Genomic DNA, 288,358 nt, shown 5'->3' with positions numbered 1-288,358 from the left:
TTTGTTAATGAGCAACTCACGAATATACGAATAATACTGATCTAGAAATACGAGTAATAAAGGGACTTTTAGTCTATCCTAATATTTCATGTAAGATTGTTGAATTAATAGTTTTATAAATATTTGATGTTAATAAAAACTAATATTTCAGCAATTGTGTAACTGTCCATTTTATTAAAGAATTGGAGAATCATATCTCACTTTCAAATGAAATAAGTTTAAATGAAGTGAAGGGGAAAATATGTATATGCAATTTAATAGGCGTACAATGAATTCATGTGATGTTCACATCAGGTTCTTTTACAGTCAGAGGGTAATAATTATTAATAAATCAATATACTTAAATTAAAAAAAAAAGGTTAAAGAAAGAAAATGAAATCGGATTCGAACCGATGTGCCTTTCCCTTGTACGATCCAAATATTTAATTAAAATTTTATTGGGCTGTAACTTTGGAACCAAACTTTGAAATCATATATACAATAAGTACCGCTTATGATATATATCGTTGAAATGCTTACAATGAGGGCTGATTACTACAGTTAAGAAAAAGTCTAAAATCCAATTTTTTTTTGGATTTTGGGCTTTTTTGGACACTTTTGGTCCAGTCTACTACAATCAAAAGGGGAGGTGGACAATAAGTCAAAATGGATATTTCGTGGAACTCTGAAAACCGAAATTTTTATATTTTATTTTTATTTAATACAAACTCTACTTCGTACAAGGAAGTAAAAAACAACTGTATGCAATTGTTAAATATTAAAACTTTTATAAACTTGAATTTCGACTTCAAAAAAGATATTTCCTTATGTATTATATTATTTGTACTGGTTTTTAGACTTAATTTATTGAATCTTTTATAAATATTTAATTTTTATACAGTTGCTCAGTTGGAGAGAGTTTTTTCATATGGTATGTTGATACTTCACTCCAACGAAGATGCCAGAATAACATTCATCTGAAATGGCTGCTGGTAGTATTGACCTAACTGAAGAAGATGCAAACAATTTACAGTTTCCGAAAGGTAACATATTAATTAAATTTTTTTTTTGAATTAATTCTATAATCGGCACATTACAGTTTTATAAACTGTTTTTGTTTGATTTCAAATGCACTTTTCATCTATCAATTAAGATTCATTTTGAGGTTATGTTTCATTGTTTTAACTTGATTCTCTTAAAGTGTGCAACATAACAAACCAAAACAGATATAACCTAGACAAAAATTGTTACGTTTAACATTCATAATCTAGATTTCTAGGAAAACTCTCAAAATTTATTTACCGTGTAGTTTTTAGAACACTTTTTCTATTTAGCCTCCTGAACCACCGTAAGATATTACTTCAGAGGACGATGTGTATGAATATAAATGAAGTGTAGCCTTGTTGAGACATGTGTTTAATTGAAACCCAATTACCAAAGAACATCGGTATCCACGATCTAGTGTTCAGATCCGTTTAAAAGTAACTGCCTACCAGGATTGGAACCTTAGAACTCTCGACTTTGAAATCAGCTGATTTGCTGAGTTTAACCACTAGACCAACCTGGTGGGTGTAGTTTTTAGAACTATGCAAAACAAAACCCACTGTTATATACAGAACCTTTTCTTATCTGTTTAGTCTCTGGAACCATTGTAAGAAAATTATATACAGAACCAAAAAATGAAAGATACAATGATTATGAGCTGTTTCTGAACAGTCTACATTTGTAAACAAAACAGAACCAACATTAACAATAATCTAAGATGTATACACAGTAGTAACTGTGAAACAGACCTTAACATTGTTAATAGAAAACACCAAAAAATTATCTTGAATGACAGAACACTAATATCTGATAGAAATAAGAGTTATAAATTTATTTAAATTCTATTTTGAACCTTTTTTGGACATAAGTAAAATCCTCCTTTAAATTTTGGTGAAGGTATGGAATGTTTCTTTGATAGACTTAATGTTTACCATGCTATATCTGAATTTTTATCAAATGCAATCTAATACAACTGATATTCATTAGGTGTATGGGCAGTCTGAGTTGAAAATCAGTGATTAGAGTGTTTTCAAGCTAACTTTTGTTTTCAGTTGGTGTTGTTTTAAAAGGTAGCCTGTAGATTTTAGTCAACATTGTTTTTATTTTTATTTTATTAATACATTTAGAAATATTATTTTTTTTGTTTGATAACTGTTAATTATTTAGGTTTTGATTATTATTATTTTATGATTATTTTTTTCTTTAAGAGTTTGGTTTAATTCATAATTCTCTTCTGATGATTGTTTAACAATCAATATTACTATCTTTTTTTTTTATTTTATGTAAATTTTTATTTTGTAAACAGTTTTTAAGTTTTTCTGTATAAAAGTTTTTTCCAGTAATATAAACTATTAGGGACTCACCTCTGATTTTGATGAAAATTGGAATATGTCTTATTTAACGCCTAAATTATTCATTACAATTGAAATTATTCATTAGAAACATCTTTCACCTGAGTTATGTCCCTCTTGAGTTGTAGTACCATCCTCAAAAGTTTTTAAAATCGCACTCTAGAAGTGTAATATACATTATTTTCAGACTGAATAATTGATTGTTGTATATAATTATGGACTCAGCCTAATAGTTGGCCTATTTAATATTTAAGGCGAATTAGACAAGAATAGCGAGCATTAGGTTATGTTAATATTGCACGAAGCTCAGTACATGGAATTGTTAATTACCTAACTACCCAGTCTAACCTTAACATAAAGCTAAACTAAACTCTGTAATTATATACAATTAGGGACTTGCCCCTGATTTTGATGAAATTTGGAATATACTTTATTTAAGTCCTAAGTTAGATGGTGCATTATGTGGCTGTTTGGTTTCAATTCATAATTAGTCTGCTACTTGTACAGATGGTAAAGTAAATCCTGCAACAGTATTCTTCAAACACTTGGTCTATACATCTGTAAAGACACTGCAAGATGACAAATTGTACAGTGTGTACTTCTTAAAAGTGCTACTTGCAGTCTTGATATTGTTTGGTGCATGAAAAGTCTGCACACTGCCTGGAGGTTTCTTTTTATTGCTGAACCTATTTTCTCAAAATTATGTGTCCATGTGCTGACTATACAATTGTGCTGTCCTGAATTAAACTGGCAGCAAAATTCCCTATGAGCATGAGCAGCCTCCTGGCTCATTATTTTTATAAAAAGCTTTGATGGCAGAAGCATCTTGCACACCAATCCAAACATCCATGATAACTGAATGGCATGAGTTGGCTTCTATAACCTATCCAGTGCTCTCACTTGCCCAGGACTACTGACACAAATTTCCCATTTCTCTGAATCACTTTGTATGACATCTCATCACTGAGATAAGTCACATGATTTTTTTTTACTTTATGGTATTTGAGGTGATAGTACAGCTATCATAAATTTGGATTCTATGATTCATATAGAAAAACTTTCAAAAATGTTATTAAATATAAATAATAAATTATTTTTCTTCTCATTCAAAACTTCAAATATTAAAAATATTCCAGATCTTTTTTTTAATTAGTTGCATTTTTATATGTGATTGTATAACTGTGCTTTTTTATGATCAAACTGTACTTTTATCAGTTCAATGGTTGTGCATTTTAGTTTTCAAATAACTTATAATGTTGTCAACTGAGAAGTTCAATTTTTAGTTTGTTTAAAATTCCAGTCCATAAGTACTTTGTTAACATATTTAAAATAATGTATCTATTTGAGTTTACAAATTCCAAAAAATTGTATAGGCATTAAGTTCCTAGAGTAAAACGGATTTTACAATCCCAGATCTGTTTAAATGGTCACGAGGTCCAATTTTAATTTAGCCTGAGATAAAAGACCACCTAGTTTGTTCTAAAATAGATTGTGATGACTTCAAACAACTATAAGAAGGAGAATTTCTTAAAAATCTTTAGTTGTTTTTGTAAAGATATACTGAACATAACTAGAATTCATACATTAACCGGACTTACATGTGTGCCAAGTCTAAAAATTTATTTTATAAACAAGTTAGTGCTGATCAAAGGGCCAATGTGCATATTGAGGAAGATGAATCTTGTAAGATGTTTATGCCTAGAACTATTTTTGATAGAATTTTGATGCAGTTTGTTTTAATACAAGTAACAATAAAAAACTACTGGAGAAGTATTTTGTTATCCTTAGGTTTTAAAATATTGAATGTGTCTTTACTGGGAACTAGGGATTAGTGAATTTACACATTTTTTTCTTATTATGAATACATGATTAACTTGTTTTATACTTTGATTTTATTTTACAAAAAAAAAAAAAAACATTTCTAAATGACACTTATAAATGAATGCTATTTTTTAAATACAATTTGCAGAATTTTCTTTATTGAAATTAATTAACATTTATAATTATGTATAGAAAAATCAATGCATTACTTAAAAATCAAAAAAATAAGACTTCTCTAACATTTACAATTTAAATTAAATAAAATTCTTTTAAAGATAAATTTTAAAAATAGATGTTTAAAAAAAGGATAGGCAGTAGAAAATAGATTTAAATTTGACTAAATGAGTACATATTACAATTATTATAGTTATGAATTAATTATAGTATTAAAATATATATATATAATTATATCATTTTATATGGAGTAAAATATCCATTTCAAATACATTTTAGTTATTTTATTTTATCACTTTGTGCAATCTGTTTTAATATTTTTCTCTAAAAATAGTTAGTACGCTAGATTTAGTTTGAGAAGTTATGGCTTGGATTTTTTATTCTGAAGCAGGGCTTTCACAATTGAACAACAAAATTTTGAATTATCCAATTTATTTAAAATGGAAATACTCAATAGCTCTACATTGTTAACATAAACAGCCAAAGAATTATGGGCTTGTACCATTTCTTTTCACATCTTGACAAGTAGTTTGTAGAGATTTTATTATCCAATTCATGTACAGCACCCATATATTTATTTTGAAATTAGAAAAGAATCAGTTATATTGATTTTTTTTTATGGTTCTACTCCATTCCCATATACAACAGTGTGTAGCAACAAGTGAATTATCAGGGCAATTATCAGTGACCATTTTTCTTCCAGCAATTACAGTTATTACACAGTGATTCTTTTTTATTGGTTAGTCTACCTTGGAGCCAGAGCTGCTTTATTATGAACACAGCCCCAAGAAAGAAAGAATTCAGGGTGAATCATTCACCCTCACAGCCATCTTTGTATGGATGATCTTGACCATCATGGAAATCATATGTCACATGCGATTCATTCTGCAGCATAGTTCCCATGATGTTATCTGGGTAAGCACGCTGAATTCCCTCAAGCATATTTTCCTATAATGCAGGAACCAATTACACACAAACATTCTGTGTGTTACAGTATCTTCCTCCTTCAATTGTCACAGTTCCCTGAATTTGCCATCCAGTCATCTCTGGAGATCTGGGATCAACTTGTAAGTCCAACTGTCCTTTGTTTACTAATCCCATCACTTCTGACACCTGCAGACAAGTAATGCCTCTGCATCCATCTTACTTGCTTCTTTAATATATAATCTCCCACTTCTGAATGAGGATATAATACTGAAAAATTATTATACATTATGTTTGTAACGCATTCGTTAGGAAACACAAGAGCAGATATGGCATACCAACATGCCATATCTTTTGTACTTTAGAGTAGATAAAGACTGTACAAAAAAACTTGCTAATATAAGTAAATGTTATTTAGTTTCTACCATAAAATATACTTACAGTTCAAAAAGTACATAATTATAAGTGTTTCTTATTTTCAAGAAGAGTAATATTTATATGTATGATGGTGTGTGCTCATGGGTTCAAAAAATACCCATGCAACTTTTAGACTACAACCATTACACATTAATAAATGCAATAATCTGATAAAGGCATATAACATTATGTTATACTACATTTAAAAGAAGCAATGCAATGAAAGTTGTTTAAAAAAGATTAGTTTGTGAAGCGTTTTGGTGAATTTGAAGTTTTTGAAATTATTGAAGAAAAATTTGCTTGTAAAGCCTGTAGATACAATCCAAATGATCTGAAATAATTATTAAAGTAAACTTAAAGCATTGCCAACATAACAGTTGTAAAATTCCCTCATTCATGTCAAAAGTAAACATTTTCACTGGGTAAAAGTGGTTCAAGGAGTATAAATAAGAAAACAGAACTACCCAATCAGCAGGGCATGATAATATTTGTCAAGAAACATGCAGTTTCTTCCTGGTAACTCTTCAATACATTTCTGCAGCACCCTTATTGCAATAACAAACTGTTACTTTGCTCCAGGCACAGGCATCTCTCAGACAGCTTACCAAAATTTCTGAAATTGTACTGACAACTCTACTGTAAACTATAGTGTAAATTTTACAATCAGTGGTGCTAGCATTCTTTCAAACTGTAGAAGAGTATATGAGCTATACCCAAAAATTGTGTAGGCATATATGGAGAAAAAAAAGAATTGTTTAAATTATTTTTGGGTGCAATTTAGTATGGAAAAGGAAACTGTCAGTTAAAAATCAGTTTTAAGGGCATGGGGAATATGCATAACAGGAAAAGTTGATTATAAAGCAGTAATATAATATTATTTGATTTTGTCATAGCAAAAATAAAATTGTTGTGATGGATTTTGGTTTTAGAAAAATGATTATCAGAAAATGTTGTTCAGAGGACCACAAGGTTTGAAGTGTAAAAAAATTAATAGAAAAAGTATAGAAACATTTAAAATGGAGGGTTCTGAAGATGAAGTTGCTGAATTGGTTAAAGAACAAGGAAGTTCTAAGGAGAATCATGGGAAGTAAGTTTGATTGACTTCATATTTGGGAAAATAAATTTTTCCAGATTAATTGATTTAGGTACTTTCTCAGGATTGCCTTTTGTTAAGGAATTGAGAAGAATCAGTGGAAGTGAATATTACAAAAATCAGTAGTACCATTTCTATGGATTCTGTGGTTGGGAATAAAATGTATGTGATGATAAAAAAAAGGTTTGCTGGAGTATATCATAAAGAAGCTAGAATCAAAACAGAAAACTGGTAAAGAAAATTATTTTAGAAGTTTGTCGAGATTTTGACAGTATTTATTGTTTAAAGATTATGTCGGTGTATTACTTGTAAATATATCAAAGTAAATAATTTATTTTGTTTTCAGAATTTGAAAATGCTGAGACATTGTTAATATCTGAAGTTCATATGTTGCTGGAACATCGTAAAGCACAAAATGAAAGTGCTGAAGAAGAGCAAGAGTTTTCAGAAGTATTTATGAAAACTTTGACATATACAAATCGATTTAGAAAATTTAAGAACAAAGAAACTATTGCATCTGTTAGAAAGTAAGTTTATCTTAATTTTAAAAAGATATTGTAATTAAAGCAAATATTATTTGTTTATTCATTGAATTTAACTGACTTATTTTTCAGTTCACTTTTCTAAGAATTCAAACATCCTTGTTTTATTATTTTTTTTTATATTAAAATAGAATAATAACATTCTTAAACACATAAGAATGATTTTATGTTGGCTTATATATAAATCCATGCAAGTCATTTATTCTATGCTGTCTTATTAAATTTTGTGGAAGGAGTTTTGTAGTTTCATATCTTCCATGAAATAAAAAATAGCTTACTAATGGCTTTCAATCCTAGTCTCCTTCAAAGTTATCACCTTGTAACACTACACAATTAACCTAGCAGCTCATTCATTACTGGAAATACTTTTGCAGTCCTCTTTAGGAATGGCTACCTATCAGTTATGCTCTCGTGATCATCATTGTCTTTTTAGCTGTCAAATTGGGGCTCTTCCAGTGGTATATTTAGCACAAGGAACAATCCTAATTCATGCTTCAGTGAGTAAGGAGCCTAGTGAACTTTAGGAATTCTTTGATTAATCAAGAAGTTCAGGATTATAAGTGATGAATAAGAAAGTGCAGTTATGGTGATGCAACTGCCACTTTTCTATGATTCCTATAGGTCTGGTCTCATGCACTGAACAGCAAGCATCACAAAGGCAATGCAGAACCACTACTGAATACGGTTTGTTGACAGTTTGGCTTTCTGGTGTTGTATTTATGATACACAACACACCTCTGTGACAGTTAAAAATAAAATCAATCAACATTACTTTTGCTCCTACTCATTTGCCTTGCTTTCTTTAGGGGTGATCACCACGATTGAACTTTGGTTTCTGGATCATATACCTGCATATCCAAGATTCATCATCAATTAAGATGGCCTTAAGAACTTGGATTGTCATTAGTGAGCAGTATCTGTCCAATGTCAAAATGAACATCTTTCTCTTCAAGCAAAAGCGGCTTTGGCACAAATTGTTCAGCCTCTTTATGCACATCCAAATTTTCCATTAAATCCCATCCATTGAAAATCAGCATGTGATTTTTTATTATCAGACTGTGCATATTATTAATTATATTTGGATCTTGACTTGTAGAAAGCCTACAGGTAGGCTGAGTATTCTCAATTAAAATTTGGTTATTTTGAAAATGGTTATACCACTTTTTAATTTGTATAACCCTATAGCTTCTTTCCCAAAAGTCTGCTTAATCTTATGAATTGTTTTTCTGTGGATATAACCAAGCTTTTGGCTGAACTTTTATGCAATACCATTCAATGTGTTTTGTTAGGTACAAAGTAAAAATACGGCAAGCACCTGTACAGAAACACATATAATGATTACTGGACAACTGATGTGCATCTTAACTAGTGCTGTAATCTACCATGTTTTACTGCTCACATTTTCAATTGGTTTTCAAGAAAAAAAATATGGTTGGATACTTTGTGAACAAGCCTTATATATGTATATGCCTTTATTATTTCTAATTAAAAATTGATTATTAGTTATAAAATTAATCAGCTTCTACTGTTAGTTTTTATTAAATGTATGATATAAATAATTTTTAATTAATGTTTCTCTGAGTTGGTTTTCAGTTTCAAGGTTTAATTTTACAAAATCTTTATTATTAATTATTTAGATGTTTGTTTATTTTTTATGTAAGATTGCATATGTTTCAAAATATACTTCTCATAAAAAGATTTACAGGACCAAATAGATAAAAATAAATTGTTTTAACTTTTTTTTATGTGGTCATCTTGTTAAAATTAAGCGAAACATTTCAAATGTTTTATATATACGAGGGTAAGTCAATTATTATCTGCAATTTAGTTATATTTTTGTTAGACTTTTGGTATAGTATGGGAACAGTGTGTTGCCGCAATGTAGTGTCTACGAATGGATTGAAAAATTCAAAAATGGTCGCATGAGTGTTACGCACAACGAAGGAGCCAGACAACTGTTTACTGCTACAAATGAGGAAAACATTGAGCATGCATGTGACATGGTTTTCTGAGACAGGCGAGTAACTATTGATGAAGTGGCACATCGTCTGCAAATTATTCACGGTTCTGCCTACGAAATCATCCAAAACCGATCTTGGGTTTCATAAAGTCTGTGCAAGATGGTCCCACAACTCACACATAAACAAATGCACTTTGACATCTGCCAAAAACATTTGGATCGCTATGGTAATGAACCTATGGTCTTCTTAGGCAGAATCATCATTGGTGACGAAACATGGATCCATCATTACGTGCTGGAGAGTAAACGGCAGAGTATGGAATGGAAACATCCAAATTTGCCCTGCAAAAAAAAGTTCAAGACCCAACCATCCGTAGAAAAACTGATTCTTACGGATTTTTGGGACTCACAAGGCCCAGTACTGGAATTATGAGGAAAGGGGCACGACAATAAACAGTGCACATTACAGTGAGATGCTTACTGCCAAGCTGAAGCCTGCAATTCGAAGCAAATACAGAGGACTGCTGTCAAAAGATGTTGTGTTGTTGCACGACAATGCCTGTCCACACAGCTGAAACGCTCCAGAAACTCAACTTTGAAGTACTGGCTCTCATCCTCTGTATAGTCCTGATCTTGCCCCTTCTGACTACCACTTGTTTGGTCCAATCAAAGAGGCATTAAGGGACTGTCAATACCTCGGATGAAACAGTGAAAGAAACGGTGTATTCCTGGCTCGCAGCTCAACCAAAAACCTTTTATGAGGGCATCAGGAAGTTTGTGCAACGATGGACCAAGTGCATTGAAATGCAAGGAACTATGTTGAAAAATGATGTACATGTAAGTTTCCTATTTGTATTGCAATAAAATGTATAACTACATTGCGGTTAATAATTGACTTACCCTTCTATATCCTTTAATTTTTTTCATTTGAGGTTTTTTATTATGAATTATGAATAAGTAGATCACAAAAAATTGATTTACTGAATAGGGAATGGGGTGCAAGCCCCATTTTAAATGAAGTTTCTAGCTATGTTATAACAAATTTTGGGTGATTGGTTTTGGCAGTTGTAATTGTGTTGTTGAAATGCATCGTGATTAATTAAATTAAATTTTTTAAATTGTAAGATGGGCACATTCTCATTCAAATATTTTATTTAAAACGGAGAGAATTTAAATTGTCGTTAGATAAACAACCTTTGAAAGCTTCATTAACATCAGTATGAATGTTGTTACTTAATGAAATTTTATATCTAATTAATTTCTGTTTTTTTAATGTAGAGAGTATTTAGGTGGTCTGTGAGGGGGAGGTCAAACTTCTCACACTATAAGGATTTTCACTGGCCGCTAGATGTAGGGAAAGCAGATAAATTATATTATATAGCAGGATTATTAATGACTATCATAGTTACCTCATGATACTAATTAATATTAAAATTAATGATATAATATTTGGTGGATTTATAATATAAATTACACTGGGGAACAAAAAATAATTTTTTTTTGTCTGGAAGAAAAATATGTGATTTTGATAGTACTTTTTCTCCTGAAATCAAATATAATATCGATTTTTTCCCCATCACGCATGGTTTCTGTGAGACAGGCATTTATAATTGCAAATATTTTAATTCTGCATTCTTAACTACATAATATTCAAACATTTGACAGGTAAGAAATGACTATTTTCTGCTCTATTTCGACTGTGAGCATCCCTCTTGAAGGTCCAACAATAATAATCTGTCAGCATATTAGGATTTCATTCTTGATACCTCTTTTCTATAGCTGAAATCTCTTGATGATAGTCTTCCCCGTGCTTATCGCTCACTGCACCAAGATTTTCTGAGAAGAAATCTAGGTGCAAGTGCAGAAATTGTACTTTTAACGAAATATTACAACCCAAACTTTTATAAGATCATTTTCAATTAAATTATTATATTAATTTTATATTTTCAATATATCAATTTTATAAGATCATTGACAATATTATGGTAATTTTCCACCTTTTGATTTCCCAAAAAACTCTTGAGAAACATTTTTGAATGCTTGCCAAGCTGCTTCCTCCAGTGGATTCTCAGTAGTTCCTCATCATCCATTAGTGATCGTATTTGTGGACTCATAAATATTCCTTCTTTAATTTTTGCATCAGCAATTTAGGAAACCTTTGTATTTAAGTACATGAATCCAGGAGTATTGTCAATGGCATGGATGTGAATCATGGCAATGAATTGATAAAATTCTTCAAATCCTAGTTTGATGTATAATGGAGGTAGATACACATTTCTATGATTATACAGTGCATCATGTTTCACATTTTTCTGTTCAGGAATGAGTGATTTGCGTTAAAGCCATTCTTTTCTAATGAAATGGTTTTTTCTGTCCCTACTATCCCTTTCACACAAAAAACAACAGTACTTTATGTAACCAAGCTGCAGACCAAGAATAAGTGCAATTACCCTCAAATCACCACAAATATTCCATTGATAACTGCATATTGAAGCTTTTTCGACATAAATTTAAAGTTTTCATATATTTCTTTCGCACTAGCAGAGTGAGCCACAGGTACTGATGGGAATTTATTGCCATTATGCAGAAGCAAAGCTTTTAAACTAACTTAAGAGGAATCAATGAACAAGCGCCATTCTGTTGGGTTATGTTAATTACAAAGTGTCCATAAGAGAAGAAATGCCATTACAAAACGCTAAGCCATTTTCTTCAGAAAAAAGTATTTAAATTTAAAATTATGATTACAATAAGTACATATCTTTGTATTCTTTTGAAGAAGATTACATCCTTTTAGCTGGGAAGCAAGCATTTCAGACTGCATTTTGGATAACTTTAAATCTCGTATGAGATCGTTAAGATTTTCTAGTCAGTAAATGGGGCTCATATGAACTGCATTGTTCAAAAGTTGTATCACCAGAATCTATTTCTTTTTCTTCCTTACTTCCATCAGACTGAGCTGTCTTCACCTAATGTCACAAGTTCTAGAGGCTACGGTACGGGCAATTCTTCATAGTGTGGAACTGGTTTCATTGCAGATTGCAAGTTTGGAGGTACACCACTGTACGTTTTGATTTTGACGTACTGGTAAACCCTTTAATGTTTGTTAAGCAGAAATAACAGTCAGAAGAGTGATCTTTGGAAAAATGGAAAAATTTACTGCATGGAAAAATGGCGTGTGCCATTTTTCCATGCAGTAAAGAGCCTAGAAAACGATAAACAACAGATGTGTGGGACCCAGGACCTTGTTTGGTCCCCGACTTTACACCCAAAATAAAGTTCATAACACTCTTTTTTTTACTAATGGATTAAGGTTTCGCCTTTGGGACTTGAGCGACAGTTTACCACGTAACATAAAAAAAAATTGTTAGGATGATTTAAACAAACTCTAGGCATTTTTTAACTAATGACTAATTGAAAGAAATAGAGTTGTAAATATGTAATGCACAAATAACTCAGACACACAAGCACTCACAATGACCTATTTACTGTTTACTACTATCTCACAACTGGCATCGTTCTGATGAATGTGTGCTACACTAGATCACGTTTTTACATGTCTATACACGTCTGGACCTGCACAACAGTAGTAACGCTACCCATTGAGTTAGCATGTGTTCATATTACAGCTTCTTGCTGAAGTTTGCTTTACGGCTAACCTATTGCATTTAAAGGGGTTAATGAAATTTATCAGCTGAAATATGCTCTTATTACAATAATAATTGTGCTTTTATGTTTGTAATTTTTTGAAGCAAATTTCTTATAAGAGATTACTATTTACTAATATTTTATTATATTTCAGTTTGCTTACTCAAAAAAAACTGCATAAATTTGAGTTGGCATCTATTGCAAATCTTTGTCCTGAAACTCCTGAAGAAGCAAAAGCTTTGATACCCAGGTCAGTGAAATTTTCAGTGTAGAATAATTATTTTATATAATTTGGTATATATCCACTTCAGGATTTTCATGTTTACAGATTAAATTATTTTCTTGTCATTTGTTGTTAAAGAATAAAAACAAAAACATTTATATTTTATTAAGAACAGTTCTTTTGAGTTTATATGATTGTGTTGCTGTTATTTTTTTTTCTTCATTTTAAATAGAACTGCTATTTATTTTATATTTTTTTAAGTCTGTGTTTTTCTTTATTCCAGTTTGGAAGGTAGATTTGAAGATGAAGAATTAAGGCAAATATTGGATGATATTCAGACCAAAAGGAGTTTGCAGTATTAATATTATTGGCATGTTCGTTTTTAAGATAATGCAATTGATATGTCATTTTATTGTAATCTAATTATGAAGCAAAATGCAATTCTTTGAAGTCACATGCATGTTCTCTGCGGTTATGATGTTCTTTTAATCAGCGTTTATAACATTATTGAATAGTGGAGTTTATTCGATCGGTTATATTATTTAATCTGACTTGTAATAATGAAGTTCATTTTAAGAAAAAGGGCTGGTAATTAAGGCCTAAAATTAATTTTGTAATGGTTGTTACTAAAAAAACATTTTGTATATGATTGCGCTGTCTATCATTCCAAGTTATTTTTTGTTTGTTAATATTTTAAACTTGTAAATAAAGTTCTTAAGTAAAAGAGTTATACTGGTGAGATTTATTCTGAAGACAGCATTCAGTTTTTTTATAGATCATTTAAAAAAATGACAGGTAGATTGGAAAATAAATGAACTTGCTACAGTGCATTCAGAAAGTTGCTACACACTGGAATTATGGTTTTGTGTGTGTGTGTGTGTGTGTGTGTATATATACTCATATATAATATGTTTCCCAGTAACATAATTAAGAAACTTTCTTAATTACTACTTTGTATTTTTATTTCATTATTTTATAGAAACGAATTTTACAAGTGGACTAATTTGTAAACATAAACAGTAGCCTGCTCAAGATTCAGCAAAAGTGAGTCAGTTCTCATCAATCCTCACCGTCATTGTCAAGTAACATGAACTTAGAGTATATGGCTACAGAGAACAGAGAACATGATATGGCTACAGAACAACCTTAGATTGTAGGCTTACCCGAATGTATGCAGAGATACAGATACTGATTTTATCATTTCTGTGTAGAATATAAGTGGAATTTTTAACCAAACAATGGAAAAGGGGGTTAGGTTAAGCCATGATTCAAAAACAAAAAACATGTCAGCAGAAATTCTGGCACAACATATCCCTGTAATTTCAGTGAGAAAATGACTGTATATCAGCAGTTTCCAACCTTTTCATTGCTATGGACCCCTTATAGACTGTACTGTGAACACCGTACTATGTTTGACACAAACCCTATAAATTGTTTACCAATTAAAGTTGATCAACTTAATGTACCATCATTAAATATTTGAATTAATTATTTTCATTGCACCATCAAGAATGGATTTCATATAAGTTGGCATAATACCTAAAGCCAATATTTCACAATGAATATTACAGCGAGTCAATTTTGCAGATGGACAGTGGATTAAATGTGCGCCCTAAGTTCCTTAAACTTTCTTACCATAGCCCTTGTGACATCTATCTGTGCACACTCCCAACACATTTATTCCAATGCCTTCGATAAAATTATTTATAACATAGCCTCATTGATAGCTTGTAATAGAACTGCAATGCAGAATAACATATCCTCATAAATATTATTATATTTGTACCTCACACAGTATAATAGGTTTGCATTTTCTGAAACATCAATGCTTTCATCTAGTTGCAATGTAAAATATTCACTTGATTACACTTGTCCAACTAAAGTACTCATTTACATTTTCTACCATTTCATCAATTCATATTTTTATCATTATTTGACCACAATATTGAAGACACTTTCGTTGTATATTTAATACCACACATAAGTTGTTATTCTCTTCACTGCAGGAAGAATTAGCTCTTCTGTTATCATATGTGGCTGTCCTTTTTTAGCTACCATATGAGCAACTTCATAGGAAACTAGAATGGCCATTTCGTTGTTTGAACTTGTTTCAAAATTCATTGTTGATTTACACTCATTTAGTTGTACAAGCCTACTTCAAAAACATTCAGGTGTCTTATTTGCACAATCATGTTTAGTTTTGTAGATGCCACCACAGTTTTGAAGGTGTCATGGACTCGTTTAATAGAACTTAACTGGAAATAAGAAATTGTAGTTTCTCCTTAAATACTTTTGACATTTCTTTAATTGTATTTGTTAATTTGAAACGCTATATGAATTGCTATCTTCACTGTTTGGATGCTTTGGTGAACCTGATTTCAACCAGTGATCCATACTGTTCAAAGAAAAATTAACTTTAAATCACAAATTCCATGTTTTGAACTTCTGAAAGAATGATTAATACAAATCCAAACCAACCACACTATAAAGAGAATATCTAAAATATTGACAAGAGGTAGGTTACAAAGTACAAACAAACTCTACCAAAATAATTAAAAGTTGCAGGAGGTGAGATGTTACTTCTGCTAACAAAAGTTACCTACCTAACAAAGATACGTCCTACTCCCAAGGATGTCTCCTTGGGGAAAGCTCGACAATGAATGGGTTATTCAGCTCTATACAAGTAACAGTACAAATGTTCCTTTGTAAATTCTGATGCTGGAAATTCGTGTCACAAAACTAAAAATATTCTTACAAACTTAGACATGATAAATTGAACTTTAAAATAATCTTACTTCAAAAATTAAAATTAATTATTTTACTTATTAATATTGTTTTTTTTTAGTCTTTTTGATGCTCTCATGGAACCCCAGGGGTCTGCAGATTCCAAGTTGGGAACTGCTGCTGTACTTTAATGTGACAGCTTTACAGAGAAAGGAAATTTGATTCAATTTTAATTTTTCTAAATGTACTGCATTAAAATATTTCTCTCAAAATAAAAAAAAATATGAAGTGTAAAAAGACTTATCAGTGAAAATAGAATAAGTAATATAAATTTTATTAAAACAGATTAGAAGAGTTAAAAATAGTTAACATGGAAAAAAATGTTGATTAATAAAATTATACTGATAATTGTGTATTTTACAATATTTTCTTTTAAATAAATTAATTACTGGAGATATTTATTTTGTATGAGACTTGATGTATTGTTTATATTTAATTCAAAACAATAGAACATTATAATTTTTGTTTAAGTTTGAACTCTGCTGAAACCATCAGTTCTAAGTTCTGGATGAAAGCAGAGTTCTCCGAAGTTTGATCTCCTTATCAGATTGATCATCTCCATAATATATTTTCTTATGAACTTAACAATGTTATGTACAAAGTTTTATATATATATATATATATAGAGAGAGAGAGAGAGAGTAAAAAATGCAGTTATTATCAGAAAGTTGTGTAGAAATTAGCCAAGAGTTTTTTGTTACCTTTCTATAAGTATTGTTTAGCTTAAAAAGTTGTGAACATTTGAAACCCATTCAACTTTAATCAATTTAACATTTCTTATTTATTAAATAACTCATTTAAATAAGTCTGCATAAAATCAACTTGTATAAATTGAAAAATAAAAACTGAATACATTCAGTATTCCAGAATTAACTGTTAGCCTGCTGCCATTGATCTCAGTTTACTGTGTAAACAATATTATTTATATTCCTTGTTCTTTTATTTAACCGCAATATACAGTTACATTTTTAACAAGCAATCACTGCTTGTTGCACATCAGACATTTCTTAATAATTTGACATTGATCAAATTTCATGATACAACATTACAATACAAATTTACGTACACATCATTATGTAACATTATTAAAATCATAACTAAGTTACTCATCTCATCTAAGGAATGAGTGTTAATTTATGAACTTTCAAATCATAATTTTCTTACATATAGGTAGAAACACTGGTTTAGTGAAGCATTCAATCAAATATATTTTAGCAAGCAACACAATAGTTCCATGAATTATTCATTGTATAAACTAGATTATATGAATGTACATTTACCACTTAAACAGAAATCATTCCAATTTTTTCTAACATTGAGAAGATGATATATTCTCACTCGGTGAATATACTCAATATCATATCTAATACAGAGGGTTGCAAGCATTCATGAAAACTTAGCCCATCTTCTTTTGTAAGAGAAACAAATCATAAATCATGATTAGTGTTCCCATAATAAAACCCATATTACAAATGGCAAAAGAGTGAAAAATACACAATTCACAATGTTTCAAGACATACTGAACCAATTTAAAAAAAGAAATAAAGAGGTAAGATTTGTAAAAATTTATTACCTTTGTAATCAAACTACCTATACCATGTCAACTTCATACATAAATTCAAATCAAATAATTTAACTTAGTTTTTAATAAAATTAAAGCATTTAAAACTAAATATCATTGAGTAGTATTTGATGGTAGTATGAAAACTTCAAATGGACAATCACTCAATTCAATTCTTGCTACAGGTCCTGTAGTACAAGATTTATTTTCAAAGAATTCTCTGATATGATAATACCAACTCACCAATCATTCCATATAACTTAGTTACTTATGATTTAGCACCTTACAGTTTTCTAGCTACAAGATGTTTGATTGAAATTTCCAATCAAAATGAAGCCTCTTTTCCTCAAGCTTGCCAAGTAATTAAGCAAGATTTTTATGTCTATGATCTGCTCACTGGTTGTGACAATATCGATCAGTTGAAACAATTATATAATATTTCATTATTGCTTAACAAATATGGACTTTCACTGCATAAATGTCATTCAAATGTGCCTAGTATGTTCGATGATTCCTTCATCAAATTAGACAAAGATTTTAATATCAAAACACTTGGATTGTCTTGGAATGCTCAAGGTGATGATTTCATTTATCAAATCAAACCAAAAGATGATACTTCTTACACTAAATGCTCAGTTTTATCAATTATTTCTTCATTGTTCGATCCTTTGGGTCTACTTGTTCCTGCAATTGTTTCGTTTAAAGTATTCATTAAAGAGTTATGGTGCGCTAACCTTCAATGGGATGAAGTTCTTACTGCTCCGCTAGCTGGAAAATCGAATTCTCTGTATTCTCAGCTCATATCGTCAAGTAATTTTAAGATTCCTAGATTAGTTAAAATTAGTTTAAGTAAGTAAGCACGGATTTTGTGATGCAAGTAGTAGCGCATATGGTGCTTGTCTTTTCATCAGATCTGTTGATAGCAATGAACACATTGAAACTCACTTATTGTGTTCAAAATCTAGAGTTGTTCCAGTCAAGCAAATCTCTATTCCTAGGTTAGAGCTGAATGTGACTCTTCTATTATCTCATTTATTCAATGAGGTTAAGTGTATTTTAGGTATAATATTTGATTCAATCCATTTTTGGTTGGATTCTAAAGTAGTACTTTACTGGTTGTCATCGCTTCCTAATCGATAGAAGGTATTTGTCGCAAATAGAGTTTGAGAAATTCAAGAGCTAACTAAGGAATGCTTATGGAAGCACATTCCTTCATGGGATAACCCCGCAGATATCCTGTCACGTGGTTGCTGCCGGATACATTTACCTCGTTACAACTTTGGTGGAACAGTCTGTTGTTTCTGAAACAAGATCAGGACGCCTGGCCATCCAATTCGCCTATCATTTCTATGATTCCACCAGATGCGCTCAATTTATTAATAAATCGATTGTTCTTCCAAATTTAAATGCTTGCAATGACATAAACCATTCCAAATGTAATCAATGAGATTTATTTAACGTCCTCCTAATGTATTTGTTTATTTAAATTTATTTTGGTTGTAGGCTTTGCCATTATCAAATCAGATTTGTTGGGTTAACTTTAATTTTTGTACTTTCAAAGTATATGTAATCATTTTATGTAATACTCTTTGTTTGCAGCTTAAGTTTTATTTTATGTAATGTATCACAGAATTATAATTAAGGTAATCATAATTGGTGGGCGGTGTGTTCTGTTCCACGTCAAGCCGTCTGGTACTGCAATCTAGTGGGTGCTAGCGCTCACCGGAGAGTTCCACTCGTGCTAGCATTCAGCACTCGAATCTGATCCAAGGCGGGTCACATCATAGTCTTAGTCCGGATGAACTCCATTCTTTATTCAGATTAACATTAGCTTTAATGTTGTATTTAATTTTATATTTTTTATTTTTATATGTCAAGTTATATGTTATGTTACAATTCATTTCATTCTGTCAAGACGACAACTCATTAAACCATTATTCAACAAGCAACAAGGTGTTATCTTCATTCATCACCTAACAACAACAACACAGTCCAACCTCGCTCTAAAATCTACTGATCATCTCATGGATGTTTTCTCTTCATTCTTCAATAGCCTACTAGATAAAAAACTACTTCTTTCAGCTTTTTTTTGGAGCATTGTTAAATGTTTTTTGTACGGATAAAAGGCTCTAACCAGTATAATAGCAACAGTTAACATTACAGAGCTGTCATTTATTGGAACTAAAAACAAAAACTGACCCAAAATAGTAGAAAGGAACACCAAACTTAATAGAAGCAGAACCTGATAAATTCCTATTTGTAATCAGAACCTATACAATTTCTTGAATATGAAATATTTCAAATTAAAATTGTGAATAGAATTTTAATTTATTTAATAATGTTTTATGACAAACATTGGCAAAAGTTTCACTAACATCATACCATAAAACGTTCAATTTACCCTGTCTAAAGTTAACAATAAAGATAACAGAACAATTTTTCTCACTAATAGTCAGAAATATTTAAAAATAGGTATTATAAAAATCACCATGCCTTCACTACCTATAAATTTCATGGCAGTGTTAATATATGTTAAGCCCTTACACTTTGTCCTGACGACAAAAACTGTTAACTTCATCAATTGTTCAGATGTAATATGGATCATTAACTAATTATTCACTTTAGTACTTGAAAAATTAAACTGATTAGTTTAACAATTGTTAAATTTTAATAACTAACTTCTTTAAATTTACTAAAAAAAAGAACAAGCTTGTTACAATACCCACTAGGGCAATTTAAGCTTCGGCAGATTTCTTGAATTGATGACCTATGTTCAATAAGAGCATAAACAGCATAACAAAACTTCATAGTAATTAAAAAAAAAAAACTGTAAACCTGCTTTGAAAGATAGATTAAAATGGTTGGTGCAGGCAAGAAGGAAGTATTAAAGATAACTCCCTAGTAAAGTAATGGAAAAAGTGTAAATAAAGCGAAGACCGCAATGACTGCCTGATGTGCAAAATGAAGCATTTTAGAGATGATATGGAGAAACAAGATATTAAATTGGAGATTGAGGAAGAACATAATTTAGAAGGATAGAAATATAATTTTGAATGAATAAATATCATTCACACTCTTAACTGTACAGGGTCTGTCAGCAATATGATTGCCACACAAAATATACACATTACTGACAAAAGAATAAACAGGCATTTTTTATATTAAAATTATCATTTTATTTATTTAATCCTTTTATAATAACTTATATTACAAATGCAGTACACACAAAAAAAATTAATCTATAGTAAAATACAAAATATGAAGCAATTTCAATATAATTACACTTTCATGAATTAAAAGAACTGTCCATATAATATTTTCAACTTATCTGTAAGAAATTAAGTGCCATAAGAAGTAGGGCTTAAAAGGATACGTACACACACACATATTCACAAGCACACCTTACAGTTACATTTAAATATGTTGTTAATTTTCAGTTTACGCTGCTAATTTAAATCTTTCAGCTCTTAATCGTTTCTTTTCATCTATAGTTGCTTTTGTAAGTGTATTTGTATTGTTACTACTATTACTACCATCACCACCACTACTAACATTTGTAACACCAAATCTTTGCTGTCTCAATTTCAATTTTTCTTCCAGCTCAGTCTGAAACAAATTAATAAATAGTAAAAGTAAATAATAACTTTTTACTATTATAAAATACATACATGGCACTATTAAGTTAATTTTATGCTTAATGCAAACTATATAAAAAATTCATTAAATTTAAAATAAAAAAAATTAATTTCCCTGTACAGACTAGTCAAAGGGATAATAAAATCAATAAAAATGTATAGTTGCATTGTACAGTACACAATACACAGTAAGCGCATTTTAAATACATTTAATTTTCATTCTTTTTTCTTTTTCACCTATGTTAAAAAATCAAGATGTTAAGATATTTAACCTATAATAATGGATTAAATTGTTACTAAAAAAGTATAATAACACATTAAATTATAAAAGAAAAGAGAAAGTACAAGATCTGAATGTTTGAGTTAGTAAATATAAACAATTTTTTTCACAAAGAAATCAGAAGATTAAATTAAGTAATGCAATGTAAAATTCATATACACACACACACACACACACACACATGTTTATTAAATAAAAATCAAAAGTACTAAAAATATACAGAATACTATGTGACACTACAATTAAGTCATCTGTTGAAAATGATTTCAGGTAGGAAAGATCATTTATGTATTTTAAATACATAATAAAAAATTATTTAAAATATATATTGTGTATAGTTAATATTTTTTAATATTGTTAATAACTACATTATAGTTTTAATAAAAATATTACGAAGTAATTTAGCACTAAATTAAAAAAATAAAACAAGTATGTTAGAATTAATCCTATAAGTAGGGTAATCTTGATAACTGACCCCTAAAGCATACTTATTGATCTTGTTGACAGATTTACAATTCAGTCAACCTATGTCATACAGCATACTATATTAAGGACTAGACTCTGACCATAAAATAGTTAATAGTATTCTAGCAAACAACTATATTACTTTAGAAAGTTGAAGAATATCAAAACCAGGGGATATCAACGTTTACTGTTAATAATTCCAAGTACTCGGCTATTTTTGTTTACATTGTGATAATTTATTGTCCATTAATTTATTTTATGTTTTCTTTTATGATAATTACTATATATTTTCTTACACTAACTTTTTTTTAGACGTGACTTTTAATGTCATGCCAAAATAACAAAAACTTCATTTTAAACATTGTATATTTATAAAAATAATCATGACTCATAACTGATAACCAAGTTCTTATTTCAAATTCTGCAGCAGAAGATTTTTAATACAAAGCAACTTTGACAATGAAGTTGATGAACTAGAATCCCTCTTACTGTAGTTCTTCTGAAAAGGAGGAATAGAACAAATAGTGCAAATAAAACTACACCCTAATCTATCAATTTCTACCCAAACATGAACAAGAATTACTGAATAAAAAAAGGAAGGAGAATATATAATTAATTATCTAAAGAATATAACAATTTTTTAGAGAATACATCATGAATTTTCTATAAAATATCCAGGTCCAGTTAATACTCCCTCCTCCCAAAAAATAATCTGCTAATTTACTACTTTGACTTACTTTTTACTCAAAATTCACAGAAAATGGTGGCTCAGAATCATAAATGGATAGATGTAGTTATACAATCATTGTTGTTAACAAGGATGTTGCAGTAAGGAACGCAAATTACATTGGAAAATTACATCATCACATCACATTTCTAAAAGCATCGTGCTAATAATTTTTTTCATACCAATTCTGAAGTCATTATTTTTAGTCATAATCTGTATTTCAACCCTTTACAAAAAGTATAACCCTTTTAAATTAACAATAAATCTTAAACAGCACTACAAGTTAAATCAAAACATTTGTAAAGATAATCACTAAGACATGAAAAAAGATTAGCATGCATTTTTTATACTGCTAACAAGAGATATGTACTAGGTTTGGAATGAACAAATTTGAGTTACATGAAAGTGAGAGTAGTTAAACATCTTATACTGATCTATTCTCAAAACATTTCATGTACATGATTCTCACCATTTACACGTAAAATTGTATGAAACCTTTCAGACAAGGGGATTTATCCTCCTGGATAAATATTATCATATTTCCCACTGACAATTTTAACATAAAAGTACCACTAACAAGATTTATTCAAAAAATAAATTACATTTGTACATTTAGAAAATATTCAATGGATAACCATAGCGGACACCAAATGACAAAATTAAATGAAACAAAAATGTTTCACTTAAGTACTGAAAGTAAAAATTCTTGTTAAGTTTAAAACTATATGATGTACTTTTTAATATTACAGACCAGTGCAAAGAAAAATAGTCATAATCTGATAGTTTTCTTTATTTTCATTTTAAATTAATTAAGTACATAATTTTAAGGAACATAAATCCTTCTTTTAACTCTGTAATGGAATGAAGTATTAGGGATGAAAATTGTGTAGAAAGACACAAGACTGGATTACAAACAGCACAAACATGTTCAAAGTGAATGGGTATGGAAGGGGAGAGAGAAGCAATTGTATCCTTTGGCTGTTAGGTCAAGGGTTACAAGAATAGAATTTCATAAAATATAGTTTTTGGAAAAGAAAATCAAAATATTAAAATTAATTAGTTACTTTGTAAGGGAAATGGAAATCATAGATCATGAACTGCAGCTGATGCAATTAATTAAAAATTTAAGCAGAAGAAATTTACAATAATTATATAGCTACATCATCAAATTAAATTAGCAAACCTTTTTCAAAATGGGTGAAACAGCTGTCCCAAATCGTTCTGCTCTTTTCTTTAATACTTCAGCACTGGCTACCTGAATTAACAAAAATATTACATGAATAAATAAGGCACACAAATATGTTATATTAATTCAAATATTAAATAAATATATAAGGACAAGTTTCATTTGATTAATGAAAGAAAATATCTAATTTTTAATTGCTAAAATTTTAATATATGAGGGCAGTTCAGAAAGTAACCTCCATAGATAAAAATATTATATTACATACAACTTAAAACTACAGTTTTTAGCTACTTTTCCACATAGTTACCATTTAAATTCAAGCAACTGTCACACCATTTCACTAATTTACAAATATCTTCTTCATAAAACTCAGCCCCCTGGTACCTGGCCAACCTTTCATGGCATCAATTCATCATCATTGAAGTGCTGCAACACAAGCCATTTCTTCATACGAGTGAAGAAATGAAAATCACTTGGCGCCAAGACCGGGCTGTAAAGAGGATGATCAAAAATAACCTGGAATTAATTAGAAGTACTTCATTTCTTCAAGCACTGTGAGGATGAGCGCTGCCATGCATAACAAACAACACCGGATGTCAGCATACAGCGGCGTTTGTTCTGAATGACTTGCCTAAGTTACTTCAAAGTCACATGAAGAAATGGCTTGCGTCATAGTTCAATGATGAGGCGGCTGAATTTTATGAAGGTATTTGTAAATTAGTGAAATGCTATGACAAATGACTGAATTTAAATGGCAACTGTTGACAAAAAATCTGACAGTTGTAGGACTTTCCCTTCACATGGCCTTATTCTGATGCATGGCTTATACACACATACATACACAACTTAATTAAAAATATTTATAATTTTATTTAAATACTAGCTGTTGAGACATGCCATAGGCACATTGTCCTGGCGGGTGGCATCTCAGACTGGGATTATTAAGAGTCCAAAATTGATTACCTCTTGTGTAAAAATATATATTTTTTTTTAATGAGAAAATTTATATAACAAAAGTTAAATTAGAAATTTCACTCTAGAAATTAACATTAACAAATCGGGATTTTCCACTAGTGATCGGTACATTCCAGTGCCTAATTTTTGGTTATAGTTATTTTATCACATAAATAAAAAAATATATTAATATATATTTCGCATATATATCTATATATATATATATGCAATATAACAAGTACAATATAATTATACTTGTATATTGTTACAAGTAACAATATAATATAACAAGTATGCACCTGACCACCATGAGACATGTACTAACAAATCAGGATTTACCGCTAGTGATCGGTACATTCTGGTCCTATGTTAAGGGGAACATGGACACACATACAAATGCCCTTTAGTAGGGTAGGATAATACTTTTTGTTTATTTAATTCAATGATTCTAACTAAAATCCGCGCACACCGCACATACCATACTTCATTTGCGCAGGTGTGGCGGTAATAACGGCCACTTTAAATGTTATTCATTTATTTAATTCTACTGCTTAACTGTGATGTCACAACATAGCAGATGACTACAGCAGCTGTATGTCAGTGCTACACTAGCACTCTTATGGTGAGAGGGTGACATCCACTTAGCAAAAACCCACATCGCCCACTTAGCGATGAGAAAAGGAGAACGACTTTTGGTCAGGTGATTTTAGAAAAATTAACTCAGCATCAAATAAAGGGCAAACAGGAGTAGGATTCGTAATGAACAAGAAGATAGGGAAGAGTAGAGTATTTCAAAAATCATAACAAAAGAATCATTGTAATCAAAACCTAAGCCTGTAACAATTGTTAACGTCTATATGTCTACATGTGCCCATGATGATGAGGTAGAGAGCGAATACAAAGAAACTGTCAAGAGATTGGAATAAAAGCATTGGAAAAGATAAGGTGGGAAACATTTTGGGTGAATATGGGGCTGGGCAAAAGAAATGAAAGAGGGGACCGACTTATTGAGTTTTACATGAAGTATAATTTAGCAATTGCCAACTCCCAGTTTAAAAATCACAACAAAAATGGCGGCTCACACGCAGAGACGAATCACACAACTGACGACAGTGGTATGTATGACACCAGATGATGCCGGAGTAGGGATAACAAAGGGAAACCAGCTCAGTGAGTAACAGTTCTCATGCTATTAGTGTTGCTACACTAATGTTGTATGTTATTACAATAATCGTTTGAGTTCAATGTACAAAAAACTACGATAATTCTGAAAATATACATGCAACCACAAAACTGAGTAAATTATTCTTTTACATTTAAAAAAAAAAATATATTCACGCCACCCTTCAAATTCTTCTACGCCCTCTAGGTTGAGAACCACAGTTATAGAGGATGAAAAAGGAGATACAATACTGTGATCTCAATTTAATGGAGCATTAAAGATTTTGAATGGTGGAAAGGCTCCTGGGATAGACGGGATACCTGCAGAATTACTGTGCAGTGCAGGTGAGGAAGCGATAGATAGATTATATAAACTGGTGTGTAACATTTACGAAAAAGAGGAAGTTCCATCAGACTTCAAAAACAGTGTTTTTGTCATAACTGATGATAAGAGAAATCCTCGAAACCGCTTGAATGAAATAACAATAAGCATAAGGTAAGAAGCATTATTGAATTCTGTACCTTGTTTTATACTTTTGTCTTTGATTATACATATATATATATATATTAGTAATCTGACCAAATTTGATCAAAATCAGACCAGTATTTTTGGAGATATAAGGAGTGAACCAAACACAAACATAATATTTTCCCTTTTAAAGCTATAGTGCTAGACTAAAATTAAAAGCTGTATTTTAAGTTGTATATAATGAAATATTTTTATCTATGCAGGTTTTTTATTAATAGCCAAATGGAGGTTACTTTCCGAACCGCCCTCATAAATTCGGTATTAAAAATTTTGTATTATATTCTAAAGTGTGCTTTTTTCTACGTTATTTAAAGATTTTATTTACACAATAAGAATCAAGTAATTAATATTTGTAGAGAGACATTAAACAAAATGTTTACACCTTTTATGAGGTGTGGCTATTAAATAACAATAATAATGGGGTAAAATATTTTATTTTAAATTTATACATATTTAGTTATTACCCCCTTCAAAATACACCCCTCACTATAACACTGCATGCAAATTTTCCATTGTTCGAAACAGTGCTGGAGGTCTTCTTCTGTGAGCTCTTTTATGACATGTGCAGATTTGACCTAGGGGAACAGACAAAAGTCACATGGTGCCAGGTTAGTCAAGTAAGGTGGATGATCTAACACTGGGATGTTAAACTTGGCTAGAAATTTCTTAACAGACAATGCAGTGTGAGCTGGTGCGTTGTCCTGATTAAGAACCCATGACTTGTTCTTCCACAATTCGGGTTGTTTTTTCTTATTTTTTCAGAGTTGAGCAAGGACCTTAGGTAGTAATATTGATTAATAGTTTGACCTTCAGGAACCCAGTGAAGGTACACAGTCCCATGAATATCGAAAAAAAACAATCATCATTGCTTTGAATATTGATTTGGTCATTTAAGCTTTTTTAGCTCTCAGTGAAGTTGGGGGCCTTCCAATGCACTGAATGACACTTAGCCTTTCTGTTCATAAGTGAAAAACCAAGATTCATCACATGTTATCACTCTTTCCAAGATGTTTGCGTCATTTTCAATGGCATTCAAAGTGTCAGAACAAACATTTTCATGAGCTTCTTTTTGTTCGATTGTGAGAATTTTAGGCACCATTTTTGAACACACTTTTTGCATTTAAAATTGTTATGTAAAATTTGCCTTACGCATTCTTTGTCAATTCCTACAATTTCAGCAAACGCACAAATAGTTAACCGATGGTCAGATCGGATCAGATTAGCAATTTTTTATCAGTTTTTGATGTGGAAGGGCGACCTGGGTAAACATCATCTTCTCGGCCATCTTGGAAATGGTTATACTCAAAATCCCGCATACCTGACAAACATTCGTTGCTATATACTTTTTTTTAATAAAAGATAAGTTTTAATAGTGGTTTTCCAAGTTTCATATGAAATTTCACAACAATTCTTTGCTCTAATAAAACACTTATCATTTTTTCAGCTAAACAAAAAAACAAATGTTATCCAAACGAAGGCCACGTCCGGACTAATATATCTACTACAGAAACTGGAGTGGCAACAATTGAAAGGGAAGGCTTCACGCTACACAGCTGTCAGTCGTACGAATTTGGCATATGCGCAGTTCTTCTGTAGCTGCATTAGTCTCGTTGTTTAATAGCCACACCTTGTATTATGAAACTATTATTCTCAAGCTCTGTAAATACAGAAAACAATTTATTAAAAATTTTAAAAATAACATGCATATAAGAATAAGAATTCTATCTTGTCATGAAATTTTACACAAATTTTAGCCATTACTTCATGATAGTGGACCTTTGAAAAGATTAATACATCTCTCATCTAGCGTTCCTTTTATACTAAAAAGATTTTACAACAGAAACTTTAAAAAATTTGGCTATTTATAAATGGCTAAATTTGTTATAATATATACATATTCATACAGAGTAAATACAAAACAATTTAATAAGGTAAGAGCCTGTAGAAAAATAAAAAAATCATTAATATTTATTAATGATTTAATAAATATTTTAAGTTTTAAATAAAGATTTTAAGTTCTAGATGAACTTAAAATCATATATCTAAGACTACTTATAATTAGAGAACTCTTGAATTGCTATCTTTAATGATGAAGTTCTAGATGTGAAGGTCTTTAAACAGTACAGTTATCACCTATATTTATATCACCTCTTGCATATGAGATTGTGAAATAAGATTCTTTGATGCATATAACTCAAATACTTATTCTACTGGTATATTCTGATCATTAGGGTTCAATTAGTGGCATAGTTAAAAGTAAGAATTAGAAATAATTTACAGTAAGAATTGGAAATAATTTAAAATTAAAAATTCTCAGAACTGGATTATCTCTGAATATGAAATAGTCGTTTCATTTTTCATTGTTAAAGAAGAGAAACAAATTCCTTAATATTACAAAAGAATAAACACACACAATTACGTAATAAATAAGGGTTATAAAAAACAACAGTAAATAAAAATTAAACTCACTGGCAAAGATGAGGATGTCTGACCACTTGAAAGGCCAAATCTAATAGCTCGAGCTTCTTTTTTGGCTGCATTAGATACTGGAACTGATGTACCAAACTTCTGTGCTCTCAACTCTAGTCTCTACAATAATAATACAGAAAATCAAAATTAATATTTAAGACAAAAAAATTATTATTGAAAGGAAAAATGGTAAAGTTCTTGGACCTAAATTCTTCTGCTGCCATACTTAATTAAATTACCAACCATTTAAAAATCTTCCCAATTTATTTAAAATATAATTAAATGATTTTCTTTTACAAAAATAACATTATTTTATCAATGAGTATTTAAATAATACTAATTATATTTTATTTCTACATAAATATGTGCTAAAAATAATTTCCAATAACATCTTTGTGAATTACTTGTAGTATTTTTTAAATTTTTTTATGTTTAATATATGTACCTTAACATTTTCCCGAGTTTATATTTTAGTAATTAAAACACCTTTAATCACATCTATTTTTTTATGTTTTTATATTTACAATTTATCTAATAATTATGTCATATACTTATATATATAATACATTATGTAGTAATCAGAAAAAGGAAAGTTATTTATTAGATTAAGTTTTTAATGGAATTAATGCTTTATAGATTTTTTCATGACTGTTAAGTTTAATGTGGTTAATATATGGCTAATTCATAATTCAAGGTTGTTTATTTTAATGTAGTACATCATACATTTACTAAATGGTTTTAGAAAGTACTTACCTTTAATAATAATAAAAAAATTAATTATTTGACTACAAACTAATATTCTCTACGCAATCTTCCTAAGTAATCAGAATAAACTAACAAGATTTGATATCACAAAATGACAGAGTGTTATTACCGTGAAACCTGGCTTACTGGGATCTCAAGGTTCCTTCATTTTTCTCACTTAAAGAAATTTTCCATTTACCCAGGTTCCCAAATAGCCAGGTTTAAAATAACAGTTGTCCCATTTACAGAGGGCCCTACTAAGAGAGGTCAAAATGAACCTTTTTTAATTTATATTAGTAAAAAAGTTTTATAAAAATGCATATTTTATGTATGTAATGTAAATGTAGTACTTTCATTCTTTTTATGAATTTAAACAATACAAAACTTATAGTTTGAAAAATCTGTTAATTTAGTTTGTATTTTAGTGCTACTTAACGTAAGGTGTTTTTCAATATTATAAATCTGATCAAATATGTCTGGATTATCAATATCTGACATTTCAAGTTATGTAAAGTCTCCAACTCTTTTTCTGCGACACGCTTTGACACTCTTTCTGAACACTCCTCTTCTTCTATTTCCAAACAGGAGGAAGAGTATGCAAAAACAATGTCATCTTCAGTTAGCTCCTCCAAAACTAATAATTCATCATCAATACACACAAAATACTCAAAAGTTGGCGGCTGGTCATTTTCATTGCTACTAATAATCTGGTCCCATTCCTCAAGTGTCATTCGACAGTTCTCTTTCTTCTCTTGTAACCCTTCATGTTCAAAAATGTTTATTACTTTGAATCCTGATTTTTTGAAGCAATTTGCAATGGTGCGATTTGCTCACAAAAAACCAAGCCTTTCTCATAAATCTCATAGCCTGGAGGATATTGACTTCAGAACTATTTATTCTCTTCTATACATTTTAGAACAAATTTTACGACTTGTTTTCTACAGTAATCTTTGATGTTACTAATAATACCTTGATCCATTGGCTGCAATTTACTTGTATTAGCAGGTTTAACATAGTCTAAATCAGGCATATTATTGAGGGCTGTGCAATTTTTCGTTTCTGTACCTTCATTTCGGTATTCACTCTTTTTAACCAATCTGCGAAGATATCCGATGTCAACCAGGCCTTGTTATTTTGATAATTAACAGGTAAAAAGTTCTGATACCTTTACAAAATCTTGAATTTTTAGATTTCCCAATTAAAAGAAGTGGCAGCTTTTCAGTTCCTGATATACTGGCACACAAAAGTAAAGTGATCTGATCTTTTGCTAAGTTTCCCATCACAAAGCTGACCTTTATATACAAAAGTTTTATCAGGAAGGCTATATCATTCCTTCTCTTAAAGCCCTCCAACAAGCCATTACTGCCATAAAAATTATCAATATGGAGCCTATCAGCAAATTCTTGAACCTTCTTCTCTTTAATCATTGGACCGCTTTATGGAATGTTTTTATTATGCACCTGCTTCATCCATGTTGAGAGACATTTTTCAAGTTCAGAATATTCTGCTGATCATGTTCATTTCATTTTTCCTTTCCCTTCAACACTAAAAACAAATTTTCTCTTCGTTTTGAATTATTCTGTAGAGAGTAGACTTCAGTATATTCAACTCTGTACAGAGTTCATCACACGACTTGGTATGATAAACAGACAATACCTTTAATTTATCAGTAGTTGTCAATAAATTACACTTTTGTTTTGACATTTTGAGCACTTTTATTCACTTGTTTATCATACAAAACCTTAGAGCAATGTAAAAGTAAATGTGTTCAGAAGAAATTCTAATAAGTTTGTAAACAAACCTGTGCAGACCAATATTTAAAATGAAAAATTATTAATAATTATCTTACTTATACAGGCTATTATGGTAAACGGTCTCAGACCTAAACCTCATTGTGAATCTCAGTAGTAGAGGTTTCTCACTTAACCAGGTTTCACTGTATATATTACAAAAAAAAAAAAAAAAAAAAAAAATCAAAATTTTTCAACAGCTTATTTACCTCTTTAACAGTAAAACTGGATAACTTAATGATTTTCTTCGGTGGTGAGGACTCATTACCTTTGGCTTCACTTATCAAACATTTATCTTGATCAGAGGATTCTTGATTTTCCTTCTCTGAAGCACTCATACTGCTGGATGTATTTCTTACCAATGTTATTTTTTTTGGCTAGAAATAAAAAAAAATTAATACAATAATATAAGTGTTTTACATATCATATCACAAAATCAAACTTCTATAGACAACATGATTCTACAATTTTTTTTTATTTTGATCTCAAGACATGGATTTGACAAACCGATTTTAATGTATTTTTAATAAGCAAGATGAGACAGATAAATTTTTAAGTGAAAACAACAGACCCATGTCAGAGTTCAAGTCGAATCAAGCTAATGAAACAGAGACCACTTTTCAAACTTGCAAAGTAATTATACATAAAATAATTTGCAAAAATGTCAATACACTTTACTATCTAAACATTTCTAAGTTTAGAGATTCACAGTAAAGATGCTAAATAAATATAATACACAGTTTTATATCATGTAAGTAAATTATCAGCATAACAACCCATTGCTATGGGAATTTAAATATACAATAAATTTATTTTTCAAATAAGAATAGCACTAGCTAAGCATAATATTATATTTTTCAAGACTGAAATCTCTATTTAGGTTGTTTGCTTCCTAACCGTAGAATGACTTTTGAGTACTCATTATTTGATTAAGGAATTTTTAGTCTTCTAAGTAGAAGTTAATAGAACCCCTAGAAAATTTTAATTTTCTCTTAGTGTGGGTCTGATATTAATAGAAGACCTTAAAATTGTAATTTTCTCTGAGTGTGGGTTTGGAAAATCCTATGACTATATGAGTAAATGATTTTATTTTGTTTTTATATAGATTTGGGGGCAATATTGAGGGTGGGGGAATTTTTAAGTATAAAAATATTGATTTTATGAATTTTCAAATATTTTAGTAATAATATTTTAATAGAATTTCATAATTCACCCCCACTCAAAAAAAATAAATTTTAGATAATTATTTATTGGTTGTATACTTTTTAGTGGAATTTATTTAGTTTCTTCCACTTTACATAATGAATGTAGAAAAATCAAAACATTTTCTTGGAAGGTGATTCTGGTAGTACAGAGCAGAAAATAAATAAGAAAATCTTTTTTTTTATTTATATAAACAAATAATGATAATTTTACAATAAGACTTAAACATTAATTACCCCCCACTGCAAAGAAGAAATCTTAAGTAGCATTTTACATGTATAATTATTTTTCCACTATATAGGTGACTCTCAGTGTTGCTGATCCTTTCTGAGCTCATTCTACTAGTAAAAATAATGAAAAAAGTTTCATATAAACATGGTTCTGGAAATGCTCTATTAGTGAGTTATGGCTAGCAAAAAAATTTTGCCCTGATTCCTAGGCAAAGAGTGAAATAAGACCATACTGAAATTCTACGAACCCAAATTAAGTAGGAAACTTGATGGATTCTTGTGGTTTTTGACCTGACAAACTGAATAAAACAGATTTAAGAACCATATCTCCAGTAGTTTCCACAATATCTAATGTAAAACAGAAAAGTTTGTTGCCTAAAAACTTTGTAATATTAAATTTTTGTTAAATGACTAATAAACGTGTAAATTGTTATCAAAACTTTAGAGAAGTTAATTCTGAGAAAATTGATATAAAATAGCCCAATAAAAAATAAATACAAGTTCTAGAGATTTTATTTTATTACTAACACTTACCAATGAAAACAAAGGTTTTACATGTACAAAGCACATTTGTTTTCTTAAAAAGTACAGCGATACAAAAAATGGAGCTGTATTAACGATAGAATTAGAATCTTAAATAGAATAAATTAGAAATACTTAATAACATAAAAAAACCAGTACTATTGTTATTCAGACAATAAATTTTATGTATCTTTCTCAAATTCACTGTCACATTGAACAATTGAAAAATTATGATTTTGTAAGTTGATAACAGAAATCAGCTGGCCAACAATGCATTTTATGTCATGACATCAATGCATTGCATATTATACGTTACTGCTTTGAATTATTGCCAGTATGGTGAGTTTAATTAAGTGTGTGTGTGTGTTTTAATTGGTATCATAAAACTGATGTTTTATGCCTTTGTTATTTACAACCAAGGCATATGCTGACATGGTATTTATCTCAGAGGTGTGTGATGGAAATGCAACTGCTGCAGAATATCAAAGATGTGGAGTAGAGTATTTTAAATGGCTTAGCGATAGAATCATTGTAATCAGGATAAAATCAAAACCTAAGCTGACGATTGTTAATTTCTATATGCCTACAAGTGCCCACAATGATAAGGTAGAGTGTGTATACAAAGAAATTGACAAAGTAATTAAACACAAAAAAAAAGGATAAAAATTTAATAATTGTTGGAAGATTGGAATGCAAGCATTGGAAAAGGCAAGGAAGGAAATATTGCGGGAGAATAGGGGTTGGGCAAAAGGAATGAAAGAGGGGACCGACTTATTTGCACAAAGTATAATTTAATAATTGCCAACTCCCAATTTAAAAATCATAATAGAAGAATACACACATGGAAAAAGCAGGGCTATACTGCAAAGTATCAGATAGATTATATCATGGTTAAACAAAGATTTAGAAATTAACTTGACTGCAAAACATATCTAGATGCAGACATTGATAGCGACCATAATTTAATGATAATGAAATGTACATTGGGGGTTTAAAAACCTAAAGAAAAAGTGTCAAGATGAATCAGTAGAATTTACAGAAGCTTGAGGACGAGGAGGTAAAGAAAATTTTTGAGGAGGACATCGCAAGAGGTCTCAGTAAAAAATATAAGGTAGAAAGTACAGAAGAATGGTAGAATGTTAAAAAGGAAATTCTTAAATCAGCAGAAGTGAGCTTAGGTGGAACAAAGGAACTGGAAGAAAACCTTGGATATCAGAGGATATTTTACAGCTGATGGATGAACGTAGAAAGTATAAGAACGTTAGTGATGAAGGTGTGAAAGGAACTATCAACAATTAAGAAATACTATTTCTTTTAATAAACGTGCAAATTAGTTAAAGAAGAGTGGATTAAAGAAAAGTGTTCAGAAGTGGAAAAAGAAATTATTATCATTGGTAAAAGAGACGGAGCATAAAGGAAAGTTAAGGGGAATTTTGTGGTTGTAAGTTAAAATCTAATGTGTTAATAAAGATGGTAACAGATTTATAATACAAAAGAAAAGGTTGATAAGTGGGTGGAATATATTGAAGAGTTATACAGAAGAAATAAATTAGAAAAACTGATGTTACAGAAGAAGAGGAGGAAGTCGAAGAGGATGGAAAAGGAGATACAATACTGAGATCTGAATTTAATAGAGCATTAAAGGATTTGAATGGCAGAAAGGCTCCTGGGAGAGACGGGATGCCTACAGAATTACTGCACAGTGCAGGTGAGGAAGCGATAGATAGATTATATAAACTGGTATGTAATATTTATGAAAAAGGGGAAGTTCCATCAGACTTCAAAAAGAGTGTTATTGTCATGATACCAAAGAAAGCAGGAGCAGAAAAATGTGAAAAATACAGAGCAATTAGCTTAACTGCTCATGCATCAAAAATCTTAACTAGCATTCCGTAAGGAGAATTAACAGAAGAGTAGAAGTGTTAGGAGACGACCAATTTGGTTTCAGGAAAAGTGCAGGGACAAGGGAAGCAATTTCAGTATTCAGACTAATAATAGAAGGAAAATGAAAGAAAAACAACCTTTCATACATGGCATTTATAGATTAGAATAGGCATTTGATAATGTATACTAGAATAAAATGTTCAGCATTTTAAAAAATTAGGATTTTAAAAAGTACAGACATAGAAGAACAATTGCTAACATTTACAGGAACCAATCAGCAACAGTTTGGAACCAAACTACATCAGTAATAATCTAAGAGCATAAGAAAGAAGCAGTAATAAAAAAGGGAGTCCAACAAGAATGTTCCTTATCCCTGTTACTTTTTAATCTTTACATAGAACTAGCAGTTAATGATGTTAAAGAACGATTTAGATCCGAAGTAAGAGTACAAGGTGAAAAGACAAAAATTCTATGATTTGCTGATGATATAGTAATTCTAGCCAAGAGTAAAAATGATTTATAAGAAAGAATGAATGGCATGGATGAAGTCCTTCGCAAGAACTACCATATGAAAATAAACAAGAACAAAACGAAAGTAATGAAATGTAGTATAAATAAAGTAGATTGATCACAGAATATAAAAATAGGATGAGAAAAGACTATGGAAGTAAAAGAATCTTGTTATTTGGGAAGTAGAATCACTAAAGATGAATGAAACAGTAGCGATATAAGATGCCAAATAGCACACGCTAAATGAGCCTTCAGTAAGAAATATAATTTGTTTACATCAAAAATTAATTTAAATGTCAGGAAAAGATTTTTGAAAGTGTATGTTTGGAGAGTAGCTTTATATGGAAGTGAAACTTGGATGATCGGAGTACCTGAGAAGAAAAGATTAGTTTTTGAAATGTGGTGCTATACGAGAGTGTTAAAAATCAGATGGATAGATAAAGTGACAAATGAAGAGGTGTTGCAACTAACTGATGAAGAAAGAAGCATTTGGAAAAATATAGCTAAAAGAAGAGACAGACTTATAGGCTACATCCTAAGGCATCCTGGAGTAGTCACTTTGATGTTGGAGGGACAGGTAGATGGGGAAAATTGTGCAGGCACGCAAAGTTTGGAATATGTAAAACAAATTGTTAGGAATGTAGGATGTAGGAGGTATACCAAATGAAACGACTGGCACTACATAGGGAATTTTAGAGAGCTGCATCAATTCAGTTGATGACTGAAGACAAAAAAAAGAAAAAAGTATCACAATATGGAAAATGGAAAGAACTTCACTTTATCAGTTTATCCGCCAGTATTTGCTGTAATGTATCATTTACAATTTTATTGCACACTATTGGGCAAAAATAAATAATATTTTTCTTTTTGAAGGCTTTGAATTGTTTTAGCCAACCATCTCATACTGCACATCTTCAGTTCTGATTTTTTTACTTTTTCAGTGATGTAGGACGGGCAAATGGCAGGGTTGGAATACGAGAAGTTGAAAATTGTTCATATCCTTCTTCAGCTTTCAAGAGAATCCTGAAAGGTAAATGACTGGAAATTAAACAGGAATGCGGAATCATTAAATTTCATAAAAATTTTAATTAATTATGAAATTAGTATCTATGTTGAATTGAAGATAAAAAAGTATTCATTTCTTAATAGTTTACTGATATAGTAGGTTAAAGCACTATGTATTTCACTTCAGTATTAAAAACCTTTTTGTATGAAAAATGCATTATTAGTTGCAGTTCCCAAGGACTGAAGAAGAATGAATGGAAGATGCATCAAAGTTTGAAAAAAAATAGCATTTCCACACTGTACAGGCACTATTGATGGGAAATATATTGCAATTAAAAAAAACACCAGAAGCTTGTTCACATTATTTTAATTATGAAGGGTTTCATAGTGTAATTCTAATAGAGATTGCAGGACCAGAATATGAATTTTTGATGGCTGATATAGGTTGTAATGGCGGAGTATCAGATGGAGAGGTTATAAATGTAACTCAGTTTTATACACATCAGGTAAATAAACAATTACATCTGCCAAAACCAACTCAGTTGTCAGAGACTTCTCAAGTCATTCCATTCTTTTTCATTGCAGAAGAAGCATTTTCCTTGAGTGAAAATATAATGAAACTTTATTCTAGATAGAATCTTATAATTATAGATTTTCTAGAGCCCAAAGGGTTGCTGAAAATGCATTCGGTGTCTTAACACAATGGTTTGGAGGGTTTAAAACAACTATAAACCTGAGTCCACAGAACATAGCAACAGTTTCCTTAGCATGTCTTAACTATCATGATTTCTTACTTACCAAAGGAGTTGTTATCAGACTAGTGAAATATAATAATGTCTAATGAATTACCAACTGATCCTAAGATTCAACCTCTGCAAGTTCACAAAGACTGCAGAATTGTTAATTCCACTATTGAAATGAGACTAACTCTGTAAATACTTTAACAATGAAGGAAGAGTACCTTGGAAAGATGAAGGGTACTGCTAACTAATGCATTGAATTAACTATTAATTTTTGTCTATTTCTTATTTAGTGTATGTAAGTGTATTACAGTGTTTCAAAGTGTAGTTTCAAATAGTAATGTCATTAATAATTACACACTATGCTATAATAATTTTATTTATTTTCATGTAAAAAAGGTTGTACTGAAAAACTATTGAGTTCAGTATTAGACATTTATAATTTAGAACTTTCTACAAACTCTTCTTTAGTATCTAATTAAAAAAGTTACTGTACTTAGTTCTTTAATAAAAAATTTTGTAATATTTTCAGTAAAACATCTTTATATTAATAATAATAATAATGATAATTTGTTGAATCATATTTAGTAACAGAAACTTACATTAATGATTTCTTCAGATTCTTCTACTTCCACGGATGACAATCTGTGATCTGCAGTTTCTTGGTCCGCAATGAACTTCATTTCATTGAAATACCACAGATGAGGTTCATAAATGTTGTCAGTCCCAGATACAGTTGTTATAGACTATTTTACTTCCAACAATTCTTTTCAAAAATTGAGCACGAAGTTGATTTTTTTAACTACATCTGGTCGAAAAGCATCTAGATATTAACTTCTGTAGAAGTCTAATAATTTTTCATAAGCAGATGACTTTACATTTCTGTCAGTATACTTTGGATTATTTTGATTACAAAGAACACGCATTTCATGATAAATATGAATAAATTTCATAAGAAATCTTTTTTGTCTGAATGACCAAATTTTTGTGTAAATAAATTTAGACACTTGTAAAGCAAAATTGAACTGAACAGAAAAAATAAAATACCACAAATTACGTTTACAGCAGATCAGAAACAAAGACAAATTCATTTACACTGCACAAAAACCGAAAATCTACTTGAATTATTGTGTAACTGAAGATTTGAAAAATATTGTGCAATACAGAGAGACAATAAATTGAGTGATTTTCAAAAAGCTTTGAATTCATTTTTAAATTGTATAATATCATTAAAAAATTGTGCAATGCCATTTTAGAAGCTCAATGTATTGTTCAATCTTGACGTCACAGAAGTATTTTGTGCAATAATATTGTACATGTAGCATAGGTACATCAATTTTCTCTACAAGTTTTGATAATAAGTTTTATGCATTTTTTTAGTCATTTAACAAAGTTTTTCTATAACAAACGTAGAAAAAAAGTGTGTTTTCAGATAATACATTTTTTCTGTTTTGCATCGAATATGAAATAACATGTCATAAATTGCACTGTTGCCTAGCTGAATTCTGTCACCAACTTACAAAACCATAATTTCTCAAATTTTCAATTTGACAGTGAATTCAAGAAAGAAACATAAAATTTATTGTCTGAATAACATCAGTATGGTTTTTCATTTTATTAATTTTTTTATTTCTATCTTTTATACAACTATTTTTTGTACCATTACACTTTATAAGAAAACAAACAACATGCTTTGTAAGTTTAATCCATTTGTTTTTATTGGTAAGTTTTAGTAATAAAATCAAATTTCTCGAACTTGTATTGTTTTTTATTGGGCTATTTTACATCAATTTTTCTCAGAATTAAATTCTCTACAAGTTTTGATAATCAATAAATTTTACACATTTATTAGTCACTTAACAAACAATTTATATTACAAATGTACAAAAAAAAGGAGTTTTTAGACAACAAACCTTTCTATTTTACGTCAGATATTGTGAAAACTACTGGAGATATGGTTCTGGAACCTATTTTATATAATTTGTCAGATCAAAAAGTATAAGAAACCATCAAATTTACTCGTTAATTTGGGTTTGTAGAATTTCAATATGGATTTATTTCACTCTTTGCCCAGGAATCAGGGTGAAATCTTTCACTAGTTGTAACTCGCTAATAGAGCATTTCCATAACCATGTTTATATGACACTTTTTTCATTATTTTTGCTAGTAGAATGAGCTCAGAAAGTGCCAGTAACACTACGTGAATCCCCAGTATAAGAATAAATAACCAATGCCTGGAAAGTATAACAACTTTGTTGTCAGCTTTTTATTTCAACCATTAATTCCAGCATTGAGTGTGACAGTCTTCCCTCACCACTTGAATGGATATTACTTTGTAAAATATGATTAGGGTTGTTTAAATATATAACGTTTTTAAAAAAATTTGTTTCTTTCTTGTAAATATTAATTTACAAATAATATAATAACTATATGCTATAAGTTACTTATAAAATAATTATATAAAAAAATATTACCTGCAGATTAGTCGATTCACTTTTTTTCAGTCCAGAAGTGGTAAGCTTTCTTTTTGATGTTTGTTTTGACTGTCGAGTTTCTCCTGTTACAGCTGTATTTGATAAATTAAGTGAATCATTGTTAATAACAGATGAACTGTCATTTGTTTCCGATATACCTTCCACGCTAAGTTCATCATCAAGACCATCCTATTAAAAAAAAAATTAAAATAAATAATGTAACCAATAGTATTTCAATGAATTTTGAATGAACATTAACAAATTAAAGGGTGAGCAACATAAAACCAAATCCATAATGAAACCACTATCCAACACTATTTATGAAAGACTCTCACACAACTAGTGGATGTATATGTTGCTACTGATTGTTGCTGCCGTTCATCAGGTGGTTAGGTTCCAGTGCAGTATATGTTTTGTTGCAGTGCAGTACTGTGAGTGCAGTTGTGTTTGTGTAAAATGTCTAATTCAGTCCAGGAGAGGATAGCTATAGTTAAGGCCTATATTCATTCTAGATCGTTTGAAGAATTACATCAAGTATTTGTAGAAAAATACGTCACTTGTAGAAAAAATGCCTACATCACAGTGAAGAGTAGCATACACGATTTAGTTAAAAAATAGTATACAACAGGTTTGGTTTCAACTGCAAAACAAAATAGGCAACCTTCCATTAGGACTCCACAGGCCATTGCCAGTATTAAAAATAAAATTACTACCAGTCCAAAAAATCACAAGTTATCCCAACAATCTGGTGTTAATACACATCTTGTCATAAAATTTTTCATGAATTAAAATTGAAACCATACTGCATTACAACTGTGCAAAAACTGATGGAGACAAACAATCAAAACAACTTGATTATTGCAACTGGCTTCTCAAAAACACTGTTGGTGGACAGATAGACCCAATGTTGTATTTCATGTCAGATGAGGCATAGTTTCATTTATCTGGCCATGTTAATTCGCAGAACATCAGGTATTGGATGGTGAGGAATCCTCATGAGATACTCAAGCGTCCACTTCATGATCAGAAAATTGGTGCCTGGTGTGTCATTTCTGGTAATCATATAATGGGACCAATATTTTTTGACTGGACTGTCAGTACACAAGTTTACTTCACAATTTTTGAAGAATTCTATGTGCGATTAACTGTTAATGAAAACGAATACAGCTTCTTCCAACAAGACAGAACGTGTCACACATCGAAAGTTTCACTGAATCGCATTCATGCAGCTTTCACCAATGAATGAGCTGTCAGCAGAGGATGGTGGCCTCCATGCTCCCCAGAGTTATCTAATTGCGATTTTTTCCTTTGGAGCTACTTTATGGATCTACTTTATGGAGCTACTTTAGGAGAGAGTTTATGCATCTAATCCCCACAATATTGATGAACTGAAGGTAAACATTCAACAAGAAATCAATGCAATTGACGTTTTGCATCAGACGACTCTCAATATGATCAGTTGAATACTAAAGTGCATCGATGCAGAGGATGGTCATTCTGAACATCTTCTGTAACAATAAGATAAATAAATGCAACATTTAAATTACGTTTTATGTTTTTCTTATTTAATTTATCCATATCATTCATAAAATTTCATTCCAACAAAACCTATAGATTCTGAGCGGTTATGTTATGGGTTCAGTTTTATGTTGCTCACCTGTATATACTCCTATGTCAAATTCATCACTTTGGTTAATTTCTAGAAAATATTTTCTTTTACGACTTTCTGTTTTTTCAAGAATAAATTTTAGTAAATTATATCAATATCAAATGTTATTTTTACTCATCATTGTAAATTAGTTGTTTAACAGCTGACTTTTCAAGTCAAAGGTTCTAAGGTTCAAATCCTAACAAAAGTTAGTTGTTTTTATACAGATTTGAAAACTAGACATAGACATAACGTGGACACCAGTGTACTTTGAAGCTTTAAAACAGCTGCAGTTCATGCCTTCTGCACTGAGCTTCCTCATGCTTAATCGATTACATACTTTCTCTACCCATTCATCACCAAAGATCAATTTGAGCCCATCTATATCTCTACCCATTTTCTTGCGTTAGTCAAAAGTACTGTCTATTACATCTTTCCTCCTCTTACTATCAATATTGTACTTGAATACTTTCAGAGCTTTTTTATTTGTTGTTCTTTATCAAGAAATTAACTCCATAAATCAATTTATGAACATAACATATATACATGTAAAAATTAATGAACTATTATTAGAGATTTTTTTGAGTAGCAAGCTAACTGGAAAAGGCAAAACGTTAAAAAAATTAAAATCTTATAGTAATCAATTTCTATCACAATCATAAAAAAATGAATAGTTAAGTTAAACTAGTACATGATTGCTATACCACTTATTCATTACAACATTAATGACAGACAAATCTCATTTTACTGTATTATATGAAAATATAGTGAAATATATCAAACCTGAAGAATTGATTTTATTAATGCAGGCTACTATAGTATATAAAAAATCAATAGACAATTAATATTAGAAAAAGAATTAAAATGAAAAAAGATTAGAAGTCCATAATGTAATATTAAGCAGAAAATCCATACCACATTTAAAAACTCCTCAGTTCTTAAAAAAAAAAAATTATTTGTTTTTGGGAGAGGGAGTGGGGTGGTGAGAGAGAAAGAGAATCATACAATTATTGTTAAATTGTTGGATGAACCAACACACATACTAATTTTAGAGTAAACTCTCTTTTTGAATAAAAAGAAGAAAACCTCACTATGAATAAGTCAATGACTCACAAATCTAAGTTGCTAGTGAAAATTGTGACAAAACAGTATTTTAGAAAAACATGTCCAAAGTTTTGAAATTTTATTGTAAATCCAGTTATAAATAAAAATAAGTATTCTAAATTTTATGACAGCTTACTAACTTTTTTAGAATAAATAAGTACTTAAAACTGAAACTAATTTTAGAATTTTAGCTAAAAAAAAAAATAATTAAGTGAATGAAATAAAAAAAAATACATTTTTCATTAACACAGAAATATAAATAAACTTTTCTGTTCATATTTTAAACACAAAGATTCATGATCACTTCCAAAAAAAAATATACAAATTGTAACTAATTTCTATAACAAAATAAAGAATTACTTACTTCTAAAACATCATCTTCATCAAGAAGTTCTGCTTCCTCATGATTACCAGAATCATCCATAACATCTGCAAGAATATAACATTTAAACTGAGTATTGATGACTTCAGTAAGCTGATTATCTAATAATAAAAATATCAGCTAGGCATCAAGAAAATTAAACGGTTAGATAAGTATGACAACCTAACACTTAGAAAAAAAGAGGAAGAATGTAATACAAGTTTATTTCATATACATACATCAAATTAACTATAGACATTAAATAAAAAAGGAAATATTTGGTAAAAGTATTCTACATAACATTTATATAATTAATCAAAGCAGGTAGAATCATAACATCGTAACTGAACATAAAGCTAGTTCTATAATTATGCTAGTTAACTTCCTCTATTCACTGCTGATGCAGTAAAACTAAGTCTAAAATAAAAATATTAAGCTCACACTCTTTTCAAAATTCCAATTTAGCAGAACAATTATGACTCTAAGGAAAATACTTTACACTATTAAAAAGTAGAGATATTATAGTTAACTCACATTCTAAATAAGAACTATAGTTAAAATTGTGCATAGTTTTAATCACACTGCAATCTTAAAGTACAGATACTACCTGAAGACCCATACTGATTAACAATTATTTTGGTTTTAATTACTTATGTGATTTTTCTTAACAATTATTTTTTTTGTCTCACACGACAATTATATTTCATAACTTAGATATACTTCCCAGTGAAAATATGTGAATTATCCCCATACCTTGAGCTAGTGTCCCCAATTTTAATGGAGTAAAACGTGTACTCTAAGAGTCATGATTCTGCAATATTCAGTTATCAAAAATCCATTAACATGAGATTATTTTTGTATTAGTAAGGACTTAATGGAAATAGTTATCGAGGTATTAAACTTTTTTTAATGATCAAAAAATAATTTAATGATGATTGTAAATACACATCTGGGTAAAGCGATGACATAACTCCTTTAATAAAAGCAGGTAATTTATCAAATTTACTGGTTCAATAAGCATTCACTTGCCAGTCATTAATTTCATGCAAGGAAATTATCAAGTAAATCTAAATTGATGACTAGTCTTAAATTAAAAAACAAATAGTTTAACCCTATAAATTGCAGATGTCATGTTCTACAACCTCTATTTTAATTATAAAGTCACCGCCGCACTAGGAGACTTTTGAGAAATTTTTCATCAACCAAGGAATACAAATTGAGAACAGTGTTCCCCAGAATCCTGAGCAAAATGGAATCAGTGAAAGGCTCAACTATTTTGAATTTGACGTTTATTATATGATTTGCTAGTATCAAAGTCATCATGGGAAGAAGCAGTACAATCATCAGCAGTGTATGTAGTAAATTGTTTATTAACAAAATCATTATAAAAGATATATAACCCAATAAATTACTGTACAATAAGAAGATAGAGCTAGAAAAATAAAAGTAAAATAAAATCTTTAGATCTGAACCTTATATACAAGTACCAAAAGAAAACCAAAAAGAAAATTTGATCCAAGGAAAAAATTGTACACAACAGGTTACACATGTAATAGATATCAGTTATGGGGTCAAGAGAGATAAAATTATAACTGCTACAAATGTTATCTTTGACAAAAAAGAAAAGAAAACAACCAAGAATAATGAACATGAGAATTAAACACTACCAATGCTGTTACAAATTTGTGACAACAGCAAACAACTGAATAATTAAGAGATTATTAAAACACGAACAAGTAATGGAGTAACAGGAGGAGAAAAGAAGATCAAGTTAATAAAATACAAAATATTAGATTAGAAAATGAAAGTTTTAATAGTACAAAATTAAGAAGTAATAAAAAAATGAACTTACCATCCAAATTTGATGAATATGATCTAAGTTTAATGATAAGCGGTATTACACCAACAGAATTTCCTCACAGTTACCAGGAAGCAAAAAAAAGAGGTAGATTGAGATACTATACCTACTCCTTTATGTAAACATTTAAATGAATAAGAGTGTTAGTAATCTTGTTCAAGATTAGATCTCTGTATATTTATGAAAATCATATGTACGTTTTGATTTGGGTAGACAATGTTTCTAATAATTCATATGATGTAAATACTTTTTTAAGAACTTTCTAACATTAGAGTTTGAAATAGGTCTGCGCTGGATGCAGTAATAAAAGTGTGTTCCCTGGCAGAAGGGATAATGGCGAGCCAATAGGGGAACTGCACAATATAAGGAACGCATTTAACTGCATTTCTCACGATGCAATCAGGCATGCTATGGATCATTTTTGGTGTTCCAGTGTATCTGAAAAGAATTATATGCTTGGATCTCAGTGACAGGAGTGTTGTATGTAAGGTGGATGGTCTAGAGTTCTGGAGCAAGGAGTAAGCAGAAGGTTCCCCCAGGGGTCAGTCCTCGGGCCAACTCTATGGAATCTTACACGATGGTGTATTTTGTGTTCCTGTGGCCCATAAAGTGAGGTATGCAGACAACCTTGTTTTGGTTGTGGAGGCTGAAGTTAGTGGGGTTGGAGGGCAACCCGAGATAAAGTATTTAAGCATATGGGTAGATGCGCGGCTGTGGTTTGGCACGCATGTCCTCAAGGCATGCAGTACGGTAGATAGGGCCATGTGTCTCATTGCAGGCGTCCTGCGAAACTGTGAGAGGCCCCGGCAGCAAAGGAGAAGGTTCTTGACTGGGGTTGCCTATGCTGCGGTTCTTTACGAAGCAAAAATATGGTGTCTGCTATGAAATACGGCAAGTACAGAGCGATTCTTAAGTCGCTACACAGGAGATGCTGTCTGCGGGTGGCATCTGCTTGTAGAACTACATCCAGAGAGGTGCTCGAGGTCATCATGAGTATTTGGCCAGTGGATCTTGTGGCTGCATTATGGCCCAGAATGCATGAGTCTGTTGGCTTGACCCCTACAGATAGGAAGACAGCGAAGGTGGCGATTGAGGAGAAACTTTGAGGACATGGCAGAAGTGGAAACAGGAGATGAAGTGCAGGTGGACCCACAGGATAATTTGTGATATTAGCAGATGAACTCCAAGACCCCATGGATCACTGGATTTTTATCTCACTCAGATGCTGACGAGCCATGGGGGCTTCAGGGCATATTTAATATCTTAGAGACTAGACTGTATGGAAACGTGCTATAATTGCAGAACAGAAGAAATGGTGCAGCATGTTTTCTTTGAGTGCTCCCATTTTGCTATGGAGAGAGGCGAAATGCTTGCACTTCTGGGTATGATGATTTTATTCCCGCCTGAGGGGCTTATGGGCTTCATACTGACCAAAGATGAACACTGGCTTGCTGCGGCCAGGTATTGCAGAGCTGTCATGGAGATGCTTCGGATGACAGAAGAAGCATGGAAAGCAGACAGATGCCCGAGAGCTCTGATGCAGAGGACAGGGATACAGGCAAATGTCTAGGGGGCTTCCAGACCATGTGGGAGTCGCCTGGATGCGGTGAACATGCAGTTACTCTGATACTCGGAGCAGGAAGATAAGCTCCGGTTTCTAGAGCTAATTAAGAAAAAAAAATTGAAGTACTCCTGAGTACAAAGGTTACGTTCTTGTCCAAGGGATTTATAGATTCCAGCTAACTAAAGAAGAGCACTGGCTTGCTGTGGTTTAGTCCATATGGAGATGCTCCAGACGAAGGAAGAAGAAAACAGATGGGTGCCTGAGAGCTCTCGTGCGGAGGACATGGCTGCAGGTGAGTGTCCAGGGGGCCTCCTGAACCTGTGGGGGTCGCCTGAATGCAGTGAACCCATGGTCACTCTGATGCCCAGTGCAGGAAGGTAAGCTCTCTCTTTCTGAAGTTATGTCTCACAGCAGTTCCTTCCAGAAAGGGGAAGGACTATCAGAGGTGGAGGTTTAGTCGGTAGGGCGCAGGCACACATGCACTCAATAACATCTTGCGGAACCTATTGGCAAGCCCGACACTTTGTATGTAATAAGGCATTAGTTTGAAATGAAATAGGACTAGTTTTGATCAGAAATTAAAATTCTGATGAATAGTATTTGAAAGAAAAGGAAATTCTTTAATCATTTCTCAAAAGTAACAAAAGGAATCAATTCAAAAAGTGTTGAAAAGATTTCATTTAGAAAACTGCAAGGAAGTAAGCCAAACAAAGCTTAACATAATGTTAAAATAAGATTATATATGTGATCTACCACATCATGAATTAATAGGCTTACTTTATGTACATTACATTGAAGTAATAGGTCTAATCTTTGTTTTTTAGTAACTATTTTAGTCAATTTAAGAAATTTTTATACATACAAACATTGGAAACATTTAAAATAAACAGTTATATATAAGATTTGATAAAAAAATGAAGTATTTTTAAATTTCTAGGGCTGTACAAGTCCAATTGTCACAATTTCTTTTTTGTTATATTGTTACACTTGTCCCTAACATATGTTTAAATTAGTGGCCACAATAACTGCTTAGTGTATTGTTGGCCGTCAAAAAGGTCACACATGTTTTGCTCTGGTTGCGGATTTTTAACTTGTAGAAAAAATGGAACAGAGAACTTGCACTAAATTTTGCTTTAAGAATGGAATTAAGTGCAGCACCACATTGTAAATATTGAACTTGATTTGGAAATTCTTCTATGAATAAAACAAGCATTTACATATGGTATAAGTGTTTTCAAGAGAGCCGTGAAGATGTTGAATATGATGAGTGCCCTGGATGTCCCAGCACATCAACAACCAACGAAGATGTTGAAAAAGCAAAAAAATAATTATGGGCAATCGCCAAAGCACTATCAGGATGTCAATATGGATTACTACCTGGAAGTTCTACACCATTTATGCAAAGCAATCCAAACAAAATGCCTGGATTTGTGGCGAAAAAATTCATGGCAACTGCACCACAATAATGCACCTGGTTATACTTCAATCACTGTTTGTTTATGAATTTTTAGCCAAAAACAACACTATTATGATGCCTTAGCCTCCACATTCACCGGACATGGCCTCCTGCGACTACTTTCTATTCCCCAAGCTGAAAAGAACAATGAAAGATGTTTTGCCAACATTGAAGAGATCAAGACAGAATCGTTGAAGAATCTATCTTTCATCTTTAAAGGAGCTAATTGCCATACCAGAAATTCCATTCCAGAGGTGCTTCGAAGATTTGAAAAAACTCTGGTACAAATGTATTGTATCTGAATAGGAGTACTCTGAGGGTGACAAAATCAATTTTGATGGATAAATTAAGATTTTTTGACAAAAACTAAAATTCCGAGTATTTTTTTTATTAAACCTAGCATATGAAACAATAAATTATTAACAAACTTAGAAGAAATGTGAAAACCATTTAACTTGTAATTAAAATGCTTATATGGATGCTGATTTTACAAATGATAATAATATAAATAGCATAAGTCGACTTTTATAAAAATGAATGAAAATACTATACTTTGGAACTTTAAGAAACAATCAATTATAACAATATCAAATACAGAAGCAGAATACGTAGCTCTGTCAGAATGACTTTACAGTAAACATTTAATAGAATTACTTAAAATATCAGAAAGTACATAGGTAAACTGAATATAATCAATTATGTATAAAGATAGCTTCAATTCAAAGACAAAATGTTCAAAACTCATTAACATGAAATTCTTTTGCGAGGCAACATACTCAACAGAAGTGTCACTTCATTGTAGCAGGTGGGCCAGAAAAAAGTAGCCCTAACAGAATATGGAATATTGAATAGAACAATAACTTCATAAGTTTGTGCACAGAATATTAGCATAGAAAATTGTAACAAAGTAATGGAATGTACATTCCTAAGAATGTACAAACTCCCCTCCTGTGAGTCACGTGATCATCCCTACTTCCTCCCCCATGCTCTGTCAGTTGTCTGCTGAGATCAAGAAAGTGAGGCGTGTTGTGTTGTGCGTGCATTAGTGATGAATTTAATATAAGAGTGAGTGAATACTGTAGTTACACATCAGAACCAGTTCTTGAAGGAAACACAAGAGTTATTCTGCAAACCGTTTTCTAATCTTCCTGTCCCAGCTAAATGCAGCATTCAGCAATTAGGGAAGAAATGGTGCCAAATGGGTTCTGGTGTAAATGTACCAAAGAACAAGGCACCATCTGCCTTCACTCCTGAACTTCATACACACATTTCCGAAGTGATGCTTTGTATTCGGAAATCTATACAACATATCGGGGTTATTAAAACAAGCTGCAGTCCTGTCCTGGAATGCTTGAAGTAATTAAAGTTATGCAGTAATTAAAGGAATGGGATAAGGGAAAATGTGGCTTTTGTTGCTGGTTGCAGATAGTCAATTCCTGAGTGTTTGAAATTGGGTTTTTTTCCATTTTTATACTCTTTTTGGTTCTTTTCCCTTTTTATTGACCTATTTATGTTTATCATGTCAGATGAAGCATGGTTTCATTTATCAGAAAATCCGCACTTAATACATGAAGTACTCTTACTTGACCAGAAGATAGGTGTGTGGTATGCTGTGCATGCCATGCATGTTATTGATCCAATATATTTCAACACCACAGTCTACACAGATGTCTTCCTGATCATTTTGGATGACTGCTTGAAAAACGTGACTACTATTTTTTCCAGCAGGGTGTGGGCCTGTCACACATCTGAGAGGTCACTTGCTCGTGTTCATGAACTGTTTACTGCTGAGCAAACAATGAGTAGAGATTTATGGCTGCCGCAGTCACCAGACTTATTGACATGTGACTTTTACTTATGGGGAATGTTGAAAGAACAAGTGTTTCAAAACAATCCACATAAGATTGATGAGCTAGAGGAAAATATTACAATATGCATTAGCAGCATTACTTCAAAAGAATTGACGCAGACATACCTGCATTTGTTAAACCATGCACACAGCTGTTGATGAAAACCATTTTCAACATTTACTCTTAAGATTAGTACAGGTATGTTAGTTCTTAATATTGATCTTACATAGGTTACTGTAGATGTTGGCGGGGTTGCTTTTTCGTGGCCCACCTGTATATCAACTGATAAGCAAACTGCAGATATAACCACAATAAAATTTTTTTTTTTTTTAAAGAGAAAAACCTGGAGTAAAAATGTTGGGTATGTTAATGTATATTGCAAATCTTAATGTTATATATTACTCCACCAGGCTGGTCTAGCGGTTAGTTTGTCATCACAAATCAGTTGTTTTAACAGCTGATTTTCAAAGTCGAAGGTTCTGAGGTTCAAATCCTAGTAATGTTAGTTGCTTTTATATTGGATTTGAATACTAGATAGTGGATACTGATGTATTTTGGTGACTGGGGTGCAATTAACAACACAACTCAAGAATGGTCAACCTAAGTCTGTACAAACTACACCTCATTTACATCAAACATCCATCTCATGAGTCGTGGGGGATTGTTTATTGTTCCCTAGTTGAACAGATTGCAACATACACATTACGAAAATAAAACATAATACAAGCAATTTTTTTAAATATGCTGTTTTGAGTTTACAGAACTGAAAGAATTTTGAAATATAGAAAAATTCAACAATTCTGTTTAAATAAGATATTAACCCACTGATAGCGTATATTGATTGTGTTTGACTAAATATGGTTTCTACTTATTTTGTTTATTTTCATGTTATAAGTTAATTGTGTTGTGCACAACATAGAAATGTTTATTTATCAATAAAGTTATCATTCATTGCAGCTGTTAATTTTAATAATCCAATAGTTTCAACATAATTATTTTCAAGAAAGTATCTCAGAAAAAATGTGTTCCTTTGATCAACAATCCTTAATAAAAATAAATAGAATAAGTATTAAAAAGGGGTGCGAAAACCAGAAGCTAGAAATCTAGCGAGTATGTTTATCTAAGGAAGTACACTGCCACCACAAAATAACTTCTTTTTTCTCATTTCTAAAGGGATAGATGGGTCCAAGTAATTTATGAAAAAGTCCCCTCTGACAAACTCATCACTGATTCCCTCATTTTGTAGAGATACAAGGAAATCTGAAATTTAGTTAAATAGCTTATTCCCTAGATAACTCCTTGGGAATAAGCTATTTCCAGGAAGGTACTAAGAAAAAGTAAGGCAAGGTTAATCTGATTAACAACTCCTAAGGGTTACATTACAATGGTAACTTACCAAAGGTAAAAGTGCTGGTTTTTAGAAATCTGAGTTTTGTTTGTTCGATATAGGCTATTGCAACAAAAGGAATTGTTTCCGCTTATACTTAAGTGAAAAATGAACTATCAACTTAAATGGCAAAAGCATAATCACTGAAATAACTAATTATATTATTTTCTGAATAACTACAGAAAGCTGAGACTTGGCATATTTATTGGAAAGAAGTCCTCAGGAATAATATAAAATAGTTAGTTTAACAACCCCTCAAATTAAAAATGAGTTCACAGATGCCAGGTCAAGAAGAAACAGATTAAAAATGAGTTCACAGATGCTAGGTCAAGAAGAAACAGACTTAAAACTTGGCCTCAATGATCCACTTAGATAGTGATAAAGCATATTTTCCTTACTAAGCCTTGAGGTAAAACCAAAATTCTGATTAAAAAAAAGAATAACTAGAATTTAGCTATGCAAATGACTCCAACAAGTATATAAGCATTTTACCCTTTTACTGTAACTCAAAAGAATTGTTTGGTATATATTTAAATGTTTGCTATATTGTGGAAAAATGTTTTTTATAATTATTATTATAATTAAGAGTACTAATTTTTCTTCAGATCACTCAATTTTGATAGGGGATTAAGACCCTAGCAAAACAAATGTTAAGCAGCCACAAAAAGGCTTGTTACACAACCATAGTAAAACATATAGTTTGTATTGTCTTGAACTTGAAAGGAACTGAACAGGTGTATGATAGAAGAAAGCAATGTAGGAAAGAAAGGGAAGGGATAGGAAGTTGGCAAACAAAGCATAAATTAGTTATCTGAATGATTTTATTACACACAATCCAAAATAAGAATAAGATAAGGAGGATTAATTTTAAATTGTCATAGAAATTTAAACATACTAATTAGAAAATAGAAAATCTTCACATATTGTAACTGCAAAACATATGAAAATATACAACATTTTTCTGTTAAGTATCAAAGGGGGAACGGAATGCAAAAATGGCGGGAGTTTCAATATTTCTCCCTACAGATTGCAGAGCCTGGACAATGTCCCTTGCTGCTTTATCTTTCTATTATCAGGCGGATTTCATCGGTTATTTAGTGGCGGTTATAAATTTTAAAAGTTTACTTTGTGGACAGATTTGGTAATTTGTGTTCCTATTCGTATGGACCATGGTGTAATTTATTTAGTGGTTCTGGCCGTGATAGACTAAGCTTTTGAGCCTAGTAATCTCAGCGTGATTTCCCTTCCGTCCATCCGCTAAAGTACCTTCGGTACCAGCACCTATGGGCTAGCAGGAGTGCGCCTAACGGAGCTCTAGTTATTTGGAGGGAGAAATGCCCCGTTCTCCGGAGGGAGTCGCATATGCTGACTAAATGAAATTGTGGTCTCTTCGTGGGATGGTGTGGGGTGTTGTCTAACTTTTTATAGTTTTAACAAAATCTAATTGCGAAAACGGTCACTGTCGCGGCCGGAATTTTCGTGCGGTTTCCATTTATAGGTTGCATGATATAGAGGCTCCTAAGCCTGGTTTGTCATTTTTTGACTCTCGTACCGCCTTCTTCAAGGTGGTTCATTTAATATGGCATGAGGCCGTTTTCTTATACCCTGTGGAGTACGGTCCTCTCGGCAGATGTTCTGGAGATGGCCGTGTTCGGACACGGCTGCTCTCCCGAACAGTCTGCGTGCCTGCGCCACTTCCACTTCGGATACCTTGTGTAGTCCCGCATCGTAGCAAAGAGTGATGTTTCTGATGAACCACGGTACTCCAAATATCGTCCGCAACGCTATGTTTTGGACGGCCTCTAATTTCTTTTGAAACGTGGAGTTCAACAAAGCTCCCCATGCCAGGTAAGCATATGTTAGAATGGGCAGGACATATAGCCGAAAAATGAGCAATTTGGCAAAGTATCATTAAGAAAAGAGACTGAGAAACTGATTTATTATATCTAGTTTATATTCTGGAAAAGCAGAAAATATTAACTAAAATCATCATGAGAAGGACAAAACCTTAAAATTAGATTCTGATACTCATACACTCCATTCACAGAACAAATATTAAATTAATTATAAAAACTGGAATATTAACTTCCATATACAGTATTTTTTTTTAACTTAAAGGAGCAAAATAACAGCATCTGTCCATTCAATTAATGTGTACTTTAGTTTGTTTCATTATAAACACGATAATCAGTTTATTCTTTAATAAAGAATTATATGTATATAAAGCCAGTAATGGTATACTGACCTCCATCAACATTACCACTTCCTCCAACACTATCACCACTGCTACCAACACTACCACTGGTGATAACACCCTCCTCACCAACTGCTCTACCTTGTAAACGTTCAATAAGTTCATTTTTATTTCCAACTGTGCTAAGTCCTCTTGATTTCAATTCACGTCTTAAATCAGCAACCTAACAAAATTAAAGTCTGTAGTCACATCAGATGTTCAAAAAGACATAATTAGTATTAAATAAGTAAATAAATCTATATAAATATAATTACAGCATTACTAGCAAATAAGTCTAAAAGATTAATAAACACAATTTACTTAAATACACTGAAATAAATACAGCAGACACTAGCTTATTATACGTTCTAAAAATCCTTTAAACCAAATTTTATAAATAAGATTTAAATAATTTCATTCAACTCTTAAAATTAGCAGTCAATGTAGTTAATTAAAATAGCAGTTGGGTAGGAATCAATACTTTATAACCCAGAATTAAGATATCAGTCTGATGACTAGATATGTACCTTAGCCAATAATAAATAATAAAGCTATTTATGTTTATTATTTTTCCTTACTGCTGATATGCAGTAGTCAAATACAGCCACACAAGAAAAGACCCAAAAAAAACCAGAATTATTTACTTAAATTTTTTTACTTAAAATAAAATCTTGAAAAAATCAATCCCTTTCAAAATACTGTCCATTAGATGGATGACATGCACTAGTCCCAATGGTCTTTCCATTCTTCGAATCATTATATTCTTCTGAACTAAGGCTGTTAAGTGCCTCCATCAATTTTTTAACCTCTTCTACATCCTGAAAATGCTTTCCCTTTTTGTTTTTCTTCATTCTTGAAATAAGAAGTTGAGGGGCTAGGTCGAGCAAGTAAGGGGGTGAGAAACGGTTTCTCATCCCTGAAGCATCAAAACTGTTGCTGCTGTTTTTTTAACAGGAAACAAAATTTGAGGTTGACACATTGCTTATTCATAGGTTGACATACCAAAATCGCTGACAGTGTTGGGAGGGACTTAAGAAAACAATCACTGTGTCCACAATGATGGTTTCTCATGAATGGCCAACTGTGCAGGGAGCGTCTAGTAAATGTATTGGCAGGAGAGGGCACTTGCCTATAGATAATAATTCTCCTTTTTTTTTGTATCCCCCTGTATCCTGCTGTGTAATATAATGCAATATAAACTGAAATATGTATAATATAAAATTAGTATAACTCTATCAGTTCTGTTGAGGAGCTTGTACACCTTACATGCATTTCTATTTAAGATATTTAGTGATACGCTAAATTTAAATTCAAGCTCCAGGTAATAAAAGAGTGAGTTAATCTTGCAATTAAAAAAACCTGGAAGCAATATAAAAACAAAACCAACTTATCATGAAGTTCCAACAAATCTAAAGTACTACAATGATGTCTTACTACATCTCATAAAAATTAATAATATAAAATCTCAACAACGATCTCTCATTATAATTTAACAAATACCATTGCATCATTTAGTTCAAACTAAAGGTGAATGATCACTACTTAGTTCATAAAAAAAGTTGAATTCTACTAATCTGTTTAACAATAATTTACACCTAAAATATCAATTTATACAATTTAATTACTAAATCTTACTCTGAAGGGTTACAAATTAATTTTTTATGAATCAAATTACAGTGTATTTGACCAAGATTTGGCCTTTTCCTTATCTGAAATGAAAAATGCACAATAAAATTAAACTATTTACTAAGCATTTATTAGCTAATTAATATTAAATGTATATTAGTACTGGGACAGAGTATATAACTTGATCTTTTAAACATAAAAGATGATCGATTAATAGATAAAAATAAGCTAGTACAAGTAAGGAGACCAATAATACAAACCAAGCCCTAACAGTGCTAAACAAATGCAGCTCTTAAAAGGAAAAATATTAGATCAATAAGGATTATGCAACAAAACATATGAAAGATTAAAGTAAACTAGTTTAAGGCTATACACCACAATATATCACAAACTAATGGTCTGTAATATCTGGAACCCCTCATACTGGCATTCACAAAACTGAATGGCGAAGTGTAGTAGAAAGGCCATGAGCCAAAGCCATTTTAATATTCCAGTTTTCATTGATCACTAACCCTTAAACAATTGTGGGTCCTACTGTGTTGCAGTTTTGCTAAATGCTATTGGCATTTGTTAACAGTTGAAGTTGAAGACATTTCAGCTAATCCCACTTAAAAAAAGAATGAAATAAAAATAACAATTGAATTTAATAAGTATTAAAATAAACTGACCTCCAATCTTTCATCATCCTAGTCAAAGCAATTTTTTTGTCTAGTTGACAGAAGAATTTATAGCAAACACATGCCAATTACAAAGAAGTTAGGTGCGATAGCTTGATATATTGATCAACACACTAATCAAGGGAAGATTTTGCCAGATTTTTTTTGTACATTGATGGTAAGTCACAAAGTATGTGGTCTATCTTAACTGATAAGGAAAGGAAACTGATTGATAAAGATTAGACATATCTAATAAAACTGTACCAAATTTTATAAACATAAACATTTTTAAATTAGACAAATTTAGATATAAGTTATGGCAAAAATACTGGAATTCAGGATCGGGGAACAGAAAGCCACAAACATACCTAACTGCACAACGGATTTAGTTGTGCACACAAAACTAAATGCATTGTAGTAAAAATTCTGCAAACACACTCTCTTCTCTTAACATCACTGTACAACAAAAGTGAAATAAATTTTCGTATAACTATAACTGCAATCTAATATTACTAGTTATAAACAAAATAAGTTGAATAAGGTAAAAGTATCAAAATCCGAATACACCGTACAAGATATTCTTTTTAGGTTAAGTAGGCTTCAAGAAGTAAAGTATTAAGATCAGTTAATGTACATAATAAATTTTCTTAATACAGCTGTACATACTGTTAACAAAAATCTAACTGTGAAAATATCATCCACTGGGGCGATACCACCACTTGCTGTTTTTTACGAAATAAAACGTACAATGACTCAATAAAATGAATTCAAGAAATACATTTTGCTTGGCATAAATGATAACACGGTGTAAGAAAATTAAAATAAAAACGTACACATTACAATTGTAACAAACTACATCATGTTGATGTTAAACCGCGAAACTCACAAAAAATCATAATAAACATTTCATGAAACGAAAATAGTAAAACATATATATATATATATATATATATATTATCCGAAATATCAACCATGACTAAAACCAATGTTTCTCAAATACAATTAAAAATTTTGTTTGTAAATAAAATTATAAATACCTTCATTTTAATCAGATCAGCGGTATTATTATCATCAGAATCAGCCATATTGGGCACACATTACCGCAACATGCTTGGAATTAAAACACAACGAATAGGCACGAACATCCTCGCGTTGGCTGTTGCCGTAATAACTAATGAGTACAAACACAGCCACAAGCGTGCTTGATTATGTGGTGATAATCTGCATAATTCATAAATACATTATATACATATGGAAGCGTTAGAATTCAGGTTAAAGTCTATGAAAATAAATTAAAGTAAAAAAGTATCCAAAAAATTAAAGTTAAATCAATCAAAAAAAATCTAAATAAATATTTAAGCCAAAATCCTTCTGAACTCGTTTTAAGGCGATGACAATTAAATTATTATAAAAGTATCTTGAAAAAATAACTACAACTAAATTTATTTTATGGATCGTTACAGAAAACTGTTCTTTTTTAATCTTGATTATTTAGGTAATTGAATCTTACAGAAAACCATTAATGTAATTAAGCAGGTTTTAGAATCTTATTAGAATCTTTTTCTTTCTAATAGAGATGGAGTTATGGGAAAATAAAAACGAGATCTAAAAGGCAACAGCTACAGTGATTGGTTTAAGGTACTGTTGTGTATTTTTGGTTGCCGCTTTTGAGGGAAGGATTAGTATGATGGCAATGGAAAATGAAAATGAATGGCTTAATGCAGAACTTAGAACTGGGGTATGTTTTAATGTATTGATTTTAGATATTTTATTATTAAATATTTATTTTATAATGTAAATGTATTTTTCTAGTTTTAAAAGGTTATGTTACGTTTCGTATTGCTGAATCACCTTGCTAACTTACATGACTGGTTTTTCTGTATTAGCTATATTTTCCTTGTAGTTTTTGGTTACTGCAAACATACATTCTAACTACCTTTTACATTTTTATCAGGGAATTCAGGAGACCATGTTTGTGATATAGCATGTGAGAAGCAGATAGCCATAACATAACTGATGGGTCTGTGAGGAAAGGCTAGATTAAAGAAATATACTGTGTAAATTGTGAAAATACCAAGCCCACACAAATCATTCATCTCATCCTCCAAAGCAATACGTAGGTGGTCCCGGAGGTTACATACAAAAAAGACTGTTTAACAGTTGAAATTCTTCTCTAGGTTTAACTTTTAAGTAACATTTTTTGTAAATGGTTTTTGGAGAATAATTCTGTATAACCCTTATTTGTAAATAAAAAGATTAGATAGTGTAAAACAGAAATGCTGTTTTAGATAAGGACAAGATATAGTAGGAATTACTAATAGCATAACAATAAGAGCCCTAGCAAATTAAATGTAAAAGATTTCTTTCTCCCGTAAACAATAATTTTTTATCTTGTTTTACATATTTGATTAAAACATTTTTTTAATATAATACCTTCTACCCTTTCATCTTCTGCTGAAGAGGTGGAAATATAAAACATTTTACTCTCATTAAGACTAAAATTACTCTCATTGTGTTGCTTTTATTTTGTTACACCATCCTGTTTATTATTGTCTACATTTCTATTATGGTACTTTTCAAGAACATGCTTGCAAGAGATAAGGCGATCTGTAGTTAGTCAGTTAATAGCAAAATAAGCGTAAGTTAAGTTTGGTTAGATTATATTTATAATTTTACATCTTGTTTAGGTAATTAGATATCAAGTTTGTCCTTATTTGCTAAGCAGTAGTGATATTCAGGACATAGTAAATATCCTAAATATAATAGGACATACTAAATATCCTATTTAGGTATTCAGCCATCAGGTTTATCTTTACTAGCTAAGCGATAGCCTTTCAGTGGTGCCATCTAGCAGCTAACTAACTACTGCAACAAACTGACTTCTACAGATCGCCTTATCAGTTGCAGGTACCTTCTTGAAAATTACCTGTATTTCTTGTTTTTCTGTTGATTATTCAATAATTTCCTGATTCATTTGCTTCAGAAACAATCACAATGAGCTAGATTTGTCAAGAAAATTACCGGTACTGTTTAATTATCACACCAAATTGCAACCAGTCAGATGAATTCAATGAAAATTCAAATATAATACACCTATATTTGCTTAGTCATCATACACCTATCTTTATCAACAAATATACCTGATGATTTTTATTATATTCAGAAAGCATGATTTCATAAGATGAATTTTTGTGAAATGTGTTAAATTGGGAAAATCCTTAGCAATGTTTAAAATATTAAAAATAGCATGACTGATTTATAAAACAGTTGGGAAAACCATAAACATAGAAGTTTAGCCACACTGGTCAGTTTCCATGAGGAGTTGATGGAGTATGAACCATTATGTCCTTTTTATAAAAAGTAGATCAATTATGTCAATCACTAGGAAAGTTAAGACTATATTTTAATTGTTTTAATGCACTTAGTTGTTACCCAATACTTTTATAGATAAAAAATTTTGGTTCCAGTCTGAGAAAACTTCCCAAACACCACAAAGTGTAGAAACTCCTAAAAACACTTTCTTGTGTCCAGAAATCAGTCCCTCCAACTATTAGAGCAATTCTTTGTATTGCTTGCAAGAATAAATCAATGTGGAAGGAGGATGTTTGCACCATACAATTTTTAAATCATAGATAACAAAATTTCTTAAATTTATTAATTCATATAATATTAATCTATTGTAAAATTAAAAAAAAACTGTTGCATTTTAAGATTTGTTAGTTCCTTTTGACTGAACTGTAAATTCTCGTGTGTAACACACACACAAATGAATGTTTGTCCCACATGCATTCCTATATCATTCATTTGATTGCAATGAAACTTTGGTGTTGTGCGCATTCTACAAAGGTTTCTGAATTAGTTTAGACCCGCTGGGTGTTACTGGAGTTGAAAAATTGTATTTATGGTCTGATTTGACTCATATTCCGAATATATATTAGTTACATGACAAGAAATATTTTGGAAAAAATGGGTCTGCTAGGTGGCACTGGGGACGAGATATTTCAAAAAATTGTATTTATGGGCTGATTTGGCTCATATTCAGAATAGATATTATAGTCCAGTTTTTGACAATAAAAATAGAGTATTACCTCAGAATTCTTTCAGACATCATCGATTTTCATGAAAATTTGTAATTAAGCCTATCTAACCCTTTGTTTCAAAAGTTATATGTTCCTGATATGTGCTTTTTATTTCTTGGGAGTGAAAATTACCCGTCAAGTAAAAAGTAAAAAATTCATTTTCAAGGGCTACAAGGTATGTAAAGTTTAGATTCCTTGAGCCCTTCATTTTTGAAATTCTTGAGTTTAAAGGGCTTGGGGAAAGTGCTCCTTGCACTCAATGCAAACTTCTAATGGAGATATCTCAATCAGTTTTTATTCTATAGAAATTTTTAAAAAACTAAATTTTTGTACTCATCATTTTTTAATTATTGTGAAAAAAAGGAAATTTTTTAAGAAATTAAAAAAATATTACAAATTTGAATCAACTTTATTTTTCATTTTTGCTAAAATAATTTTTTCCTTAAAACATAAGGTTTTTAAGTTATTCATGAAAAATCATTCAATGGTTGGATGAAAAATCAACATTTTCAATCATAAATAACCCAAAAAGTATTGCCTCTACAAACAATTTTTATAAAACATTTTTTGCTTAGAATTTATTCTTCCCATTAATTTCTGTGGTTATTTTGAATTTAATCATTTCCACCCCCCAAGAAGGGGTGGTATCCATCCCCAGGGTACCATCACATATCAGCACTATATAACATGTTCCTTGAGCTATTTCCAAATTTCACGTCAATCGGTTTTGTCCAAAAGAATTCTGAGTGAAAAAACGTCAAACACTGGACTATTAGTTATGAAAAAAATATTTTTGCAAAAAAAGGACCTGCTAGATGGTGTTGGGGTTGAGATATTTCAAAAAATTGTATTTATGATCCAGTTTGGCTCATTATCAGAATATATATTAGTTACATGAAAAATAAATATTTTTTGTTAAAAATTGAAATAGGGAGAAAGGGAAGATGTGAAAGAGGAAGAAGGGAGAAAGGGGAAGGTTAAATTTTGTGAAGTTCTGTAATGTTCGATGTTTAGTTTTGTAATGTTTTATCAAACTTTCATTTGTGTTCATTTAATCTATATATATATATACTCAAATCTAGCAGTGGCATTGCCGGGTCAGCTAGTGTGTGTGTATATATATATATATATATTATGTAAAAGAAACATTGATTAGAAAATACATTTAGAATATTTTTGTTGAGATATTAGACTTATTATCTGCTGTGTTATAGACAAATTATATGTATGAATTGTCCTAAGATTATTATCTGTATACTACTGGGTGGCCCAAGATAAACCAACCAGACATGGGAGAGGAAAAACCAAAAAGCATTAGTGTATTTGACATAGCAACAAGCAATATTTCAAATCCCACACAGCAAGCTGTGATACACATTGACCTTGAATAGCAAGAAAGGAAAAGTGCAGGAGGGAGGGAATACAACCTGTAGCTGATTCCCTCCCAGTCACTAGTTGCTACATGGTAACAACTAGCACTAGATAGGGAATCTTGAACAGCTGCATCAAACCAGTCAAATGACTGAAGACAAAAAAAAAGCTATGAAGGAAAAGCAGTCGAGATAAAGCCAACTACCTCAAAGGAGTGCAAAAAAATTCTGTGCAGAATTCAATAATGATCCAAATTGTCCATACTTGAGCTCATAAAGAATTGTGAGCGAATTGGATGTAAACTTGATAAAAAACATTAGTATCCACCTATGAAAAGGACCAAGGTGCAGAAGGAAGATATTCACAAGTGAACAACATTACCAGCACATCCTAAATAACCTGAACCGGAAGCATACAAAATCATTGCTTTACAAGTGTTAACGCCTACAGACCGTGATAAATATTTACAGCATTGCATATGGCTACTGCAGGAAATCGAAAGTAGTTTAATTGATCCAAACCTCTACTTCACGACAGATGAGACATGGTTCCACCTCAGTGGCTACATTAATTTGCAAAATTTGTGATATTTGTTGTTGAAAACTAACAACAAATATTTGAGCTACCGCTGCATGGTGTAAAGATTAGAGTGTGATGTGCATGCCAGGGACAAGATGATTGGACCCATTTTCTTCAGAGACAAAGTGAACTCAGCATGTTGCATTGCCCTTTGTAAAGCAGCTGAGTCCAGATAAACATTTCGCGTATTACCAGTAGGGCGACATGACAGCACACACAGAACATACTTCCTTGGAAGCAGTGCACTTAGTCTTCACATCTGACAGGACTGTTTCAAAGGATCTATGGCCTCCACAGTTGTCTGATCTATCCAGTTGTGAATTATATTTGTGGGGCAACCTGAAGGGCAAGGTTTACCAGATCAATCCGTGAACTCTTGACACACTGCAACAAAATATATCCTTTTCAATCCCCAACATCCAACGGGATGAGTTACAGCAAGTCCCACTGAACATGATTTATCAGACCAAACTGTGTCTGAAACATGGTGATCAATATTTCCAGTAGTACCTGTAGAGACGGAGGAACCCACATAAGTAGGTTTTTGTCTTTCATTTACTTGCGTTCACCTTACAATTCATGTGTTCTTTCCTTGCTTTGGGTTCGATTTATCTTGGGCCACCCCATATATCTTATTATTTGGAAGAAAACCCTTACTCAAAATTCCAAAGCATATTTTATATGAAAATGTTTTAAATAATGTGTATTTTTTCATACATGTATTTCAAAAATTAATACAGCAATTTTTTTTTCAGACATCAATTGTGGCTGTACAATATAACGGTGGTGTCGTTGTTGGCTGTGATTCTCGTACCACTACTGGGTTTGTTTTTGTTTTGTTAAAAATGTTATATTTGTCTACTTGCATTAATGATAAGATTTTTTTTTACTTCTGACACTCATGATGCTATGCATGATAGTGAGGACTAAACATTTAAACATTGATTTTACAGCTGTTCCAATATACCTAAGTCTGATCATTAATGATCTTGGATTTCACAGTTTGGTTCATTTTTGCTGAAATTCATCATGTGCTTTGAGGCATCAACTTGAAAGTTATTATGCTTATAAGACTCGAAAAGTAGCCGAAGCACAAGTTTTGTGATTATTTTTGGACATATAAGGTCTTTAAATAAAGTAACGAGACTAGTTTTTTTTTGGCAGCAACACTGTAAAGTTACTAGTAAACATATAGTTATGTGATAAGCTGATTTATATTAGGTATTAATATTTTTAGTATATTGTTGCCATATGAGACATAAACAAACTTTTCATGAAATGAGTTTTTGTTGTGTTACAAAAATGAGTAATACTAATTATGAGCAACATTGTGCAATCAAGTTTTGTGTTAAACTCAGTGAGATTGCCCCTGAAACTTTTTCAAAATTGAAAAGGGCATATGAGAATGATGCTCTGTCATGAGTCCAAGTTTTTAGATGGTTTAAAGCATTTTCAGATGGCCAGGAATCAGTTGCGGACGATCTACGCTCTGGAAGACCGTTAACGTCAAAAAGTGAAAACAGTGTTGACCAAATCAGATACTTGATATGTTACAACTGGCAGATTCTGTGTTACCATGGAACTCCTCATACAGAAAACCCCGGCGTGAGGAAGTAGTACTCTGTCGATTGCGGATAGGACACACGAGAGTCACACACGAGTACCTGTTTACAAGAGGACAACCACCTCTATGCGCAAGATGCAACTGCCGCGTGACTGTGCGCCACATACTCGTGGACTGCATATGTTATGCGGCATTGCGTCGTAAATTTAAAATTCCTAGTAACATCCGTGGTATCTTGCGTGACGATAAGGAGGTTTTAAACCGCATGTTTATATTTTTACGTAGTATAGGGTTAATGCAAAAAATTTAATAAGTATGTATTCTTTAGTAATTGTATGTATTGTCCTATGTATTGTTTTGTTATCCGAGTAGGGAGCCTTTTACACTCCCTATCGGATTTTTTTTGTTTTTTTTTTGTATGTTTTTTAAATTCGTCTGTGATATTAGTTATAAGATTTTTGTGATATTAGTTTTAAGTTTTATCTCCTTTTTTAGTTTTAAGTTTTATTTATTTTTAATGATAGTTTTTAACATAGTTTTAAGTTTTATTTATTTTTAATATGATAGTTTTTAACATAGCTTTAAGTTTTATTTATTTTTAATGTGATAGTTTTTAATAGAGTTTTAAGTTATATATTAGTGTTTTTGTTATCCGAGAATGGGCCTTTTACACCCATTCCGGATTTTGTTTCTGTGATAGTAGTTTTAAGTTTTAATTTTATCTAAAAAACTAAAATTATTTTTTTTATTTATTTATGTATTTATTTATCTTTTTATTTATTTTCCGGGCGATGATAACGTTCAATCGTTTTTCGCCCTTAAAAAAAAAAAAAAAAAAAAAAAAAAAAAAGTAACTGTCGGAATGATTGCAGAATAATTGAATTTGAACCATACCACAATCCATCAAATTTTGACAAACGAACTGGTCATGAAAAACGTTTGTGCAAAATTAGTCCCAAAAAACTTTACTGTTTAACAGAAAAACAACGGTGAAAGTGTTCCATTCTTCTAGGGCAAATTGAAACTGATCCTGATTTTCTTAAAAATATTATTACTGGTGAGATGAATCTTGGATATTTGAGTATGACCCAGAAACAAAATGCCAGAGCAAGTAGTGGCACACTTCAAACTCACTGTCCCAAAAAAGCAAAGATGAACAAATCAAAACCATGCTAATTTGTTTCTTTGATAGTATTAGCATTGTCCAAAAGTAGTTTTTGCCAACTGCACAGTATGTAAATCAATATGTTTAACAAGAAATTATTGAAAGACTGTGGAAAAGAGTTGATCGTGTGAGACCAGTCATCAAAGACAACTGGATGCTGCATCATGACAGTGTACCTTGTCACATCTGATTCTCAATTAATGAGTTTTTGGCAAAGAAAAACATTCCTGTAGTTCCTCAACCACCTTACTCACCTGACTTGAGTCACTGCGACTTTTTCCTGTTCCCGACTTTATAAAAAAACATCTCAAAGGACACCATTTTGGAACAGTAGAAGACATTAAATAAAATGTAGCCAACCATCTGAAGGATATTCCAATTTCTGAGTTCCAACACTGCCTTGAAGAGTGGGGAAACCATTTGAAGCATTGTGTGGCTTCCGATGGGAACTGTTTCGAAGGTAAGAGTCCATATATAATTGGATTGTAGATAAAAGTTCTTTCTGAACCAGTCTCATTACTTTATTTGCATTGTGTAATATACTATTTTGTAAATTGGGTAATACCAGTGTTATTAGTTTTAAACAGTCTGTGTCAGAATTCCATGACCAGTTTGTTCATTTTCATAATTATGTTTAGATTTCATTTTGTTGAAGACTCCTGTTAATCAGTCTCCATTTCAGCTACTTTTATTAATCAAATTATTCTTTAATTTTTGTAAATTAAAAGAATCAAAAAAATCAGTGAACTCATCAAGGAATCATCCAGATTGGGCAGCTTTAAACTTTTGAGAAATTTGATTAGCAACATTTTACAGCTCATTCCATCATTGCTTGAAAATGACGTGTAAGTTATACATTTTCACTGACTGGCTGCCTGGTAGCAATTTCAGAGGCTTGAAAAATCACAAGTGTAGTAAAATCTACTCCTATATCAACCAACACCTGTTATTACCAACAATTATTAATTATATCTTGTAATGGACTTAGAAGGTCTTATAAGTCCATTACAAGACCCAAAGTTAGAAGACAGAATTCAGGTGTACAGGCTGTCTTAAAGGATGTTGAACCATTAAATTTGCTTATATCAAAATGAAGTGAACTATTCTTAAAGGCATACAAGATTATGTTTTAGTCAGAACCCCTACATTAAATATAAAAGATCCATAATTACTAAATCAAAGTTCAAAAGTATCTTGCATTCTGTCTGACAATGAAAGTAAAATCTACTTACCCTTTGACATACATTGTTAAAAATATTACATTATCATGAATTTTTTAATTTTATTCCTATTTCATTATAGGGCGTACGTTGCCAATCGTGTCACTGATAAACTGACACGAGTTACTGATAACATTTACTGTTGCCGATCCGGTGCTGCATCTGATACACAGGCTATTGCTGATATTGTTGCATATCATCTTGAATTTTACAGGTAAACTTTTATTATTTCTTAGAGTGTTAAGAGTTTTTGTGTTTCATGTTTGCTTCATTCTTGCTTCTGAACCTTTTAAGGGTGAGCAGCTAGTTAAAACCAGATTTATTTTAACTAAGATTTAATGAAACTGGAATAAGAAGTTGAAGTAAACCATAATTGAAATTTTTATATTTTTTTACTATAAAATATTTACAGCAGTGCATTCCTTAATGTAACCATTAAAAAAAACTGTAAGTTTTTAATTTGACATAGATATCATTTATTATCTATCATTTTTCATTCTTTGTGTCAATCAAATCAATTACGTAAATCAATTTATTTTTGTATATATCTTTACTTTACAGTTCAGTCGGTATGATCACATGACAGTGGGTAGCCCACTTTCTAAGTATTTGGTTATTGGATCTTGATACGCTTTGTAAGAACTGTTTAGTTTTAGACTTGTTGCTAAACCACAAGAGATTGAAATTCAATACATTTTTTAAAGATAATGTAATTAACTTCAATTTTTTTAGAATCTTTTTTATATAATTAACATTTATTCAAATAGTTAAAAAAAGATTTTGCTCACGAGTTTTTTAAAGCAGCAAAAAACTGAATTTACTATTTTTTCTAAAAAATACTTTATCAACATAAAGTATTCATTATCAGATTACTTTTACTGGAGATAAAACGTAAAGGTGAATTTTATAGACAAATCTAACCGCACTATAATCATTTGTAATACTGATTTAGAAATTGTTTAAAATTATATTCAGCTGTTTAATAATGATTTATTTATTCAAATATTTAATTCATCTAAAATTTAATTTTGGATGCCTTATATCCTTTATTCTTGATTTTTATCAGTTATCCTTCATTCCTGTTATATATTTATCCTATATTATATTTATGTTTATCCTTTATTCCTGATATTCCTTTCCTCTTTCTTAGTGAACTGTTTATGTCAATCCTGCTGTGTTTCTTTAAATATAATGTCAGTAATAATTTTGATACATTTAATTCTCTGCTTTATAATATTGTCTTTTTCTTCTTTTAGTATTTTCTTTATATCTAGTTGGTAGAATTACTTTTTGAGCAGTAGGTTATAAAACTCATTTTATTCAAGTTCAATGCTACTTTGGTATTTCTTAAATCATTTGGGATAATGTGTCAGTGTAATCTTTTTTTAAAACTATTATTTTATATATACACAGGATGTCCATAAAGTCTTTCCATGGTTACAAAAATGTATTACTAAAAAACTATTACAGTTACAGCTGTGCATTTTGTTGCAAAAGAAAGAAAAAATTATCAAATTTTTTTACTATGTCAATAAACTTTAACATGTGCACTTTTTGTCATCCTAGACTGTCCAACCGATAATCAATTTCACGCCATGTGTTGGTCAACATTTTTTCAGTAACACTAGCAACAGCTTCAGTTCATCTCCATCTCAGTGTGTACAGATCAGGTACAGGTGTTGCATAGATTCCCAGAGGAAAAGATCCATAACATAACATAACCCCAGAGGAAAAGGTCTGGAAGTTATGTCTGGTGATCATGGTGTCCAGGGAGTGGGACTGTCATGCTCAATCCATCTGCTGTGAAATGATTCTTTCAGAAAATCTTGAACTAATAATCCTTAATGTGGTGGTGTACCATCCTGCTGGAAAACCACCCTAGGTTGCAAGTCATTTAGTTCAGGTATAGCAAAGTGTTGCAGCATATCCAGGTAAATGTTAGTTGTTATTGATTGCTCAATGAAAAAGAAGGGACCAATGATTCTGTTGTACTTAAATCACATCACAGATTCATTTTAAGGGAATCTCATTTTTTCCCCGGTAAAATACTGATTTTCTGAGCCCCATTTTCTCACATTATGTCAGTTTACTTTTCCTGAGCTGCTGCAGGTACTCATTATCTATCCGTTGCAAAATCTTTGTCATAAAGGCAGCACGACGAGGTTGTCATGTGGCTATAAATGTTGCAATATCTGAACTTTATACACGTGCAACCGTAGTTTCTTGTGTAAAATTTTGTGCACTGTTGATCGGGGAATCCTTAGTTCACGAGATACACAAAGAGTAGATTTGGAAGGGCTATGTAGAAATGCTTGCTGCACAACCTCAATCTTCTCATCACTAACGGATGGCTGCCCTGTCACAGAAGGTTGACTACACCTCCACTCTGTTTAAACTTTGCACACCACACAACGACTCTCTTGCTATCAGGTGCTGGTCGTCCGTAATCCCTTCTGTTAGGTGCTGGTCATCCGTAATCCCTTCTAAAATTTCACTGCACAGTAATTAGTTATTTTGACTCATGATACCACAACACATATTGTGCTTTTTCCTGGATTGACAACATTTTATAAAAAATTGATCACAGTGCCCTCTACCTGCAACAAAGTAATATAAAAAATACTTGATAATTTTTTTCTTTTACCACAAATTATACAGCTGTAACTGTAATAAATTTTTGTAAACATGGAAAGACTTTATTGACACACTGTATATAATTCTGCCTTGTAATGAGCTCATAGCAACCTTACTCCAGATGAGTGCACAACTTGCTGATGGACATTTAAATGCACCCATATATAATCTTTTTTGGGTGGAATTATATACTATTTCCATTATTTTTAAGCTGTATTTTAACATATGCTGCTGTATTTTTAAGCAGCATTTTAACATATGGAAAAATCAACAGTTACTGAACAGGTGTTGATGAACAGGTGTTCAAAAAGTGACACAACTTTATGGGAAAATGAGAAGTTACAATAATTATTGAAAGTGGCCTCCATTATTATACGAGTAATTGAATATGACATTGCATGCTTTTAAACACATTTTTTGTTGAGGAATTGCAGCAATACTTTGTTCAATTTCACTCCACAATTCAAGAATGGTGTGAGGATGAGTTTTGTAAGCAGGAGAGGATAAATGAGGAGACCGAAGGGGCCACAACCTCTTTGAAATCACTTGTCCATGAAAACACTGATCCAAGAAAGATATAGTCTTGTTGGCTGTATGACCTGTAGCATTGCCCTCCTGATACTGTTTGTATTTTAGCTGGTTTGCAGGTATATGTTTACAAATTTTTACACCATTGTGAACGCACCAGTGTGAATTCTTGCTGTTCACTCAACCATGAAGATTCGCATTCATGACATTGCACACTAACACCCACTTTTTGTCCATGCATGAATTCTGTGCATTCACTTATCCATCAGGGTGAACAATCCCTCATCAGACCAAAACCAGTCGCCAAGTACTTCCCCATCTGACATTACAGATGACATGAACTACTGTCAGAAAGCTACACGTCTTCTAGTGTCTGCTTGTACAACTTCTATGTAAATAACACAAATTCTGTATGGATGCATCTTTAAACACTTGCGAGATGCCGTGTGGGCACTTCCAACAAAAAGATCAGACTGGCATAGACCAACAAAAAGATAAGCATTGCATAGACTAATTGGGACTAACATAATATGCAGGTTGCACGTCGATCAACTTTTCTGGTGTTAGCACTTTCAGTCGACCACCTTTGGCTGCATCATGCTATATTCCCTGTCTCTTGGCACTTGTACAGCCGCTACTTCATGGAGGACTTGTTTGGTGCATCTACACCATACTTTTCTGTTTAGGCATTCTGGATTTGGGCATAACTGGCACATCTAATTCTACTGGAAGGCAATAAGTATTCTCTGCTGCATTGTGTAACCCATTTTTCCTTAATTAAATGTGCAACAAAAGAAGGAAACATTCTTCCATAAGGCTGCATCATGTTTTGAATTCTGTGTTACATAATTTTGTCACAAGGTAGAATAAATAAAAGTCTTATCTTTGTACAGTTGTATCTCTTATAATGTTACTTGAATGTTTGTTAATTTAATATTAAATTTAAAATTCATCTGACTTTATTTATGTTTTATTAGAATTGAGATGGGAGAAGAGCCATTGGTTGAAACAGCTGCTGCATTATTTCGTGAATTATGTTACAATTATAGAGATCAATTTACTGCTGGTATAATTGTAGCTGGATGGGATAAAAGGAAAGGCGGTCAGGTAAATTTTTATAAAATTAATTTTTACAGTTAATTGTGGTAATTTGGTACTTTTAAAAGATTTCATAAGATTTTAAAAATATTATGACTATTTACAGTTACAAGATTTAAAAATGAATGCAGTGTATCACCAAAACGAAGTAAGAATACCATGAACTTAAAGGTTATAATAAAACATGATATTTGCCAGTTGGTTAGTGTGGGCATATAGATTTTTTTTAAGAAAGCAAAGGTGGTGGAAAAATTAATTCTTTAGCTTTTTTAAAAAAAAATTGTTTAGATGGTGTTTTCAATCCAGATAAATTAATTTTGTGTCTCATCTATTAAATTAATTGTTAAGACTGGATACAAGAAATATTTTTAAAGCCTTGTCATGATCTGCTTTACAAGCTCAAACCTCGCTAGAAATCACCCCACCATTCCAAATCATTCTGAAACAATTAACAATAAGCCAGTATTTTTAAAGCTGTACATACTTAAAGTGGATAAAAATAAGTAGTTTAAATGAAATGTCTTTTATGTTTTACTGTATTGTTACTGTTGTAAAATATGGTAATTAAGCCACATATGACACACCAAACACTAATTTTTGTGTTTGTCAAACAGTATGAAGGTTCTCGCTACTCCAAATCTAACAATCGTGACAGTTAACATGACTAAAAATATGGAAGTTAGCTTCATTAGAGAAGATTACTTTTTCTAAAAACACATCTTCATTCACTTATCAAGATTTTATCAAGACAATTTTTGTCTGTGGCAAAATTATAACTACGTTATTTATTGTCAACTTCAATTGGCTTGCCCTAACTGAATTTGGTATGCATGAAGTTTTAGGTACTTGTGTAACACCTTTACAATTGTCAATTACAGTATTCCCAGTTTTAAACTCACATGATGAGTTGATTTATTCGAGCTTCTTTGAAAAGTTTTTCTTACTCGATCCACAACTTCCTCATATACAGGATGTCTAGCAGCACCTTTTGTATATTTCTAAACTGTATTCTTCCTCTATTCTTAAACTACTGATTTCAGTGTTTAATGGAGTCTTTATTAGGAGGATCATGGCCTTACTATAAATGAAAATGTTTATTTACAGTAATAATAATTCCTCTTTCATAAAACCATAGTACGCACATTGTTATCTGCTGCACAGTAGTCATTGTTCAACTGACAAAACCTGTCAGTAAATTGTTCCAGCATGTTCATTTAAGGTTTTCATTAACTGTGATATCTACACTTATGTTTGAAGAAATCAAAGCGTACTACATTGTTTTGTTATTTTTTTATTAACCCCTAAAATGCTGTTAATAAAAATAATTTATGTTCACCTGTATAAGTATTATCTACAAAGAATTAAAAATAATATAAATAAAGTGCTGTGTTAGATTTTCATTAATTTTTTCTTAAGACATTGTTATTAATGAAATAATATTTTATTTTAAATAATTCTGAAATAAGGTGTTTTGTTTCCATAGGTTTACTCAATAACCCTTGGAGGTATGTGTACACGTCAGAAAGTGGCAATTGGAGGCTCTGGAAGTACTTACGTGTATGGTTACGTAGATTCCAATTATAAAGAAGACATGAATAAAGAAGACTGCATGGAATTTGTTGAAAATGGTTTGTATATGTTATGTAATTACAGATAAAAATCTCAGGTATTTGAAATTAGTTCCTGTTAAAAGACAAGAGCATTTGTAATGGAATTTTGATTTGTCCTTGTGTTGCCTTTTGTGTTTGTTGAGAAGAGCTTCTGCAATATGCTTAAAGATCATGCTGATTCTGTGCTTTTTTAAATTGCAGTTACTGTACATGCATTTTCACATGTGCATGTACCCACATACTCGCATAAGTTCAAATAATAAATATAGATTTGTAATAGATGTTATCAGTATGAGCTATATGATCCTTTTATTAAGACTGATGAAGTTGCATTATATAACTCAGTAAGCAGCCACTTATTTAGTTCATTTAGATATTCTCCAACATTTTTGATTAAATTATTACTAAAGAGATTATCAGGATATACAGGCTGCCCCCATAAGTTGTTTTATGAATATCAGGTTCTGGTTCAAAACAAGAAATTAAACAAGTATTTCTGATCTTATTTCATTAGATCCTAATGAAATTCTATTTTATAAATAGAAATCTATTTTTCAAGAGTTTATCAAGATATTTTATTGTTTGGTATATGTGTTTACTTCAACATTCTCTTAAAAATTAATAAATTGTATTTTGAAATTTCAAAATACCATGTTAGTTTTTTAAAATTTCATTTTTTATTAACAAAAAAAAAACAAGAATTACTGAAATTTTTATAGCCTGTTTTCAATTCTAGCAAAAAAATAATAATTTATCTAATTATTAGATGGATTGCAAATATTTGTAATATTAGCTATGTATTTCTATTATTTAGTATTAATTTGTTATTGTTGATATATTTTAGTTTCTTAATTTTGATTATTCTTAGTGCTTAAGAGTTATTTGTTGGTACCAACCTAAAAACGCTGATACCAAAAGTCGACTTTCACAGGTTCCTGTGTCATCAGTGTATATTATTTAGTATAACTGTATATTTGGTATATCAGTTACGCAAAAAAACAAAAATAATAAACAAAAAATTTAGAAAACATAAACCCCTAACAACCAAAAAACTTACACAACTCCACTGCCAACTGGAATGATGTGACATCATTCCAGTTTTTATTTGTTTTGTTTTATATAATTGTAAAATTATGTACCAACTGATGATGCAGGATCCCGCAAAAGTCAACTTTTGGTATTAGTTTTACAGGTTTTTGTTATATTTAGTGATTAATTTGTTGTTTGATATATATATATATATATATATACACATACATAATAATCACTTCATAATCAAAAAAAATTTAGGCTTGAATTTTTTAATTTTCGGCTGCACGTTGTTATACTGGAAGCTTAAAAGAAGAGTGCTGTAAATCATGAAATGTGTAATAAAAATTACATTGTCCTTTTTTGATACTGATGTATGATCCTTTGTTCATATATCTTTACAAAATATAATTTCAGTTAATTTTAATAAAGAAAGGAACTTGTTACATTATTTTATTGCAGTATCATAGAATGTGTTAATAACAACATTATTATGTGTTAGTAAACATCATTATTTTAAAATAACAAAAGGATGTAATAGTTCAGTATTTTGAGAGATTTTTAATGCCAAGGTTAGGAAGGGAGTCTATTGAGCGTAGACTCTACACCTGGACATCTGGTTATATGAAAAATCACAGGTAATTAGAAACTGGCATTGATTATTTCTTAATCAATAGTAGATTCAAAAATTGCTGTTCTTTTGCAAAGATTTATCCAGGTGCTGATGTGGGATCAGATTATAATCCAGTGGTAGCAGTTATGAATATCATTAAAAAGAATTTTAAGACAATAAAACCAACATAAATTGATTAAAGATTTGTGAAGGACAGTGTGATAAAGCAGAAATTGAAAAGAAATCTTAAGAAGAATTTTCATGAAATTGTCATTCTCAGTTGAAGAAGGATGTGAAGATGAAGTCGGAGAATATTAGAGTGCAATGATGCATGCAGTAAAAGATAAAGTTTATGCTAAAGGGATAAAATGGAAGCAAGAATGGAAATGGATGACCCAGAGATTTTATAATTGATAGAGGAGATATAATTTTAAGAACCCGGTAGTATCAGAATATAAAACCTACATAAGTTGGTTGTATAAGGAGATTATATAAATTAAGATTGAAAAGTATACAATTGGCAGATGTAAAGAAATTAAAGAGTTTCATGTAAAGCATGATGTGTATGGAAAGGTTAGAGAGATAACTGGTTGAGGCAGAAAGACGCAAAGTAATTTATTGAAAGAGAATGATAGTACTTATTATTGTCTTGGATGTCCAGAGAAAAAATGAAAAGATAGGAGAAATATATGATAGAAGATTTTAAGGACAGAGGCTGGAATAAAAATAACAAAAGAGAAAGTGAATTATGCAATTAAAAACATGAAAGATGGCAAAGCATTTGGTCTAGATGGAGTTCCTAATGACCTTTTTAGGTTAATTTAGAAAGAAGCACTCCAACCATTGATTGACTACTTATGTAACAGAATGCATACAGTTAATTAAATTTTACTGGAATGGTTGAGACCAACTTTTGTAGTACTACCAAAAAAGAACAATGCAAAAAAATTAATGGAGTACAAGAAGTCTTATGAGTCACACTTTAAAAGTTTTCTTGAAAACAATCGATTTCTGGCTATGTAGGAAGTTGGTGCATGCAATTGGCAATATTCAGTTTGGTTTTGTTAAATGGACTTCTTTTTCTCTCATGCTTGTAAACAAATAGCATATGACAGCTGAATTTGACTTAGACAAATAATTGCTTACGTCATTATTATGACATTTTTCATCTAATAAATGTCAATTTTTTATTTGTCTCTTGAACAAAATACATCACTGTAATATACAGTGTAATATATAATATTCATGTTTTTCACTTTTTTTTTCAGTTTTAACACTTGCTATATCTCGTGATGGTTCAAGTGGTGGAGTCGTTCGTTTGGGTATTATAGATGGCGATAAAGGAATTATTAAGTCATTTATTCCATGGGATAAACAAAAAAGATTTGCCGATCTTTAATATCTTGTATATTCTTGATGTTCATCTATTATTACTATTTCTTTTTTAGCACTTTGTTTATTTTACTTTTAAGTAACTTAAAAGTTTCAGATAAATATATTAATAATTTTTATTTTGTCTTTTATTTCACCTTGTATTTTTTTAGAAAAAAGATTCCTTAAAAAATAAGTATATGTGATACAGAATAGACTGGTAAGAATATACTAGAATCATGATAAAACATTTTTTTAATTTTATATGATTAATTTTAATTGTTGTGATATTTTTATAGGTAAATTTACTTTTTTGGTGTTAAAAAACAAAATATTCACTGCTCTAAATTAATAAATGAAATGAGATAATTGGCTGCAGACTGTTTCCTAGTCTGAAATGAAATTTTTTCATTATCTTTTCAAACACCTTCCATAAGTGGGTCGAACACAGGTACACATGATGATCTGTGTGTTGTCATGAAGACAATTTTTTAAACTGCCCTAATTAATTGGAGTGAATTGCAGTATGTACATTTAAAGTTCTAATTGATACTACTAATTGGTTATTTATTGTTTAGATAAGAAGTGTGTTTTTTCATGCAATTTATCTGACTTCATTTTTATATAGGTTAATTATAGCAGAATTTTTTTTTTAATGAAAACAGAAACTTTTTACAATGTAAAATTTTGTTTACAATGTAAAATTTTGTTTTAAAAGCAAATATTTTAGTTCACATTTCTGTATTTTGCTTTTATATTCTAAAAATAATAAGACCAATATTTTATTGTGATCAGTAAATAAGAAGATATTATATAGATCATATCAGGAATGATTAGGTGTGCTCCTCCTCAAATTAAAACAAAGACTGCCCCTGCGTTTGCCGAATGAATCAAGAAAAATTGTGGGTAAACATTTTCACAATATGCTTATTAATTATTGTAAATTATAATTATTATATTATAATTACAGTAAATTAAATTGTAATTGTGTTAATTAAATTAATCACAATATAGAAGGCATTAATGAATGTTAGTTGAGCACATATTATGTATATGTTGAAGGAAGAACAGAAAATTCCGGTATTTTAGTTTTATTAATGTTAATTTAAAATCTCATTGGCAGAATTATATTGTATCTATAAAGAAAATATTTTTATTTTATTTAAAATAAATTGGGGGAATCTTGCAAATGGATCAGCAATATATTAAAAATGACAAAAAACCGCCCTTTTATCTAAGCCAAAGTATTGTGTTAAGTTACAAAAAAAAGTTTCATTATCTGGTTTGATAGAGGTGGATATTCTTATTCTTTAAGAATAAGTAACTTAGTCTTTAGCAAAGGTTGTATAATCATAAGTGTAAATTCATAGATAATTAAAAGTTTGAATTTACTAAATGTTCATATATAATTCATTTTTTTTAACACCTAACATTAATCTGATTCCCCTTTTTTATATCTTGAAATCCCGTTCTGGCTTTTGAGAATAAGGTCTGAATATTAAAAATGTTGAGCTGAAAACCTGTTACCATTCTGTTTGAGCATTCTACTGGATGGATTAGCCTAATTTTCTTTTTTTTTTATTCTGCTCAGAATGACCCACAGGTATGTTCACAAGCGTCATCAGATTCCAAACTTGAATGTCTTCTTATTACTCACAGGAAAATCACTTTGAACTGTCATCAATGCTTAATGACATATTTGTGGGTCATTCCAAGCAAATAAAAAATATCAGCCCAATCCATCCAGAAGGACTGGAAATAGGTTTTGAACATACATTTTACCTGTAGTAGGAAAATAAACAGATGAACAAGGTGGTTGGGGGGGTGAGACATGTAAAGGGAAAAGGTTTTTAGCTGATTTTTTAAATATATAATATTACTTTGTGATGTTATATATTATCCTACTGTGGAGCAGAAAGGAGCTACTAGTAAATGTAATAAGCATTTACTTATAACAGTAGATACGACCTTCAAAAGAAAGGATGTGACTGCAAGTGAAAATATTTTTAAGCAGTTATGAAACTGTGAATACTGTTTTGTATATGTCATTTAGAAAATTACTTCCTGTGTTTTATGATTATTTTTTTCCTATTCATTATTGATGCATTTTTAGTTTATAGTTTCAGTTTCATTTATCAGTAATTAAATGTTTGTATTAAATGAAAATTGCTATGTTGTTATTACCTGTAATAAAAAAATATAAAGGCATATCAGAATGAAGAACAGACTTATAAATTAAACTTTGACAGAAACTACCCAGCTAGGCTTGTGAAATAATCATTAATGTTACAGATTTCATATAAGATAAATCTAAATATTATAAACTAGTGAATTTTTTTTCAGTACATCAATGCAATAATAGAGCTTTTTGATTGCTGGTGGAGTTTCAATTAATACAATTGAAAACATTTGCAAAGAAAAAGAAAATCTTTTTAGAGTAGGAGATTATCATTCCAAGTGTAATTGGAAAAAAATATATACAGTGATTGAGCTAAGCAATTTTGATAGGTCCTTGGCCAGACATCTGTAAAAAGCATATACTAAATATGCACTACCATATAACAACAGTACATTATTTTTCCACAAAAGGATGTTACCTACTTTCCTTGAAATAAAAGAAAAACTAAAAAATGACATTGACTTTCATGGTAGTATCTGGAGTATTTTTTTTTTTGTCTTCAGTCATTTGACTGGTTTGATGGATCTCTCCAAGATTCCCTATCTAGTGCTATTCGTTTCATTTCAGTATACCCTCTACATCCTACATCCCTAACAATTTGTTTTACATATTCCAAACGTGGCCTGCCTACACAATTTTTTCCTTCCACCTGTCCTTCCAATATTAAAGCGACTATTCCAGGATGCCTTAGTATGTGGCCTATAAGTCTGTCTCTTCTTTTAACTATATTTTTCCAAATGCTTCTTTCTTCATCTATTTGCCGCAATACCTCTTCATTTGTCACTTTATCCACCCATCTGATTTTTAACATTCTCCTGTAGCACCACATTTCAAAAGCTTCGAATCTTTTCTTCTCAGATACTCCGATTGTCCAAGTTTCACTTCCATATAAAGCAACACTCCAAACATATACTTTCAAAAATCTTTTCCTGACATTTAAATTAATTTTTGATGTAAACAAATTATATTTCTGACTGAAGGCTCGTTTCGCTTGTGCTATTCGGCATTTTATATCGCTCCTGCTTTGTCCATCTTTAGTAATTCTACTTCCCAAATAACAAAATTCTTCTACCTCCATAATCTTTTCTCCTCCTATTTTCACATTCAATGGTCCATCTTTGTTATTTCTACTACATTTCATTACTTTTGTTTTGTTCTTGTTTATTTTCATGCAATAGTTCTTGCGTAGGACTTCATCTGTGCCGTTCATTGTTTCTTCTAAATCCTTTTTACTCTCGGTTAGAATTACGATATCATCAGCAAATCATAGCATCTTTATCTTTTCATCTTGTACTGTTACTCCAAATCTAAATTGTTCTTTAACATCATTAAAGTATATATATTAAGTATTAAAGTATATATAGCAAATGTTAAGAAAGGACTAAGCTGAAAAAAAGTTAATCTTAAGTACAGCTTTATAATTTCTTAGACATTAATTTTACCCAGGATTAATAGTTAAAAAATTATTAATAATCACTTCCTATGTCTTCTTTCAGAATACTAGTTTTAACTTTCCAATTATTTTTCATAAATGAAAATAATCATTCATTAACAAAGTTATTCCGCCTTGAATCATATAATTGTAAGTGGAGAATGTCAGATAAAGTGTTTTTATTTTAAACTGTGTAATCTACTAGTTAAAAATGAGTAAAATCTTTGAATAACTTAAAAATTTATACATGGGTTTTCCAATTTTTACTTCCTTGTACGTTCAAGGAAGTACTGTATTTGTGAAAAATTTTGGTTTCAGATTTCAACAGAAATATCCATTTTGACTAGTTTCAGTATGATGTCTATGTATGTATCTCGTAAACTCAAAAACAATTAGCCGTAGAATGTTGTAATTTTGGATTTAGGACTATTGTAACATCTAGTTGTGCACTTCCCGTTTTGATTGCAATCAATTGGATCAAAAGTTCCCAAAATACAAAAATTTGGATTTTGGACTTTTTCTTAACTGCAGTAACTTATTACACTCATCGAGAGCTTTTCAATGATATATCAAGTGGTACTTATTTTCATTGGTTCCAGAGTTATAGCCAAATAAAATTTTAATTAATGAAATATTTGTATCTTACAACAGGAAGACACATTGGTTCAAATCCAACTTTATTTCCTTTTTTTTATTTAAAAATATTGATTTATTAATAATTATTAACCTCTGATTGTAAAATAAAATTTTCAATAAATATTAATTCAATAATAACAATAAAAAAAATCAGAAGTTATTAATGAAATAACAAGAAGTTATTAATGAATTTTATGTACTTTTCAAAATGTGTATATGTAATTTAATAGGCGTGCAAGGAAGTCATATGGTGTCCACATCAGATTTGTGTAATCTAAAATGGTCCACATAATTTTCTATGTTTTAGGATAAAAGAAATGAACTTTAGGCAATTGTTAAGATTTTTATTTGACACCAGAATCAGAATGCATTTTAAAAGATTTGATTGAATAACTAAATACTTGTTAATTGAAGGAGCTAAGAATATGGAGGAGCAAAATTATTTTAAACTCTTTGACACATTAAGCCTGTAAAAAGTCCTTGCACATTCTATGAAAAGATTGGTTCAAGCATTGCAATGTTTTAATTTTTCTCCTTCTATTAGGAGGTTGATTTATGAGAGTTTGCACTCTTACTGTACTATTTGTTGATACATTCTTGCGCTTAATAAAATCTCAGAATCTGGTGGATTTATGAGAAGTGGTTTTCTTGCAGCAAGACTTCATTTAAAATTTATATATTTTTATTGATATTACCATGATTGGATGAAATTAAAAGAGATATGTATGGGTCACAATTCATTTTTAGTCTGTCAGGAAGGAGTAAGCTTTTAAAAGTAAGTAATTTATCATATCTATTCAGTATTTCCTGAAATTACTTTTGGAATCAAACTGTTTTTATGTAACAGTATAGACTATATAATATCCAAATCGGTAGAGTAGATTGTTAAATATAATTGGTATATACATTTTTTGTGAACTTCTTTTACTGTTTAACCAAGTTAAGTACTAGCAGCACACATAAGTATGTGATGAATGATTTTGGGTCGGTTCCAGTGGCGGCTCATAGGTAACGTTAGTGGGGGTGCTGCTCCAGAAAATTTTTTTCTGAGCCTTTTCAAGGCAATGATTAAAGTTTTCTGTAAAAACAAATGAATCAAATAGAATAGCTGGAAGCAGTATTATCTGATTCTACACTTAATCACATTCAAAAATATGGTATACGGTTTTAAGCACATTGTGCTTAAAAAACATACTCAGTTTAACCGAATAAATAATAAAATGTCAATACAGATAATATTATTAGATAAGAACCTAATAAAATGTCTGCTTAATAACACTATAGTCCAACGATGGTTAATTTAAATTTCTATGTACACTTAAACAAATACATAAGTAGTTTTTATTAATTACCTTCTCTTTTGCCCTTCCAGCCTGTTTTCAGACAGATTTGGCAAACAAAGAGCCCGTCATCTTCTGATCACTACTGAAAAAACAACTTTCATATTCCTTCCACCAACTAAACTAGAAAAGGGAACGAATAAGGAGCATTTCATACACACAGTAAAAAAAAAACTACCTTCCGCCAGGATCGGCACTGTTGGAGCAACAGTACTCTCTCTGCTTCCCAGTCTAACAGGCAGTTTCCTATGTGCACATGCATACATCAGCCAAACACCACGCCGCTGAAACTGTGAAGCGCACAGTTCCATACAAAGATTTTTGTATCTTTTTCATATACTGAGGATGGCTGCCGACATTAAGCTTATTATATATTGTACAAGTATAAAGAAAAAAAGACTCATTATATTAAATGTTATCGATAATATCAAGTGAAAATAGGGGGTGCTGCACTTCTACAGTGCCTATACATTAGCCGCCACTGGTCAACTCTTTTTGTTTATTCTATGAACTGCAATTTTTATTAAACCATCATACAATACTATGTAGTTAAAGTACTTGTTCATGTGGGCTAATTTTTTTAAGCTCCCCTTTTTTTTAATGTATGCCTTGTGAAATAAAGGATAAAATGTTTATAAAGGATGAAATGTTTCAAATTTATTTATGTAAACTAATTTAGCTTAAGATTGAATTTATTTTTCTTTTATAAGCTAACCAAAAAATGATTAATCTTTCAAAGGAGTCTACATCATCTTCATCTATATATATAAAAATGTTAAGTTCGTTTGTGTACGCTTCAAAAACTCAAAATGTTTTGCACCGTTTGAACTCAAATTTTAGCACGATATATAACCCGCATCAAAGATTGTTTTCATCTATTTTTAATAAATTTATCTATTTTTAATTTCGAAATGTAAATAAAGTAAAACCAATCAGATCAATGCAAGATGGCCACTGTCTAACACAACGACCAAATTTCTTTGAATTATATAACAGCTAAAACATCTGTATTTTATTTTTTAAAAAACACGATAAAAAAAATTTAGCGCGATATATAACTCGCATCAAAGATCGTTTTCATCTATTTTTAATAAATCTATCTATCTATTTTTAATTTGTACAGTTTTCTAATAAATAAGAGGCTAATAAGTCAGATGGAAATGTAAACAAAGGAAAACCAATCAGATCAATCCAAGATGGCCGTTGTCAAACACAACGACCAATCACAAAGAGCCCGTATGGCCGTTGCCAATGTAAACAAAATCACAACTGATTAAGTAACAAATTTCTTTGAATTATATTTAACAGCTAAAACATAAGTATTTTATAATTTAAAAAAAAACACCAAAACAAAAAGAAAAGCCACCAAGAAGGATGACTTACAGTAAATAAATTAAAACACCCAACTTTCTTATAGCCCAGATAGACTTAAGACTATGCAAACAAAAAAAGTCGAAATAACTAAATACACAGAAAATAATATCCCTACATAATGACCAAAAAATCCTTTGTTAGGTTAAATATTCACTTTTGTCTGAATTTACAACGAAGCATTGATAAACATTGAAGATTAGTGCTTAGCTAATGCAAATAAAGTTCTTAGTCAATTGGGAATGCCAGCACCCAACCGAGCTGCGATTGCTTCATTTGATGTGGAACAGAGTTACAACATTGGTGATCTTCAGTCATATGTCCAATCAAACATTCCCAAATTAACGCGTGAACAGAAAGGCATTTATGATCGCATAATGCAAATGATAAATGACGGAGTTGCGGGAACCTTCTTCTTGGATGCGCCAGGAGGAACTGGGAAAACATTCCTCATTAGATTTATTCTAGCAACGGTTCGATCAAAAAATGACATAGCCTTAGCTCTTGCTAAGGCTATTCGTCTGGAATAGCTGCGACATTGTTACCAGGTGGAAGGACTGCGCATTCAGCTCTGAAGTTGCCATTAAATATGCAAATCATTGAGACTCCCACGTGCAATATTTCCAAAGCATTCTGTATGGGAAAAGTATTACAAAAATGTAAACTCATTGTTTGGTATGATTGCACGATGGCACATAAAAAATCCTTTAAAGCTCTTGATCGATCGTTACGAGATTTACGTGGAAACGTTCAACCATTCGGGAATGCTTTGATATTGCTCGCAGGAGATTTTAGGCAAACAATTTCTCGATCGACACCAGCAGACGAAATAAATGCTTGCCTGAAATATTCAACACTTTGGCGACACGTACGTACATTGCAGTTGACTACGAATATGCGTGTCCAGTTGCAGAATGATCCATCAGCTGAAGTATTCTGAAGACAGTTACTGGACATTGGAAACAGACAGCTGCCAGTCGATGAGACCTCTAGACGAATATCATTTCCTGATAATTTTTGTAATTAAGTAACATCGAAAAAATATTTCCTGATATTCAAATTAATCATAGAAATCACGATTGGCTCAGTGAACGAGCTATACTTGCCGCAAAGAATAAAGATGTCTATCAACTTAATAATGTTATTCAATCCAGCATTCAAAGTGAGGAAATTACATATAAGTCGATAGACACCGTTGTGGAAGCAGATGAAGTAGTTAATTATCCAATGGAATTTTTAAACTCACTTGATCTGCCACCACACATATTAAAATTGAAAATAGGTGTGCCAATTATCCTGTTGCGGATAATTGCTGTTAATCAGCCAAAACTATGCAACGGCACGCGACTTGCAGTTAAGAAATTGATGAATAACGTAGTGGAAGCAACGATTTTAACTGGGCCTTTCAAAGGTGAAGATGTCCTCATTCCTCGAATACCCATGATCCCGACCGATACACCATTTCAATTTAAAAGATTGCGATTCCCAATTCGATTGGCATTTGCAATCACAATCAATAAAGCTCAAGGTCAATCTTTAGAATTGTGTGGTTTAGATTTAGATGCGGATTGCTTCTCACATGGACAACTTATGTGCGTGTTCCCGAGCCGGCAAACCAGATAGCCTTTATATCTACGCGACAGTGGAAACAAAAAAATATTGTATATACACAAGTATTAAAAAATTAAACTTCTATGAAACGTATGCTTTGTTTTGTTTCTCATTTCTCATCCATGCAACCACAATGTGCCACAGCGAAGCGTGGCGGGTACAGCTAGTTAACAATACATTCATTATTACTTGGACATAAGTCCAGTTAATATAATTGGTATATAAGTCACTTCAAAGAAGAAAAATAATTAGAATGTATAATTTTAATAATGAAATTAAATTAAAAAAAATATCAAGTAACGTACAAAAATATAAATTTACAATTTTTAATATAAATATGTACGGTTACATTTATAATTAATTAAATTTAGAAAAGACACAAAAAAGAGTCACTCTCAGAAAAAAACAATAAATAATTACTATGCCTTATTAAGTTGTTTGAGTTTATCATTTAATATCACATTTCTATTATTAACTTAATGAAATATGAAAATAAAAAAAAGCAAAACATTGCAAAATTTTCCTGTCACTGTATGTTATGTTCAGAAAAATTTTTAAATGGAAATAGTACAATAAAATTAAGATAAATTTATTTAATTTTAAATAAAAATTATAAATATTATTATTACTGTGCTTTTACAAACAAGAAAAATCAATCTATATCACTAATAAACATAATTTTTGTTTCCTAACATGCAATACATGATTTTAATTAGTTTTTTTTATGTTGAAAAGTAATATGAACTCAGAATCTTTCTATCACCAACCATTTTTGAAAAATCTTTTAATTTTAAGTATTTTTTTCATTTTTCAACGTATAGTTACCATTTTAAGCTCCTATATTGTATTTTATTAGCTCATTTTTCATTGTTTAACTTTGTTAACATAATTTGTAAGATATAAATAAACAATACTAGACAAAAAAAAATCATATCATAGTCGTATATTATAACATAATATCTAATACTGAAGAGTGAGTCTTCGTGGACAAGATTAATCATTTGTATGCATGTCAAAACATGTAGCTGAAAATACAGCTGTGTTGTTTGTATTAAGCACTGCATTTAGAAATGCAAATTAATTTGGTTCAGTCTTATTACTGTCTTAAGTTTGTTAAAAGTGCAATGTCATAATGCCTCAAAATTGTGTAAATCATGTGGATGCATTTTGTTATGTATGTTGTGAGTTTATCGTAAAATCAAATAGAAAAAACATTACACCTTTAATTAAAAAAGCATATTATTTGTACTTCGGTGTAAAATTAGTGATCAGAATAACACGTCGGCTCCTCATATAGTATGCACTAATTGTTCTGTATATTTAAGAGGATGGCTGAAAGGGACACGAAAGGCTTTGCCATTTGGTGTACCTATGGTTTCGTGTGAACCAAAGGATCATGATTGTTGTTACTTTTGTTTAAAGTACTTTCATGGAATTCTGAGAAAGTACTTTCATGATAAATTATGTTTTATCTCAGTATTCCGTACTATGTGGTTTATTTAAATATAATTTAACAATACAGTGGAATAATATGAATCTTAAAAAGATTTATTTCAATAAAATGTATATATATACACACGTATATAGCCAAATTCCAACTTTATTTGTCAATAGATATTACAATATATGAATCAAAAATACTAGTAATAATGCTGAATATCCCTACCCTTAAATCTTTTGTTTTAAATAACTACGGGGGTTTTCTAGCGAACCGGACGGGCACGTTAACGATAATTCAGTTAAAAGAATGTAAATAAACCAATTTTTGATGGTTCTATTCTCCCTAACTTTGATTCAAAGACCTTAGAAAAGTATGATTTAAGGAAACATAAAATTTTGAATAATGTTTATTGTAACATAAATCATTTACTCCTTTTATTTAAAAAAAATTAATCATGACGTTTATTTTTAGGCGTATAGACGATCATAAATTTCAATACGTGATTAAAGCGAAATCGTGTAAGAATGAACAACGGACATTAAAATAAACGTTCTGCTGACTCCAGATAAAAGAAACAGACTAACAATAAAATTAATTATTCATAACTATTTGGACTGACTCCCATGCAAAGATTTATTGTAAATTTTGTAGTTCGAATTTCTGTAGGTTAAATTATTCTTTTAATAAATGTTAAATTTGATTTTTATTATTCGTCATCTGTTAATGAAAAAAATTAATTTTACACGATACTTTTGTTAGATATTTCTAACAAATTCGGAACAAACTGCAAATACGCAACCCTTTACACAGAGCGTTTTATAATATTCTTAGGAGTTACAAAAATTCAGTACAAAAAAAGAATTTCACTTATCTAAATCAAAGTTATACGAGATGATGCAGGGGCTCAAACAGTTTTTGTTAAAATCTATAAATGTTCAATATGTGCTCCTCTGGTGACACGGCGGACATAAACACGAAAGTCTAGCTCTTGCCAAACTCGTTCTAACATGTCATTTTCGATAGAGTTGATTACATTGATTATGCGATCCTTTAGCTCAGCGATATCGAGCGGCATTGATGGGATAAACACGTTATCTTTCACGTAACCTCAGAAAAAGAAATCACATGGCGTGAGGTCTGATGATCTTGGCGGCCACAGCATAATGTGTTGGTCTTCTTCAGACGCACGTCCTATCCATCGCCGAGGTAATGTTGTGTTCGAACCTCGTTATGAAAACGGGCAGGACAACCATCTTGCTGCAAAATAAAGTCGTTGAGTAGCTGAAGCATAAGCCATAATTGTAATACATCCAGGTATATCATGCCGGTTACTGTCGTTTCCATAAAAAAGAACGGCCCATACACTGCCTCACGAGAGATCGCACAAAAAACGTTTATTTTCGGAGAATCCCGAATGTATTCCACATAAGCGTGTGGGTTTTATTTCCCCAAACTCGCACGTTATGACGGTTTACTTTGCCGCTAATATGGAAAGTAGCTTCATCGCTGAAAATTATCTTGTTTAGAAAACCTTCATCTAACAACATCTTTTCCTGTACATTTCACTTCCCTGTGCACCTGTAATAATCAATTGCGAAAGTATAATATTTTTCACTATTGCCGCTGATTCCCCGTATAATTCTTAAGATTTTACCTTGTAACACGTAGATATCTTCTGCAGAGTATAAGAAAAATTCTACTTCTGTAGACTATTACAAAAACAGTTGAAGTCTAAAATAGTTGAGTAGAAATTATGTCTCATAAGATATTAGTATTACCTTTGCTTTATTAAATAAACGCAATCAAGAATATGAGATCGTTTTGGTGGTGAAAATATAAGGTGAGTTCTCTTTTAAATCAACCTAAAAGTTAGTCTAAGAAGTTACTTTTTGTGTTTGCCAATCGTCCCATCACGATCATTAAAAAAATTTGAACAAGTTTACATGAGTTACACATCATAAATGGTGGTAGTTCGGGAAAATAATCAATTTGATTTGTTTTTAATTTTTCGTATGTTTTCGAAGATTATTTCTGCATGATATAGTATCGTAATTTGTGTGAAGTAAGTATTTGTTCTTTAATTTATTTCGTTTGAATGGAAGGGATTGCATAAAAATGATAAAAGAATGTTGTTACAAACTCGGGATGTCTGCAATTGATTCATAAGATATTATTTTGACAGGTGTATAATTTCTGGTTTAATTTTGAACTGGTATTGGCTACTGATTTTTTTTCATTTGGACGTGACTTACACGCTTTTCCATGTTCTTTTTTCTGTTTTTGTAAGTGTACTTTCAATATTATTAAATAACGTATTCGGTGAACATTTTTTACGGTTATGTTTTTTTTTTTTACTTGGACAGTTTCTATGTTGTGGTTTTTATTTTTAGTAGGAAATTCTGTTTTAGTGCTTGCTTAAATTTATTGTATGTTGCTTATGTATTTCTTAAAATGTTTATGATTCATTCACTTTAATAAAAATGAAAAACTCCATAATATATATGTGAAGGAAGTATAAGTATTATACATGCTTTAGCATGTTTGTATTATGGGAATATTGTTTGTATTATGGGAAAATATTTAGTTGAAGTTAATTTTAATTAAGGAATTTGATTTTTTTCTAGTTACAAATTTGTATTAAGCATTTTGTCTTTAATGAATTAAGCTTATGGGCCTATGTTATGCATGGCATTATAGAATGATATTCTGTCGGTTTTACAAGAAACCTTTCACATCATAAGACTTTGTCATTCTGAAACAGTAAGTCCTTTGTGTGATTGATTTAAATATATTTCATATATCATAAAAATTATGTGATAAATTAAAATTTTACAACACTAAATGTGTCATGACAATGCAATTTTGTAAATGGAGATGTTTGGAAAAATATAATCATACCAGTTAGGCCTAGTACTATGAATTCAACACTCACTTAATGTGAGGCTGATGCTATTTTTCAGTTGTCAACTTTCGTATGTCTGGATATTTTCAGATGCAGATCAGGTCCATGTTAAGTCTATTCCAGTATTTGTCATTTATATGTACGAGATGAGAATATGTCTGACGCAGATATTTAGTGGCAAGTGGCAGCAACTGATGTCTTACATCCTTTTGGAATTTCAGGATAAACAGTCTTAGATTGGAACCAAAACTCCAAATAAAACAACATTTTGAATGTCGAATCACAAGACAGCTCGATAAATATTATTCTTCAACAGAAGAAAATTTATATTCAGAGTCTAGAAAGGGAGTTTTCATTCAATAAGTTTTTTTTTTTTGAGAGATCGGAAAATACATAGTTGAGACACCAGTAACCTCATATGTTCAATCATACTTTCAGCAACATCACTAGAAAGGTTTTGTTCTCTGAAATCGATGAAATCACTCAGTGTGTGAAAGGATTGTATATTCCTTTCACACGGTTGCATCACAAATTTCTTCTAATTTCTTGACTGTTGCCTCTATCTTTTCTTGCACGGAAAACAGAGTGACAGATGTATGTACTTAGAAAACTATAATTAAGAGTATTCAAGATGTTAATAATGTGCAAATAAGCAAGTGTCAAGAACCATATGAAATCATTCAAATTGTGTATTAACTCAAATTTAGAATTTATGAGAAACAGCCTTACTTCATCACGAAGCTCAAACATCCATGTCAGAATCTTTCCACAATGCAGCCAGAAAATTTCTGTTTGCAGTAATAAGTGTTCATTATGATCACTTCGCATTTCATTTCAATGAGCAGAAAATTACTGCCTGTTAAGAGTACAGGTCCTAAATAGAAGTGACAACCTTTACTGCCTCATCTAGGTTTTCATATTTTAGGGCATACCATATTTAGCTAGTACTTGGCAGTTTATAAACAATGTGTTCATTTGACAAGAGGTGTGATCTTCTGGATACATGCGATCAAACCTTTATATATTCCTGACATTGCCTTAGCACCATCTGTGCTTACTCTTACACAATTTCCCATGGTACTTTATAATTATAAAGTCATTGAAACATTGAAAATGGCTTCAGCAGTTACATGAAGAGGTACTGATTCACTCAAAAAAAATCTTCACAAACTTTATTTTCATCATCATATCGCACAAAAGCTACCAGATTAGCATTTTTTGAAATTTCGTGACTTTCATTCAACTGTAATGCAAAATATTCATTATTACATAACCGTTTTTCACAGTTTGAGCCATATTGTCAATTCTTCTTTTCATACTTCTGATAGATAACAATATTGCAGACACCTTGTTGGCATGTTTTTCACTAAACAAGTTCTTTGCTATCGCTTTTGTTGCAGGTAAAATATAGTGTTCCACAATTGTATGGGGATGTTCATTGCTAGCAGTCAGAAGAGTGACTTCATAAGAGGCAAGAACAGCATTTTCATTTTTTGTTCCACATACACCATAATTAAATTCTGTGAACAAAATATTGCAGTGTTTTGTTTTGAAAATATTCTATTGACTTATTAACCAATTCTTTACATTTTGTGTCAAGATGAGGTCAGAACTTCAAAAGTTTCATAGATTCATTCTGTAACACTTCACTACCAAGAACGTACTGAGGTCTGTCTGTCAAATTTATCTAAAACAGAAAATCCCATCTGTAAATAAGATAGATTATATTTGTGTGATTTTTTTTCTGTGAAGGATTTTTATGTGCACTACTAATATTTTCTACAATATTAAATTTACTCAAATTATTGTCTATCTTGTGTTGCAGTGATCTGCTCTTTAACCACTGATCCATATATAAATAAGATTATGAATGAATTGAAAATCGTAGTTTCATTGTGAACTCAATTATTTGATCAAAAGTAGAACACCTCACTGATTGTATAATATTACAAAAATTCACTGTAAGAAAAAAGCTAAAGAAATAGAGGTTGTTCACTCTGCTTGCTCTGCCATTGAAACGAACAAGAGACATTTTCAGTAGTCCCAACTTCACTTAAAACAGAGAGGGATAGGTTTCGTGGGGGATGGGTAAGAAGACAATGGTCCACCCTGACACAGGGGTTTGAGGTAGAATTGACCAGCCAGAAGAAAATATACTTGAAAAAAATTTACACAAGGGTTGGCTATTCACCTCTTCCTCTCAAAGGGAAGCAGTAACTGTACCTAATATTCATGTTAAATTTTACTGAAACCATGGTTCTCGAGCCCCTAAATGTGGATTACAATTATCCCAGCTGTAAGCAGCATGGCAAGATTAATATTATTTTAATGAAAATAAAATGTCCAGTGAACCCCCTTTGAATCTCTCATCGCCCCTAGGGGCCACAGACTACAAGTTGAGAAACACTGGGGTAAAGGTAAAAAAAGACCCTAGCACAATTTAAGTAAAAGAAGAAATAATGTTAAAATGAAAACAGTTAATAAAAAAATGAATAGTACTTAACAACATACTACAGAAAGAGGATTTTCACATGTTTTCAAGTAACCATTCTTAGTCAAAAGTAGAAAGTCACTCCAAAGTCTTAAGTTTCAACTGGGATTGTCTAATAATATTTATGATTTTAATCAACAATTTTGTATATTTTAAGGATTTATAAAAATCCTCTTATGTAGAATATTGTAATTATTCACATTTTACCATTATTATTTTATGATTATCATTTTCTTTTATTTTTAATCAGTGTTTTGTTATTTTTAATACTAATGATGGCAGCTTATCAATTTTGAAAGGGCTCTGGTTTTGAATTTTAAATAAATTTTTGATGTACAATTTTCAAGTGTATTCTAATTTTGAAATTAAAATTATATTAAAAAATATATGATTTGTCACAAATTATCATGAAAATAGTATAAAATTATGTGTAAAGATGTTTTAATAAATTGAATTATTAATGAAAATTAAGCGGACCCTTGATTAAATAACTAATCATTAATTATGAGTAATGAATTAATATATATGGGAATTATTAGGTTTACAAACCATTAATTTAATTAAGATTTAAATTAAATCACCAAGATTCTTCATACAGAAAAAGAGTAACTGAGTGGTGTGGGTGTGTGTATGTGTGTGTGTTTTGTAAAAATACATATTCTGTGTAGATACATTGTTATACATATTCTGTATAAATATTTAATTTTATGCTATAACATTTCAGATATTCAAGTGTCAATTGGCAAGCTGCGATATGGGTAGTGGCTCTGAATGTAATGACTATGATGAGAGGAGAGACATTAAAAGAAGAAGAACAGATAGGAGATCAAGCGATTATGATAATAGGAAAAGGGATGAAAGAAGGCATGAAAGAAGACATGAAAGAGACATGGTTTGTCGTGATTTTTTGCGTAATATCTGCAATCGTGGTTCAGCTTGCAAATTTCAACATCCAGAATCACAAAAGAGAATGTTCCATTTTTGTCACGATTTTCAAAATGGTGTTTGTCGCAGAAGCAAACACTGCAAATTTATACATAGCTCTCCAGAAGATGAATTATATTACAGAAAAACTGGTGAATTACCACCCCATCTGACGGATGTGAATGATAAGAGACCACGAAGTAGATCACCAGAAGAGAATGGTTCACCTTTATGTAAACTGTATTTGTGGGGTGAATGTTGGGATGAAAACTGTAGATACAGGCATGTAACTGCCAGTGAGTACAGAAGAATTGAAGGACGATCTCCTTCTCCATTGATGAAGGTAGAAGAAAATATTTTTAAAAGAAGAAGTGCTTATGATTGCAATGATAAAAAAAGTAAATATGTGGAGGATTATTATGAGCCAGAATTAAAAAGATCTTTTTTAGAAGAAAATGATCCAGTGGATAATGTAGTTGATAATAATGTAAATCGATTTGAAAATGGTGGGCATTATTCTAACCGGCTGCAACCAGAAAGAACGTATATGATGTTGGAGGAAGAAAATATGATACTGCGTGAAAGGGTTAGTGAACTTAAAAAAAAGGTTTATGATTTGCAGGTGACAAATGAATTTTTGTTGGAACAGAATGCACAATTGAGGCTTCGTGAAAAAAATGCTGCTGGACTGACAACAATGACAGTCCCTGCTGTAACAATAACAAACTCAGTGCCTGGAGCAAATCAGATGCAGCAAGCCCCTACAGCGCAGCAAATGGTAAATGCAGCTTTGAGAACAGTGACAGCAAGTGTTGCTACAGTGCCTGTGTCATTGGCAGCTGTCACTCCTGTGTCAATAGCAGCGGTCTCAATGGCACCTGTCCAACAAATGCCTCCTCCAGTTGTGACTATGGCACAGCAAGGTGCTCCACCTTCTGATACACAGATACCACCACCACCTTTGCCACCTTTGCCTTTGTCCATTAGTGCTCCCTCAGCACCTCTAGTCTCTTATCCCATTATGTCACGCACTGTGATGCAGATGTCGCGCACTGTATTACAACCGCCTCCACCAGATATGAGCCACTAAACATCATTTACTGCTTGCAAAGTAACTCAGGTAAGAAGAATAACAATTGTAAAAGTTTGCATTATACTGAAGTCTGCATTATGTTTTATTTAACTAAGAAAATGCAGATACTTTTTCTCTTTCATCAAGTAGTTTTTCATGGGACAATATTTTTTTGTAATCATATGTTTCTTTGTTATCCAGTTTTAAGAATGTGTTGTATTTCTCTGCTGGCCAACTGTTTACCACTTCTATGATTAATTATTACTGATGATGTATATGTGTAGATATAATTAGCAAATCTCTAATTTCATCTTAAGCTGTTTCTATTTCTTGCAGGTTACTCTCTTCACAGCCTCCTTCAGCAATGTATATCTGTAAATATCTCTTTTTCTTACTTTTCATACTTAAACTCTCTGATCTTTTTTATGTACAGAATTTGGTCACTTTCTTTATTCCCAGATTTTCCATCATGTGTTTAATGTAACCTTCCTTCTATTATACTTTTCATGGCCAAATTACTTCAGCCTTTCTCTCATAAATTTAAATTTACAAATTCTAGGCTTTTCTTCTTCTATCATCCCATAATTTGTTTTACTTGCTATTGCATTTAGAAATTTGGTGTCTTCACCGCGATTAGTTGAGACCCTTCTCTGTTGAGTCAAGTACTTGATCCTTTATGCTAAAATAGACAGCAATTGTATTTTGAAAAAGATCTCCTTCCTTTTCTTCTATCTTTCACATTGTGATCTTATTTCATATACAGTGATGGGATTTTAAATTACTCCTGATATTTCAGTTATTTTGTTGTGAATTTTATCATTGAAACTAATCCTTCTCCTATTTTCTAATTGTTTAAAATGCTGCACTTTCTTTAGCTGTTATGCCCACATTTTCACATCTATTTCACCCAACCTCATTACTGTGTCGTTTTCTGTGCGTAATCTCATGCTTGTTTTTCATATTCTATCATTCCATTTCCCAGTTTGCCTTTCGAAGTCTTTTTCATTATCTTACAACTAAAATTCAAGTAATTAAATTTTTTGAAGAAGTATTCAAGTATTATTATTGTTTTATAAATGTAATAATGATTAACATTTTTAAATAGTGATTTATTATTTCGACTAGTGAAAGTATAAAGGTTTATGGTCCCAGTTTTTCAATTTTCAACCATCTGATATTTTTTATCAGTTTAGATTAAAACTGCTGTAATTTTTGTCCTAATTTTTTTTTTTTTGTTCTAACATGCTATAACATTTTTATAATTGATTTTGTCTGATTAGGCTCTGTATCATCTTTAATATTTGTATATATATTTCTCAGTTATTCATAAATTTACAACAAAAATTAAGGAATTTGTGATTTTGACTTTTTTATATGCATAACAAATACTAATATGAATTGCATGTTTTTTTATTTACTTGTTCAGGTGAAAGCAGTTAATTATTTGTATATATGTGTGTGTCCGCTAATTAACTTCTACCACCAAAGTATGAACCTAAAAATACACAAATTATTTATTTAGCTTGTTCATTTGTTACATAATTAAGTTAAATAGTTTTTGCTTTGTGTTAAGTTGAATTGTAACGTTCTTGTTTGATGTAGTTTTTTTTAAATAGTTTTGTTTTAGTAAATAGATAAATGTTTACAGTGTTTAAGAGAATTGGGTGTTTTGAAAATTATATTAAAATTACTTGTACATTATTTTTTTTAAAATTAACATAAAAATTGATTATATTTCATTTATATTGTTTTTAAAACATCTTGTATATCATTTTAAAAGTGCAGTTTATTAGTTACACATATTAGTTGTAATGTAAATATAATGTAAGTAATAGAAAGTTGTCATTTACTCTCACAGTTGATCACTTTTTTGGACACAGGTAGTATAGAAGTTCTCTAGTTTCAACTGAGTTGTTTGTATTATTTTTCATTATACACAGAAATTATATAAAACCTCTCCTATAAATCACATAAATACTATGGATGCAGTGACCCAAATGAGTTCAAGTTTCCACAACCATGTAGCATAGATCCATGGATATATATCCTAAACCAACACACCACCACAGAGTTAGGGATCAGCAGGTTATTGGAGATTAGAAGTGAAAAGCAAAACAGAGAAACCATGAAAAGGGATAATTAATTTTATTCTATGAATGATGTGTTAGTCGTCATCCATTCAATTAACAATTCATTAGGAGATTGAGGTATTGTTATTCAGGGTGAGAGTGACGCAATACTCAATGTTAATCAATGATTTTTTATTCAATTTCTAAAATATATGTTGCAGTGAGCTGATATTCTGCATATTAACAAGCCGTTTGAGAACAGTTGTTTTCCTGAGGAAAACCCTTCCTCAACTTAGGAATTATGTGGCATGTAAAAATTTGAACCAAATTATAAATCATTGATAATTCCTTCTCCCTACAGGTGATGATATTTGTAGTTAATTTATTCTTCATCATTTATCTTTTACCTTTTCTTTGGTTCTCAAGTCATTTATTTATTTTATTTTATTTTTGTGACAGTCAAAAAATAAAAATATTCGTAACAGTCATGGTGTTGTTTTTTTTTTTTTATTCCTTAGTGCTTTAACATCTTGAAACGTTAATATAAAAAACTGTTACAAAATTCTGTATGTGTATACATATATATATTTGTGAGATCTTGGGCCGCAATCAGTGTTGGATGGGAATGGTATTTTATTTTCTGATTATATACTTTCTAAAAATATTTCGTAATAACTTGAGCTCAACAACCTCCACTGCACTACAGTGTTGCAAATAGAGAAGAAGTTGATATCGTTTATTGATAGTTTGGCATTGATGATTCTGTTTTCATATGTTTTGTCAGATTGTTGATAGATTTTCAATTTAATTTAAGTTTGTTCCTCAAAACAAATTATAAATTTTTTATCAGTTATTAACACAACTTTAAGAATATGTATAAATAAATATTTTTAATCAGTATAAAGATAACATTTTAATTCCTAATTTTTCTTTTTTTTTTCGTTCTGACCACTAAGGATTGTGTTCACTTAGTCTGGAGTTCTATTTCCCAAAAGGAATTCATTTTTTTGCTTAGTTGTTTCCTTTCTTTGATCCATCCATTCATGTGTGCCCCCTTTCTTTTTTTCTCTGAGCAAAAAAAAAGCTGTTTCTCTCTGATGTTGTTCCATTACTCTCTGGAAACATTGATTCTTATTTCAGTTTTTAAATTCATCTCTGTCTTTAGTCACATTCTAGAGATGTTTAATGTTTTCAGATATTTTTCTATTCTGTAAACCATGCAGTATTTGAGGGTTTTTTTTATAAAGATTAATTATTTCTTTTGTCAATCATTCTCTACAAATATCCATAAAATCTTAAACTTCTTTTTTTTACTAAATCCCCAATTTTTTCTATATCTTTGTAAATTTCTTTTCCAATTTTTTATTTGTAAATTCCATTTTCATATTTTGATCCTTTAATTTTTATTAAGTTCATTTTTCTACTTTTCTTATTTCTTGTTTTGAAAAGCACTGTGAACATTCTTCACTATATAGTGCTTTTGGTAGGATCACAGTTTTATAATGCCTTAATTTTTGAGTTACGTGACAGTAATCTTTTGTTGTAAATGTTCTTTGTGAGCTGATTGATGATTTACATTTTTTGTATTCTGCTTTTCGTGCCATTTTTTCAGTTACATTTGGTTTAATGTTTTCTTCCAGATATTTAAATTTTTGGACTATTTCTTTGCTTATGGACATTTTATTGGATTGACTTTTATTATCTTTGATGTTGAAAAACCATTCTGTTTTTCACAGGAACTTTATCGTCCAATTTTACTTGTTTGAATTTTGGGTTTCACTTCGTTTTTAAACAGAGCCCTCAAAATAAAAGTTACCCACCTAGGGGTGTTGCGAGTTGCATATTGAGATGTGTTTGATACCTATGTGTAGTTCATAATATTTGAGTGCCATGATCTAATTGTGATTGAATTTCTTTTACAAGTGTTGATGCAGTAGTCCCCCGAAGTTAGTAACCTGGCTGTGGCAATGGATTTGGAGAAATTGGAGCATCAGTCATAAATTTTCTCACCTAAGAAGGGAAATGTCCGAAGGACATCCATAGTAGGATGGTGACTGTGTATGGCGATGGTGATAATGCGCCTTGACAATACCAATTGAAATTCTGGTTCATACAATTTAAGTGGGGCAGGGAATCCATCGAAGATGATTCCTGCAGTGGAAAACATGTGGAAGTTACCACACTCGACATTTGCCAGAAAGTGTACAGATTGGTTATTGAAGACGGGCATGTTAGGGTTGCAATACTTGCTACAGAATGTGGGTGTCCAAAGGAACCATAACAATACTTCATGACCGTTTAAACATAACAAAAGTCAGTTCCCAATGGTCCCACAACACCTCACACCATATCAGAAACAATGTCACACGCAGTTCAGTATGGAGAACTTGCAGCTGTGTTAAAAGGAATCCTAAGAATTTTTTCAGCAAGTTGGTGACTGATGATGAAACGGGTTGTTTACTGGTATTTTGAAACCAAACAAGAATCCATAAAGTAGAAACACAAAGATCCCTGATGCCCAAAAAATTCAAGACCCAACCATTGGCTGGGATGATCATGGCCTCAATTTTTTGGGATAGTGAGGAAATTTTTTTGATTGAATGTGTGGAGTCCAAGCGGACTATCACTGGTAACGTCTACGCTGACTATCTTCAGAAGCTACAGGCAGCAATAAAGGAAAAACAGTGAGGGAAGCTAACCAAAGATGCCTTGCTTTTGCATGACAATACTCCAGTCCACTCATCACATGTTGGAAAACAAGCTTTGAGGAAGTGTGGATTTCAAGAACTTCCTCACCTCAAAAAGATGATAATTCATCTCTTTGTCTGTCTCTGGTTTTAATTTCAAATTGTTCTGAAAGTTCCCCTAAGAATTTTATTTTGGATTTTGTGTTAACGCTTCTTTTTTAATTTTTATTATTTTGGGGGTCTATTTTAAATTCTTCAGTGGTTAAATTCTGATTTCCTAACAATGGAGTCATAGGCTTTCTTAAAATCTACAAAAGGTGTTGCTAATTTTGTGGTATCGTAAGATTTGTTTTAGATCAAGATTTATTCTGTGCAACTTCTTCCAGGTCTAAATTCACTTTATATTCTTTAATTTCTTTTTCTATTGTTGGCTGTATTTTCTTTAGTAATGTTTTGGATACAATTTTATATGTGACTAACATTAGTGAAATTCCTCTGTAGTTTTGTTTTTTAGTTATATCTTTTTTTGTGGAAAGGATGTATTAAAGCGTTTTTCCAATCTTCTGCAATTTTGACCATTTTCCAAGTTTCTTTAAAAAAATTTGGGACAATAAAAATAAACATTGTTTCAAATTTTATGCATAGCTCATTGCTGGCATATGTCGCCATTTCTGCAACTGAATTGTATTCTTCACAGTTTTATTATTTTTAAGTGATTTTGTTTTTTTTTTTCTGCATTTAGTGGCCGGAAATTTTGAGAATTCTGATTGTTCTTCTAATAGATAAGTATTTGGCTAATTGTTTTAGATTTTCTTGATTATTCATTATTAGGTCTCCCCTTCTAATTTTTAAAGTTAGAAAAAATTTGGTTAAAACCTGATAATTTGGATTTAAAAATTTGGTAAAAAACTCTTGTATTATTTTTAGTGAAATTTTCTTCTAAAAATTTGCATTGTTGTTTTTCATAATTTATTTTTGATTTTTAAAGATTTAAGAGGTTTCTTTTCTTGTTTTTATCCAGCTTTCATATTTTCTTTTGTAGGATTAAAATTATAGTTTTTTTATAGCAGGTAATTTTCACAGGCATTATTCTGCCAAACTTGTTTTCTAAAGAGAAAACCGAAGAGAAGAAGCAGATTTGAATGTCACTTCTGCCAAATTTTTTACTTGGTTTTTAATTTAATTTCAGTCTTTCTCTTTGATTTCTGCAATTTAAAAAAAATAGTACAGTTTAAACAAGCTTGAAAAATCACTCCTAGCACCTGTAATGATCTTCTACTTATTTTTCAGGTTATTGACTCAAAACATTCTTTTATTATTTCTTTAAACAGATAATTAGGGTAGGAATAATTTACATTTAACCATAGAATTGCCATTAATTAGAAAATTTGTTAAAAAAAAAGTTTTCAAGTGGTTCAATTTTTGTATGTTTTTATTGTTGTACAAATCAGTTATGAAACATCTTTTTACAACAATTGCATTTTTCCATAAGAAAATTAGTAAGGTGATAATGATAAAAATAATTTTCAAGTAATTAATTTTTAAGTCTTATGAAATGCTCTCATCATACAGTAAATCATTACCACCAGGTTTTTTATAATTGTTTATTTGTTGATTTGTATTGGCAAAAATATTTTTTTGTATGTACTTAAATCACTCTATTACTTGCTGGTAGAAATTAATGGTCTAAAAACAGTTGTTAGATTGTAGAGTGATATTTGTTGTATATCTAATGGTGAAATATTTTTGTTCATACTTCGTCAAAAGTAACACAAATTATTTATGTTGTAATATGAACTTATTTATTGAGTTAAATGTGATAATTAACAATTTACATTCATGTTTAATTTTTCAGGTTATAAAAATTATGCATTTTATATTTATTGTTATTTCTTGTTTCTGTATGTATGAGGGTTATTTTTTTCAAGGTCCGATTGGTCACGAAATTAAAATCACAGTTTTTTTTTTGTCTTTTTTTTGTCTTCAGTCATTTGACTGGTTTGATGCAACTCTACAAGATTCCCTATCTAGTGCTAGTCATTTAATTTCGGTATACCCCCTACAAAACAATTTGTTTTACATATTCCAAACGTGGCTTGCCTACACGATTTTTTCCTTCTACCTGCTCTTCCAATATTAAAGCGACTATTCCAGGATGCCTTAGTATGTGGCCTATAAGTCTGTCTCTTCTTTTAACTATATTTTTCCAAATGTTTCTTTCTTCATCTATTTGCCGCAACACCTCTTCATTTGTCACTTTATCCACCCATCTGATCTTTAACATTCTCCTGTAGCACCACATTTCAAAAGCTTCTAATCTTTTCCTCTCAGATACTCCGATTGTCCAAGTTTCACTTCCATATAAAGCGACACTCCAAACATATACTTCCAAAAATCTTTTCCTGACATTTAAATTAATTTTTGATGTAAACAAATTATATTTCTGACTGAAGGCTCGTTTCGCTTGTGCTATTCGGCATTTTATATCGCTCCTGCTTCGTCCATCTTTAGTAATTCTACTTCCCAAATAACAAAATTCTTCCACCTCCATAATCTTTTCTCCCCCTATTTTCACATTCAGTAGTCCATCTTTGTTATTTCTACTACATCTCATTACTTTTGTTTTGTCTTGTTTATTTTCTTGCGTAGGACTTCATCTATGCCATTCATTGTTTCTTCTAAATCCTTTTTACTCTCAGCTAGAATTACTATATCATCAGCAAATCGTAGCATCTTTATCTTTTCACCTTGTACTGTTACTCCGAATCTAAATTGTTCTTTAACTGCTTGTTCCATGTAAAGATTAAAAAGTAATGGGGATAGGGTACATCCTTGTCAGACTCCCTTTCTTATTACGGCTTCCCTCTTATGTTCTTAAATTATTACTGTTGCTGATTGGTTCCTGTAAATGTTAGCAATTGTTCTTCTATCTCTGTATTTGAACCCTAATTTTTTTAAAATGCTGAACATTTTATTCCAGTCTACGTCATTGAATGCCTTTTCTAGCCTTTTCTATATATCCCAAGTATGTTGGATTGTTTTTCTTTAATCTTCCTTCTACTATTAATCTGAGGCCTAAAATTGCTTCCCTTGTCCCTATAGTTTCCGGAAACCAAATTGTTCTTCTCCTAACACTTCTTCCACTCTCCTCTCAATTCTTCTGTGTAGAATTCTAGTTAAGATTTTTGATGCATGATTAGTTAAACTAATTGTTCTGTATTCTTCACTTTTATCTGCCCTTGCTTTCTTTGGTATCATGACTATAACACTTTTTTTGAAGTCTGACGGAACTTCCCCTTTTTCATAAATATTACACACCAGATTGTATAATCTATCAATCGCTTCCTCACCTGCACTGTGCAGTAATTCTACAGGTATTCCGTCTATTCCAGGAGCCTTTCTGTCATTCAAATCTTTTAATGCTCTCCTAAATTCAGATCTCAGTATTGTTTCTTACTTTTCAACCTCTTCTTCCTCTATAACACCATTTTCTCCCTATAACTCTTCAATATATTACACCTATCGACTTTTACACATTTTGTATTATAAATCGGTGTACCATCATTGTTTAACACATTATTAGATTTTAATTTATGTACCTCAAAATTTTCCTGTATGCTCCATCTATTTTACCAATGTTCAATTCTCTTTCCACTTCTGAACACTTTTTTTAATCCACTCTTTTTTTGCTAGTTTGCACTTCCTAATAAGTTTAGTATGTAGGATTTGTGCTGGATTGTACATGTCATATAGTCCCTGCCATATTTTATTTATTGAAATCTGTATTGTTCTGACTTTTAACAAAGTGATTGAAAATTATAATATGTGCAAAATTATGTTTAAAGTAATATTTTATAGGTCTTAACATATTGATTAGAATAAAAAGTTTCTTTGATTTGCTTCAGTAAACAAAATGCATCCAACAAAAATCTAAATTCATTCAGGTAAATATGATTGTCTTATTTCTAATAAGTTACAGCCTTGATATATTACGTGAACATTATAAAAAAAGTGCTTATGGCTTCAACGTGCTCATATTTCAACTATTTAACTCCAACAGTCAGATCTGTATGTAGCTATTGGTTCAACCACAGTTTTATATATGAATAATATTGTACTGAATGTAATGTTAGTGTACCATAAAATTGAATCTATATCTCTGATTACACCTCTGGCAAGCACTCCTTCTTTGCTGAATATCAAAATCGTACGTAATAATTTTTTATATATTCTTCACTATCTAAATCTATTGAAGACTCTTTTGGGACTTGTTTATTTTTAGTTCCCATTTATAATCTACAGAATAGTCTTCTCTGATCTATATTTTCATCCTTGATTGATGTCTGATCTATTCTTTCAACATGAAAAGTTAAAAATTGAAGAGTGAAATCATGCAATGTACTTGAATTCATTCTTCACTTTTAAAAAAAATTGCATAAAAAGTTTGTGCATAAGTAATAATAATTTAAAAAAATAATCAGCAAAGATATATAAGTGTCACTTAAAATGTTTACCGCAAGAATGACAGAAGATCTTGTCAATAGGTAGTACAAACAATGGGTACAGGATGGTTTTAGCTTTAAGTGTTGTTAATATTTTATAAATATTGTATAATGTGTATGTGTTTTCCTTATTAATTTTTATACTTGTAAGTTTTATGTATCTGCTGTAACTGAGGATCATAATTTTCATATATATATTTTTTTCCGTGTATGAAATTACCGTGTAGTTATTACGTGTATATTGGTAATAACTTTACTTTCATTTGTATAAAAATAAGGCAGGTAATTTTATTTTTATAAGAATACGATCTCTAACTTTGATAACTGGTAAAGAACTGTTTAATATTGATTGTACAGTACAGTTTACTTATATTACTCAATCACTCATAATTAGTTAAACTGGTAAAGGCAACAACTTGTCTTTTAAGCAAAAATTTAACTTTTCTTTCAAACAGAAATAAAATATGTATTATTAATGTTATTTATTAACAATTGATTAAGTTGAATTATTATTTTTATTTTTACTAAATGTATTCTTTATAGTTATTTTGATATAACTGAGCATTTATGTGCTCCATTTAATAATACTTTAGTAATATATAATAGGCTAATGCTTACCGTTGTCATTTGAGTTTTACAAATTGCTACAGTATTTTAATTAAAATTATTTTTAAATCTGTTGCTATTCAGCTGACCTGTTTTATAGGGAATTTATGATAAATTAGTTTGGTTTGTTATATGAAAAATACCACGTGGTTTATGTAGAAAGATTTGTTTGATTTTTTACCTGTGCATGGTATCTGTAAGGCAATGAAGTATAACTTTACATATCGCTTGGTTCAGAACGTAGCAGATCAAAGTAGAACCTTTATCACAACAAGTGAACTTTTTTGGTTTTGAAGTAACATTTGATTTCTCTTCACTATTCTTTACTGACCCTGAGAATATCTTATACTGAATGTCTGTAATATATAAATGCAAAATTTGTGGCAGTTCTGGCTGTTTGCAACAGCATCACATAAGAACCAACCAACATTCTTGTTATCCCAGGGAAGGATTTAAACCATAGATCAAGGCCCTAGCCCCCTTAAGGTTTGAAGTTGTAAATTTTTCCTCTTGGACGACAACCTAATACAGTTTTTGTTTCGTTTTTTGACATAAAAATAATCAGCTATATAATCTTTAACAATCCAATTTTCAGCTCTCTACCTTGATCCCTTCCCGAGATATAAGGAAGTGGACAGAGGTAACCAAAAGGGATGTGTTCATATACAGCAGGAGCTTCTATGTCAAGAATGAGGGAGACATTGGAGGAAAGAGAGCTATTCAGGCTTTAATTGTTACTTATCTGTATTATTCTCTCAACCATGAGGATAACCAACAGAAGGGGTCCAGGGAGCAGATCCCCCTGACCGGCTAAGTTTTTTATATATATAATATAAGCATATATATATATATATATATATGCTTAGAGGTTATGGAAATCATTTAAATAAAATTGTTTGCTTTTAAGGATGTTAGTTTTTGGAGTTAATTTTAGCAAAAATTCTATTAACTAGTTTTCATTATGAGTAATCAATTTTTTTGTTAAGATTACATATACCATATTCTTGATGACCATAAAATACAGCCTATAGATTAATTAGTGAAATGTTTATCATGCAAATTTTTCTTTGGGTAATTTATGAGATAGTTTTTAAAAGTTACATTTTTTTCTCATTGTATCAATTATTAATGTTATAAAAATTATTATTATTATTATTGCAAAAGAAATGTTGAAAAAAATGCATTATAACATTTTCATTTAAGTTTAATATGTAGCCTATATTCACTTGTTTTATATTTATAAAACAAGTGAGCTATCTTTGTGTTTTAGAAATACAGAATTGAATCATATTGCCTTTTCATAATCAAAAAGTTATGAAAATATTATTTTGTGTTTTATATTTATCAGTATATAAAAGTCAATAATTCATATGTTATGGTAGCTGTTCAGCAAAAACAAAAAGTACAAGAACAATTTAAGGTTCAATAGATTGACTGACTGTAACCTGTCTCTGTTTAGTATTATGTATTTACATTATATTATTAGTTTCAGTAAGCTTTAGTGTTAAATAAAGTATACAGTAAGCAAGTTGTGCGTGCACATTGCATGGAGAGTTTTCAATTTGAGGATTTCTTTTTTGACTACTTACACCATTCTTTAACATTTATAATTAATTTTAAATTATTAATTGTATTTTTTCATTATTATTCTCAAAACTGAACTGCAAAAAATGCTCAGATAATTGTTGAAAAAAATGTGTTATGGATAGAAAAGCATACAAGTCATATATACATATTTATATATGTAATTTTAAAAATTTTAGGTACTTGTGTTTATAAATAATATTAGGTGTAATTATAATATAAGCTCCTATAATAAGTTTCTAATATCTGTGAATGAACTATGAGCACAATTTGTTAGAAAATAAAATAGCTAATTTAGAAATTGCTGAAAAAAGAGAGATGTAGTTTGAAGCTGTGGTTATGAATATTACGATAAGAGCTCTAACTGCAAATAAAAATTACTTAGATTTAAGAATAATATTTTTTTTTACAATAAATCTGCTTTCATCAGCAAACTAATACTAAAAAAAGTAGATTTTAAGTTTAAAAAAATGAATGACTGGAATCGTTTTGTTGGAACAGTGTTGCATATTAATTTTCTTGTGAAAAATAAATTATACAGACTGAACACAGTTGCCTAACTTTCTGTTGAATAAAAACTTGGATATATGAAATCAATGTAATATTAATTCATAAGAATTATCTTATTAGGTTAAAATAGAAATTTTCTTGAAATTGAGCTTTATTTAGCTAATATATTTAGATTAAATATATGTAGTTAATTGGTTTTACAGTGTTTTAAATATAAGATATTATTTTTAAGGTATTAATAATATTTAAAATATTTATTATAAAAAAAAATTATAAAAAAATATTTATTTATTATTTTTATAGGTTGAAATTGATAATTATTATTAAATAATTAATTTTTATTAATATGATTGATATCAAATTAAATAATATTAATTTCTTTAAGTAATGTGTTGAAGGTCAGCAGTGTAAATAAACAAACAGAAATATATTATACTTATCACCTTATTGACTAATCAATCTGATTATATGTAGTGCAACTGTTAATTAATTGTATTGATAATTGTAACTAAATTAGTTATAATGATGTATACTACAATTATAATTGCAAGTAACAAGAATCTGTTGTTAGCCTTGTGCAGGATGCAGAAATAATAGAGCTCATTTGGCGAAGCTATCAGGAAAATGACGTCTTAGCCATATGTTTTTTATTAGTTGCCATCTGTGTTTTAGAGTTGATCCTCATTGTAATACTTGGTTGTTTATTATCATATACAATGATATTATTAAAAATATAACTGAACATTTGTAAAATCTTTAAACATAATAATAAATAATATTTTTATTTTTTATTAATTTTTTTTTTTACTTAATCATTTTAGAAATGTTAATTGTATTGATTTGTTTGAAACAAATATTAATTAGTTTATATTTATTTTGATTCAATGTAAAGTGCAGTATTATTTTTATCATTTGTTGAATAATTTGAACCAACTCCCATAAACCAGTGCAAGTCTCAGAAATTTGGCGTATACTTAACATTAAATATATTTATATTTGGCTTTTCATTTTATTAAGATTAAGATTTTGTGAGTCTATTTATCATCATATTTCAGCTTTAATTTTTCTCAATTGTGAGCATTTTCATTCATTTCTTTATAGTTTATTTCCTTCCTAATATCTGTAAGCATCCCTGCCCTTCTTCCTCTTCTTCTCATTGTTCCCTTTTTGATATTTCACTGAAGATGCAATTTCTACATAGAATATGCTCCAATTATGATCTCTCCATCATGAACTGTAGTTTCTTTTATGATTATGCTAACACCATTTGGTCATCTGTATATTGATTGACTGTAATATTTCCCCCTCCCACAACGGATCTCTTTTCTTTTGGACCAGAATGACGAGTAGAATGAAATAAATTTGTAGGGAAAATGTTTGTTTTTATTAAATACATATGTTGTATTTTATTAAGATTAGATTCTGTGAATGTAATTTCTTTATTTTTGTTAACGTTGATAGTTATAAAATTTCATGTTTTTCTTTCCAGGTGTCATGTAATTTACCTGATGCACGTGGATGTGATGCAACTTCAAAAGTGTTTTTAGAGACTAAATATATATATATATATATATATATATTATAAACTTAATATCATGAACTTTCATGTATTTTAAAGTGATAAGTGTACAATTAGATGTGATTTAATGATACTGTAAATTAAGTTTGTGAATTAAACTTTACTTGCAAAAGGCTGATGTGAGTGAAGGAATCTGTACTTTTTTATATAAACTGTGTAGATAAATTGTTTTTTTTTTTTGTTTTTAATTGATATATTTATTAACAATAAAAATAATGTTTATATTATTCGATGATTTTAATTATCATTGTTTAACATTAAACTCCCTAATAAATATTTCTGTTTACAGGTGACATTGATCAAACTGTTTACAGGTGACTACATTAATCAAACATTTACAAAAATTTACCAAAATTACATTATACCTAGATCCTATTATTTCTGATTGTTATTTAATAAAACAGAAGGAAAATACTATTACTGGTAAATTTTTTCCCCAGATTTTTGTACTTCTTAAAGTTTTGAGAACCATTGAGTTTAAAATATTTTTAATTTTTGTTATAAAATTTTATGATTTGTGCTTGTTCTTGACATCTGTTAGTAATAACATTCAAAATAACAGTAAGCAAGGACCTCATAATACATTGAACAGGGATCCATAAAAGATGTCACACTGTTTATTAATTACTGATGACATTTTTGGTATTTTAAGCGATATTTCTGACAGTAAAACTGAAAATGATATCACAGATATTCATAAAGTTGTTCTGACTTGGTATCCTGTGCTCGTTTTACGTAAACCAGGAGTATCACATGATACTTTTTTAATGATGATTTGCTATAAAATCGATTTAAAGATCATCCAATGGAAGTAGCTATCAATGAAAATATTCAAAAGAAAACTATTGCATCTCCTCCTATTATTCTGTATGGTATTAATGGCGTACTGTAACTAAATGAACTAATTGAACTTGCAGTTTTCAAAAGTGAATGTAGTACACGCATTGTTAATAACAAACAATTAAAACTAAATTTGAAAGATGTAGATATTTATAAAATAATAATGGTTTCTTTTTTTCCTGTTTAGCCTCTGGTAACTACCGTTTAGATAATACTTCAGAGGATGAATGAGGATGATATGTATGAGTGTAAATGAAGTGTAGTCTTGTACATTCTCAGTTCGACCATTACTGAGATGTGTGGTTAATTGAAACCCAACCACCAAAGAACACCGGTATCCACGATCTAGTATTCAAATCCGTGTAAAAATAGCTGGCTTTACTAGGACTTGAATGCTGGAACTCTCGACTTCCAAATCAGCTGATTTGGGAAGACGTGTTCACCACTAGACCAACCCTGTGGGTTAAAATAATAATTGCTAAAATGTGGGAACGTAACCTAATAAATCATATTTTTACTAGGAAGGATGAGAGACCTATTCTCATGGTACTAGGAAATGCACATTATTCAATTCCGGTTGAAATAATTAAGGACAAAATTGAGAGTCTCGGCCATGAAAAAGGTATTGTTAATGCATGCCATCAAGTAACAAAACAGCAGTTAAAAATTGTTTTCATTAATTTAGAGCCACAAGGAAACTATACTGTTTAAAGTACTACCTGTGGTGTCAATTTTGAGACACATAGGAAATATTCTGGAATCGTACAGTGCTTGCACTATCAACAACATGGTAAAAATAATTGTATGTGTCATACCATTGTGTGAAATGCACAGATGCCCATAGGACTGTACATTGTCCCAAAATAGAAAGCATACCCCAGCAACTTGTGCCCTGTATCATTTGCACCATCCTACTAATTACAAAGAATGTAAAGTCTACAAATAAATTCTTGAAAGGAAACAAAAACAAAAGATATATTCTTCTGCATAAAATACCCTTCATTAGATTGAGAAAAAATTTTAAATACAGAAAGGCATTATGGTAATATTTCTCAATCTTAAGCCGCTGTTGTAGGGTACAAACATTGTAGCAGTTATGGAATTGATAAAAAATTAAACAAACTCATCTTAATGGCCTGCTAACCAAAGTAATTACTAAGCTCTGTCAATGACAAAATTTCTGTGAATTGCAACTTGGAACATTCAATGGTCTTGTAAGTAGACAACAAAACGACTTGCTTATTAGATGTAATTTTAATTTCAGAAACCCACTGCAGACCACAATTATTTTTGTATTGATGGTTATTTCCAGGTACATCACTAATCATCCACATGGTTGAGTCATGTTGGTACTTAAATTCTGTCAAAAGTATAATAAAATATCATCAGTAACCACTGTACAGCAGCAATCACATACAAGCGACTTCAGTTGAAATTTTAGATTGGCATGGACCTCTCAGGTTATCTGCAATTTACTGCTGTACTTATTATCACACCATCTCAGATGATTTGTGTTTTCAATTTTTTCAAAACAGTCCCATTTTATTTAGCAGAACATGACTGAAAGCTACCTAGTTGTGCTGGGGTTCTTGACTGATAACTCAAGGAGGGGCTTGAAGAATTATATTAACAAAATGAATCTAAACATCATTTCCACAATGCATCCAACATATTGGCTAACAGATTTAACTGAAGTTCTAAACTTATTGGATCTTTTTATCACTTCAGGAATTTCTTCTTTTTACATTGATGTTAAAAATTATGTTTTTTCATCTGACTATTTAGGTGTTCTCCTTACAGTTAGTACAATGGTAATAAGAAAATAAAAATCCCCAGTCCATAATAGCAGAATTGATGGAATCATAGAAAACAAATTAAATTTGAAAATTTCTCTTAAAGGCCCTGATGATATTAGTAGTGCAACCCATTGTTTAACAACCATCTTGCAGGAAGCAGCATGGCGTTCAACAACTGAAGAAAAATATAAGGGATGGGAAGGCACAGACTATCCAAGGGAAGTTATGGTTCTAATAATTGCTAAAAGACAGCTTCGTAGGATGTGGCAATGTTATAGAAATTCTGCTAATAAACAGAACTGTTCAGAGGTTGAAGAAACTATTATAGATAATTAAATGTTAAAAATTGTCCTGAAAATCTTTCTCTTTCAAGTAAAGACGATTGTTTAATTTGGAAAGCCACAAAAAGGTTTAAACACCCATCTTTAATTTCCACCTTTAAAGGCTCTAAGTGGAATGTGGACTAGAAGTGATGACCAAAAGGCTGACTTATCTGCCAAGCATCTAAGTAATGTCTTTCAGCCACACAACATAAGAGGAGATTATAAAGAAGATATACTTGATTCTTAGATAGCCTCATCCACTGTCTCTGTAAAACCATTTCATCAATAGAAATTTTTACACAAAATCAACAACCTAAATTTAAAAAAGGCTCCTAAGTTTTGATTTAGTTACATTTAAAAAGCTAACTATGTTACCATTTAAAGCAATCTTTACGTACGTAACATACCTGTGTAATGGCATCCTTTGAACGACTTATTTTCCATCTGAATGGAAGGAATCGCAGATAATGATTCTAAAACTGAGTAAGCCAAGGTGATTGTACAGACCTATATGCCTGTTAATTGTTCTCTCTAAAGTCTTCAAGAAACTCTTTCTTTGAAGATTAAAGTCTATTTTAATGGAGGAAATATTATTCCTGACCATCAGTTGGCTTTTGGAGTGCCTTATCAACTATAGAAGAAACCCAAAGAATTATTAATGTCATCACCAGGTATCTAGAAGGAAGAAAATATTGTTCTATCATTTTTGGACATCCAGCAAACCTTCGACAAGGTCTGGTTGCCTGGTTTACTTTATAAACTGAAATTGAGATTAATTGGGTTGTCATTTTTTCAAGATTAAACAATCAAGAATTTTTTGAAACTATCTAGTGTTCCTCAAGGTTCAGTTCTATGCTCAATCTACACAGTGGATCTTCCATTTTCTGATGATGTTACTGTTGTCTCATTTGCCGATGACATGGCAATCTTGGCAGTTGACATGATACAACACTAGCTTCAGATAAATTACAGTCTGAACTGAATCAAATCAACAGATAGTTAAACATGTAAAAATAAAGCTAATCTAGTCATGGGCCATTTACGGTGAGGAAGGAATACTGCCCACCAATCCACCTAGATGACATTTTTATTCCCCATACAGAGCACATAAAATATCTAGGTTTACATCTTGATCGTTGTTTGATGTGGAAATATCATAAAATAAAAAAGGAACCAGTTGAGCATTAAGTTAAAAAAATGTAAAATGTAAAAAGCATTACATTACAGAATTGTGCTCACACAACTGCATCGTTCGGTTTCAGTTCCTTGACGATCTGCAACTTGTATGGATGGTATTGCAAGTCCATTAACATTCTTCGAACACTTGAACTATGCAATTGTAAAGATACTGAGAGACGACGGATTGACCGATGTGGACTTCGTGTGACAGCATCTTGTAAAGCTTGAACATTCTGTGGTGTACGGACGGTTCGCTCACGGCCTGGAGGTTTCTTTTTCATTGCCGAACCAGTTTCCTCAAAATTAGATATCCATGTTTTAATTGCATGTGCTGATGGAACACGGTCGTGCCGTCCCAGATTAAAATGACGGCAAAATTCTGTACGCGCTCCCTCCACACTGTCATTGTTTTTGTAAAATGCTTTGATAGCAAATGCAAGTTGCGCACCACTCCAAGGATCCATGACAACTAAATGGCAGGTTAGGTTAGAGAGGCTGGCGCCACTTATCAAGTGGTACCAATGGCCCACGGCTACCAACACAACTTTCAAAATTTCCCGTTTCTTGGAATCACTCTGTATTATTGTACAAATTAATTCTGAAACTGCTATGGAACTGTGGCATCCTGCTCTGAAGAGCATAAAGTAAAAAAACATTGGAATTATCCAGCGGTTTCAGAATAAAATACTTAGGAGCATAATAGAAGCACCATGGTTTGTAAGTAACAGCAAAGTTCATGAATATCTGGTGTTGCCATACGTTCATAAAAAATTTCAACACTAGTTCACTATATAAACTACAACTTAACAAGCCATGATAACCATCTTGCTGGTTAATAGTGAAGATATTAGATGCTTGAAACATCTCCACATCTTAGATCTAGGGGATAATGTGTGATGCCTAATGTAATAATTTTTTCCACTATTCATGTCTATTTTCTTATCATTATGTTTTCAGATTTATTTATTTGATTGTGTTCGTTTCATAGACTATTTTATTTTCACTATATGATATACTTTTCATGGACATATATATATGTATAAAACTTGTTACAGTAAAATCATGACCCATTGCATTCCATAGGCCATGTGTGTTGCATATCACTAAAATACTAAGAAATCCACCGTGTGATGGAGTGCAATGCAGCTGCACCCCTTGTTAATTGTGAGAATAATCAGTACATGCATGTTACTCGTTCGGTACATATCGTCCTATTTGATTTAGTGATCCGTACGCATTAAGATTATATTAATATTGTATAATTAATACTTTGAATGTATATCAAAAGTATGTATAAAAACACAGATTATCACACAAAATTGTGTGATATTCTGTGTTTTTAAAAATAAAAGTTATTTTTTAAAAACACATTATCATGTTTCATTATAACTGGCGAAGTCGGTAGGCACCTCGAGGATGGTTAGCGAATATAATCAATCAAACTTTGGTTTTCAAATCATTAACAAGGTGAACTAAATATAAATAGTCATCTCGGGAAATTAATGTACATAATCTTTCTTCGATCATCGACTCGTTTAAGAGGTACAACAGGCGACGAGAATAAGAGCGTACTATTCAACGGAGTCCACATCGAAGACAGCAATCGGCAGAGTACGAGGGACTACCTGATCAATTCAATCTTCAGCAATGTAGAAGAGAGGACAACTCTACAAGCTGTTAAAGTCGGCAGAATTAGTGAATATAATCCTGATCGACAACCCGCTCATCGAAGGCACGACCAATCGTTGAAAGCAACGGCAGACTACAAAGGCAACCCAATCAACTTGTATATATCGTAATAATAAAAATAGTACTGTAAGAAAATATTTAACAGTATGTAAGAAATTTTGATAATTTTATGATATATATATATATATATATATATATATATATATATATATAATTTGTTTATGTGTAATGTAAGAAATATTGTTATTAAGATTTAAAATGCCAATACCAATGATAGAAAAAGATATTTTACACACAGTCCCTGATTTTACAGGAAGATTCGTTAATATTGAACCAGGTTATCACTTCATGTTAGGGAAGACTGATGATTTCCAGAATGAATATCATTTTTTTAAATTTTAGGAAGAAATAACTGAAAAAAGTAATTGATTTAAAATTAATTATAGGTGGTAGCATTAATTAATCGAATAACTTGAAACAAATTTTATTAAATTATTATTCAATAGACGCACACAACGCGTCTACCAACGACTTCCAATTTAAAACAAATTTAATTCTGTAAATAATAATAATAATTAGAATGTAAAAATAAAAGCTGATCTGATCCAAAATCCAAATAATTTTAAATACCACACACCGGAATATTCTAATCAGTACCTTAATTACTTCCAAAATTCGATAGAACCACCAAATAAACATCCACAATTGTATCAACTGACGACTAATAGGATCAGAAGCGAAAATTTAGAAGAACCCTTGAAAAATGAGTAGAGTTAATCTAGGAAACAATAATAATAAACAATTAAAATTAAATCAAATAAGAAATAAAATTAAAAATCTTTAAATCCTAGGAAAAATATTTTTGAAAAAATAGAATTAGTTCAAATAATGAATAATCAGATGAATTTGAAATTAATCATATTTATTCATCAAGCGAAATTATTTTTGATAATGAGGTTATTTTATTCCACGAAATTAAGTTATTGTACTAAATGATGATGAATTTGACGAGTCAGATGACGAATACAAAACCGTCGAAATATCGGAACGTATAGGTTATGAAGTAGGTTATATGAAGTAGAATCCCATAAAAATATTTCGGAAAAATTAGATGATTTTAGCTTACAAAATAAATATAGTAATGAAAATGCATGAACTGTAGTAGAAGTAAGCGATGATGAATTAGACGAGGATTATAAACGCTTAACCGGTAAAATTAGTTAAGATAATAGTTGTGAGAACAAAAATGTAAATAGTTGTATATTGTTAAATGTTAATGCTAGTGAAAGTAAATGTAATGATACTAATAGTATGTTTCTAAAAATAAATATTGACGTTAGTGAAATAATCGTAGAAGATATTAAGTTACCAAATACAATAATAATTATAAAAATTATAAAGATAGGAAAGGAAATGTAATAATAATGCTGATGATAATATATATGATAAAAGTAGTGATGCTTAATATGATAACTATATTAAGCAAAATAAAAGGGATGTTATTAAAGACAAATATAATACATCTACATAATATTATTTAGATGTTGCCAAATACTAATAAATATGAAAAAAAGAAAAACAGTAGAAATAATAAAAATAGGTTGCCGAGTAAGAAAAATAATAAGTGTATGTTGTCGAATGTTGAAATGGTCATGATGAAGAAGATAATTATAATTATAATAAAAGGAATTGTGGTTATAAGAAAATAAATAATAATGAAGAGTTAATAATGAAATGTTGCCAAATAATAAATTCGATGTTAGGAAAATTAAAGTAGTTACATTATGAATAAAAATAAATTGCCAAAAACTACAAAGATTAAGAAAAATATTGAAATAATTTTAATATGATTAAGCAAATGAAGGTGTTAGATTTATCAAATATTAGGACCGTTCATAAAAAGAGGAAGAAATAATTAGAATAAATAAATTTTAAGATATTAACTAGTAAGGAAATAAAATATTTAGGTTTATGAATTAAAGAAATAATTGAATGTAAACAATATCATATATTCAACTAAATGAAGCTACGAAAAAATAAAATAACTTTATGTATACAAATTAATGTAAAATAAAATTTTAAGATAATTAAACTCATAAAACAGGGCAATAATTAATTACAAAGGAAATAAAAACAATTTTTTAAAGAATACTTAGGATATATAAGTATATTATGAAGAAAAATATATTAAAATTAATGACAGTCATTGATTTTATTTAAATAATGTATACGTATTAAGAAGTATTAGTGATTATTTAATTTTTATACAGAGCATTTCATAATGTTCTTCGGAGTTTCGAAAATTTATTAACAAAAAACTATTTCGCTCAAGAATAAAACTAGTACTGTACGAAAGAGTACTTCAAATAGTTTTTCCATATATACTAGGTAGTTAGTAAACCATTTGCTCGCTAGGCGTCGACAGTAGAGAAAATGGCTGCCACGGGAAGCGAGAAGTCGTTTTGTGCGTTTTGAAATTTCACTTGTCAAAGTCAGTAATTTCTGTGCAACGTTCGTTTCGGTTGAAATTTCATAAGGAGCCACCAAGTGACAATTCAATTCGTGCATGGTATAAGCAATTCAGTGAAACCAGTTGCTTGTGTAAGCGAAAATCAACTGGTCGTCCATCAACCTCAGAAGTCAATGTCGAACGTATGCGTGCAAGTTTCATTCGCAGCCCGTCAAAATCGACTGCGGCTGCAGGCAGAGAATTAGGAATTCCGAAAACAACAGTTTGGAGAGTTCTCCGTAATTTTTTATTATGCAAACCGTACCATCTTCAATTAATCCGGCGTCTTTCTGATGGAGATAAAACACGTAGGCTCGATTTTTGTTTACGGTTACAGGAAAAGATGTTGTTAGATGAAGGTTTTCTAAACAAGATAATTTTCAGCGATGAAGCTACTTTCCATATTAGCGGCAAAGTAAACCGTCATAACGTGCGAGTTTGGGGAACTGAAAACCCACACGCTTATGTGGAACACATTCGGGATTCTCCGAAAGTAAACGTTTTTTGTGCGATCTCTCGTGAGGCATTGTAGGGGCCGTTCTTTTTTATGGAAACGACAGTAACCGGCATGATATACCTGGATATGTTACAATTATGGCTTATGCCTCAGCTACTCAACGACTTCATGTTCCAGCAAGATGGTTGTCCTGCCCGTTTTCATAACGAGGTTCGACAGTACCTTAACACAACATTACCTCGGCGCTGGATAGGACGTGCGTCTGAAGAAGACCAACACATTATGCTGTGGCCTCCAAGAGACCTCACGCCATGTGATTTCTTTCTCTGGGGTTATGTGAAAGATAACGTGTTTATCCCATCAATGCCGCATGATATCGCTGAGATGGTGGATCGCATAATCAATGCAATCAACTCTATCGAAAATGACATGTTAGAACGAGTTTGGCAAGAGCTAGACTTTCGTGTTGATGTGCGCTGTGTCACCAAAGGAGCACACATTGAACATTTATAGGTTTTAACAAAAACTGTTTGAGTCCCTGCATCACCTCGTACAACTTTCATTTAGGTAAGTGAATACCTTTTTTGTACTGAATTTTTGTAACTTCTAAGAACATTTTGAAACGCTCTGTACATACTAATAAGGAATTAGATATTACTAAAATAATATAAATTAATTTTATGAAGAATTTGCAAGTAATTTAAAATAAAATAATTATTTGACTAAAATATAAAATAAATGTTAAGATAAACGTAAAAGAATGAATTATGCATTATGAAATGAAAACATTTTATTTATTTATTTATTATTTATTATGTTTGTATTTAAAAATTATGTTAACATCGTGTTAAAAGAATGAATAAAAAATCTGATGTGGACGCCACATCACATCCTTGTACGCCTATTAAATTACATATGCACATTTTTTAAAAGTGAAAAGTAAGTTGCATAAAATTTGATTTCACTAATAACTTCAATTTTTTTCATTTTTTTTTTTACTGTTATTGAATTACTGTTTATCGTAATTTTTTTTACAATCAGAGGTTAATAATTATTACTCAATCAATATATCTCAATTTAAAAAAATCTAAAGAAAAGAGATGAAATCTGATTCGAACTGATGCGCCTTTCCCTTGTAAGATCCAAATATTTCATTAATTAAACTTTTATTTGGTTATAACTGGAACCAATGAAAATAAATATCACTTCTGATATATCGTTGAAAAGCTCTTAATGAGAGCTTATTACTGCAATTAAGAAAAAGTCCAAAATCCAAATTTGTTTGGATTTTGCGCTTTCTTGGATTTTTCTTTTGGTCCAATCAATTACAATCAAATGGAAAAGTGCACAACTAAATGTTACAACAGTCCTAAACCCAAAATTTTAACATCCTACGATTAATCGTTTTTGAGTTATGCGAGATACATTCGTACGTACGTACAGATGTCACGCTAAAAGTAATCAAAATGGATTCAGGGATGTGCAAAATGGATATTTCCGTTAAAATCTGAAAATCGGAATTTTTCATGATCACAGTATAACGAAGTAAAAAATGTAAGAATGAGATACTTTCACAGCTGTACGACAAAGATTAACTGTTGGGTACACTAGGTAATAATACCAAGGCTATATTACAATGAAAAAACTATTTACAATGTATAATAACATACAAAATGTTAGAAAATAAATTTAACACAAGAATTAAAATCAGGAATATATATATATATATATATATATATGTTATGCACCCAACATAATTATTTGAAATAAACGTATTATTATGAATAAGAGTAGTATGAATACATTATTTTAAAGATTATTTGAAAATATTTATTATAAGTTATTAATGAAGAAATACTATGTTTATTTTAAGAATTGTATAAATGATTAATTTTTAAATGAAGAGAAATTATGCTATAATCGTAAATGACACTGGAAACAGTTTAGGTCAAGATTAAATAAACTAATAGGATATATTAAATGTTTACCACACGTTATGAATAATATTGTAATCTCCATCATAATAATTGACTTATACCATATTTATTTGAGTATCCCCCGCCACCGAATAAGCCTCGCACCTTGATTTTCCGAACCGAAAATCTATTAAAAAAAAATCGAGTACATACCGGTATTTTAAAATAAAAACAACACATCTGCAGCACCATTCAAAACATAATGGTATAATCAATCACTACAAATTAAAATCATGAGAAAAAATACAAAACCCTATTTATTAATCAAATAAAAAGAAAATTACTATTTGTCAAAAATAAATATTTCATAACTATTAAATATATAAGCAACAATTACACCGTATTGTTCAAAATCTACAAATGCATAATTCAATTAAAAATATACTATCTAATAGAACTGCAGATTTAAATGGTGGACCGATAAAATGAGCTATTTATGACAGTATTTATACCGCCATAAGAGTACTATATACTATAGGTTTTTTTGTTATTTAATTGGTTTGACCCTATTCTACATTCCTTTATGTATTTTTTATTTTTTCAAATTAATTTAACATAGGGCTATTATCCAATAAAATCTATCTAGTAATCATACAACTATAAACTGTTAGAATACCAGACGAAGCTGAAAAAAACTGTACGTTACGACTATGTAATTAATAATGTACATGATACATTACCGAGAGTCCAGACGTTTTGAAAGTGAGATAATTATACAAAAGTAGATAGTATAAATGATAACTCATACATCTGAAAAAAAAAATTTAATTGTCTAAAACAAAAATTAATAAATTACATTAATATTAATTAAACTATATGGGTATCATCCAATAAAATCTAATAATCATATAAGTATAATGTGTTAGAATATATGATGATGCTGAAAAAACTGTACGTTACCACATTGTAATCACTACTGTACATGATTCAACAAGTGCATCAAAAATGAGATATACCTTTGAGGTTATTTACACTGAAAGGAATACATTAATGTGTTCTGATGCAGCACTGGCTTTGTTGTTGTATTCACCATCCCCCAGCAGCAGTTCTGTATATCATTCAGTATATATGCATTATCGTGTTCAACCCGCCGTTTCCTCTAGAGGTTTCGTCGATTGCAGAACTGCGTTCGGTAGTCCGATTTTTGTAAGCAAATAATTACACTTGTTGTGAAATTCCTCAGCAAATTGTTGAGATATATGATGAGAATGAATATCATACCCCACGATCATAAAACCCTGCAAAATGTTCGAAAACGGGAGAACAAATGTGAGTGAAAACGGGAGAACAAATGCGGGCTGGTTGATAGGCGTACATAATTTTTTTTTTTTTAATGATGGCCTCCTCTCACCCCTCATAGCCATTCCCAACCACCATGAATATATTTAGCATCCACAAGGAGAGTGTTATTTGTGTTTTAAGATAACACTATCACCTTGAAGTGCTATGAATAAAGTCTTTGCCCACCCTTTCTTGCTCCTATCTAAGAGGAGCTTAACCGTCCGGATACCTCCCGCTACTATGACACACGCTGACCTCTTTTTCCACATTACCGGCGTGTTAATCTGGTTAACCTTCCCGGGGACAGCCTATCAGATCCAGACTCGCTTAGCACATGTCCTTCCCGCACTCCTCACAGGTTCATCATATGTCAAGGGTCACCATTGCCACCATCAGTAAGCCCTGATTCCCCACTGATGCGTGTGGGTGGAGAGAATAAAATAGCCGTATGGTGAACCCCCCACGACTTACACGGTGCCAACTTTCATCCCAAGCTCACTTTTTTTGGGATCACTTAACTGAAAATACGATGGGTTAATCGGAAACGTGAATGAAATGATAATGAGTAACCGGCGCAGTAAAATTGGAGAAATTGCAAGTGAAAATAACGCGTGTGAAAGTATTGTGCATGCGATTTCATTCACGATCAGCTTGGTTACCCCAACATGTATGCACAAATTGTGCCACATCTGTTGACCGACAACCACAAACGTCAACTTTTTGCATCAGCTCTTTTATTGTCATCAACATTATTCCACGACTGGTCCACATGTTTTGAAAGAAATCCGCATAGGGGATGAGAGCTGGGTGCTACATTACATTATTTCAACTGAGTGAGCAACACATAAATGGAGACACAAAAATACAGGCAGTCAAAAAATATATATAAATATGTAGGTTTGTCTTATAAATATATGTTTGTTTCATACACCGGTGTAATACGTTCTGATCGTCCCTCGTATTTTACTCACTGTCAAGCAGTATTGAAAGCATTCATTTTTAAAATGAGTAGGGTGTTAAATGTTAACAATTACATCTGAAACAAAAAAAAAATAATAATTTTAAAAGTACTTTAATATTCTTAAACAATACTTTATGATTTTATTATTAATCTATGTGCCTATTATCCAATAAAATTTAATAATCGTATAATAAGTAAAAACTGTTAATATGACGATGCTAACAAAACTGTACATTACCGTTATTTAAATTATACTGAACATTATATATTAATCAGTTCGAAAGTCTTGAAAGTAGCATAAGTTTAAAATATATACTGTACTTAAATGACAACTCATGCATCTGAAACACAAATAAATATATTTTTTACATCTCAAACAATAATTTATTGGAAAAGGTTCTTTCGTCTTATTTCATCATTTTTCATCATGGGGTAGATTATCATTTTCTCATTATCCGAACTCTCATTCTTTACTCCTTTCTCATAGTATTCTACGGACTGCAGCATCAACCTGCATTGGATCTAAAGATGTAGGGGTCCAGACGGTTATGCAGATTTACACAACTCCATTCACATTTTTGTTATTACACAAACACCGATGATGCAGATGCATTATATACAGGACTCTCAGGGACTCTACTATTGATAGATGAAAAAAAGCTCACTTTGTTGGTTAAGTGACCATGGTTGAAAACTGGCCTTCACTTCTGAAAAAAATGCAGTAAATGACATGCTGTATAAAATCTAGTTAGCATTCCCCAGGGGAAACAATGGTAGGCATTTATATTTGTATTTCTATGGAAAGGAAGTTCCAGCTTATAAATTATTTAGATCAGATTCATATTTAAAGTAATGCAGTTTTATATTTGGATCTGAATATATAAATATCTTTCTGGGACATTTGAAAAAATAATCAAATAAACCTATTGCTCTTCTCTGTCCTTTCTACTTTTTTCTCATCCTTTCTTGCAACTTTTCTTTCTTTTTCCTGTTTAGCCTCCGGTAACTACTGTTTAGATAATACTTCAGAGGATGAATGAGGATGATATGTTTGAGTGTGAATGAAGTGTAGTCTTGTACATTCTCAGTTCGACCATACCTGAGATGTATGGTTAATTGAAACCCAACCACAAAAGAACACCGGTATCCATGATCTAGTATTCAAGTCCATGTAAAAATAGCTGGCTTTACTAGGACTTGAACGCTGGAACTGTCGACTTCCAAATCAGATGATTTGGGAAGACGCGTTCACCACTAGACCAACCCGGTGGGTTAACTTTTCTTGCAACTATAGTGACAAAAGTGCACTCTTGGAAGCTGCAGTATTGAATTAAATTTTACTTCATAATTTTGTATTCTGTTAGGAGTTGAACCGGTTTCTATCTTTGAGAACAGAGAAAAAAATTTAAATATAGAATTTAAAAAGAGAATTGAAAATTCAGACTTTAAAAAAATATTTTTTAGTACCAAATATTGTTAGGAGAATAGTTTGCAAAAATATTTATCTGGCCCAGAGCAACACAAAAGATATTATTCAACAGAAATGTAAACAGAACTAAGTAGAACTTCAATTTATAAGTATTAAGAAACAGTAAATCAAACTCCTATCCAAATTTGTCCATTTCTTATTGTTAATTCACTCATTTTTTTTCAAGATTACAATCAACTAACAGATAAGGCATCATTAAAAAAATACCCTCAATCAAGAGATTTTAAGGTAGTGGCCAGTCCTTTTTCTTAGACTGACTTTTCAAAATGTTTTATACCTAAAATAATTTTAAATGTATGGTTCTATATTATTCACATAAGACGATAATAGTTAACAATGGAGATAAAACTTTTTTGGTCAGTGTTGTCAGGATGGAGAATCTACTCAGTATTAATACAACACTGAATACCGTATTCACAGACAATTTTATGATTAGCTATTAAAAATACAATTTCTGTTACAATTAGACAGTTCATTATTAATATTATTTAAACTGCAAGTTCTTTGATGTTTTAAAGAACATCATTGTAAATGTAGTCAGTCGTATTCTAGTTTTTATAATAGTTTAGGTTATTTTGGAAAGGCAAAATTCATTTTAATAAATTTAATTCTGACATTTTTTTTCTTCACCTGGTTCTGCATTTCCACATTCACTGAAATGGAATGTGGAACCAGATTATTAAGTCAATTATAATATGTAGTGATGTCAAATACGTATATAAAATTAGGAGGTATTTAATAATGAAGAATCAAAGAAAATAGTTGTTTTTAATCAACTTTGTAACTTTTGTAAAAAAAATTAATTTAAAGTTTTTAACTATGACTAGAATTTTGAATAATAATGAGAAATTTAGACGAATCATTGTTTATATTATTCTTATTAAACGAATCCTGGGAATATTTCTTTTTAAATTATATACTTTGCAAATAAGACAAAATGATGTGGTAACAAGATAAAGGACTGAATTAGATAACAGATCCTAATTTATCTATTAAAAAAAAATTATAGATGAAATAACATCAATTAATAGTTGTATCTAATAAAAATGTACTCTTTTACATTCAATATTGGAAATGTAGGTAAAAATCATAAATATAAAACAATACAAAGATTACATGAGAAATTTGAAGAAGTATGGGAATTTTTTAGACATTCCTTCACTGAATGTTTTTACTGCCATGTGATCTGAATAATACCATATTTTACATTAATGGAAGAGTAAAAATTACCTTAATTTTTTAGCCCTCCTGCTTTTCCGGTCTTATAGTTGCAGCCCTGCAAATAACAACCCGGTCGATTCGTCTTCTTTTTTCACTTTTATAATCAAAGTCTACCAGTAAATGTACAAAAAACTGCTTCATGATCTGCCAGAACATTAGTGTTATCCATCAGCATAGACTTGTGTACTTTGATTATTTTAGACAGTATATTTTGATTAAATACATAGAATAATTACACTTCTTTTTTTTGAGGAAATGAACTAGTCATTAGCCCAAAAAATTCTTAAGCTATAGACACACATCAAAGTTTCAAGCAGCAGTTTATTCATAACAGCCTTGATATGAAAGCTATCAATGTAAATTGGTTCATTACATTAACTGAAATAGTCAATATATCCAATAATCTTTGGCGCATGCATTTTTTTAATTATTATTTCAACAATAATTAATTTTTCTGCATCAACTTTTTTTAGTATACATAATAACCATTGGTGCATGCCTTCTTCCATTAATTATTTAAACAATAATTTTTCTGCATACACCTTTTTTCAGTATGTGCAATGATCAGTGGTACTTGCATTTTTCTATTAATTATTTAAACAATAATTAATTTTTCTGCATACACTTTTTTTCAGTACATGCAGTAATCATTGGCACATTTTCTAATATCAATTATTTAATAAATAAATTTATAAACCTTTTACCATAAATCAATAAATAGACTGTACAGCTATTTTTCAGTAGAATACATTGAAAAATCTTCACCTAATTTAGGCTGTAGCAAGTTTCAACTGATTACATCATTTTTTTTAAATTGTAAGAATTCATTATATATTTTTTAAATATCAATCACAGTATATAATATATATATTATATTTATATATCAATCACAGCAAACAGTAGAATATCAAGCAAATTAAAAATTATTAGAATTTTTAGTTTATAAAAACCAAAATGTTGCCATGAAAGCATGAACAAAAGAATACAGCCTTGAAACCATTTTTTCTTTAAAAAATGGTAAATTTAAAAAATGAGAAAATTATATTAACATAACAATAAATGTTATATTAAATATAAATTAAATGAATTATCTATTTCAGAAAAATAAATATCTTATTTTTTATTATTGCAGACTAAAGACGTACGTAGCTTTATAATAAATGACCAGTAATCAGTCAAAATTTAACATTAATATGTATAATTAATTTAAATACTTAAAATCGTAATACGAAACGACGTGTTCAGTTCAGTTAAACGAAGTAATATGAACAAGTTTTAACAGGTCTGTGGGTTCTACAAAAGATTTGAGTCGCGTAATATTCATCCGCGATCATCTATTTTTTTACTAGATTAATTTTTTAAAAAATACGTTTATAACTCTTAAATAAATAATATTTTTAAATACAACCAACTAATATATATATATTAATTAATGTTTAATTACAATTATTTAATAGTTTTACTTATTTATTTATTTATACAATTAGGTACTATTTTAAATATCAATCTATGAAAATTTAAGTTTGTAAAAAGAGTAACCGTTGTTTTTTTTTAATCAGTTTTACTTAACGTGTAGAATTATTTGTAATATGAATTTTTTGTACAACAGAAAATTTAATAAATAAAGTTAAAAACATAAATAAACAATATTAAATAAAAATATTTTTAAAATGAACATCTTTAGAAGAAACCCCGTAATCAATTTAGTCTGACAACCTACAACGATCATGTTTTTGCGTTTAATTTATTTTAGGCGTTTTGTTTACGTAATGTACAGAAGACAGGTAAAACTAACTTATATAAAAAAACTATGTTCAGAAAGGTATTATTTCAAACATTAATTAAATTACAGATATTATTTTCAGTTTCAGCGTAGTGAGGTTATGTTACTTTTTTTCTTCAGATGTAATTACTTATGACAATGTTAAAAAACTGCTGAAAAATTAATTTTGTCTTGTAATTTATATACACAACCAAAAAAATTACTGAATCAGAGATTTATAAGGGATATAATCCACTATCTTGGAATAAATATAGTATGCGATTTCCAATATGACGAAATTTTCGAAACGTCTATCATAGAAACTCTTTCAAAATCAACGATTTTTTCCACTTACCTCGATTATTTTTTTTTAATCGATTATCGTAGATTTTTATATTAAAAAAATATCGCTATATCGTGTTCTCTTAACCGATTTTTTCACAATTTTCTTTTGTATAAAAGAATACTTAGAGTTTCAAAACAACACCATCTGATGAAGTTTTTGTTTTATCAAAAACTTACTTACTCTCTTATATAATAAAAAATTGCTTCTTTTAAAATAAAATAAAAAAGAGAATAAAAGATTATCATCATTATGAATCTATTTGATTTTCATAAATATTAATTACCAAACTATACATAATTTTTCTTTCTGATTTCATATGTAAAAATTTAAATTACTATTTTTTAAATTTGTAAAGATATTAAATAGTTTTGATCTGCAGTACAAGATGTTTGTGTATTTTAGTGTAGGTTAGGTTAATATTATGCAAACCCACCGGGTTGGTCTAATGGTGAACGCGTCTTCCCAAATCAGTTGATTTGGAAGTCGACAGTTCCAGCGTTCAAGTCCTAGTAAAGCCAGCTATTTTTACATGGACTTGAATACTAGATCGTGGATACCGGTGTTCTTTGGTGGTTGGGTTTCAAATTAACCATACATCTCAGGTATGGTCGAACTGAGAATGTACAAGACTACACTTCATTCACACTCAAACATATCATCCTCATTCATCCTCTGAATAATTATCTAAACGGTAGTTACCGGAGGCTAAACAGGAAAAAAAGTTAATATTATGCAACCTAATCTATTTACAAATTTCATTAATATGTAACCTTTTATATCATTTTTATACAAAATGCAACTCTATTTCTGTAAAATGTAATCTAGTAGTAGTAAAGTATATACACACACACACACACACACACACATATATATATATAGTATATGTATATAGTATATGAGTAACATATATATATATATATATATATGTTACTCTAGTTGAATTTTCATTTTATTTGTTTTACTCTAACCTATTCAACCGTTGGATTATAAAATACATTATTTTTTTTGTTTAGCTAATTGTTTTTCAAAGTTCTCAATACAAGCCAGTTATGGTTAATTAATTAATTCATGTAGGATGTCTGTATATTTTTTTAACTTTATCATTCTAATTTGTGATACAATATTTTTTTATTAAAATGGGAATGAAAGATAATCTCATTTTTAATTCCTTGTACGAAGTAAAGCAAGTATTGTAATCGTAAAAAATTTCGGTTTTCAGATTTCAACGAAAATATCCATTTTGACCATCCCTGAATCCTTTTTGAATAGTTTCGGGGTGACGTCTGTACGTACGTATGTACGTACAGACTCAAAAACATATACGTACATAACTCAAAAACAATCAGCCATATAATGTTGAAATTTTGGATTTAGGACTGTTGTAACATCTAGTTGTGAACCATCCCTTTTGATTGCAATCGGCTGGACCAAAAGTGTCCAAAAAAGCCCAAAATCCAAAAAATCTGGATTTTGAATTTTTTCTTAATTGCAGTATTAAGTTCTCATTGAGAGCTTTTCAACGATATATCATAAGTGGTATTTATTTTTATTGGTTCCAGAGTTATAGCCAAATAAAACTTTAATTAATAAAATATTTGAATCTTACAAGGGTAAAGGACATCGGTTCAAATCCGTCTTAATCTCCTTTTTTTAACTTTCTTTTTTTTTAATTTAAATATATTGATATATTAATAATTAATCTCTGATTGAAAAACAGAATTACAATAAATAATAATTCAATAATAACAATTAAAAAAATATGAGAAAGTTATTAATGAAATAAAATTTTATGTACTTTTCATTTTAAAAAACGTGTGTATGCAATTTAATAGGCTACAAGGAAGTCACGCAATGTTCACATCAGATTTTTTATTTGAATAGCAAAACTTTGATAGAAAACGCAAAACAAATCGATTTATTAATCGATCTGTAAAGTTTATCGTTACATAATATAACATTTAATTGACACAATCTACCTCGATAAAGTTTTCAAGTCGTTCGGTAGAATGACGCAGGCGGGAGTTTGTCCACACCGAAAGACTTATTTACTCTGACCAACTCGCAAATCGACATTTCAAAATTTTTAAAATATTAAAAAAAAAATAATTTTGATGAAATAAAGCTACATATGAACGCAGAAGTAGATGTTCTAATATATATTAGAACGTAATTAATATATATTATGAATATTAGTCAAATTGGACCATAAATACAATTTTTCAAAATAACACGATCCCAGCGCCACCTAGCGGATCCATTTTTTACAAAAAATATTTCTTTTAACGTAACTAATATATATTCTGAATAATATGAGACAAAACGGACCATAAATACAATTTTTCGAAATAACACGATCCCAACGCCACCTAGCGGGTCCATTTTTTACAAAAATATTTCGTTTAACTTAACTAATATATATTCTGAATATGAGCCAAAAATGGGCCATAAATACAATTTTTCGAAATATCACGATCCCAGCGGGATCCCACCTGCCGGGTCCACTTTTTACAAAAATATTTCGTTTAACGTAACTAATATATATTCTGAATATGAGCCAAATCGGACTATAAATACAATTTTTCGAAATATCACACGATCCCAGCGCCACCAAGTAGTCCAATAGTAGAACAAAAATTTTACCAATTTATTTCAGTTTTATTTATTCCTTTTATAATAATATTAGTATAATATCTTGTAAACTAATAATTTTATTATTTTTTTATGAAGTGATGGGACTTAAAAAATTGTTTCATCTTCAATACTTTCATTCACATAAGGGTATTTACTATTAAAACAAGCTGTAGTATATTTTCTTTTAAATTTTATTATTTAAGTATACATTATCAAGTTTTTGTACGCTACCTAATATCATCAATACAGCTATCTAACGGCGCAATTCGTAAATGGGTTAGGAAAAAACTCAGGGTTAGAAGAACAAAAATTTCACATTTTCAAATTAAAAAAAGTGAAATTACCAAGATTATCACATATTTATCGAAAAAAACTATATTCGTTAAAAACATCTATTTCTGCGATTATATGTAGTTTTAATTTATCAAAATTATTTTTTTTTTTATATTTTAAAAATTCTGAAATGTCGATTTGCGAGGTGGTCAGAGTAAATAAGTTTTTCGGTGTGGAAAAACTCTCGTCGGCGTCATTCTACCGAACGATTTGATCGATCACTACTATTATTCTGATTATTATTGTAGTTGTAATTATTATATTAATTTTTGTGTTCATTAATTGTTTTATCATTGTCACTTATTATTATTATTATTAATTTGTCTGGTTTCAATTATGAACATTTTAAACCAATAAACTATAATTAGATAAACATTCTAAATTGTCAACCTCGCAATATCCAGATCGAGCCGCGGAACCACGCGACAATATGAAGACGAAAAAAAATTAAAAAATTATATAATTCTTTTAAATTCAATGTATAGAAAGATATATAAAAATTTGTTTAGAAAAACATATGAAATTAAAAATATAAAATATTGTGAAAATAAAAGGAGCCGTTATATTTGGTCATGAAAAAATCAACATAATCGTAAAACGTAAAATTATGAACATATAAAAATGATTATTTAAAATTTATTGTTTATTGCTTGATTAACTGTTTTAATATTACTATTATCCACTTAAGTATCACACAAGATGTTATCATTTTGTCATAGAAATTGACAAAATGGTGGAGTTAAAATTATAATTTGAAAGTTTAATTATTATTACCTATACTATTAAAAAAAATTACCTAACTATTTGTATATAAGTATGATAATTTTCCCAGGAAAATTTAAGAATTGTTCACTTCTCATGAATAACTTCTGTAATATTTGAAAGATTATTCTTTTCTGAATACATGACCTTCAATAATTACATCACTTCACTATAAACCCTTACAAATGTTCTTTCACTTACACTTTGTTTATATTTCAAATAAATTACTCTCTATTAATAAAAGTTTTAGAAAACAACTATATATATTTACAGTAGTTTTGGTGAATTTTTCATTACAAAAAAGATGTTAAAAATATGAATCTTCAGCTCATTTTATTTTTATTGATATGCTTACAGGCTGCTAAAAGTATCATAAAAAGTTGACAAACTTTTACAGTCAATATCATTTTGCTGTATAAGACAATGGGATTTATCTAACAAGAATACTCAAGATCTGTGGAAATCATTAGATCAAAAAGATAAAGAAAGAAATATTTCCATTTAATATTGAAGATATTAATTGGGAAGAATATTTATATGACTATATGAGAGGAATAAGACAATATATGTTAAAAGATGATTTGTCAACTATTCCAGCTGCAAAGAAAAGGTCTAAATAATTAGTTCTGCTGAATTAATTTTTTTTTTTATTAGACATTACATTAGATTTTATTCTCTATTATTCTTTATTATTCTGTACTAATCCTATAATCTCAAAATATTTACATTCTTCATTATATAATAATACTATTGAAAAACTATATTACACTTTCAAATTATCCATCTGTTTACTTATTTAATACTCATTTCCAGAGTTTCTTGTAATAACTTCATTACAAATATTCAGTAAATTATTATTATTTTCTCTGTGTTGTAGAACCTACCTATGCATTTTATTTTATTTGGTGTGATCATTCATACCATAAACTGATTATTATTATTATAATAAGTAAATTAATAAAATCAACTAAAAATAAATAATTATAAATTAGAAGAAAGGCACATTGGTGTGTTAGACAATTAAAATATCCTCAGTGCACCAAGATCAAATATTAACAGTACACCGAGATTTCTTATATTGCTTGCTCTTCATTTAATATTATGTAAGCAATTTTTAGGAATTTTAATGTATAAAATTATATAGGGTGTTTTTTAAAAAAATAAATTTTATGTAGCATTGACTTTTACGGTCATTACCAATTACAATAAAATAGTAGAGGCCAACATCATTACACTGAAACTCCATGAAACAATTTTAATTTTAACTTACAAAAGCAAATTAAAAATAATTATGCACAGAGTTAAATAGAATGAAGATGATGGTCAATAGTATTTCATATTATTGTAATTATTTAGGTGAGTTTACAACTTTCATTTTACATATAAATATTAAAAGTTAATTTTTATATAGATATTCTTTCTATATCAATACATTGAATATACCTTCCAAAGAAAATGGCAGATGTGCATCCCAACAGAGTGAGTTTAAAACTTTACTAAAGTAATGAATGCAAAACTGAATAAAAATTACGTAAAGAACAAAGACTTCAACATAAAATTTTTTTTATAATAATCGCTATTTGAGTAATACATACCAGTAATAATGTTTATATATGCCAAATACTATTCTCTAACTTGTATAAGTAGTAATATTTATTTATTTTAAATTGAAACAGAAAATAAAGCTTAGAGATCATTAAAAAGAAACATACTTTTCAATGAAATTTTCTTAATCAAAGGCAAGTTAGTAAATTTAATGAATGAATATAAGTACAGTACATCATGAAACCAGATTCTGAGCTGCAGATTTTAACAAATATTAAAAAAACCCTTGTTAACTAATGTGTAAAATTATATGGAGTGTTTTTTTAAAGAAATAAATTTTATGTAGCATTGACTATTATAGTCATTGCCAATTAATAGAGGCCAACATCATTACAGTGAAACTATGAAACAATTTTAATTTTAATATACAAAAGCAAAATACATTGAATGTATTTTTATTAATTATATTTTTCAACATTTTTTTTTTTTTGAAACAATCAAGGGACCAAGATGCTATTATAACAGAACATGGCCTCCTGGGCAATACTTTTCTATACTTTTTCATATATAGCACAATAATAATTATGAATTCTCATATATATATATATATATATATATATGACATATATATATGTCTGTGTCATTTATTCTCATTATTAAGCCATTTTTAGTGGTTCTTGTAGATGATTGTTATGTTTTCTGTAAATGATATCTGTTAAACATCTTTCATTTTTATGATATATAATAAAAACCTGCACTGATGGATTTATTGCATTGCAGTAAGAATGTTTATTTAAAAGAATATATTCAGTAGTTGAAGAAGGCATTAATTAATAACATCATTATAATTAAAAATTATTTAATATGTATTTAATTATTGTTTATTATTATTTTTTTAATAATTTTTTGACTCAATAAATTTGTTTTTTTTTTGTATGTATATATATATATATATATATATATATATATATATATATATACATTTTTTTAGGTTATATTTGTCACACTACATGTTATTAATAATCATCATTTTTGTGTTTGGATGCATAACATGGATTACAATTTGTTCATTTAAAATATTTGGTTGATTTATTTTACAATTATTCTGCAGAGAAGTTATTTAAATTAATGTATTTAAGGTAAAATGTATGAAAATATATTAAAGGTATGATAGGTATTTAAATGTTATAAAAGTGAAGAAAGTAAAGTAGCTTTATTATCAGTTTTAATCGCATACATTATTATAAAATATTTAAATAAATATAACGGTGAAAATTTATAAATATAAGGGTAAATTTCTTTAAGAAGTGGGATGTTTACATTTGATGACTATTCCACATGATGAAAATGTGCATGACTAAAAGCTCTGTTTGTTTGTATTTTTACGGGCATCGACTACTAAGGTCATTAGCCCTCGTCACGTTCTTAGAAAGAAATTAGTATCACCATCAGAATCGTCATATGTAAGGGTGTAAAGGACCCTTACATTTTATTTAAAAGCACAACCAACATAAAAAACATTAAGACGCAAATAACAAGGACAAACACAACACTTACGAGGTGTAAAGGGCCTCGATATTAAAATTTGAGATAAAAATCTCAAAGAACATGGAATTAAAAATACAAGTCTATACAATACCATTATCTTCTTCTACCTGTCTCGATTATTTGTTAATTTTAGCACCCTCGGGGCGACCAGAACCGCCGTTAAGCAGTATATCAGTCGCGCTAGGATGCCGTGGCAGTTGACTCCCCATATAAACAGGCTACAGGCATGCACCGCGCCCACCCACAGCCTCACGCCCTCAATCCACCCTTGAGGGTCCCCCATGCCATCATTGGACACACCCCGACTCACTGCTCTTGAATGCAGACGAGCCAGGGTGGCCTAGGCAAGAGGGCTACCTCCCGTCACTATACGTGCCTCGCTTCGAAACTCCCGTATATAAATGAAACTACCTCTTAGAGACTCTTTAACACAGCCTTAAATTTTCCACTTTTACAGACTTCTAAGAAGTCCACTGGCGTGTAAATAAGCAACTATCTTTTCTTCATTTCCATTATCCAGATCAGCAGTAATGTCATTTTTTAGACGGAACCTCTTTCTGAGGTCCTTATATATTGTACATTCTTCTATTAGATGCTTAATTGCAAGTGTTTTATTGCAAACACCGCACATTGGTCTCTCTTCGCCGTTTAACAAATATGAATTTGTTAATCGCGTGTGACCGATTCTAAGTCTGGTCACAGCTACCTGTTCACGGCGAGTCAACTTTACGTCGCTTTTCCATTTATATGGAGAAGTTTTAACTGAGTTTAATTTTGTATTTAAACTCCTCCAATCAGTATTCCACTTGTTTCTTACTATGATCGTTAGACAGTTTTTAACATTTGCCACTCTTACAGGAAATGCAACCAAATCATCGCAGACTGTTGCCTTTCTGGCAGCTTCGTCTGCGCTTTCATTACCTGTAATACCAGCATGCCCTGGAGTCCATACAAATACGCATCGCTGTCCTCGTTGGTTTAGAACGTACAAAATGGACAGGATGTTTGCAATTAGGACATCCTTAATGTTTTTGTTCCGAATTGAAACAAGTGTACTTAGAGAATCGGAACATATTAGCACTCTCTCTTCGCAATAGTGTTCTGTGTAGCGAAGAGCTTGCTGTGTGGCAGTAAGTTCTGCCGTGTAGACACTGGCCATATCTGGCAGTTTCCAAAAGTGGGCTTCTCCATTTAGATATATGGAGCATCCAACACCGTGTTCGGTTTTAGAACCGTCAGTATAAATTCTAATATGTTCTTCGTAACTACTGACGGTTGCCAAAAATTCCTGTTGGATGATCACTGCTGGTTTCTTTTTTATTTCTTCCTGAGAGAGATCCAACCTTGTATTTACCGCTGGCAAGAGCCATGGCGGTATTTCTCTTGTGGAAATTGCTAATGTATCTGGAATAACAATTTCGTATTTTCTTCTTAATTCGTGGTACCTAATTCCGGCTGGTCTGGAATAGCTAGCACGACGTTCGTATAATGCAGCTTTAGGATGGTTGTTAAAAAGTTTGTGATTTATATGAGCAGGATAAGCCCATATATTTACTGCATATCTTAGCAAAAGGATCTCTCTTCTATAATGTAGTGGCAGTATTCCGGCTTCGGACATAAAACTAGTCGCCGGACTTGTGCGGAAAGCGCCTGACGCATATCTTATTCCGCTATTATGAATTACGTCTAACTTTCTTAAGTGCGACTTCCTAGAGGATGAATATACAATACATCCGTAGTCCAGTTTTGATTGAACCAATGCCTTATACAATCTCAATAAAATTTCTTTATCTGAGCCTCAATTGATGTTTGATAAACATTTTATAATGTTTAGGGCTTTTTTGCATCTATCACTCAAGTCCTGTATATGTAATCCCCACGTAAGGGATTTATCCAATACTAGTCCTAAAAATCTCACATTGTCTTTATATTGTATTGGATCATTGCCAATTTTCAGCGTAGAACTTTGGTGAGGAATTCTCTTCCTACAGAAGTGTACACAGCACGTTTTTTCTGGTGAAAATTGGAATCCATTATTCCTCGCAACTTTGAGCGTTAATCGCTCGTTGCAATTTGTATTTCACCATAGCAGTCTTGTTGCTGGCATACACAATTGCCAAATCATCAACATAGACGCTTTTTCTGATTTCTACTGGAATGGCTAATATCAATTTATTAATGGCGATGGTAAACAAGGTACCGCTCAGCGGCGAACCCTGTGGTATGCCATTTTCCAAGATTCTTTCAGATGAATATTCATTGTTGACACTACTTGGAAGGTACTTCCAAGGATATAGTTGCTGAGCAATACTGGAAGATTGCCACGAATGCCCCATTCATGTATCTGGAGCATTACTCCATGTCGCCAGGTCATATCGAAAGCCTTCTGAAGATCAAAGAAGACTTTGACACAATGTTTCCTTGTAATAAAGCTGTTATATATAATGTTCTCTAAGTTGATCATTTGATCGGTGGTAGAATGGTATTGCCGAAAACCTGCTTGATATGGTGATATCAGGTTTTCTTTTTCTAAAACCCAACGAGTCGATTATTAATCATTTTTTCGAGTATTTTTCCCATAGCACACGTCAAGGAAATAGGAGATAGCTATTGGGATCTGTTAAATTTTTATTTTTCTTCGGTACTGGAACAACATTTGCTTTTTTCCACTGCTGCGGGTATCTTGAAGGCTAGTTATGGGAGAAAAATTTTTACGCCCACAAATCGTCTTCACTTTCCTCCAAACATCTGATGCAGTAGTGGTTCTGTCAATGGATGACACGTATTGCTGCCAGGATCATTTCTTAGAATCTATCATGAGACGTTTTGCATACGCCCTGTATTTTTTAAAGGCAATAAGATTATCTGTGGTTGGACGTTTCTTAAAGACGTTATACGCTCTTTTCTTTCTTTTTATAGCTTCACTTATTTCATCCTTCCACCATGGAACGAGTTTCTTCGTAAGTTTCCCAGATGTTTTGGTAATGAATCTCGATGCCGACTCAAGTATCGCATTTGTTATTGCGTCAACATCGTCTCCGATAACTCCAGTTGTTTCAGGGAGTATCGTTCTAGCTGTGAAGCTCGTCCAATCTGCCTTATCAAACAACCATCTTTTAGAGATGGGATATGTTTTTCTTGTAACATCAGTTACAATTTGCACCGGGAAATGATCGCTTCCATGCAAATCGTCTAAAACATGGAAGGTGTACCTCGGTGCTATCGATCCGCTTATGAGTGCAAGATCTATACAGGACGTCGATCCATCTCTGGCATTGAAAAAGGTTCCCGACCCATCATTTAAGAGAATAAGTTCAGAATTCATCAGAAACCTTTCCAATTCTCTTCCGCGGGGATCTACTCGATCCGATCCCCAAAGAGAATTATGAACATTAAAATCACCCACCAGTAAAATAGGCGGGGAAAGCTCTGAAATTAATCGTGCTATGTCATCCTCCTTCCAATCAAAATTCGGCAAGTATAAGCTGCAAACAGTGACCTGAAGCGGACGCTTCATTCTAATGGCGACCGCTTGTAGATTTGTATTTAGATCAACAGCTTCGGCAGTAGCTCTGGTCGATGTTAATATGGCTACTCCACCTCTAACTCTTACATTTGGCGGTTGATCTCGCCGAAATATATCGTATCCTTTTAATTAAAAATTTTTATTTCAGCTGAAATGTGTTTCTTGCAGACATATACAAATTGGGTCTACATCATGTACCAAGCGTTGGAGCTCATGGATGTTTGAAAACATCCATTGATGTTCCATTGTACAATCGACTCGCTGATTTTAAATTAAATTATACCTTAGGTTTTTCTTTCGGCCAACCTTTTTTTCTCTTTTTCTCCATATTGCGAACAGCTTCGTGTTCGCGGAGAACGTCGTCGCCCGTGTAGCTTCCAGTCTCCGAATCGGAGACCATCGAAGCCGCCGACGACGACGGGCATGGATCGGCGCCGGTTTCAGGCGTCGATTGAGAGGCGGCAACCTGGCCAACCCCCGACACGGGAGTAGCACCGGTCACCGCATGTGGAAGGGGGGACACTTACCCCCCTGTGTGATTTTTGGTGGCCTCTGTGGTTTAGAAGCCACCTCAGTTGCAGGAGGCTTGGGAGCCTCCATAACGGACTGCGAAGCAGTCACTTTCTTCTCATCAACTAATATCTCACTAAGACGGACTTGAACTTCTGGTTTAGCGTCAATTTTCTTCTGCACAGGAGCAACTTTCTGTTTCGAAGATGTATCTTCAGGAGGCTGTACAATTATTCTTGACTTAACAGTTTCTTTACTGCTGAAAGGCTTCATTTTATTTTCAATGATCCTTTCAATTAAGCCAGCCAAAGTAGGCGCAAGTTTGTTAATGATTACATTCTCATCACCAGCAACCGGAGCAGGAGCAGGAACAGCAGCCGCAGCCTGAGCATAGGTTGTTGTTGCTCTAGGTCTGCGGGCATTTACAATCTTCTTTGCTTCGAAGTAGCTGACCTTTTGCAGGGTTTTTACTTCCTGCACAGCCACCTCGTCTTTGTAGACAGGACAGTTCCTGGATGTACAAGAATGCTGTCCTTTACAATTAATACAAGTAGGAGGCTCCTTACATGGCTCTCTTTCGTGTACTTCATCACCGCACACGCATATTTGCGGTCTCTCACACCTAACAGCGGTGTGGACAAAACGTTGGCACTTAAAGCATCGCATTGGCTGCGAGACAAATGCCCGCACATCCAATCGATGTATCCCCGCTCTTATCTTCTCCGGTAAAGTTGGCCAGTTAAAAGTATGAACATGAGAGGCCGAAGGTAGGATTTCGCCATTCCTTCTCATGTTCAACCTCCAACATTCTAACACTCCCTGCGGTGCTAATTCTTCGACGATTTCCTGCTCCGTGCAGTTTAGAAGATCCCGACAGACCACAACACCCCTTGAAGTGTTGAGCGTGCCGTGGGGATCGACGCGTACAACAAAATCTCCTATCTTTTGGAGCCCTAGGATCTTCCGAGACTGTGCATCATTTACAGTCTCCACATGTAGTCCAGTAAAGGTTTTTCTTATTTCCTTTACAGGGCCTCCAGCGCATTTAGTTATTTCCCGAGCAATGAGAAAAGGACTCACTCTCGAGAAATTGCCATCCTCCTTTGTAATGGCCAAGTATTTAGGTTTTGGAACATTACTATTCTTGAAAAAAGCTTTTTGTAAGCTTTTTCTAGCCTCAAATTCAATTTTCTTGAACTCCACACTCTTTCTCCGTTTTGCCTCAGGCGAAACGGCTGGTTCTAGACGAGGGTGTTTACTTGAACCCTCTGCCACGTTTGGTTTTTGATCAGTTTGCATGATCTTTGATCCCTTCTGTAGTAAAGCTAGCCGCTGGGGTACACCCCCACTTCAGGGCTACCAACCCTGGAGGTCCCTTCCGGTACTCCGGTGGAACCGGCATATGTCTTGGCAGAGAGCGGATTCGCAGTCTCTGCACTGACTCCAGGTCCTTACACACCGAGATTTTCAGGGCTCCCATGCCCCGAAAAACATGGGCACCTTAACTACATGCTTGCCATCGCGGGGGGCATGTGGACAACGAAAGGCCTCCGTTATACCTGCAAATAACTTCGACCGTGGCTGCCACATCGCCAGCTCTAAAGGTGGTATAAATCGATGTCCATAATCGTTAAAAGTTTCATACCTGCAGGTGGCCGCGAAATCCAGTCCTGAAATTCAGCCTGTAGATGAAATTCGGCCAAAAATAGCATATCCGAGAACACTCGGAACCCCGTTAGCCAGCTATATGTAATGTACGTAAGTACAGCTGTTGCCGCCCTGGACGTGGAACGTAGATGTTGTGTTCCGGACGTGGGGATTACCTACCTCAGGGCTGTTTGTACTGTTTTCATTCCAATAAAGACATTTTAAACTAAAATAATAATAAACTAAAATGCTCATAGCATTAAGAAGAGCCAAAGTTAAAATCATTTTTTAATTATTACAAATCTTCTATAACACTGGACAATAAAATGTTGTTTTTTTGTTCGTTACAAGAATGTTAATAGCTGAATCTTATAGTATTTTTGACGCTGATTTTAAATAAATAACTGGTTTCTTTCTCGGGCATAGTTTTATTGTAATTATGTTTTTTGTTTTTTTTTGTAAGAAATTATTGTGATGATAGTACAACAATATTATACCTGCAATTTCTGCATGCCTACAATATTCTTCTTTTGAATTTTCTGGTATAGTTTGCTGTAGGTGTATCCAACATTCTTTATAATCATCACTAACAGTTCCACAATTAGTAGGGAAAAATCCAGATGAGAATCTAAGAACTGGATCTTTAGTGACATACTATACCCAAATGTTTTACATTAAAGAAGCTCAGTTACATGTTCTTTTACAGCCTTTTTAAATGTTTTCCATGCAGCAACCTCATAATCATTCAAATTATCTTCAAATACAAGGGTCATTCAATAATTAAACAAACAAATAACTGTACAGCAAAACTGGTTTATTAAATAAATACAATTTTTTCTGTCTACGTTTCCACATAATCCCCACCAACTTCTATGCACTAGTCCCATCTTTTTAAAAGTCTTTTATCCACTCAGTGAAAAATTCTTTACCTTGATCTCGAAGCCAGTTTTGTACCTTTTTTTTTTACCTCTTTTGAACTTTGTGCCATGCAAAGCTTATTTCATCAAACCAAACCGATAAAAATCCAAAGGTCAGAGCTGTAAGGAATAATGAGGAGGAGCTCCTAACCTGTTTTCCCAATAGTTTTCAGCATCAGTTGTGCCGTATGATGTCGAGTGTTGTCTTGAAGAAGAAGCACTTCTTTTCTCTGCTATCCCGGACATTTTCTCTTCAACATGGGCTTGACTTTGTTCTCAGTCATGGCTGAGTAGTACAGGCTGTTGATAGTGCATTGCTCCTCCAAATAATCACAAAAAATCAGACCATGGGCACTCCAGAAGACAGTTAAATGACCTTACCAGCCAATGGTTGCATTTTGAATTTCTTATGGACAGGTGATTCAGGGTGTTTCCACTGCATGCTTTGATGCTTGGACTCCAGCTCAAAGTGATGTACACAAGTTTCATCAAAGTTTAAAATCCTGTCCAAAAATGTATCGCCTTCGTTATTGAAACAATTTTTGAGTTTGGTGAAATTTTTTTTAATTTGGCGTGAAATCTCTCAGGTTTGTAATGAACGGTAAGCTCTCTGGAAACCCACCTTGCACAAGTCTTATGGTAATTCAGTTTTTTTGAATGATGGATGAGTTATTATTATCTCCAAATGTTGTTGGTTTGCAGGATGGTTCTTGGGTGCACCCTAATAAATATATGATGCAATTTCTTTCCGGCCATGATGCTTTTAGAGACAGACCAGAAATTCGGCCTGGTAGATTCTGGGATGTGTCCTCAATGTGGACAATTGGATTCTGTTTTCAATTGGACACCTACCATGATCTTTATGAGTGCTCGAAGTACGAGTTAATGCGTACGCAGACCACCTGTCGACTTGATCTTATCGGGTTGGTGTTGGAACTCCATGTAAACTGGAGAAGCCAGGCTGAATGGGCAATAGTGGAGAGTTTTATAGTGTACTTAGCAAAAGAAAGGATTACTGAGAGGATCTAGAGCTCTGCTTGGATTTCTCTTGTATTCTGTTTTTGTTTTATAAATTATGTTTTTGTCCTTTGTTTTGTTTCAATGTTACTGTGTTGTTATTGTTCAGTGTAATATTATTATGTTTCATGTTGTGTTGAACTACTTTTACTTTCTACCTGGTAGGTAGCTCAATTCCTTTGTTTAGTTAGGTCCTTTCAGTCTTACTTAAGACTCTGTAAGATGTGTTTTGTTTTGAGTTCATTAATTAGTAGTACACCGATTGGAATGTCACTCATGGCATCCTGGCCGAGGCGGACTGGAATATGTCAAAAGCTAAGGTTTTGAAGATGACCTCCGGTAAAACCTGTAAGGGCTCAAAACAGAGGGAGTGCAGAGGTATCTTTCCCTATAGGGGTAAGGATGTGCCAACACTTACCCAAAAGTTTTCTCATCATTATAGATTTATATCATTATGATTTTAATCATAATTATAGTTCATATAATTTTTATCAGTGAGGTTATATCTCTTCTCTGAATCTTTTATGTTACTTCGCCACAAATGTAACAGCAACTGCCTGGATGGTTAACACACTGCGTGGCATTTTTATTAAAACGTTTCCTGCAATACACTTACAAAAATGTATTGAAATCTCTAAACATTTTATATACATATTAATGTAGTATTTTTCATACCAGCAAGGTACATGTTCTATAAGTATTACATCCAGTATTGAGTCACCAAAACAAAATTTGTATATGCTAAACAGTATATATGAGTAAGGGTGATATAATTACATTTAGAAAAAAAATATGACATAAATCATATGTGTATCATTTCTAATTGTTTTAATTAGTGTATAAATAATAATAGTTATTTTTTCAAGGTTATTTATCAACTCAAATAAATAAATTATAGTTTATTTTACAGCTACAACTTTATTGCAGTAAAATAAATAAAATGAAAAAGTTATATAAAATAAATAAATAAATAATATACTGTACTTGAATTGTTCATCACATGTAGTTGCTGGACAACTAGAATGGCAATTACAAAAAAATCTGAGGCCAATTGGGAAATTGCGACTTCATATTTGGCATCCAAAAACACATAAGATTCAGCAAATATTGACTATGTAACAAAATCATTATTGACCAGTATATTTAGAATATTTTCTTTGATATGAAGATGTAATGTAATATACTGAAAAATTAAAATTAATAAATAACAACTTTGATGAATAGCACCTATACTTCTTCCAGCAAGACTGCTTACATGCATCAAAATACATAGGATCAGTAAAGAAGGCAACAGAAAAAATTTCACTCCTCTCAATGAGTTTACTGCTGCACCTACATTCTTACAAAATGAAACTAACTCTTTACTCTTGAAAAATATTCAGAACAAAAAGGTCTTCATGATAAAAATATTTTAAAGTTTTTTATCTCATATTGAGAGAGTCCACAATTTTTTTTTTTTCATTTGTGACATTATGAGTAAAGGATTATGTAGAAAAAAAACTGATGACCAATATAAAACAAAAAGAAATAATTTTTTGGCCTTCTGTATTTTACTTTATGTGATCAGCCCACGAAATTAGTTATTTAACATGAAATGTTAAAATAAACTAATGCTATTAAAAATCTTCATTAGTTTGACAGGGTCATTTCACATTATAAGCATCTTATCTAGAAGATAATAATCCACTGAATCTGTTTTTGTAGTATCAGGACTATTTAAATAGTATCACCATTACTTACAATAGCCAAAGAGGTTACTTTTCTAATTCCAGTAAACAGAAAGTCAGTTTTTTTTAAAATACTAAATGAAACGTTCATGAAAGACCATTTCTATCACAATTATTAAAAACTAGTCATCTTGAAGAAACAAAGGGAAAGATTATTAGCAATGGAGTGGTTTTAATGGCTTATTTAAAATCATCATGAATATTTTAAAGACCTTCAAATGTCTTCAACTATTTTTATATTTTAATGATTGGTTACAATTGGCAATTAGCCAACTACTATTATGCTCAGTAACAATTTTTTAAATGTACAAGTATATATTATTGATTTATATATAATTGTTTTAATAATGGATAGATTTTAGTTTATATTATTTAGATTATGGAATATCAATCTATTTTAAAAGAATATATTTTCCAGTAGTTGTGAAGGGGATAGATATAACATGTAGTGATTTATAAATCCTTAATCTCTTTTGACCCTGTTTTCAGTTTAAAAAAAATATCAATCAGTTAGTTTCCAGTTACTTTCTTGTGTAAGAAATTTTACTCTACAAGAGACAGCTAAGTCTATTAACAATTTGATTCATATTGAATAACACAATGTAAAGCTAGCATTTTCTAGTTTTGAGTACTGTATGACTGAAAAAGAGAAATACAACCATAGCTTTCTTAGATGTGTTTTCATTGTATTCAAACTTTCTTTATATAAAAAATTAATATGTCCTCTTACATAAATTACCTTGGATATAAATTAGTTCTGTAACCTGAGACACCTTATATTACTTATACCTGTTGCTTCATATTAGATATGTTTTAAGAATGGAAGTGTGACTGATACAGAAGTCATTAGTAAAAATAAAAGAAAAAATTCTTTGAATCAGAATATAAATTGTTGGAATGTGAACTAGGGTGGTAAATTTGATAATAAAAGTAACTACTCACTAATTTTAGATGCTCCAAATCTGTAATAAAGTTTCATTTTTCAACGTAACTTCCTAAATTATATTGCATCTAATAAATATACTGCATAAAAAAATTTATGAATGAACTTACATTGGTTTCTTAATAGCATCTGTGATTGCTTGTCTACAACGCAAGAAAAAATTAAATATAATTATTATAAAACAAAAATTGGTGAATAACTTAATTTTTCTTTGTACTATCAACTGACTTATAAAAAAGTTCATTTCAATATGTACGTAATAATTTTTCAACTAACACTCTTCTACAGTTGAGAGAGTGGTATTTTATTTGTTGCACTTGTATGAGAGTTCACCAATATTTTTATTACATTTGTCATTCTTGTTAATAAATAATTTTTTGATCATTATAAAATTACATTTAACAGAAAGTATTTTTAAATGTCTAAAATGTTGTATACAAGATGTCTCATTACTGAATTAATAAATGTTATAAAAATCTTTTCTTTTTTCCATTCATTCTCAGATAATTTAACCCAAAATAATATTATACAATCAATCAAAATAAATTTGCATAATAACTGTCAGAAGAGTAGCCCAGAAACATTCATGAGAAAATTATTAGTCGAGCAAGAAAAATAAGACTTATTCAGCTAGTTGTGTATAAACACAATTAGCTTATAATACATCTTGGATGAAATGTAAAATATTGATTTAAGGTTTTCTTTTTCCTGAGCCTCCGGTAATTACCTTTCAGATAATACTTCAGAGGATGATATGTATGAGTGTAAATGAATTGTAGTCTTGTACAGTCTCAGTTCGACCACTCCTAAGTTGTGTAGTTAATTGAAACCCAACCACCAAAGAACACCGGTATCCACTTTCTAGTATTCAAATCTGTGTAAAAATAACTGATTTTAATAGGACTTGAACGCTGGAACTCTCAACTTCCAAATCAATTGTTGTGAGAAGATGCATTCACCACTAGACCAAGCTGGTGGGTTTGATTTAAGGCTAGAATAAAACAGAGAAAAGGGAAGTTTTTAGTTACATGCATGGCCATAAATTGATTCACTATCTCTCCGCTTGATAGCACCACTTGTAAAGATGGCAACTCTTGTGCAGAAAATGTGTTTTGTAGTTTGCAAAATGTGAATCTGTAGTTATATTATTTAAAATAACTACAGAATGCACTGTAGTTATTTTAAATAAGTTACAGGAATGCACTTCGAAGTTCATTCCACAGAAATTTTAGTTGGGACCCTTCAACTGGTAGCAATGTTCGTCAATGGTATAATGATTTTGAATTGACTGTATGATTGATTAAATTTCTGTTCTCTGAACTTTAAAATAACTAATCGAGTATATTTAAAAAAGAATCCATTTTCAGAAAGGTTATAAGATAATTTACGTAGGCAAACAAATACATTCCATTGTACTTCGATGGTGAATAGATATCTCTTTTTTTAAATATAGATTTCTTTTATTTTAAAAAGCTCTTATTTTTAAAACAACATTCCAAAACAAGATCCACATATCATATATGTTTAGGTCTATTTCTGAGTTAACGTCACTCTAAAATTGAAATTTCTTCTTTAGGCATTTTCTTCATATTTTATTATATCTTTTTCTCTTTCTTCCATCTGTTTAGAAACTCATCAGAAGTAACATATAATGTTGTTTTAATGCATCTAGAAGAGCGCTTTGTGAGTTGTAAATCAGGTTTGAACATCTCTTTTACAACAACCCACTAATGATGATCTTTCAGTTTCATTGGAATATGGTGGACCTGCTTTGGCTCTTCAGTTGAAACATCACTGGCTTTACATGTAGTGATTTCAGAAGTAGAAGCAAAATTAGTTATATTACTATAATCAATCAAGTGATGAGGCTTAATTGCTTCAGGATTGATTGGCCAAACATCATTACCACCTAAAATATCTAAATCCACTTAAAATATTTGCTGGTGTAGCCGGCTTTACCCAAGCTGGTCTTAGAGCTTTACCAAAGTCATATCTATTAGATATTTCTTTTTTTATTTCTCTTCATTAGCATGGTACATTACTCTAGGAAGACCTTTTTCAAAGGATCAAACATTCCAACATCTAGGGGCTGATAAAGATGTGTTGTGAGGGGTGGAAACAAAAGTGAACTTTTTCTCTTGCACGAAGGAGAGTCTTTAGAGATGAGAAGCATACCCAAAAAATTCCTCTTTTACAAAGTTGACATAATTGCACGGGCACTGTACAAATTTTCAGGCTGGCAGAGAGTTAATTTGTGCATCAACTTTTGTACCATCATTTAAATGGCAATGCATTTTTAAAGTTTTCTTTTTTAGGAATCACTATATTCCCAGCAAAGTGTAAAGTTTCTTTTCGACTTTAAGCCATGTCTGATGTTTTGCAGTTCCTTCTTTTTCACATTCTGCCCCAAGAAATGGTTTTGGGCCAGGTTTCTTACAATCTGTTTCTTCTTCTCCATTAACTTGTCATTGAAATGTATTAAAAGGAACTCCGTAAGTTTTGTCTGCCTCTCTGACAGAAAGATCTTTTACTGCACTTAAGGCTCTCTTAAGCTCTTCTTCTGCATATTTCTTGGGTCTAAACATCTGCAAAAATTAGGAAAATTATACTGGTTAATTTTATACTGAGCAGTAGTTTATTAAGCTTAGCAGCCAGTAGTGTGCTGTGATAAAAATGTATTTTAATTATAAAGCATGGATATAAGCCAAAATCTTTATTTTTCAACATTTTTTTATGCTGTTATAAAAAGCTCTTATTTATATGCTCTATGCTCTTATTTATAAGTATAAATAAGAATTTAAAACTAGGCCCATTTGAAAAAAAGTATTACAAACATCCAATAAGTCATTAAGATATAAAAAAAATATTTTCAAAAGAAGACCCCCAATGGGAAGTTTTACTCTTTAAGACTTTGGGGACTGGCGTCCCCATGGCCCTAGCCTCTGCAGCTTTTATTCCCACTATGTACAGAGTTGCAGAATGCATTATATTTTACAATATATACATACACTACACCAATTACAACATATACATAAATTCGTACATTTACACTGGATACTGTTGCGACATCTTATGAAAGGCAACCGTAACACAAGGTAGAAACTATCGCGCCGAAGGGTGAACGACTACGTTGTGAGTCTCGAACGATGCCACCTGGGCGAAACCAATTGTATTTAGCTCTTAACTCCAGTACGCCTGCGCTCTGCTGTAGTGGTCCGTTATATTACCTACATTGGTGGGACCAAAATTTCAAGTGCTCAAATAAATTCTGTGATGGTTGATGGTCCATCTGAAAATAACCCCAAAAACAGTCTAGTGAAAAAGCCTCGCTTGGCGTTGTCTGACAAGACAACATGATATTCAAGACAACAGTCTTGAATAAAGTTTTAACATAAATGGTGACATTTGTAGTTCTTCGAAATAATCAGGAAGGCTCCCTCATAAGGTTTTACCTTCCCTGATTAAAAAGTTGTAACAGGTTCAAGTGGTTTCCAAAAGAACACCAAGAAGTTATGAGACGGATCGATTCTGATCGAAAAATATAACGATGACCAGAATCGATCTCTCTTAAGGTCTTACTAAAATGGGAGGTATAAACGCAAGTGCAATGTGCCACAAAACCCTGAATACCAACCAATAAGTAATTTTTTGCCGAGACCTTCTGGAGATGGACGTAACTAAAATAGCTGATGAGCATAGTCTCCAGGAAGTTGTGGAGGTGAAGCAACAAAACACCAGAGCGGTGTGGAAGAACCTACATTTTTTCTCACATTAACATTTAGTTTTCCGGAACCACCACAGTAGATTAAAGTGGGTTACCTGTCAGTTCGTGTACAACCTTTCATCCCCAATCCATGACAATATTTCCAATGCCAAGGGTATGAACAAACTACAACATCTTGTCCAGAAACTGTAATTTGCACCCGATGTGCCAAAGAAGGTCATGACACTAACTGTCATCGAAGTTTTTTAAAATTAAAAATTCTAAAAAGAACCGGATTTACCTACAATTAATTTCTAATACATTTATTTGTAATTCTGTATCTATAATTATTCTTATTTATGAGCATTATCCAATGGAACATTCCAGGTCTTCGGTTCTGTATTGAAGATGTTAGAGTATTAACACGCGCACATGAACCGCTAATAATGTACTTCCAAGAAACGCACCTTCTACAAGATGCAGTAACGCTCAGAGGCTATTTCTGTAAGAGTTACGACTGTCTTGTAGACAGCAGAGTGTTGGAGTTACTATTTTCATACGGAATGAGGTTTCGGTTGATTTTCAACAAAAGAGATTATGAGTACTCATTGGTTTGCTTGGCATTTCTCCTGCCACCACCTCATTCGGATGCCCTAAAGCATATAACCAAATGTTTGTGTCACAAATGGCTACTGAGCCTCGAACAGTTTAGCAACCAGTATCTTAAATAGCTCCTAGAGCTTACCTAAGAGCGTGAGCGGACTAACTGCGGTGCCATACACCACCGGCTTATGAGTCCCAACTGCTCACTTGTCATATATTTGCTAAAATGGGTAAGCGCACCCCGTCAACAAAAAAAAATAAATATAAATATATGACATCCATAAATTAAAATTTATTTTTTCGAGACAGCAATTCGCTGCCATGCCTAGGTCGCTGAATGCCAGCAAGTGCTTGTCCACCATATTAAAGCACCGCTTGGAGTCTTAATTGGCTGGTGGTCAGCCATATATATCTCTAGTTAGCTTCCCACAGCAGTGCGGTAGAAGTCTTTTCCCTTAGGTAAACTACTGATGTCGGTTGAACAAAGCAACTACATCAAGGAACTCCCACATGGTATGACAATACGGCTCTCGCCACATTGACTCACCGCTTGTGAGTAGCCAATTTTCCCTTTACCTCTAAGTTCCAGACTGTCCCGATCTCTGGCTCTCTAAACATCTTGGCTCCGCAAGATGTTATAATAAGCCGCAATAAGAAGTGGCATAGATTTTTGTAGGCTAGGTACGGGAAAAAGGCCTTAGTGAGCATGCGCATGAGAAACTACTACTCGTTTTAAAATTATTAATCAATTAAATGATGTGCTAACCGCTTATCAGACTGTCAGTCATTATAAAATCAAATTCGGATGTCATGTAGTTATCGTGTTTCCATTACTAGTGTTGTGTTTTGACCGTCACCTCTGTATTTATGGTTAATTTTAGAAATTAGTACCGGTAATGTTTTTTATAATTTTTTTGTTGTAATTATGCAGCTGTTTAAGTTAGTTTTAATAATTATGATGGAAAAAGATTCGAATGCTCGAAAACAAGATATAACAATTCTTAGCTCTAAAAGAGATTTAATTAATCACGTCTTTAATTGCTCACATCTTGTTGCAAGGAAGAGAAAAACTAAACAGGCTGACTATTCCACTAAAGCGACTGATCGAGCAGCAAAATATTGTAACGAGTCAGAAAAAACTGTGACTGCTGTTAAAAAAGAAGTTCGTGCTAGTAAAGATAAATCACTAACACAACCCTGGGGAAAAAAGGAAGCGGCCTCATTACCGTAACGCAGAAATCGATAGTTTTGTTCAGACGTTATTAGAAATATAATTGAAGATTATGTCCGACAAAAAGTTGTTCCAACAATTTCAAAACTTTTTTCAGTCTTAAAAGAGCGAATCGGATCTAAAGGGAAAATTCTAATTTTCCATTTTTTAAATTTTCTCCTGAAAATTTTAACCGAAATGGGTTTTAAATGGAAGACTTGTGCATCAAAACGTAAGATGTTACTGGAAAGACAAGACAAAATTAATTCAAGATGTACTTATTTTCAGAAATTGGAGAATTTAGAACAAAGCAAATTATATTTTTTAGACAAAATGTAAACTACCAGTTCATCCAACAGAATTGTCATGTTCACATCGATTCTTCTGAGGGGTTTGTTAAAGGTACAGAATTAATATTTCAAGCCGGTTATGCATCTGGTGATTATCAAGGCCACAAATTTTGAGACGTGGATAAAATTAATCCCAAATTTAGAACAAGGAAGTGTTATCATTATGGACAACATGCCGTACCATGTAAAGCAAGTAAATAAAGTACAGGTTAAGTCATCTTTAAAAGCAGACATGATCAACTAACTACTTCAGGCAAACTGGGATTTGTTGTGACGAGGAATTGAGGTAAGTTGACCTATTTCAGTTGGTACATTAATTGCCATCAAAAGAGAAAAATACAAGGTTGATGAACTACTGGCCCCATATAGTCATTCTGTAATTTGAATTCGCCTTACATGTGCAAATTAAAAAGCTTATGGAGTCAGCTTGGGCAAAAATTAAGACATATCAGATCTAATAAGACAACCAACTGGTGACATGCCAAAAACACTTTGAGTGCCGCATATACAGGAAGTAAAACGATTTTAATGGCCAATGTTTTTTTCTCATATAATTTCATTCAGTATCACAAAAAAAATGAATTGGTAATAACTATCATTCATTTGAGTAAAAAATATGTTTTTAGTGACTGTTTTTTTGTGTGGTGACGCATTGGCTTCACGCAGCCAGTAACAGTTAAAACATTAACTGTTTTAACTGTTAACCAATCATTATTATGATTGGCCATGTGATACCAATGTGTCACCAAATATTTGTCAAATATATTTGCTGTTTTAGTTTATGTTCACCAATTGAGTTAGTAGTTTTTGAGTTACAAGTAGTTCTGTGTTCAAGTCTGTGTTATTCTGCATTTACAATTTTTGTATTACATATCGGTTCTGTATTCAATCTTTATTATTCTGTATTTCGATTTACGTGTTTATTTATTGAAAAATGAACAGAAGTTATGAATCAATGTAAAAAGAATTACAAAAACTGTGGCAGGGTTTGTTGTCTGATGAAGTTTTCGGCAACGTTTACCTATCGGACGAATATCAGCCTTCAACTTCTGAGTGTGAAGAAGAGGAAGATGAACCACCATCTAAAACGAGAATGTTCATCCAAAAAACAGGTAGGCCTAGTCCTAGTATTACTACTGACAAAATTGATAATAATAATCATCCTCTTTTGCCGATTCCAAGTACATCATTTGCGGAGATGATAAAGTTCAAAGCTCTGTTGCTACTAAAGTAACTATGGCCCTCATGACCGATCTACTGGATAAGGGGCGTACACTCTGCACTGACAACTGGTACACCTCAGTAGCACTAGCCCATGAGCTACTAAAACGAAACACTCACCTGGTTGGTACTTTGAAACGAAACAGAAAGAATAATCCCCAAGTGTAATTAAAAAAAAACTTCAAAAAGGGGAAAATTTTGCTGTTGAAAGCAATACAGGTGTAGTTGTGTTAAAATGGCATGACAGAAAAGATGTCCTAATGTTGACAACCAAACAAACTGATGATATGATAGAAGTTCAGAGACGAAACAATCCTGTTCAGAAACCGAAGTGTGTCATAGAATACAACAAAGGAAAGGCATTCATCGATACTTCAGACCAAATCAAGAGTTATTGCTCATCTCTGAGACGTGGAGAGAAGTGGTACAGAAAACTTGTTGTGGAATTGCTTCTTGGAACCAATGTAGTAAATGCGCTATACTTATACAATCAGCTTACAAATGGAAACATGCAAATCATCGCATTCAAAGAATTAGTCAAAGAATTGACAGGAATCAACATTAGTGCCGTTGCTCCTCCTCCGACACCAGTAGACCAACCTCACTGCCTTGTCGATGTTGGCAGACAAGGAAGAAAGCGATGTCATAAATGTTATGAAGAAAAGTCAAAGGCCAAAGGCAGGAATTTTGCCATCCGAAAAACTACTCAAACCAAATATAAATGTGTGGTGAGTGAAAAACACTTTTGCTTGGACTGTTTTTTTGGTGTACATAAATATTTTGTCTGAAAAGTTTTTTTTTTTTTCAAGTTGAAATTTTATTATCTATATTTTATTTTCAAGCCCATTTTCTAGCAGATTTTTGCAATTGCTTTTGTGTAGTTTTTGTCAATAAAAATAACATCATACTGATATTCTGCATTATTTCATTACATTTATCATAAAGTAATAGCCATGTGACACCAGTGTGGACTCCCTATCAACAGGCCAATAACAGTTTCATGACATATGGCCATGCTCTCTCACTTGCCATGTGTTTTAATAGGAACTGTGAATCCAGAGCGAAGTTCCACGGCCATATAACTAAACCTAACATGTGGTGACACATTCAACTCACACGGCCATTAGATCTGTAACTCTATGAATCCACGTTGGACTCATATGGCACTTAAAGTGTTAAAATTAATCATTGGGTATGAGAAATGTACAAGAGAACCGTTTGCTGTGAACAAATGGTTTATCCTTTTTAGTTGGTAAGATTAAGAGATCGGTACAAAATTACGAGGGAATGCTAAAATGTCAAGTACAGTCACCTATAACTTCCAAATGAAAAGAAATAATCATATGAAACAAATATGGCTTAAGTACATTTTATTTGCTACAAAAACTTACATTATTTTTCCATGCATTTATCATTTCTGTTTACATTTCTCACAACTGTGAATCAATTTTCTCATTCTGTCCATGAGGAATGCTGGTGATCTTTTATTTATATTATTCACGATATCACTGTCCTTCAGTTCCTAATCTGTGATGAAATGAATACCCTTAATAATCCTCTTTAAATGCGTAAATAAGGGAAAAGTAGAGGGATTGTTTTAAATTATGATGAGAACACAAACTACACAACTTACCATTAAAAAAACCCTGTTTTTATTAATTTACACATAGCTCATAAACAAAACTAGTATTGATAAGAAAATTATAAAACTAATATTTTCTGTATAAGTGCTATAACCTTTATCAATTGATTAGATAAAGTGTAATAACAATTTAAGTTGTCAATTAACTATACTAGAGTGGGAAGATTGTACTTCGTCTATGTAGCACAAAAAAAAATTCTGTACCCTCATTATCCGACTCTAACTCATGTATGTAGAAATGAATATGCATACTAAAATAATTATCTTGTATAAAGTTGGGAAAAAATACCAATATCTAAAGCTATATTAATATGTAATAAACAAGTGTCCATTGATCATCTCAGTTAGTCAATGGTTGGTACAGTTTCAATATCTTTTTCAGTTTGCACCCTGTATACTGGTCAGCTAGTCATTGTAATCATAACATAACAATTTACTATTTCAGTTCGGTTTATTCCCAGCAAGGGTTTATAGCTTTTTAAACCTTAACATAAAATAAACTTACTATAACCAGCTGTTAACTAAAAGATGAAAAAATATTAAATATCTAACACTAATGAAATTAATAGAATGAAAATAAGACATTTTGTCAAAAAACAAACAAAGCAAATAGTTTAAGTTTTAAATGTTTTTTGATAACAATAACGTATGTAAATAACCCATTACATATAAGAGAGGCTCGGCTGATAAATTTTGCACACTAGCGTGCTACATGGAGACAAAAGGTACTATCGAGTTGGGCATGGCAGCACATGATAGATAAAATCCCCGTCTACAAACCTGCGATAATGCGCTGAAATCTGTTTACCGGTTTGTTTTCAATAGCAGTTAAAATGGAGTCGAGTACGGCCAACACGGTTAAAACATAATACGTCAACATGGTTAAAACAGCACAGTAATTAAATTTTTAACAGCAGAAAAAGCGAATCCTAAGAATATTTTTCATCGCTTAAAAACAGTTAATAGTAGTGGAACTGTTTACAGGAGTACTCTAAATAGATGGGTATTGAAATTTTGCAAATGTGAAGCTGGTAAAGCGACAATTGAGGACATACCTCACAGCGGATAACCAGTTTCTGTGACTGACAAGAAACATTGAAAGGAGGTGGACTGGTGAATTACTCAGCAACGCATTGCTATTCAGTTGTGCATATCTACAGAACGAGGAGGGTGTATTATCCAGTAATCAGATTACCATAAAATCTGTGCACAATGGGGATACCAGTCAAAATCTCTGATGGCTCTCTGCAAGCTGAAATTTGGGCCAATTCTGCATCTGTCATACTTGCCAGATTTGGCTCCATGCGATTTCCACTTTTTTCCTCATCTCAAGAGGGATCTCAAAGGTAATCATTACAGCACCAACGATGAGGTGAAGGAAGTTGTGGCCACTTGGATCCGAGAAAGACCTCCAGAATTTTTCAGTACAGAATGCAAAAACTTAAATCACATGTTGGAAAAGTTTATCAGTGTAAATGAGGATTACATTGAAAAATAAATACTGAATTTTGTAGCTAAGGTATTGTACTTTTATTCATTTTTTATTTCATTCCCATGCTATGCATATATGTGCAAAATTTATGAGCCGAGCCGGACCTTGTAAATTATAGAATATTTAATGTAATTCTCAATATATACAGCAAGTAAACTTAAAGAGAAAAATTGCTTTTAATAACTAAGTTTACTTTTATTGAGATAATTATAAAAATAATGTTAATGTGACACAATCGTATTTTAAATTAAAATTGTCACTAATAACCACACTAGGCTAGCTGGCCGGTTGTGAAGCTATGGTCTGCTGCTGCTGTGGTTGAGACTGTTGTGGTTGATTACTCGCTGGTCGCATTAAACCTCTCCCTTGAAGATGTTTGTTTTTTAGCCATTCTAAGTCATTAACACGACTTCTAACATGTTCTAATCTATGCCAAGCCATCTGTAGAACTTTTTGAGATGCATATCCTGATCCTTCATGGGGTTGTCCTGTTAATAAAAAAAAAATCATACTTTTAAGACAGCTAAGTTTTGCATAACTTTTTGTAATTAAAAAATTTACCAGCAACACAATGGAACTTTCATTAACGCAGTATAAATGCCAGCAGCATTTGTCAGAAAGATAAATTGTATAGCAAAACAATGAATAAAATCAAAAGGTTTTATCAATAAAAAGATGTAGAGATGTAAAGTACCAAACAAATTTTCTAGCTCATATTCACTATAAACTTTTAATTTTCAAAAAACGATTATCCATTAATAGAAAAAACCATTTCTGAACATCCAGAGAAAGTGAATACAAACAATATGCATACTACAACCAAGAAAATGATAGGACTTCAGTAACTGACAATTATCAGAGGCAAGTCAAAGCAAAAAGTAATCAATATTCTTATTTGTATGACATAATGAAAAACATGCAGACAACATATTAATACTGCCATGTTGGATAATGTCATACTATAAACAAGCTAAGATCGTACACTGCTCATTCTCATCAACAAATTATTTTCCAATAGCTGATGATTTTGCATTGATGAACATAAAAAATCTACATTTCTAAACCTCATTATAACCAAAGATGAATAGAGACAAGCACACCTTCAAAGTATATAAACAAAAAACTACCATAATCATAAAACATAATACAAATTTTCACAACAATATAGCCACCCAAAACAACAAAACCATGCAATTTTTTACTCACATTACATCATCTATTATGCACATACCAATGTCAAATGAAGAATTCACTTAATAAACATTCAGGACATGTTAATGACTTCACCATCATACTTAATCTAGCAATAACAAAGAAAATTCTAAAATTCATACAAAATTTTCAAGAAAGAAGGTTTATTATGCAATTTTCAAAACCACAAATATGTAACAAGCACTGAAATATATAGCAGCATCACTGGTCACTGAAGAGGTTCCAAAGACAATTAAAAACATTTTTAAGATAATTATTAAAGAAGTTTTATAGTAAAATTTTGTTTGGAGTGTTGTTACAAAAGTTTGTACGTTTAAAAATAATTTTCTTCTATAAAAATCACCAGGTAAAACATACCAAATAGTTGAATCGTTTAATGAGGTGGAACTATCATGAAAATATGAATTAAAAACTCAGCTGCTGACAAACTGCAGTCAGAATTATAATGTAACATATAATTCATAGAAATAAAATATGCACTTTGAAGAATTCATCTTCTAATTAAATCTTTAATAAGTAAAAATAAGATAATGTCGACTACAACTTATGTTATTTAATAATGCTGCTAAATTTTATCCCTTTCTAAATCTCTTTAATTATTTAATCACCTAACATAAATAATGAAAAAAAAAAACATTATAAAAAAGAATGAGATGAAGAGAAGGAAAGAATTGACAGTAAATAAACCAGGTAAGGGTTTTCATACAAAATAAAATAAAAATGATAAGAGTTTTTTTATATAAATCTTAGACTCTAATATAATGATCTATGTATTGTTCTACGTTTAAATTTCACATTCTTTTTGTTTCTGTAAAGTTTTGGTAGAATCCAAAATAACTTGCATATCAGAATATCAGTTTTCCTAAAAAGGAGGAACTTCCATTGGTATGCATTTCATTCAGATAGATCAGTGGTTCTGCAATTAATAATGTAACAGATAAAAACCACTAAAAATTATAGAAACCTATGTTGTTAAGACTATAATAAAAATTTTCAAAACTTAAATATTTCAATATAAACAGACATTTACATTTAACACATAATTAAACATTAAACTGTTTTAAACATTCATACTACTTTCTTCTATTTTCCACAATGGAGGTACCCTCAAAAAGTAGCTAGAATATACTTTTGTAAAACCTGTTAACATTAACATGTTTTACACTACATAAAAACAAAGTGGTTACTTTCACACAGTTCTTGGAAATGTTCATAATTTTTTTTTGTATATTCCTGCACCCAACCTTAGAAACAAACACCAGCTACTTTATCCCATCACTATCTGTCCTTAAAAACAAAAATAGTTGGTGCCAAGTAAGGTGTATGGCGAATGCATCATAGGTGTTACATTATACTACACAGCATGGACATACTTTATTAATCAGCATGAAGGTATTTAGATGGACTGTCATACAAAAGAGCCAAATTGTTTTTTTTAATTTCTCTGTACATTTCGTTCTGCTACACAAGATAAAGTATATTGACGATCATTTCTCTGTTTATCCTTCAAGAATGAATTCATAGTATATACAATAACCTTTCCAATCAAAAAAAATGTGTTTACAACTTTTTTTTACTGTTGACAAAATGAGATCTATGTCTTGAGAAAATTACATTGATTTTAACAATAACTTTCCAATGATCAACTATATTGTTCAGAAAATTGTTATTCTGATCAGTCATGTTGAGGTCTCCAGCCAATGTCATTCACATTTCTTTCTTATTATTAGATAACATGTATGGAAAAATGTACTGAAAATAATACAGGTGCAACTTCCAACAAATATTTCAACTTCTGACATTATTTCTTCTATCACAATAGGAAACAGAGATGCTTTCATCATTTGTTACAGTAGTTCACGTTAAATGTCATTACTAGCGGTTAATACAACACTCGCAGTAGTGCTTGTATTCTTTTTTTTACATTACTGTTTCATTACATGCGTTTAAAAACTATCATTAATACCTCTTGACAGTAACTCTTTAACCAAAATTTTAGACTTTTATGCTTTTTGATAGCTGATATTTTGAGCTGTGATAATGTTCACGTACATGTAATGCAAAATATACATCTGTTGCTGTTTGAGAAGAAAAAAAACTCACACTGATTGCACTGTTATGTCACAATTTAACATAAAGTTTAAGTTTTATGCTACAAACTTAAACTTATGATTACTATTTCAAACAGACGGCATCATTTGTTCATGTAAATTCTTCATGAAAAATTCATAAAAAAAATTTCATCTGTCTGAACAATAATTGACAAAAATTTAATTCACAAGTAGTTTACCTGTAGATACTTGAGTCAGATAATTAATTTGCTCAGTTAATTTTGATTCAACATGACTCAAAGTCTTCAAAAACTGGTGTGTTTGTCCTTCAGCTTGCTTTAAACTTGATTTTTCCTTACTTAATTCAGAAAGGGCCTGTCCTGTAACATTAGTTGCATAATTAATTTTTTTTAAATTTTACATTTTAAAATTGGGAAAAGTAACTAAAAAGAATCCTTAGATTGATAGCCTTTTTTTTAGAATAGAAATTATAGAAAAAAAGTATTTTAAAAATTACTTAAAATTCCCATAACCTGAAACTGAAAGATTATAGTAGGAAAATTAAAAATAAAATTTTCAAGTAGAACAAAATTGCTGAACAAAAAATATTTTTCAGTTGTTAATAAAATTTTAATAAGATGGAACATTAGATCTTTATATCTAATGTTCTACAAAAACTAAACTAAACTACAAAAACAGGAGGCAAATAACTACTTAGATAGTCAATTAATTTACTACAACAGTTAAATGAAAAGTTGTAAATGACTTTAGTACAAGTATCAAAGAAGGTGTTTTTTGAACTAGGAGTTTCACTAAATAGTGGTTATGTTAATTTAAACAGACTGGCTGTATTATTTTGTCAGAAATTTTTTTTCATTCGGTAAAAGATTATAAATAATTAAACTACTGCTAAAAGGAGGTTATCCAACTGAAATTAGTAATTATATAGATTTCTTTGTTTTAATTTATTGAAAAAAAAAAATATGGTAAAACAAGGGATTGTTATTTTTTGAAATAGGAAAAAATGTTTTCACCAAAACAATTTTGCACAGACAGAAGAGGCCATCAGTACTGAAACTGCATTTAATAATTTTATGACATTCTTGGCATTAATCAAGCAGGAATCCAAGGTTTGATGTAAAACTGGTTTGTTTTTATTTGGAAAACAAGAAGCCATGTGTTAGTGTAAGAAAAACCATAAGTAAAATAATAATGTCATTTTACAGAGTATGAAAGGGCGCAGTGGTAGAACCAATTTTGTTCTTTATAAATGATTTGTTAACTGGGAAATTTCAGAAAGTGAACCTTTTAGAGATACTACTACTTTTGTTTACATAAACTGTGACTAAATCTGAAATTAATATGAAGTAGAATAAAAAGTAGATCACAAAACCAGAGTAAAATCTCATGTAATTCATAGATTATTATTACATTAATTACAATATAATATAAAATAATCTCTAATAGTTTTGAAAATTGTCACAATGATAGAAATTAATTCAGTGGGAACAAGAATATAACATTCAGTTAAATTTTTTATTAATTATATGCAATGTATAATTTTTTTTGAACTAAAAATGAATTTTTTTTTATACCTTCCACTGGTTCCTACAGTAACTAACCTCTAGCCAATGATATAATTTTTTTTTTTAGTTTTGTAACTAACCGATATTTATAATTTTTTTTCACATGCTATGGGAAACTACAAAAATTCTGTCCTAAATGTAACATGTAACAAAGTAAAACAATACAAGAAGTTCACAATGTATTAAAATGAAAAATAAAAGTAAACTTATAAACAACTGTTATATATATGGAAATTATAATATAAATTTATATTCACAAAACTTTTATGCTTCTGGTAGCAAATTTGAACCGTACAAAAATAACACAAGGCTACAATTATAATGAAATTCACTTTTACATGAAAAATTGTTAAATTAAATAAACACAGAACGGAAATGATAAATAAATGAATAAATTGTTTATTCTTTTTAATAAGTATTACATATAACACATTGTTAATAAATAAACTTTAAATATAAAAACAAATTATAAGAAAAAAGTAGATGTGGATTAAAGTTCACATCAATTATTTGAATACAAACACATGAAATAACGTTAAGATGTATACATCTTAATGTAATATCTTAATGTAATGTAATAATGTAATACATTATTTATAAAAAAAAATTACAACAATATAATTCACAATGCAGAAACGGATATTGAAAACTAGTTTAAGCACATATTTTTATATATGTTGAATAAATAAATATATTTTTTTTAACTTCATTGACAAAGTAATACATTGTGTTTCTGTAAAAGAAAATTTTTTAATTAAATTTTAAATAATGTGGTGAGAAGACTTTTCAAACAGTTACGCAATTTATTAAAATAGGCAACGGAAGCATAATAAGACCCTTTCTTACATTTAAATATTATGTTGAAACAGAATACTGAGTTAAACTATTAACTCCATGGCCTGGTTTGGTAAAAGTGGATGTTGCATGTTGCTATTTTGTAAGAATAAGTGACCATTATTTTCAGCAAAGATTGCACATTTTTAGATATAAATGAAAGTATTTTTTAATTTTCTAAATATCGGTCCAAATGACTCAAACTTAGGGTCGCCAAACAATGATGTGATGGTCAAGTTTTGTGTTTTAAAAACTGGCTCTGATTTTTTGAAGGGGCCCCAAGAGATGGATATGCTTTATTTGGGAATAATGCAGACATAATAAAATAATGATTACAAGGTTAGCATTTTAATATTGTGCTTCAGAACAAAACAGTATGGTTTGGTTTTGTTACAAATGAAATTAATTTCTTCATCCCACAAGAACTTGTCACATGAAATTTTTGTCAAAATTTCACTTTGTGTCAACAGAAATACTATCGTTACCATTAATGGAAATGCTATCCACATGATCAGCAATGTTATGTTCAAATAAGAACAATGGAAGTTAGATGGTTATAATCTATACAGTGAATAAATTTTTGAGCTGCTATCATTGAATTTTCAATAACTTTTAAATAATAAAAATTACAGCTATGCACATAGATTCAATTCTAACTGAAGTTTAAAGAAATGTTAAACTTCCAGAAATGAAGTTAGTAGTAAAACAAACAACCTTACCTTTTTTCTATCATGCTTATGTTTAATCAGAGAAAAAAATAAAATACACAAATTGTGAACAAGTACTTATTCTCTTTATATATTACCATTAATTATCTTAATGGTAATATATAATGGTAATTTCATAACATTATGTAAATTAGTAGCTTTTAAATGATAAACTGATATTTATATGCATTCAAACCAAATTATATTTACAGAATTAAATGTTTAAAAAACATGTCTGCATCAAAATATATTCAATTAATATAGTTTTATAATTCCAAATAATGTTTAATAGATTAAGAATGCTGTTGGAGTAAGTAGACGATAAAAAATTATGACTGAACAATGTTAGCCTGGTGACAAACTTAAGTGAATTGTAGCAAAGATGGGCAGGTATCCTGATTTTTTTGCCATTCCAAGATTGTAGAAAAACATCCTGCTTGCTTCATTGTCATAAATACAGTAATTAACATTGGCAGGGCTTGAACTGAAGTTCATAATGAGATCATCAATTCTGTTCTAGGAAACATTTGTGTTGCATCTTGTTGCCTTTTTAAATTAACAAACAACATCTCTAAATTCTGTTGGACTATGAACATAAAAGTCCCTATCACTAAAAAAAAAATTTCTTTCAATCTCAACTTAAAGCAAAATGTTCTTTTTATTTGTTTGCAGAGTGCTTTAAGTAAATACGAGGTTTGTTCAGAAAATAACCAAACATTTTTAATTACTCGCCATCAGAGATATTTAGTAATGTGTGGTTGTCAGCATTGTGTTCTGCATAACTTCCTCTGTAACCACATGTTCTTGGATTGTTGATATCTTGTTTAGTTTTTGAGTTATAGTTATTTGAGAGCAGTGTGTTTAAGTGTTAGTAGCAATTTTGTAATGTGATTTTCAAAGATGATGCTCTGGATCGTATTTACGCAATGATATGAATGGATTTCATGATTTAAAAGTGGTTGTCAGACATTGAATATGATTCTCAACCAAGAAGCCCTTCGACTTCAACTGATAACATCTGTGTTCAGAAAATCAACAATCTGGTGCGAGCAAATCGCTAACTGACTGTCAGAGAACTTGCAGAAAAGTTTGTTCCTTGTTTGATGACCGAAAAACAGAAAAAAACATCAAGTGGACATTTGTTGGCAACTTCTTGAACAAGCTAATGATGATGAAACATTTTCATGAAAGCGATCATTATAGCTACGACATTGAGACAAAAGTTTAATCATCACAATGGATTGGCAAAAGATCTCCACGCCCCAAGAAAGCATATCAGTCTCGATCCAATGTCAAAGTGATGCTCATTGGTTTTTCGATTTTAATGGAACTGTGCATTTTAAATTCTTGCCAAGGTGAAACAGTGAAACATGCATACTATCAAGGCATTTTACAATGGTTATGTGAAAAAGTCTGCAAAAAGAGACAAGAGTTATGGCAAGACAACTCATGGTTCCTTCACCACGACAATGCACCCACACACTCACCTTTTCAATTCAGTTTTGTGCCAAAAATCAGATGGATGGCCTCCCTACTCACTAGACCTGGCTCCTTGCAATTTTTTCTTATTTCTGAAATTAAAATCAATGATAAAAGGACGCCATTTTGATACTTGACATTAAAGCAAATTCATCAGGATACTTAAAGGCCATTTCAAATGAAGCTATCCAAGACTGCTTTGCAAAGTGGAAACACTGCTGGGAAAAGTGTGTGAATAGGAAAGAAGAGTAAGTAATTTGAAGGGGACAAGGACCAATAACACTGGTTAACAAGATTTTTGTTTCATGAATACCAATAGGAGTACTTAATGCAGTTTTTTAACTTGTTTTCAAATATGTATTTGAGAATTTTCCATCACCCACAGTCTTTTTGTTATTTTAATTTTTTTCAATATTTTAAAATGTTTTTTCATCCATTTGTCCATTGTCAAGTAAAAGCTCCTAGAGCATTGTAAATATGATGGAACCAAATGAGCTAACTCAAAGGGTAGCGTTGCTACTTTTGTGCAAGTTCAGATGTATACAAACATGTACAAGCGTGATCTAGTGTAGCACACATTCATCAGAACGACGCCAGTTGTGAGGTAGTAGTGAACCAGTAAACACATCATTGTGAGTGCTTTGTGTGTCTGAGCTTTTGTGTATTACATATTTACAACTTTATTTCTTTTAATTAGTCATTAGTTACAAAATGCCTAGAGTTTGTTTAAATCATCCTAACAACTTTTGTTATGTATGTGGTGAAGTGACTCTCAAGTTCCAAAGGCGAAACCTTACTCCACTAGTAAAAAAGTGTTATAAACTTTATTTTGGGTGTAAAGTCGGGGTCCAAACATGGGCCTGGGCCCCACTTATCTGTTGTTTATCATGGCTTCTCACTGCATGGAAAAATATACGTATAATTTGGAGGAAACCCAAAAATCACCCTTCTGACTGTTATTTCTACTTAACAAACATTAAAGGGATTACATCAAAACATACAGTGGTTACCCTAACTTTCAATCTGCAATGAGACCAGTTCCATACTGCAAAGAATTGCCCATACCTAAACCTCCAGAACATGTGACATTAGATGAAGAGAGCTCAGAGTCTGATGGAAGTAAGGATGAAAAATAAACAAATTCTGGTGATACAACTTTTGAACAAAGCAGTTCATATACACCTCATTTACTGACTTAAGGAAATCTTAACAATCTCATATGATATTTAAAGTTATCCAAAAAAAAGTCTGAAATGCTTGCTTCACAGCTAAAATGATGGAATCTTCTTCAATAAAATACAAAGATTACTTATTGTAATTGTCATTCTGAATTTAAAGACTATTTTTCTGAAGAAAATGGCTTAGTGTTTTGTTTTCATTTCTTCTCTTATGGAGACACTTTGTAATGAACATAACCCAACAGAATGGCGCTTGTTCATTGATTCCTCTAAAGTTAGTTTAAAAGCTGTGCTTCTCCATAATAAATCCATGGCAATAAATTCCCATCAATACCTGTGGCTCAATTTGCTACTATGAAAGAAACATATGAAAACTTTAAATTTATATTGGAAAAGCTTCAATATGTAGTATATGAATGGAATATTTGTGGCGATTAGAAGGTAATTGAACTTATTCTTGGTTTGCAGCTTGGTTACACTATGCACCGCTGTTTTTTTGTGTGAATGGGATAGTAGGGACAGAAAAAACCATTTTATTAGAAAAGAATGGCCTAAATATAAATCACTCACTCCTGAACAGAAAAATGTGAAACATAACCCATTGTATAATCCTAAAATGTGTATCTACCTCAGTTACTTATCAAACTAGGATTAATGAAGAATTTAATCAAGGCCATGGACAGCACTACTGGTTTCATGTACTTAAAACAGAAGTTTCATAAAATTAGTGATGCAAAAATTAAAGAAGTAATTTTTGTGGGTCCACAAATACGATCACTAACGCATGATGAAAAATTTGAGGAACTACTGAATCCACTGGAGAAATCAGCTTAGCAAGCATCCAAAAATGTATGTTACTCAGAGTTTTTTGGGAAATCGAAAGGCGGAAAATTACTGTGTTATTGTCATCGATCTTAAAAAAATTTGGGTTGTAATATGACCTTAAAGGTACACTTCTGGCAATCACACCTAGATTTCTTCCCGGAAAATCTTGGCCAGTGAGCTATGAGCAAGGGAAACACTTTCATCAGGAGATTTCAGCTATGGAAAAGAGGTATCAAGGCAAATGGAATCCTAATATGCTGGCCGACTATTCTTGGACCATCAAGAGAAATGTTCCACATGGGAAATAGAGCAGAAAATCCACTGGACTTTTTTGTTCACCAGTGTAATTTGTAATAATAAAGATTAAAAAAATAAAGTTCAGTTATTTTCTGAATAAATCTCATACACACATTGACGACCCGCAGTTTACATCTTAAATGTAATTTTAATAACCCAAACAAGAACTCTCAGATGCTGCATGTACAAGGTCTGTAAATAAAGTAATGAGACTAGTTTTTTTGGCAGCTAAAGTGGCAACACTGCAAAGTTACTTTTCAAAATTGAAAAGGGTGTATGGAGATGACGCTCTGTCACGAACCCAAGTTTTTTGGTGGTTTAAAACATTTTCTGATGGCCGGAAATCAGTTGCAGATGATCCAAGCTCTGGAAGACCGTTAATGTCAAAAAGTGATGACAATGTTAAGCGAATCAGACTTGATACAGTACGACTGGCAATGAACTGTCAGAATGATTGCAGAACAACTGAATTTGAGCCATACCACAGCCCATCAAATTTTGACAAACAAATCAGTGCCAAAAAAACCCACTTTGAACAGAAAAACAACAGGGTGGAAGTGTGCCACAATCTGCTAGGGCGAAATGAAACTTGATCCTGATTTTCTAAAAAATGTTATTTCTGGTGATGTATCTGGATATTTTATTATAACCCAAAAGCAAAATACCAGAGCAAGTTGTAGCACACTTCAAACTTACCACGTCAAAAAAAAAAAAAAAATGAGCAAATCTGAAATCAAAACCATGCTATTTTGTTTCTTCGATAGTACTAGCATTGTCCATAAGGACCTTTTACCTACAGGTCAGACTGTAAATCAATATGTTTACAGAGAAATCCTTGAAAGTCTGTGGAAAAGAGTTGCCCACATGAGACAGCCATAAAAGACAACTGGATGCTGCATCATGACAATGCACCTTGTCACACTGCACTCTCAATTAATGAGTTTTTAGCACAGAAAAGCATTCTTGTAGTTCCTCAACCACCTTATTCACCTGACTTGAGTTCCTGTGACTTTTCCTGTTCTAGACTTTAAAAAAACACCTCAAATACATCATTTTTGAACAGTAGAAAACATTAAAAAAATGTAACTGACCATCTGAAGGATATTCTGGTTTCTGAGTTCCAACACTGTTATGATAAGTGGGAAAACCGTTTGAAGCATTGGACAGGTGACAGAAGTTCATGTATAATTGGACTGTACATAAAACGTTTTTCTGAACTAGTCTCATTACTTTATTTACAGATCTCATATTAGTTTTCATTGTTGTTGTTTTTTTTTCTCTTTACACTACTGTTACTACTGACGCTTGCTCACTACTGATCGATACACACCAATATCTAGATTATAACACAACACACTCCCTCAATTGAAATATTTACAACAAATAAATATATCAATATTACATTATCATAACATAACACAGCAAAACATAATGAACTTTAAGAATGTTAAAAAATAAAAAGAAATATCATTTCTTACTTTTTATTTAACATTAAATTTCTTAATCTTACAAATGACAATTTATCGAAAGGATTGATGAGTATGTCAGCCGCTTGAACATCTGATGATAAATAACATACTTTTCTTGTACGTGGCTTAATTTTCTCTTGAATAAAATAATGTCAATATGCTTCAATTGTTTAGGCTGCTTGCAAGATTTACTAATTCATATAGCTGACAAATTGTCTTCAAACAAACATACATCTGAATCTCTTTAATCCATCACATCTAATTCAATTAAAATATTTTGAAACCAAAGAGCCTCACTGACACACTGACTGAGGACTATATATACATCTAAATCTCTTTAATCCATCACATCTAATTCTATTAAAATATTTTGAAACCAAACAGCCTCACTGACACACTGACTGAGGGCTATATATAATACCTCGGTGGACAGAGCAACATAAGACTGTTTCTTTGAACACCAAGACACAGTGCAATTAAAAATTTTAAAACAATGCCCACTGGTGGACTTTCTATCAGCAGTATGACCACCCCAGTCAGCATCTACCAAACGTTTGATAATATTAGTAATAAAACTTTTACTATAAACTAATTTCAAACCAAGAGTTCCTTTAATGTGATGTAATACTCATTTTAGACATATTAATAAATGATTAATAGAACTTTTGAATCTGCTTAGAATACTAATGTTTCCATACAAATCTGGTCTGCTGCCTAACTTTGCACATAATACAACCTATTAATTTTCCACACTTATATTTTAACTCAGTATTTTCTGGTTTTTCTCTGCAAATAATGATTATCTACCAGAGTAGAGACAGTTTTATGATCAAACGTACTGAAACGTTTTAGTACTTTTCTAGATAACTACTTTGATTCAAAGTTATCACGTCATCTTTTAAATTTTGTTCTATTGAATTACCTAAACAATACGAAATTTGACTCACATCTTTCATTTTAAACTTAGTCATCAATTCATTCATAAAACATTAATTTCTTGCTTATTTGAATCTGTGATAATTAATTTGACATAAATTTTTAAAACGTTACATAATCTGAAATACAAAGAATAATAATCATTATTTGACATTACAAAAATCTGAAATATGAATTCATGAAATTTATCATACTAGCATTTCAGAAAATTTTTTGCATCATTAATCGCTTTCTTAAGTTTGCACACTTTATCTTTTGGTAAACTGCAGTTCTCAGGTAAACACAAATACATTTTCTTTCAGTTTGTCACGCAAATGGAGCTACAGACATCCATTTGCATAATAGGTCAGTCAAAATTTACATTAACATCTAACATTAATCTAAATGTATTTAATTTGGCAACAGCAGAATAAACATCATACATTGACACTTTCTGCATGAACCTTCTGGCAACTGATCTAGATCTAAATTGAATTATTTTTCCTTGATAATCTTATTTAATTCTATAAACCTGTTTGCTGTCAATAATGTCACAGATTTCTGGCTTATCAATAATGTTCCGTGTATACCTAACTGCTAAATTTGTGTATGCCTAATTTTAAGCTAACTGCTTCAACTCAACCTCCATCCTGTCACTGCTTAGCAAAAAATGACCGTTTAAGCTTCTTCATATGATGGTGGTTCTCCATTCTTCTTCAATTTGGTCACACTAATGAAGACAGTCTTGTAATCATTACATTTAACTCGAGACTGCAGCTGACCCCTAGGACGAAGCTATCAACCATCAGTAGGACTATGAATGTTCATGTTCAGGGAACTTCTTTCTAAACATTTATCTGCAGTCACAACCTTAATTATGTTTTCAACATGTTCAACTTCAGATGTAGTTTCTTCTTTCTTCATGTTGACATTACAATCAAAAAACGTAAAATTATTCAGTTTTGATGGGATAAAAATAACATCTCTTTCCAACATTACTGCATTCATAACTGAAAAATAAACTATCACTCCTGCTGTACTTCCACCATAATCTACAAAGAATCCTTTTTTATTTTTAAGATTACGCTTCTTTCTCTTCCCTTTTGGTATATGCATCCACACTTCTGTACCAAACAGTGGTTATATTTTTTTTTAAATCAAAACTTTATTTATTATTCTATAATGTATTAGTTTTTTACCTTTTACTATACTTGTCCCAGTTCTATTAATAAGATACAAGGTGTATTTGGTGCTTCAGCCCAAAACGACTTACTTAGATGTTTTGCTGCCATCATAGTTCCAGCTGCCTCAATGATCGTATATATTTCTAATACAGCATGATCATTCTGTTCGAGATTATAAGAAACAGTAGTTTGATGTTCTAGTACTTGCTGGGTCAGACATTTTCTCACACTGAGATTAACAAACTCCTTTACATTATCTGTTCCTAAGATTTTTATTTTCTCATCCATTTGATTTTCACAAAAACTTCAAACGTACCACAATCTTCAAGCTTATGTTTTTAAAATTACACCTATATGAGTAATCATCTTTCAATAAAATCTAACAAGAGCCACCTATTGAGTCAAATTCCATAGGACCACAGACATCTGCATGGATTAAGTTTTCAACTTCAGCTGATTGTGTATTACATCCTTTGAATTAGCCAAGATGTTGTTTTTCCTTCAAACAGACTTTGCAGAACAAGGTTGTATTTTTATCTTCACATATAATACTACTATTTTGATTCAAAAAACTTTTCACATGATTATTATCCAAAACCTTGCTCCATGAGAAAAGATTCATCCTTAAATCAGGTACATATAGTACATTTTTTTAATCACCTACTACATTTAAATCCATCTTTTAAATCATTTACATTATGTTTACTTTCCTCTGACCATCTCTTGACAAAGCCAACATTCTTTTAATATATGGCCCTTCTTATGAACAATATTTTTATTTTTTATAGAATATGAATCATCTTTACAATGAAAAAAAAACATTTGAGACTAAACTTATTTACAGGTTTAGCAGTTAAGACCACAGTATCTTCATTAGATTTCAAATGCTCTGTTTCAATTAATAATCTAGCTGTTACACTGATTTGGCAAAGACATAATTATTTTTATGGTAATCATTTTTTCAGCAATTTCTTCCTTGCTCCTTAATAGTAACAGTTAAATTTTGAATTTTTGTTAAAAAGTCCAGAACACTGTTTTCAAACTTCAAATTAAAAATTACTGCTGTAATAGATGAATACTCACACTAGATTGACGCTCATATATTGTTTTCAGTTTACTCCACATTTCATTTGCAGTCTTGGACATTAAAACATGCAATAAAGACCTGGATTCCATCTGCGTTACTGACACTTCCTGTGCGCGACATAAATTTCATTCTTTTCAATTCCGCAGCTTTCGAAGCATCTGGTTACTGTATATCTCCATTGGTAATATCAAAGAGATCTTTAGTTATCAATACTACTCTCATCTGGAATTTCCAAACATTCCAGTTTTTTTCATTTAACTTCATAAACTCCTGTGATTCCATATTTATCCACATGGTAATGACTAAACAAAATTTTCACAACCTCTGTACCTCTGTTCACGGTTACATGTCTGGGCCCACAACCTCTTGCAGAGTGCTTTAAATTAAAACACACCAATGACCAGCAGTTTACTTCTTAAATATAACTTTAATAATTCAAACAAGAACTCATAACTCTAACAAGAAATTTCATATACTGCATATATTCTTTTTCGTTGTTGTTCAATTTTTTCCTTACATTACAAATACTATCGATGCTCACTTGCTATAATTGATACAACATGTTGATTGTATCACAACATTATTAAACAAGTAAATAAAAATAATAATACTACTGTAAAATGTAAAAAATGACGCACCAAACTTTTTGTTGCAAAAAAAATCAAAAGTAATTTATAGAACACACAATAGAATAGCTTTTGTAAATATCTTTATAAGTATATCTGTAACTACCAAAATCTCCTGAAATGAATGGCCAAATTAATAACTTTGTGACCCACTCAATATTCAAAATTTTCTAATCATTTTATGAGACAAAGCATCAAGTATAATAGTAATTAAGTAAGAGTTAAGAACTATCGGCTCAATGAAGCAGTAGGAAAACAATGTATTAGGCAAGAAAAAAGGGTTTTATTAGAAAAAAAAGTTTAAATCCACTACACCTGCATTTATACTGAAAGAGATGGAATCTATCATTCCTTCATAAATTGTAGTAACCTAATAAGGAAAGCTCTATGAAGCATGAGTTCCATATTAAGTTTGAGTGGTTACTTACTATCAGAATTGCAAGAAAGTTTACCCTTAAAATATGCATGCAGCACAAAACTTATTGTGACTGAAGACTTATAATAAATGTTTAATTAAACGTGTAATCAATAATAACCTGTTTGTGATTTCTCATGGCAAATATTTCACAAATCTCCACCTTTTAGGTATATGTGAAAGGATGTTTACAAGAAATTTAGTATGAAACAAAACTTCTAAACCACGCAGACAATTATAACAATTTATATCAAAATTAAGCAAAGCACTATAAGAGTTAAGTAAAACGTAGTATAAATATTAGAACTAACCTGCACTTTGTAAACAAGTAACTATATCCTTTTCTATGCTATCTAATGCTTGAATTCTTTCCATTGGTGCAGTCATTTTCGACGTTGTATATATACCAAGTCTGGAATGCAAAACTATTCTTAAATTATTTAATTATATACCAAACTGTACGCAAATATTTCAACGAAGATTACTTTCGCAAGTTATAGGTTAGAATACCCAATTTTCAGTGTAAAATCGACGATCGTAGAATTACAAAAAAAAATAAAAATAATAATCACTACCTAATTAGATTAAAAAACTCATATAAAAATCAGTTCATTCCATAAAGTGTTTACGTTTAATCAGATGTATAAAAGATAATATAGGCTACAAGTCTCTTAAAAATTTATATATAATATTAAAAACAATCAAATAATAAATTTACGGTTATTTTTCAGAATTTCTAATACGTTAATTTTGGTTGAAATATACAACCTTTTGCCGATAAAAAAATGAACTGCTTGAGGGAAATTTTTTAATATCAACTGATTGCAGTTGCAAATGGAAGTTTGTGGTTATAACCTAGTATTCGTTTTGTGGTTGTATTGATTTGATTATTGATGTGCAGATATTTTAATAATTGATTCAGTGCTGATTAGTATCTTCACTTAACCATTAATTCCAACTATTTGTTCTGTTAGCCTACGGTGAGTTATTTTTTCATTATTGTTTGTTTGTATTTATAATTTGTTTCGTATTGTTTTGTTTGCATCTGATATTTCATAGAATTTTTTTTCGTTATTACCGCGTTTAAACTATTATCAAATTTATTGCAATTCGACTTCAAGATTAATTTTTGAATTTTCTATTTATTACCTGAGAACGCTATATTATTTAATGAGATTATAATTAAATGTGTTAGGCCAAAAGCAATGACACTCCACAAATTATAACTATAATAAATACGGAATGAAAAAAAATTGACTAATTGTTCAACTAATGTGTTTTCTTAAATATTAATTAATACTGTATTTTATGTAAGGATTTAAAATTCTATAAGCTTTCAAAATGATTGATTTCAACATTAAAAAGAATATTTTTATTAATGCCAAATATTAGAAATGTATAACAAGTTTTAATAACATTATGTAAGAAGTTTTAAGCGCTAATTAATTTGTATAATCCCTCCTACCACATTTTTTTTTAAGTATAAATAGGCTGGTTGCATATGAATACCTATTTCTGTGAATATACGTGGGAGGAGCTCTATTAGTGTATAATTAGAACAAACTTTAGTAGTTCATGCACTGAATCTCAGTGATAAGATGTAAGATGATAAGATGTAAATTAATCAGTACAAAAAGGACTTGTTTGTTTATATCATGTATTAAAACATAGTAAAGACCTGGTTACAAATAATAATATACCCTTGTTGGAAATTATATACATACCTTACTTGTCCAGATTCTTATTTGTTAGTTATTTTGTTTAACCATTAACCACCTATTGATTCAAAATTATGCTTACAACTTCCCCGAGTTGTTTTAATTACGTTCTTTATTCTAAGACATTCAATGCCTCCCTGTAATTATTAGTTTTTTTTTTAAAACTTATAACTATATCTACATATATATTTTACTGAAATTAATCCTTTTAAGATTCATATTATTCCTTTGTACTGTTAAATTATATTTTTAATTCTCTTAATATAAACTAACTAGTACAGATTATTGAGATAAGAGATATCTTACCTTAATTTTACTATGAAAGTGCATTAACGGGATCCCACATTCTCAGTCATGATTGAAATATTTAATAAAACAGCATATTAAAAATACCAAAACAATTAATTTTTAATATGCAGTTTAATTAAATATTTCAATTATGACTGAGGATGCAGTATCCCACGAAAGTACTTTCATAGTAAATTACGGTAAGATGTCTTATCTGAATATTATGTAGTAGATGGTTTATATTAATGTAAAATTAAAAAAAAAGGTGGGTGTGTATGTATGTGTTTTAGTGTAATATTATAAAATGAAGGTTTATCAGTAAATGAAACTAGTTTTTTGTCACTTCATTGCAAAATTTTCAATGAATGATATGTGGTGCTATTGATGCAAATAAAAACCAACACTGTAAATCCAGTGAATACATGTGTGGGAGTGACCTTGAGACCTTGAGCCTTCATTATTTAATTTGATGTTTTTCTTACATTTGTTATATAGGTCTACTAAAATTTATTACAGATGTAAAAAATTCTTATACGTTAAAGGTGTAAATTTATATAGACAAAATTATGTTAAAATTTTGGAAATAACTATTTGTTTCACGTGAAAGATATTGACTAACTAGTCCGTTAATAAAAAAAACCCTCTTACCATCATTGGATGTTAAGTAATGCACTGATATTCAAAATAAAAGTTTTTTAATGTGTCTCTAATTGTGATACATGCATTTTTGCATAGATTATAGATCTCTAAATAGAATCATTCTATTATCCCCAGATTAGTAGAAATAACACATCAGTGGTTATTAAAACTACAAAAGTTAATGTGATTAATGTTAGGTATGCTTGAATTAAAACTTCTTAGCAGATTCTCTCCATGTGTAGTAGCCTCAGTTACATCTCTAATTAAAATCCAACAGTAATCAGTTAGCATATTATGGTTTTCCAACACTGAAATATCTTTGTAGAAACATTCATGTTCACCACTAACTGCCCAAGGTTTGATGGGAAGAAGTCCAAATGAGAATGCAGGAAATCAACTTTTAGTGACATAAACATCCCACAGCTCTGTATGAATTGTTTGAGGCAGTGAGTACTACATCGGTCAACTGGGTTAAGTATTTCATCTCAAATCAGTTCCCGTATTTGCTGGGCAAATAATTCCCTTCTTTAATTTTTGCTTCACTTACTTTTGGGAATTTTTGTCTTTTGTATTAGCATTCGTGACTATCCTTCATAGTTTCTACAAAATGTTTTATTTATCCCAGTTTCATATGAAGAATAAGTAAAAATTTTTTTTCTGTTTTAACTGCAGGCTCATGAATAATTTTTTCACCAGGAATTAAGTTTTCACATTACTGCCACTTTTTTGTTAAATAATGCGGCTGAGCTGTCCCATTCACAAATAAAACAACTGTATTTTGTATACACTATCTGCATCCCTAACAAAAGAACTATTTTAAATCTCCACACTTACTCAAACTATGCATTTTATGATTTACTTTTTCAATAACAGTTTTCATAATATAATAATTTCTCTCATTTTAATTCCATAACAGATCAGTACAAATTGATATTTATTACTATTGTGAAGCAGCATTGCTTTTAAGCTACATTTGGAGGAATTATGAAAAAGTGCTACTCCCCAGGTTCATGAACTCTTCCTAATTGTAATATAAGCTCATTATTACTTACTAATAATGTAAACTAATTTTCTTAAGCAAAGTATGAGAGAAATCTTTCTGTTAGCTTCAATAACTCAAGAGATTATTTTTAGTAAATTCCAACTTGAGCCTAAGACTTAGCTTGATTTTTTGATAAGTTTAAATCAGTAACCAAAGGTGGTTATGGAACCCTTCTGAATGAATTTAGAAGTATAAGATAATAATTATACATAACCTTTGTATGCAACTCGACACGATAAAACTTATATACATATAATTTTTATTTTTAAAGTTAATCAGACGAGGTTAGCAAGCAAAGCAAGCGTAGGTTATGTTGATTCCATGTGATGACAAATCGTGCACAAATATAAAAAATTGTACTGCTTGCCCTCAGAATAAGGTAATTCCCAAATGTTCATTTTATATTTTTTTATACAGCACTACATGTAAAGATAATGCACGGCACACTATAAAATGAAAACCTAAGTCAATTAGTCTAGAAACAAATGTATATTGATATCGTTATTAGGAAAAGTTTTATCAAGTCGATTTGCATATAAAGGTTTAATTATTATCTTATACTTCTAAATCCATATCGTAAATATAAACTAATAGATAAATGATGCAAATTTACTAGAACAAGTAAAACGCAAAAAAAAAACAATTGGATTTCAGTAGGAGTCCCTTATAACCGTTAAGTACCACCAAATAATTTTGCTCACTTTATGATATAAGAAGATGTAGCTCACTTTATTGTAATTCAAAGTCTAAAACATGAGGGTCTTCATCTATATTATCCACTTCTTCATCACTGTTTTCACGAAACAATTTTTTAATGAACCTTGGGAACTGGAATGGATTTACTGTAAAGTACTGGTCTGAGTGTAGGTTGCAATGAAAGGTAGAGCGTAGTATGTTTAAAGTTAGAAATTCCAGACGCATTAGTTAAACAGAAATAACTCAGTTAAGTGACTTTTTGGTTCACACCAGATGACAAGGCCTTTTGTGTGCCTTTTAGCCATTCTCTTCTAGTAACTGTGTGGTCTAAGTTGACCACACAGCTACTACATATGAGGAACCCATGTCTTATTCTGAACATGATTTTATAGTGGTCACCTCACAAAAAAAAACTGTCTACATTATTTAAACACATGGACAGTTTATTTGTTAAAGAAGCATAATCAACAGATATGAATTAGTAAAGAAAATTACATGAAGAAAGGATATTAATTTTTAATTAACAAATAATGTCACTTAGAAAATGTTTAAAAACTAATATTCTACCAGTTTTCTAATTATTGATAAATTTAACAGTATGTAATGCAGACACTTTGTGTTCTCACTAAGATATTTGATTGTGTTACATAGCATCTTGTGTATTGATACAACTCCTGGGACTGATATTGTGAAACAAGACAGCTGGACCAACCCAAAAGTAATAAATGTCTTCCTTAGACAAAATTCAAGTCTCATTTATGGTTGTACTTGAACAAAAATGCTGTTATATTTTTTTTATTTAAGAAATATTTTTGTTATGATCGCGTGTCATATACACTATCCACTTGTATAAAATTACTGTGACCACATTTGGTCTACACAGAAGGAATATGTAAATCAGTCATCAAAATTTTGTTAAATGTCTGTAACAAGGCGAAATAGGATTAAAACCAGCAAATATCACACTAGTTCTGCTGCTAATTATAATAAAATGTTCTTAACCATTTTTCTTATGGTTCATAATCTTCACATGAAGGATGAATTCTTCTGAATCAGATTGTCTAGAGTAATTTATGTTATGAAGTTAGAACATGATTCATAATGATTATGTATGAGATACATTATTTCAAAGCCATGTTAATTAAGAATTTTTCTCTGGGTTCATTCTGTTTACTAAAGGATGTTTTCCTTACCCATAAAAGTAATTGAAATTATGAATTTTTAATATTATAATTATTATAACCTAATTGAGCTTTAACCAAGTTCATAAACTTGAAAAATGTGAATATACCAGCTAAAGTTCTTTAGTATTTTTAGGACCGTCATCATTGTACCTAATATTGTCTGGCTTCCTAATACATTCTTCCCCTAAATACCAGGAGTAATCATTATAAATGTCAGTTTCAATTCTTAAATAATATAAAATAATAATGTCAACAATAAACATAAGTGTTCCAGTCAAAAGAATACATTTTAAAAACTTAAAATCTTCACTAAATTTATCATTAATAAGTTACCTTTCCGATAGATATTAATGTTGTATTCCTGATCACTGATAGTCATACGTAGGAACATATGATTGAATATTATATATATTTCCTATCACATCTACCATAGCAAGATGTATAAACATAAACAAATAATCCAAACAGAAGTTTTCTCTTATTGACATTAAATTAAAATAGGAAAATATCTTATTAGCTTAATTGTATGTCATGTTTCTTGTTTTGGCTTTTGATCCTGTGCCAATATTGTTTCAATCTTTCAGATTGTTCATTTTTTCTCATGTTTTTCCTCGCTTTTGTTCAGGGTTTTTTATAAAATTGTACGTTTTGTGTTATGTTTCTTGTTTTGTTAATCTAAACTGTATAGTTGATTTCTCTTCTAAACATGATTAAATATTTTCTTAGTCTGTTTTCCGTTGTATAAATATGAAGAAAGGAGATAAAATGTACTTTTTCTCATTATGTCTGTGATTTTTTTTCTGTATTTTAATAATTTCCTTATTTGAATTTTATTTATATTCTCATCTTGGATTTCTTCTTTTTATTGTTTCAGTTTTCATAATTCTAATGTTGCAAAGACATTTTGATGCACAGGAATATTACAATTGCTGTTTTATATATTCTTTTTGTATTTACAGTTATTGATTTTCTATTGTAGATGTTTTCACAAAGTTTGTATGCTATTTCCATTTCTCTTTCTTTTCCTTTGATTACTAATTTTTTTAAACAACTCAAATAATTTCAACTAAGTATTTAAATTGTTCATGTTGTTTTTAGGCATTTTTAATATTTAAGAAGATTTGTTAGTTTGTTTACCTAAATTTTTTCTAAATATTCAAATTTTATTGTTGGACTTAAATCATTAAAGAGGATTACGAGGTCAACTGTTCAAGTTGTAATGGCACTCATTTACATTTATTTATACTTGATGGGTACATAAATAACAATTTTAAAACTTATCAAGAACACACAAAACAAACTTTATATATTTTTTCTTTATATAAATTATTACTTTTTATTTTTAAGTAAATTTTTAATTTTAAGTAATTCCCTCAGTTCTTTTCATTTATTCTCCCCCCATCTTTCTAACCTCATCTCTGTTATCACCCCCTCAATAACCTAATGTTTTTCAAATTAAGTCAATTTTGATTCATTAAACTTAAGAAACTTAATTTTAAACTTCAGTTTAACCTTAACTGCAACACATTCACATTACTGCTTTCTAGCCAGTGTAATAAGTTAGTTTTATTTAGTTACATTGTAATATTTTGTTAGTTTTCTACAGGCCACTATATAAGGTAACATAAATATAGTTTTTGCTTTCTTTTTATACTTCTGATAGTTTTATCTAACCAAACCTTTTCACAGTGTATCATGTTACAATGTTTATGTAAGTTTAGTAAATCAAAATTATAAGCATCATTGGGGGATGATAACAGAAACAAGGTTAGAAGGGAAGGCTAGCGCAAAAGAACCATTCTTTCTTTTAATAAAATACTAAAAATCACTGTTTTTATAAATGGTTAGTACTTTCATTGTGTAATAATAGAGTACAAATAAATTTCTCTGACTTAACTGGTGTTCGCTGGTACAAATTAATTATATTTTTTTTATATACTGTGAGTTTGGATCAACTGTAATTGAGGTAATACCACAAAACCATTTAAATGATGCAAATACAGATCACTGTAACTGAATTCTACATCTGAACGCTATATCCATACTTGAAGCTACATTTGCTCCTTTAGTCAGGCTTTTTGACAGAAATCATAAATTAGAAAATATATTACCAAAGAACATCTAAATCTATTTCATAGCACTATTTATCCTGAATTTAACCCAACTGCAGCCAGGCCTTTAACTCTAAATTACTTCTGCTGTTACAACCATATATAATATTATTAATAATAGGTGAAATTTTTTCTTCTTATGATTATTGTTGTCTCCAATAACCCTCACCCAATTTTACCTTTGAAGCTGTGTATATAAAACTAAGCTTAAACAAATTAAATATCTTTTTATTTAAAAAAAAATCCATTTTTAATTATGTTTTATGAAATTTATTGATGTAAAGAGGCAAATATGATTCATTAACACATCATATAATGACAATATTGCTGTGTAGTTTGTACTTTTAACATTTAGTTTGTTGCAATACCAAAACATTTAAGAATACAACTTTTATAATTTGTTTTTTTTATTAGTAAGCTAATGGTATTTTTTTTATGTCTATATTAAGCAAGTGAAATCAATAAATAAAAAATATAAAAAGAAAAAACAACAAATTTGTAACAAAAAGTACACATAATATTTGGTTTTTAAATTACTGTTTTTGTTGTTTATGTTATTTTGCTATTCTTCTTCTGCGTTATGCATACGACAGGCAAAATAATCATGGAATTGCCCATCACCAGTTAAACATCGTTGTTCAACCGCTCTAATTTTTAGCCACTTTTCTCGTCTCTTTCTGTCCATTTCACCTACACAATCCCTCCAATATACTTCATGATCGATCAGCGGTTGCACTTCTTGTAATATTTCGTTGGCCGATTTACTTGAGTGATTGATGAAGCATACTTCCACATTCTCTTTCCAGGAAACTTTTTTTGACAGATTTCTTCTTAATCTTGTTATTTCTTTATTATTATTATTGTTGCTGCTTTGTTGAGGCATATGGGGTGAACTTTTTGACATAGATGGGTGTATATTTACTGTTGGATTTGTTAAAACCAATTTACATTCGCTTCGAGGGCTCAGTTCAGTGTCATTAAATATACTGTTGTTTTCACTACATAATAATGATACACTGTTACTTAGACTATTACTACACGAATCATCTATATCCATTGAATCGTGGATCATGTAACTATTCATCATCATTTTAGTTCGATTTGTCTCTGAACTGTTCGTGTCTATATCCATATCGCTAACACTCTTTTCATTAGTCGATTCCATTTGTTTCGGGAAGAGTGTACATACTACTAAATCATTTGATTTATTTTTATCTCTATTTAAATTATTATCCTTATCATGTAAAAATGATTTTGTTAAGTATTCCAATACATCGTGACTAAAAACAAGTTTTATGTCTGAACTTTTTATTTCTTCAGCCATTTTGTTATTTAGTTTTTCACTTCTTTTTGATTTAATTAAATGCGGCTCGGTTGTTTTATACCTTGTTGTGCATGGTTCTCCATCCAACATTACTGTTTGAAATACTAAGGTATTACGTGGCTTTTCTTTATTATTATACCTGTTGTTAGGTAATCGTGATTTTAGATTTGTGTGTGTTACTTTTGCATGACAGAAATCATATAAGCTTTCATGTAATGTACACGAGATAAGAGTTCGATTTTCTAAGTTCTTTTCATTCTTATCTTCATAAATAATATTGTCAAAGTTTATTTTATGACTAGTATTGTTGCATATATTTGCATGTGATTCCGTGTGTTTTTCATTAATATTATCACTTTTATTATCGTCATAATCGCTATTATTTAGAATTTCATTTAATATCACAGTTTCATTTTCTTCATCGTTTGTTATACCTTGTTGCCCGTTTATTTTACACTCATCACCTTGATCATTATTAATTTTGTTTTTAGTATTCAGAACTGAGATGCTTTCTGTTTCTGATACACCTATGAACAAAATTTGATAATTTTAATATTACTATTACTACATTTCATATATTAATGAAATACATTTATTTTTGCATTGAAATCTTCAGTATTGTATTAGCTTAATTTACTTCAATTCTCATTACTAAATACAAATATAATTGTATAGTGAAAGATATGTAAATGTTCTTTTTATATCAAAATTGTAAATTTTTTTTTGTAGGGAATGGATCTATTTAAAAATTTGTTTTCCTTTATGGATCTATTTATTATCAGATTGTAGAATTATAACTAATGTTGATTTCAGAATCATAGTATAAAAAGGTTATTTTATTTTTTATGTCAGATAGACTTTTGTACAGAAGTGATTAATGTTGATTAAAGTGACTAATGTTGATTTCAGAATCATAGTATAAAAAGGTTATTTTATTTTTTATGTCAGATAGACTTTTGTACAGAAGTGATTAGTATATTTTTTTATTTTCGCCTTATCTAAATGTACTCTATGAGTAAATTTTTAATGGAGATGCTATGAATTATTGATTAAAATATATTATAAAATATATATTATATTAATATTATTTATATTTTAAATATATTATAAAATATATATTTTGAGTATCTATCAAAATATATATCCAAACCGGATGGGTTTTTTTTGTGGGTTAATTAGTACTTAATTGTTTTAATGTTGTAAAATACAGTTTTTCAACAAAATTTCTTTTGCTTCATAAACATCAGCGAGAGTTAATGGGTATTTATATTTCTAATAATTTTTTTAAGTGCCATAAATGTAAAGAAAGATTGCAACAGATCTGACATAAGTCAAATAAAATATAAGTAATTTTTGAATTTTAGTTATTCTCAAAAACAACAAGTTCCTATAACCAAACATACTAGGGGATGTTAGGAATGAAATGTTTTCTCATCGCCTTCTTCCCAAGAGAAAAACGTATTACTTTATGGTAGCCAACCAAGTTCATTCAAATTCAGTGACATTCAAACTTTCTGATGTCTTTACTCTGTTCACCACAGGAACTGACTCTTCTTTTCTTTTTCCTGTTTAGCCTCCAGGAATTACAATTCAAGTATTATTTCAGAGGATGAATGGGGATGATATGTGCTAGTGTAAATGAAGTGTAGTCTTGTACAGTCTCAGTTCAACCATTCCTGAGATGTGTGGTTAATTGAAACCCAATCACCAAAGAACACCGGTATCCACAATCTGGTATTCAAATCCGTATAAAAATAACTGACTTTACTAGGACTTGAACGCTGGAACTCCCAACTTCCAAATCAGCTGATTTGGGAAGACGTGTTTATCACTAGATCAACGCGTTAGGGTTAGGAACTGACTCCGTCATGAAAAATCATTACTCTGTTATAAAATTACTTTTGATTGATACCTCTTGATTATTAATAAAATCATTACTTGAAGTAAATGTAGTTTGATATTTAACTTCAATTTTGGGTATTTTACATGCATTTCAGCAACAGGAAACACTGAAATAGACTGTATAAATCAGTAGGTTAATATACCTTTTCTGTCAATAAACAATTATTTCCACTGTATTTTGTTAGATTATATAAGAAAATGTACTTATATAAGTATAAGTATAAGTACAGAGATAAATTTATAAACAAGAAAAAATATCAAGAAGACTTATATTATTATTTTTGAATCAAGTAATTACTTGCTTCAAAAATTAACTGCATATAATTGAAGCACACATTTTTGAACTGTTAACAAATTTTTCAAAATCCTACTCTGTTATCAGGTCAATGTTGCCTGAAACCTCACATTGTAACAGTGCAGTTTAATTCATATCTGGGACCCAAACTTAATCATAATTTTTTTGCCCTTATTTATCTTGTTTTAATTAATTAATTATTAGAATAGATTAGAATTTTCTGGAACAGTTAAAATTGTTTTTATGAAACTAATTAAAATTATGACTCCCTTTACTGTTTGTGAAACTATCTATCTTGATGTACTCAGAACTCCTTTTCTGTGCATTAATCTGAGATTATAGATAATATGCTACATAAGATATAATAGAAAATTTAAACTTCTTTAGGGAAAAAATACTGATATTAATTAACCAATCACCACACAATTTTACAAAGTGAAATATATGACATTTATAGACCTACTAAAACTATAAAAGGAACATTTTAAATGAATAAAAACAATTAAATCAATTATATTCTTTTTCACTGCATACTGTTAAAATGTTTCCAGACTATCTCAAAATAGGTAGGCACTATCTACATAGAACATTGGACATATGACAGCAGTACCGAGCAAGAATTTTTAGAACAATATTAGTTTTTCTTTTTAAGTCACTTAATTTTTTCTCATGCATATTGCTGAATTTTTTATTTTTTTTTTTTAATTACTATCATATGTTCTTCAGAATTCTTCAATCTGTTTAATTTCAATTCCTCCAAATCAGTTATTTTATAGAATGGATTTATCTATGTAGCCGAAATTTTTTGTGGCAGATATTTTACAGTATGTTTTAGAGGATATACTGCTTCATTAAGAGTTCTCTATTCTATTTTTAATGCATTCTCTTCATTAAATTATTATTTAATAATTATAATAAAAAATTATTTTTCTTTCTAGGAAAGAATAATAACTGTCTAAGAATAATTATTGTCTGTCTAGGAAATTCTTTATAACTCTATTTTATATGTTTTCTGTTTACAAAAAAAAGAACTATTTTCCTAATTACTTACTTGTATTTGGATGTTTCTTATTATTAAAACATGGTATAATCCATCTTAGCCACTTCATTATCAATAATGTTTTAAGTTTAGAATATTATATTTAAATAGATTTTCTAGATTTAAGGTAAAATATAATTTTGAATTTAATATACCATGTTTAGTTGTTTTATTTTAAAAAGTACTATACTTTAAAAGCTTTTGTGATGAGAAGCCATTGAATTTTGTACATCGCCATGGCAATTTTTCAACAATGTATAGTCATGCATTATGTTTAAATTTTGTTATAATACATGAAATTTCATTTACCTTTTTTCTCAATCACGTAGCATTGAAGTGTAAGATTTTTCTGGAGATTCATAGATAAGTTTTCTTCTATTGGAAAATTTTCTATTTATTATTGACTCTTCCAGGTCCTACAGCATAGAAGTTAAATTGATCATTTAAATTTAATTTTGTGGGAATGAATAAATAATAAAATATAGTTGTTTCTGGATTAAATCCCTATTGACTTTATTTTTTATTTTTGTGAACATTACGGCTGGCTTGAGCCATTTTGCTGCTTTATGAAGTTCTTGTTCAAAATTATTAGGAACATCTGCCCTGAAAATCAATTTATTAACAGAACTTAATAGAAAAAAATTCATTTTTCTGTCAAGAATTAATGACAAGATTTTTTTTTAAGGGGGTCAAGTATGCTAAAGCGGCGTAGGTGGTTACCACTAGCCTTTCTGAAAGGTAGATAGATAGTTTAAGGCCTAGCCAAATTAGTTACATTTAGTGTTCTTCAATACTGTCCTTTCCCATCATTCTGGTGTTGGGATATAGGCTGCTGAATCAAAAAGATTTCCTAGATATCTGGAGACTTTTGACATAGTAGTCATTATTGGACTTTGAATTAATATTTGCTTAAGGAAAGCTGAAGATATCAGCCTTGTTACGAACAAATGCACACACACAATGTTTCTATGTTACAGATTACATTTGTATACCGTTAATGGAATAAAATTAAATCGTACAAAAGCATATATATTTTAATTAGTTTCCACATTCAAAAAACATTTACCTTAGGTTTTGAATCATCTCAGCTAGATGATAGGATGATTTGACCCTTGCTACATCAGGATGATTCAGAACTTCCCTGTTTGGAATCTTTTTATAATTGCTCTGAAGTAGCCATTAAAAAATTGGTGCAAAGTAATCGCTGTAACTTGAAATAATGAAAGCAAAACTTGAATAATTGATAAAAAATAGAAAAATGAAACATTTGAATTTTACAAGTCATTAATAATAGTGATATATGATGAGATTCTGTCAGTGACAAGATTTGTAGGTAAATAGTTAATTATTTTAGCATTTATTTACAGTATCATTTACCCATAGATTCTTGTAATATAAGCTGGTCGATTAAGAGGTTGTATGACTAACAGCTTTTTCAAATCTTATGTCCTTTAAGGAATAATATTCTATGTGGTTGTTTGCCCTTTAAATAAGAAAAATAAAAAATGAGTTTAGAAAAATCAGTGAAGAGGTACATTTCAGAACAGGTCTTTTATTCATATGTATGGTAATAGTAAAGGTTTGGTAAGGTATGGTAAAACAAAAGTAAACTGCTTATAAACTTTGTTTATGAGCTGTAAGCTTTGTTTATGAGGTATCTGATGCACTGCTGCTTACTAACTGGAAATGTAGGCCAGACTCATCAATCTCATGTCAGGTGAGAGCAGCCTGTTATTGTTAGCTTTATTTTTCTTTTAAAGAATTGTTTAATTTTGCTTTTAATGAAATTGTTCCTTGGTGTTCCTATTTCAAGAAAAACATAATTTATGAATTTGAATTAAATTTTTACAACTGTGGTTACTGTTAAGAGAATGCTGTCATACATATTAAAACCAAGTTTGCAAAGCATATTGAATAGCGAGTGCAATGATCTAACAATGTTTTGCTCTCAGAAGGTTGTTTCTTATACAGCCTAACAAAGAAATATTTAATATCTAATGGTCATTATAAGTTTTCATTGTGCTAGAGCTGTACTCATCAAATTCACAAAAAGTTATTTTGTGCGATTTAATAGAATAATTGTTTTGTAATTAATAATTAGATTAACATGATTTCTTTAAATAAAAAGGCTTGCTTGATTTAAAAAAGTAGTTTTTAACCAAAATACACCTTGATTCTTGTATTGTATAAGGTTCTGCTTCATTCATTAAAACTTAGAAGTGTAGTATTCCAAGTTTTCAACAGATTTTGAGATCAATTATTTCTTTATCATTTTATTAAAACAACTTAAATCAGCTGAATATTCTGATAAGTAAATTTTGACCCACACTTACTAATGAACCCATAAGACAATAATGAAACAATTTTGATGCTTATAATACATTTAAACTATTAGAATCAGAACTTATTGAGCTTTGAAAATAAACAGACAGTTTATTGTTAATATCTTGTTTTAATTTTTAAAAACAGAATTGCTGTTTGTTTGTATCTCACAAACATCTCTGTTTTGTAGCTTATCTTAAGGTTTCACAGCACTTGGACATCTCTGGAAGCATCATCGTAAAAATTGAAGATGTAAAGAAGTAGACTAAAAGGCCAATAGCTAAAGTAACATATTGTAACATAATACAAGATTTCAAGCCTTTAAGTGATGTGATAAAGTTATCATTATTTTCTATAGAGTCTGTACAAACAACTTTTCACTAAAAATCTATTATGGGCAAATTGATTTAAAAATTTAAGAGAAATTTAAAAAAAAACTGTATTTCTATTTTAGAAAATGTTTTAAAGCCAAATCCTTGGGATATATAGATCTTTTTAGTTATGAGGAAACATCCTTTTAATTAGTTTTCAGTAAAATTAGCCTATTGTAAGGCAGACAAAAATTGCATTATGAAAATGTTTAGTGCAGTCATATTCATTCTGTTTCACAGAACTTGTTTCCATGAATTTGAAACGGTTCTTTATGATATCACTATATTAAAAGATACCCATGGTCACATGATTTGACATTGTTTCATCAGTGACCATTTTTCTCATTAATATCCACAAGGAGAGGATTCATAAACAGTAGCATGCAAATTATTTTGAACACGAAATTCTTTTGTTTTTTCTATGTTGTGACTGTACTGCTCGACCGCACCTATTCTTTGAGTTGTCTATGTAATGTGAGGTTATTTAGCAATATTCAGTTATAAGTACTGTTTTGTGAAAGTTTATTTCATTTTTTATTACAAAATCATATTTTGTATTCTTTGTTCTGTGTGTTTTGAATATATAATAATGGATATAACTCCAAGAAAGCATTTAATTTTTTTTTTTTTCTGAGTATACCAGTATGATGAAAATTGCTTCTTAGTGAATGCTATTTTAAAATAATTTAAAAGGAAAAAAATTGTAAATTGTAAAGGAAAAACAATACCATCACAGGATTGGTTATTAGTAAGAAAAAGTAAATTTGATCCAAAATTATCTGCTTTTGACTTAAGTTGAGAATTAGCAACCAGTGGTACAGATTTACATGTGACAGGTGTTATGACACCAGCTTATTACAGCTGGAAGGAAAGTATCCCAGCCAGCTAAACAACCGCTTTTAAAACCAATGATGTGCAAATAAGGCTCTTGTTTAGACCAAAGGACGTGCTAACTGGACCAAAGAAGCCTGGAAAAATGTTATGTTATCAGATTCACATTTTTATATTCAGGGGCAAAGGGTTCCAAATGTTAGAAAAACATCAGATGAAAATACATCACCGGTTCATATCCACTAATCAATTAAACATCCCCGGAAACAAATGTTTTGGGATTGTTTCACGTATGAAGGCCCTAGTTCCAGTAGATGGTTTATTGAAAAGCGATGACTATATCAAGATTCTGAAGGAAAGGGTCAAAACAAATTCCCACAAAGCAACTGAATGTTCCAACAAAATTTGGCACCATGCCAAAAAAGTGGGAAAATTCTTCAAAGAATGAGATATTTAAGTGCCCCGTGGCCAGGCAACGCCCCAGACTGAAACCCAGTTGAAAATCTTTGGGTAATAATCAAAGAACAACTTCAAAAATGAATTGTACCACAAAAATTGATCTTATTAAAGCAATAATATCAGTATGATTTCATGATGAAGAATTCAAAAAAATGTGTAGTACACATGTTGAATTGATGCCAAATCTTGTATGTGCAGTAATTAAAAATAAAGGAGAACATATTAATTACTAAATATTCACAAATCGTACAGGTATAATTTTTTTTCTATATAAAATTACTTTTTATTAAATAACATCTGTGTTCAGATTAATTTGCCTATTATTCTTTTGATGTATGTATAAATTTATATTCGTACGAGATGTGTTCAAAAAGTAACAAGAATTTTGAAATTTCACGGGTTGTATTAATTCGATTCTCAGGATTTTTTTGTTATTGTATTAGTAAACATATCTGAAAATATCTGTACATCTTTAGCTATATTGGATGTTTAGTCTGTTGTCAGCTGTCAAAAGGATAATGTATGTTTTGGTATGATCAGCGATTTCTTATTTGTATTAAATTTTGCTATAAGAACGGAATAAATTGTAGCAATGTTTTATAAATGTTAAATATTGCTTTTGTTGTATCTGCTATGAGTAAAACAAGGGTTTACATGTAGTATTAGTATAAGCGTTTCTAAGAAGGTGACAAGCGCCCCGGACGCCCAGCACATCAACAACCAATGAAAACATGGAAAAAGTGAAAGAAATGATTACGAATGGTCGCTGATGATGTTGGGATATCAATTGACTCATGCCATGAAATTTTTTTGGATGTTTTGGGTATGAAACATGTGAGCAAAATTTGTTCCAAAATTGTTGAATTTTGAACAAAAACAGTGGCAAATAGAAGTTGCTCAGGAGTCGCCTAAATGAATTCAACAACGATGCAGAACTACTGAAATGTGTCATAGGTGATGAAAGTTGGGTTTACCGATGTGATGTCAAAACTAAGCTCAATCATCCCAGTGGAGGCATTGTGGATCACAAAGACTGTAAAAGGCTTGACAAGTTCGATCGAATGTGAAGGTTATGCTCACCGTGTTTTTCGATTTTAACAGCATAGTACATCATGACTTCTTGCCAGAAGGTCAAACGATTAATAAGGAGTATTACCTATAAGTTCAATGCCGTTTGCGTGAAGCAATCCAAAAAAATGCCCAGATTTGTGGTGAAGCAATTCATGACATTTTTGCACCACGTTAATGTGCCTGCTGACATTTCATTGCTTGTTCATCAATTTTTAGCCAAAAACAACACTAATGATATCTCAGCTGCCACATTCTCCAGATATGGTCCCGTGTGACTTTTTTCTATTCCCAAAAATAAAGAGAACCTTAAAGGACCATTGTTATACAAGCGTAGAAGAGATTAAAAGCGAATAGCTGAAAGAATAAAACATTATTCCAAAGATCGAGTTCCAGAAGTGTTTCAGGGATTGGAAAAAGCGCTGGCATAAGTGTATAATATCAAATGGGGACTGTTTTGAATGGGATAACATTAATATAAAGAAAAAATATATATATAAAGAAAAATCTATACTAGATTGAAATGCATTGCAGCACATATTATTGAAAAGAGTATTATACAAGTCGATCAGACAATAACATAGTAACTTTATAGTGTAGGAGGTTTTTATTTAAATTATTTTTTCCAATTGTTTGTAAGCTAACCTAATAAATAGAAACTTGTGTCTATAATATTACTATAAAATGTACGCTGCAAATAAACATCCTTTACTTCAGTCATCCATTTATGACATATTTTCTGTTAGAAATTTCTCATTTGTAGTTGTGAAAAATGTTAATTTTATAAAGATACTTATGTTGCATTTAATTTTTGTAACTTTTTGTCAGTAGATATTTATTTCTAGCCAGTTAATTGTCATCTTAACTGCATTAATTATCAAGTTTGCTGGCCCATATTTGATTATCCTTATTAAAGTATGATATTATTCATTATATCACTATAATATTGATTCCTACTTAACTCCTTGATTATCTGCATCCAGAATGATAGTTATAGTAGATTATCTGTAATTTGTTTTTCATAATAATTTTTTATTTACTTGTGTAATGTGTTTTATGCTACTGAGAAGAGGAACATTCATAATACAGTGTTTTATAAAATTCTTAATAATGAAACAAACTAACAACTCAATCAGTATCTTATTTAATATTCTTTTACTTTTAATTTAATTTTCTTGTTGAAGTTATTTATTTTTTTTATATTCAATTCTGTGATATATCCCATCCAAAACTTCTTTGTACTGCCATCTTCCATTTTTCATAGCGGTTATCACGTTCTGAAAGTAAATAATGATAAAGCATTAGGATTCCTAAAAAAAATTTCTTTATGAAAGATTCTTATTTTTCATTGGATAAACTTATATTTATGATACAAATATGTTTCAGTAAAGTAGCTCTTCTAACATTAAGTTCACATTATAATTATTTACAAAAAGTAAATAAAAACATTGTATGTATATGTATGTGTCTCACAAACACACAAACACAAAATATTACATATGATCAGGAATAGAGTGTAGGCAGGCTTTTTAGTAAAGTAAATGATGCTTGTAAAATCTAATTACCATTGTGTGTTTCTTTCATGAAATATGTTTAACAACAAATAGATCAGACAATAGTGTAGGTTTAGTTTAAATAGTCGGGTGTTTATCTTCCCGTAGTTGTTGGCTTAATTATGTTTAAATTTTATTATCTACAATTGAAGTAAAGTGATATGATATGGTGAGCTTATTGAAATAGTGTTAATGCAAATAAATGTCCCTAAAATTTGTTTGTCCAAATTACGATTAAGTTGGCTAGTAAACTATGAAATAAATTTATAATAAAAAAATAAATGATGGGAAGTGAATTATTCATTGTTATTATATTAACTATAGACAAACCTTCTTCTGTAACAACCGGTAGAAACCTGTCACTGACTTCACCGCGTGTGTTGCATATATCCCAAACTTTAACACCTTCTGCATAACCGGCTGCCATTGCTGCACCAAGCGCAGTGGTTTCAGTCATCTTTGGTCGTACTATTAAAAAAATCAAAGTTCAATTATTGTATTCGTCCAAAATCTAAATTCTATGTAATTCATGTCATTTCTTAAAAGAATAAAAAATCATAAAGTGTTTTGAAAAGTTTAATTTTCTTTTATTTGTTTTATATTATTACTGAGCTTAGAAAGATGTTTTAATTGTTTGTTAAAATACTAATTCTCTCTTGTTTATATTTAGTGAAAATTACAAAAAATAATAATAGTACTGAAAATAATTTATGTAAATGATCTAATCTTCAAATTGCAGCTGTAAAATTATCAAAATGTAAGTTTGCTCTGAAAATATTTACTGTTTATATTTTAACTACTGATGTATTTGACGTAATTCAGGTACATTTAACTGCTTAATTTTAGATTACCAATGGATTCTTACTTTTGACAAATAAAAGTTATATTGTATTAAAAGAAGAACAAAATAATTTGTTATTCTTAAGGAATATTTTTTTTGTCAAGCTTTTTTCTAATAAAAAAAAATTATTATTTTTATTTGGTAGAAAGTAACAAAATGTAATTCTGTATTTAACAGAGTATTAGAGTAGGAGCAAATCTAAGTTTTGCGTACCTGTACTGGTTGTCTGAAAAGAACTCCACGGTTTTAAATTAATTCTGCTTTATTATGTTAAGAACTACAAATGTATATGTTTTATTACATGAAGTACAAAGTCTTTGTTGTTTTTTACCTCTTAATTTGACCCAATATGCATATTATTTACAGCCTTGCAGGAATGAGAATGATAATTTACCTCGTTCTGCAATTTGGCGAGCATGTCTGCAAGAATCACTGCCATGGCTGCTGTTATTCTTTGGTGCAGGTTGACAAGTGCCCAGAATTTTTCTCAGTATACAATGTCTTTTATGAAGTCCCAGAAGAAGAAATCTATCTACTTCAAATTAGGACTTCGTGGTAGTCAAACAATGGGAGTTTGACTACAACTTCTGCGTAATGAGGAGGAGCTCCATCCTGTTGGAATTTTAGGCCCTCCGTAAAATTTCATTCAGTGAAAACACAAATTTCTTCTGCATGTCCAAGTACATTATGCCAATCTGCTTGTGAAAAATCTGCTTGCCATGTCTGCTTGTGAAAAACAAAATTCCCCAAAAATTCAGTTATGCATGATACCTCACCAGACATTCATTTTGTCACACAGTGGAAGGTGGGACAAATTCCACTGATTCTTGCGGATTTTCTGAGCTACATACTTGACAGTGATTCATGAACATGAAATGTAGCTTCATTAGAAAATAAAATGCCCTGCAGGTATAATGCACGGTCATGACAAAATTGAATTCTACAGCTTATTGTGAGGTTTAATTTCACAGAGTAACTGTAGTTTATAAGCATAAAGTTTCAAACGGTAAACACCACGGTTAGTGCTTATAAGAATATTTTGTTGACTACTAACATTAAGAAGTGAACGTTTTAGACTTCGTTGAAAAGACAGTCGAATTCTTTCTGTGTTTTAGGTCTACCTGGTGAAGAGTCCTTTCAAACCACTTCTGGTGTCAAAAACTGTTGAGACCATTCATGTAAGCTTTTTTTCACTCGAATTCTTACTATAGACTCTTGTATAATTTTTTTGTACAGCAATTATTGATTTCGTTTCTGCGAATCGGTACACACACTGTACTTTCTCTTGCATGATGCCATGGTACTGAAGCCCGAGCTCATAACAGCTTGCCCATACAACAGTCTTGACACAGCTGCTATCTGATGGAGAATGTGTCAACTGAAACTTAGTTGTTGCTACTCATAAAAGATTATTGAGTGCTACAAAATAAAAACCTACATTCATTCATGAAACCCTGAATTCTTTTTCAGACACCTCTATATTTTCCCCGCACAAAAAAGTGTTAATAAAAAATTATAGTAAATGGTTTTTATCTGTTTAATAATTTAAAAAAGTTATGTTTAACTTTATATTTTGACTTAAGGCATTTTAAGTTTTATGTTAATTTACTCTTTTAAAAAATTGCAGTTTTTAAGTAACAATTGTTATAAAATGTTTTCTGACTTTTTAAATTTAATGTTGTAGCCATACGTACCTACAGGTATTCCACAAAGATCAGCTTGTAGTTGCATTAATAGATTATTTTTTGTCATTCCTCCATCTACTTGCAAACGGTCCAAAGGAATTCCACAATCTTTATGCATCGCCTCCAATATATCTCTTGTCTGGAAACACACAGCTTCCAATGCTGCTCGTATTATGTGCCCTCTTTGTGTTTCTTCTGTTATTCCACATATTATCCTGCATTTTCATTATTCACATTACTATCAATAATAAATAGTATTTAGTATTTTTATTTTATTTGGCTAAAATGCCTGTCTTTGACAGATGTGTATATATTTTTTGTAACATACTGTTAAATAATATAAAATAATATTCCACTCAAGATTATTGTAAATTTTAATGCATAGATTACAATATTGAAGTAAATTAAATTTTTTTTTCTTCTTTGTTTTAATGAAATTGTATATTATTCTGATGTTTCATTAATCTATTTCTAATGAACATTGAAAATATGTTTTAAAATATATACTAACATGAATTTTGTGTATACAAATATTTTAATTGAATTTGTATATCATCTTTATTAATACTAGGTAAAAATAATTAATAATTATGATCTGCTGAGATGAAATATAATGCTAAAAGTTTTCTATAACAATTGAATAAGTATTCAGATTACTGTTAATTGTTATTTTGAAACTATGTGCATTCTTTAATTTTATCATTATACATTTATGATTTTTTTTCATATCAGGTTATTTTTAGAATTTTTATTTTTTCAGCTTCATAATATCAATATTTTGGTCACAAACTATTAAGAAGTAAGCCTGCTTAAAATTACTATTGCCTGCCTTACATAGGTCTGCACTGCTTCATTACTGTAAAAAAAAAGTGTTCTATTAAAAATAAAAACTTATTTTATTAAAGTACTGCTTAAGTAAATTCAAATAAGCAGCAGACCTGTTGCGATTAGAGATCTGTTGTAAAATGCAGGTCAGGTCATTTTATTAATATGACCATATATTTCGAACATTCCAGAACACTCAATAAATGCACAAGTTAATATCTTTAACTTTCCTTGGCCGATTATTTGTCCTATTCTCTAAATTGACAAAAGATTATGAAAGAAGAGGAAGTTGAAAAGTGTAACTCGATCTTGTAGATATTATAACTGTAGCGTTTAGTGCTCATCAGCCTCTTAAGCCTTTTTCCATTTATTTGGAAACCTCTCGAGAGTATCATCTTCAAAAAATTTATTTTTAAAATTTAGATTTTTCTGAATGGAACTGTGTCTAATGGTATGCGCTGGAACTGTTATCTGAATGATCCAGTCATCAGATATTAGATTAAAAATGTTTATATAGGTAAGGAAACTACGAGTATGGAAATTTAGATTTAGAATAGCAACAGAAGAGGTAAACTGAGAAGTTGGATTGTTGTAGAATGATCTAAATACATAGGACTGACTGGTGAAGATATAATGGCGTATGCAAATTGGCAGTAGCTTGCAAAGAAAAGGTATGCCATATTTCACCTCTCCACAGTCATTATTGTTTCACGGTAAACTTCTGAAGTTAATAATCTGGGAATAACATTCAAATTATGAGCCCAGTACCAGGAACCATAGATTTTCATATTTCCTTAGTAAAAGTAAAGCATTTAATTATTTTTTTCTTTCCCTGTATGTTTATATCTGATTTGTAGTCAGGATGGTGTAAATAATATCCTTTCATCTAATCGTGTAGTGAACCTTCTAGTAAAAGTATCTGAATTAAATCAATTTTTAAATGTATTCAAGTGACAGCAAAAAGTGGTTTTACAGAAAACCCGCCCTGCATTTAAATCTGATTATTATTTTACAATATAAATACTTCAAAGGTAAATTTATTTACTTGTTGCTAAAAGGTAATGTCCTTTAAGAAATGTACGTAAATTTACAAACTTGTAAAAGCAAGATATATTAAACATTTTTCCTATTTTCTATCATTTTTTTGTCAAAATTCGTTACATGCCCACAATGTTTAAACATTTTTCTATAGACATTTACTGTAGAGAGACAATTGCAAAAGGTTACAATCTAACCAAATTTAACCTATGCTCGCTTCGCTCGCCAACCTTCGCCCACCAGTCAAGGTTAGCGAGCAAAAGTGAATGTAGGTTAAGTTTGGTTAGATTATATTTATAATTTTATGAATATAATAAGTTCATGTGTAACTAAAAAACATGTTTAAAAATAACTCTATAGAAAAATGTTTTAAGTGTTGTGGGCTTTATATAACGGATTTTGATCTGTTTTTTATTCCAAATCTTTTGAATTTGTAATTTAAATAATTTAAATATATATATATATATTTTTGTTTGTTTGTTTTGTTTTACATTAACTTCTCCTTCACACTACTATTAAAAATGTAAGTTGAGTTTCTTTGAGCCTAAGTAATAATGTGGCATTTGTTTTAGACACAATTTTCTGACAGAGGGTATCTAACATTTATATGATGTTAGGAATTAATGTTTTAAATGTGAATAATAATATTTAATCTTAATTTAAAGTACATTAGTATTTAAAGTATTCTAATTTTAGTAACGATCAATGCAATGTAACATATTTTACATCATCCATCAAGCATTGATGTAGTATGATGTGTTTTATCATGCACAACAATAAAAAAAGAGTTTTATCATTATTTTTAATGTAATTTTCATGCATTTAAGTTAACTAATACCTCACCCGCGTGCATCCGGTTGCCAGTATGGTGCATAAAGGCCAGAGAATGCCGGTATAAAATAAACATCTCCAGTGTGCATTACTCTGTTCGCTAGTGTTTCTATTTCTGTAATGTCATTTATTAATTCAATGTTATATTTTAACCAGTTAATAGCAGCCCCTGCTATGGCTACTGAACCTTCTAATGCATATACTGTTTCTTCATCACCTAATTTCCACGCAACAGTCGTTAGTAGTCCATGTTTTGAGTCTACTTTCTGCAAAATTTTGAAAAAGGAATTGTTTTATTCTGATTATATAAATAGTTGTTTCTTATATATTATGTAGGTTTATAAATTGTATCACAGAGATGGTGTAGAATAACCTAGTGCCGGTTTATGTTGTCTGATAATAACTGTCCTGATATGGACTTGTAGCTATCCCCATTCTGTAGACATGTCATTGAACTAAACCAGTACAATGAAATACAATTTATAATATTCTATTTCAAGTTCTTATTTCACTCCTTAATTTTATAATAATTTCAGGTTTTGTACTTATTGCTTTTCTACACATTTTTGAACAATAAAATTGTCTTGCACATAACTTAGTATTATTCAACATTTGATATGTACGAGTAAAACCACATATTTTTACTGCATTTTCTTACACAAAATAAGATAATTCCTTTCAGTGACTTAAGAAAGCAGGAATTTATTGTAAAAATTAGGCTTACTATTTCACTTTTTGTTTTTATGTACCTTTGATTACTTTGAATTTTATTTTAATTTATAACAAAATTAAGATTTTTCCTATTGTTTTTCAACTTAATCCTTAAACCGGTTAAAAGTTTTTCTGAATGCGATGTCAGCCTCAAAATATCCTCTGCTAAAAATTGCCAGATTATTGTCTCGCATCAAAAAACTGAAAGGATGGGTTGGAAAATTCTTGACCTCACACCTTTTATTTACACCTAATGAAGGAAAATCTTGTCTCATGATTTTCATCTGATAAAGAAATAAAAAGTGAGATCATGAAACGCTTAATAAATATGACAATAAAGTTCCATATAAAGAGTATTTTGAGGGCGGTGTCCTGTTAAAATTGCTACTTTTCAACTGTCATCTTACATTTTAATCCTCGAAGCCAAAGCTATCCACAGATAATTAAGATTTCTTTAAATGGAATCAACTGTCATGATCGTGAGCAACAAAAAAAATGTTGCCCCAGCATGCAGTGAATCACACCTATCGATCTTAATTAAGATTGTCTGTGGAAACCAACTCGTCGAATGCAGCTTTGGATATACACATTTCATCTCCTTCGGTTTCCAGGATACTAATCTGAGAAACGTTTCAGAATTTACAGAAACTATCAGGATGTAAGTTTACCACCTTACCCCGAATCGGACTTTGTTACGATATATTTTATATGTTTAGATTTCTGATTTATTATACACTAGAAAGAAACAAGTTTCTAAGAATTTTAAGCCTGCAAATGCTGTTTTTCTAATATCTATTATGCTACACATAAACTTATTGGAACCCTTTATTAACCTTGTGATACGTATACATATTTAATCAGAAAATAGAAACATTCTGTCGTCCAAATCATCTTATAATTATTTAGTAATACAATTTGTTCTTACATTTAAACCGGTATTGTATAATAAGAAGCAACCAGTTCCATATGTGCTTTTTGCTTGACCTTGTTTCAAACACATTTGTCCTAGTAAAGCTGCATGTTGATCTCCTAAGCACTATAAAAAAAACAATTGTCTTTTTAAATTATATTATCATTAGTATACTACAGTGAATTTTCAAATAAATTTTTAATACGGTTGAACATTATATAGATCAAGAAGAAAAATAATGTATCACACTTTCTCAATTATACACAAAATTAAAGGTGAAGGAATTAAGAATTAAGCAGCAGTAGATATAAAATGTTAAAAGAATAATTTAGTACTATTGTATATTTAGAAATTACTCCCTTTTTTTTTGTAGCTAAATTAAATTGTACTAAAATAATCAATAACCTTTTATTCTATCTCTCTACACCAAATTCCTGAAAGCGGTTTACCTCCTTCTTCAATACCATTTAATAGATCATTTCTTCCCATCAGAAATGAATCTTTGTACTCTTTCCTCTTATTAACATTCTATTTCTACATATGTAGAAAATAGGTATTTCAGAGGGTTTTGTGTAATTTATTTGTTGTTACTACATTAGTTTTTAACATAATATTAAAGTAATTTTTACATTTTCCTGTTTTTTTTTCAATTTTTAGGGAAAATATAAAAACATATAAAAAATGTTTTTTTATACATTATACACATTCATGATAGTTTATTATATTTTTAAATGGATCGGTAAAAGTCAGCATTCATTTTTGATAGGTTTCTTTGTTAAAAAAAATTCTTTTGTCACTACCAGTATACTCAGATTAGCACATGTCTAAAGCTTTACCTCATCCCCTAAAGATGGGATGCATTTTATCAAATTTTTTTAATGAACTTTAACCAAAATTTAACAAATGATATAGAATAAATTATGTACTCTCTAAATATTAACAGAAATTTTATTGTAGAAAAAAACGTAGTATTCCTATAAGGGTAATCTATCAAGCAAGAGCTGTCTTAAACTTGTCTTTAAAATCCCGTTGTCAAAATATTAGGCATTTTGTTTTTCTGTTCTCTTAGATATGTTTTCAGTAGTACAGCTCATTTTCAGGCCTAGTAATTGCATCAAGTACAGTTTAAAATCTATTATATCTTGTGTTTCGGTTTAGGACATTAATTAAATAAATTAAACACGCTACATCCACTAAGACGGTTGTGATCGCAGTATCTGTAGGATTTTTACTCCTTTACTACAAGCGTAATAACCGAGAAAAAGATTTCGTAGCCAAAAGTTCAAAGTATCATAAAGTCAAAACGTCTCCTTATCGATTTGTTTTTCTAAAATGTTATTAGTATTTTTGAATCGCTATATATCATAAATCTGAATCGTGACAAGGTTAAATCAGCGTATTGGTTTCATTAAAAATTGATTAGCCTTTCAGTCGGAACAACTTGACTGACACACAACTTTATTTTTATACGCATGATTACTCCGTTCTGTAGTTTGTAAACGCACCGGTATGCATACGATGCAACTGCCGCATGACTGCGCCACATTCTTGTGGAATGCGTACGATATGCGGCCTTGCGTCTTAAGTTTAAATTGCCCGGGAATTTTCGTCAAATCCTGGGAAATAATTAAGAAGTTTTAGACCAGGTGTTTTTATTTCTTCGGGGTGCTAATATTTTACACATTTTTTTGTATGTTTTTGTGTTTTAGCTTAAGTTTTTGTTCTATCTTTATTTTAATATTAGTTTTTTTTTGTATTTTGGTTTTAAATTTGTCCCTTAAGTTTTAATTTTTTTTTATACTATATTTTTGTGTTTATATTACATTTTTTATTTTCTGAGCGTTTCTTTTAAATTTTTAATTGTGAATTTTGTGATTTTTTTTTTTTTGACATAGTTTATAAAACAAATCGTGTTGAGGCGATGATAACGCTAAAGCGTTTTTCGCCCAGAATAAACAAAAATGTAGTTTGTTTAATTTTTAAGCGAATCTCTCTTCATACAGTAACTTTTACGTAAACATTTTGCTGTAATCATATAAAAATGTTTGAACCAGGATCATGGTTTTTATTTAACGATTCTTAATGTATGGAAATCTTTTTTTGTACTGAAGTTTTGTTTAGTAGATTTCCACCGGTAACAAAACCTTTATTTGCATATTAAGGATAAACAATTTATAAATAAGTATATATATATATATATATATATATATATATATATATATATATATATATATACTAGATTTATACTAATTCTATATATTATATTTCTATATATTTAGTATGAAGGTTTTAAAAAGTACGTATTTATAACCGGAGGATTATTTGTGGATACTACTCAAGATAATGGACAAATGAGCTGTGTGTTTTCAAATACTTGTTACATTTACAGAAAGTTGAAAAACGACCTTCCCTTACACTTATGATTTAAACTGACGCTCCTTGTTCTACCGTATATCCTTAAAGCGGATATCGATAAATTCATTGTGAATACGCAGTACGGCTATAAATTCTTCATATGGGCGTAACGTTATTTTAGAGTTATTTCAAAATTACTGTGAAATGATTTATTATTTCCACGTTTAAAGGAAAAATAAATTAATTCTATGCCGTAGACTCCTGCAGTCGATTGGAGGTTTGATTTGTAGTATGCGAGTGTCATCTGTAAGAAATCTCTGTGTATGAAAATATTTGTGGATTTTGGATTTGTTGCAACGAAATACTGTAACGTTTAACTACAATAGTATTCCTGCGTATTACCCACCGGGTTGGTCTAGTGAACGCGTCTTCCCAAATCAGCTGATTTGGAAGTCGAGTACCAGCGTTCAACTTCTAGTAAAGTCAGTTACTCTTTTACGGATTTGAATACTAGATCGTGGATACCAGTGTTCTTTGGTAGTTGGGTTTCAATTAACCACACATCTAAGGAATGGTCAAACTGAGACTGTACTAGACTACACTTCATTTACAATCATACATATCATCCTCTGACGTTACCTGAACGGTAATTCCCGGAGGCTAAACAGGAAAAAAAAAGAAGTATTTCTGCGTAACATCTTTATATTATGTTAATTATACATGTGTCATTGATGGTGATTGAAATAGATTATATATTTTTTTTAATATTATTGAAACTTCACGTTTACCCCTCATTATTTTCACATTAGATGTGATTCAGTTCAAATTATTATGTTGTTATCGTACAACATATTCTATTGTTTTTTACATTTATTAATAACAAAGTACAAATTATTCTTAAATTCTTTTCTTATCTTAATTGCTATTGCGCCAGAAAAACGTAAATTTAAGCTATTTTTTTTCAAAATTTATTTATATATGTCTGTAATTAAAAACTTTATCTTAAATCTAATGAACTGATTAAATCAAACAAAAAAAATCAGCTATTTTAATTTTCATTTTTCTGTGGATAGTAGATTCCTTAATTAATTTTATATTTGTTGAATTAGAACTTGAATATCATTATCTCAGTGTATTATTAATTTTCTAAGAATTGTTCTGCCATGTTTACTTTTAATTTCTGAAAGGAAATCTATTACGCAATGTTATTTTACTGCTTTGCAAGCAGTGTGTTTGAGCATCTGTGCGTGTACTTAGGTCATCACAATAATAATGAATGTTGTGTAAAAAAAATCTCTAATTACTTACACCAGAAACTGGAATTCCTTTGAGTGAACCGTTTGAAATTAAACCATAAATTTCAGAAGAAGTACAAATTTTTGGTAAAATATCCATTGGAATGTCAAAAAATCTGTAAAAAAAAATATTGAAAAAGTCGTTTTTCCAAATAAGTTGAGAATATAAAATCTTTTTTTAAATTTAATCGTTACAGTAAGTACGATACAGGTGTTTTAGGGAACCGTCCGCAGTCTGAAAATTGCTTCACAGACATTTATTTACTTTATAAAAAGAAAAAAAATTATTTAAAAATATTTTCTTATTTTCACGTCAGATATTGTATGTTAATCGCATAAAGTTATATTACCTGCACAGTTGTGGATCCCATGATAATGATTGTATATTCATTAGCATTGTTCTTGATGCGTTTGTAACGTCTGTTATGTGCTTCCCACCATCCTTACCTCCAGTTAAGTTCTGAAATAAGGTAGCCAATAAATTTTATTAACATAATTTCTTTGTGTTGCGTTGAATTTCATTTTTTTTATCGTCGGCAAGAAAGAAAAAAGAGTATATTGATTCTATTTCAGTTTTCAAGGGTTATATACAAATTACATTTTGATAATGTAAGATAGAAAAATGTAAAGGAATACAAGTTTGTAATATGTAACTAATAACTAAGTTATCGTAATTACGCTGAAATTAAAACGTTAGCGTTAAACTTAAAGGATGGGAGACCGATTTCTTGGTCATATTTGCTGACACAACAGAGGGGCTGAAATGCTTGATGAATAGGGTTTCTAAAGAAATCGATCTCATTGAATGGAAATTATTTTGGCAAAGTTCAAATAATTTCAATATCAAGTTTAGTAGGCGTTACAACACTTGGCCTAATATCCAAATTAACCACTCGTTCAACAGTCTAGAAATTTAAGCCACCGGATTGGTCTAGCGGTGAACGCGTCTTCCCAAATCAGCTGATTTGGAAGTCGAGAGTTCCAGCGTTCAAGTCCTAGTGAAGGCAGTTAGTTACTTTTATACGGATTTGAATACTAGATCGCGGATATCAGTGTTCTTTGGCGTTTGGGTTTCAATTAACCACACATCTCGGGAATGTTCGAACTGAGACTATACAAGACTCACTCATATATATCATCCTCATTCATCCTCTGAAGTAATACCTGAACGATAATTCTCAGATGCTAAACAAGAAAAAGAAAGGTCTAGAAATTTAAATATCTTTCGAATAAGATTACTGAAGATCTAGAACCGACAGTGAAAATGGAAATTCTCTTAGAAATGGCGTAAATAATGTTTTTTTTTTAATATGAAGAAATTTGCTTGTAAGTTATACACTTTCGCTTGATGTCAGATATAGTTTCATTAATATACAGATCAGTTCTGTATCATTAAGGTGCTGAAACACAGATCCTAGTCCATGAACCATTTTTTGAGGCCTTTTAAATGTAATTATTCTGAAGAATATTCAATATTTAACCGACAGAAATGCTTCAAACAGAGAATTAAGAGGTTAAAATGAAAGCTAAAGAATTCTCAGCTACTTCAAGAAAAGATAAACCGGCAAACTCGGTCATATATTGTCACACACACAAGAATACAACAGGCAACGAAACCCAAGAATGGCGGGAATTTCAATATTTCTCCCTACAGATCGCAGAGCCTGGGCAATGTTCCTTGCTGCTGTATCTTTCTATTATCGGGCGGGTTTCATGGGTTATTTAGTGGCGGTTATAAAATATTAATTTTTGTTTACGGACGGATTTGGTGATTTGCGTTCCTATCCGTATGGACCAGCGTGAAAATTATTTACTTGGTCTGACCGTGGGAGACTAAGCTTTTGAGCCTCGTACTCCCGGCGTGATTCCCCTTCAGTCCGTTCGCTGAAGTCCTTTCGGTACTATCAGCTTATGGGCTAGCAGGAATACGCCTACCCGGGCCCTAGTTATTTAGAGGGAGCAATGCGCCCCCTTCTCCGGAGGGAGTCGCATGTGCTGACTGAATACAAGACTTTTCAAATGACTGGTAATGAAAATACTTGTAGTTTATTACTGTTAAAAAAGTTTTAAAAATCAACGTAAAACTAATTACAGTTGCATATTCTGTATACTGCTTACTCATAAATCAATTTTAAAAAATAAACTAGTTTTTAAAAAATGTTCGCTATAAATGCATCTTGAAATCACTGTTACGGCTTTTTTTTTTTATAAAGCTTGCTCGCTTTATTTCTAATGTAAACTAAACGATTTAACTACATACAATTTTTGTTATCAATATTTGCAATTTCATACTAGTTATGTTATCAGCCTTTGAATTTAGTCGTATTTTCATAATACCGTAAATAGTTTCAGTAAAATCATTTTATACTGCTAATATTATGTCAGTCTCTGTAACTAAAGGTACATTACAGTATGTTGTATTTCGTGAATTGTATATTGTATGCTATTTTTAATGAAACACTTAATTAGTGATAAAAAACTAAAATTTTATCGAATATTTTAAATATAATATTATTTAAAAAATCTTTTTACCTGTGTATGTAGAAGGTATAATTGTGTGTTTTTCTGCTCTGTAGAATAAACAGTTCCCCTTATACGTTGGTAATTATTATCTGTTTACTTCTTATTACCACTTTTTTGTACCTAATAACGCTTATTTTTTTTCCGATTGCGTTAAGTTATCTACTTTCAATTTTTACGTTTAGTACTTTTTTTATAAAATACATTCTTACCCATATAAGCCAGGAGTCTATCGTTCCGAACATACATCTTTTATTATCGATCGCTTCTTTTACTTTCGGTACGTTGTCAATTAACCATCTGACCTTTAATGCACTGAAGTAAGGACTTATAGGTAACCCGCATAAAGGTTGAAGACAGTTCTTTGATCTATTCGGAACCGTTTCCAATAATTCTTCAACTGTTGTCGCAGTTCTTGCATCCAGCCAAACTAATTAGGGGAAAAAAACAGTTATTAGTACGGAAATCAATAGAATTATCGCTTCACCGTAGAGATCAACAATAATTTGATGTTATTATTTAACTATTTATGTGAGCTAATATTATATCAGTTACTTCTTGTCAAATTATCAAAATAGCCTGATAAAGTATTATTATTGATTATACAGTCAACCTGATAAAAGTGCTGCGAGAACAATTCCTTAGCGCAACCCTACTCTACCATGTCGGTAACAATACTCGCTATGCCAGATTCCATCCATCTGATGTCCTGTATTCAAATTAGAATTTTAAAGGACGTAATTGATAATTTTAGTTTTTTTGCCACAATCTGCTTTTAGAAAGTACTATTTGAAGTCACGCATTACATATAATTTCGTAGAGAAACAGTTTTAAACGCAGTATTAGATTCTGGAACCATTATTTATTTAGCTGTAATATTTAATTGTAAATTTACTAGGATGTCCATCTTCCCTCTCTATATTTTGTATCAGATTGTACAGTATGGAAATATATGTTACGCCTTTATTTTGAGACATTCTACACTTCTAGAGTCGGCGGGTTATAAGTGATATCATTTCCAAGTAACAGAATATTGTATATAATTAAGGTAACAATAAGTGTCTGTATAAATACGTTGATTGTTATTTCATAAGTACCCTTACCGATGGTTGCTATTAATATTTCTGGCCTTGGCGCCATCTGACCTTTCTACTGGAAACTTGGCATTGTTGAACATAACCTTCTTCAGAATATTTTGTCATTTGAGCGCTATTTGTGTTGTTTACAGTAATTTGAAAAATTCATCTCTGGGAAAAAATGGAATTAACTCGTGAACATTTTCGTGCGATTATTTTTCATAATTTTCGACATGGATTATCAAGACAAAGAGTGCATCGATGAACTTAATTCTTTATACGGCGATAAAGCACCATCCTACAGCACTGTAAAAAACCGGTATAACGAATTCAATCTTGGCCGACGTTCGCTCCAGGACGAATTCGGTGAAGGTCGTTCAAAATCGGTTGTTGTGCCAGAAAGCATCGATGCTGTGCGTTAACCGATAAACTAAGATCGTTATGTGACATACCGTTAGATCGAGGCATCTTTGGGCATTAGTATGACAAGCATCAATAAGATATTCCACGATCATTTGGCCGTTGTTCGCGTTGGACTCCGCATAATCTGACAAACCCTCAAAAGAAGGCTCGTGTCGATCGGTGCAAGGAAATATTGGAAAAATACGTTCAAGGTCCATCAAAGGTTGTGTATAACATCTACACAGGTGACGAATCATGGATCTACGCATACGAGCCCGAAAAAAAACAGCAATCGACTGTACCGGGGGTCTTCTAAGACGAGCCGGATCCAACAAAAGTTGTTCGCGGAAGAAGCACATCGAAGCAAAAGGTTGCCTGTTTCTTCGGCATTACCGGTCATGTGTGGCGACAGTGGCGTTAGAGCAACGTAGGACGGTCAATTCTGAACGGTACACGACCATTTGTTTGCCAGAAGTCTTCGGAGAAATTCGGAAAAAGTCGAAGAAGAGGCGAATCATTCTTCGTCATGACAATGCGAGCTCTCACACATCGGCTCAAATAAAGGAATTTTTGACCGGCCAAAACATCGAATTGATGGGTTATCCGCCGTACAGCCCTGATTTGGCACCCGATGACATTTTTTTTTATTCCCGCACATCAAAACAAATTACCTGGCCAACGATTTTCGACACCCGAAGAAGCGGTTGTTGCATTCAAAACGCATGTTTTGGAGTTACCTCAATCGGAATGGAAAAAGCGCTTCGAAAATTGGTTCACACGCGTGTAAAAGTGTATTGATCTTCATGGAGAATATTTTGAAAAACAATAAAACCAATTTCGATCGTAAATATTTGTTTTTTCATTAGTAGGCCAGAAATATAAATAGTAACCCTCGTACATAAATGACAGAAAAAAAGATTAATATTATTTTAACTGAGAGAACAAATCTCATAGAAGATTTAAAATAAAATAAGATTTAGAATAAAATCTTCATAGAAGATTTTACGTACTAGTAACACGGATTACATTTATTTAGTATACTGAGCACCGATGGAAGCAATATGTTGTTACTAATAATTATAGATTTCAGTGTAACTAAAGGTGTTGGATATTTTGCTTGTAATGTAGAGGGGTTTTTTACAACCTGTCTGTAAAATTCAGTGAATTTATTTAAAAATTATTCGTGAATGATTGTTTTAACCGAAATTGCATGTTGCACATCTTGTTTATAATTACTCATACTTATAAAATGATCGTCATACAGTGATTCGGTACACTATAATATAGCCTGTAGAATGTAAACGCACAAACAATATCTCTTCCGTCAAGAGTATTTGTTTCTTAAGCTTTCATAAATTTTTTTGAAGATTGTGGATATTTAGAAATAATTATTTGAAATCGTTTAGTATTTCAATTTATTATTACTGTTATAATAAACGTCGGGTTAATACTGAAAATGAAATCGTATTTACTCCGGTATCGTATTATTAGTGTATTTCATTAAATTATTTTTTAGAATTGAGACTCACTGCTAAGGCTTAATTGATTTTTACGCTGTACTGAGATTTTTTTGCCGAGTTGTTAGATCGTCAAGTAATAAATTGTTCATTACTATCGTTTTGTCAGGAGTACAATAAATATAAATAAAACGGTGACCGTCTTACGATGCGTAAATCTAATTCAATTATTTATTAAAATATAATTATGGATAATTTTATAAGAATAGAAAATAAAACAGGTTTTACTTATAAAATTTAAAAATAATTTTCATTGTTACTTATATTATTATTTCTTAGCATCAATTATATTCCTAGTTCTAACCGACAAACTTATATAAGTAATTAAATATGTCTAGCGCACAACAAAGTAAATCATTAATATACCAGTGTTAATTAAGCTAATAACATTTTCTACCCATCGGTAGTACACAATACGCAACACATTTTTTAAGCGATCATACGTTAGAAATCTTTAGTGCTATCGTTGGAAAATGTTTCAGTATTATAAGCCTTCAGAATCTGCTAGTTTTTCATTTTCCGTTCGAAAATCGGTTTTTTTTCAGCAGCAATATTATGGTGGAAGTGTTTAAGAGCTTGAGAGCCAGTTATTGAGGGATTTTTTTTTAGTAAGAACAAGGTGGTGAGTAGTTAGAAAAATATTTTTACCTCTTTGTTTGACGGTCGTGGTACAAAAAATCACTTTATTAAACCTTATCTTCAGATTTTATAAGAAATTGATTTGAATTTTTTTAAATGAATTTCTTATATAAAGAATTCATTATTTTTAAAGTTCTTGGCATACAAACGGCGCACTTCATGACGAAACATTACTTCTGGACGCTGTCGGTGCAGCACTACGATCGACACTGATCTACAGCTAAATTAACTAAACATCACGTGCGGAGGAAATCTGAACTATCAATTTGAGCTTGAAGGAGATTTAATACCTACCTATTTTTTTTTTATGTTCATCAAATTATTTCGTAACATTGCTAATTATATTTCTACCTTTGCTATTATATATTTTTTACCTTATTCCTACTTTTGCTTTTCTCATACTTGCGGAGTTGTTCTTGTTTACAGTCTTAACTACTTTTGTAAATAAATACTTGAAGGATAATGAGATAAGTGATAACAAAACAGAATAGTAGGTATAATTTAATGATAATTCTGTAGGAAAAAAAATTAATATCTATACTGAATTCAAGCAGTAATATCAATAAAATCTTTTTTATATTATTATTAATAATAAAAGAAAATAACAATACTTAATATATAACACATGAACAGCTATAATGGACGCTTGCAACCCATACATACTTGTAAAAATATCATGAGTCAGCCGTCAGTTTAGAAGTTTTTAAACTTCACTTGTTTTTCTGTTTGCGAAAAATCAATACACTTCTTTCTAAAAGCCAAATTACATTAGCAGTTAGGGCTTAGCAGTTACAATACTAAGGTGATAGCATTTTTGCAGATTAATTTTATTTTGATAAATTTGTTGTTCACTTTTTACAGTATAAACTTTTCCTCGTAATATGGTAAATTAAAATCGTTAAAATGCATTCGGTTTTTAGAATTTTTTTTATGTTTCTGTTTCTATTTTTATTGATTAGTATTTGAATGTCGGCTGATATTCCGTTGCACTTTCTGCACTTAACCACGCATATAGTATTAATTTACATAATTGGATATCGCATTGACATTGTTACGATTTATTTTATATTCCGTAAAAGATAAAAACACAATATTATATTACGTAACATATCCATTATATATTAATATCTAATATTAATTGTAACAAGTTAAAATACCATAATATTACTATTTTTTATATATTGACACAATTTTTACTGTTTCTGTTTTATTGAAACTGTTTGTTTTTTTTTTAAATTAATCAAGTACAGTTGTTTTTTTATTTTCAGTCGTTGGTAAAATCTTATTGAAATATTCATTGTATTTTTATTTTCTTATCTATTCGGGGGGCGGGGTGGTGGGGGGTATTTTAAATTGCAGATTTTCTAAATACAGAAATTTATTGTATTAAAGTTTTTAAATGTTTCCCTAATTTAAACAGAAATTTTTCTGCTGATCTGATATATAAAATTTTTTTGAATTGTCATTAATTCATACTTCAAGCCTGGCCAAATCCGATTATAAATAAAAAAATCACGTGTATTTGTAATGAAGATACCGTTTAGATTTCTTCTTTAACGTAGTTTTAGTTTGAAAATCCTTTTTTTTTAATGGGATTCTGTTTATGTATAATTTATTTGTTTTTCATGCCTCATTTTCTTTTAACACTTTTTTCTTTTTTTTATACATTCGATAAGTGTAAATTTTGTCTCTATGATTTTTAGTACAAAACCATTAATATAACAGGATTTTTGTAGAAAAAGTTTGTGTAACGCGATATGATTTTTATTTGTAATTCATAGTTGTAAAGAAATATAATTTGGATCGTGAAAACTTTTGACAAATATTATCAGGAGATATAAGAAGTATTCAAACGAATGAAAACCGAAACACTTTACGTATAAAAAGAGTTAGAAGTTGAACCGATGACCAAATTTAAGCAAAACATTTTTAATATCGGGATAAGTTTAGGTATTCTGTTCGCAAGTATTTATTAATCGTCCAAAGAATATAACATAAGCATAACGGAGATCGTATCTTTAATAACTAAAACATTAACCGTCAAAGCTTGAATTTAAAACGGCGGTAGCAGTACGTTCATTAATTTATATGAATCGGTAATATCAACAACATAGGATAAATAATAATTGAAAAACATGTAATATATATCAAATTAATTTTTACAAAAACCGCGATATCCGTTTCAACTGATATTTATGTATTAACTAGCGATATGTGAATTTCCTGCACTGATCTAATCGTGTGCATAAGACAATTTTTTTGCATTAGTAACAATTTAATTAATTCATCACTGTAAAGTTTATTACTGTTGATATTACTAGATATTTGACTAAACAAATTATGGAGTGGATAAAGCATAACAATGTTTTCTCTTTACTTTTCTAAGGTTGTGTTAAGAAATCGCATTTTTCATTAGGCACATTCTTGTTATGTGCTTGCGATCCCCTTTTTTCTATGTATTTTTTTTTAATGTTGTGTTAGCGGTATCGTCATACTGTTTTTATAATTAACTTATTCGATTTTATTTTAAGATTTATTTTAATATTGTTTACTTTTACGTTATTTTATTTGTAGTGGAACTTCTTTTTTGTACTAGGCTGAATTGTAGTCTCTTTGCTATCGACCGGCTTTTTGCTTTGCTGGCAGTGCTCTTATAACTTTATGTGTTTATGTTTTAATAGAAATGAATGGTTTTTTTAAGCTCATTTTGATTTAGTTACATCTATTTTTTTTCTTTTAAATTTTTGATTGTTTTATGAAGTTTGATAAATTTTAAGGTTTAGTGAATTGTGCTGATTTGCCGAGTACATCATTAATACATTATACAAATTGTTAGATAGTGCGGCACAGTTTATTAAATAAATAAATGAATATTCAAATATATTAAATATTAAAAAATAATGAACATTAAAAATTTTAAATCACACCATATATACAGTGCTCTCTTCAGCAAAATGAATATTACATTTGATAAAAGTCATACGCCATATTCCTGTACTCCGAGCGGGTTGCTCTGGCGGGCGGCATCTCGGAATGGGAATGGGAAATTGATTACTTTATTGTAAAAAATTTTTTTTTTGAATGATGAAAATTGATATAACGAAAGTTACATTATAAATTTCACTCTATAAATTGATACTAACGAATCGAGATTTTCCGCTAGTAATGGGTATATTCCGGTGCCTAATTTTTGGTTATAGTTCTTTATTTTATGAAAAAAAACAGTCGCATAATAAAAAAAATACGTAAAAAAATTTTTAAAACACCAGTCTTAAATTAAACGCACTAAAAGGTAAAAAAATTATTTTAGGACGGCATCTCAAATGGATTTGACAACAGGCTTTGATGGTGGTATGTAAGATTGTCTGAGAGTAGGGTGCTGCAGCAACCCACCGGGTTGGTCTAGTGGTTAACGCGTCTTCCCAAATCAGCTGATTTGGAAGTCGAGAGTTACAGCGTTCGAGTCCTAGTAAAGCCAGATATTTTTACATAGATTTGAATACTAGATCGTGGATACCGGTGTTCTTTGGTGGTTGGGTTTCAATTAACCACACATCTCAGGAATGGTCGAACTGAGAATGTACAAGACTACACTTCATTTACACTCATACATATCATCCTCTGAAGTATTATCTAAACGGTAGTTACCGGAGGCTAAACAGGAAAAAGAAAAAATGATTAGGACGATCATGATTCGTTAAAGAGCCCGAATGAATTTGAAAGTAAAACAAAAAACGCGCAAAATTTTTATGATTAGCGTTGTTTTAGCGAATAATGAACAATTTTTAGATCTACTTGTAGTGGAAAGTTAAAAAAAAATACAAAATTTCTACAAGGAAATGATAGAAAACAGATATTGTACAACATCTGTGAGAAAAACAATAATGAGACTTATCAGTGAATCGACGCATAACGTCTGTCTGTGTTCATTTAAAAGTACAAAAAGTTGTACGAGATGTCAGTGTAAAAGGGCACACTGTTATAAGACTACCACCGTCGCCGTCAATATAACGGCATTAAACCAATCTGGGTTCAGGTTAAACAAAATTATGGCGAAAAAATATTACATTTAAGTTAGTCGATGTAGAACGATTAATTAATGAAGAATTTGATAACGAGACGTCGTTGAATATTGAAAAAACTTTTCGAACATGCGGACAAGATCATAGAAGATACGGCTAACTTGTTAAATGCGAGTGAATAACTGATTCTTGTAGTATTTTTCATACCGATTTCAAATACGAAGTCAGAATTCTTCTATCGGGCGTAGTTGTTTTGTAACTATCATTCTTATTATTTTCATGTAATGTGTCATGCATGAACTCCATAACTACAGCATTTTGTGAACGTATTTGATTATATTATTTATTAACTAAATTACTTTATTTATTTATAGTCCCTTAATTGTTGTCACATTGATTTGTTACACGTCATGTTTATTATTAACACAATAATTAAAATGATCAAGAATGTGACTCATTCGTCCTATTTTCATCTTACTATAAACATATCATCCACTCATTAGTTATTTCTGTCATATACAGGATCATTCACGGGAACCGGAAGTTTTTAAAATAATCATAAAAAATTGAATATTTACTTTAAAAAAGTTTTATTGCTACTGAAACGCTTGTTAAATCAAAGCATTTGTTACTTACTCATGAACGAAAAATTATGTCCGGCAAGTGATGTACATTTTGGGCAATATATTGTTGTAGCCTTTCACGATAACTGGCCTCAATTCTTTGCAGCATGTCTACATCAATCTGGGTGACGTGATGACGAATTGCGATCTTTAGGTCCTCCAATGTACGCGTTTTATTGCCGTATACACGCGATTTCAGAAACCCTTACAGAAAAAAATCACAACTACTCAAGTCGGGGGACCGAGGGGGCCAAGGAATGTCGCCGAATCTGGAAACGATCCGTCCCGGAAATAAGTTACGGATAACAGCCATCGTTGCCCTCGCTGTGTGCGCTGTAGCTCCATCCTGCTGGAATAACACATTTTGAAAATCGATTCCCCGGTTTCGTAACTCAGGGATGAAAAACGTATTCAACATCGCAATGTAACGATCAGCTGTTACAGTTACGGCAGTGTCATTTTCTTCAAAAAAAATATGGCCCAATAACACCGACCTTTCCTATTGCACACCAGACAGTCAGTCTATGAACCTTACCTTTGGGCTATGAAGTGGTCTCTCGTGAAGCTGATGTGGGTTTCTTTCTGCCCAATACAGTCAAGCCAATATAGTCAAGCATTTGTCGACAAAATTGTAATCGCTGCGTGAAATCTTACTCGTTTAACTGCTGCACGACGGCTATCTTGTAAGGATGGAAATGCAAGTCTGTATGCAAAATTCGTCTTACCGTACTTGTGCTCATTTGAAGCGCTGCTGAATGCCTCTGAATAGAGCGGCGTGGGCTTCTGACAATGGCTTCCCTTACTCGTTCGATGTTCTCCGGAGTGCTAGCAGTTTGTCGGGGACCCGGTGGTTTTTTCTTCAATATTGAACCGCTTGTTCGAAGGCTGTTTACCCATCGCAATATTGTGTTACGAGAAGGGACACTTGCATATTAAACTGACGGCGGAAATCTCACTGAACAGCAGTTACGGATTCGTAATTTCGCACAAAACTGTTATACGCGTACAGGCGTTGGTCTAGCGTCCACGGCTCCATCTCAAGGTCTAAAATGTAAATGCTATGAACAAAGGAAACGTCAGACACCAGCCACTTCAAAAACATCCGGTTCCCGTGAATGACCCTGTATATATATATATATATTTTTATAATTTTTTTTTTGTTTAACGTTCGGGACCACCGTTAGGTATTGCTTCAGTACAGAGGATGAGAAGAACGATTTGTAGCGTGTGTGAAAATGCCATGTCTGACCGGGATTCGAACCCGGGACCCCAGGATGAAAGGCCGAGACGCTACCACTCGTGCTACGGAGGCCGGCCTGTCATTGTGTTTATTAAATTCGTGTGTTTATAAAGTGTTTCTTTTTAAACAATATTAGTTATTGTAATGTATTAACAATGCCTCGCAGTTGCATTAATAATTCAAACAATTTCTGTTACATCTGTGATGAAGTAACGTTGAATTTTCAAAAAAGAAATATAATTCCACTGATAAAAAAGTCATATGAACTATATTTTGGATTTAAATTAGGTGATCACGACAAATTTTTGGCTTCTCATATTTGCTGTGCTTCCTGTATAACATTGTTAACTGGATGGCTTAATGGTCTCATCACAGACTGTTACTTTTATGTAATAAAGATATCTGGGATAATAGCTAAAATTAGACGTACTGTTAAAATACCCAGATGTTCCTTCTGCCTTGCGGCCAGTGCCACATAGCCAAGAGCTTCCAATTCCAGTACCACCAGATACATGCAGTTTAGATGAAGATGAAAATGTTGAATCTTGTAGTAACTTATCAGACGATGTAGAAAGAGATCCAAACTTTTTAGAAAATAGATATACTGAACCCCATTTAGTTAGTCGATCAGAATTAATTGATCCGGTTTGTGATCTAAATTTATCAAAAAATCATCTAGCTTCAAGACTGAAAGGATGGCATCTTTTACAACCAAACACTAAAATAAGTGCTTTCCATGACAGACAGTCAGAATTTCAACATTTCTTCTCTCGGTAAGAAAACTTAGTATACTGTAATGATGTGGACTCTTTTCTTAAAGCTTTGGAACATATGAACCATCCTGACAATAGTTGAACCTGTATATTTTGAACAGAAATGCCGTTTCGCACGCACTTTTTAATTAATAAAACATTTTCAAATCTAAATCACGTGTCTCCATTGTATTTTTATTTCAAATTTTTATAGTCAAATTCATATTGTACTGACAAATACAGTGACACCAGATTTATTGCAAAACATCCATCAGACCTCAGAATCTGACTTGTTTTTGCAAAAAAAAAGTCACGGAGGTTTTTAATATTGATTAACCGAATTGGCATGCAGAAAAATCTTACATGAACGATGTTTTAAAACATCTATTTTTTATCACCGTTTATATTTTTTATAGCTGTCTGAATATTACTTTTCCAAAGATCTCTTGAAAATCTTGATCTTTTTTTCTACTTTTGTGCTAGTAAAAAGAAAATCAACACACAAGTACTGTATTATAAATTTTATGCAGAAATACTGATTATTTTAGTGTAATTAATTTTTTTCTGCTATTTCTTTTTGTTATTTTTTTTAATACAGCAAACTACTAGTATTATTTTAAAAAATGCAAATATCATAAAGGAAACATTAACTGAAAATGTATTCTAAAATTAAATATATGGAAATATGTCTGAACCGTTTGAAATCAAGACGCGAGTCAGGCAACGAGATGGAATATCCCCTTTGTTATTTAACTGTACCTTAGAAAATGTAAGAGAATGGAGAATAAAACTAAAGGAATTAGAAATAGATTGAAATATTAAAATAAGAGTTAAAAATAGTACTTCAATATAAATGTTCTTGCGTTTGCAGACGATTCGGTAATATTAGCAAAACACAAAGAAGAAGCCAGAAACAAAGTTTAGAAGTAGAAATATGCGCAACTATGATCGGTTTACAGATCTCGTTTGAAAAAACCGAACGGTTCTCTAATTCTCAAGGAAATGAAGTCGGATTCGAAACCGATGTGCCTTCCCCATGTAAGATCCAAATATTTCATTAATTAAAGTTTTTTTGGCTATAACTCTGGAACCAATGAAAATAAGTATCACTTATGATATAGGTTGAAAAGCTCTCAATAAGGGCTAACTGCAGTTAAGAAACCAAAATCCAATTTTGGGGGGTTTTGGGCTTTTTTTTAACACTTTTGGTCCAGTTCATAGCAATCAGGGGAGGTGCACAATTAGATGTTACAACAGTCCTAAATCCAAAATTTCAATATCCTACGGCTAATCGTTTTTGAGTTACGCGAGATTCATACCTACAGACGTCACGCCGAAACTAGTCAAAATGGATTCAAGGGTGGTTAAAATGGATATTTCCATTGAAATCTGAAAACCGAAATTTTTCGCGATCACAATACTTCCTTTACTTTGAACTAGGAAGTAATATTATTTATATAAAAATTTTAAAATCGGATATTTTAAAACGGTAATTCTACCCCGAGCCTTACATGGATCCGAATGTTTACAGATCTTCTCTAGTAAAGTAATATTTAGGTTAGAAAAGGAAATCGTAAGGAAAATATACAGCCCGACGATTACAGAAGATCAAAAATACAGATTTAGAAGTACCGTGAAATTTACGAAATTCTAGAACAAACAATAAAGAAAAGAAGGCCAAGGTTTTTTTGGTCATATATCTATAGAATAGAAGATAATAATCGGTCGACTGAACGAATATTCAAATATTTTGATAAAAGAATAACCAAACGTAAACGGTTAACAGAAATTGAAAAAGATCTCTGAAGTTTAGGAATCACAAAAGATAAAATAGAAGATAAGAGACGAATTTAGAAAGTTAATCCGTCAAAGAAGATTTCCAGAAAAGGAAAAACGATCTAAACCCGAAAGAAAATAGACGGAAGAACAACAACAAATGTGGATGAATGAAATTACGCAAACGTGATCCTTAGATAGTCTGAACGAAAAATAAATACGTTAGGCACCTGCCAGGTTATATGATCCTTAATAGACGCTATAGTATATTTAAAATACGGTCACACTTTCATTCCCTATGTAATGATTGGAACCCACCGACTCGACAAGCGGTTGAAATTATTGAAAACTAATGGTGCACTGTTAAGTGTTATTCATTGTTTTAATATAACGCATATCGTTAAATACGTAAATAAAGTATAAGAAACAAAAATCGTTAAGGTGGGTTTTGATATGTCTTCAATATGTTTTTCTGTAATAAATAGATAGTAGTAGTAATAGTAGGAGTGATTTTAATTGCAAAAGGGCAACGACAATGAAAAAACAGTTAATGTGTTTTGTGTATGTCTATGCCTCCTTTTTATAAATATTTATTTTTATACACTTTGTATTACAAGTTCGGCTTAAATCTAATTTATCGTTTGCTTTTTTCTCTTGATTTAACAAAATGTGGATGTTTGGGTGCTTTTTTAACTGTAAAACGTAACTAAATCTACTTTACCTTATTATAATTATGATCAGATTTTTTTTTATATGTTATTTTAATTCAGTTTTGTAAGGGAGGTTTTGTTATTATGCTTTTATTATTTCTTTAATGAAATAGTTTTTTTTTTATTTATAGTTTTAATTGTTTCTCGTTTATTGTTCTTTATTTAGTATAATTTTTTTTCAAGTGTACTGATTCATAGAAATCTTATTTATACTGCGTTGTTATATTCATTATTTCATACAAAATGATCACGAAAATATGGGCTTAAAAAAATGTATTTTAAACACCATCACCATGTTCGGTTAATTTTTCTCATTACCGTCACGTACTATTCACTAGTTCTCGGTCTGCCAACTGGTCTTCTGCCAAGTATAATTTCGTTCAAATATAATTCGTTAAATGAAAATTAACTTTAAAGCAAAAGTTAAAATCGCAAATACATTAATTCCTAACTCGAGTTAAAATATTTTGATATTAATAGAAACCGGTGTAAATCTGGTTCCTGGTGTAGAAAGTAATATTTTATTTCTTACCTATCGCATTATATAACGGTTCTCCCGTTGCGGAATCCCATAACACAGTAGTTTCTCTTTGGTTTGTTATTCCGATCGCAGCGATATCAGCCTGCTTTATATCTCTTGATTTAAGGGTTTCAGTCGCTTTTTCGATAGTTTCTACGACGGCCGATAATATTTCTTTTGGATCTTGTTCGACCCATCCCTCCTTGGGACATTGACTTCTTAATTCTATTTGATGCGATGCTATTATTCGTGCTGTTTGTGCTGAAAATACCTGAAATAAGTGTTGAGATATCAAATGAAGGTTTAAATTTACTTTTACTAAAATATCACCTAGTATGCGCAGGCGCGTGTTATTTTATACAATACAGAGTGTGGACTGTTAAGTTACGGTAAAACGTAGCACGGCTACCTTTTATTAAACAATAAAGTAATTTTTAGATATATTCAAATATTAATTATATTTTCAATGCAAAGAAACATGATCATAAAAATGAAATTTAACTTTTCTTTTTTTTAATAAGAAATAAGCTTTAATTCAAAATGTTATATTTTGAATTATATATTATTTGAATTATAAATATATTATTCGTATATATGAATTATATATATTATTTGGATATATATATATATATATATATATATATATATATCCATAAAAAAGGACGTTGCGTGGATTTCTTTGTTTGTTATATGTGCTCACATTTTTATTTTAGCTGCTATTGGCGCAGAGCGTACCAATGGTGGTGCGCCGGGCGGCTGTGCGCAGCGCACGAACGATTTCTCTAAAATTATATTTGTGTTTTGGGGATAAAAAAGGAAAACATTAGGGTTAGTTAGAGCTGTGTTAAAAAATCGCAACTCAAGAAACAGCTAAAAATGTTTGGGAATTTTAAGCTTTCCTTTGTAAAATTTTTTGTTTGTTAGTACGCTAAATTTATTAACGTTATTTAGTTGCAGTTGGCAAAAGAATTTAATAATATCATGTGTAATGAAACACAAACGTTGCCTTTTTTTAGCATATTTATATATAAAGTCAATGTGCATGAATAACATGTTTAGCGTTTTGATTTCTAATCCAAAAAGCAGCACTTAGCACTTGTCAAACAAAATGTTTGTCAGATTCAGTTGTATAATACTTTGACAACTTTCTCGTAACAGGGATTAAGCTAATCATATGAAAATAATAAGAATCTATAACTAGGCTAAAAAGTAAAAAACTAAAAATATTATTAAAATCTTGAATAAAGATATGAATTTTCTGATAATCCTTGATAAAGTTGAATATTTCGTTGACTCATAGTTTATTATTAAAAGCAAAAAAAAAAATATAGAATTCATAAAATTGTTATCCAAGTAAAAAAAAAGCTTTTATTTATTTTTTTTATAAAAACGTAATTTTTCCTTTCCATTAAAGTTTTTTCATTCCCTGGAGTACTTAATATGTGGCATAATTTTTTTTTTTAAGTTTATATCAAACGCCATTATTATTTTATTTCTACTTGCTTAGATATAAGGATCATTGTGGTTTGTATTACTTATTAAAAATAACGTTTATAAAGTAATCTTGCGGAACTGTACATAAAATAAGTATAAATACAATTTATAAGTAAGTATAACGATCAGTTGTATATTAAATACGTCACGTGTAAATTTACGTGTTACTAATTAAGAAAATCTTACTATAAATCTAGTACTGCTTGTACCCTCATCGATCGCCCCTACTAGCGGTCCAAAACTTCCCTTTGTAATGGGCATGTCGGCACAGAATCGTTCTTATTTGAGTTCTGAAACAAAAAAGGAATATTATTTTTTAGCTACCACTTCGTAATATATTTTTGTTTATTTATAAACGTTTTATTGCTTTTTAGAATTTTTGTTAATACTGCACCTTTACAGTTGTTTATGAAAGATGAATTTTGTAGTTTAGTGAAAATACCAAACATGACCGGAATTTGAACCCTACAGACTTGTAAAAGACAGAGGATTTGTTTTTGATGAAAGGTAGAGGTAGATGTTAATGGTCTTCATCCTGCCGCATGATGACGATTAATCTCTACCTTACTCGGCAATAAATACCGAAAGGTATTACTGCAGTAGTTTCATAATTTTTTATTTATTTATTTTTCGTTTGTCATTTGATTCGATACTGTTCTCCATTCTTTTATGTTCTATTTATTTATTATTTTATTTGTTTTATTATCGAAAATAGCGTGATTTTTTTGTCTTTTAAACCGCTTTGGTAACCGACTCTCTCTCTCTCTCTCTCTAACAGTTTTAAATAATATGAATAATATTTTAGAGTTAAAGCAGTGTTTTTAAACGCGTATAATAATTTATTGCTATTATATGAGATACATTTATCAGAGATAAACATGCGGTAATAGAACGTTATATTATTATAAAGAAAGATCTTTAGATTTACGTCTAATTTATCCACTTCGTTTCAGAATGATGTAGATTTCCTATCCGTATTGAACATTGAGGCCTGACATTTTCCTGTTAAATTTTAACGCTCGCAGTTCGTCGACTGCCATTTGTTGTTTCCCAACGGTTATAAAAAAAGCCCAGCATAATAATAATAATAATACCTTAACGAACAGTAGACGTACTAAGAATACTGAATATAAAGCGCTATCTTGAAACCTTGCAGATAAGATGTGACCGTTTTACATTATTGACTATTTTGACTGTAATTACCGTCAAAGAATACATCAGCCGATGTAATTTTTACATTAGTTAATATTAGATGTAAATTATCTACAGAATGACGTAAATATAAATACGACTTCCTCCTTGATAAATAATTATACTTCCTTATGCGGTCTGTTATCTATTTAAGGTCTACTTTATCTCCGTAATATTTCGGTTAGTTCCTGTCTTCATTAACGCATGAAGAGTCCTTCGGTCGCGATAACGTTTTATTCGAAACGTGCAAGGTAATAGATTTAGATAATTTTGGTGGTAATTCTCGAACGATCGATAAAAAACGAATAAAGAAAGAGTATAACACTAATCGATATTTATTGTCGTAAAGCGTACCGATCGGTAAAATTAGTAGCGTACGTCGTGAAAATTGACAGATTAAAAAAAATTTATCAATTCGGTGTCTATTGATAGAACGCACCGCATGAACGTTGGGTTGTGTTAAAAATCTAAATAAACAGAAACGCAGGATCACGCGGAAAAAATAGCTAACCGTTATTCCGCAGGTTCTCGGCGTTCGAGTTGGCTGTGGGTTTACTGCCTTTCTGTCACAAGAGAGTTAAACACTGCTCTGTTATGACAGACTTTTGAAAAAATAGCAAAGCTTAAATACAATCTTTATATTACAAATTAATTAGCCGTTAACTAATTAGCCCTTAAAGTAAACTGCACTTTGAAGTTGAAAAAAATTAACAGAAACTGGATAAAGAAAAAATAAATTAATACTAAAAAATAATATTCTACTCTGCTAAAAAGAATAATCGCCACCTTTCTTTAAAAAATAACAATATCCACCCACTTCTAGCAAACCAGACGACGGAGCTGTTTTCGTATAACTCAACACATTACGTCGGCTTACGAGATATGGCCTACACTTCGGTTGCCATATGTTAATAAGATGCCAAACTGTTAAAAAAAAATCTTCCCACTAATTTGTTTGAAATACAATTAACTGATTTTCTTTTACGTAAACAATATTCCGTCGATAATTTGTATGCACTCCTAAAAAGAAAAAAACTTGATTTATGCATCTCGTTTAGCGTATATAAATATATGCTCAAAATAATTTTCAGTAATACCTTCTGAATTGTGAATTATTTTGTAGTAGTTTTTTTTTTTATATTTAATGTACTATTTACCTTACTTCACGTGTTTGTATTTGAGTAATTAATATGGATTTTAAACGTTGTTTTTTATCTTATAATTTTTACGACATTGACACGATCTGTATAATCTATTACTATTTAACGAATTTGTTTACTCTTATCGTCTCAAACCGGTTTCAATGGTGGATGTCCGCTTCTGCTAACCGCTGAACCTAAGTCCTAGATTAAAGTAGGAACCTGTGTTACCTACTTTTTTACATGCTGAAACTGGTCTGTCTTTAATTATTTATTTTTTTTATCTTTCAATAAATTTCCTAATCTATAGAATAAATGTGTGTATAGTTTACCGATATTCGCCTAAAATTCAAGAGCCGCTGGGCTGATCTGATGAGCTGAGTGATTTTTTCACATGTTTTTATTTAATTTTGAGGACGGTTTTAGATGTTCGTGACTCCATTAATAAATATGAATAGTAAAGCTTAAACAGAAAATATTTTACAGCATTATTTTTCGTGTACTTCTGTTTTGAGTCGCCGATTAAATCACGTTCTATAAAATAACACGGCTTCCGCGAACGAAATATTTTCTAATCAAGATTATACGGAAATTAAAATTACGTTTGAAAATAATAATCGCTAAGATCCATTTAATATTTAAATTTAATTCGTTTCCATTATTCGATTTACGAATATTATAAGCGACGAAAATTAAAGCGAAAAGAACCATTGTGTACGATTTAAATTATTTTGAAAATTTCAAACAGATGTACCATCCTTCTTCTTGCAGGGTTTTTTATTGCGATTCACAGTACGGGTGAATTTGAATAGTTTTTATAAACTACTTTTATAAAAAATGTCTTTATGAGGTTTGAGTAAGGGTACTTTTATGATAAAAAAATAAGATTTGAGACCTGGAGAAGCAGTGGGTTGATTCTGCTTGTCATTTAAAAAAGAAATATACTATAATATAGTGCCTTATAGTAATAGTTTCATCCAAATAAAAAAATTACAATGAAATTGTAAACCGTACTGTAAGAGTCTCACAGATATCATTTCTCAACCCACCGGATTAGTCTAGTGGTGAACGCGTCTTCCCAAATCAGCTGATGTTAAAATCGAGAGTTATAAGATTAAGATCCTAGTAAAAGTAGTTACTTTTATACGGATTTGAATACTGGTGTTCGTTGGTGGTTGGGTTTCAATTAACCACACATCTCAGAAATGGTACCTGAGAATGTACAAGAATACACTTTATTTACACTAATATGTCATCCTCATTCATCCTACGAAGTAATATCTGACGGTGGTTCCGGAGGCTAAACAGAAAAAAGAGAGATATCATTTCACCCGCTCAAAAAATAAAAATTTCTGTAATATAAATAAAACAGTTTTTAACAAAATGATGCTGATATTAAAAAAACGTAAGACACAACGTTTCTATTACCAAAAATATGCTATTAATTTAGAATTTTGTTTAAAAAACATACATGTTAAATATACGAGGTGTGTGAGTAAAGTAATGAGACTGACTTTTTACTTATTAAAGTTTTTATTTTTTCAAATAACAATATTATCCCCTTTAAAGTAGTTCCCTTGGGCAGCTACACACCGGAGGAGTCGTTGTTCCCACTCATGGTAGCAGCGCTAGAAGGCTACAACTGGTAGGGCTTTTAACTGGTCGGTCACAGTCTTTTGAATGTTCTCCAGAGTTCCAAAATGACTTCTTTTTAAGACATGTTTCAATTTCGGGAAAAGGAAAATAGGGGGGTTGAGGAAACGTAGGAATGCGTTTTGAGGTCAAAAATTCCCTGATGGAAATGGCCGTGTGACACACACGGGGCATTGTCATGATGAAGCATCCACTTGTCTGCAGTGTCTGGTCTCACGCGAATCACTCTTTTCGTGAGTCTTTCAAGGACACCTTTGTATAACTCTTTGTTGACAATTTGGCCTGGAGGAACAAATTCTTTATGCACGATACCTCTACTATTAAAAAATCAAATCAGCATGGTTTTGATCTTTGATTTGCTCATTCGAGATTTTTTCGGTCGAGGAGATGCCGGAGTGTGCCACTCTTCGCTTTGATGCTTTGTTTCAGGATTGTACTCAAATATCCAGGATTCATCACCTGTGAACACACGATTGAAGAATTCTTGGTCGTTGTCATTCCTTTCAAGATCAACGCACACGTTTCTTCGATTGCCCTTCTGTTCCGTTGTGTGGTTTTTCAGCACCGATTTCGCATGTCCAAATCTATCAAGATTTGATGTACGGTGAAAGTGTTTAAATTTAACTGTTCACTCATCATCCTTATTGTTAAACGACGGTCTGATCTCACAAGAACCCTCACACGCTCAACGTTTTCGTCAGATTTTCAAGTTCGAGGTCTCCTTGAGCGAGGTTGATCTTCAACGTGTTCTCGGCCTTCCAAAAATGATTTTTGCCAGCGGAAAATTTGTGCTCTTGATAAGCATTGTTTCCCATAGGCCTTTTTCAACTTTTTAAAGGTCACACTCGCGGATTCCCCAAATTTAACAAAAAAACTTGATTGCACAACGTTGCTCTAAATTCCGATGCTCCATTTTCGTAACACACAACAAAAATACAACTTCATTGATGGCGCTGTCTAAAATAATGTGTTGTCTGAACGGAGTTGAAACTCTACTGAGCATGTGGAAGGGATGAAGCACAGACTAGCACAGGTCTAGCACAGGTCTAGAGTACCGGTCTAGCACAGACCGGTAGACACAGCGTTGCCAGATCGATCGCAGTGTTAACAATCTCATTACTTTTCTCACACACCTCGTATGTAATAGACAATAGATATACAATAACAGTTAATAAACAATGTTTTAAAGTTCCATATAATAAGCAAAAAATATAAAAATTGTTATAAAACTCTTACCTGCCCGATTTCATTTATTAAACAACGAATAATCATATGAATTGTATTATTCCTCTAAATATAATATTATTACATATACGAGTAAATGAAATCGGGCCGGTAAGAGGTTAGTAACAAATTTTTCTATTTTTTGCTTGTTATGTGGAACGCTCAAACATTGATTATTATCTGTTATTGTATATCTATTGTCTATTACATTTAATTAACGTGTATTTTTTTTTTAAACAAAATTCTAAATAACAGATTTTGATATCAATATCGTTTTGTTAAAAACTGTTTATTACATTACAGAAATTTTTGTTTTTTTGAGCGGAAAAAATGATATCTGCTTACCTATCTGTTCGGTTTACAATTTCATTGTAATTTTTTTTTATATTTAGCGTTTTTTTAAAAATTATTCTTTTATTTTTTTTTTTATTTATTACTCTGTGTTATGTTATGTTATTTTACTTATTACTTTCGTTTATATAAGAGCATTTACTGTTAACAAGCTGTAGTATATTTTCTTTTAAATTTTATTATTTCAAGTAAATTATCAAGTTTATGTATGCTACCGAGTACTATCAAGTACTGCTACCTAGCGGCACGATTCGTAAACCCACCTTTTTGAGAAAAAAGAGACATATACGAGTCTTGCGGTATATGAAACGGAAGAAAAAAACGTTCTCTAACAAAATTCGAGGTATTTTTTGAAAGTATTCTTAATGACAAATCTAATTGAACGGAAATATAATGTTTTTATGTTTATTTTTTTAATTTTTTCCCCCATTTTAATTTCACTTTTAGGTTAGGTCATGTTTAGAATTGTAAACGTAGTTCATTGACCGGCGAAGTTCTAACAAACTTCGGTGATACATATGAGTTAAAATGCGTCGTGATATCCTGAACATTACAGTGTATTCAAGCGATCTTAATTATAGCCAATAAAACGATTAGTTATCAGATACTACATTATGTATACTAGACTAGTTTAATCATTAGTCCATTTTTAAGAGAAAATTATAAAATTGTTCGTTTTCCTAGTTACTCTGGGTTTAATATACGTATTCAATCCTGCCAAGATTTTCTGTTATAAATCCTGCTCCTGCACCTTTGGAAACCTGTCTAAATTAGCCGCTTTAATCTTTCTCAAAAGGAAAACAGGTTAAGGATTTTACTTTTGAAAAATTAAACTAAAAGTACGCGTACAATAATTTCATATTTAGTCCGGTAGTTAACATGTTTTAGATATTGTGTAAAATTAATACTATCAGCAAAACGTGTAAAAAACTAATCGTTTGAACTACTTCTTAAAATTTTTATCTACAACGCGTATTATTATTTAACAATTTTAAGTATAATTTTTTTTTTTAGTTTTTAAATTATAGAGAATTGATATCGCATTGAATTTGAACACAGGAATTTGTCTTATTTAAGGGTTTTAGTATCGGGAGGGGTGGTGTGGCGACCGAAAGCGTCACAAGGCAGGTGTCTTCCCTTACGAGGTTGGGATGAACTTGAAAGTTTGTTTAATTTTAATATTATAATTTTTAATTATAATTTATAAAAAATTTGTTTATAAATTATAAAACACATCTGGATTTAAAAAATTCACATGTGAGTGGAGGAAATTTATTTTCAAAGACATATTACATCCCATAGCTCTGTATGAAGTAAGAAGTTGATTAACATTATCGTGGTGATTGTCAGATTTTTGTTTGCCGAGAAAAGTTTTGCAAACCTCTTTAAATGAAGCCCAAGCTGCATTTTCTACATTATTTAACATCGAGTTAGATACATCAGCTTTGACCGACTTTCTTATTTGAGGACCAATTTGATTCCTTCTTTAATTTTTCCTTCACTTACATTCGGAAATTTCTGCCTTATGTACAAAAATCCGGGACTGTCCTTCTTCATTGCTTTTACAAAATTTTTCATTAGTCCTAGCTAGATATGGCGAGGGGGTAAAAATATTTTTTTGGTTTCAACTAAGGGCTCCTGAATAATATTTTTCCCATTTGGAGTTGTTGTCTCGTTTCTTCCACTCTTTGGTAACTAATGTTTATCCCTAGCTCGGCTGTCTCATTCGCAAAGAAAACACATGTACTTAGTATAGCCTAACAAAATAGCAATAACTTTCAATTCACTACATATGTTCCAGTTATGGTTTTATAATGTATTTTTGCAAGAACGTCTTTCATCACATCTTATGTCTTTCAAATTAATACCATAAGCGATTGGTATCGAAGGATATTTGTTACCGTTCTGTAGTACATCCACCTGTAAACTATACTTAGACGAGTCTATGAAAAGGCGCCAGTCCTCAGGTTTATGAACTTGTCCCAAGTGCGACATAAGCTGTATAATCAATATTTGTGCACTAAAACAAATTATTTTCATCAGTAAAGTACTGAGAAAGTTCTTCTTGTCGGCTTCGATAGCCCGAAATTTTTGTATTTTTTTAAAAGTAAATTCCAACCTTTCAGTCTTGATCCTAATAGTTCAGCTTGAATTTATTGATAAATTTAAATCCCTAACCGAGTCATTTAGTTCACCTTGTATAAGATGCGGCTTATTGGAAGATAATTCAAAATCAAAATCATTGTTGTCTTCTTCAGTACCGTCTCATTATTCATCGCTGCTTTCGAAACATACATTTACAGGTGGCTCAGGAACTGGAATAATTTCACTGTGAGGTACGGGCCTGATTGCACATTGCAATGAAAGATATTTTACAGTACGTTTAATTTTTTTAGAAATTCCACACACTTGTTAAGCAAAAGTAACAATCGGTTACATGATCCTTTGGTTCACACTAAATCATGTGTGACTACGATATGATTTAATTCTTTGTCTAGTATTGTTTATTTATAGTTTACAAATTATGTTAACAAAGTTAAACGATAAAAAATGAGCTAACTTCCTTTATTATTAAATAGCTAACTTAAATCCTTTTATTAAAAATACAAATTTTTCAAAAATGGTGAGTGTAAGAAAGATTCTGAGTTGATATTCCTTTTCAGCATAAAAAAAAACAGATTAAAATCACGTATCGCATGTTAGGAAACAAAAATTATGTTTTATCAGTGTTATATAAAAGTTGGATAAATATTACTTATATTTTCATCTATTACATTGTTTATTTTTATTAATTTTGTAATATAATGATATTAGTTGAGTGCAAAACATATGTAACCTTGAAATTTTAATTATTGCTGTAATTATTTACACGATTTGGCACTCTCATTTATTTCTTAATATATTTATCTGTGTAAGATTTTAAGTTATAACAGAAAATAATGCTACTGTGTAGTATAGTACTATTAAGTGGTTTTGTGTAAGTAAAAGAAATAAAATGAGTACCTTGATAATAAAAGTTTATTTGAATAGCTGTCATTACAAAATACTAAATTAATTTTTATTTGATATTTACATCCATTTTTCTTTTATAAACGTTTTATTACAAAGATATATTTATAACAAAGATTTTATTACAAAGATATTTGTTTTTATAACCAATTTATTTACATTAAAAAATTGTTTTCTAGTTTTTGTAGTAAATTTTTCTCTTTGTTTTGTAACAGAGTTTTTGTAGACTTTTTTCATGAACTACAGTTTATGAGTGACTCGACTTTTTCAAAAAAATTATGTTTCGTTTAAAGAAGATAATATAATAGAATATCTTCATTAAATATTATTATTATTAACAATAAGCCCCGATGTACCAATAGTTTTTATCTTAATCGGTATGGTTTAAAACGTTTTTCAACTAATGATGTCTGTTAAAAGTATTGCAGTTCCCACCCTACCCTATTTCAGTACCTCTTGAGTTCCCCTAACTTTAAAAAGTGTAAAATATATTCTTCCATATCTAATTGTGTTGAAATTTATAAAATCATTCAGCATAAAGTATTATTAGAAATTAATAAAAACTGCTAGGTATATACATAAGTAAATTTGACAAATGTGAAACTTAACATTATTTTACGTGTCATCGATATTTACCCTATGCTGTAGAAGATTTTCCCACAGAGCTATTAACATTAGGTATATTTATGATATAAATATATCTCGTGTGAGATAATAAATATAAATTTATGTAAATACTAGCAAACCCGGCAATGCTTCGCTATTGCTAGATTTGAGTAATATATGTATATATACAGGTGATTCAAAGAAACGGGAAATTTAAAAAATTAAATAACCTTAATGAAAAATTTTTTTTAGAAAATGAATTTTATTTCATGTAATTGTACAAATGTTGCCATTTTAGGATACATACATTTTAGTTTATTAAAGATGACATCTTGCAGGTGATCTCCTCTTCTACGTAAACACTCACGAAGTCTCTTCGTTAAATTGTTCACGGTTTGACGTAACATCTCAACTGGAATTTCCGCAATTGCTTCTCGGATCTTTGCCTTCAGTTCTTCCGTTGTAGCAGGTCTACCGTGGAACACTTTGCTTTTAAGGTGACCCCCACAAAATGTAATCGCAAGCTGAGAGATCAGGCGATCTGGGAGGCCATCTAATGTCACCATTTCGTGAAATGACACGTTGTCCAAACAATCGGCGTACAGCTGCCATCGATATTCGTGCAGTATGTGACGTTGTTCCGTCTTGTTGAAACCAGGCTGTGTTAAGAATCTGTGGAAATCTATTTTGTTGTTCCACAACAAAGGTTTCAATCACGGCTACGTAACGAGCCGACGTCACTGTAATCGCAAGACCGTTGTCATCCTAAAAAAAATAAAGGCCTATAACACCGTAAGATGACATAGCACACTACACGGTCACTTTCTGGCTGTGCAACGGACGCTGGTGTAGCTGCGTAGGATTTTCTTGTGCCCAGTATCTGAAATTTTGCTTGTTAACAAATCCACTGATGTGGAAATGCGCTCCGTCTGACATCCACAGTTCGTGAACAAACTCTTCGTTATCATTTATCTTCTGAAGCATTACATTACAGAATTGTGCTCGCACAACTGCATCGTTCGGTTTCAGTTCCTGGACGATCTGCAACTTGTACGGATGGAATTGCAAGTTCTTCACTAACATTCTTCGAACACTATGCGATTGTAAAGATGCCGAGAGACGACGGATTGACCGATTAGGACTTCGTGTGACAGCATCTTGTAAAGCTTGAACATTCTGTTGTGTACGGACGGTTCACTCACGGCCTGGAGGTTTCTTTTTCATTGCCGAACCGGTTTCCTCAAAATTAGATATCCATGTTTTAATTGCATGTGCTGATGGAACACGGTCGTGCCGTCCCAGATTAAAATGACGGCGAAATTCTCTACGCGCTCCCTCCACACTGTCATTGTTTTTGTAAAACGCTTTGTTAGCAAATGCACATTGCGCACCACTCCAAGGATCCATGACAACTAAATGGCAGGTTAGGTTAGAGAGGCTGGTACCACTTGATAAGTGGTACCGATTGGTACCATGGTAAGTGGGCGATTGGTACCACTTGATAAGTGGTACCAATCGCCCACGGTTACCAACACAACTTTCAAAATTTCCCGTTTCTTTGAATCACCTGTATAAACATTTAATATATATATATATATTAAATGAACCCAGTTGAAAGTTTGATAAAACAGTAAAAAAAAAAAGAACATTACGAAACTTCACAAAATTTAACCTATCCTTTTCCCATTTTAATTTTACTATATTCCCTTTCCCTCTCCCCAAATTTCAATTTCCCCAACCTCTTTCATCGTTTCCCCTTCCCCGATCTCCATTTCCCTTTCCCCTTTTCCCCCATTTTTATTTTTTTATTTTCTCCTTCCCTTTTTACCTTTTCGATTTTTCCCTTTCCCCCTTTTCCCCCGCGCGTAAATCGGTCCAGTAGTTTTTTAGTTTATATCGGAAACATTGAAATGAAATCGTAAAATATTTAGTATAGCGTTTGTTGCTTTTATATCCAACAGATAGCGGTGTTTTTTTTAAAGAAAGCATGTTTTTACCTATCACAGGTGTGACATCTTTCTTTCTTTTTCCTGTAGCCTCCGGTAATTACCGTTCAGATAATATTACAGAGGATATGTATGAGTGTAAGTGAAGTGTAGTCTTGTACAGTCTCAGTTCGAGCATTCTTGATATGTGTGGTTAATTGAAACCCAACAACCAAAGAACACCGGCATCCACGATCTAGCATTCAAATCCGTGTAAAAATAACTGACTTTACTAGGACGTGAACGCTGGAACTCTCGACTTCCAAATCAACTGATTTGGAAAGACGCGTTCACCACTAGACCAACCCGGTGGGTTAGGTGTGACATCGTAGGTATATAAAAACACACGCGTATTCCAACACAACGTTGTCAAAATTTCAAAGTAATCGGTAAAGAACTATCGGAGATTTAAGGTTTTGAATAAACGAACATTCACCCTTCACTGGTCTGTACGTTTGAAAAAAATATATACAGGTGTCCTTGAAAGGTGAGGCCAAACTCTAGGAAGTGATTCTACGTAACATACTGAAGAAAAAATGTCCAGTGAATATACGTCCAAAAACACATATTTTTGTATCTGTCTGCCATTTTGTTTGTTTAAGAAAAAAGTATTTTTCAAGAACGGTTGAAGATAACGCAATAAAATTTTGTATTTTATTTTAAACTAAAATTTTTTAATAGGAAAAAATAACGAAACTTGTTGACAAATTTCAAAATGGCGGTCGTTTCAATTTTTAATCTTAAATATCTTAGGAATTACTAGATTTTTTAAGTTGTGTTGCTTTATAAAAATTGTGAAGTATTTTTTTTGTGAACAAAACAACACCTTAGTCGTAAATATCCGACGACAAACAACAGAGTTATTGCAAAAAGTAGGCGTAAACCGATATTGCGGCCATCTTGGTTTTTTTTATCGTGACTCACTTGTAACTAAATCTAATTTTCTGATTTAAATATCTAAAATTAGCAGCAATTTTATTCTGAAACGACGATAATAAAAAAACAAGATGGCCGCCATATCGGTTTACGTTTACTTTTTGCAATAACTCTGTTGTTTGTCGTCGGATATTTACGACTAAGGTGTAGTTTTGTTCACAAAAAAATGCTTCATAATTTTTATAATACAACACAATTATAAATCTAATACTTCCTGAGATTTTTAAGATTTAAAAATTAAAAACGACCGCAATTTTGAAATTTGTCAACGAAAGTTTCGTTACTTTTTTACTATTAAAAAATGGTAGTTTTCCAACCGTTCTTGAAAAATATATTTTCTTAAAAAAACAAAATGGCGGACAAACAGAAAAATATGCGTTTTCGGATTTATGTTCTTCGGTATATTAAGTAGAATCACTTGCTAGAGTTTGGCCTCACCTTTAAAGGACATCCTGTATATAACCCCATGCATTCATATATATATATATATACATTCATATATTCATATGATTATTATTATTATTTATTTATTATTATTATTTATATCCATGCATTCATATATATATATGGGGAACAGGGTGGGTTTGTTTGAATGAAAATTTTATTATCTATTGTAATACCGGTTTTATTTTGAATTATTACAAGTATTAATATTGATTTCGTTACTTTTTTACATCGAATAAAAAAAAATGTTGCATACATTTACATGTAAATCATGTTTATTTAATTTTAATATCTTATGAACAATAGGTAGTTTGTATAACAGTCTAAATGAAAGTTGATACCGACTATTTCATCTGCTGATTATATACTGTTTATTTCCCCATTATAATTCTGTAATGCTAGACCTGTTGTAGTTGTTAGTCGCATTTAGATGTTCTCATAATTTTATACGAGTTTTAATGTTTTTTACTTGAACTATATTAAATATTGTGTTGTTACTGCAATATTTTTTTTTTAATACTTTTTAATATTATCTTGAGGCATACTAAATATTCTGTTGACATAAAATCACGTTTTAACGATCTCAACTCGTGTTTGAACTAACAAAAATTTGATTAGAGCAAATTTGAATGCATATTTTGCCATAAAAAATATATCAGAATTTACATTTTTTTTTTTTTTTTTACATATTAGGTATTTTTAAGTACGTAAAACGAGATAGTATTTTAAAATACATTATTTTTTATTTAATTAGTATTAAAATTAACATCGATTTTTATTTATGTATTTAAAATTACGTATCGATTAATTTTTATTTTTATATTAGTATCGATAAATTATTCTTCAAAACATGATAGCTGTTCGTACTTTTACAGCATAGTAGAAAACTTAATTTGAGGGTAAAATCAGGTCTGATGTACTTTTTTTTTTAATTATTCTGCTAGTGTAAGTAGATGATATTTTAGAATTTCAATATTAGCCTAATTTTTGATTAGGTATAAGTTAAAAACGATAGTAATTCCTACCTAGATATAAGATAATTCCCTCCCAAAAATGTATTTATTTCCTTTTTCCTACTGAGACCCGGGGGTCTCAGTAGGTTAGAGGCAAAGGCAATCTCTGAGGGTGTGCAATGCATTAGCTGGTTCACCCTCCTAGATATGGGAGAAAAAAGTTATCAGGCTTTATTTTTTGTTACATATAAAATAATGAAGAGAAGTAATCATCGGTACTGGCGACAAAATAAATTAAAATCTGATGTTATCATTTTATTTTTAAAAAAATTGAAGAATACAGAGGAAAAACAAGGAACTTTAGTTTTTATACATTTACAAAAAATCAAAAAATTAACTTCGCAGTCTTATCTCGTAGTTGCAGTAAAACGTTTTTTTAACTTGTTTTTTAAAGAAATATTTACAGCTTTGTATGACAGGATACTGCATGCATGATAAGCCTTCAGAAACAATTGAATTTGTATACGGGCCATTGTACGTTGATCTACGCATCATAATTTGACAATATCGCTTATCAAAAATTATTTCTTTAATTTTCTGTATTTTGTAAGGTATTTTCTTTTTTTTTATGATGGATTTCAACACTATGCGTTCATCGACATTTATAACAGTAAATGGTATCGGGTTGATAGAATTTTCAAGCATTTAAAACCAATCTTCTACCGTTTCTATTTTTGTTTTTAAATTTATGATACCAAAGTTTTTATCACACTCCCGAGTAAGAGCGTCCTCTTAAAGGATATGTTACATTTATCGAATCAGATCTGTTTCTGAAATGCACCAGATAAAAACTTTTGTTTTGTCCTCCCTCTTAGTCGCAAAAAACGTCAATATTTCTAACATCTTCATTCAATACGTCGTACGCAAAACTATATAAAAATGAAATTATCTCATTAGACCTCTTCTTAGAGACTGTTTTAGGGTATGTATAAAATAGAGTTTCCAGATGACGATACATGTATATTAAAACTATAAACGCTTAACTGTTTTTGTAATATTTGGCAACGATATATTTTTTTGGTAATCCATCACTATTGCAGAAAATTCTTTGTGTGACTTAATCCTTGCCATTTTTTACGCGTATAAAAGATGTTAGCTTTTAATTTATACAAATAAATAGTTGTCGAACTTATTTTTTAAATTTTTAACAGTATGTTGTTTCTTGCGGTCCAGTGACTTGATATCTCCAAGACAAGCCACTTGTCACATGTCCCACTTGTATTAGATCGCAGGTACCCAAAACTGATATTTTTTGAATCTTGTTCTGTATGATTCGTAGGACATCGTAATATTTTTATTTTCACTTTGGAACATTTTAAACGTTTTGATAACGTTCGGTTCTTGAGGCGAGTAAATTTTTCTGCTATCCTTTATACTGCAATGGTTGCTTGCTTCTGTCTTTAAATGATGTTATACGGATTTTGATATTAGCTAATGTTTCATTATACATTTTTGAAGGTCTCTTTTCTTTAAGAGACATTCCAACGCTTTTAAGAGATTTTTATATATTCAGCTTTTGTCTTTAATAATCCCATGAAAAGAACAAAATACTTAAAAACAAACCGGGATCTCTTCAGTAAGATTATTTCTAACGACTCTTACAATATACTTAAATGTACGGTTTTGCAATTTTGTACTAGTAGTAGGATTTGTGCTTCTCCTTGCCGCACTTCACAAACACTTATTAAGGAAGCTAAGTAACCATGTTTGACACTCGCTTCATTAAATTTGGAAGTAATAAGATTCTTCTCGAGGTCTGTCGTATTTTAAAAACACTTTAACGTTTTACAGAAGGCAGTCATCACCCGATTCGTGCGATTATATATGTATATAGTCGCACTATATAGGTATATAGGTAGTTTAGGGTTAACCTAGGTAGGTTAACCCTAAACTTTGTAGGAGTATTTGGATAACCACCGGGTTGGTCTGGTGGTGAACGCGTCTTCCCAAAGCAGCTGATTTGGAAGTCGAGAGTTCTAGGGTTCAAGTCCTAGTAAAGTCAGTTATTTTTACACGGATTTGAATACTAGATCGTGGATGCCGGTGTTCTTTGGTGGTTGGGTTTCAATTAACCACACATCTCAGGAACGGTCGAACTGAGACTGTACAAGACTACACTTCATTTACACTCATACATATCATCCTCTGAAGTATTATCTGAACGGTAATTATCGGAGGCTAGACAGGAAAAAGAAAGGAGTGTTTGAATGTTTTTCTTTATCGCTAGTTTCTTGAATCTTTTTAAAATAATAAAACGAACAATAAACCTTATTTATTAACTTTATGATTAAACGACTAGAAACAAATGCGCATAGTTACCACAGTAAAGACGGAAGCAAACAGGTGATGTGATATTACTTGTTCTTATCAGTAAAACTTAACATAACTGGTTTTTTTTGTAAGCTGACCGACATATCTTCACAAACCTTGCTATTAATCTGAAAAGATAGTGTTTTCAGTAAATCGTAATAAGCGGCATTAACTGAAAAAGGCCATCGACCGCTGTTGAATGTTTACATTACGCAGGGAAACTAGATCTGGTGTTTAATTATTGATAAGTGATGGAAACCGGTTTATTAAGTATATTTTAGACTGTTTATCCTTGTTTTTTGTTTTTTTTACACTTACTGTTTTTGTATTTTATGCCATAATATCCTTCCACGTATTGTAGATCTATATAATAATTTAAATACTTAATAACTTTAGTCATAATGCAGTACCCGCTTATTTTACTTTTTTCTTTTTTTTGTCTTCAGTCATTTGACTGGTTTGATGCAGCTCTCCAAGATTTCGTATTTAGTACTAGTCGTTTCATTTCAGTATACCCCGTACATTACTAACAATTTGTTTTACATATTCCATACGTTGCCTGCCTGCACAATGTTTTCCTTCTACCTGTCCTTCCAATATTAAAGCGACTATTCCAGGATGCCGTAATATGTGGCCTATAAGTCTCTCACTTCTTTTAACTGTATTTTTCTAAATGCTTCTTTCTTCATCGATTTGCCGCAACACCTCTTCATTTGTCACTTTATCCACCCATCTGCTTTTTAACATTCTCCTGTAGCACCACATTTGAAAAACTTGTAATCTTTTCTTCTCAGGTATTCCGATCGTCCAAGTTTCACTTATATATAAAGCTACGTTCGAAACATGTACTTTCAAAAATGCTTTTCTGACGTTCAAATTAATTTTTGATGTAAATAAATCATATTTCCGACGGAAGGCTCGTTTCGCCTGTGCCATTCGGCATTTTATATCGCTTCTGCTTCGTCCATCTTTAGTAATTCTACTTCACAAATAACAAAATTCTTCTACCTCCGTCATCTTTTCTCTTCCTATTTTCACATTCAGTGGTCCATTTTCATTATTTCTACTACATTTCATTACTTTCGTTTTGTTCTTGTTTATTTTCATGCGGTAGTTCTTACGTAGAATTTCATCCGTGTCGTTCATTATTTCTTCTAAATCTTTTTTACTCTCAGCTAGAAATACTATATCATCAGCAAATCGTAGCATCTTTATCTTTTCACTTTGTACTGTTACTCTGAATCTAAATTGTTATTTAACATCATTAACTGCTAGTTCTATGTAAAATTCAAAAGTAACGGGAATACGGAACATCCTTGTCGAACTCACTTTCTTATTACGGCTTCTTTCTTATGTTCTTCAATTATTGTTACAGTTTGGTTCCTGTAAATGTTAGCGATTGTTCTTCTATCTCTGTATTTGAACCGTAATTTCTTTTTTAAATGCTGAACATTTTATTCCAGTCTACGTTATCGAACGCCTTTTCCAGATCTATAAATGTCAAGGCTTGTGTTTATTTAATCTTCCTTGTACTATTAATGTGAGCGCTAAAATTACTTACCTTGTCCCTGTACTTTTCCTGAAACCAAATTGGTCTTCTTCTAACACTTCCTCGACTCCTCTTAATTCTTTCATATAAAATTGTAGTAAAGATTTTTGATGCATAACTAGTTAAGCTAATTGTTCTGTATTCTTCACATTTATCTGCGCCTGCTTTCTTTGGTATCCCGCCTATTTATTGTGTTTATTAAAAAAAAGTCATTATTTATTATTTTGATATATTAAACAATATATCAAAATAATAATGGATGTTCCTTTAAATAAATTTAATCGAAGATTATTTTTAATTATTTAATTACATAAATAAATATAAAATAGATAATAAAAAAGATTAATTTTCATCTTTTTTATTGATTTACGGCTGGGAATTATTGTTAAACAAAAGGATTACTTATTTTGGTGAAAATATTAGAAATATTTTTCCTTCATAAGTGTGAAGTTTTGTTTTACTGTGTTTGAATTTTTAACGGGTGTTGTTTTAGATCATTGTAATTTTTATGATATTAATTTCTCCTCAGTTTTACAGGTAGTTAAATAATCTTCGGGAATGTAATTTTAATTCGGGAATGTCTGTTTTTAAACAAATTTACTTACATGCCGACTCATAACTAACCCCAGTAAAGTTAGTAGAACTCAGTCGTCTCAAATACGCGCCGGACGAGTATAAAAAAAGAACCTCAACCCTTCATCATCTGTTTCTTTGCCTTCTATTTTGTTCAAGTTTTGGGGTTCTTTAATCCCCATCACAACTTAAACTTAGTGTAACCGACCTTGTAGATTACTGTTGACCTTGAACGTTCTAGGCGTTTTTTATCGATAAGAACATAATATATTTAATTACCGCTTGATATAATCCTATAGAATTAACACAAACTTTTTTAACAGAAAATGTTTGCTATTAAACGTTACATTACACTCAACATATATTTGGAATTACTATACTAAAATATATAAGGATGCGAAATACAGATATGAATTCTAATGTTCATCACCCGCTTTAAATTTATTGTTACCTTTTGATCTTACGAGTTGAATTCTTTGTTAATTTCACTGCGCATAAGCTACCGCATGTTACTGGAATTGACGTGCGGAAGGGACAATCGGTTAAATTCATTTCATTATGTTGAAATAACAAATTTTTAAATATTTTTTATCCTTTCTTCAGTAAGTTGATTAATCGCCCACAGTTGGCACATAAATATTTTATATACATTATTGTTTTTTATGCGTATATTTTGTTAGTAATGCGTGTAGGTGGTGCAACGGTCGCACATATGTCTTTCATGTAAAACATCAGCAAATTAGGTTAAATTTACAACAATAAGTTTTTCAGTTACGTTTCCCTTCCCCTCCCGACCGCCCGCCATTATTAAATTTTAATTAACAGTTTATCCTGGTAGCAAAGTTATATATGTCATTTTACAAACAAGGTATCCGGTTATTTATATCTCGATTAAATAATGTAAACCTTTGAGAATTCTTTACTTTTATTTGACCGGCTTGATGATATTAAATAAATAAGTTTCAAATTAGTTGCATAAATTGTTTGAAAATTTGTAACATAGAGGTCCAATAACACTGGGAACAAAAAATTATTTTTTTTTGTCTGAAGAAGAAAAACATGTAATTTTTGTAGTACTTTTTCTCCTTATTTCAAATAGAATAGCGATTTTTCCCTATCACGCAAGGTTTCCGAGGGACAGGAAATTATAATTTCAAAAATTTTAATACTTTCTACATTCTTAAGTACACAATATTCAAACATTTGACTCGCCTAGAAAGTAAGAAATTATGATTTTCTGCTATATTTCGCTTGTGGAGCATCCCTCTTGATGGTCCAACAATAATCGGCCAGCATATTAGGATTCCATTTGCCTTGATATCTCTTTTCCATAGTTGAAATCTCCTGATGAAAGTGTTCCCCGTGCTCATCGCTCACTGCGCCAAGATTTTCCGGGAAGAAATCTAGGTGCGAGTGCAGGAAGTGTACTTTTAAGGACATATTACAACCCAAATTTTTATAAGATGTTATAAGATCGTTGACAATAACACGGAAATTTTCCGCCTTTCGATTACCCAAAAAACTCTGAGTAAAATTTTTGAATGCTTGCCAAGCTTTCTCCAGTCGATTCAATAGTTCCTCAACCTTTTCATCGTGCGTTAGTGATCGTATTTTTGGATTCACAAATATTCCTTCATTAATTTTTGCATCACTAATTTTAGGAAACTTCTGTTTTCTAGTACATGAAACCAGTAGTATTTTCCATGGCCTTGACGAAATTCATTAATCCTAATTTGATGTGTAACGGAAGTAGATACACGTTTGTAGAATTATACAATGGATCATGTTTCACATTTTTCTATTTAGGAATGAGTGATTCGCATTTAGTCTTTCCTAATGAAATGTTTTGTTTCTGTCCCTACTATCCCATTCACACAAAAAGCAACAGTACTTTGTGTAACCAAGCCGCAGACCAAGAATAAATGCAATTACCTTCAAATCAGCACAAATGTTCCATTCATACACTGCATATTGTGAAGCTTTTCAATAAAAATTTCAAGTTTTCATATGTTTCTTTCATACTAGCAGAGTGAGCACAGGTACTGATAGGAATTTATTGCCATTATGCTGAAGCATAGCTTTTAAACTAACTTTAAATAATCAATGAACAGGCGCTATTCTGTTAGTGTCTGAGAAAAATGTCATTACAAAACACTAAGCCATTCTCTTCAGAAAAATAGTCTTTAAATTCATAATGACGATTACAATAAGTACATATCTTTGTATTATATTGAAGAAGATTCCATCCTTTTAGCTGGGAAGCAAGCATTTCAGACTCCATTTTGGATGACTTTAAATCTCGTATGAGATCGTTAAGATTTTCTTGAGTCAGTAAATGGGGCTCATATATGAACTGCATTGTTCAAAAGTTGTATCACCAGAATCTATTTCTTTTTCTTCCTTACTTCCATCAGACTGAGCTCTCTTCACCTAATGTCACATGTTCTAGAGGCTACGGTACGGGCAATTCTTCGTAGTGTGGAACTGGTCTCATTGCAGATTGCAATTTAGGAGGTACACCACTGTACGTTTTGATTTTGACGTACTGGTAAACCCTTTAATGTTTGTTACGCAGAAATAACAGTCAGAAGAGTGATCTTTGGGTTCCCTCCAAATCATACGGATAATAAATGGCATGTGGCGTGTGCCATTTTTCCATGCAATAAAAAGCCTAAAAAACGATAACAACAGATGTGTGAGACCCAGGACCTTGTTTGTTCCCCGACTTTACACCCAAAATAAAGTTCATAACACTCTTTTTTTTACTAATGGATTAAGGTTTCGCCTTTGGGTCTTGAGCGACAGTTTACCACATAACATAAAAAAAAATTGTTAGGATTATTTAAACAAACTCTAGGCATTTTTTAACTAACGACTAATTGAAAGAAATAGAGTTGTAAATATGTAATGCACAAATAACTCAGACACACAAAGCACTCACAATGACCTATTTACTGTTCACTACTATCTCACAACTGGCATCGTTCTGATGAATGTGTGCTACTCTAGATCACGTTTTTACATGTCTATACACGTCTGGACCTGCACAACAGTAGCAACGCTACCCGTTGAGTTAGCTCATTTGGTTCCATCATATTTACAATGCTCTAGGAGGTTTTACTTGACAATGGACGATAAAATGTTTTAATATATTTAAAACAATTAAAAAACAAAAAAAAACTGTTTAACTACACTTCTTGTTACTCGTGAGACAAAAATGTTTAACAGTGTAATCGGACATTAATTGAATGAATTTTGAAAAATTAGCTCGGAGGACGTTTATTTTTTTAATGGCTGTAATCGTATTATATGTTGTTATATCCTTAAATTTATTATGAACATAATTTCTCAGTCATTCATGTTATTCATAGTCGTACTTCTGTTAGTAAAAATGAAATAATTTCATTATTTTAGTTTTCAACAAAATGTTTTTGTAAAAATTTATTTTTTTAAAAATGGAAGATAAAAATTAACTCATTATTAATGCGTTTTGTATATTAATTTAATATTTTTTTCTTTTACCAGATCGTTTATCTACAAATAATAAATTACTATTAAAAAGAAATGGTTCTCAAAGTAATTTAAATTAACAGTATAAAATACCGACTAAAAAATGATAAATTGTTGTTAAAGGAAATGATTACGGCATAAAACATTTCTTACGAAGAAAAAAGATTCGTTATATTCATGTCAGAAATGTGCGGAGTCATGTTACCACATTAATTATTCAAATTACTCGTATTAATGATTAAGAAAAATGTAAAAATGTAATATTGGTTATAATATTAGTCGGAAATTTTGACGCTTGCAGTTAATTTATTTTTTGGGAAATAAATTTGCGATTTAATTTTAAATTTGATTGTATTAAAATATTTAAAATTATTAAATTTATAGTTAAAACTATAAACATTAAAAGGCGATCTTTAATAATTAATTTTCCAAACATTATTTTATTACGAACGTATTCAGAGCGTTACATTTTTATTTATTTATTTATCTGTCTTGCTTGTACTTTGATTCTTAATTTTTTTTTTGTAATTCATTTATTTATTCTAGATAAATTAGTTCCCAGAATTAATCAAATGTATTGATGTTTGTTTTAAGAGTAAAAGTGAAAAGTTAGGCGTATTCGATTTTATATTTTCAGTTTTCGTTAAATTAAATCAGTAAAATTATTTAACACAAATAAAATGTATTGGTTTTTAATAATTGTGTAGCATATAACAGTATATACGTTTTTGCATTGTGTAATTTTTTTTAAATAATGTTAAATTATATAATAATATTTATTTTTTAGTTAAAATATTGAATAATAATATCTAATCTGTTGAATAAATATATGTATGAAAATAAATTATGATATCTGTTACATACCAATGATGATGATTATTATTTTGATATTTGTTAAAATTAAAAATTAAAGCAAATTAAAGATGTGTATTTATAAAAATGATAAGCTACGTAAAAATTTGTCAGATTCTCTGCTGTTTGCCGTCCTTGTTTCTTCGGTCGCTGCACTATTGATACTGAATTAACTCAAAACGCTAATGCGAGTCGGTAAGTGCATGTGTGTGTGTGTGTGTGTGTATGCGTGTGTATGTTTGAATTAAGAAAAAGAGTGAGTGGGGATATAGAAAGAACTTCATGTTGCTTGTAGTAATAGTAGATCAGTCGGTTAAAAAAAAGGAAGGGAGAAATGAGCTTCTCTCGCATTGGGAGGAGGGATATTAGCAGACATTTTTACACGTCGACATGATTTTATGAACTATTACTGTGGGGATTATTTAATACCGATATTATTCTTTTAATATTTTTTTTACTCAAAGATACCTTTAAAATATATTTAATGTTAACAGTGTCCTATGTTTCAAATTTTTTTGCGGTTGTTTTTTTTACATTTGGATCATTTTGCATCGGCAGTCAAGCCACTTTTAAAATAACACTACCTACGTAACTTTTTTTAACTTCTTTTCCTCATTGCTAATGTATATTTTGTTATCTTTCGATTAAGTTTTGATATTTTATAAATGAATTAATTTTTATTTTATGAATTTTTATTGCTGTATCTTTTCTTTTCCTTTCTTTTTCCTGTTTAGCCTCCGATAATTACCGTTCAGATAATACTTCAGAGGATGATATGTATGAGTGTAAATGAAGTCTAGTCTTGTACAGTCTCAGTTCGACCGTTCCTGAGATGTGTGGTTAATTGAAACCCAACCACCAAAGAACACCGGTATCCACGATCTAGTATTCAAATCCGTGTATAAATAACTGATTTTACTAGGACTTGAACGCTGGAACTTTCGACTTCTAAATCATCTGATTTGGGAAGACGCGTTCACCATTAGACCAACCTGGTGGGTTTTTATTGCTGCATCTTGATTCTTCCCGCATACCCTAGATCTTTTCTATTTGTTACAATTACATATATTATACAAAGCGTGAAAATATTTATTTTCTATAATAAGTATGTTAACCTGTAAATTGTTTAGAATTTCACCAAATTCTAAGTCGATTGTCACTAAAATCCTTGGCAGCATCGGTGAGGCGTGCTTTGCCAAATTTATGTGTTAGGATGCGGAGTTAGTTCTTTTTTTTTTAAGTATACATTATTGGATAATGATCGATCCGTCAGCCAAGGTTTTTTGTCTTAATTAAATAATGTGTCGAAAGACATTTTTTATTAATATGTAATGATAGGCGCACAATTCGCCTTAACGACTTTAATCATAGTCTCACATTACAATTTCTAACTCTTAATTTTAATTTTTATATTACTACTATTAGAACAGACTCTGGATCTTTGTTATTAGCCGAATAAGAAGGAAGGGTTTTAAAGTAAATATGTCGGTAACTGTTATCGTGATATATAATACTATCGGCCACCAGCTAGGTCTGAGGTGATAAAATATTATTAATTGCTACAAAAAAATAACAGAATAATTTTAAATATTACACCGCCTTTAATTCCACCATTATTAACTTGAGAATCTATTGCATCGAAAATTATTTAATAGCAATTACTATACACAATATTGACGTTTGTAATGGAGATGCAAGTTTTTTTTTTACAAATTTGAATAGTAGAATATTTTTAACAAAAACTGTCGATAATGTTTTAATTTAGGATCGAGTATTTTTAGAAATCAACTGACCGGAGTCGGTCGATAATTAAGATTTTGGACTTTGAACTACTGATCAAAATCTTACAATACTGGGCCGTTTAAAATCCAACGGGCGACTATTAGTTTTATAAACTTTAAATTAGTCATCATCCGGTGCTAGAATCTTAATAATAATCCATTCTTCTTTTCTGTAACTGTATATGTATAAACACATTCTGTTTAATTATTATTATTTTTATTTTTTTATTTTGGTAGTTTCTGAAAACCGATTGAGTGAGTAAATTATGATGTTTTTCATTTTTTCCTATAAGCACTTTATCGAGCATTTCAGTAAATCGTATTTCAAATGTTATAGTTTTATTACAGTCTTTAATTAAACAAGGTGTCTAAATTTATTTTGCCCCCTTTTCATTCAGTAAATCTCCTTGAAGAACCACTCACTTCGTTTTTCTGCTAGTTTCGTTACCTATTATCTTTTTAATCATACGCCACTGTTTATATTTTCCCTGCAGAGATTTTTTTTAAATTTGGTTTGAGTTATTTTTGTTTTTGAAATCCCCGAATGTAAATGTCCATACTCAGCTGTTCCTGTTTGCATGAAATTTTTATTGTACTCAGCGCATCTCGTTTCCACGTTGAGTAAATAAATATTTTATTCGCATCGGTACATAGTAATTCATTATATAAATTGAGTCGGGAACGAGCGGGTACACTTTTCCTACATTAAAAAATTAACTGTTGTCTGGGTGGATCAAGAGAAACCGTAATAAAACCTTGCGTCAGAATAGCATCGCAATATTAAAAAAAAAATTACGTATATACTAATGCCCGTAAATAACCGTTAAGACTTTAAAATTGCTAAATATTTCTTCAAGTTACTTATAAAAAATTTTTTTCAAACTGGCGTTTTTCCCAATATTCGCAGTCATAGAACATAGATGAAGACATGGTTACCTTTTCCGGTCTGAGTAAAAAAGATAAGGTAGAAAATATAGAAGAAATGTTAAAAAGGAAACTCTTAAATCAGAAGAAGCGAACTTAGGCGGAACAAAGAGAACTGGTAGAAAACCTTGGGTCTCAGACGATATATTGCAGCTGGTGGATGAACGTAAAAAATATAAGAATGCTACTGATGAAGAAAGTAAAAGGAACTATCGACAATTAAGAAATAATACTATAAACAGGAAGTGCAAACTAGCGAAAGAAGAGTGGATTAAAGAAAGTGTTCAGAAGTGGAAAGAGAAATGAACATTGGTAAAGTAGACGGAGCATACAGGAGAATTAAGGAAAATTTTGGGGTACATAAATTAAAATCCAATAATGTGTTAAACAAAGATGGTACACCGATTTATAATACGAAATGTAAAGTCGATAGGTGGGTGGAATATATTGAAGAGTTAAACGGAGGAAATTAATTAGAAAATGGACGTTGAAGAGGATAAAATGGGATAAACAATAGTGAGATCTGAATTTAAGAGAGCATTAAAAGATTTAAATGGCAGAAAGGCTCCTGGAATAGACGGAATACCTGTAGAATTACTGCGCAGTGCAGGTGATTAGGCGATTGATAGATTATACAAACTGGTGTGTAATATTTATGAAAAAGGGAACTTAAAATTCTGTTAATCAGTGGCAAAATAGACTGGCGGCAGAAGAAAACGACGAGGGTATATTGAAGCTGGTGTACCGCTACGATAAATGTTTTAATTCATGTGGCGATTATATAGAGAGGTAATATAAGATAAGATATATAGTTTAAGAGAAATATTAAAATATTTTTAAGGTTTTTAGAATGAATTTTTTTACAATGAGACTATCTTTACTTTAGCGATAATCTCTTGTATATGAATAAAATATAAACCACCAAAACAAAGTAAATAGATAAATTAAAGTAAACTTACCATAATAATTCAAGAATCGATTTTCGCATCTTCAGTTTTAAATTCTATAATTATATTAAAATATATTTATTTACAATTTTGTTAATTTGTCGAAATTATTATTTTTTTTTTTTAATTTTTGAAATTTATTATGGAAATATGCAAATTCTGCTATCCAGTACTGGAATCTTTATACTCGTATTTCACTTAATATTAAATTGTATTAGCACAGTAGTCGTTAATCAGTTCAATAATAAGCCCAGTGCGTGATTTGGTTTATCGAAACAAGATCGGTTTTCACAATTCAGCGTAATTGATGACAAGCCTACGAATAAAGCAATACTCCAACGGTTTAGTCGGTTTAAGGGAATAGGTGGTGTCTTAAAATGGGAAGTCACCACACAGGCCGTCCGTATCTGAACAGAATGCGGAACGGATCCGAGCATCTTGTACGCGTAGCCAGAAAAAGTCGTTAGCAAGGTGCAGTTAAAGAGTTAGGAATATCAAAATCTATCGTGTACAAAGGGTATAAGATACAACTTTTACTTGAAATCAAACCCCATGACAAAGTAAAAAGATTGGAATTTGCAGCTTTAATGCGTAACAACATCTATAAAACATTTACCTGGTTGCCCTCATGTTTTCAAATGAGCCGAAATTACAAATTACAAAGAGGTCAGTAAATCGACACTATTGCAGGATTTGAGGATCAGAGCCTCCGCATGAGATTATCAAACATAAGGGTGACTCTCCTGAAGTCAATGTTTAGTGACAAATGACCGTAATGTGGACCCCACATTACGGTCATTTTTGTAGAAAGTACAAATAATGGGGATATTTTCTGTGATATGAAACTTGACGTCTTTCCACAGATATTAAAGAGGAAAAAAGGATTAGTTTTCTCTAAGCTAGATGGCAGTCCGCCCTACATTACAGCCACCGTGTCCATGCTGCATTGAATATTTGGTTTCAAAATAGATGAATTGGAAAAGGAGGGCCAATCGTATGGCCACTAAAGAGCCCAGAAATTACCCCACTAGATTTCTTTTTGTGCATATGAAAAATGTTGTTTATTCTGAGAAAATCCAACCGCGTATGGATTGTTGCGGCAGTAGCATCCATTACATCCGACATGCTGGCGATTACATGGGAAGAACTGGATTACCATCTGGACGTGTTCAGGCCAATGAATGGTCCATATCGAAGTGTATTAAACGCCCAAGAAAACTTCAGAATTTACCTTTCAGAATATATACTCAATGTAAGTAATAATAATATATTAAAGATCAGAGGTAAAAGATCTTTATATAAATTATATTCTAATAAAATATTTATTAACTATATATTTATATATAAAAATTATTACTGTGCTACATTATTTTATTATTATTAATAATTTCTTGTAGTGTTATTTTTTTAATTATAATACTGGTTCTGATCACAACTGTGAAGATAAAATAAAATGTTAGATTAGAAATGATAATGGTTGAAACTTTTTTAATCATTTTTTAGTATAAGACTGTACCATTTGAAAAAAAGACTGTCTGTAAAAAACTACATGCACAATAGTAGGATTAAAATGTGGTACATCATTTAATTTTTTGAACTATTTATGTTTATTGATTAAACTGTAACCTGATGATTTTCCTGTGAGTTGCTGAATTTACATTTAGACATGTAGATAGAGTTATTCCATTCACATATCAATAGTGCAAATATATGTGCGAAGACAGCAGTGTAGAATTTCATCTACTTTTAAAATTAAATATATTCTGCAAAATTTAATACGTTTTCTTATACATTCATTAAAATATATGAATTCGAAGAGCAACTTCCACAATTTATATTTTTAGCAAAAATGTTAATAGTAATAATAATAAGTATGATTTCATTTTCTAGTCCAGCGACTAGAATAGTCACAAAAGTAGGAAATGAAGCATAGTCTAGTCTATAAAAATAGCGTGTTTTTTATTATAAATCTGTCATAATACTTATTTTACAAAATACATAACCTTAATTGTAAGTGACCAGTCATAAAATTTAGAATGAAAATACTTAAAAATAAAATAAAAATTACATAGACTAATAAGTAAAATAAAATATATTTTATTTTAAAATTAAAAGGCTTCATTTTTTTTTCGATACATAGTAATGTTTTTACAATTTTATTCTTTGTAATTATTTCTTCTTGATTTAATAAAAATTGTTAGTAAAAAAGTAAATAAATAAAAGGGATTCGTATAATCTCTTTGCTACTTTAATTTGTCAGGTAATCTTATTAAAATCTTTTAATTGGATATACCATGTTGATTTTTCAAGTAATGTTGATCTCTGAATGCTGTAGTTATAGGTAAGTTTATTTCCAGTATTGTATAAGTGTTACTTATTGTTGTAAAAGCTGCGCTACTTGTATTTTATGAATAAATTAGTCCATATGATAAAAATACATGCAAGGGAAGAATTTCTATTTTTCTAAAATCAGATCCTTAAAATAACCTATTATTGATACTAGTAATTTTCCTAAATCATTTCTTTTTATCAATAAATTTCATTTCATTCTTGTTTAAATTCCGCAAAAAAAAAAAATCGTACGATAAAATAAAAGTGTATCTATGAATAACAAATCATTAAACAAAGATACAAAATAATTTGGGAAATTGTTGGAATAAAAAATGAAACCTTAATTATTAATTTGTCTTTCCATGATGATAATTTATTTTAGCAAAAGTCTTTTTTGCCTGAAGCTATGTATTTTAATTAAAATTGATATTATAATTTCAAAAAAAAAATCTAATTTTAGAATAGAAACAAAATTTTATCTTTTGTTATGAATTTTGTGGGAGTGGTAATTTTATTTTAATCCATTAACTGTTATACTCTAGAACAGTACTTATCAATGTGGGGATCATGAAATTAGCCTACAACTTTACACATAAACAATAATGAAATCATTTTATGAGAAAAAAATCACTTACTACAGACATTTTAATAAGATGGTTGCATTTGTTTTTCATTTAAAAGTTTTTCCATACGTGGATCTACATTAGAAACTCACAAGAGCAAATTGTTTTCAAGTGATAAAAGATTATTCCTATATTTAGTTTTTAATGCAGCCATAGATGAAAAATGCTTTTCACAGAGGTAAGATGTGGCAAAAGGAATTAATATCTTCTATGCTTCTGTGACTAAATTTCCATTTTCACTTCCAAGCCAAAACATATCTAAATATTCAATCAGATATGAACCATAGTTGTAACATTTTATCGGCAGACATTTCATTGAGCCGGTTGTATCTCAACCAGTAACCTAGCAGCTGCAACAAAGTTTTCACTAAATAGATTCAGTACTCATATCTTGAGAAATCATTTTTATCTTCTGGGAAATACTCCACCAACTGAATGTTTAGCTCATGTAAATGCACCTTCATGCTATCTAAACTGTGGTAATAGTATCTTCTTTAACCAAATTTTTCTCAGTATTATCAGAAGTAAGTGGAAACATATCAAACTTTTGCTTTGAAGGCAAATAATTCCAGATATGAAGCTTCTTAATGAAAGCATGAACTTTGTCATTAATAAAATATTTTATTACATCCTTGTAAATTCGCATTCAAGTCGTTTAAATGTAAAAATACATCAGCCAAGTAAGCCAACAGCAACATATACTCATTTTTTTTTAAAAACATTGAGATTAATTCATCTCACAATTTCAATAACCAGGTTAATACTTTCCCTCATGATAACCATCTCACTTCTGTATGGAAAAAAAGAGATTTTTTCTTTTCACCCATTTCATCACATAATTTAGCAAACAGCCTATTCGACAATAGTTGACTTTTAATCCATTTTTACAGCTTTACAAAGAATTTGAGATTTTCCTGCATATTTTTTGTGGCAATAGCATGTCTATGAATGATTGTCCATTCCACCTTTGGTATAAGACAATCTTTTAATTTTTTCAGAAATCAACTATTATTTCCTGTTATCACCTTTGCACCATCACTACGTACTGCGTTACATTTTGTTCAATCTGTGTTACAATTTCTAGTAGCTTCATAAAAAAACATCACAAATAATATTACCCTGTTGCATGACCAGGTATTGATTTCCAAAACAACATATTTTCTTTGCCACATGAACTCACAAGCTGAATTATCTGATCACGAACATCGGCAGCCACATCATCAATTTTCCTTAATACTGGGTTGTTAAAAGCAGAATTTTTTTCAAGTTTTTTTGTTTCTGCCATGCCTATTAAAACACTGACCACATCAATTGCAGCAGGCAATATGAGCTTTCCTGCAATTATATGGGATGTAGACATCTTAGCTACTCTTAATGCTATTATATAAGATGCTTCAAGTGTACTGTTTTCAGTATGACTTGATTTACAAATAGAAGCTTGTTGATTTTTTAAAGTATGTAATTTTCTTTCGAAAAATTCCAAGGGTTTGCTTTTATGATCCGAATGTCTGATTAATTTTGATGGCTTCATTCTTTCATCGGAGAGGACTTGAAAGAAATCAATGCACTGTGACTTTCCATCTAGTGAGTTAAAACCATAATTTAAATAATTTTCATTGTAAAATCTTGTCTTTTTACCAATCAATTCACTGGTTGTAGGTGTTTACTTTGTTGTTTACTGTTACTTTGTTTTTTCACAAATTTATCCATTTTTATAAGAATCTAAATGGAAATTAACAGTTACATCATTTGACTGACCACACACTAAAAAAATCAAAACCTCAGTTATTTTTATTTTCAATGAAACTATGCTTATAAAAGCTTAAATAAAGGCACCAGATGCACGATTTGTATTCAAAACTAAACTGACGTTCTGCAATCCCTTATGCCTCTTTTATACTGCTGAGAGCATGACGTGATCAAACATATCTTATGTATGTTCGAACATAACAACTCTCATAGCAAATATGCAAGCAGATCAAATTACAAGGAGCACGTCAATTGGAACCTGTAAATTGCTCATTTTGTACTCTTCATACGTGCATATTCATACCCATAGTTAGTTAATAGTTTTAAATAGGTTTCATCTCGTTGGGGTTGGGTGAGCTGCAAAATATTATATATATTTTTTTTTTACTTTTTGGGGGTCATGGAGCTAAAAAAGTTGAAATCACTGCTTTAGAAAAATGATTATATTTGTTTAGTTTTGTTATGATATGAGGTAGTTGTAATTTGTTTGTTGTAAATTATTGATTTAATAGCTGTATTTTATAAGAGTAATGGTCCCTTACATGACGTTAAACAGTTTTAGCATGGCCTATTTTAAGTTTGTACTGACCACAACAAGATCTGTTAATCTTGAACGCGTCTTCCCAAATCAGCTGATTTGGAAGTCGAGAGTTCCAGCGTTCAAGTCCTAGTAAAGCCAGTTATTTTTACTCGGATTTGAATACTAGATCGTGGATACCGGTGTTCTTTAGTGGTTGTGTTTCAATTAACCACACATCTCAGGAATGGTCGAACTGAGAATGTGCAAGACTACACTTCATTTACACTCATACATATCATCCTCATTCATCCTCTGAAGTATTATCCGAACGGTAGTTACCGGAGGCTAAACAGGAAAAGAAAGAAGAAGAAGATCTGTTAATAACCAATTATTTTGTACTCATTTTAGTAGATTTAATGAAACATATATTGTTCTTAATTGTTCAATTTAATTCTGTTTACTTTTTTGTGTTTTTTTATTTTTTTAATTAATTGTAAAGGTAATTTTTCTTTATTCAATTTAAAATATACTCTGTATTTTCTCTTAGCATTATAAGTCAACTAACATTGTGCCTGGTTCATGTTTATACATGTTTAAAATTCATGTACTATTTGGTGGGTAAATATGTTGTTTGTTTTTTTAAAATAAATCTATGATATGTGGTATAATTTGTTTCCTGAAAATAATGCAAAGTGTGTGTGTGTACATTTAACTTCTGAATAATAACAAAAACAAATTTTGATGTTTAGTATGTTACTTATACACATTGAAAAACTGCATTTTTTAATGCAGTTTTTCATTTTAGATAATGCTGTATGCCAATCAAACTATAACTTATATTTGACGGATTTTTTCTTTCAATAACTTTTTAGTTTAATTTTCATCTGTGTAAAAAGAAAAGTTGTGGAAGATCTCTTGTGTCAAAAGAATCGTGTTCACATCATATACAGACATAGTTTAGGTAACTGTTTACATCAGGTGTGGTTGATAATAGATTAGCGAGATTAGAATTGCAATTCAACAACCAACTGTATGAAAAATTTTTTGGAAACAATTGAAAATGATGCCTTATAAATTACAGTTTAAGCAAAATTTGAGTGACAACAATAAAGTTTTACGTAAAGTTTCTGTGTAGAGGTGCAGGAACATGTTGATTAAGAAGATGGCTTCTTTCATTGCCTAATCTTTGGTGGCAAGTATATGTTTCATATCAGTGGAAAGATCGATAGATGCAATATATAAATTTGGGGAACAGAAAACACTAGAAAAACTGAAGCAAATTCACCTTTCGTGTAAAGTGAATGTGTTTTATGCTATCTCCAGTGAAAAAGCATATGGCTAGTTCTTTTTTCATTGATACATAGTAACAGGAGAGGTTTATCTTTATATGTTAAGTGAATGGCTAATGCCTTAATTAGAGGTCCAGTTAGATCTGGTTGAACACTTCTAAGACGTTGTATAGGCAGTGCAATTTACAAAAACATGACATTGCTGGTGGCCATCAAGAAGTGTGTAGGCTTAACACCTTGTGATCACTTTTTGTAGTTTTTATATAAGACCCTACCTACTCTTTTAGAAAAGAGTTTTTGTTCCTCCGTTTCCTGTTGATGTAGATAATTTATAACAACCTTTCACAGACACTTGCTAGTATGGAGCTGAATAAGATTTCATATGATGAATTAAACTTACAGTGATTCAGTGTACATATAGAACATTTATAGATTTAGACTTGGATAAATTTTCTGTGAATCCATGTAACAATCTCAATGTTTGAAAAATAATTTTTTACAAACCATCAAAAGTGTTTATTTTGTTTGTAATCGTACTGTATAGTGAATTCCATTAAGATTTTATACTGCCCACAAATTTAAATATCATTTGCAGTAGTGGTTTTATGATATTCACTGTCAAAATATACTCTTAGTACATTGAATATGCTTTATGAAAGAAAACATTGAGTGTCACGAATAAAACTTTTCTCATTACATACAAAGAACTTTCTTATAAATATGAAGTAAATCATATTTATAAAAATCTCTTGTAATGAGAATATTTCTGCCGTCATCAATATAATATTTTTAAAATGATGTAAGTTTACAGTTGTTATTATTACAACCAACAAGCAACAGCTTATTATTCCAACAGCTGCTTATTCAGAGCGACTTTACCACTTCAAAATTAAATTATATACAGAAAAAAGTAAACTGTTTCTAAAATGTGTTCAAATCATTTTATGGCGACCAGGGGGGGACATATTCAAATCTTACTTTCTATTAAAAATACTGCATTGTATTATTATACCTGTCATTTTTTTTTTTTTTTAGTGAAAAAAAACTGAAGTAGTTCCGCATACAAGATTAAGAAGTTTCTCTAATTTTTTTTTTTTTTGTTTATCCTTTTAATTTTTACAGCACTATTTGTCTTTTTGTTTTAATATTTTTAAATAAATGTATGTTTGTTTAAATCTACATTTTTAAGATTACAGATAACAGTTTGAATGTTTTTATAAGTATTAAAAATATTAATATTTATTCAGTATTTTATGAATAATAAAAGTATATTAATATTTAAATTCAAGAAAACCAGTATTCATACTATCTCATCTTTTTTTACATTATTCAACAGTACTTTCATATTTCTACTCGGGTCATTTTATGACTTAATGTACTTTTGTTTCTGAAAATTTCTCTTTGAATTTCTACACTTTGAACCGCTTAAGTAGTTACAAAATGTAAATGACAAGTTATACTTAACAGTTATTAAGGTAAATTGAAGACAAAAATTGCACTTGAGAACCGTTCATAAAAATTTTAAATTACCATTAAAACTTTGTTAACAGTCATCATCAGTATACACTGCCAAAAAAGAAGAAATAATTATTATAAAAAAAATAATGGCTCGATAATACAAGTGTTTACAAAACACTTTAGGACATCAAGTGTAACAGGAAGTTTAACAATCAAGATGGCCAACTGGCTTTAGATTTTAAATGGTATTTGAGTATAACCCTTTCTTGGAATTTGCATAAGTAGCTGTCAGATATTTTGAACTTAAAATAGATTTAATTTGAAATGATTATACTGGTGTACATTTTTAAAAATTACAAGTTTTTTAAAAATATTTGTGTTTTAATAAATTGTGTAAAGGTTTAGTCAGCCCAATTTTGTTTTTTCTTTTTTTAAATTCTTTTGCTATTCTGGTCTGAAAATGAACTAGTATATAAATAGAAGTTATGCTACGTAATTCATATCCATATTTGATTTACAACCCCTAAAATTGAGGATGGGGTAAATAATCATCATTTATGAGAAATGCTTTATCATCAGATAAGATAAATCCTAGAAACCTAATCCTTTAACCAAATAAACAGAAAGTTTTGCTGTGTGATGTGTAGAGACAGTTATTACCATCAGAAAAAAACATTTTTGCAAAAAATTAATAAATGTGACATATTTTATTTAAATTATTTTAAGATAACCTCAGTACACATCATGCATAAAAATTTACTTATATAGCATTTCTAATGTTTTAAAATCCTAGAAAAAAGTTATCTGAAAATGTAAAAAACATTTTTAACACAATTAATTGATAAATTCTAGTCTGGTCATTGTGAATTTCTAAAAGTTCTGATTTTTGAGAATCAGGAATTTTTGAGAATTGTACTTACATGAGAGAAGGGCCAGTTTTCAGTTCATTATCTTGAATTTCTACCTGGGCAATTAGATTTTTGACAAACGTTCTTCGTTCATAAGTTGAATTTTTAATTTTCATTCTCTTACATTTTGTTTTTGTAAAGTACATTGTTTTGTCGGATCCATATTATAATTTACTTTATATACTAATAAACTAATCAAATAAAAATTATAACAAATATAACGAAAAGAAAGAAGAGTAATTGTCTGTACCTATAACCAAATACACGTAACCTACACACTACCATGACATCTGAACAATGTTTTAAAAACAGCACCTTATTTAATCCAAATAACTACACAAAATGAAGTAAAAAACGGTAATTAATGATACAGTATAAATAATTTACATCTCAAATCAAAAAATCTAAAACTATTTGTCAAAATATTACACAGTAAACAACAGTGCCCAGGACAAACAATTAACTATACTACTCAAAGTGTAGTGCTGCATCAGGTGGAAAAGAAATTGGTCTAGAAGACAATATACGAATGAATCCTACATGTACTATTTATCAGTATTGAAACACGAGAAACAAATTTTTTGTTTAAAAAGAAGGAATTTCATCTAGCAACGACCTATATATTCTCTATGTATTCTCTTTTTTAATATCTAGAGTTAAAATATAGAAAAAATAATTATATCACATTAAAAAACAGATTTTAAAGAATAAATAAACGAAAAAAGTTTATTTATTTTATTTTTTTAGTCAAAGTTTGGGTTGACTACCCCTGTAATCTAATATTAGTGGTATGGTTAAGACACCATTTTTATTATGTAATAAATGTTTAATTTATTTGAAATATAACAAATTGTAATACAGGTAATTCAAGACTAGAATGTTTTTTCATAGTTTTTTTTTAATATCACCCATTTGGATCATTGTTTCAGATTCCTTCAGCTTATATGTACAAGACATTTGGAATATGTAAAAAAAATTTACTAATATCAAAAAATGGGTTCAAATTTTGCAATAATCTATACTGATATTCAGCTTATTCCATTGCTTTTAATTCCATCAATCATTTACTTTTAGTTTGATCAGGTAAATTTCAGGTAACTGCAAATGTATAAATCATATCCATTTTTGCTAATATCAGCAAAGTTGATGGAATTGTGCTGCTGAAGGATAAATAAATAAATAAGCTTGGGAATTGCTGAGTAGAATATTATACTCCTAATGTAGTATTACAGTAAGATAATTTAGTAATTAATTGCTGAAAATTTTGGAATTATACTTTGAATTAGTTAATATAGCATTTTTTTTAGTATTAATATTTTAATTGATTCTATTATTTATAATGTTAATTTTTATCATTGTTTTAGGTATTGTTAATAAAATGGTAGAACTTGTTTCTGGAGATGGAGACAATATTAAGATCGGACAAAGGGTTATGGTTGCTGATGGTCAGAGAGGTACTATATGTTATGTTGGCCTGGTACCACCGAATGAGGGAACATGGATTGGAATCGACTGGGATGACCCATCTCGGGGTAAACATGATGGAGTCTATAAAGGTGTTCGTTACTTCACTAGCCGGTAATAATTTTTTTCTATAACTTTTCTTTTTTTTTAACATAATGTTTTGCTAATTTGATTAATTTCACTCACAGAAGCTTTGTTACACAAAATACTCCTTAAACCTATTTTATTTCTCTCCATCTCCATTTATCCTTGGATTACTGCCTCCTTTAAAGTAGAAAATAGTTTTATCTGCCGGTCTTTTTGAATATTGTTTGTGCATTCATATTAATGAAATTAGGTGAATTTGAAAATATTGTAATCTCGTAAAACCAGAAATTACTTCATAAAATGCTGTTTGTTGTTCACGTTTAAATTCTTTAAATCATGTAAAAGTATGTTTATATAAGAATCAATCAGAGAAGTCATTGTAGTTCATCTGTGAATTTTTGCCTCAGTGATAGTTCTGGTTTTATCCAATTTTAATTTACTTAAAATTGTTTCAGACACCCGACATCAGGTTCATTTGTCAGAAAAGAGAAGATAGATGTTGGCAGAAGTTGTGTTGAAGCGATTAAACTTAGATATGGTGATAATGTCGTAGCTGATGACTTAGAAGATACGTTACTTCAAGTTAAAAAAGCACTGAACGCTCCATTTCTCGAAATGGTTGGATTTGATGCTGTTAATAAAAAATTAAGGTACATTCAGTTTAACATATTTATATTGTGTAATTTTTATATATGAAAATTACTTTTTGCAAAAATTTGTTTTATAAAAAAACTAATATTTAAGTAAAACAAATGTGAAGTTATGGAAAGTATTAAACTAAAGATTTAATTAAGTATTTTTCAACAGGTTTTTCATTTAAAATTATTTTTTCTTTGAATTTTATTAATGTTTGTGGTCAGTCATAAAAATACATAGTATTCATAATCACATATTCAAAAGGAAACTGCTCTCTCAATGTTGTTTGTCATTACCATTCATGGGAACTGGCTCATAATTTTGATTCTGCTATTTATCTATTTATCCTAACTTCATGCTGTAATACTTTTCATTTCTTGTTTACTAGTATCATGTCAATATTATCATGGGTTTGCGCCTCAGTCAGGATATTGAGAGATTGACAATTGAAAATGTTTATATAATTACAATTTATTAGTTTTAAATTATATGTAAAATAAGACAAATCAATAATAAGCGACAATAATAAACAACTCACAGTAATCAAAATAATAACAGTAATGAAAATGGCAACACTAATAATAATAATAATAATAATAATAAGTGTCAATAATAATCATAGTAATCACAGCCACAATAATAATAAACATTGATTAAATACAGAACAGAATTTAAAGTAATCATCAGGATTTATTCACAGGTAGATAAATAATGAAAATCAGAATTCAGTCCCATTGATAAAAGATCTTTACACTTTTAACCACTAGTCTTGTATTAACAATAGTATAATAGATAAGACAACTATAAAGTACTTTCACAACAAATACCTTTGCTATTCACAAATCTAACAACAGTTTCTGAATAAAATGTAGTACATTATCTCTTTCACTTATAGTCTAGCAGTAACTCACCGACCATTTCTTGTTCTCATGTACATGGTGCTGTCTACTCCGGAATTACTTGTGAGGTTACCTTAATCACATCAAACTTAATTCACTAAATTCACTCCTTCACTGACCTCGCAGAATACTTTTCATTTCAAACTCACATAACTCCTATCATAGCAGTTTCGCAGACTCGCATCATAATGTCTCCCTTAGACTGGTTGAAGCACTCTCTTGCAGAACTAATTTCAACTGGTCTTCTTCGAAGTATTTATTCTCCTATCCTCTTAAAATTAATATATTATAAAAAAAATTAATATATATATGGACCAGACCCAACTCGAAGCATGAGTGATCGTCCACCCTCACATTTTCCCATGAAATTTCAAACATGGGTTCAGTAACTCTTCTCACAGAGCAACATTCAGTAGGTAGATGTGTCAGTAGGCAGTATCACAAAGAACCATTGTTAAACAGACTGTTAGCTTTACTAAAAGGGCTTCTTTTAGCCTCTTTCTGGATTTCTCCCCTTATTATATTTTCCACTACTTTCCTCTTAATTGGCAGGAATCCGTTACTCAGGTCCTTTATACCGGTCTTGTTACAATGAATAACTTAGCAAATTACATTTATCATGTAACAGTTTTGCATTTTATGATAGTATTTGGGAGGGTTTTATACTTATGCTTATGAAACCTTACCCTTCTTTGTGGTTTATATAGCTCATTGATTAGTATAAATTTCATTTAAATGAAATTGTTACTTATAAAGTGAAAACATAGTTTCGATTTGAGTAATTAAAAAAAAATTGGTTTTATTATCAGCATCATCATAGTACTTAAGTTGATATCTTCTTTAAAAAAAAAAAAAAAGAAATGAGAGGTAATAAAAAAGAAATTGAGTTGTTTTCATAAAGAAAACAGCCCTCAAAGACGCACAAGCAGGGAGTTCATCCTGATGCGAAAGCAGCTGTCTGATTGACAACCAGATAATGGCAGCATGACATTACAGATGATGCTAGTAGTGTTGTGGCTGAGAAAAGTACCTAAGAATTACATTTTTTTAAATAACATAATATTGTGATCAAAAGAATTTGGATGATAATGAAACTTTCTGATTTCTGATAAAACTTTCTTCTTTGCTTCTCTCTAGTCCGTAGAATGCAGAAGTAAAATTGCATGATCAGAATGTAATAAAATAACATTATTGTTCCTAGTTAATTATAAGTTCTGAAAGGTAAGAAGTGTGAGGAAAGATTAATGTAACATATTGACAACCCAATTTAAATTTATTTACTAATCTGTAGATTAGTGTGTCGTCTGACATATAAAGCTATAAGGAAAAACAGAATTTTTCTGATGAAATTTGTTTTTAAAAAACTTCTGTATAGTAGTATCAAAAAGATTATTCTAAGATTTGTTTTTCTCACTGAAAGTGTAATAATACTAATTACATTGCTCAATGTGGAATCTATGGATGACAAAACAGCAGCATCAAAGATTTAACACAATGATATCATCAGTTCACAACAAAGAACTAATTAAAGAAGTCTGTATGATAAATATAATGATACCCATTTTTGATATTGTAGGATGAATCTCTCAAAAATAAGATAATATCCAGCAGAGCTTTTAAAGATTTGAACATAGTTGGTGGGACATTGTCCAAATTTACTTAATTAATAGAAAAATATGTCAAAGATACAATTAAGATGATAAAAAATTTCAATGTACTAAACAGATAATTGAGGACATAGGATGTAATAGATATGATGGTGTTAAAAAATTCACACTGAATAGAAAGAAATATAAAGTAACATCATACTGATCTCCTGACTGATTTCTCCCTTCTCAACCAAAAAAATCACTATGTAAATTAAACTTCTACCTAGACAATAATCTGTTAGAATTATTTACACCTTTAGGCATAGATAATATGTGTGTGTGTATTATATACACACACACATTATATATGAACACTTTTTATTTAATTTATGGTTCATTTTAAACTTTTTTAATATAAACAATCAAATAATTACCAGTACTTACAAATTATTTTTCCTGAAGATTTATTATGCATATAATGTGTTAGAATTTGAATGATTTTACAGTATCCTCATACATTATAATTTTTTTTTTTAGAAAAAATATAATAATTAACATCATTAAATAAAAAGTTGAATAATTAAGGAAAATGGTTTTTCTACAGTAGTTCTAAGAAGCTGATAATCTGTGTTGAAAACATTGCAATTTTTATTGTTATTTATAGTAAACAATTTGAAAAAATAATCTCACTGATGAAAAATTAGCATAAAAGTAAAAACAGTTAAAATTACTTCCTAACAGAAAAGCAGATTGATGGTAATAAAAAGCAATAACAAAATACATAGTTTACTGATCTTGTACCTGACCATTTTTATGGATTGTATTATAACTAGTGAATCCATATCTGATATTTATGAAGTGTTTAGTATATATAGAAAACCAATATTGTTATATTTATTATTTATATTTAATTTTGCATTGTTTCAGCTGCTTTGAAACATTAGAAATAGTTTGGTTACATGATTATGCTGTAAGCTCTGTAGGAGGAGATCCTAATGAACTGAAAGAACTTTGTCCCAATATTAGAGAAATGGATTTATCAAAAAATTTACTGTCTGACTGGTTTGAGGTCGCTGGAATTACAAAGCAATTAAACTCGTTGACTATATTGAATTTGAGGTAAATATTTAATACTATTAGTAATACCATTCATTTTATTCTTATTATTGCTTTTAAGTAATTTTAAGAAATTTGAAACATCTAACTGAATAGACATTTTCCATGTAATAAAAAGTGAATGCATTCTGTTTATATTATGTGTTTTACAATCACTTACGTGCTGTTAAGAGTTAAAAGAACTTATTAATAATTAAATTCAGCCTTGTTAATAGTAAAAATTTCTTATATAATGGTTAAGATCAGAATGATAGCTATTTTACCACAATTCTTGGTGTTTAAATTCAGTATGTTAATTTTTAATTAATTCGTACCTATTTTTATATTTATTGTCATATTTTTATGAGATTCTATTTTTTCTGGAACAGTTGTCAGCTTATAATTTCTCCACATTTACAAGGGAGCAGAATATGTCTGAACGCGCTAACGTGGTTCGGGGGAAATTTCGGCTGTCCATGGAAATTTCATGAAAATTTTTACCAGTCATGAAAAATATAAATGACGACGTAAATATCAACCGATGTTGTATTCACATCATTTTTACAATTATTAACTAAAATAATTGCTCTTTTATCAAGTTTTGAAAAGAAAGATTCATCCTATTGAGTATTAGGCATATTAAAAACAGTGGTAACAATGTCATTCCTGTTGAGTGATGACTCATAGACTCAAATCGCGGCAGGCAAGGGATGCATTACTGATAAGATGCACTGTGGTCACCAGTGTGTGAGTGCGTCTCGTCTCCTCTCTACTGCACTATTTGTTTAGTTGTTTTTGGATAGGCAATAGTGTTTCTTTTTATTAGTTGGCCAGATGTAAGCGTATTGTTTTCTTTTAATAGCGAAGTAGTTAAGTGACTTCTAATAATGTTGTGATATACACAATGTAGTGAGTATAAAATATCATAATTGTACATTAATTAACTATGTCGACATTTAAAATTAAGCAAGACGTAGTAAACTGTGCGTTTTGTGACTGGCACGGCAGACATGATAAACTTGAAAAATCGTTTTGTAAATGATTTTCACCCAAATGAAAAACCAAGAACTAAAGATCAAGCTATTATTTCTACACTTTTAAAAACAAAAACTCATGACGGTGATGAAATAAGTAGCAGTGAACCTTTAAACAAACAAATAAAATTTTATGAATCACGATCATGTTGTACAGAATCGGACTTATCTTGCAGGCAAAACAATGCCAATGTTGGCAATAACATTTCTATCTCTAACAGGCCAACTGTTTATCTTTATGTTTTTGAACAGTTGTCAACTATAAACCAGGCGATATCCGGCCTTAATAAAAAAGTTGATGAACTTGTTCAGTCTGTTGTCCTTATTTATGATAAACAAACTATATAACTCTTTCTTCTTACTTATGTAAGCCATATAAATATGTTAATCTAAGTTGATCAACAGCTGTGATAGTATATATTTTTTCTTTATAAATACTATTGTTAAGTATTACATTTTGTTTAAAGATGTAATTTAAATGCAATTAACCACTAATCTCATTGTTATTTTGATGAAGCTTCTGAATAGGGCAAACTTCCCATGTTTTGATTTTATATGATGTAACTGAGTTATGAGAATATTCTTGTAGAACAAAATCATTTTTACCTGATATAGATGGATATCAGTACATGTGGGTCATCTTTAGCTTGTTAAGAATGTTTGTTAATAATTTTTTTTTTGACTGCAGTTTATAAGGCATACTTTATGAATTGAGAAGCACTGATGAAATGTAGCTGTGACTTATGTTTGACTGATTTTACTTTATCTAACAATAAAATCTATTTTTTGGTTACATTCTGTTGTACCCTTAACATTATAAATTTCTCATAAATGATAATGTTAAGGATATTTTAATATCGACTATAAGAATATATTTTGAATAAATTACAAAATTACTGTCATCAATTGGAGTAATTGCCCTAGGGAAGGAAGTTCACATATTCACATATTTCAAAGTGAAATTGTTGGTTCAGGAATGACAGTAAAAGTTGATGAATCACGCTCTTCACTTGTAAATTCAATATAAGACATGCTGCATGTCAACAAATACATTCTGATAGGATTTGTTACAAGTTAAAAGTTTTTTTTTTACTTTTTGTATTTACTAATAGAACGGGCTGATACTTTCATGCCAATAATTACTGAAAGAATTGTTTCAATTTGTACTAAAATTATTTATTTCAGATAAATTGCATGCACATTGTGGGACCAGAAATGCTAATATGTATTACATTTGTGAAACAGTTATCTATTCAGGAAATTTCTTTCCCTCTATTATATTGACACTAACTTGTCACATCGAGTCTTTTTCAGAGATTTTTTTTTTAAAAGCACCATTCACTTTTTCCAGCTATGTAGGTAGTTACTTAGGTGAATTCATGTGCTGGAAAAACTACAGATACAACTTGTTTTCTGCTATTCAAACTGACATTGCGGCTTTGCCTTTGTCACAATAATTAAATCGGGTAGGTAAACCGCCTAATATTCAATTATACATGCTAACATTATACAGTTGTGTTTTTAAAATAATGGTGGTGGAACAAAATGTAAGTTTTTCATACCAGTCGTATCAAGTGACGTTCGATTCTATCTATTCTGAATTCAGAGAAAACCAGTGGGTGATTTTATTAAGAGCGAATATACTTGATTTTAGTGCAAATTGTTGAATTTTTTATAGTCTAAGCCTGGTGTATCAGTTTTACAGAATAGTTACTGAATATTTTTATTACTGAAAGAATGTTAAGATTTTAGAAGCCAGTATCATTAATTTTTTAATGTTTATCTTTATAGTGAGAATATATTAAGGGCCCCAGCTGATAATGAAGTCAATGAAATAAATAAATTGGACGCTTTTATGTCTTTGAAATATATTGTTCTGAGTAGTATGAATTATTCTTGGAGTGATATTCTACAATGTGCTCAACTGTGGCCTAATATACTACATATTCAGGTAATAATAAAGCCTTTCATTTATTTTGTAATAATATGATTTACTCTAATAATTATGTATTTATTTGAGAAAATTTTAATAAAAATTGTGGTGATTTAAATGTTAATATTCTTAAGTTTATCTGGATAATCATTTCCTCTACGCGTGCTCTAAGCGAGCACCATTAATATGATGCTTAAATTTTATGTATTACATCATTCTCAAAAGAAAAATTGTTGTATGTTAAAAACAATATCGTTTATATGTGGAATTATTTATGCTTTGAACACATTTACTCTTATATAAACTATGACTGATGGATCATAATAATTGTGATTAAATGGAAAATTTTTCTGAAGACCATTTCAACAACCCTTAACCTGTTTTATTTTTACTAAAATTCAGTGTTTTACTTTTAAATATTTTATTAAGTTGAATAGAAAAATTATGTAATACACTGTTAAAAAAAATTTAATATTTTTTTTAAAGAATATTTACTCTTACAGAATTTAAATTTCAGAACAGTATTGATGTCTGCTTGGAACTATCTGCTCATATCCAAGCTGATGACTTCTGTTATTTTTAAAAATGTATCATATCAATAAAATGTGTATTAAAATAGCTTAATCATTTAAAGAAATTTATTTAACCACAATTTCATTAAAAAGAATCTGCTGCCTAGAAAAAATCGTAACATTGCTTTAATTTTTAATTTCTTATTTACTTTGCACAATACATTTTGTGAAAAATTTCTACTGTGCAGTAATTATTTTGATTCATAAAAATCTGATAAATACTGTAAAATAATGATTAAAAATGATAATATCATCTGCTAAACAGTACTACTTATTAAATTGTCTTCTTAAAGCATTAAATTTTAATATTAAAATGAGAATATTCTCATGTATTGAATTAAAGGTTGCATTATTTTAGAAAACTTCAAAATGTTGATAGAAAAAAGTGCATTAAAAGACTATTATAAATTCAAAAATGTGGCACAAAGTCTCTTTAAACATTCAAGAGATTAATCAAAAACTATATTCAAATCTGTGGACCCTTAAAATGTAAAATCTTCATAGTCACTCATAGTTTTGAACTATTCCTTTAAAAAAGGAGCAGCTTTCTCACCACATATGAAGTTAAGAGAGGGGAGTATAGTGACGGTTGAAAAGGACTACCTTGAGATATCCACAAAATGTAAGAAAATAAGGTAAAGGAAGTAAGTTTACACAAAGAAGTCTACTTTAACTAGTAGCTCCCTGTTAGATTTTCCCTATTGTAGTATTAACTGTATAACCGATTAGAATCAAAGTAACGTTCATTAATGGATGCAGAACTGTTTTACTGCTCCAATGGTCTAAATGCTTAGAACAGCTGCAAATCAGTTTGTTTTATGGCTGTTTACCAGCTTATTTGCTAACACAGTTTGTCACTTAGGTTTTAATTAAGTGGATATTGTGTAATTTTTGTCTTGGGAAACATCATATTTTACCTCTTTAAACCACAAATTTTGGCCATTGAAACCAATTATTTTGTTTTTGATCAATTAAGTATAAGTTGAAACAGTGTAGATTCATTACCTTTAATATTTTAGTTTATTTGCGCAATTCTACAATGCATTGTGGGTTTGTGCAACCATGATTTGATCCGCTAAAAATTTGTAGTAGTTGTAATTGCATTTTTGGCTTTCCTGGAAACAAAACTGTTGGGCGTAGAGTAATAGCCATTTTCTTAAAAATAAAACTGCACCTAATTAGGTGCAGTTTTATTTTTAAAACCTTAGCGGATTCAAAAACCTCAAATAAAATAGAAACTACAGATTTGGAATGGAATGGTAATTTTGAAATTCACACTTATCTCGTGGTCCTCTACGCAAATATCATTTCAGTTCCTTCTGTTCTGATTTTCCCTCTCTCCTCTAGAATTCAAGTCTCCTTTACTTGTTTTATATATGGGAGTGGAGTTTTATATTTCCAAAATTTATCAAACAATTTTTGAATTAATCTATCTTAATCTGTTTGAATCAGATGTCCCACAAAATTTAGTTTTCTTTATCGAATTGTGGTTTTAAATCTTAAAAGTTTTTCTTTTTTTCTCTATTTGATTTCATTTTGTATCATTCTTTCGTTTTTCTTTTTCAGTTTTTAAAAATGATTTTAGGTATGTTATATTGGAGGTTTCTTTGCCATAGAGGGTCACTGGTTTCAATAATAATGTCTCAATTTTGCATTTATGAATAGATTTTTCTTGTATATATATTAATTAAAAAATTGAATCTCTCAAAAACTATTTTTCTGCTTTCAGACTCCTTCTTACCTGAACTGTTTGAGGTTATTATTTCGCCTACATATTTAAATTTATCATAAATTTTTTTTATGTATATTTAATTTTTCCAAATTTGTTACCATTTTTTATTAATATCTATTTCTATAAAGTTTTAATTCAATTGTAATCTGTATGTATAGTAAAAGATTTTCATGTGCAAAACTTCTCTGAGGCTAATAAGATTGTTTGGTTTGTACCAGTTATAATAGCACAAGGATTTTAACTGCCTAAGCTATACTTTGAGAGAAATGTCGCTGAATTTTATGAAGTGAAGTTAGTGAGTTTTATTTTTGAATAATCTGGTTTGACTATGAAGCTGACTTTTTGTAGTGATAGAATTATGCCTGTGTTTAAACTCCCTAAACTGTTATTATTAAGTAAAGCAAGACTCGCAGATTGATGGAGATGCTTATTTAACTGGGTGAAAGGAAAACACAGTTAGTAATTATTACTGTGTAAGTAATAATTTGCTGGAATATATTGTCGATATGATTGCTGTCCCATTGACTAATTTGATTAACATTTTTCTTTCTAATGTTATTCTTCTGGGTACATTGTAGTAAGATAAACTCCAGCATTTGGTTATAAGATTATTGTGCATTGGAAATTGCAATTCCATATCAGTTGTTCCTATTTTATCTGAGGTTTTTGAAATTGTTTAAATGAATTAAGTGTAGTTTTAAGTCTTACTTAACTGGTCAGAAACAGAATAGTCTGTTTCAGTGGCCCAAATTTAGGGTTTAAAGAGGTAAAATATGATGTTTCCCAGGTCAATTCTTTAACCTTTTTTTTTTTATTTTAAGTTCTAATTAACAGTACAGGATTTAATTTGATTATCCAAACCCAAATTTTAAATAGATAACACTTTAATCCTTGTTACATCTGACCAGAACTTTTTCTCCATGTAGTTTTCCCCAATTGCTAGTTTTGTTTTTCTTTTATTCAACTACATTTGTGTTTTCTATTATTGATGTTTTTTAATTATTTGACATATATGTATCGGGCTAATAATAGTATATTAGCATATTAATACATAATAATTATGTTATTTGTTAATTAGGTGCTTCGTTTCTGTATTACTACAATAATTGACAAAATTATGTTATTTGAAAGATCATGGATCAAAATTTAGTTAACTAATGTGCATACTTGTTATCAAGATCACTTAGTCAAATTTCAGTCACTATTATGTGAGCATAAATATTGACTTAAATAATTTTAAGCTTTTCACATAACAAGTTCATGTTCAACAATATTTCAGTTACGATACAATACACAGTATCAACTTATTTTTTCAGACAAAATCTTATGGTATTTAAATATTTGTTAAACACCTCTGCATTTCAAATACTTTTCTTGGAAACTAAATAAAGGAAAACAGTTTATTAACTGTTTTACATACAATTTACATACAATTTTTGTTTTTCAATTTTCTTGGGCTCTAACCATAAAACTTATGAAAAAATGTACATTTAAAAATTGTTGGCTTTAACTTAGCCCACTTTGCTGTACTTATATAGATTATAAACAAATTATACTAAGTTTAAAAGTTACTGACTTTGTTTTCTCCCTTTTCTAAAACTACTAGTGCTCAATGAAAATCTGTATCAATTTTCTTTGCTCCACTAATTTTATCCATATATTAAGAAATTGTAGCTATATTATTTAGAAGTTTTCAATTTACCTCAGAATCTGGACTATTTAAAAGAAAGAAGTCATGTTGAATGTGATTAAATCCTACTTCTGGAATCATTGACATATGTAACACTGACATTTTATTCAGTTTGATCAGATTACTTTCCAATAAGTTATAGCAGGTGAAGAGCAATTAATAACAGACCACAATTATACTGCCAAATTGAGTTTTCCCCTTCATAAAAAATTGTTTATTTTCCTAATTCAGTTCAGATCTTCTTTTTGAAGAAAAATTTACATAAATATATTTTTTAATTTTTATATATGGCTTGTAACTAAATTAAATGTATGCTTATTTTTCAGGTTCCGTTTAACATTATTAAATCATTAGACTCGCCTAATAAATCAGTTCTTCAAAACTTACGGTCATTAGATTTAGAAAGCAATAATATTCAGGACTGGGAAGAAGTTAATAAACTGGGAACATTGCCTTTGTAAGGATAATTTTCATTATTTTTTTTTTGTTTCCTATTTTAAACTTAATCTCATTGTACTATTTCTATTTATATCTGTAAAGATCTAAATCTGTTTAGTACTCTCTCATAGTGTTACTGCACTATTTACTTCAAATAACACCACCTATTAAACAATAAAGCGACAGTTAATTTCGACTTGGTGATTTATTTTAATCTGTTTTTACTTCAGTGAATTTGCTCCTGTTTTATGATGAAAAATATACTGCAAGTTAAAATTTTGTAATTATATATTTGCTTATTTTCTTATTGGTATTTATACTTAAAATTGTCGTGAATTTGTAATAAATAAAGTCAGATAGTTGCAATTTGTTGTGGATATGTTGAAAATACCTTTTGTTTTTAGTTGAAAGTTATTGCTTTGTGTAAAGGAAAAAATGTAGTAAACGTAAATTAAAATGTAGTTCAGTTACCGTTCAAGATTTTTAATCTTGTCTAACTGTAGGCTAAAATTACATTTTAAATATTATTTGTTAGAGTTATAGTCACAAGATATTAAGTTTCAGTGCTACTTTAAATACATTACCTCAGAAAACAGTTATTAGTTTTCCGTTTTGTTAGCCCTACAGAACTCAAAGCCTAGTTAACTTTGAGCTTTGGTTGTTGAGGCTATATCTTTTATCAACAACTCAGTGTCCTTAAGAACTGCTGAAAGGATTCTCTGTTCTCTTTCAGAAATCTTTTCTCAGTCTAACCTTTCTGCAGATCCCACTTTTGTAGTAGTTTTATATTGGCTGTCTGGTTCTTAAAAGGTAACTTCCTCATCAACTATTAGGTAAGGTCATACTATTAAGTGGTGACAAAAGATTATCATCTTAAAGACAAAAATTAGAATATATGAAACATATAATTAAATTGTTCATGTAAATAATGTATATTGAAATTAATAAAATGGTTATAAGAAGTGTATCAAAACCAAAATAGTGGAAACATAAATAGTTTTTTATAATTTTTTTTTTTTTAAATAGATATATTAAGATTTATATTTTAGCTTAGAAATTCTTATAATTTTGTAGATGTTTAGTTCAACTGTAAAAGTGATAATGTATTACTTCTATAAAACCAGTAGATTTGAAGGTTGAAAAATAGAATTAATAGAATCAATATTTAATTAATTTAAGATCATGATACGTAAAAAAACTTAAATGACACTTTATTTTCAGTTATTATTTCATTAAATGACTATAAAACAGTCATTATTATAAAATATTAAAATAAAACAGTGTATTTCTGCTCACTAGAAAAAAACTCCAAAAAATTTCAAGATTTTGTAAAATCTTGATATTATAAGATTCATTTGAATTTGCTTATTGATTCATGATTTAATTTTTATTTGTTTAAAATATCAAATTAAGCAGATGTACATTTTTCAGTTCGGTGGTGAGATTTTTTTTGTAATAAATTTCACACTTTACTACTTACATTAAAAATATATACTGTAGTTACTTTAATATATAATTATTTACACCTATAATAACAATAAAATTGGGGGAACACCTAAAACTAAGTTCCAAATTTAATTGTAAATTATAAATTGTGCACTACCTGCATACGTGTATGTAAGAAAATAAGTATGAAAATTATATTTAGTATGCTCTAGATAAATGATCTGTATAAAAATAATAGATATAATTATAAAAAAATTACTACAGAATAGTATACTCTAAAATAAACAAATATATGTTTGGGGTATTCCAACTTGCCAACAGGTAAACTCAGCCATTTTCATCACTTTTTCCATGAGCTATAGCATTCTTATTTTAATCATACAGTGAGTCAAAAAGGACTTTTTGGAAAGAGTAAGGATGGAACTTCATCTTAGTATACTCAAAATTCATTTTGTTACATAACCAAGCCTTGTAATGTTACGTTTACGAATTGTTTTTTTTTTTTTCAAATTTTGGGCCCAAAATAAATACTGAAGGGCTTAGGGTAGCAGGCCTGTTTTTTACCTTTTAATTCTTAGGAACTAGTAGTACTTACAAAAAAAAAATTGGATTGTTATCGAGTGTCCTTAAAAAAAAATGGCCGCCAAATCATAAGATTTTGAAAATGTCTCATTTTTGGGGCCCAAAAACCACATGTCAGACAGGTGGCAAAACTCTCAAATATTTATAGCAGTAAGTACTTTCTATGTACTTACTGTACTACGTAAGTACTATGTACTTACTTAAAACCACAGGTATGTCTATAATGAGATAGCTTATATTCTAGATAGTTTGTTACTTCATACACATACTCATGTTTAAACACTAAAGTGAATAGTCATGCATGGACATGAATGTTTGCATATTCTTAAATGTAAACATTGTAGAAGGCTCAGTTACTGTTTTGATTTCATTGTGATATGTTGTAATGTTGCTAGTGTTAATACTGTGGTTAGGTAATGTACACTTGTTTATAAAGTAATTTTATTAACAGTGAACTTTTTTTTATATTTCTTTTATTTTTACTTTTATTAATCAGAGAAATTTTTATTTTAGTTGTAGAGAAACTGGGATAAGACAAAGTGAAGTGCAATTGGTAGTTTTATAATTTATACCCTTACATTTTATAAAAACAAATTATGGAGTGTTCAGTTGGCACTCACATTGATATCGTATGTCACAAATTGGCTTACAATAGATCTTCAGTATTGAACTATATTTTAGAATTTACTGAACAGCAAATAACATTGATATCTTTAAGAAGTGAATGTACTGAAACAAAAATATCTGTACTTTACATAAAACTGAATATTTATATAAATATTTTCGAATTAATGGGAAAAGTTGCTCCGACCCATTTAGCTGTCACACCAAACCGGTTAAGAAATTTCTTCAAGAAATATCTGATGCTTTCAATCCGAACAATTGATAACAAGCAATCCGAATTGAAAATTAATTCCAGGTAGGGCACTCTGTACAAAATGCTTAAACAAAATACAAAAACCGCAAGATGATACAGAAAGCAAACTGGAATGTCAAGATATATTTTTAGCCTCAATGTGTTATAGTAGAGTCTGTGAATAAAGCTTGTTCAGCTCTTGGAATTTCCCCATTAAGATTCAAAAACTATCAAGCAGCGCAAAGGAACCAATTTTAAAAAATAAAGTTACAAAATTAGCCGAGTCAGTTACCAGTAAATTAAATGATTCCTGATTTAAATATTTCTACAGAAGAAACCAGTTTAATACCACAAATTTATGCTGAGTTAGGTAGGGAATAAGATAAAAATAGATATAATCATAAAGTATATAAATAATTTAATTCAAATCTACTCAGTAACGTAATGTTGGTATAAATTTTCCGTTTATTTTATTTTAAATTTAGTTTTAATTTTTTAATTATGACATATTTATATATTTGTAGTTATTTTATTTAATTGACTTCATATTTTTTTATGTATATGATTGTAATTTTAATCTTTTAATTTTAATTTAAAAATTTGTATGTTTGATATGTAATTTTATATAAATATATCTTATATGTAACTGATGATGCGGAATCCTGTAAAAGTGGTTTTGGAATAAATAAAAAAAATAAGGTAAATGTCATTTCATTTACTTTGTAATTCTGTACTTGGATTGTTCAAGTTGGTTTTTTATTATAAAAATACAGTATATTGATACAGAGGAATAAGGGTCTTATAAGTAGTGACTTTAAAAAAAAAATATATATATATATATATAGAGAGAGAGAGAGAGAGAGAGAGAGAGAGATTGTATGAAATATTAAAACACAGTTATATTTCATTAAGTTCATTTTTCAAATTAAATTATATTTTAATCAGTAGACTGAAAAAAAACTTACTCATGAATGTATTTATTTAAAGTGACATCAGTTAATCATTGTCAACAGGTTGGAAACAATAAATTTAATAAATACCGGAATTTCAAAAATACGTATACCTGATGCAGGTCTATTCAAGTCATTGAAGCACCTGTTATTATCTCAGAATAATATATCTTCTGTAAGTATGCAAATGATGTATTATTTATAAGAAAATATGTATTATATTTATAATACATCGAAATGAAATAGACATAGTGAATGCTTGGTATTATGAGACTTGATAATGTCTTGAAAAATTGTTGTTTGAATTGTTCCATTTAGCGTGTTATATTTTAAAGGTTGTGTAGTGTTATATTCTCAAGGAAATACTCAAGTCTGTAATATTAAGAAGTATTGTCATCACCATATAGGTTACTGCCTTGAGGCAGTTTACGTGCACTATGTCTATCTTAGTTTTAATTTTTTTGTAACTCTCACTTCCTTTTAGACTGCCTATAATTTTTACTTTATTATGTCCTCTCTTATTTAAGTGCATGGAACATTCACTAAATCTGTATTTAATATATACAGTTAATTTAATTGTTTATACTCTTTTATTTATTATTATTATTATTTAACTTTTTTTCAGTGGCTTGATATAAGCGAGTTAGATAAATTGAAATTAGAGGAATTTAGATTTAGGGATAATCCAGTTTTAATTGGTTGTACAAAAGCAACATCACGACAACTTATTATTGCTAGAATATCATCATTGAAAGTAAGTAACTGATAGATAAGTATTATTTTATTTAACCTTCTTTACTATACCATTTATGAATTGCATTTATTTCAATTCCACTAAATATTAATTTGGTACTACGTATATTATATTGATTTAAGATAGTGAGGCGTAATTCCAAATTACATTGTTCGTCCAATGGTCACCCATTCTCGTATTAAAATGGTAAGGACTGTGAGCCTTGTAAGATTAGGGTAGGTTTGCCATCTGTGCAGGATTAATTTCATGTAATTACTCCGGCATCTTTTGAACTCTAATTTTTCTCACCTGGTCTCTGTTGGGATATTTTTATAATTTTGGATTTTGCATACATTCAACAATATCAATTTGTGGTATCTCCATATTCCTTTTTATTTTTTATAGGGTGAACTTTAAAGGAAAATCAAATTTATCTAGCTTAAAAACTTGACCATTCAAGAAAATTTGAAAAGAGGAATCATCAAATTATGAATTTTTTGATTCAATAATTCATATTCAATCAAATAAATTTTTCAAATAATTAAAAATTTTTAAATCATAAAATCAGCATAAAACATTAACAAAAGATGCCAGAAACAAGTATTTACATGAAACAAAGCATTTTAAAATAGAATTTTAAAACCATGAACCATGAGGTGTTCTCATGGTTCAACTGTAAACGTAGCTTAACAGTTTGTTATAAAACATCACCTATAAGAAAATATAAAACTGTTGTACTGATTGTAAAAGAACAGTTGAAATATATTTTGGTAGTCTGGCTTGTTGCTACACATTCACACTGGTTCCGCCATAATTTATGACAGTATAATCTTCTCCTAATTCGTATTCATTTTAGTTTATGAAATTTTTATTATGTATATTCATTCTGTAAAAGGGTTTTGAATAATATATATCATTTGTTCTTTATATGCTATGTAAAATATAATACCATATTTGTCAAGTTGATAGTTAGTTCATGTTCTTTGTTTAAGACGTGAGGTTTTTTAGGTAAATTAATGTTTTTGTTGATGGTACACATATATCATTATATATGACTTAATAAGTATTAATAAAAGAATTAGTAAACCAAAAATTATAAAATCCTCAAATTGTGGAGCTAATGAAAATAATCCAGTGAAAGTGTTCTTAGTTGGTAATATTTTCTTATTAAAACTAACCGAACATCCTAGTTCTTAACTCAAATTTATAATTTTGATGAACGTGTACTAAGGTTGTCCAGTAAAACACTTCTTATGGAAAAATCAATTTGGTCATAAAACGCATAAAAATATCTAGCATTCATGTTACTGTCAAATGTTTTGACTAAGTATAAGCTGTTAGGTAAGAGTTTGGTCACAAAGTCCTCAGACTTTTAAGAATATGAAAAATAAATTCCCCTATGATTACCACTACAGTGCAGAAGTGATGGCCCCCAAAGCCTGGCATTGTTGAGTTGGCACCAGTCATCTTCCACTGGTACAGCTGAGGCGATTCTCCCCGAATGATCCTACGTTGGGACCATTCGGATGTTCAGATCGGCAAGCTGGGATGGGAAGGTAGTCAAGTGGCTTCTTCAGCAGACCACTCAGCCCTGCTGCTCCAGCTATATGAAGCACATATGTGGCAATATGTTGACAAGCACTGCAGCACTTTTATGCAATTAAAATATCGAGTATAAAACACTTTTATCCATCTCCAAAGAATGCAATATGTGAACAAAAAGATACTGCTATGAATTAAAACCATTTAAAAAGCTATAAAAAGTTTGTGTGTAATAAAATTATTATATCTGTTGGGCAGTTGTACTGGTAACCTATAAAAGTAATAAATGTTTGTCAGATATTAAATGAACAATGATAAATATTTTAAAAAGAGTCATATCAGTTATTATACTGCAAAAAAATATTGCTTATGGATAGTAGTGAGCTGCTGCTGTAAGATATTTCTATTAATGATTTCATAAATATTAGTCATTGCGATATTTCTCCTAGTCTTTCAAAGCATGTAAATGATAAGAAGTAATGTTTTTAATCCTGCACATTCCAGGACAAGGGTACCTCCTAGCACAATCATTAATTAAATCTTGTAAACCGTTGATGTCAACACACCCACTACTTCACTAAGTCAAAATACAGCAATTATGAGTTTAATGAAAATGATAAATACTCAAAAGTAGATGTTGATATGGATATTGACTTGTATACATGAGTGTGTCGGCGTGCGTGTGTGGGAGGAGGGTTATATTCAGCCTATCTGTTAGATAGATTTTGTCTTATGGTAAATAAATATTCCTGTGTAATGAAATTGTTTGTTAACCAATACAAGAAAATAAATCAAAATACTATGATTAAACAGTTGATATTAATATCCTGTTTCTACTGTGTATTATATATTACTTTTTGGTTCCCATTTACTTATATATTATACGAAAATAATATCTGTATAATTATTATAAATTACTGGATTAAAATTATATGAAAACAGACAATTTTTATAAAATTTGAAAACAGTCTTATTATTTTTAGTAAATTTTATTAAATACTGTTCTGTGAAAATAATAACATTATTATATAATTTATAAATGTAATATACTAAATAAATATACTATTTTTAAACTAAATAAAAATAGCAATAAACCAATGATCTATATTTTTGTGATATTTAAATCTGAAATTCCTTGAAGGTAATATAATCTTTGCTCTAGGTTATTAAATAATTTTTTTTTATTTTACTTTTGTTTGATCGATTGAAAAATTCTTAAATTTAATAAATATTCATTTCTGTTCTTCAGAAACAAGTTATAAAAGGGGTACAATGTTCTTAAAATAGTACAAAAATTATCATAATCATGCATCAATAGCTGCTGTCTGATGTGAAAGAAATCAATAAATTCTTTCTGATGACTTGATATAGTTTTTTTTATATATATAGTCTAAATGTTTTAGATATATTCTTTTATTTAGTTTTCCCAAATATTGATTTATGTAAAAACAAAAATTTGTATCAGAAATTTCTCAGAAGTTAATTAAAGTAATCAGAATTTATTTTTGCATTGACTCTCAAATGTGTAGCTGCATTCAACAAATCTTTATGTAAAGACTTTTTTATATTTGTAACTTTTAAAATTATGTTAAACAAAACAAATGTCATATAAGCAGATAATTATTAAAAAGGAAACAATAAATTTTAACATAAATTAACTCAAAACAAATAGAAACCTATGAAAATTATATGTACTTGCTCATATAAATAAATTAGATTAACATGATACATTTAAAAAGAGAACCGGATTTTTTTATAGTAAAAACAAAAAAGAAACTTCACTTTTATTCACAGTAAGAAAGTAAATGAAAAAAATCCAACTATGAAGAGCTGAGCATTTGGACAACTGCATAAGATTTTATAAGGTAACAGCACTTCTCAGAGTTATTAGTGCTTTTTTTGTTAACTGAAAACTGTAATTGAATAAGCAATGAAAGGAGAAAAAATTAGTGTAGCCATGGACTGAAGTCACATTGTGTTAAAAGGAGATTCTAGAAATTCAGCTGAAGACATAAATGGAAAGTTAAAGTATGTTTAACTTTAATTTGAATAGAATTGTTGGTGTGTGACTTTTAAAACTTTTAGTTGTAAATTTTTTTTTTTTTAGTTTTTAAATGGACAAGAAATAACTCGTGAAGAAAGAAGAGGTTCTGAGTATGACTATATTAAAAAGCATGGTCAGCAGTGGTATGATTCAAAAACCAATGACGAGTTGTATACTGCTTTTATTAAAGAACATCCCCGGTATATGAATCTCATTAAAAGTAAGAATTCTAATATGTTACTATTTTGCTTTTAAAGTTACTGAAGAGTATCTTCTTCTTTTTTCAGTTAAAATCTTTTTAGTAATCTCTTCATTAAATGACAATCAGAGGTAGCCTAACAAATGAAAAAAATGGCTATATGTACGGACAGTCTAAAAGATTAAAAATAAAAATTTAATTTTAATTAATTTAATTTAATTTTTATTAAAGAAGGTTTTTTAACTGAATTAAAGCACCATGAAAAGAAATTAGTTATTGGCTCAAAAATTGTGTATTAATATCTTGGTGTGCATATGTTAATTTAATAAAATATTTATTGAATTTAAAGAATGCTCAAGACATTAACAATTCATTCAAAATACCTACAGTTCACTGTTGATATTTTTCCATATACTAAATATGCCTAAGATTATTTTTTAATTTTGGGAATTCTTTTTTTTTTGCTCGAAAAATCTGTATGTTTACAATCTTGAATTTCAAAACATAAATCATATATTAATAAATTGATACTCTTACTACTGTTACTATAAGTATATAGGTGTAATTGAAGGAAACTGAAAAAAATTAGCTGCTTTCACGTTAAAGATATGACTTTTTACTAAAGCCATTGAACAATTATTATTGTGTATTTTATGTATGTTATAAAAGCAAATTTCTACACACTGAATTTTGTGTACCATATTACCATATCTCTTTTTCCTTACATTAAGTTCAAAATTTCTTCTTAATTTTACTGAAATACATTTTAGTTTTAATTTTTTTTTACTTAGTGTTTTACCCATTAAATATTGACTTGTTAATGCATTTAAGTAAAATTATCAAGTTTTACTTTTTAATAATATGTATTAGTTGTAAGAGAATTGGGTTAGTTGTGTATATTCTTTAAAAATATTGAATAATTTGAGTTATCATTTGCCAAACATGAGGATTATTTTCCAGATACTCAAGATTTTTTTCTCTAATTGTATAATATGTTTGTAGTACACACACATCTCTGATCTGTGCATAAACTTTTGTAAAATTTTCAAAAGGTTTGACCCTTCACTCAAGAAACATTTTATGATTTGCTGCATAATGCCGCTAGACACTTTCTTGTTCAGATAGTAATGTGAGTGATGAAATGGAAGAAGGCTTGGTATAATTTAGAGCTTTAAAAATGTTACGACAAGCATGGTATCACAAATGTATTCCAACAAGGAAGAGAACTAGACTTTTGTTTACATATGAACCACCCAATAATTTGTTATAAATAGAGGAATCTGTATCAAGAACACACTCTATATCACTCTGTTGATGTCAGTGACATTTTCTTGATTCATCTCATGATCTATTCTCCTGTGGCTATTTTGTTGATTTCTGATTGTATTTATCACACATGTATTGTTTACTTGAAAAACAAACAAAAACTTGTAACAAACTGATACAGAAATCTTACAAAATGTATTTTATTATCACTAAATATTTTTAATTTTTGAGTTTTCCTATTGTTTGACAGTAAATTTGTTGTAATAAGACAACTTATTCTATTACAGTACTTGTTTGAAAGCGGCTGTGTTGTGAAATCCAAGTACAACTTGCAAAGATTGTGGAGTGCTGGGTGGAAATGGGCATTATAAAACTGCTTTCACACAAATCTTACATCTTTTATCTTTAAAATGATATACGAGACTGGTTCAGAAAAACATTTTTATTTACAATTCAATTATACATGGACATACTATTTCAAAGGTGATAGATCACCTTTGAAATAGTTTCCTTTAGAAGCCACACAACGCTTCAAATGGTTTTCCCACTTTTCATAGCAGTGTTGAACTCAGAAACCAGAATATTCTTCAGATGGTTACTTACATTTTTTTTAATGTTTTCTACTGTTCCAAAATGGTGTCCTTTGAGGTGTTTTTGTTAAAGTCGGGAACAGGAAAAAATCGAAGGAACTCAAGTAAGGTGAATAAGGCGGTTGAGGAACTATACAGGAGTGTTTTTCTTTGCCAAAAACATATTAATTAAGAGTGCGGTGTGACAAGGTGCATTGTCATGATGCTGCGTCCAGTTGTCTTTGATGGCTAGTCTCACGCAGGCAACTCTTTTCCGCAGTCTTTCAAGAATTTATCGGTAAATATATTGATTTACAGTCTGTCCTGTAGGCAAAAACTCATGAATAATGCCATTACTATAGAAGAAACAAATTAGCATGGTTTTGATTTTTGATTTGCTCATTTTTGCTTTTTTGGAAAGTGATGAGTTTGATGTGTGCAACTCCTTACTCTGGTGTTTTGTTTCTGGGTCATACTCAAATATCCAAGATTTATCACCAGTAATAACATTTTTTTGAAAATCAGGTTCAGCTTCAACTCGCCTTAGAAGATCGCAGCATACTTCCACCCTATTGTTTTTCTCCTCAACAGTGAGGTGTTTTGGGCCAGTTTTGCACAAACTTTTTTCATGTCCAATTAATTTATTTTTCAAAATTTGATGGACTGTGGTATGGTTCTAATTCAATTGTTATGCAATCATTCTGACAGTTCATCTTTGGTCGTACTGTTTCAAGGCTCTGATTTGGTCAACATTGTTCGTCACTTTTTGAGTTTAACGGTCTTCTAGAGAGCTTGGATCATCCGCAACTGATTCCTGACCACCTGAGAATGCTTTAAACCACCCAAAAAATTGGGCATGTAACAGGGCGTCATCTCCATATGCCCTTTTCAATTTTGAAAAAGTTTCAGTATTATTCTCACAGAGTTTTAACGCAAAATTTGATTGCACAATGTTGCTCACAATTAGTATCACTCATTTTTGTAATGCACATCAAAAACTCATTTCATAAAAAGTTTGTTTACATCTCAGGTGGCAGCAATAGACTAAAAATATGAATACCTAATGTAAATCAGCTGTTCATATAACCATATGTTTACTGGCTGCCAAAAAACACTAGTCTCATTACTTTAAGTTTAATTTTCATCTAGATTTACATCTCAAGTTTCTCATAATTACATTTCATTGAAATTTTTTACAAATTTTTTATCCTTAATTATTCATATAAAAATAACATTTGAAAATAAACCAATATTCTGAATATATTTTTACTTTCTGATTTAGGTAAATTGTTTGGATTTTACATATAAAAGATTTTCAACTTGCATAAAAAAACTAAAAACAAACACTAACCGTAAACACCAAAACAGTGAACTGAAACAACTATTATAATGGGATGTGGTTACAAAAAAAAAAAAAAATGGAATATCAAAAAATTATATATTATGTCGTTCAGTGTAATACTTAACTAAATAATGTAATTATTAAATAATTCTTAAAATAATCATTCATAAATGTTTAACAGTCATTGAATAGTCAATTCACAAAATAATCTAAATGAATTGAAAACTCAGAATATATTATCTGTTGATAGCTTATTCAGTAGATAGCTATCAAACATGGTGAAAACTAAAAATAAATCTTCATCTCAGGATATATTCTGTTTATTTCTCAATAAACATAAAACTAGCCGTAAGAAAATTAAACATTAAAAGTTTATCGGTCATAATTTAATTTATATTTGCAGGAATTGATGCAAGATATGCACAGATTTTAAAATGTTATGTTTGCTTTAGCAAAAGTATTTAAAAGTATTAAATTTGTTCTCAAAGTTTATTTATGTTTGTCTCTTGAAAGACTGTTAATCGGTATTCATGAAATATAAATTGTAAGTTATAAGATATAATTATGTTTTATCTAAAATTTTCTCAAAGTATGTGCTTGACAGTTTTTTGTGTTTTCCTCTTTATATCTTTCAGTATTTGTGAATAGCTGTATTAATACAAAGGGAATCAAAAATTTAACAATTTTTGTGCTCTAATATTTGTAATTAAATATATACTCTAAAATAAATATTCAGAAACTATATTCTACCACTACATACCTGTTGAATAAGAATCATTTAGATTCTTATCGATGCCATATTCCTTGTTTTTTTTTTTTTAGAGGTAGCAACTATATATAAACTAGTATATGACTGATAATTTTTAATTTTCATGATGTCTATAATTAGCTGTTGTTATCTGTATTAGTATAATCTGTATTACACAATATTAATTAATCAGCATTATGAAAAAAGTAACATAAAAACATGCTTAACATATGACTCTGTTTTTTATTACATGAAACAGAATATGGTGAAGCAGAATCCAGTGAATATACACAAGTTTCAACAAAACTAAAATCAAGTTTAATTAGAGTTGAATTATTTGGCGAACCTACTGGCCAAATTATTACAAAAAGTTTACCACGAAGTATGCTGGTTCAAAGATTAGCTGGTTTGGTACAAAAACTGTTCAATATTAGTTCAGTTGTTCCAGAATTGTCCGTTTTATCAAGAAAGGTAAGTTGGCGGTTTTATTTAAATATGTTTTCCATTAAATTTTGTAAATGAGATGAACTATTTAAATTAACATATTTGTTTTAATAGTTAGGTATTATAATTCACATTTAAATGTAATGGTCATAATTATCAGTTTTTACATTAAAAGTGGTAATACCTTTGGCAATGTAGAATTTTATAATTCATGATGAATCCTTGGATTTGAAAGCTTTTGTTAACTTATTAGTTTTATATCAAGCTTACTATTTTTATCTATTCATAGGTAGTTTTTATTAATTGTGTATATAAAGGAAAGACATATGATTTTGATATTTTCCTTAATTTTAATTCTCAAAGGTACCAATACAATACAATACAATACTACATAAACATAAAAACAAATTATAAAAAAAGCAATGCCTAAAAGAAAAATATTGGTTACTTTTACTCATAATGTTTGATCTGAAAGAATAGGCTTTTCCTAATGTATAAGTACATATGAGATCTGTTAAAAAAATTCTGAACTTTTAAAAAAATGCTTTTTTTGGATATTTATAACATTAAAAAATAAATCTCTTTCAATGTACTTTGCTTTCCACTATAAAAACTTTTCCCATTATCCCTTCTACTTCAAGAAGCAGCTCTGAAATATTCTTTTCAAAGTAGCTTTCAGGACATTAAAATTTTCTTATATGGACTTTTTGTCTCAGATTTCTTTTAATAGCAGTTTTAACATGTGACATGTAAGCTGCACGTTGCCATGGTGAAACCACAATTTGTCACACAAAGCTCAGGACTCTTCTTCCATACATTTTCATGGAGTCATCTGAGAGCATTTTTTTAGTTGTGGCTTGATAGTAGTATCTGCCCTGCAAGTAGAAACTCAAAGTGAACAACACCTTTGTTATGAAAAAACACTGTCAACATCACCTTTATATATGAGCAACTTTTGTATGTGTTTTTTCAGTTTCTGTTATGATTTTCCTACCCATTGTGTTGACAGAGATTTTGTTTTTACATCAGACTCATACGCACGTGTCTTATCACCAGTTTTTTATCATCAACAAGATTTCATCATCATTTTTCATAATTCAAAAGAGCTTGACAAATCGCTACATGATTGCTCTTGTGTCTAGAATTTCGGAACAAACTTTGGAGTGAATGCATTCATAATTTTTCAATTTGGATTTTGTGACATGAACCCATCATATCATACCCCCAGTCTCTTCTGCTATCTCTCAGACTGTTAAATGTTGATTTGATCTCACCAAATTCACTTGGCCAACAAACATCAAGGGACACATCCCTTGACCTTGACATTCAATGGCCCAGTTCCTGGATGAGTATTGTCTGTAGTAATTTCTTAACCACTTTTAAAGTGGCTGAATCTTACAGTGGTATGTGTAGATCATTTTCCTCCCTGTAAGCCTCTTGAATCATTTTTGTGAAGCTTAACACCTACTTCAAATGAAAGCTTGCAAAACTAATCATCATAGACAGACAGGTGGTGTGGGATTGTTCATTAGTTCCTGCCATACACAGTGATCAAAACCATATGCCAGCCTCAAAATCTCTGTAATTACCAGAAGAAAAAAGGTTTGATTACTTGTTGAAAAGATTAAACACAGCTTCAAACGGATCTCATACACAGATTACTAATTGAACTGGACTGTCCTGCCATACAACCCACACATAGATAAAAATATATAGTGTGTGTGATATTACCACTTCCCAAAGTTGTAAATCCCCACTACTTAATTGTGAGGTTTATAATCCCGATAACATTACGGATAACCACCAACCATTGTAGTCTGTTCAAATATGCCATTGCCTCACTACTCATTACTGCCATCCAAATTTCATTTACTATTTTAGATATTTGGAGAGTAATAATACCAGGATTAATGAAACAGGTATAAATCTGCTTTTGTGAGATAAAACTGTAAAAACTGATTTTCTCAGATAAAACTTTGATTTATTAAAACTCATAGATTCCAAGTTTAGTAAAACTGTTGTAGGATAACAGGTTTGCCATAGAATTGATTACTACAGCAATAACAGCACTTTATACAAGCTTTCTTCTTTCTTTTTCTGTTTAGCCTCCAGAACCACCATAAGGTATTACTTCAGAGGATGAATGAGGATGGTGTGTGTGTGTGTGTGTGTGTGTGTGTGTGTGTGTGTGTGTGTGTGTAAATACAGTATAATCTTGTACACTCTCAGGTCGACCATTCTTAAAATGAGTGGTTAATTGAAACCCAACCACCAAGGAATACCATTATCCACGGTGCACTCCACTATTATACCTATTAGTATTGGTTTTTTTAACCTTAAACTCTGTCAAAATTTTGTTCATAAAAGTAATTATATGACACTTTATGAACAAAATTCTTATTATATCAAATGTGCAATTGCAATTTATTATTTTATGTATAATTATTAATCTGATATTAGATTTTTTATTTTAGAATCCTGATTTGAAGATTTGTATGAATAATCATCTAAAGACACTTGACTTCTACTCTGTGGAAGATGGTGATAGATTAATTATAAAATGGTAACATAATAATTAAGAAATAACAAGTCAAGTGCCCTTCATGTTAATACTTACATGTTTATAACATGTAAATACATGGCTGTGATTATATTCCACCATTTTAAAAATTAATATAATTATAATAAATCTATAATCATTAATTTATTAACTTACCAATATTTAAAATGTTAAAAAGTCTTTAATTTATATTCATTTTGTATTGTTTTTTTTATTTACCTGTTTTTTTCTTTGTAATTGAAATTTGTAAGAAATAAAATATATATTTAATTAAATTGGACTTCAATTTTATTTTGTATGAAAATAAAGTAACCTTGGCTAAATCTACTTTTATATTTAATTTAGTTGGTATAAAAATAACATCTGTATATTTTAAGTGGAGTGATTGCTGCATAATTTATGAAACTGGTTTTATGTATAACTACTGCCAGTCTTCCTTCACCTCACTAACATAATTTAATTATTTATAATCCATGTATATCATTAGAATTGTATAGAAATGTATTTTAAGATTGATGAATTAAAATTCTCTTATATTGACTTAAGTTGGGACTAATGAAATGTGGTCATTATATTGAACATTTATAATCTCTATCATTTTTTTCTGCACAAAAGAAACAATAACTCTGCCAACAGCAGTATAACAGAGGTGATTACATTAAGTATTATTATATTTTTGACCTCCAATGAGTAATAATGATACATATTTTATTTTTTAAATCAATCTGTTTATAAAAAAATAATAAAAAAATTAAAATTTAGTAGCTAGCGACCACAGCAGCGTAAAACTAATAAAAAAATTATTTAACTTTAAGTTGAATTAACTTATTTAACTAAGTTTTTTAAAAAACTACATCATACAAGGGTTATTCAGTAATTAATGTTTCAAATGATTGGAAAAAAATTAACTGAGCTATTTTTGTATTGCATTCTTTACCTGCTGATTGTTGCTGTCCTTGATGGCAAGTAAAAACTCCAAGAGGACCAAACAAAATTGCTAGGTTGGGACTGTAAGGTGGATGTGGCAACAGCTCATGACCCAACTTTGATGGGTATGGAAGCAGACATTATCATGCTGAAGAATTACATCTTTTCAGAGAGAATCAGGATATTTTCTCATTATTGCAAGTTTCATTTTATTTTCTACATGTTAGAATAATATTAACTGTTTATTAGATTGTTCCTCCAAATAATCGCAGTAAATTGGCCCATTATAGTCGTAAAACATTGTTAGTATCACTTTACTGGCTGAAATTTTTATTTTTTTTCCTGGCAGGTAAACAGATTTTTCATATATATTTATTTTTTTCACAACGCTTATATTTGGATTCTGGCTGAAAATGATGAATTAACATTTCATCACAAATTATTATCTAAAACAGCATTACCTTTGCTAAAAAAATAACCTAAACATTTCTTTACTAGAGAAGATTTGTAAACATTCAGATCCATATAAGGTTCAGGGTAGAATTACAGTTTGAGTTTTAGAATTACTAATTGAGTTTTACTCAATTAGGAACCAAGTATCTTTAATCAATTGCTCGATCGATTAAAAATTGAGCAATAACATTTATTGTTTAATCTATGCTATCGTAGTAAAGAGCATTTGTATGTAGGTCTGTGTATGTGTCATTTATCTTAACGGAATGTACCGATCACTAGCAGAAAATCCCGATTTATTAGTACATGTCTCGTGGTGGTCAGGTGTATACTTGTATTATTATTATATATCAATATATATATACAAAATTTATATTTATTATATATTTTTTTATTTATGCGATTGTTTTTCTTCATAAAATAATGAACTATAACCAGAAAATAGGCACCAATCACTAGCGGAAAATCCCGATTCGTTAGTATCAGTTTCTAGAGTTAAATTTCTTATTTAACTTTAATTATATCAATATTCATCATTCAAAAAAAATATTTTTATACAAGAGGTAATCAATTTTGGACACCTAATAATCCAATTTTGAGATGCCGCCCACCAGGGCAACCCATTTGGAGGGTCTAGATGCGGAGGGCATGCCTCTGCAGCTAGTATATTTGCTAAATTGGAGCGACATAAGCAAAGAAAACTAAAAAGCTGTTTACAAGGTATTTAATGTAAAAATCATTTACAAATTAATTAACTTAAGAAGATGCATTAATTTAAGAATACAGTGCAAATTCAAGTGAGTTGTATTACAGTAATAATATTTATATTTAAAATAGTGATTCTTTTGAATACTGTTGTCGATGTATTGAAAATTACTTCTTTAAAATTGATGAGGCAGACTTAAAGACTTGTTGAAATGCTCTACATTCCAAATAAATTATCAATTAGACATTTTATAACCGCAGATTTACCATCTTCTAAAATTTTTATTCGGCTCATGAACTTACTAAAATCTCATTTACTACTGTAAAAAGGTAACGTAGATTAAGTTAAATGAATCTTTATTCCAGTAACAGGCTGTACTATTATCTGCCTTACTGAGATCATGGTTATATATAACTTTGAACAAAGTTTAACATTTTGAGGTTGTAGAAGGACATGCCTTCAAACTGATTTCATAGTCGAATATCTACAACATAATTCTTTCATCCAGGAGTTAAGACCATAATCCAGGTATTAATTAAATTCTGAATTATGGAATTTTTTGTATGACAGTGCACAGGAGGTCAGGTCAATTGCAACAGGAAGTTAAATTTGATGATGGTTGTGTCATTATATCGATCGATTACTACTGTGAAGTCGACTAACAAACTTTAAAAATTAAAAGTATCAAGTACCATAAAACATTTGATTTAAAAAAATTATTGATTAATTGAATATAAAATAACAATTGTTACCTCCAAATTAAGATAAAAGGTTCACCCTCTAATACTAAGTCTTCTTAAAATTCCTGCAACAGTTAATTCATAACTTTCTGAGAAAAAGAAACATTCCAACAATGACAACTGCCAGGATCAGGATTTTCATCGGGACAAAACATGTAACTACATTTATTTTATCAATAAAAAAAAACTTTTAAGTTCTACTATTCTTTATATAAGAGTCATTATGTTTTGATTTCATGATTTTTTTTTTTAAACTAAGAAGGAAATATTGTATCTTACTTCTTCAAATTATTATTATTATTCAGTAGTAAAGAAAACTAGGCAACAGTGTTTTTACAAGGTGGACTACTATCATTTGTGTGTGTGTTGTTATGGAATAAGATCTGACAATTCAATTAAATAAGTGACGCAAAAGTAGCTTGACACTTGTTTATAAAAGTAGTGAATCTATTTTCTTTTATTTATTAAAGACAATACTTGCAATTATATGTTCAAAATGTTTTCCATCTTCATTGATACATTTTTTCAGTCTTTTGGCAACACCATTGACACTCTACGGCAAACTTCTCTATCACTGCCCAAATCAATGAATGTGTTGTAAATGTAATATTTCAGTTTATCAATAGTATAAGGCTTTCTAAAATAAAAAAGACTCCTTGACGACACCCCGTATTAAAAATTCATTGGTGTAATATCTGGTGAACATGAAGCATGTCAATGTCTGCACATCAACCAATCGCACTTCTGCCAAACATTTCATTCAAATAATTGTGGACTGCAGTGGCATAATGCAGTGAAGCGCCATCAAGTTGGAAGTAAATTTCTTGAATGTTTTCAGCATATGTCGTAAGTCCCTGGTACTACATAATTTTTAAGCACAAACAAGTATTTATCTCCTGTCAATGTACTTCAAAAAAGTATAGTCCAAGTACACCAAAAGAGATATCCCCCCCCCCCCCTCCTGAACACTCACACTTGGTGGATTAAGGTGTTGCTCTAACAAAAGATATTTGTTTTCAGTATGCCAGTAAGTGCAGTTATGTCTAAATTGGCCTCATCAGACCATACAATTTTAATGAATAACTCAATTTCTTCTTTCTGTTTGTTAAGCATCGACTCCCAAAACTGAATCATTAACCTGGGTCATCTTCAAGTTGCCCATGAAGTAAACATGGAATGTAACCTTTAAATACAGATCTAGACAGTTAGTTGTGTTTGTCACTGTATTGCTAACTTCACACGACTGAATTATCAACATTTCATAATTCCAATATCGTGGACTAAAATTATTGTACGCTACATTTTGCTATTGTTAATTTTTTTCAAAATTATTTTGTTATTTGTAATTATTTTTTACGTAGTGTCAAGTGACTTTTGCTTCATTCTGTATGTAATGTTATTTGTTATTATAAGATTACATGCATGATCTGTTATTATTTAAATGTATATAATTCTATTCTAATGAACTACCAGATTAATCTGCCGGTCTCATAAAAAAAATTTAAATTATAATAATAATGTATTATAATTGTAATGAGAAGTCAACCTGAAGTTAAAAGTATTATTAAAAAACTGAAGAGATTGATTTTTGAAACAAAAAGGAAGCAGATTTAAATATGTGAAATAAAGAAAGGAATCAGATTTTATAACAGTCATGTAAAGATATAAAATACGTCAAGGAGCAGATACGGATTACAATCGAAAGTGATTTATGATGAACAATCTATTTATAATGATATTCGTTGAAATTACACAATTAAAGAAAAAACATTGAAAAAATAAATGAAGTACGGTAAACTAAAACAGAATGATGTGAAATTAAAGCCAAATTACGTAGAAACATGTTTAGAAGTTATTACAAAAGTAGATTCTGTAGAAAGCCAAATTTATGTTGCCCAACAAATATACCTTAAGGTATTAAAACTTAATCTCTTGTATATCAAAACAAGGGTTTGTTCTTATTTGTATTTATAATCGTGAATCTGTAGAGACAATTGAAAATGTTTGATGTTAACTAATGTAGGGCTCCTTCCTGACAAGAATATGTTCAAAAAAATATGAGATTTTTCTTTCTTAACCCTTTAACAGGCTCTGGGAAGTATAATTCCCACTTATTTTAAACTCAGACTGTGGCCCTTGGAAAGCATACTTCCCACATTTGTATGGTTCTGCTATCTAGTGGATGAATAGTGAGGGTTAAAAAAAATTTGTCATCTGTTTGGTCAATAGCAATTGGAAACCTCAGCTGTTTTTACAAGTGAACAAGTTTTTGGTTATGTTTACGTCCATTTCATGCTCTATGGGAATATTTGAAATAAATGACTAAGGTAAGCAAATATCTTTACATTTTATAATTTTTTAAACCTTTATTGATGCTTTAGATTTAAAAAAATCTCAACTGCTTGATTATTCTTTTTTATATTTACAAATTGGGAACTTGGCTTCCCAAAGCCCATATCATATATGTGTTTTACTGTATTCAAGTCTTTATTCTACATGAATTCAATAGACTTGTTTATAATTATTGTTATAGTGTTACATGAATGAAGTGTTTAGTGAAGACTATAATATTTTAAGTATAATAATTGTATTCATTTGCTTATTATTTGTATATTTTATTATTATTATATGGCCGGCTGCTTAGTCTAGTGGTTAGTGTGCTGGCTTCTAGACTGAGAGGTCCTGGATTTGATTCCTTACTAGGCCTGGCATTTTTATGCATAATTTTACTCCTTATTTCATTACCTGCGCACATGCGTAGGCTTTTGTAGGCATCGCCCCATACTAAAATAAAAAATAATTTTCAAGACTTTTACTTTCTACTGATGAAATATCTATTCAGTATTCTAACAAATTTTCAACTATTGTTCCAGAATGGATAACCAAACAATAATACAAGATGAACAAATTGAATACTTTTTGTATTCTTTACCCGAAAATGAAAGTGATTCTTAAATGGAAGATGAAGGTACTGCAGCTGAATTTGAATTGTTAGAGACAAGTAGATCTACTAGTTCTTCACCTTCATTGAGATCAGCAGCTTCTACACATTCACTACAGATAATGCCTTCTACCTCTTCATCTTCACAGCTAGATTTAGGGAATGCATTACCTACCAATCTTCCAAATGTAGAGCTTCTTCCTCCAGAAGTCAAATGATTTGCCTGAAAATCCATCTGTTCCCCCTGCAACTGATTCTGACTCAAGAGACTGAATTGGAAAATACTTGGGAGGTTCAAAGTGAATATTTTGACAACCTAAATGTAATATTTGATTCTCCACCTGCACTTAAATGTGCTCTCAATAAAGAGGTAAAGAGCATGAATTTTTCAGTGAAATATTCAATGATGAGATTCTGGCATTGATAGTTAGAGAGACAAATTTATATGCTTCTCAAGAAAGAGTAGTTAGAGGTAAGAGAATGAATGTGAAAAATTTTTCCCCCATTACTAAGGAAGAACTAAAAGCATACATAGGATGTCTTATAATTATGGGGATTCATGTTCTGTCTTCCATAGATAATTACTAGAGTTCGGATTTTATGAAACAAAAAGATACAAGAAATGAAGAGAAGTTGAAACGAGGCGAATTTATGTTTGGATACAAGGGTAAATTGTCTGCTGTGAAGTAGCAGGACAACAAACCAGTCATGGTGTTGTCAACTGCTCATAATTCAAGAAATACTGTCTATGTGAAACGCAAAGACTCAAAGGGAATCCAGCAAGATGTATCTTGTCCTGAAGTTGTAAAAGTCTACAATTCGTTTATGGGTGGTGTCGATAGATTCTATCAGTATCGGGAACGGTATGCTGTTGGGAGAAAGTCAATGAAATGGTGGCATCGCATCTTATATTTTCTCATCGATTTAGCAGTAGTGAATTTGTATTTGCTAAAACGTTTGGTAGACAACAGAAAGACTAGTCAACTAAATTTCAGACTCGCAATGGCTAGGCAACTGATAGGAGGTTTCACTTCTAGAAAAATCAGAGAAAGGCACAAACCAGCAAAGAGAGGCGTTGTTGGAGTACCAGATGAAGTGAGAACAACGGCTGTAGGAATAACAACTTGGAGAAGATGTATACAGTGTAGTTCCAAAAATGTTGAAAAAAGAACAAGAATTTTATGCAAAAAATGCCAGGTGCCTTTATGCATCGACCCATGCTTTGCTGATTTTCATAAAAAATAACCCATTTTCATATTATGTACTTTATCATGAATATGTATATCTCCTGTTTTCATTCAAGTTTTTATTAAGTACAGTTTTGTAGCAATAAGTTAAATAATGTTTGTAAAAATCACAATATTAAACTACTTTTGTGACTGATAAATATTGTTTTATTATTGCCTGGGAACTCCAGTGGGCTCCGGGAAGTATAGTTCCCACATTTGATAACATTAGAACTGAAAATGGTAAAATTTTGAAAATTATAAAGTTATTCTATTGACAGTTGTATTAACACTATTTAATATAATATTTTTAAAATTATTTCAAATAATAATTTGCCTGTTAAAGGGTTTTAATTGATTTTATTTCAGAATGTAATATAATTGGAAGAACTTAAATTATTTCTGATTGTAACGTTTATTTTTTTTTGTACACTGAATTTTTTTAAATATTGTCATTGTTCTGACCAAGGTTTTACCATGGTTTTCCTTGGTTGTAAGGCAAATGCCAGAACAGTTCATTTTGCTTCCCTGGTTTGTGCTTAGGTTTTTTTGTGAGAACATATTATAATTTTTTAGAATAATCAAACAATATTTGTTTCGTTATAAGACAAAATATTTATCAAAAAATATTTAATAATAATAATAATGGACATTTATTTAAGTCTTTATTTATCATCAGCTTGTATACCTTTATTTATTTACCTTTTTTCTATTTGAGTAGGTACTAAAAATATAATAAATATATATAGCACAAATATTTATAACTTATCTCCATTGCTTACTACATCTAAAAGTAAATGGGAGGCATAGCTTCTGCCATTTCAACACTTTTGTGAGAACACCAGAAAACTTTGATATTGCCATTGTACATGCATAACAGTAACACAATATGAAACATTAATGACCGTGTTGTTTTACTTAAAATGTTACGTACCAGTTTTCCAATTTTTATCAGTAATTCCTTTTAACAAATATAATGAATAAACCAGTACTTGATAGTACTAGGTAGCATAGAAAAACTTAATGTACTTGAAATAATAAAATTAAAAAGAAGATATACTACAGCTTGTTTTAATAGTAAATGCCCTTATGTAAATGAAAGTATTGAACATGAAACAATTTCATCAGTGCGTTAAAAAGTAAAATAAAAGTATTAGTTTAAAAGATATTATAGCTGCTAATAAAGCAGAAAAAACAGAAACAGTAGGAAAGTGTTGCAAATGTGGCAACAAAGATTTGTTACATAAAACAGAAATAAATTCGATCAGTAAAATTTTTATTTTACAATTAGAACTATTTTACTAATTGATAGAGAAATAAAAAAAATTAATTTAATAAATATAAAAAGTGTGTCTACAAGTATGATAAAAATCAATGCAATATTATATCATGGATCTTCAGTTTGTGAAGGTCATATACTAGTTTTATTAAAAAAGGAAAAATATGTACATTGCGAACAATACGACATTTGTTCATCAGTTGACAAAGATTCTTCTACTGGGTCTGTAGAAAACTTTTTCAAAAGGTGTTCAAGCACTTTCTTAATTTAGTTTGCCTGCCTGCCTTTGAGGAACTAATTTTTTATCATTTAAATGAATATAACGCCTAGTTTAAAATTTAATAACTTTAAATAATAATTTAATAAATTTAATTATTGTCCCTTGAACTAATGATATACCAATTAGTAGATGCCGATAGTATCTAACATTTTTAATACAGGTCAAACTTGTAATGATACAAATACCAACATATTTTTTATTTCACTGGGTGTAATTTTGACTGGTTTTTCAGGTGTTTTTTTTTTTTTTTTTTTTTTTTTGTGTACTGTATAATGAACTGTGTTTTATGATTTCATTGTCAAAAAAAATAACTGAAAAATTCATAAGGTTATTTAAAGAATTTATTTCACCAGGCAAATTGTGCTTGATACAATATCAGTGTAATTAAATTCAAAAAATTTACTTTTCTACCAAATTGGTTGTTTAATAACACAGGTTTAATAAATTTAGGTTTTTTTTTTGCTTTTGGAAAAATAATTGGCCTAACATGGCAGTAGAATGAGTACAACTTGTCACTTTACTAATTTGTGATCTTGATGCAGAACATCAGAATGTACTTGTTCGTTGCTGTAGACAGCAATTTCATCCATAGCATCTAACTCATTAAATAATATATTTTTATTAAAATTTAAACAATGTATTAAAAGTAATAAAAAAATATAATTAAATCAATTGTTAACAACGTACAAACACTACGTAAATATAACCTGTACACATAACCTCAAACTGCACTAAAATATGGTTTGTGCCTGCATTAAGTTGTCTACCAGTATGCAATCGATAATATATCAATATACAAATAAAATTATTAAAAAAACCTATCAGATACTATTACGATAGATTTTTTTAATAGGAAAAAAGTTTTTATTTGGCAAAACAATAAAATTTTAGAAAATATTTACATTTATTATAGACAGACACGATTACTGGTGTCATCGCCACTCAGCTGATTTCGAAATCACGAGTTGTAAGGTTCAAACCCTAGTAAAGGCTGTTACTTTTATACGGATTTGAATTCAAGATAGTGGCTACCGGTGTTCTTTGTAGGGTTAGTAGAAACGAATCATTATGATAATTCAAATTATATAAACCAGTTAGTTGTAGAGATTAGAATCACTGATTCGAGTCATACGAATCTTTCACTGTATCCTAAGCACGTGACAGCCACTTTTGTTTAAAATACCGGTAGACAAATAAATATCTGATGTTGACACCACATGACTTGCTTGTACATCTATTAAATTACATATACACATTTTTGCTGCACTTCATTTAATCCTATTTCATTCGAAAGCGAGTTTACAATTCTCAAATTGCATTGCGGTGGAGGCCACATAAACACATTTTTTTTTTTTTTTTGGTGTCTGCATTTTATCGTAGTTTATGTATTAATTCTGTTTCAGATCGCTCAAGAAGTTACGTGGTGTACTTGAGAACATGTTGGACCCGTAATCACGGGTACATCGGCTCGAATCTCACTTTGTATACCAATTTTTTAAAAAATTAAATATATTGATTTATTAATAATTAAAATCTTTGTTAAATTTTTTAATTCAAATGAAAAGTACGTAAAGTTTTATTTCACTAATAACTTCTGATTTTTTTTCATATATTTTTTGTATTATTTTTGAAGATTATTTATTGTTAAAGATTTTTTTTACAATTAGAGGTTAATTAATATTTCAATATACTTAAATTTAAAAAAAAGGAAATTAAGTCGGATTCAAACCGATGTGCCTTCTCCTTGTATGATAAAAATATTTATCAATTGAAATTTCATTTGGCTAAAACTCTGGAACCAATGAAAATAACTATCACTTTGACATATCGTTGCGAAGCTCTCAATGAGGATTTATTGCTGGAGTTAACAGAAAGCTTTATGGGACACTTTTGGGGTTCAGTTGATTGGAATCAAAAGGGGAACTAGATGTTACAATAGTCCTGAATCCAAAATTTCAACATCCTATCTAATAATTTTTTAGTTATGCAAGATTCATATGTACGTACTTACATACATCACGCCGAAACTAGTGAAAATGGATTCAGGGATAGTCAAAATGGATATTTCCGTTGAAATCTGAAAACTGAAATTTTTCATAATTACAATAGTTACTTTATTTCGTTCAAGAAAGTAAAAAGGGGAAATTCTCAATCACTTTCCTTACATTTTGATAATGTGCTAGAGATTTGTAGGTTGATATGCCCCACATATGAGTATTGTCTATTAAATGACTTTGGAACATAATAACAAACAATAGATCAAATGCCTCTACCAAATCCCCCTTTCTTTATTTAACTGTTTCATTTTTTTCAAAATTACAATCGGTTAGGATATAAGGCAACATTAAAAAGATATCCTCAGTCAAGCAATGAAAGTAGCCAGTTCCTTCTATTAGATAGATAAAAATTTTCAGTGTTATTTGTCTAAAATAATTTTAAATGTACGGTTCAATGTTGTCAGGACAGTGAATCTATTCGATATTTATAAATGTAAACAAATACACCCATACACGGGTGTAATAAGTACATCAGAACACTTCACATCTCAATTTCTTGTCAAATCGTGTTAAGTTCACGTTTCTGTTTACTGGTATGCATTTTTACTTAAATTCATTATTTTAAGTTTGCTAATTATACAGAAGTATCAGTCTGTCAGATCACTGCTAATGTGCTTCTCAGAGGCATGATGCCAAAGAAATGCTCATCAACAAAGTACTAACAGAAAAGTTGTAATTTCATTTATAAAATGCAACAATCTTGTGAAATTATTTCAGTCACACATCAAAGAATTGCTGTCTCTGTTTAAACGCTTACCAACAATTGAATTTGATGCGTCCAAGCGTGTCTGTTCAGTGAATAAACAGACAAAATTTGATGACATTTTATACAGGCAGAAATTAAATAGAAACTATAGATTAAGTTGGCCAAACTGATCCCTTTCCCTTTTAACACAGTTGAATCCACCAAATTGACATTATGTTGACGTTGACATTTACAACGACCAACTTAATTACGCAAATATCACAACTTTCATGCAATTAACATGTGAAGTTTTAATTATTGTCACAAATATGATGAATAAGGTGAGTTTCTGAGGATGGAATTTAATACTGAAATTGCTTGAACACATCAATTTAATTTGTTGGTAACCGATTTTTTGTACATATTTATATATATATATATATATATATGAATATAATATTGTACATCCATAACAGCCGTGGCGTAATACATTGGATGTGGTAACATCATACACTAAGTAATTCCCG

At 30.4% G+C, this 288,358-nt stretch overlaps 8 protein-coding genes across 12 annotated transcripts; 4 read left to right on the top strand and 4 right to left on the bottom strand.

Moving 5' to 3' along the window:
• Nucleotides 1-876: 876 nt before the first annotated feature.
• Nucleotides 877-13,904, top strand: Polr2D (RNA polymerase II subunit D). The gene is made up of 4 exons (XM_075355257.1): nucleotides 877-1,022; nucleotides 7,151-7,331; nucleotides 13,106-13,201; nucleotides 13,458-13,904. Exons 1-4 carry the CDS (start codon nucleotides 962-964, stop codon nucleotides 13,534-13,536), a joined length of 417 nt encoding a protein of 138 aa, XP_075211372.1. The 5' UTR covers nucleotides 877-961; the 3' UTR covers nucleotides 13,537-13,904.
• A 6,767-nt stretch (nucleotides 13,905-20,671) lies between these two features.
• Nucleotides 20,672-56,970, bottom strand: LOC142318786 (uncharacterized). The gene is made up of 8 exons (XM_075355256.1): nucleotides 56,808-56,970; nucleotides 53,501-53,672; nucleotides 43,144-43,208; nucleotides 40,028-40,216; nucleotides 31,669-31,836; nucleotides 28,926-29,045; nucleotides 23,810-23,881; nucleotides 20,672-21,125 (listed from the first exon to the last, which is right to left on the bottom strand). The coding sequence occupies exons 1-8, from the start codon at nucleotides 56,853-56,855 to the stop codon at nucleotides 20,958-20,960; spliced, it is 1,002 nt and encodes a 333-aa protein (XP_075211371.1). The 5' UTR covers nucleotides 56,856-56,970; the 3' UTR covers nucleotides 20,672-20,957.
• A 379-nt stretch (nucleotides 56,971-57,349) lies between these two features.
• On the top strand, nucleotides 57,350-74,771 carry Prosbeta1 (proteasome beta1 subunit). The gene is made up of 6 exons (XM_075355255.1): nucleotides 57,350-57,508; nucleotides 62,555-62,622; nucleotides 65,831-65,962; nucleotides 69,888-70,017; nucleotides 71,492-71,636; nucleotides 74,529-74,771. Exons 1-6 carry the CDS (start codon nucleotides 57,455-57,457, stop codon nucleotides 74,657-74,659), a joined length of 660 nt encoding a protein of 219 aa, XP_075211370.1. The 5' UTR covers nucleotides 57,350-57,454; the 3' UTR covers nucleotides 74,660-74,771.
• Nucleotides 74,772-86,569: 11,798 nt separating this feature from the next.
• On the top strand, nucleotides 86,570-105,794 carry LOC142318784 (zinc finger CCCH domain-containing protein 10-like). 2 transcript variants are annotated; one of them, XM_075355254.1, is made up of 4 exons: nucleotides 86,570-86,703; nucleotides 88,944-89,014; nucleotides 90,759-92,078; nucleotides 105,478-105,794. In XM_075355254.1, the coding sequence occupies exon 3, from the start codon at nucleotides 90,789-90,791 to the stop codon at nucleotides 92,046-92,048; it is 1,260 nt and encodes a 419-aa protein (XP_075211369.1). In that variant the 5' UTR covers nucleotides 86,570-86,703; nucleotides 88,944-89,014; nucleotides 90,759-90,788; the 3' UTR covers nucleotides 92,049-92,078; nucleotides 105,478-105,794. The 2 variants fall into 2 exon arrangements, with proteins under 2 accessions (XP_075211369.1, XP_075211367.1); XM_075355252.1 differs by lacking the exon at nucleotides 88,944-89,014 and having other exon boundaries at nucleotides 86,591-86,703.
• A 43,148-nt stretch (nucleotides 105,795-148,942) lies between these two features.
• On the bottom strand, nucleotides 148,943-167,117 carry MED11 (mediator complex subunit 11). 2 transcript variants are annotated; one of them, XM_075355250.1, is made up of 4 exons: nucleotides 166,900-167,113; nucleotides 161,984-162,228; nucleotides 154,226-154,366; nucleotides 148,943-151,211 (listed from the first exon to the last, which is right to left on the bottom strand). In XM_075355250.1, the coding sequence occupies exons 2-4, from the start codon at nucleotides 162,150-162,152 to the stop codon at nucleotides 151,000-151,002; spliced, it is 522 nt and encodes a 173-aa protein (XP_075211365.1). In that variant the 5' UTR covers nucleotides 162,153-162,228; nucleotides 166,900-167,113; the 3' UTR covers nucleotides 148,943-150,999. The 2 variants fall into 2 exon arrangements, with proteins under 2 accessions (XP_075211365.1, XP_075211366.1); XM_075355251.1 differs by lacking the exon at nucleotides 161,984-162,228 and having other exon boundaries at nucleotides 166,900-167,117.
• A 292-nt stretch (nucleotides 167,118-167,409) lies between these two features.
• Nucleotides 167,410-276,783, top strand: Tbce (Tubulin-binding cofactor E). Of its 3 annotated transcripts, XM_075355247.1 has the most exons (12): nucleotides 167,410-167,568; nucleotides 187,387-187,449; nucleotides 249,452-249,665; nucleotides 250,094-250,288; nucleotides 253,690-253,881; nucleotides 256,683-256,842; nucleotides 261,145-261,275; nucleotides 265,154-265,265; nucleotides 265,716-265,844; nucleotides 269,473-269,629; nucleotides 273,793-274,004; nucleotides 276,452-276,781. In XM_075355247.1, the coding sequence occupies exons 3-12, from the start codon at nucleotides 249,466-249,468 to the stop codon at nucleotides 276,542-276,544; spliced, it is 1,581 nt and encodes a 526-aa protein (XP_075211362.1). In that variant the 5' UTR covers nucleotides 167,410-167,568; nucleotides 187,387-187,449; nucleotides 249,452-249,465; the 3' UTR covers nucleotides 276,545-276,781. The 3 variants fall into 3 exon arrangements, with proteins under 3 accessions (XP_075211362.1, XP_075211361.1, XP_075211360.1); XM_075355246.1 differs by lacking the exon at nucleotides 187,387-187,449 and having other exon boundaries at nucleotides 276,452-276,778; XM_075355245.1 differs by lacking the exons at nucleotides 167,410-167,568; nucleotides 187,387-187,449 and adding an exon at nucleotides 235,620-235,752 and having other exon boundaries at nucleotides 276,452-276,783.
• Nucleotides 174,600-180,028, bottom strand: LOC142318782 (uncharacterized). The gene is made up of 3 exons (XM_075355249.1): nucleotides 179,893-180,028; nucleotides 179,136-179,242; nucleotides 174,600-176,117 (listed from the first exon to the last, which is right to left on the bottom strand). Exons 2-3 carry the CDS (start codon nucleotides 179,185-179,187, stop codon nucleotides 174,829-174,831), a joined length of 1,341 nt encoding a protein of 446 aa, XP_075211364.1. The 5' UTR covers nucleotides 179,188-179,242; nucleotides 179,893-180,028; the 3' UTR covers nucleotides 174,600-174,828.
• On the bottom strand, nucleotides 184,999-235,709 carry Gk1 (Glycerol kinase 1). The gene is made up of 11 exons (XM_075355248.1): nucleotides 235,570-235,709; nucleotides 213,399-213,502; nucleotides 211,731-211,989; nucleotides 198,654-198,871; nucleotides 196,272-196,381; nucleotides 195,935-196,037; nucleotides 192,287-192,397; nucleotides 190,663-190,916; nucleotides 187,966-188,171; nucleotides 185,761-185,898; nucleotides 184,999-185,154 (listed from the first exon to the last, which is right to left on the bottom strand). The coding sequence occupies exons 2-11, from the start codon at nucleotides 213,471-213,473 to the stop codon at nucleotides 185,081-185,083; spliced, it is 1,548 nt and encodes a 515-aa protein (XP_075211363.1). The 5' UTR covers nucleotides 213,474-213,502; nucleotides 235,570-235,709; the 3' UTR covers nucleotides 184,999-185,080.
• Nucleotides 276,784-288,358: the final 11,575 nt, after the last annotated feature.

This window comes from Lycorma delicatula, chromosome 2 (genome assembly GCF_047948215.1).
Source record: "Lycorma delicatula isolate Av1 chromosome 2, ASM4794821v1, whole genome shotgun sequence".
NCBI classification, from domain to species: domain Eukaryota; kingdom Metazoa; phylum Arthropoda; class Insecta; order Hemiptera; family Fulgoridae; genus Lycorma; species Lycorma delicatula.
The sequence above is the reverse complement of the archived record's forward strand: the minus strand, read 5'-3'. Positions and strand labels throughout refer to the sequence as shown.

Excerpts from the sequence above, each read along its gene's own strand:
- Polr2D (XM_075355257.1), top strand. The coding sequence starts at position 962 with ATGGCTGCTGGTAGTATTGACCTAACTGAAGAAGATGCAAACAATTTA. Across the intron at positions 7,332-13,105 it reads ACTATTGCATCTGTTAGAAA|TTTGCTTACTCAAAAAAAAC; the intron begins GTAAGTTTATCT and ends ATTATATTTCAG. Across the intron at positions 13,202-13,457 it reads GCAAAAGCTTTGATACCCAG|TTTGGAAGGTAGATTTGAAG; the intron begins GTCAGTGAAATT and ends TCTTTATTCCAG.
- LOC142318786 (XM_075355256.1), bottom strand. The coding sequence starts at position 56,855 with ATGGCTGATTCTGATGATAATAATACCGCTGATCTGATTAAAATGAAG. Across the intron at positions 40,217-43,143 it reads ATGAAGATGATGTTTTAGAA|GATGGTCTTGATGATGAACT; the intron begins GTAAGTAATTCT and ends TTTTTTTAATAG. Across the intron at positions 21,126-23,809 it reads TTTCACCCATTTTGAAAAAG|ACTGAGCTGGAAGAAAAATT; the intron begins GTTTGCTAATTT and ends AATTTGTTTCAG.
- Prosbeta1 (XM_075355255.1), top strand. The coding sequence starts at position 57,455 with ATGATGGCAATGGAAAATGAAAATGAATGGCTTAATGCAGAACTTAGA. Across the intron at positions 62,623-65,830 it reads GATTCTCGTACCACTACTGG|GGCGTACGTTGCCAATCGTG; the intron begins GTTTGTTTTTGT and ends ATTTCATTATAG. Across the intron at positions 71,637-74,528 it reads CATGGAATTTGTTGAAAATG|TTTTAACACTTGCTATATCT; the intron begins GTTTGTATATGT and ends TTTTTTTTTCAG.
- LOC142318784 (XM_075355254.1), top strand. The coding sequence starts at position 90,789 with ATGGGTAGTGGCTCTGAATGTAATGACTATGATGAGAGGAGAGACATT.
- MED11 (XM_075355250.1), bottom strand. The coding sequence starts at position 162,152 with ATGAAAACTAATATGAGATCTGTAAATAAAGTAATGAGACTAGTTCAG. Across the intron at positions 154,367-161,983 it reads ACCAGAATATCCTTCAGATG|GACAGGCCCTTTCTGAATTA; the intron begins GTCAGTTACATT and ends CTAATGTTACAG. Across the intron at positions 151,212-154,225 it reads TCTGACTCAAGTATCTACAG|GACAACCCCATGAAGGATCA; the intron begins GTAAACTACTTG and ends TTTTATTAACAG.
- LOC142318782 (XM_075355249.1), bottom strand. The coding sequence starts at position 179,187 with ATGAATCTCCAGAAAAATCTTACACTTCAATGCTACGTGATTGAGAAA. Across the intron at positions 176,118-179,135 it reads CTACGTGATTGAGAAAAAAG|GTGTATCAGAAACAGAAAGC; the intron begins GTAAATGAAATT and ends TTTTGTTCATAG.
- Gk1 (XM_075355248.1), bottom strand. The coding sequence starts at position 213,473 with ATGCCCATTACAAAGGGAAGTTTTGGACCGCTAGTAGGGGCGATCGAT. Across the intron at positions 198,872-211,730 it reads ACCGTTATATAATGCGATAG|TTTGGCTGGATGCAAGAACT; the intron begins GTAAGAAATAAA and ends TCCCCTAATTAG. Across the intron at positions 185,899-187,965 it reads TCTTTGTGGAATACCTGTAG|TACGACCAAAGATGACTGAA; the intron begins GTACGTATGGCT and ends TTTTTTTAATAG.
- Tbce (XM_075355245.1), top strand. Across the intron at positions 249,666-250,093 it reads GTTCGTTACTTCACTAGCCG|ACACCCGACATCAGGTTCAT; the intron begins GTAATAATTTTT and ends AAATTGTTTCAG. Across the intron at positions 274,005-276,451 it reads TGTCCGTTTTATCAAGAAAG|AATCCTGATTTGAAGATTTG; the intron begins GTAAGTTGGCGG and ends TTTTTATTTTAG.